Raw genomic sequence first — 288,358 nt, forward strand, 5'->3', positions numbered from 1 at the left:
GCACAAAGTATTCCTGCAAAGTTTCGCAGCATTAGATCACTGGGTGCGATCCACAAGACCATAAACAGGGATACTTTACTTTTGATCACCCTGTACACTAAAGTTATTCAAATAAATTCTTGCAGCGATTATAATTAATTTATTTGAATAATTTTATGTTAAATTAATTTAATAATTTAAATAATATAATATATATATATATATATATATATATATATCGTCTAATTTTTTTCTAAAGAAAGAGAGAGAGATAAGAGTAGGACAAGCTCTTTTATCCTTAAGTTTATGAAATCGGTTGGTACCTGATCTTTACCCTTAGTCGTCACCAATAGGTGACTTTAGGGCTCAATGATTTTCGAAGGCATCAGGGCAGTAGGAAAAGCAGCTATCGCTATTCTTGTGATTTTAAATTCTAACACTTGTATTCATTTGTTGTCTGGAATAGCCTGAATTCTATGGTGAATTTTTCTGTTACCCTGGATTAATGCACTAAGTTTCTGGTGAGTGACCTACTTGCTTCTGACAGCTCGACTAACTCGAGAATCAGCTAAAATGCCAAGGGAGAAAAATCCAGTAGCCAGCCACTAGAATCATAGCTCTAATAGTTTTGCTCGTTACTTTAGCATAAGTAACACATGGACTTAAACTCGTAATAAAATAACTAAAAAAATATATGATACTGTAGTAATTGACTAACTGAACAGATCAAAATATTTGATGTGAAACCGGCAAAAAAAAATCCCATTTTTTTCATGTTAAATAGCTCCAAAACTTTATGTATTTCTTATTTTTACTTATTTCTTTCTTTGGAATTTTCTAAAGAGAGTACTTCGTTAGGGTTGAACAGTAACTCCTCGACATTTAGTACACGCGAGGGATTTATGGGATGTTACCCCGCAACGAGAGAAAAGTATTATCAGCTTTTGCCATGCGCAACAGAAGAGCCATAAATGTTCAGAAAATGAAGATTATTATAAATTAAATTGTACTTACCACAGATTGGTGTGTGTGTGTGTGTATATATATATATATATATATATATATATAGGTAGCATAATTTTCCGAGTGTGTATGTGGGGGGGGGGGATTTTTGCTAGTTTTGACAAATGAGATGGGATATAAAAATAGTATTACTTAAGTTACTGACCAGACGTTAGTATTATAATTGATTCCAAAATTGTACGTTGTATATATGACTTGAAATATAAACTGCTTGTAAGAATAGTTGAGCATTTGAGATTAAAGTCAAACTTTTCATTGATCTGATAGTTGCATTATCATTATTCTATTGGTGAGTTCGAAGAATCTGTTCTGCCCTGCCAAGTCAGTGTACCATGAGCGATTCCTTTGCATGTTACACATCACTGTAAAAGGCGCCAGCCCCCCAGCAAATCCGTCAATGTAAACTAACAAAAAATGAAGGAAAAAGTGGACAATAAATCAGATTTTTCATCCAGAATGGATAATTTAAAGTACTGTTTCATATAGATTACAGTTTAATATGCATTGTCCCATATTATAAATACAAGTCGTATATGATGACGGTAAGAATTAGGATAGGCCTGTTGATAGTTATTTTCCTTAAACGAAATACAATAATTACCTGTCTGCCGTATCCCTGGGCCAAGAAAGAATTGAGCGTCATGATGGTGTCCACATCGGCAATGGTTAGAATAACGGCATAAGCAACAAAAAGTATGAAGCCCATAAATTATGTCTGCACGTGTTCTTCTAGCCAATTTGCCTACTTTTTTTAATTATTGTTATTACTTGGACCCTCTATGGAGTTGCCAGGACTCATCACGCGAGGTTCTATAAACTATCTAACTTTACTCCACCCATGCAATATATTTCTATTTGCTAATTGTGTGTTCTCTGCAGGACTGCCTGTTTTGCAAGATGAAAAACCCTTCTGCTTCCTCTAGACTAATTAACTCAATGTCATTAGAAAATCCTCAAGGTTTTTCGCATTTATACTTGATTCGAACTTTCCAAATTTTCTTTGAATGCTTGAAGTCCAGATTTTAGCTATAGCTGATACCACTGGCGCACCCAGGGAGGAGGCCAAGGGGGCCCCTAGCTCCCCCAAAAAGAACAAGGAAAAAAAAGACTAGAAAAATTTCCAAAAATATTTTCCTAATGAAATTTATTATTATTATTATTATTTCTGTTGTGTCGTGTCTTCTGTTTCTATACTACTGTACTTATGAATTAGCGGTCGCATAAGGTGGGAATACCCTCTGGCTCTCGGGAATCACGGCCGTTGTGAATGCAAAGCAAACGAAGTAGTGCTCGGGAAATATTTGTTTGCCCGAGTCGGGCCAGAGATCACGGGTATCATGTATTGGCGATCGCTGCAGATGCTTAGTCATAGGTCGTATGCAATGCGTAGTGTGTATTCTCAAATCGTCTACTCATCTCTGCCACCCCCTCCCCAAGATTAAGTTATGAGTACTCGGCCTCCCCCTCCAAGATTAAATCGTGAGTGCGCCACGCTGATATTTTTGGAAGGAGAAAAAGAAATGCTTTTTACTGTACTAATTTTGAAATAATAAGGCGGTGTTATTAAATATTAAAAACTGCCATTTCAATGACCCACTTAGCGATGAGTTAATTGGTTCTCCTGATTTTTACACCTAAGGAAGTGGAACGACACTACTCAGTATTTCCAAGTTTTACTTGGAAATACTGAATTATTAACAAGTATAAAATAAAACCTTATTACAAAAAGAATTTAGTTGTCGAACTGTAATGTTCCTTTGTCTTTATCATATTAGTAATTTTCTTTTTTTTTTTTTTTTTTTTTTATTAAACTAAATAACCGTCGCTGGGTTTTATAGACACCCTAAATGCAAGACGAAATCTATAAAATATTTCGAGTTAATGTAGATCTAAAATGGGGCTTGTCCCAAAGGTGATCCATATCTTTATTATAGGAATTAATGAAACTTAAAAACTGAGGACGCTCTTTTATGATTTTTAAATGCACGCGAGAGATTCTTTCTCAGAATTAGCGTCATACATGACGTTATCACACATCCAAATGCAGTTGTTATGTCATTTTATTTGCTTGCTTGCAGAACGCGAAAGCTGAATGGAAACTAGATTAGACTGGTAGCGCAGCTGGAGTATAGATGACGCTGTTTATGTTCTGAGTTTTAGCATACATTTCCTGTTCCTCTGTGTGTGTTAAATTAAATGCCACGTTCCTATTAGGTGGTAAATAAAACATAGTTCAGGTGTTAGTTCAAAACGTAGTTCAAATGGTAAATTTCACGGACTACAGAGTTGTTCTCATGGCAACCGAGAGTAAGTTAGTTTGCAGAGTTATTTGTAAAGAACAGTTTTCATGAATGTCAATGACTTAAAAACGCTAAAGTAAATAAGACTAACCATGCATTTCATATAAATTTATTTCCGAGTAAAACAATTATATCATAAGAATTTCTGATTTTTCTCAGCATATGAAAATGTCTATTTTAAACCATTTAATTCCCCAAAATGTATTACGAAATATAGATTAAGTCATTCAATACATAAAAATGAAAATAACATGTCTAATAATACGTCATACCTCACGATAAAATCTAAGATGAATGAACATAGCAACCAGAGGTCGCTTTGATCTCAGAAAAAAAAAACAAAAAACTCAAAAATATTTCATTATATTCTGGAATACACAGTACTAACTTGGACACATTAATTTTGGAAATAATACATAAATGATTATTGTTATTATTGAACATTTAATTATTAAGATAAATTCATTACTTAATGATTATTAATAAAGAATTAATCATTAAATAATGATTAAATAAATAAAATGTAAATTACTTTCTTTTAATTCAAATGTAGACGTTTATATTTCCTAATACATGGTACAATAGGTAATACATGGTATAACAGGATTAATTCTTCTCTTTTCTTTTCATCGAAAGAAATATCTGCCGGTTGCATTTCATTAATTTATTCCATAAAAAGCATACAAAAAACAATGGATTATAAGAATAGTCAATTCACCTTTGGTAGTTAAATAGGAATTTATTCACAGGTTCCATTAACTGCATGAAAATATACATCTCCGCTGTTCTATCGTTCAAAAAGGTCAATCGATAAGATTTGTTACTCTCTCATATGCGGAATGTTAGATAAAATACCTTAAGTTTAATTTGCTGATCTTGGCAAACTGCAAATATATCCTCATGAGAATTTTATTGAAAATTTGATATCAAAATATGAGTTTCTTGGGAACTTCCCAGCAAAATTCTGGTCGTCCAAAGTGGCCGTAAACACTAGTCTTCCGATAAACGGGCTTTTGCAACATCAACTCTTTGATGATAATTCCGGGCCGAAGATCAAAGTTGTTTTTCACAATTTTTAAAAGCTCACGCTGGCTCTTATTGGAGGTGCCATACGAAAATACCGTTATGGACAACGGCTCGGCAATGCCAATAGCATAGGACAGCTGAACAAGGCAACGTCGACACAACTTTGCAGCTACAAGAGATTTAGCTACCCATCGGGCCGCATAAGCTGCTGATCGATCTACTTTGGTCGGATCTTTTCCGGAGAAGGCACCACCTCCATGGGCTCCCCATCCTCCATACGTATCTACGATTATCTTTCTTCCGGTGAGACCCGCATCACCGATAGGTCCTCCCATGACAAACTTGCCGCATGGATTGATGTGAACAACAGTTCTCTTGTCCATGTATTTGGATGGAATGACCTCTCTCACCACCTTATCCATAACTTGAGCACGGACTTCTTCTAGATCGATCTTATCCGAATGCTGGGTGGACACCACGACAGTATGAACACGAATGGGTACCGCCGCGCCATCTTCGAAATAATATTCACAAGTAACTTGAGTCTTTGAATCGGGATAAGCCCACCAGAACACTCCACTCTTTCGTAATTCAGCTAACTTGGCATTCAATCTATGAGCTAAAACCACTGTTAGCGGCATGCATTCTTCCGTTTCATCAGTTGCGTAGCCAAACATAATGCCCTGATCACCAGCTCCAATTTCTTCGTCGCTTTTATTGAAGTGAACTCCCATCGCAATCTCTGGACTCTGCTGTTCGACGGCTACTAGGACGTTGCAAGTTTTGTAGTCGAATCCCTTAATGCAGTGATCATAGCCAATCTCTTTCACGATCTTTCTCACTATCTGCTGGTAATCGACAAAAGCACGAGAAGTGATCTCGCCAAAAATCATGACCATCCCTGTCTTCGTAGCTGCTTCACATGCCACTTTGGCATTGGGATCTTGAGAAAGATGAGCATCGAGAATGGCATCGCTTACTTGGTCGCACAGTTTGTCAGGGTGACCTTCTCCAACAGACTCGGAAGTAAAGAGAAAAGTTTTGGAATTCTTACCCACCCCTTCAAGTCCACAAACCCCGACCACTTCTTGATTGTCTGACATGTTGCTTCCACCGCTACCTAGATGAAGGGAAAAACACATTTAAACCGTAATCTGAAGAAATTCAAAAATCAATAAGACTAGTTGAACAGACACACAACGACACAGACACATAAAAAAAGAAAGATTCATTGAACACTCCCACTTACCTGGCAGACATTGCATACTGCCTGGACCGGAATATCCAATGAGACACAAAGTAAGAAATAAAGGATCAGTGCTAGCTAACTGGAAGAAGAAAGGACTTGCTTTTTGATTGGTCAATATAGCACGGAACGGAATTTGGTCTGAACCATTATCTTACGAATACCTCATCACACACAGTTCTAAGGGCCTAATTCTAAATTATGTCGAGATGTTTCGGAAAAGAACACATCAATAATTATATATAAGATTTAAAATTAAGTTTACACTCAACGAAATCTCATGTCCACTTGAAATTTCGTACAGCACGGCTTTGGTCATGTTATAAGCACTGAGAAATGAGACTTGACAGATTTCAAACTCAGTGGTTAACTAAGAATTTCAGTCAAGAAGGATAAAAATTCATCTTTTTAAACCAAGCAAGATTTCGAATGCAAAACTAAGGCTTCTCTTGAAAGAATACACATACTACACATAAGAACAGCTGAATGAAGTAGCTGACAGAAGAGACGTATCGCTTCGAAGTTTCTAGAAATGACAATAAAAAAAATAAAAAATAAAATAAAAAAAAACTACTTATTTTGTTAAAAAATATGAATAATTACTTTTCGACATACCCTAAAAGTACGAAAAAAAGATCTTTTTTTTTCTCCCCAATTTACGCATGAATTTCCTAAAAGAAGTATCATATTTCCAGGTGGTAAGCCTGATTTTTGAAATCAATAAAACACAACAGAAGTGATTTCGTGCACTACAACGTGATATTTAAGGCTAACAATGCACGAATGGGCATACATATTCAGTGTTCATTCATGCACTGTTAATGGCCTCTGACATTTGTCTAAAACGCATTACGAAATTGTTTATGAAGGAAGTTTCAAAATGATAAATGTAATTATGTAAAGAAACTCATTCAGCGAAGACAACTGATAAAAAAAAATTAATCCTTGATGAAACAGTCGATACCAGAAAGTAGGATTATCGCAACTCTACTGAAATTATTATTATCGACTTTCCAGGAAAGTTAAGTCCATTTTGATTGAAGAGTTACCCAAAGGGCGGTCTGTGAGGAGAAATCGGAGAGAACCTGAAAGAAAGCCAATTCTCCAAAATCACAGATCCGAGACCGAATAACTAGGTACAAAACACAGGTGAACCACACACAGAGTAGTCATTAATCCAATAGGCAACTGGCTTATGTATATTCAAAGCCATAACTTCATTCTCAAATGTAACGTATGAATATTTATACATAAATTATGCCTTTCATCCCTTGTAATTGGACCATCAGTTTTTCTTTTGGTTCATTTGCTATGCCATCCTTCAATGGAGTGATGAAACCCCAGTCTTTCTTCAATGATTCCAAAGAATTCCAAAAGGATACAAATCTGCACAATCGTAGAATACTGCTTTGGTAGTTCACCAAAAACCTATCTAAACATTCTTAATGCTGTCCCAAGATGGAACAGATTGGCAAATTGATGAATCCACTCTCACCTGCTATCCAACAACCTGCCTCATCACAGACGATCTGCATTGTGTCTTTTCTATAGACACTTTCATGGGTACTGGTCAACAGAACTGACATCGATTATTCATCCACCGACAGATGAACTGCTAACCCAACGAAATGTAGTCTTTGGAGATATTCCCACGAATTTTTTTATTTTTTATTTTATTAACAATTTAGTTAACGGAAGTTATCGAATATATCAATCATACTTAATAGTCGAGTTAACAGATGCATATTATTTTCATAACATTTGTTTAAAGCATTTCTTTGAGAACGCGATTATACTAAAACTCAAAGCTAAACATACATGGCAATGAAACTGTCTGTATAATATAGCGCCTCCGTAGCGCAATTGGAAGAACGACGGTACATTGCGCCCTTCGATTGGAATAGGCCTAAGTTCGATTCTCGTCGCGACGGGAGGAATCTTTATCTGGTCGATTTCAATCGAAGGTGAGTTAGCCGATCTCATACGGAGGTAGCAGGGTTTTTTCTCCCGGAAACTCGGGTTTTTCATCCCGCATACATACAAATCGGCCCTTCAGAACACACGCAATTTACAGACAAAAATTACTAGTTGTGGTGGTGTTGGAGGTGGGCGGCAGATGGCGTTGATAGAGATGATGATTCGTAGTAGAGGTTAGGTGCAGAGACAGTTGTAGATGTCCTCCCACGATGAGTCTTCGGACTCCTTGGAGGTATCAGGAATAATAATAATAATAATAATAATAATAATAAATTTTCTTTTTATAGCTTTTCAAATAACTGAACAAGGCTCCATGAACAACATTTAATAATTTGCACACATAAAATATTACTTTCCCACTTTATTGGAAGACGAGATCTTTTTAAGAAGCTCTGACGTCATACTCTCGCACTAGTCAAATTAAAAACTGCAGGATTCCTCCTCGTTCATGACCTAAGACGAAGTACAAATTAATACAGACCAACCAGTTTCCTTAACCATGTTAAGCACTTGATAAACACACTTCACATCACCGACTTACCACTTAAACCGAGTGTTAGCAAAAAAAAAACCTCGACCCAGTTTTTTAACGGATGCAAATCTTTCCGTTGTACCTTTGAACGACTTTTTTTATATACAAACAAAAGCTCTCGTATCCTACTACAAGCGAAGTTGTAATTACTGTGTAATGATTCGTTAAGATGTCACTAGAGGGCGCAGTATTCGACTGTAATCGGCTTAAATATTTCCCTTGGAAGCTCTTCAAATAATCGGCTTACTGTGACTTCAGAATCATTAATGTTGATGAAATGTGTGTATATCTGTGCGCATAATGAAGGCAATTGCTTAGATACTTTTCACAGTAGCCAAGCGCCACGAAATAGCATAAGAGGATTCAAAAAAAAAAAAAAAAAAAAGGGGGGCTTAAGTTTTTCGTGTGTTAGCAGACGGCCATTTTATTGAGTATTTGATTAGATAAGGCTTTGAGAAAGATGACAGCCAAAGGATTACGAAACGAACTTATCAAAGCTACGTCCATATTCTATAATATTCGATCAGTTAAACACGAAACATAGCGGTATACATAAGTATGTTTCGACCAGAATTATTAGCACATATACCAAGTTAACAAAAGTAAGAGTGCATCTTTGCAAATTATACAGAGTAACATTTAAGAATTCTATATAAACAAACTGTTTATGAAGTATTACAGCCTAATTATTGAGTTAAAGCTATACAATACACTATGTAAATTTAATTTTCGAACAGCAGGCTCTCCAGACATTAACATTCTCTATTTGCAAATCGCAATTACAAATTTCCTTCTAAAAGACGCTTAGTATAACAAAAGTAAGTCAAGACTATGGATCTTATTACATTATGGTTATTATTAGGTAATACCCCCAGGGACTCATCACGAGAGGAAAACTACACTACTCAACCCGCCCTTAACATTGCTTAATTCGCCATTTACAGACTATATCCAACTACTACGCCAACTATCACCCATTAATAGTACTTTTCCCCTCTTAATTACGTGTGTTCTCTGACCGATTTTCCAGTATGCGGGATGAAAAACCAAATTTTCTCAAAGAGAAAACCTTGCTACTTCTATATGAAACCCATATGAACCCAAGTTAAGATGTTTCCTCTCGTTATGACTAGAATCGAACTGAGGTATTTTCCATCGAAAGACAATGTCCCACCGTTCCTACAATTGGTGTCCCTTCTTGTTTTTCAAGTTCGCATTCCCCTCAGGAAAGTATATATTTTAAATACCAGGTTAAAGATAGCTATAAACACCACCTTTTTTGTGTAGCATTTGAACATCACCTTAGATGAATCAAACGGTCTTTATTTTCATCCTGGACACAATTTGCACACATGTTTTACTAACCAAAGGACATCGTAGTTACCGATTGAATTACATAGGATCGCAAAATTTCCAAGTACCTATGAATTTGTTTTGTACTTCCTTACCATCATTGGAATAATTCAATTTTCTTTTAAAGGACTGACAAAATTGACGCAAAACGTTTCGAAATCACATAAAGCGATAAACTTTACTCTGGATGGACGGTATTTATTAAAATTTGCTATTTGAAAATTCTACTAAGATTCATTGTATCATCTCAATTTTGATTTAAATTACACTATTTTTTGTGGATAAATTAGGAAAAAAAACTATTCGAAACGCTACAAAATCATATGTTAAACATAGCAATGAATAATTGTTTACAATGCAGACACCAAAATCAGCTGCTGATTCACATACTGCGATTATGAATATCGTCAGCATAAAGACCGATATTGCAAACACACCTTTCTATGGAACAGTCACCTATATTATCTCTGGAACAGAGTTCTTCAAGGTGTAGACAGTTTGTATTGTTTTTTTTTTCTAAAGTTAATGACACTGCAAAAATACATCTGAGAGAACTTTATTAAACTATTAAGTAGGGGAAATGTCTTATAAACATTTCGCAGCTATAATACAAACACAAGTAGCACTAATTTCTAACATGTTATGCAGAGCCATGCAAAGGAGGGGTGTGTGTGTGGGGGGGGGAGTTCTCCCGATTAATTCTTAAATTTCTTACTATATATATATATATATATATATATATATTCGTAAATCTTCTATTGTAATCTCTATTCTAGCACACATCGATCCACATATCTTTTAGTGTGTACAGTACGTACCCCATTCTTAAAGGTTGTAACTTATTTGAAAGGGAAAGAATTGCACAATCTAACAAGAATTCAAGCATAATTTTTTGGTACGGCGTTTTAATTTTTTTTTAATTTTAATTTAATTTTTTTTTAATTTTAATTTAATTTTTTTTTAATAAGGGTGTGCGTAAAATTTTAAAAGTTTTTTTTTTTGGGTGGGGGAGGCTTACAATAATAAAAACAACAACCATAATAAAATTTATTAAAAATCTTGAAGGGGCCCGAATGGAACTTTCCTCAGGTCCCACAAAATACCTTTGCAAGGTCCTGATGTTATCTTTCAAATCCTTCGAGCACGAAGGTAACTAAACGAATCTCGCATAAATGTGAGACTTCTCAATATTACATTTTAATTCGCATAAGCCAGCATAATCTTGATCGGACAAACTAGTCAGAAGAATACATAAATTCAAAACGACTATACTGTTATTCCTTTACAGGATCAATGATGTGAAGAAGTTTTGGATCATGTCTTGATATCCTTCGTTATTCACTGCTAACATTTCAATTCATCCTCCTTAAAAACTACTCGCCGATTATTTTGGCTGCCATAATTTCTAGTCTGGTAAGTAAAAGGTATGCTTTGATCACTCATTATCAAGTGAAATTTAACTGGTCATTTACATCAAGTTGCAGAATTTAATTGAAATGGAGTTGTCCTTTCCGATATGTTCTTAGATCTTAGAGCCACAACAATGGTGTCCATCTTCTCGAAGAACGTTCAACAATACACAGCTGTGTTATCTTTCTATTTATCGTATAAACCAAAGAGATACTGCCTAAAATCACTACCTCTTTTGGCTAATAATACATTGAAATATCAGAAAACAGTTTCCTTTATTTAAATAGTTGAAAATGAACAAAATGACATTTCTTGATGCCAGAGGACAGATGCATATTTTCACATCATTGGCAGCTACGCTTAATTTCTTTAGCTCAGCAATGTCAGCAGTATTAAATCTATAAGTTAACCTTATTCCCATAAGGTTAACTTATAGATTTAATTCATGGCTATTTTACATATACACTGATATTAAAATAAATGCCAAAAAACAAAAAAAGACAAACTCCACCGATATACTTATCCGATACATCAGTCAGTAAAAGACTGACGGAGAAAATCTGTACAGTCAAATTAATACCTACCGACCTCCTCTCTTCCCATAACGACATGCCCAAGTACGTTAGGCTGACATTATAATGACCTATCAAAGGCTTTTTGAGACAAGCTAGATGATTAATTAGCTCTCACCATCACCAGTTTGTCGATGTATTAAATGCCACCTCGACTACTTGTGTGAGTGTATATGAGATGAAGGCCAATCCATAAACACTCTGCAACCTATGCGTACATTATTAGGAGACGACCAAATACCTCGGCATAGTTCATGTTTGGCCTACCCACTACGAATTGTAAATGCCACACAGATAACAATGCAACGAACGCTTTGGCTCTTTCAGCTACTGGGATGTGTTTTGATATCAAAGATGTTATCTCGAGCACGTATTGGAAAACAGAGATTAATGAAAGCATAGGAATAGGTGGAAAGTATCGTAACGTAATGGCGAATAATTCTGGCCAGTTATCAACATGAAATAGTCCTTATTTTGGAAGAATATCTTAAAACTACCGCTGAGGCTATACAGTTTCACAGGTAACAAGTCTTGAAAACGCACAAATTAGTCTCATGATTTAATTATCTCCACATTAATCGCAAACAACTCAATATACACAGTCATTTTGCACTATTTAAAACAAATTGTGAAGTGGTCGGTGCTTTTGCCTTTTATTAGTGCTCCCCCCCACACACACTCCAAAGTTTCAGTGACCTGATCGCACTAAACTATTTTTGTTTCTGAACTTATCCATATGTATAATGTTGCAATGAGCTACTTTTGAAGGGTTTCTAGCCAACTAAAGCGAACACAAAAAAAGTTGAAACATCTCTGTGTAGTGGGTGATATCTTTTATTGAAAACAATAAAAGTACTAATTAAACGCTAAAATTCACCACAATTGCGACTGCTAGATGATGATGTAACGTGGTGATTCGTAGTAAAAGCAAGAGTAAACCCCATAAATTAGCGAGCGATACATAATATTACGCCAAGAGATATGTTATAGCACTATTTTAATAAGACGGTGCTCTGCTATTATGTATCACTAACCAAACTATTATTACTGGTTGAAATATATTTTTGTCTGTATCGTCTGGGCTAGTTTGGCTAGCGGGATGAAAAAAAAAACCTTCCACCTCCGTATGTATTAAAGTTCTATGAATTCTAATTCTATCTGTTTATTAAGGATAAACATTTATTAAAGTCTATCAATTCTCATTTCAATACTTACATTACGGGCTGGAAATTTTGTCTACACATTATCAATTACGCAAGAAAATCAGAGGTTTTCCCTGTGCCGCTAGATGTCGCTAACTTATGTGCGATGGACAAAAAAAAAGTCCCCAATCCATTTCTCTCTCTTACTGTTGTCGGCAAAACGATTTCAGTATAACCAAGCGGCTTATAAGTAAAGGAACAGAAGTAGTTAGGGATGATAATTGCTAGTGAAAAACATTACTTCCAGTCAGTTGCTTACGAAGGCCAACACCAATGGCCGTGCTAAAAAATGGAACTCTGCCAAGAATCATAATGAAAGAATACGGCAGGTGAGTTGTTCGAAGTAGCGGCCAGAATACTAATCGTTGAGCCCTTTATTAGTGCAGTTTTTTTTTTTTTTGGTCTCTACCTGCCAAGGCTAAGAGTTAAATAAATAGAAAATATCACATACAGTACTATCAAAATGGACAGGGTAGCGTGACAAAGCAGTGCAAACTCGCCGGAAATTTTTGATGTTTTACGTGACCTCTAAAATAACAAGACATGGGGGAGGGGAGGGGGAGGCGTAAATTGGCAACACGGCTGATGTTTTATTCAGACAGTTCGCCAAATGACTGGAAATTGTTTCTTGGGCCATCCGCCCATGGAGTAAATTCGAACAACACACACACAATCTCTCTCTTGAAACAATACCCAAGAAAGAAAGAAAATGGAAATTGAGATGACAAAGGATCCTCCGTTCAGACAACGTCACGTACATCTAAAATAACAGAGTAAACAGATTCATGCATTAACGTATAAATGTGTTCTTCTCGATATTAGATTTTATTTCATATAAGCCAAGCATCGTCTTGATCAGGATAACAATGTCCTTGTTGTCTTATCACCTACTGAGCATTTGCTCAGGAATACTCAGGTTAAAAATGTTAATACTAAGAACGTAATAGAACTGAAATATTATTGGATGATGTAATATTTTAAAAAAAGGATGACAAACATCGGAGACTTTTTAACATTCGATTTGTAGTTTTCATGGGTTCGTTATTCCATGAAATCATACTACAGGCATCAAATCGTCTATTTATGGCCTTCAGGAGCATAAATGTGCCGCCCATTTTGGAACACGAGGAGACATATATACAGGGTATATGATCATGCCACAAATAAACACCTGATACACTTGAAAACAAAAGCTCTCCCCCTCCCATATATATATATATATATATATAGTGAACTAACAAATTTCCTTGTAGACTACAAGGAAACATAACAGGTGTAACAGAACCATTGTCCAAGTTAAGCATGCACACAGGCGATCTCTGTTAAGTAGAAAAATAAAGTGCTTGTGTAATTATTATTTTAATGCAATATGTCATTCGATTTTTCTCTAGAATATTATTAACCCTGTGAGAGTCCACACTTCGGAGAGGGAGGAACCTTTCTACTTGTGTGAGTGTGTTGCCGAAAAACTGCACGCTTCATTTTTATTCATTTAGATTATCTTGACAAGAAAAAAATAAATAAATAAGACGCCTTCCCACTGATCCTCGCCAGCAATACTAAACAATATTAGATAAAATTTAATATAGTTTAGTACTGTTATCTAGTGATCTTCTTCAGGTCAGTAGCGACAAGGTTTTGCATCTACAGAGATCCTTCAAAATATAATAATCGATATAACAAACAGGGAAAATATTGATACTTGTCATCCTGTTTCAGGTTTTCTAGAAGCTGCCTTACCAAGAATAAGACATTCGTACGTTATGACAATGTAAAGATAATAGAGCAACACTGTTTACTAGTCTGTAAAGTTTACTAATGATGAATGGTGTGATTCTTGTCGAGCGACGCTAGCAAATAATTTGCATCATTTTGCATAACTACTAAAGTTATCCGACTTAAGGCAAAACTGAAACAGCTAACCAAATTTTAGCAAGTATTCCGAATATCAGATTTCACCAATACCGTCCTAGTTATAGGCAGTGCTGTTTATATGCATACTGACCAACAAAGTGATCTAAATACGTATTACACCTAAAATCGATCGTATTCATTAGGTTTCCTTCTCGATCAATCTCAAGCAGCCAAGGTATACTGATTAAATATTAGGTAATCTGCTACCGAATTTACTGTTAATCCGTAAACTTCAATAATTCGGTAATTTCGACGTATCCACCAGTTTCTAAGGTGTATAGGTAATTCTAATAATTCGCTGAAACTTTAAATTATGCAAAAATTTTCAACTCTTATTACCTTATTTTAAATGTTTGCAAAATGGTTTAAACAGCGAAATATTTCGACCAATTTGCCGTCTGATCCAATTTCCATTCTCAAAGAGGTATTTTCGCATTATTTAAATAAGTCATTACATTTAACTGGAATAAAGTTATTAATAATCCCATCGGTTTATTTTCGATTGCTAAACCAAGCAAGCTTAATATTTAAAGGCAAACGTCTTCGAGTGGAAATAGTTTATTAGAACTAAACGCTCTCTCCCTCATTGCGAGAAACGTCGAGATATTTATTGCCACATCAGAGTTCCTAAACGCATCATATTTCTTTTTCCGACTTTCTCCACTCCCCCCCCTCCTTCCTCCCGCAGGGTCTTTGTACAATTCATCTTTAGGGGATTGTCTGTGTTACTTGCCGTCCGAACCAAAACAAGGATACTTCTGATTAAGAAAAATTTTTCTACTCGCTGTTTCAACCGGAGTTCCGCTTCTGTGAGTTTCAAAGATTGCCAAGAGAAAGAAATGCAAGAGAGAGAGAAGAAGGGAGGGGGGGAAATAGGTGGGGAGGGAACAAACTTCAGAAACTGCGTTCCACGAGGTAATTCTGAAAATTTCAACGGTACACGAAGCATGACGGAATCAACCTCGCCAGCAAACTGTCTCATTCGTACTTTTTTCCGATTATCCCTGCTGCCAGATCGTCCCGAGCAACCTTTCCATCTAACTTCTACCCTCATACATCAGCAGTGTGTAGCTCAGACACGACACAGCTGCACAAAATCCCCGTCATCTTCCACCACTGTGGTCTCGAAGGCAATGATGCTAAAAGTTTTCATCTTCCTACCTGAAAACTAGCAGCGGAAAGGTCATTGCCGTGTACTACTTTCATGAGGATATCAGAAGGGAGGGAAAAAAACGTGGTTATTTTATCCCCCTGTCGTCGGAAACGGGGGATAAAATAACTACAAAATAGCCAATCATCGAAATGATGATTCTGTAACTTGATGCAGGCAACCAGAAATTCCTTCATGATTGATTTGGTCAGTTAAAGCATTATTTAGAAATTATTTAGAAATACATTGTAGGAATGCGATATCAAACAGTGACCTCTGAGCTTTGAACTTCAAACTATTCTTGGTATATACTAGAATAGGTTAGCTGTATTTTAGTTATTTTTAACCTAATTTTTGAAAAATAATTAATGATTGAAATTATATTGTGAAAAAGAGTCACGAAATTAACATTTTATAGTGAATAGTCCAAAATGGTTTCTGAAATGATTTTTTTTGAAAGCCAATTTTTTTATACGATAGGATGGGCAGTTTTATATTTCATAATGTGTAATAATGGGTTATTACAAAGCTTGACCTATTTTAAAAAGAGAAGTGATTTACGAGAAAGCTCACTCCCCACTGTCTAAGACCAAAGAACTCTGTCTTTCCTCAAAAAAAGACTGAGAAAATTTCTATCCTCATAGAGGAAATTAAAACCTGAGTTGCATCCAAGATATACAGACCTATTTTTAATTCACCGTGAAATCTTAAATATTTCTCGTATGTATTCTGACAAAAATAAATGACTTATTGAAGTTTTGTTGTCTTTGTGGTATTTCTAAATGTTTGGTGGCAGTCCGCCAAAATCTTTTTTTAAGCTGTATTCAGAAAAGTTTAATCACCATTGCAGTAAAAACATTATTGCGAGAGTGGTCGCAAGAGATATTACACACATTTAACAGCTAATAAATGCGATATTTATAAGGGACGGTAAATGAAAAAGGATTAAGTTATATGTAAACTAAAAATAATAATATAACTTATAGAGAAGATAGAAAAATACGAATACATGCGAACTATGAGTATAAATGTAAATAGAATATTTTTTGGCTGTTGCAACATTTATCTTGCGTACTCAACTTTGAGAAAGTTAATGTTGATGTCAACAAAGTGAACGGACACCCAAATTAATCAGTTGAGTTATCATGACTATATCGAAGGAAAAAAACATTTTTTGAAAGGAAAAACAAATGGACTAAGCAAGTCCTTGTTATTTATTTGTTTCTTTTTTTAAAAAAAGAATCTGGGATTTCGTATTATCATGCAGAAAGATGTCTTGCTGTGTGGACAGTCCATTCTTCTTCTGATTGTTTCACATAAACATTGTTCCATAAAGTCCACAAATATAAATTCAAAAAACAAACCTTTCTATGTTCTTTCTCCGACCACGTTTCTATGTTACGTGCTATTTTGAATTTCAACTGGAAATTGTTTTTTCTGCGGGTCAACACTTAAGTTTTTTTAGGGTTACCAATTGTTTTTGGAACATTTCAGAGATTAATTCACAGAGAAACTGAGGGTTTATTTCCCGCAAATAAACACGACATATTAGGCCTAATATGGAATAGCTTCCTTGTACCTAGCAAGTCTTCTCAACCTTTTAAAAAAGGTGACAAAGAGGTAATCTTCAAAAGTCCAAGTAGTGCTTAAATTGAACATAGAAAAGAAATGCCTCCATAAATAAGGGTTGTTTAGCTTACCATCTTACCAATCAGCTTAAATATCAAAGCTTTAGACTGAAACGTTGTCTCCCAAAAGTTATACTTGTTTTCTAAACGGACGAAAGTAAAGTTCAGTCGCACCAAATACTTCAGGTCTTGAGATTACCGAGTTCAAAGTTCGGACTTTGTAAGCTGAAATATTTTATGATGCTATCGTTTTTTGAATCCACTGACACCGTTAACATTCTCGTTAATGAAGAGAAACGAATTTGAAGAAGCAGATAACAGATGGATGTTTTTACGAAGAGTAAATGAAAAAAAAAAAAATCTGCCTACGTTTATTTACGAAGTGGAATGAACCCCCCACATATCAAGATTCGAAGGTCAAACGCCGTCTCGCCTGTAACTGATATCCATAATTTTAAGTTCAACGTTTTATTTTCCATTATGGACAATTTATTAGAGCCTATGCATTCATGTTATTTGTGGTCAGTTCTGCTACAGGAACGAATTTCAATAAAGGAACAAATAATAATACAGGAAATGGATAGGTCATGATATCGGAGTGGTTTTAGTTAGATTAATGAGCGTTGAAGAAATCCACTATATGAGTTGTGCTTGTATTATGTCTGTCAGAAATGCGTTTTTTCGAATACGTTTATCTTTTATTGGTGGAATTATCAGAATTTATCGGAGGCAAAATAAACACGTCCACCGGCAAACTTAGTCCTGGTTGAAACACGATGAAAAAGGCACGTATATTCTTTTAAAACATGTCAAATGAGTGGTATTGAAAAGGATTTCCAAGTTCTCATCAACGCCACATTTTATATATACAGACTCAACTCACGAAAGGTTGTAATCCTATGGCCATTAATACGGTGGATGGGACAAGGGTTTCTTATGGTTTATTTTATATTAATTTTTATATATTTTATTTACATAATCCAGAAATGGATCAAAACTGGAACTTATTCAAGTTTCTAATAAGTAGAATGGCGGTCTCATTAAATTCATCTCCTAAATAAAGGCAATCACAAACATCCATGCTTACAGCAAGATTCGAACCAATAATTTGGTATTTGGAGAGCCGATAAGCTATGCACTCGTCCAGCTAGACTGGAAACTAAAAAATCAATTGACTACACACAATTGAATTTGGAACAACTGCCCGTTAGCATCTACATCATGCGAAAAACGAACTATGGAAATATAACTGCCACCGAAATACGAGCATTTCTCACTCCAGACAGTGGTCAGGACTCCTGTGATACACTCTATAAAACGAAAGGTATATCCCAGAAGTGTGAGCAGCAAAGCATCGCACACTATGATACAGCAGACAGTATGTCATATAGATGTTGGACGGTACTTTATAACTTAACCTATGCTAGGTGGAAAGTTAAACGTGTTCAAATGGAGACCAACTAGCTTACTTTATTACAATTCACTGAAAATAATCGTGAAAATGAAAAAAAAAACAGTTTCATTCGTTCGCCAGTTAATTTTTCCCAGTCTTCTGATCGTATCCAACTACGATGTCACATAAAGCAACGCTTCTTATTTACCATATGCAGCGCTCACATGATTATATAAGAAATAAAAGGGTTGAACATGTTTTGAAGAAAACAACGTATTCAGTAATTACACAATGACACAGGGAAACCTCTGGAAAATAATAGTAAAATACATAACGTAACCAATGTGCTTGTAAACGCCTCATCACCTACATGTACGCCTATTCCGAGAAATCAGCGAAAAGAGTAATAAAAAGAATCTTAAATTTAATATAATATCTGGCTGATGCGAAGAAAGCTTAAAGCGAGAAGCATCAGCAGATCACCAAGCGAGAGATTGTCGTTGATGAGTTCTACAGTAAAGCAGGAAAATTTCATTCACGTACTAGTTTACCAAATAACGGCTCTAAAGAATAGTTCATTTAGTTCGCTGAAAACGACTAACAACTGTCTGTCCTAAACTAAAGGTCATACTTTATTCTTTCATTTAGTTTGCGGCTTCATTTTAACTCGATGTTAAAAGTGTTTCAATAATTCCTTGCTTCAAGTCTTCGGTGATAAAATTAGAACAAGTGTTGACAACTAGAGCTCCTGCACTAGGTAATTCAGTAACTATTGTTCGTTTGTGTGTGTGTGTGTGTGTGATGTAGAATATAGTAAGCATATTGTGTGGATCTACATAATTTGAAACGTTTGCTTGCTATTCCTTTAAAAAAAAAATAGTTGATCGGGTTGCAGGTGTTGAATTTGTTTCTCTCCGGATGCTCCGGTTTTTTGCTCATGAAAATGAAATCAACATTGAACAAGTGTCCATTAAGCACTTAACAGTAAATTTTTACCTACATGTCAGGTATCGGGTTTGGAATGTATGTAGTCACATCCAAACATTTTACAATGGGAGGTTGCTATTCGTTAAAAACTATACAGTGAAAATGTTTAGCATCCATGAATTCTAATAAGATTAGAGCACAATACATTTTGATACTGGGATTAAAAAGTTAATATAAAGCCCGAAAACGCTCTTTTTGTATTTTTCATTTATGAAGTACGTCTTGCTCAATGAAATCATGCCATACTTCTGTTTCAAAATCGAAGTGAAACAGGACATTTGTAGAGAATGTTTTCTGTTAAAAAAAACAAAAAAAAAAACATTATTTGCATCGATTATAGAGACCCATCCGAAACAGTAAACATGTCCTGTTGACGATTCACTTTGCATGAGATAATCAACCAAACACGTATCTCCAACTGCCAGAATTTCAATATAGGTATACAAAACACGAGGGGGAGAAAAAAATCCCTTAAATTTATCATAAGGTGTAGAGAAATAAATGCTATCAGCAGAGAGATTTAACTGACACACGGGTGCATTAATCTTGTTCAAGATGCTGTCAAAAACCAAATGGAACTCATCAACACACAGCAGACTAATTCGATGAAAGACTGAGGAACGATTTTAAATAAATCTCTTTTCTAAAACGATAGAATTCTTGGATCAATACATGACGACAAAAAATATCATTAATCAACCTTGCTAGGTGGGAGTGAAACAAAGCGTGGAGAATAATTATTACAGGAATACAGAACAAAGCGAAACGCAAACTAAAGATATCACAGACAACACCGAATATATTCAATACGGCAGGACGAAAGTATTAGCGAGTTGTCTATCGTCCTCTCCTTTCCCCCTTAACAAAGTATAACAGATAGCTTGAATTCATCATTCTCAGAAAGCACTGTTAGGTTTCAAAAGACTGAATGGATTTGAATGCGGAATTCCAGTTAGTAGATGTTTACTTTCCTAATCTTAATTTTAGGGTCTTATAGAACTTATTTCGGTGCAAAACTGAATTATTAATTAAGATATGAAATGAAGATAATATTATGTTTAAGACAACTGAATGAATATCAGATAACAAACATTCAATTTTCAGACTGATTTTAACAAACATACATGCTAAGTAGGTTCTGCGTTGTTGTAACATGTTCTGACATGTATCAATAAACAGAGCTGCATATTCTGCTGATGCTGTAACAACAGTGAAAAGGAGTGGCATAAGCAAATAGTAATCGATATTAATTCCAAAGAATTTGCATTCAATTTTGTACGCAGTTTGGAATCAGCAAGTCTCTTAGCGATTTTTAAAACTAATTTTGATAGTTAAAATACTAGCATACTATTTTATTTATTTGACTAGCAAGTAAATACTGACAGTACTTAATTATGTTATTTTATAGTAGATACAAATTCTGTATCAGCAATGGAATGACTAGAAAAGTTTAAAGTTACTGCACTTGCGCAATGGATTTCGGTCAAATTCGAAGTCGAACCAAATAGTGGAAAATAGATTTGCTTTGCCTATAATAGCTGAACTTGCACGTGGTTCCAATATGCTAGTATGTTGCTTTTCCCCCCTTGTCTTTATTTCATATTGTCCTCATATTCTTCATTTTTGATGCCCACAATGTATTTTCTGACTTATTTTAACTTTTATACAAACAAGCATGAGTCAGAAACCGTCCAAGTGCATTATTCGGTAAGCCAAAAAATTTGGTATTAGTATCCGAATTTTGGTAAGATGAATTGTTTGCTGTTAATATTTCGAGTATTATTGCACAGGTAGCCTACCTCAAGCTGTAAATTCGAAGCTCACAGGACACGAATATTTGTAAAATTCTTCAGGCAGAAGATAAATTTCATTTGCTTGGTATGATCACCATTATGCTTATTGGTGAATTGGAAAGACGGGTCCTAACAGGCTGGAATTCCATCTAGGATGCGAAGAGCTTCCCAACCAAAAGTACGTTATCTGATTACCAAGGGTAACAGTATTTTTTCCCAGAAACTCGGGGTTTCATCCCTTAAAAACCAGTCAATCCAGGCAGAAATGTGTGTGTGTTTGTGTGTGTGCGCAATTAGCACACTCACTTCACATTCTTAGTTGTTTCGGCTGTAATTTGAAAACAATCCAACACAAGCTTATTGGACGCATGAAGCGACAAAATAAAATACCATGTTTGGTCTCCAGAGCAATGTTCTCAGATTATTTAATCATTAGCCCAACCCTGGTGTTAATGTGCTTCAGACTTATGACAATTTGGGGGTAGGGTAGGCCGGCACATAAAATGTACCATCCTACCCGATTTAAGTGGTAGGGTGCTGGGCTAAAATAGGTGAAAGTTTAAAGGGGAAAAAAACAGAAGAAAATAAATAATTAGTGCTATTATCCTATTATAATGTATATAATTATTAGTTTTATATTTACGGAAGAAGTGTAAACATTCCATCGATAGTGGTGATTAAGGTTACGTTTCTACATGGGTGAATTCAGTTAAGTAGGAAAGTTGTTTTAATAGTGTGGAAACAGTATTGCTTTTAATATGGTAGCAATTGAATGGCAAGTTTTTTGTAGAAATGGATGACAAATATATGCTATGTAAGAATAGAATCAATAACACAGTCTTAATAAAACGAAAAAGAAAAGATTATGAAAATATCAAACCTTGTTTACTGAAATTGTACTTTTTGATTAGGTCAAATTTTCATTATTCATAATTCACTGCAATGAGCAATGGTGAACTACTATTGCTCCCCTCCCCCTCCCCCATTTTATCCGGGCTCGGGACCGGCATATGGCTGTGACGTTTTCATGACTGTAATCCATGTGTGTTCACGGGGCCGGTTTGCCTGTTCTGGGGGACAAAACCCCCGAGTTTCAGGGTGAAAAAAAAAAAAAACCTACCTCCGCATGAGACCGGCTAATACACCTTTAGTTGAAAGAGACCAGATAAAGGTTCCTCACGTCACTGACGGGAATCGAACGCAGATCTTTCTGACCAAAGGGCACTGTCTATACTGACTGAGCTACGGAGGTTCAATGACTGTGTTGAAAAAGAAATTATCTGTATGAAGTGACACATTGGCATTTTTTAAAAATGTAATATAGGAACTGAATAACGAATACATTATTAATTTTGATTGAATGGCGCAAACCTTCACCAAACAAAAGCAAATGAAAGTTTGGCAGAGAAAGCACAAAAGAAATCTCAGTGAAGAGAAAATGCCTGAGAAGCAAATATATTTGTGATGATCTTCGGAAAACAGATCCGAGGAAGATGATACCCGTCATATTCACTCTACTTCACCTCGACTTATTTCTGTTCCCAAAACTGAACAAGGAGGAACAATGGGGGGGGGGGGCGTAGCTTAAAGAGTCACACTTCTGGTCAGTGGAAGGTATTCACAAAAATACAAGGTCTCATCCAGAAGTGGTAAGAAAGATCGGTATTTTTGGGTTGTTTTTTACCAAGTCGGTAAGCGATGGTTGGAAACTTTGAATCTTGAAAAGTGATCGATAATTACAATATTTTATATTGTTTGACATGAGTTGTCTTAATGTCGCACTACTTTTGGACAGGTACAATCTCCGAAGAACCAGTATGTGAGCACCTCAGCGGTGCTTTTGATTAAGGGTACAAGTATGATTATTCTTTCTACTATTCGTTCAATTCCAGTCAACACGAATGAATTTGAAAGATACTCTTACTGCAGACAGGATTTTTTATTTATTTAATTTTTTATCTTCTTTTCCCTTCTATGTGTTGGGCCTACTGGCCTGTTACAGAGCTATCTTAAGCCCTTCTAAGTCATACCCGTCCCGAGGATAAGGTGAATAGTCCTATGCCTTCCGGTATATTCTACGGCTATAGCTGCGTGTGTTCACGGGGCCGGTTTGCCTACTCGTGGGAGGAAAAACCTCAGATAAACTCTGCTGTCCACACCCAAGACCGGCTAACTTGGCTATGTCTGAGAAAGATCCTTAAGCTCCTCACGTCGGAGACGGGAATCGAGCCCAGGGCACTCCTTTCCATATGGTTGCGAAGCGCATGGTCACTAGGCTAACCTCAAAGACCCTCTTAATTTTTTATTTTATTTATCATTTATTTATTATTTATTTTATTGTTTATTGTTTTATTTATTTATTTATTTATTTCTGACGAATACAGACACAAAATCAGTTACTCCGATACATCATCAGAGCACTGAGAGTTATAACTTGGGTAATCATCACATAGAGGGCGCTTCGTAAAGTCGAAATATGCCCGGATAGATGCTCCTTTGCTCAGGAGTGATCTATGGTCCAGTCAGCTGCTCAAGTTCACTTGACCAATCAAGATAAACGATCAGCCTCCCACAGACTCCATTATCTTAACCTTGTATACGGAAATAAGTTTCCTTGCAGTTTGATGTAACACCTTTGTGTGTAAAACTAGTGTATCATTCCAATTTAATTGCAATACTTTGATGTTCTCAATACTCTATGTAATAGGCGAAATGAAGCACGTTAATCTGATGTTTGCCCTATTATTCGAGAAGTGAAATAAAGGCAATGGATCAAAATACATAATACACGATCGACCCATTTCTTGAAATGGCTAGCATTTGTCTCGGCAAAGCGAGGCAGTTACACAGCGCCTTCTCTATACCAAAACACATTCCGAGTTGGAAACAGTAAGAAAAGCTCATTATGGAATAAACAGAATGAATCTGAAATTTAGAAATATTTACAAGGCAATAATACAACAGATCTAATTGATACAGAAAATGTCAAAATCTTCAGTTCCCCCCCCCCCACACACACACACATCGGTGCTTTGGAACAGATTAAGAGAGAGAGAGACCTTGGTAACGTTATATCGATATTTGAATTGGCTTGCTTCTATTCAACTTAAGAAAAACAGTGCACATGACAATCTGTGGTTGCGGGTGAGAAGGAGGGAGTAAAGGTGGGGTGGTGGTGTTCCAAGTAGTTGCGTGCATTGTCAAACCGAGGGAGAATAGCGTGAGTGCACAGAACAAAGGGTGACTCATCTTTGTGGCCACACGCAATGGAAGGTGTAGCCAATCCGCTGTCCATCCATATGTTGATAAATGACAACCGGTGTTGTCCTGCCGTGAAAAAGAGTGAGTGAGTGCTTAGAAAAGATAGAGAGCATATAGCAGTTCTTATGGGCACGCGACACTTGATAATTAAAACAGGATCGTTTGAATGAAATAAAGAATACATCATGATGATGCAAGTAACATGAAACACATGTATCCAGTGAATACAATGCGCTGGAATAAACAGAAAATACTGACGCAAGGAATATACAATTGCTAAAAAAAAAAAAAAACAACTACAAGAAGAAAATGGATCTGTATTTCATTTCTAATTACAGGACAGATGTTGGGTTGTCTTCAGAGCTGCGTAATTGACCCTCTGTAGGTCCAAAAGAAAAGTGTAGCGAAGTTATAAACTGAATTAAGTAACCGAAGAACTATATAAAGTTCCTAATGAAACCAGGTTCTCCTGCAGGAGAACGATTATGGGTAACTATCTGTCTTATCTGAAAAGAACTGGAAAGTTCTTATCATGCTTATTAGAACTTGACAAACTCTTGGAAAACCGAGTAATAACTTTAAAAAAAAGTGACTGAAAATATGACGAAAAACATACTTAAGCTGATTGTGCAAAGAAAATCAAAATCAATGCGCCCATATGAGAAGTCAAGCCAGAAATGACAAGCAATTTAAATACCGCTGCTGAATATTCAGTCTCCCGAATGCGAAATGAGTGTGACAAATGACAGGCGCTTTCACTACCTGAGGAAATTGTAAAGGCCAAACAGCACTTCTGGAACTTGTCTCAGTAAAAATAAAATGGCGCAGGCAGCACGCAGTCCATATAATAATGAATATATATGGTCAGTTTTCAAATACTTCTTATGGGGTCAGTTTTCAAATACTTCTTACTGACATTTATGGATTCATAAAGTAATTCAGAAATGCCCCAGAACCTTGAATTATGAGCTCCTCAATGCCAAGTTCTACGATAAGCCTAAATAAAAGGAGAGGTAAGAACAGTTTAGTGTTTGAGGACCTTAAACGACAATACACAGCCTAAATACAAAGCCTCTGTATTTATGACTATCCTTAAGAGATTTCTGTGGAAAAAGTTATCTTTGAGTAAAAATCCTTTTCCAGAGAGCGTCTCTCACTTCACTGAAGAGATGGGTTCAGTATTCTCACGAATACTGAACCCATGAAAAAGTGAAATTTCACTTTTAAAAAGAGCAACAATTCTCTATGATAATAGTTCTTTTTACGCATATCTGAATCATATAAACTTGGTTTCCAATCGCCGGGTTGGAGACACAACACTGTATCCTGTTACAAATGCTATACTCCTGAATATATCTGTACAAATCAGTGGTGTTCTTTCGATTGTCAACATAATTGACAACCATTTGTGATCATTCGCCTGAACCTTCGCACATCAACTACTATTGTGAGGACATGGACTGTGGAGAGTCCACAGCTGATTAATGTACTTTAGAAGAGCTCACCGCCCTGCCCAGGAAACGACTTCAAGGCAGCATTTATTCTTCTTATATGTTACCGAATTTTATAAAATTCAAAACTACTATCCGAGAAATTGGAAGTTCACCATCGAGTTCGAATATATAAATTTCTAACATAAAAAAGCATGCAAATGATGACTTGAAAACAAAAGCTCAAAACTGAGTCCAATTTTGTTTCTTAAAAACTCATTAACTATTATCCAATAAAGTAATTAAATAAAGTTAATGGCATGAACCGTAATCCATAATCTAGAGGGGGTGAGGAATCAAATGAGATGAGTAAAAATGGTTCTACTACCAACCAACAGAAGAGCTTAACGACCACTTTTTTTTTGTAGGTACCTCCCACCACAATCGACGAATATACGATGCAAAACAATATTAATTTAATACTTAAGATGACCTCGTGCTCCTCTAAGTAATGTATCCTTTTTTTTTTTTTGACAAGAAACAAAACAATCCAAAGAAGTGGAAGAATATCACGAAGCACTTTTTCAATGTTAATGTAAATCCTACCCACGAAATGCTATAAACCTATAATGCCGTCGGTGAGCCCAGTTAAAATAATCCGCTGCTTTAGAGATCCAACATGGAACTTTTCACACTACTCAAGCCTCCAATAAGCAGGATATGGTTTCAACAACCGAGAATTCATCTAGCATCTAAAAAAAAACATTCACACATCCGTGCCAAATGTGAGATTCAAACTCAGGTCGAAAAGTGGAGATGCAATCGACTCAATCCAACGAAGTGATATTTGAATCACTATAAGAATATTCGTGGTCTGTTGGGAATATAGTTTAAATTAAGAAATTCGAAAATTCCATGGCAACGATATTGTGAATACCGCTATAATGCGTGTTCTCACTGTCAGGAAAATTATTTCATGACGTAATTTTGCTGTGTGAATGTTTTGTAATCTTATACATTTTGGATGAGGTTGCATTCAGATCACAAAATGTGTAAGATACAAGAGCTCTGGGTGAGATCACATCTATGTCTCCTGGGTTAATCAGTAAGTTGTAGTTGTTCGAAATTACGACCAAAGCAATATGGCTGAGAGGCCAGTGTATTATGCCTGTAAGTTGCGCATGTGTTCTGACCGATTTGCCAATTTTTGCGAGATTAAAAACACAATGTCGGGAAGGGAGAAACTCTGCCCAACTTCATATGAGACTGACTAATTAAACGTCGGTGGAAAAGCTTTTATAAAGATTCTTCTAACGTATGAGATTCGAAGATCTAACCAAATGGTATCAACTGAGTTTTGAATATAACTTTGAAATCGTAATCATATTTGAATATTACGATTTCCGAGTTGTAGTTGTTCTTATTTGTTTACATTTTCATGTGAAAAATAAACCTGAATTTGACTTCCTTTTATCAAAAATTATCTAACTTAATTTCAATTTTCCTGGTTCTTTATAACCGACAAGTTATAATACATTTCATTATTATTATTATTATTGCAATATAACCAATGAAGTTCACAAACCTTAAAATAGTCAACTTTAATAAAAACGCCTAATTTTAAATACATTTAAACCGCCAGCCTTCATCCATCTATTCAAGTTGTGCATTCCAGTACTCTTGAAGATAACGTACTAGTAATATTAATGAAGTGGAATCGAATAAATTGAAAATGTCGGCAAAGAATACAAATACTTGTTGCATGCAATCTAGTTTTGCATTGCAAAGCGCATTAAAAGCAGAATAAGTGCATTTCAAATCAAAGTCATTGAGAACAACAAAAAAAGGTAGCAGTTAATGTATTCGGATGGATGACCTGAAGTGCATGGTTTGATTGGAAAAGACCTGGATTACATTTTTATTGTAAACAAAAGGACCATTACTTCAGCAGAATTTTTCAACCGAAGATAAGTTAGTCTCATACAGATTCGGATATTTTTATTCTTGGGAAAATCGAGATTTTAATTCCTGAAACCAACCTAACAACATACAGCGAAATCGCAAGACCAGCGAGAAATGAATGGGCCTATTACACGTCTTGAATGCAGGGTGTTGATTAGGAGTAGTTTAAGGGATAGGAGACCGAGAGGCCGAATTGAGGTCTACTTAAAGATCAGTATCCCCTGCAGATGCAATAATTATCCAACCAAGCAAGTGATCGAGATTTGGTTTTTCCAACATCGTTTCCATTTTCTGAGGCTAAGTCGAGTTAGTATTTCAGAAACAGGATTTCACTGCTTTTCTGCTTCCAAACCAAGTGACTGTTTAAACTACAATTCTTAGGGATCATTCTTAAACGATACCGCTTTTTATTCAGATTCTGGGATTCTTCTCTATCTTCTCTAAAACAAAGTGTTACAGAGCTTCTGACCCTTGAACTCCTCAGTGTCGCGTCAGAAATTTAAATACAAATAACCATAAATATTGCAAATACATGACGTTTTGCTTTTTAAATGCCAGGACAAATTTATTTATATTTTTGTAACTTTTAATGATAATCATCTGTCTACCCACACTACTATATTTTCAAATCATACTTATATAAATAAGCGGTCTATTTTTATTTCGGGTTTGTTTTTATTTTAAATATTTTGATGATATATCAGGTTGTTATGCTTCTTATCTGACACTTTTAATATTTCTAAGAAAAATGATTCTGGTTTGTGATATGCATTTTACAACCTCCCCTCGGACTATTATATTTTTCCAAACTCCTTTCTTCAAAACTGCGGCTTCATTTTAAAAATAAGCAACAACGGCACAGGAAAGGATGTTTGTTATATTGCTCAAGTATGAGTGCTAACTCATACTTCTATGCAGGCTACCGCTGAAAAAAAAAGTTCAATTCAGTATGATATATGTAGTTGATACATATATCGCATTCGCCAAGAACTATATCCAAATAAAGATATAAAAATACAAATTATTATTATTATTATTGCATGGCACGGCCTCTCCTTGAAACCATTAACAGACAAAGCATTCATAAGTGACTAAAGCACCCCTTTCCATTCATTCACTGCTCCCCATACGAAAAATCGAATCCTTACGACCTTGCTAACCACAAGCTTGCCCATCTTCCATGGATGACCCCTTGTTCTGACCCATCTAGTCAAGTGCTGAAGCAATTCTCCTGTATTAATCATATGAAAGACTTATGAAAGTAACTGAAATGTTTCTATGGTGCCCCCCCCCTCCTTTTTTTCGCCTATCAGCCAACTTTGGCAATCCACAAGTCCTCAATCTGTCTTCATAGGCCATCCCACAGACCACTCATCATCTTGGTCACTCGCCCCTGGATTCTCTCCACTACTTCCTCATCCCAAAGAAACCAGGTGACCAGACCTGAGTACAGTAATCCAGATGTATTCGTATCATTATCTCTGATTGTTGATGTGTTTTTTATTAACCAAGTAATTCTGTGAGATACCCTGGCTACTTAAGCAATATGCCTTCTAAATTTCAGCTCTCTACTCTTCTTCTTTGGTGCATCAATCCGAAAATTGGTAAATATAGCAGCACGTCACAACATCCTGTCTTGTGACTTCCTTTTTATCTCTTCATAACTCTTAGCGCCAGTTAGCATCATTATGTTATTTATATATATGAAATTCTTGGTCTGCCTCGTGACCTCTTTACTTCTACAGCCCCCTCCATTATTTCTGTAATTAGTCCCCCATACCTCAAATGGTGTCCAATTAGGCTTTTTCTTCTCTTATTGATGTGTTTCATTAATGATCGCTCTTCGTGAACTATATTCAGAACTTCTTCATTACTTTTCTTTTCTGTCCAACTAATTTTCATCATCTTTCTCCAGCACCAAATTTCAAATGCCTCCAACTTTTTCATGTCTTGTTTTGTTAGAGTCCAGGCCTCAGAACCATATAATGCAATGCTCCATATGTATGTTTTCACTAGCCTTTTTTTGAGCTGGATGCTAAGTCCTTTACTGGTAAAAATGTTTCTTCTGTTATAGAATGCTTTTTTGGCTAGGATTATTCGTGCTTTAATATCTGATTGGTTTCTTCCATCTTCTGTGATAAGACTTCCAAGATATTTAAAAGAGGATAACTGTTGTAGTAGGTTATTATTTATTTCCAGGTTTATTTTCATTGGATTTGCTTTACTTGTAATTAATAATTTTGTTTTCTTATAATTAATTTTTAGGCTGTACTGACTACCACCCCCATATACCTGGCTTCATCAAGTTCTTGGAGTACAGTTCCCTCAATGTGGTACATAGCTCATATTTTAATCCAAAAATACATAACTTTACACTTTTCCACATTGAACTGACATCCGTCGTCTTTTGTCCATTCTGCCAGCTTATTTAAATCATCCAGAAAGCTTTCTACATCCCCTTGATTAACTATTACTGTACCCAACTTTGTCTCATCAGCAAATAATTGAATATTTCCTGAATTCTGCTCCTCCATATAATACTTTTTGGTATCTGTCCATCAGCTATCCTTTTATCCTATCACCAGTTTCCTATCCAAACTCAAGTGTTGCAGTTTGCGTAACAGAGTTCTACGTGGTATCCTGTCAAAAAAAAAAAAAAACATTTCCCATAAATAACTAACCTTACTAAAAAAAGGTGTGGTTTAGCCTGAATGCTTGCTTGATGAGAATAAATTAATCTCTAGATTTATTATGATCCTTTCATATTTTTCTTTCGAGCTACAGACAGTATCAAATGAAATACGGAACTCGTATTCGAATGAAAGAAAAATGATGTTCTGATATTGACTTCATTCCCTTTAATTTTATTAACAACTGTTCATTTTCTGTTCAACTGTTTATTAACTGTTCATTTTATATTTGTTACTTAAATGACAGTGCATTTGTAATCCACCGATTGCAAATGCACTGTCAACGTGAATGCAGATTTATTACTGTATATGTCCTAATAAAAATCTCTTTATATATTCGAGAAAATGTAAGGATTTGTATTTTCTCTTAAGTATTTAAGGAAAACACAAAGAAAGTAAACCAATAAAAGGAAAGTGGTGTTAGCCAAACAAAGAATAAAAAATAAAAATAAAAAGGAAAAAATAAAGCCTACAAATATTAGACAAGAGTAACTGTCATGTAAGTAAACTACGAAAGAAAATTATTCAGGAAAACGCGATTCTTATACATTTCTAAAACCAAAATGAATCTTTTTCAGTTACTTTCATTGCAAATGTCAAACTGTGTAAGTGAAATCACCAATGAAAGAGGCAGACCGAACAGTCATTAATGTTTAAAAAGTCTTGAAGGAAGTAATTCAAAATAAGACCATAGTAAAGGTTTATAGAACTTCTGAGTTTATTCAAGAATAATTCAGTGCGTGATGTAACCATTTGATGGGGACCTGCAATAATAATTTTAGTGTCACGAAACCGGCTACTTCAGGACGACAATATCGCATCAGAGGGTTGGTCATATATAGATGTTACATATTTGCAATGCACACACGCACCACACTTGCCACGATCAAAAATGAAGCCCCACTTCAAGGATCGACAATTTTAAGCAGTGAGGACACCAAAACGGATATCATTGCAAAAGCGGTCTCAAGAATTCAGTATAGCTAATTAATATTAATTAATTAGGTACGAGATTAGCTGTGTTTCCGACTGTTCAAGCAGAATTCAATGTGTTTGACACATTGAATGTGTCAAACACAGTGAAGTGGCGGTCGGTGAATATTTTAAGTGGGGGTGCTGCACATACAAAAAAAAAAATAAAACTTTTTTTTCCTAATCAGTAACGAATTTATTAATAAATAAATTTACATATTAAAATGTCTTTATTAAAAATATTTCATCCTCACTACGAACAATATCGGCGTTAGATCGCAGTGCATTTGTTTCGTCTAACGATAATTGAAAAAAATATAATTCTTTTCGTATTTTCAACAGTGACACTCGTCATAATTCAGCCTTGTGTCTATAATAAATAAATAATTATATGTTATTTTAACAAAATAAAATAAGATTTACAAAAAATAGTTTTCACCACGCACACGCACCAATAATAAACGTTTCATATCTCACAGAAATAACGCGCGCAATAATAAGATACACTGCCCAGACGGCAGTGTATCTAATGACGTAACGTGCATTGACAAGCGCAAACGAATATCGGCGTTAGATCGCAGTGCATTTGTTTCGTAATCTAAAGCGTTAATCGAACAATTCCAATTATTAACTATTTAATCAATGTCAAAACATAAGCTGTAACCTTTCACGTGTTGCATTTATATAATGTTGTAAGCATTGTTATTATTTATAAACACAAACAAAATTTAATTTTTTCCTTGGGGGTGCTGCAGTGTCTATGTACGGGCCGCCACTGGTTTGACATGCATCCAGTGATAAGTAACTGTTTTAAGTAGAAAAACGTGTTGAATGTTTGTAGAACTCATATCTCGCTCCTGCATAGATGACCATGGAAAAGTACCTCCTTCCTTGACTAAAACATTGCATCTCATGCCTCCTGTGAATTGCACCCATTGTGCTTAACACGCGTGCTCCTAAATTAACACCTTTTTCTCTCTAATCTATTCTCTAAACTATATTCAACTGGCACCCCACTCTTCAGCATGAAACAAAGCTCATACACAACCAGTTCCCAAAAGAGGAGATAAATGTTTGCCATCAAGCTATCGACCTGTTGCTCTTACATCAGTTTTATCTAAAGTAATGGAGAAGGTTATCAACAGTCAGCTTCTTCGACACCTTGAGAACTGCTGTCTAATTAGTGATACCAATATGGATTTCGCCACTCCAGATACACAGGAGATCTCCTAACCTACATCAGTCACATTTGGACCCATTCCATGGAAAGGTTTGGAAAAACCTGTGCCATTTCTCTTAACATCGCGAAAGCTTTTGGTAGGGTCTGGCAATGAGGGTTTCTCAACAAGTTACCATTTGGTCTGCCTTCGTCTTTGTATAAATGGATCACAAGTTTTCTTTTAGTTCGATCCCTATGTGTAATGGTTGACAGTGTTCTCTCCTCAGACTTTCCTGTCAATACCGATATCCCTCAGGGCTCTGTAATTTCACCCACCCTCTTCCTGATTTATATAAACTCCCTGCTTTGATTCGCTGCAAACCTTATTCAGAGTTTTACTGATGATAGTAAACTCCACTCGTCCTACTCATATGACAGACCTTGCAGTGATCAAACATCTTCAAGATAATTCATAGAAAGTATCTTGAACACTGATCTTCACAATATTTTTGATTGGAGTGAAAGCAACTTAGTAAACTTTAATGCTTCCAAAACGCAGTTTATCTTCCCATGAAAAAAAGACTCCATATCCTCTCCGCTTACTTTTAATAATGCTGAGCTCAACAGTCAAGACCAAATCTTTCTTCTCGAACCTGACTCTTACTCCAAACCTTTCTAGGTTTGGAGTAAGAGTCAGAGTAAAATCACTTTTGTAGCATCAACAGCTTCCAAAAAACTAGGCATCCTTCATCTGGTTAAGACAGTACTTCTCTGCTTAACAGTTACTTACCTTGTATAAATCCCGAATCTGACCATCATTGGAATACTGCTCTCATGTATTGGGTGATCCACCTAAAACCCCTTAAAAATTCTTGATGCTGTTCAGAAAAAGGCAGTCCGGTTGATAAATGATACCTCTTACAAACTCTTTGCAACCACTTTCCCAAGATCAGCTGCACTATGTCTCTTTTACAGGTATTTCCATGGCCACTGTTCAGCAGAACTAGCATCCATTACGCCTATTTCTGCGAGATCTACAGAAACTCGTATTACAACTATATATATAATAGTTGTAATATATATATATATAACTCAATCTTTTCGACACCTCAATAAGGAAATGTTGAAGTTTGCTTATTGGGGTGTCGAAAACACTGAGTGAACCAATCCAATCTTAGGTGGGCTAAAAATTTGTAATTAATAATTCGTCAATAATAAAATCAAATTCCTTATAAAGAAAATCAATTCTCAGTCCTAACAAACAAATGACAAAAATCCACCTTCTTTTCCTCTTCCATTTTGAGAGTGAGAAATTATAAATCTATATGCTACATTGTTAAACGTCCTGGAACAAAGGCCAGAAATACAGAAAAAGACCAAAATATTACATTTTAATATGGTATTAAAATGTACCATTCTTCAGGTATGGAGTCTTGGGTTCTGTCAGTGATATTAGCCTTCGAGGACGATTTCGCAGATATCATGCCACTTCATCCAGCAAGTGTCAAATCAGGTTTAGATCCGAACACCGAGGTGACTAGTCCATGAGATGTAAAATACACTACTGTCCTCAAACCAAACCATAGTATATTTCACTATATAAGGGGAGGAAGAAGATGAATGGTCTTTCTAGAACACCCTTCAACGCAGAATTAAGTACAGGAGATGGAGATAAGTCTCTTCATACCTCCATTAGTACTGGCATATAGACCAATTACACAACATACTTTAAAGACCTTCTCGTATTGTTATACTTACACCACCTAGCTTTATAGCTAGGACAATGTAATCTTGCACCCAGCAATCGCAAGCTGATGCCAGATCCTGGTTTTCCCATTTGAGGAAAGCAGACTGAAGCGACATTCAGTGCTCTAAGTATACCCATTTCCAGTGATCTAGTGTTTAGGTTTTGCAGTTTAAGCGCCACTGTAACGGTCACCGAACATGATAACTCTTATTATCGCGTTCGAAGTCGTTATGGTCGGCGCCATTTTGGTTCACCCTGAACGTGTCGCTTACTGATGTCATCTTATATACTTATCCTCTTAAGAACGCTATCTACATTTGTTGAATCTCTATTTTCATTTTCATCGCACGCTCTACTGCATGGACATTCAAATACTTTTGGCAGCATAGTATATAGCAGACGTTTATAAGATTAAATATTTAATATGATAAAAATTGTGTTTAAAAGCTCTAGCGGCTGAACTCATGAATGGGCTATTTAACCAACAAGGTTGGTCTTTCAACTCGTATACCTTAGAGAATAAAGAAACAGGTTTTCAGAATAGTTGAGTTATCGAGTAGTAAGAAGTAACCTTTTTAACAGTTGAGATTTCAGCATGAGAAGAAAAACTCTCTTTTTAAGTAAAAGGGAAAAACAGATTCCCTAAGCTGATAACAAGGGATGCTGCGAATGACGCTTAACTCTAAGCGAGCCTTCACTGCGAATAAAGCTGCAACAAGTACTGTTGGATCTTTGTTTCTATCAGAGCCACTCACAGGACGATGACCCCTAGTGATCATCCAAAAAACAAGCGATAAATCCTCCGAAATTCCTTAGGGATCGCGGAAAAAGCAGACGCAAGAAAGACTCAGAGAACAAGATGCTTTTAGAGTATCTTTACGATTTCAGAAGGCTTTTGAAACGATAATGTGGATCTCTCATAAAGCCACTCTTTAAGAAATCTGCAACTTAAATATTAATAATTTGTTGTCATGACAACCACAACGCAAATCGGCCTTTTTTGTTTCAATTTCTGTGGAAACTTTCATGTTAAAGAAATGTTGCAGCATGCTCTGGTGGAGAACTAAATAGTGAAACTAAAACAACATGCAAAGTAAATGCGGTAATTTTGTGCGAAAACACTTCTGAAGTTCGTTACAGAAATATGTTTTCATGTTAAACAATATTTTAATACAGTATTACAGTCAAACGATGAAACAATATTACAGTCAACAAACTTGAGTTTTTGAAAGAAAAAAAAACATGTCACCTATTTTGAGATCAGCTAAGTCAACTTTCGACAGAAAAAAGGCTAACAATGTTACTCTAGATTTCTTCGAGGAATTCGAATCTATCGTTTTCCATCCGAAGGAAAACGTCTTTCTTCCAAATATACTGAAGTTTCCACAAAGCCTTCAAGGAAGGAAGTCTAAAAAGAGAGAAATAGGCCAAACAATTCATGGATCAAATCCTAATAGATAGCCTTGCACTTGGTTACATCAAGAAGTAAACCGAATCAAATCGGTATGTGGCTAAAATCTACAGAAACCAAATCAAAAATGACAATATCGATGAAATCATTACCATCAAATACTATAAATGAATTAAATGAAGAAGAGTTATTAATACACCAAAGCCAATTTTAAGAATGCAATACGTGAAAATACAACCTCTTGTGTTGATTCCTTGCTATATCTAATTAGCGTTGTATGTAATCAATAATCATCAACCCTTATTAAGATAATCTACTTCTTATGAATATATAGCATTTGATTTCCGTAATGAAACAGAAAGAAACTATGAAAATAACCGACAGGTTCTGCGCTGTCTATATTTGACAGCTTCTGAATTCAGAGTTAGTTAATGTGGTTAATAGCATAAAATGTAAACATGTTAACAACATGGTGATATAATAAAAACATAAGCAATATAAACTATGAAAGTTCATAGTGTTGTAAACGTTATACTTGCTACAAACTTTCTCTAGTTTTTGTCTCGTTAAATTGAGATCTAAAAGATTACAAGATTGATGAGTGCCTTAAATACGTCGTGCAAAATCAATCCCTGATACCTATTAAGGCTTCCATAACTTGACCAGATTCTTTAAAACGAAGGGATAAAAAATTGTCTTCTACAGCATTTTCTTCTATGTATTGGCACATGGTATATTTATTATATGACACAGTCCGGCTTAACCGAACGAGATTGGCGCAATGTTCACCGTCCCAAATCTTATGCTTTCTTCCAGTAGGACCAATGTAAGGCTAGCCACAGGAATATTTCTGAAATGGATATTTCTGAAAGGAGTTGCTACTTTCAAGATCTTAAGACACTACACAGTTTTTGGACACATTTATAAGCTATCCGAATATTAAGATCTTTTAGTAATGAAGTTATAAGTCATACCCGTAGAAATTTGCCGAGGTATGGATGAGAGAAATTAAGCGTCTGTATTGTACACAGGTATTTGAACGTAACGGTGGTTTTCCATTTTATAAATTTTAAGATAACTATTAAGGATGACGAAGATATACACTGTTCGTTTCTTCCGTCTTTTTATTATCATCTTCTGAGAGTTGTTGAGAGAAACATAACAGCCTGTGTGAATTGGTATAAGACAGACTTCCAGTGAAATACCACCATCGAATTTTTTGTCCAAAACACACACATATAAACAGCATTGGGTGTTATAATTCGATTGTAAATTTTATTTTTGGATGACGTGAGTAACGAAATCAAGAAAATTACTCACATTAAGCCAACTATATTTACAGACGATGAATATGTCATCCATTATCTTCGCCAAATATAAGATTTTGTATTAGCTTCAGATGTAATCGCTTCTTCAAAGCGTCTCCATTTAGAGATGCACGAGTTCTCTAGGAAAAAGCAATTCTATCCTGAGGTCTATAAATAGACACTTTTCCTGCAGAACACCTTCTTCTTCTTTGAATGCCATCTCCTATCGGAGGTTGGCGACCGCCTTGGCAAATTTTGAGCGATTCTCAGTTATTCTGAGCAGTCTCTCAGAGTTCATACCAGTCCACTGTCTGATATCTGCCAGCCAAGATTTTCTTCGTCTTCCTTGTCCTCTTCTTCCATTTATCTTCCCTTTTATAATCAATATTGAAGTATCTTATATTTTTCATTACGAAGTAGGTGACCAAGATATGCAGTTTTCCTTCTTTTTATGGTATCTAAAAGTTCACGTGATTTCCCCATTTGTTCCAGTACTTCCTGATTGGACGTTTTTGCTGTCCATGGGATTTTTAACATTCGTCTGTATAAACCACATCTCAAAGGCTTCAAGTCTTTTTATTGATGTTGTCTTCAAGGTCCAAGTTTCTGCACCGTACAGCAGCACAGACCATATATAGCATTTAACCATGCGTACTCTAAGCTCTAAGTTTAAACTGCGGTTACACAGTGTTGATTTCATCAAGAGAAAATTTTTTCTTGCCATTTCAATTCTATCTTTTATTTCCATTTCTGGATTGCAATCTTCATTTAACCAGCATCCGAGATATTTAAACTTTGCCGCTCTTTCTATTTGTTTCCTATTTAAAGAAAGTGCTAAATTAAGAATTGGTTTCTTACTTATGACCATGAATTTAGTTTTGGTGATATTTATTTTTAATCCCATTTTTCACTCTCTGCATTTATTAGTTCCAAAAGATTTTGAAGATCCTGAATATTGTCAGCCAGAAGAGCTGTATCATCGGCATATCGGATGTTACTGATGATTTCACCATTTACACTAATCCCTTTCTTTCTTTCTTCCTTCCAAGACTTTTTGAAATATGGCTTCTGAGTAGATATTAAAAAGAAGAGGTGACAGCACACATCCTTGCCTTACTCCTCGTTTGATGTTAATGGAGTCTGTAATAATGTCATCAACTTGAACAGATGCCTTTTGGTTCCAATATAAGTTTTCAATGATCCTGATGTCTTTACCATCTAATCCAATTCTTTTTAATAGTACAATCATTTTAGCATGTTGGACTTTGTCAAATGCTTTCTCGAAGTCGATGGAGCAAATGAATATTACCTTGTTTTGGTCAATACATTTTTGAAATAAGATCTGAGAGCAGAAAAGGGCCTCTCTTGTTCCCAAGCCGTTTCTAAAGCCGAATTGGGTATCACTGATGGTGTCTTCACATTTTCTGTATATTCGTTTTTGAATTATTTTCAGAACATTTTGAGAACGTGACTCATTAGGCTGATCATTCTATAGTCATTACAAGTTTTCGCATTTACTTTTTTAGGTAGCATGATGAAGGTCGACTGTAACCAGTCTTGAGGGATTATGCCTGTATCGTAGATCTTATTAAATAGCTTTACTAATATGTTAATGTTGTCACCTTCTAATAACTTTACTATTTCTGCTGGTATTCTATCTGGTCCTAGGGCTTTACCATTTTTAGCTGAGTTTAATGCACATTCTACCTCTGATTTTAGAATGCATGGACCTTCCATATGTTCATAAGTATTTTCTGGGTTCTGTTTGTTATCAGTAAAGAGTTCTTCTATATATTTCACCCATTCTTGTATTTTGTCATCCTTTTTGGATATAATTTCTCCCTTTTTGTTTCGAAGGATACAAAATTGTTTTTTCTTATATATACCTGAGGTCTCTTTCATCTTTTTATGTAGATCAAAACTGTCATGTTTTTCCTGTAGAATTTCTATTTCTTTACATTTTTCATTCATCCAGATTTCTTTTGCTTTTTTGATCTTGTGTTTAATAATTTTCTGAACCTCTGTATATTTTGTTGGATTATGATTTTTATATGATCTGCGTTGATCCATGAGAGAAAGAATTTCATCAGTCATCCAATCTTTCTTTTTTACTGCTCTATTAGGACATAAGGTATTGGTACATTTCTCTATGAAGACAGATTTCAATTTGTCCCACGATTCATCAACCCTCATGATGTCATCATTCTTGATGACATCATGAGGGTTGATGAACACCTTATAGACTGACTAATATTAACTTAACATTAGACAGTAAAGTGAACGTCATAGCGACATCTTTCATAAAAGATAAATTAGGCTTAAGCATGTCATCTGCTAATACACCATAAAATGGGGCACGCTGGAAGAAAATTTCCTATCAGGTCGTTTTAAAGAATCTAGTGTTGTGTCCCATTCTTGTTTAAATATATATTTCCCTTATGCTTTACTTTCCTTTATATATCTTATCCCTTTTCTCCGCGTATCATCACTTCCATACTAGAAATCTAAGCTCTTGCTCCTCTTAGTATCCTAAACCATTTATTTTTTAAAGCTAGGACATTTAGTTTATAAAGAAATATAAAACAAGAAGCAATTCCTAAATAAGTCTAGAAGTGAAATAATCATGCAGTCGTAACCTTCATCTCGTATCTTAACCTTTTCTCCCCCCCCGCGGCTAGGTTCGTATGTTATTACAAGCGATGCATTGAATGGCAATTTCAGACAACTGATTATTCGATAAGCAAAAGTTTATTAAACTCATAAATACAATACAATACATTAAATTCTAAAAAACTCGAATGCAATACTAAATTAATACAATGTTAATAAGTCTAGTAAAATACAAAAAAAAATAAAATTTACACTAGCACGTGGGAAAAACTGTTATGCCTCCACAAAGGACTCTACACACACAAGATAAAAAGGCTTTCCCGTCAATAATTAAGTTGGCTTAAATCTTTCACCCTCTTAAGCACAATAATATGACACAATAATTCAATTAGACACAATTGGATTACACACATTGATTTACAAGAGTTATGTGGGCTTAGCAATTCCGTTGCTACAATGAATGCCACATTCAATTCTCTTGACCTTTCTCACTTAAGGGTAAATTACATATACTAGTATCTATACACACTATCGCTCGTTCAGTAATACTGATAAACTAGTTCCCTCTTTCTCTATACTATTAAGTGAGCTAAAGTCTAGTTCAACTCTCATTCAAGTTCTTCAATTGCTTAGTAATACGAATTACAATTACAGTCATATTAAATTAACAGAACTAACATAAAATCTTTCGCAATACCGTTTGATGAAGCTCTTCTACCAGACGTTACTTGTCTGCGATTCCTGAAGAAATATTCCTTCTGTAGTGGGACATATTTGGGGTATTTCGGATCATGAGGGCCACCTCGGTTACACCATATCAGGCTTCTTCTAAGGAAACACGATCTATCTGCTGTTCTGCAGTCATCAGATTCGCCATGTGGATATCCACAATTTCTATTGATAATCTCCTTCCTTTAGACCAGGATTGGCTTAGTATACAGTAAATACCTTTCTTAATTAATGTGGCGTCCTTTGTTCTCGATGGTAGGAAAACAGGACTTAAATCCCACTTACTAATATTCCATGTCATGGCAGACGGAGGGGGACACTCCTGACCGTCACTCAGGAAACTCATAAGGTAACCCCCCCCCGACATTTGGATACGTTTATCGTAACCTGTTATGGCGCCGTCTCCCTGATGAAACTTCTACCTTTGGTGGGCCGTGTGCACGCGACTGACCCGCGACAGTGTCTAAATCGGGGACCATGACCTTGGGCTTTACTTTGGTTCTAGTTAATCCCATGAGTCAGCTTTATTAAACTCTATCAGCTCACCCAATTTTTCTAAGAATTAGCATAACTTACAATCTCTTGTTTCAAGTGTTTTTACATGCGAAATTCTTATAACTAAATACTGTAAATGAATTATCTCATTTTTCTAATATTATACAATTAATATTCTTCTTATGAGAGTTAACAAATATTCTTTTCAATATATTTATTTCATTTTTACTTAGATGCAAGCACGATTTTCTTATTAAGGTTTCTACTTGTTAAATTGTGATCAAGTAAATTTTCTTATGAAGTTTACAAAAATCACAAACTTTAACCCTAGTGGAGTTACGTTCATGTGGAATCGTTAATAGCAGTCAAGAACTGATTTTGTATACTTTGAAAGTTATTCATCAGATCTTGTAATATCTCAGACTTCGAATATTCTAACAAATTACCGAAGAATAATATGAGAAAGTAGAGAGCAAACAACATTTGCAACATGAGACAATGTAAATTATTATATCATTATAGGGCTGTTTTCTAAGCAGTTTTATGTTGTTAACTAGTAATACTGAAGAAGCCAACAGATATTACATAACAAAGCTTTTCTTAGTTATGACTTAAACTTTTCGTAGAAATATTTACTGGGAAATTCATGGATAATTACAGTTTCTCAATGATTATGTCTCATCCGTATTATCCTCATTTTATCGCTAGGTTTTGAATGACAAAATAAAATCCATTTTCTTAATTAAGCGCATGCTTCTCAATGAATCCAAGGGCAGAACATTAAAAGCTAACCTCATATTCCATGATATCGAAAATAGATGGCCATAAAAACATGTCAACTTGAAACCAAAGTTTTTAGCCGCACTAAACGGGTCAGAAAGTGGCAGTGTACCACTCATCCCCACGGTGCAGTTGTTGGTGAAAGACAAACACTCGATCGCTTTAATGGTATTTGCCTTTCGGTCCGGCCTCTCCCTCCAGACCTTTGCCACTATCAACAGCCTGATTTCTCCCAGTCTCTACAGCTTAATTAGTTAATTACTGTATACAGTCGGACAAGGCAAGCTGTTAGCAGACAAAAGATGTATAGTAAATACGATTTTAACGAAGTCATGGTGCCGTTTGCTAGACTCGCTAAAACGATTGCGTTCTCTCACAACAGCAGGACTAATCTAGTTATCAGAATAGATGCACACGCCACGAATGCATAGAAATATCTCAACTTAGCAAGGGTGCTTGTTCAAATCACTAATACAAACAAGCAAAAAAAAAAAACGCATAAAATTCAGCTCCACTCTCAAAATAACTGAAAAAAATTGTTAAAAAAATTATATCAATTCAGAAATTGCAATATCACCCGTCTAGCCTGCAATATTCTCTAATGTCTTCGTGAAATCGACGTTGTTTTGCAACAATACTTAACTCTGTTGAGGTTACGTAAGAACTCTGATCTTGATTATTCAAAATTAAGTGGATATTGACTACCACATTATTTCTTAGCCGAATAAGAAACTCAAAGATAGGAAATGTAATCCAAGAGTTTCATGCCGAATACAGAAAACTATAAAGTTCGGCGAGTCCAAGCGTAAGCTAACACCTGGTAGTACAATGCCAGAGCAACTCGGTTAGATTTTCTATCTTTGAGTTTCTTATTCGGCTAAGAAATAATGGGGTATTCAATATCCACTTAATTTTGAATATTTTACTTCTCCGAAGTGAAGCCTGTTGGCTCTATTTTCAGTAATCTGATCTTGGTATTCATGAAAACATGAATAGCCGACAATTTAAGTGCTGAGCTTAAATGAAACAGTATCATGGACAGAGGAATAGACAAAGTGAAAAAGATGTGGCAAAGTGATTTCGGGATGAAAAACATCAAATCATTATGATGGTTTCACTGATAACTAGGTTCTGAATTGAACAAACGAGGAAGCCTTAAAATATTTCGTTAAATATTATTATACGAACATTTATGCTAAAATGCACTAACGGTTTAGGCATGCCTTAAGGCTTACCCTAAACTGTACTGAAAATTTAGGATCTCCAGTACAGTTTATTAGGTATTTCAACTTTTGTTTCACTCGAATCATTGACAAAACTGTGTTGCAAATAAAAATAAATAAAGTATATAAAGTACATGAATGATAAACAGATTTACACTCGATTGCTGTGAAACGATTTTACGATCATCTCAGCCCATCGTCATAAATTTCTTGAAGATTAGACAACTGATTTTGGAAGATCGTCTGCGTCAGTACACTATTTTCTGAGGCATGGAAAAGTTGCTTAGTCTCTGTGCAGTAGATACAGCTTAAATCTTTACTAATCAAATCTGCATGTTTCTATAAAAGTTGACTCGATGCGTCCAGCAGTGCGCTAAATGTTAATTAACTATAATATCTATTCTGTAACCCTATGTATAATGTCTTCAATTCTGCAACTTTGGAAGCGACTCCAGAGAGAATGGGATTGGGATTTTTAAAATTTATAAAGTAAATCTGACAGATGAGTCCTATCCGATAATATAATTATCAAAATGCTTGCCTTTACGGAATTACAGCATGCAATGCTGTAGTCGTAGAATGCATACTATTTGGAGATGATGATTTTATTTATGAATTACTAAATAATAAGAAACATAATACGTCATCTAGACCTGTTCATTTACCAAATGATATTGGTGACACTCCCTAACCCAACTTTTTTTTTTTTATTTTTTTTGAAATCGGTTGGCAGCCGGTCTCCACATTCGTCATCGTCGAAAAATTAATGTTAGCTCTAACCAATGCACAGAGATGAAAGCTCATGAGAATTCAACTTCGTGCTTCTTCTGTTAATTCACAAAAAAGACCACAAAGCTCGCACGCACAAAACATCAAAATGGTCTTGTAGCCCTGATGCTAGTCTCTTCTCTCCATCTCTACAGCTATGCTCAAAAACTCGCTCCAGATCTAATTCCTCACTTTCATCTATATACGCTTTCCCAAATACAGCCTATTCCTGAAAAGGGGAATAAACTGCCATCAAAATGCAAATTCAAAAGTTAAGGAGAAACTCATCAGTTTCATATCCTGTCTATTTGAAAATCACTAGTAAATCATTGTTCGCCAGTATGGATCATGACTATTGTCTATTATTACACACTTCAGCGCAAATACATCTTTAGCTTATTTATATAATAAGCTAGCATACTGTTATTCCTTCGTTACTGGTGAACTCCATTTATTTTGGCCACTAAGTATAATCCTCTAAAGATCTGTCTACTCCTAAAGAAATCACATAACACTTCTTAAAAATCATTATCGAAATCATATGCTTAATAGTGAAAATTTTGTGAAGTGCCTTCTCTGCACAATTCTATTTGAGATACTCTTAGTTTCTTACAGAAATTTGGCACGAGTATCTTTTTCTACCTTTCAAAATTTATACCGAAATCTTACAGCTTTACTTTTCGATGGTGATTCAGTCAACTGCACAAAACGAGTTTATTTCTTATCCTAGTCATTCAAGTATATTTCCGCGTGCGATGTTTTTTTTTTTTTTTTTGAAAAAAATCGAGAATGAAAACTACACGAGAAACCATTACTGTTCATTTTAGTCAATAATAGTTATATATTCGATTCAATTTATCAAACTACCGTGTAGCCTTTTAAGAAAATTGACATTAGGCATATGGTAATGAACGTCTTTTCTATGCATGGTTCTAAAGGACCGCAGAAAAGCCCACTTTAACCCTGAACTCAGGGCTTGTCGTAGAGTGTCCTTTAAGCTGCTATGACAACGGGATGTGGAGCACTGTGTATTGCAACATGCTAGCATTTCTTACACCCTCGCATCTTTCTTTTTCTCGCAAGCTGACGACTAGCGGGCATTCTCCATTAGCTCCGAACAGATGACAATTTAATTTACCCTACTTCATTATGGGCGGTACGGTATAGGCGGGAGCTAATTTTCAACCTCTGTACTCTTCTCCGCCTCCTTCAACGCTGCAGATTTAAAACACCTAAACTTTGCTAGGCGTTTTTTTTTTTTAAGTTCACAAAAAAAAGGCGGAAAAAACTTTCCCTTTTTTTGTGTGTGGGGACTCAGATGATGGGGAGGGATTTGCAATGAGTTTACCACACGTTTTAATTTGTAATGCCATTCCCGAAAGGCAAGGTTTATGGTGGTAAACTGAGCAGCGAATGATTACGAAATATGTTAGTATACTAGATGACACCACGATGGGAAACAATTATTATTATTATTATTTTAATTGAAATTACAGCCGAAGAAACTAAAGCTATGAAGCAAGTTTGCCTGTGTTTGAGTGATGAAAATCCCTTCATCTTCGTATAAGATCAGCTAAGTCACCTTCAGACGAAACAAATCTTTATAAAGGGTATTCATGTCGTAGGCAAGTTCGAACCCAGGTACGTTTTAACCAAAGGAAATCGAAGCAACAAGATGTGGTATTAGTAACGTAACAATTTTTGGGAGCAGTAAATACATATAAAAACACTGGAGAAAATACACCCCATAAACATTTCCCATTTCCCAAATTCTCTAAATTCGCAGTACGATATTCTTAATAACTCAAGTAAACGAAACACATTTAGAAATAAAATTGTATTTCGTAAGCGATAGGAATGGAAGTAATTAAAAAAAGCAAATACTCTGAACAATAAAGCAGATAATAATATAGATAACAAAACGAAATATTCACCATGAAATATGACTAGAGTAATCCAAAAGGATAAATAAAGAAAGATTTATTAAGATAAAAATCCTTCCTGATGTTTCATTCATTTAAAAAAACGATTCTGTAGTCTGTTTTCTGGCTATTTTTACAGAAGGCTTTATTGCCTTCTGTAAAAAAATGGACGGCTCTATCTATTCATCACAAAAAAAAAAAAAATTAATTCGAAAGAAATCTCGGGAAACTTCAATTTTAGATGCTTAATAAATAAATACAAGAGAGAAAGGGGGAAAAAAAACATGAAGACGCTTCTTATATTCCAAGCGCTTCGATGCACTTAATTTTCAAGAGAAAGTACTGCATTCATAACAGTTGGTTTACCAAACAGGCCTGAGTGTTTTCCTATTGCCAGAAGTTAAACAGTACTGAGTAAACCAATCAATACGACTGCTGAATATTTCAATAGTTTTGCTGGTTTCGAGCAAAGAGTCCCGAAAATCGGGAAGACAGCAACAACCAGAAACAGAAATAGTAACAAGGAGCAAACAAATCGCTCGCAACGGCACCGTGAACTTTGGAGTCGTGAGCTTTAACACAGTCATTACCTAGTGGCAGCCATGATTGATCGACGTCTGCATTCAGCTACTGTCACAATGGGCTTCCCATTGATCTACCCCATCAAAGATTCTTTATTCTTATTCATGATTCCTTCCGGAACTCAGTAAAGAAAGATCCGCAAACCTTTGGCTACCAAACGCCCTTGATAAAGGCTACCGCTTACTTTGACATTTAGGCATCCTCACATGTCCTTTGGTATTACAGAAAAGTTCGACGCATACAGTAACACAATTTTGTTTACTTTCTGAAACTATTTTATTAAGCGACCTTTTCGTCCTTCCTAAAATTCTACGAATTCTTAGCGAGTGAAAAACGCATCGAAATATTGCAATTCTTGTTAACTCGATAAAAAGAGACCAACGTGTGTAACAAGTGTGATTTCTTTTGTTTTAACAGCTGTTTCAGTTAAAAATAAACTGACCTGTAGCCATTATTCCCAGCACTGATCTTTTTAATCGACAATCCTGAATCAGACGTTTAGCACATGCGCAAACCTATCGTCTGCTCGCGCCACATGCTCGTGAGCTGTTGCAGTCGAATAGTTTTAACGGTGAATGTGAAGTGCAAGCTACGTCGTCTGCGCCACAAGTCGGACACTTCAGTTTAGATATGCTCCAAGATAAGTATTTTTTTTTTTCAGCCGGAAGGTAGCCCAACGGCTAAGATTTACCTACTGACAAAAAAAAAAAAAAAAAGCAAAGCCCAAGCCAACAAGAAGAAAACAGAATATATGAACACCTACAATATAGCTTACAAAACATACTATTTTACAGTATCATTATTAATAGCTGCACAAGAAAATACAGATTTATAGAGGTCAGGGTCATTGTTGTTATTACAGCGACTTAGAATAGAAAGTAGCAATCACGCAAGAACAAACGTGAATTTGATATATTTAGCCAAAGGATGCCTATCAAATTGCCAAACACGCACAAACGTATGGAATGATCATTATTTATTAAATAGTATTTCATACATTTCTTTTAAAGTCTCTTGGCACAATTTCATGACCACTAAACTTCTCTTTAAATGGAACATTTACTGAATATTCATTTTCGTTAAGATAGAAGTTAAGGCAAAATCACAACTTATACTAATATTTAAAAATAAATAAATCAGAGAAATATTCTGTCATTCGACTGTTTTACTGTCGTTCATTTTAAATGCCGTCTTTTTTCAGTATATGGTATTTCTATTAGTGTTTCACCTGACATATTAAACATAATAATGAATAGTTACTTGTGAGAAGCAGATACGACAGCTCATTCCAGAAATATCAATATATACTTAAGTAATCGAGCACTTTTTCTACGTTGTGTATAATTGCTACTGTTTACAAATAGAGTGCTTTATTCCTTGAGGAGGGGGGACTTTCTGATCTCTGTTATTACGACCATTTTGTGTATTGTTGAATGCAGCGTAGAATCAGATGGTAGACGTTTCACTCGAAGGTGACAGGCGAGAGTGCAAAAACAAACAGTAAATACGCTTAGAGTGACTTTAAGTTATTGCCTTTGAATACTCATAATGATGTCTGTTAAGATTGATTCTAAAATTTACTACAAAGACAGCACGGCTTTATTAAAATGGATATATAGCAAAACATAGTCCAAAATGCTTCAATAAATTTTAATATAAATGAAAAATACTAACAGGTTATATAAATTCAACAGCTATTACACACTCTTTCATAAGCTGTTTGTTAAGTATCTTTTCTTTGTAACGTTTAGCTTATTACTGTTTTTTTTTTTTTTTTTTCATTTCGAGAATTCTCTTTAGTCTTTTCCCCAACCTAAACTTTTCCGCCTGATAATGTAGTAGAGTCAGTAATCCGGTCGTGATCAAACTCTAGCAGCACAGGAAAGGGAAGGAAGCAAATATCTAGAATCACAGTTATCTTGGAGCCTATAAAAACATTATCGTGCAACGCTAAAGATAATTCCTGAAAACGGTGTAGCCGTAGGCAGATAGAAAGCCAAGCGAGAACTGAAACGTTTCTTTCATTCTGCCGACTTTAATTTTTCTTGGTTCAGAAAAGCAAAAGGGAATATAAGCCACTGCCTCCTTTGGTGTTCTCAATTCTCACCTGGCATTACCTTTATCTAGACCAACTCTCTACAGTTCCTAAATCCGCCTAACCGAGGAATAGTCTTTTTGCATATTTGAGGAAGCGTTCTTAAATCTTCCTTCAAAATCTCACCACCATTCCTCACCCTCCCACCGATTCGCTTATATCCTACCCATTTATTTTAAGAAATATGACTGCGACTGTGTAACTGATAGATGGAAATGTTTACCAATTTCCCGAGGGGTTAGGAAGCTGAGATTATGCATACAGGCATACAGTTATCTTTCGGTATGATTTATGGGGGGGGGGGAATTCAGGTTTTAATTCGATTCAGTTCGCTTCGTTAACTGTGGTCAGTTATTATTACAGAGTACCGAAACTTTCATAACATTTAGTAGCAGTAGGGAATAAGAAGAGACAAGGGCTTTGGATTTTAAATTTAGGATATGTGTGTGTGCACAAATATATACAGGTATACAAGTTTTAATAATTTGATTTTTGATTTGATATTTTTTTTAATAATTCGCAATGAGGGAAGGAAGAAATGGCTAAATGAATCCTCTGCAAACCGCTCTTTTCAAATGATCCATAATGATAAAAGAGAAATGAATTACATGTTTGATAGATTAGGAGAAAAAAGAGAAAGCCGGAAAGATAATCAAAAACCATCGCGAGTTATTTCCTTAGTAGACACTTTCTGTGGAAGCTATTATGTCCGTAAACCGCTTGTATTTTCGCATCAACCAAAAGTGGTGGCATAGTCAGCTGTTCAGCTCTGGAAACGAACTGCATAGGATGTATCTTTGCTTGTGTATAAATGCAAATTTAGCAGAAAAAAATGGGGACAGAATTTTTTTTTATGTGATTCCCATCCACGAAGATTTTTTGTAAACCTATAGTACATTCTTAACGTGAGTGAGCTAAGAGTTTTTTTTTCAGATTTTATTAATTTACTTTTTTTTTTTTTGCATTTTTCCCCTGGTCCGGAAACCCTGCTCTAGAGACCAAACATGGAAGTTTTTTGAAGCCACTTTAGACCTCCAATAAGTGGAGGCCTAAAGTAGCATCTCCCACAGTCTGTTGATTGGAGAGCGAATACGCTTATCATTCGACCAACCAGGCCAGCATTCTGTTGGAAATACTTTCTAGCAAAAAGCGAATAGTTGAGCAGACGCGTGTTGTAACTCTGAATATATATACATCTTTTTCACATCGTTTTCCTCAGACCATGTGGCATTAGCAAGTGTAATATGCCATGGTGTATACCTATATTAAATGATACATGGAATGTTTGGTAAAAGTGCACAATGTAGGAACCAATGTATTGTCCGGAAGTAATGAATATCCATCGGTGTTCATCCTTTTAATCACTACAATCTAGTCCAGTAATGGCGAACCTATGACACGCGTGTCAGCACTGACATACTTGAGGGTTTCAGGTGATACACCTTGGATGTTGAAAAATATTGGTATTCTGATGAAAAAACTAATTTCAATAATTTCAGTTTATTAAATTAATTGTATGATATGAATTCATAGATTGCATATCAATGTCCTATTAAATAAATAGCCTAATATGATATGTATAAGTCACCATCTATGATTAAGTAGTTAAATGTATAATGCCTGTATGCAAGTGGCACATCAACAACGTCAATATTAAAAAAAAAAAAGATGTTTGACACACCTGGGTAAAAAGGTTCGCCATCACTGACCTAGTCCATACTAGAAGAAACAGCGCCAGACCACCAAATTCCACAGATGGATCGTGCACTTGAATATAATGTTGTTCCCGAAACATCGGCAGCACATACATACATTCGCTAATCCCAATAGAAAAAGTATAGCGTGATTCTTCGTTCTATATCACGGACTTTCACTAGATTATGAACTTACAGTGTTCTTTATAACGCTGTTTTCAGTGCTGTTAATTACCATCGCTGATATTTAGCTCATATGTAGATATCGTTTCACAGAAGTCTACCACTGCTAACATAAACTCGTGTAGTAGCAGAAGTTCATATCGCACTTTTAATCTTTACGCTTTTAATTTTCTGATTGATCGTTTTTATATCGGACTCTTGAGATTTTCGTATTACTTGTCGTGAAGCCACCCTTTGTTTCCATGGTGTGTGTGTGAACTCACTTCTTTGATCGTCATATGCCTTCCTTGGCTGAGATAGGATCTTCACATTTCCATCAGTTGATAATGCCACGTACGATTGAATTTGGGTGGTGCAGTCTCTGACCAATGTTCCAATAGATAGGCCATTGATATGTCATCCTACGCTAACACCTTTTTGCGAAGTCCATAAGTTCATTGGCAGAATACACTCGACTCAAGGGAAGTATATACATATCTATGTATTTCATTCTAAAACACAGGGGGTATGATCAATATTTATAGTGTTAGACATAACGAAAGAGGAATATAGGATTTCTTTCCTTCTTGTGTATCCTAAATAATTTCCGATTATCCCACTCTGAATTCTATACTATGGAGGTTGTAATTTAGGAATACGAGACTAACTTGTTCACGACTTCTCCAATTTCCTCCTGAAGGACGCGTGGAACAAATTAAGACGGTGAGTTAAAGAATCTTATACGGTTTGCTTTCCAGAAAAACTCTACAATGGCCGCCAAGCAATATACTACACTTCGTAGCAACAGTTTCTTCAGTTGTAATTACAAAAACTAAATTTTCGGATGAAAGAAACTCTCATGTTCTTGTATTTTATATACAGAATTCCACTAAGATACAGTATTATCATCCAAAGAACATCCAGTTCTTTTGCTTATGTTACAAATGGCAATGTACGGATTTCTAGATAACAGAATGCTACAGTTCATTGCAGCATTTTTAATCTTAAATCCTTCTAATATCGCAATGACATTTTTTCTAGTGTACATTTCACTACTGGATTTGTTTATTTTTTCTACAATTATCTACCGTTGTAAAGCACAGTGTGCCATTATACATTATACAGATATACGACAGGTTCATAACCTTTCATGAGTGGGGAGGCCTCGTAGAGTTAGTTGCTTCAGCCATAATTCAAAATAACTTAACTTATACATAGGATTATTATAAAAAATAATAAATATCACAGATTGTTTATATTATTGTTGGTCAGTCATGAACTAGAATCTCAGTTTGAGCTCTCGACTGATTCATAACGGGACAATAACGAAATGCAGTCATATAACAAGCATCTCAACCATCTCCATTCGAATGTGCAGGCATTACAAAGACTTGAAGTCTACAAACTGAAAACAATATTTAACATAAAATTTTAATTTTTCTTTCTAAAATTATGAATGATAGCCTCCTCGCAGTCATTCAAAACAATTTTGATGAGAAATAATTGGGGTGGGATGGATTCATATGTATACATCGTAGAGTTGCCTCTTTTTTCTTTTTCTCGAGAAAGAGTTTTTGTCTAAAACCAGCTAACTTATTCTTGCCAGTAAATGGTCTAAGAAATTATTTTCGTCAAAAATAAGAATAGAATGCAGGTTATCTTCACCAATATTAAAATTGTGCTATTTTTTTAACAGACATATCACATTTTTAAACAAAGAAAAAAAACAGGCGTTCAATTCGATTGTCTAATATGAAACACTATAATTAGATATAGAAATACACTGATTAATATATAATTCACAAACATTTTACAAATATTATACTCATAAACTTAGTATATTATTAATTTTGACCAGTTAAGAAAATGAAATTAATTACTACAACAGTACAAAATAGCGTTATGAATTAATATAAACGATTAGTAACATAACCACCCTGTATTACACTGGTCACCATTTTATTAAGTATATAAAGAAACATAATCAGTTCATGTTACTCAAGAATCATCCTGAAATATTTGAAGAAGATATATCGGTTTTTTTTTTAACCTGAAATGTAAGTAGGTTATCTCGTTAGGCAGTTCCTACCGTTATATCGGACAACAGATGGACAGACAAATTACAGAACGTGCCACACGAGGCTATCCACGCTCCCTCTTTGGGAATTTATAAAATCTGATAATTGCGAACTGTATTTTGTAACGTTTTGTCTATTTATTTAACAGAAGTACGTAAACATAAGTTCTCTAACGCTTTCTTTAATCCCCAAAAGGAGTATGCATCATGCTTTTAGGTCCTAAACTTTTTTTAGAAACAGATAGACACCCCATCTTCACCTCCCTTCATATTAAGGCGTACTAGATAACAAAACGATGTTTGTAACCTTAAATAGTACTTATCTTCATGTACTCACGTATTCTCTATCAATTTTAGGAAAGTAGGTTTTACGGGGGGAAAATATAGAGATTTAGTCGATGGTTTGCCTGTGCAAATAATCGACTAAATCCAAAATCGGTTGAAAATAATTAATCTAGTTCGTCATTAGAATCAAACCCGTAACGGTCTGGGGGACCGTCACGGAATTATGTATTGAATAAATGTGTCTGCACAATGGCTTACTATTCTTTATTCTGGTTTACTTGTTAAATGGAGCATGACTTTCTCAATTTAAAGAAAACTGACTGCTAGATGCATTTTATCCTTTGATTTGGAATAAAGCAGGAAATACAATGTCTTGTATTAATTATAAATCGAATAATTATTATTATTACAGTGTAATAATAATTACTACGAAACTAAGCATGCAACCATCAGACGACTATTTCAAATACAGTTTAATTACAGTTTACTGACATACCATTTCATATTTTGTCCATAAAACTCTCTCTCTCGAGATAAAATTTTTAAAAAATGCAGAAATGCTAAGTTACTTATTAGCTATAAAGCAAGAAAGGTGCACAATAACAATAAGCTTATGTGCTACTCCCAAGCGATGTACAGAATTCAGCTATATCAGATGTGATCAAATTTAATTTCTTCTACGTATAAAGGTGAGATACGATTTTAAACTTAAACCTTTTAAAGACTTCGAAAATGTATGCTTTTAAAGCATTTCGGCTAATATAACCAATCAGGTAAAATAACTATACACCTCTCTTATTTGGCCACGAAACCCCAAGCCAACTGAGCAAACATTTCTGAGAAATCTTCATGCACATGGCCGAAAAAGAACCCCTTTTCAAATTCCTAAAATTTTACACCGACACCTTTTTACTGATTCTTATACATCATCAAGAGTCATATACAGTAAATAGTGAAATTTATCTGTAGATGTGATTAAAATCTTAATCGCGCTTTCGCATTGATAAATGAAATACAGATGGGCTTCTTTAAATTAAGACAGAGAATGGAGTGTGAATAAAGTGAGTATTTTTTTTTGCTAGCATACAACGTCGAAAATGAAACCGAATCGAAGAAAGTAGAGCAAAATCAGATATCACACAAATGTTACAAATCACTTGGAGTGCGAGTTTTAATATTTTTATCTAAATTTCAGTCGGCATACCTAAATCAATTCTAAATGAGAGTATGTGCGAACAGAATAAATTGTTCAACTGTTAAAGATAGCAAAAACTAAAAGTAAACACACACACAAACACACACCAAAGAAATTCTATTTATACTTTTTTTTTTGGCTCTGCTTATCAATAAAAAAAAGTAAATGAATCTCCCAAACGTTTTTTAATAGAGAAAAATTAAAATGATTTTTTTTTGTAAAGAAAAAAATAACAAAGTATTTTTTCATACTCTATAACTATTTATGGGCTGTAATATCCAATTAATGCCAATTTTCATTCGAACGCTATTTTAAATGATCAAGCGCTATCGGTTCGCTACAACACCTTGTAGATCAGTCCCGGTAGAATGTAATATAGCTTCAACCCAGTCACTCACTAAATATCTGCAGCGAAGCCACATTTACAGGGGAAAGACGCAGCGGACTGTCTACGCATAGCTTTAGATAACATTACAGATACAACGGTGCCCACATTATCGACAGTGAAGCGGGGAGATACAATGTGTGCAACAGATCTGTTGAATACCCTCCCTTCCTTCTCCTCCTCCCCTCAATTTATGGAAGCGGTGAAAGCTAGTGAGTGCTGGATGAGAATTAGTGCTCTCGGCAGATAGGGAACCCGATGAAGAAGAGGTTAGATAGTGATACAATGAGTATGTCTCTATGATGGAGAGCACCTAATTTTGCACAGTCGACACAAGATTAGAATGGCGCATTTAATAATTTGTTCTCCTCGGACTCGTGTCGTCTCTTACAATGCGTGCTGTTGAAAAGGTAATAGTTAATTATACCACTTTTCCCAGTGAAGAAGTGCATAGAATTCTTACACAGAACACATGAAGAAACATTAATATTTCCTTTTTTTAGTTTCGCGTTTCTATATTTTTTTTTCTTCATCTTCATAAGTGGAACAGACAAAGTCGATAAAATAGTTCAAAAATGAACGATTTAAACTATCAAGTTCAACATAATAGACTTCCAACGTTCATCACAATAGCAGAATAAAAGGATTAATGATCTCTCTCTCTCTCTCTCTCTCTCTCTCTCTCTCACACACACACACACACACACACACACACACACACACACACACACACACACACACACACACACACACAGAGCTCTCTTAGATTTCTTGTCAAAGAGCGCTCAGAGAAGTGCAGAACATCCACTGTGAAAGTATTGGCCTAGATATTTAGCGCACTATTACAAAAGTCAATCATGATCATCGCCAAAACTCATAAAGTAGAAAAGGGAACTACTGCACATCATTAAGCTTCAAGTCATCAATGATAAAGTTTATTACAACGAGTTCTCTCTTTCAGCCAGATAAAGAATGACATTGGAAATGCTTCTATTAAATATTCTATCAAGAGGGAGAATGAGTTCCCATGAAGATTAAACGTTCGGCATTTCTCCCCCGTAATAGGCCTGATCATAAAATAAAGAATTACAGTCATTTCTTATTACATAAGCTAATCAGGAAAACTGTTCTTTTATCTTCAATTGAAATAAAAATAAGTAATAAAATATTCAAAATGTAAGAACTAAGATTAGATTACTGATTTAATAATACTTGGGCATAATACTATTTTGTGTTAGGTAATATATGAAACTTTCATTAACATGATTTCTAGTTCTACATCAAAATCAAAAAGGAAGATAAACGTATTCGTACAAAAGCTTTCTTTGGTTTGATTAAAACAAAGCACACGAAATTTGATATGATACACTGAGTCGGAATGCAACTGATTGAACACATTCACTTACCTTGACATCAACGTTCTATTAAAATGTTCTAGTTGAAATAAATTCATGTTTACAAATTCGTAAAGTGTAGCATTTAAATAATGGATTCATGTATTTTGACGTTCTCAAAATTCTCCCCTTTTTTATTTGAACATCATCCGTTTAAAACAGGAAAGTTAAATGAGTCCTTTTTAGAATCTGTCATTAAAATCTGCTATCAACATGTAGATATCTGTATGGTGAAATGAGGACTTAGTCATCCATTTATATTATTGTGTTTGTTGTCCAAGATGAAACGAGAAACATCTGTAAAGTTTTCTAAAGAAAAAAACAACAACTAATTTTCATGAGAAATTATCTGCAATCCTTGATGACAACTTAATTATTTAAAATATTAAATACCACGCAAAACATTGTAACTAACTCTTGCCTTTTGGCCCTGGTCAGTGGGTGATTCGAAAATCTTAACATTCCATCGAAGATACCACTTCTACAGGATGCTGGACATAGGTAGTAAAAAAAACGCAAAAGCACCTTACATAGAAACTAAAGATGCTCGTTGCCTTTCTAGGAAAGGAGTAGACAACACTGGGCACAAACTTACCGATGCGTATTATCACCTGGCCTCATCATTTTTACATCCACGGCTTGATCCACTGAAGCCCGACAACTGGGTACGCAGATAAACAAGTAGACGTCATCCTCAAAGGGTGAAAGTAAATTCCACAAGAAACTCGTGGAGCCAGCTCGACTCCTCCACCTGAAAACGGAGCCAGAGGCTAACGAAATGCACCTTGGCCCATCCCAACACACCGGAAGCTGCAGATAGCACGTATATCGAAGGCGGGGGGGCCACACTGAAGCAGCTGTTACCTCTCACCAACGACCAGATGTCGGCGAAACGCGTTAGGGTCACGACACCAAGTTGTCACTACAGCTACTGCCAACTGCTGCTTCTGCCGCTACCCCCGAAACGCGGCTGGGTGTGAGAGTAATCCTAACGCCATCTCCTGCCGCCAGGGGCGCGTCTCTCACAAGCGCACGGTATCGACATTCGGCCGAACACGCAGCCACGGGTCCCAGGGATGCAGGCATCTCTCGTGCTCTTGGCACGCGGACACAAACCACGAACGGCGCACACAGCGAACAGGAAAGACGGAAAGCTGCGCTGACGTCATTGGAATTGGAGGGGGGGGGGGGAGAAAGAGTAACTTTCGGTTGAGAATCGAGTCCCCTCTATTATCACACACACACGGCAAACGATTGGGTCACAAAGAGGAGCAACCTTCAAGAGAACTATCAGAATAAACAGCAGCGCGGCCCTAAAGGATTCTTTGATGACAATTTTCGCATACCGACAAGAGGGCTCAATAGGAAAATCCTTCGTTGCGTTTCTGCGATAAAATTTACAGTTCAGCGGATTATAAATTTCATTCACGTGGAAATGGCCAAACGATCTTCATTAAGGTTGTCAGTTTTGCAGCTGACTTCGCTCTTAGCTGATTAACATCCCCATTCGTACTACTGATCTCTAATCACTGAATATTCTCTTTCAGAATTGGCCATTTTAGCTATTTATTTAGTGAATAATTTCCCATTATGGTTTTAAACTCTATATCAGTAACATATAAAGATATTCCTTGGAACATGGCGTAAAACTACGATTTTCTGTTCGTTATTTCATTGAAATTTAAAAAAAAAAAAATGGAAGTTAAAAGGCTTCAGTATAATAGTAAACGGTTAATGTAAAGGATGAAAAAGTCATATTTTTCGCAAAACAAGCAACTTGATATTTACGCTAGAAATCACGGTTTCTGGGAGTGACAGCTTATGTGATTGCGTACCAAGCGTGTAAGCAAGTTCCTTAGCACTGCGCCACTTAAATGACACGTTCTCAGATTTTTGCCTTACTTCAGGTAGGAAGGTCCTTGATAGCCGGTTTTCCAGAAACTAAGTGTGCTGAGGTAAAAAAACTTTATGAATGACTGGGTGAAAAAGAGGTGTATATTATTTTCGTTTAGTGCGTATGGAAGTAAAAAGTAATTGGAAGCCTAATGTTTGAATGCCCGTCCGCATGAATTACTTTGGGCGTAATTCTAACAAAAAAAAAAGACTGTTGCTAAGGGGCGAGTAGTTGCAGGATGTAAGTTACCCTTGGACATCGGTGATTTTAATGGCATTAATTTTCTTGCCCTTGGTTTATTACGTAACGGTTATTATTTTCAGTAATAATATTTTTATGTCCAAATGCCGCATTAAAGGTAATATTCTTTATCATTTAAGTTTTTTCTCCCCTTCAAAATTGATGCTTATTTTTGTTTGTGATTATTAGCAAGTAATGAAACTAATTCACTGTATTACCGGCAAGTCCTAGAAAATAATCTGAATTGTGGATTTCTTGGAATATAGTCGAAAAATTCTCCATTTAATTGGCCTGTTTTGAGCCTTGCAAAAACCAACTTTCAGAAAGTCTTCCTCATGCCTAACTGGGATTCGAACATTGATCTTTCCGACCAAAGAGCATCGTCGATGTTGATGAGCTATGGAAGCTCCATTTAACTGCAAGGAAAACTAGAGTCATTTCGCAGGGGAAGAGGGGGAATACCTTCCCCCTTATGCATGAGACTTGTTAACTCTTAAGGATGATTATTCGAATATAAATGAAATATTACAATCTGACGGTCGGTAGTCATTGGCAAGTGTGAATATCACTAACAGGCTAACAATATTATATTATACAGGGTGTTCGGGATAAATTTGACATATTTATAATTAATTATATTTTTCCGTAAGTTACATGTATTAACACACACTTCTCTTCATTTAAAAGTTTGGACCCTTCTTCATTCATATACAAGATGTCAGAAAGGATGGATAGCTGGAACCCACCTGAATCATGGAAGAGAATAACTTGTATCATGATGATTCGTGCCCGCCATCAAAATAAGGATATTACGACTGCTGCCCAATGCTCCCTGAATACAGTAAAAACAATCAGGCATGAACTAGAGACATGCAATGGTGACTACGAGGATGTAGCAAGAAGAAAGATCCCTAGCAGACGATCTGATTGCGTTCGTACAGCAGAATTCCTCGCAAATCTGCAGGAACAGGTGTTGAAGAACCCTGGCATTGGAATTCGGGCTTTGTTCGTGGAGTTGCTAACTGTAGTCAAGCCCTGGATAACAAGGGTAGCCAATGGTAGGCCGTATGTATGGCAGCAGGATTCGGCCCCTTGCCACACCTCTGGGAAAAGTCAAAAATGGTTGTCTGAAAATTTCTACGACTTCACCAGTCCAAATGTTTGGCCTCCAAACTCCCCAGACCTTAACCCCATGGATTATTTTGTATGGGGCGCAGTTGAAAAAGACACCAATCGCACTTCCAGTAATACAAAAGCCCAGTTAATGGATAAAATTAAAACAGTTTTTGCGGCCCTTCACTGTAGCATCAGCTTGTTCGAGGTTCCGAAGCAGAATTGAAGCTGTGATCGATGCTAATGGTGGTTATTTTGAGTAAATCTTGTTGATAGTATTGTAATTAACTCTGCCTGTAATGTTTTTTTGTCAATTCATTAAATTTAATAGATACAAAGAAGATTTTCTTTTTCCTTACGAAACTGTCAAATTTATCCCGAACACCCTGTATATTATCATATTGTATTATATAAAAACGCTTTGCCACAATACCCGCCGTCTATATCTCTATCTTTTTCACCTCCATAGTACTGCCATCATAATATCTAAAGACAAAGTTTACAAAGGCAAATCAGCTCCTACTATGCTAAGAATATTAGTCTACCCTCTCATGTTCTTTTGATGTCTTTATGGCAAATATACTATTCAAGTCTTCTGATCATGGTAGTATTCCCCATCAAATTTGTGCTTTTACTAAAATCGATATAATCTTTCCGCTCTTTAATATGCATCCGATATCTCAGTATCAACTCCCATATAAAAGGAAATAAAAGTCTGTCATCCAGCTATCATCACATACTCTCTCGCCTCATTTTCTCATAAATTATGTATGTCAGTGTTCAACTTCTTCGTGACTTGATCGCTGACCAATTAATCAGAGACCAACATATGGATTCCACCCACACTCCACAGCAAATCTCTCAATGTGGAGAAACTTGTGATGCTCTCCTATATTTCCAAGGCATACAAGTCTGCTTAACAAACTATCATCTTGTGATCGAACCTTCAACTCTGTAATTAAGCCGTCGGTTTACCAGGCGTTCACCATATATCATGGCGAACAGTTCTTCTCTTCACATAATCTGAAAAGAAGAAGAAGAAGCTCGATTTTTGCTAATTTCTGAACGTCAAGGACATAAAACGTTGTTAGCCTATTGCAGGGAAGGGCTAGATGTTCGAAAATTCTGATTTAGAAACGACGTCTCCAATAAGAGGATGGTGGTCTCACACCAATGATTTAAAGTTATAGATCTACCACTTAAAGTTAGTCCCAAACGTTTATGTCTGCAGTGATATTCGAACACACAGCCTGTTGGTTGGAGTGCGAAAGTGCCATTTACTGTCCACCCAGAGCGGCGAACATATCAGTATCGGATTTAAGATCGAAGAAAGAAGTACAGTAATCAAACATTCCACATTTCAAGATCTTCCATAACTAATGCCTTACACACCGATTTCTTGTCATTCTTCAGAGAGGGAAGACAACTTTATTAATTTAAATGTTACAAAAACACGGTCCTCCCGCTCTCTGTTTTATTTTTTTTAATTGCAATATTCTCTTGCCCTTGACTTTGGTAATACCCAGTTCAGACAGGATCAGATTTCTCTTCTGGAGCTACCATATATCAATGTCCTTTCCGGCACAAATACCACATATTCGGCTTTCTTAGTTTTCGAAATACTTAGCGTGCTATTCCGCTTAAGATATTGTAATTTAACAAGTACAGCTACAAACCCTATACAATCCAAAATCCCCTTCCAAACTTAAAGCACAATACTCTCAATCCTGAAACATTCCTGAAAGCATCCATAAGAGACCATCCTTATTCGATGATCATCCTCTCAGAGATCTTTCTTCCTTATGCTTTGAGTTTGAGTTGATTGGAATAGCGAAACAAGAAAAGGCTTAGAGACGAGTATATTAATTCTGTTAATTGCGAATGCTCTCCAGTCAGTTTAAGTTGGTTTTGCTGGATATAATAAACCCTGTCATCTCCATATGAGACTAGCTAACACATCTACAGTTCAATATCTTATAAGGTCCTCGGGTATTAAAACAGGTCTTTCTAAGGGAGCAAATATGTCATTTTTGGGACGAAGGCATTCTTTTTTTTTTTTTTTTTAATAAATACTTTTCTACTTGACTGCATTTCATATTTTCTCAACTTTCCTGTAAACTTATAAAGCGCAAGCAGCTGCTGGTTAAAGTTCACAATCTTACTTGAAATCCACCAAATTATCTTCTCCTGCTGCTTTTTTTTCCATTTCATAGATTGCGAATAGTATTTATTTTATTTTAAGTACAAATAAAAATGTAAAAACCAAATGTAGTGTAATTGTGCAACACTGCAGCAAATATATGAAAAATAATTTTAAAACAATAATAAAATAAAATAAATGAATACTAATTGTAAATGCGTTTCTTAACAAAAACGACAAAATATCGACGGAAATTTCTGGTAGAATCTAAAGAAATTCATTTTGTGGAAATAGAAAAAAAGTAATAAAGTATTCTGTCCAAGTAAATTTTCTCCACAAAGAGACACGGATAAAAGAAAATATATGGCATGCTTCTGGCGATAAAATACACATAAATTATGCAATGACTTATTACATTGTAACCGTAAGTATCTATACTTTTTTTTACCTGTGTCAACCCGATACACTGATACAGGCGCATTAAAAGGGTAGCAGTTACCTATACCAAACAATGAACTTTTTTTTCGAAAAAGCTTCACCTAAAATATTAACACCAATTAAAACAAAAATATTAACAGCGCTTCAACAAGGGCTTAAAATTTTTAGTAGCATGCAAATCTTTGAGTTAATACAACATGCCAGATTTTCGCACTAAGTTCCAGTCAGTTGTATAAAAATACTGCAACTAATTCGTATAATCGCCCAAATTCTTTGTTCTCACACGTTGGTAGAGTGTGCCACCAAATAAACCAAAAATATTCAAAACACATGAAATTAAGAGACATAAACACTTCGGACAAATAATCTTTGTTGCTACGGCCGTCATTTCAAACATCTATATAGAGTATCAGTGAACTTCTCATCCTAAAAAAACTAAATCCAGTAACAATGCTAAAAATTCCACCAAGAAGATCCATATCTTCTTTCAGTAACGACCACCTGGATCCTTGACAGCAGCATATCAGCTATAGATACTTCACATCCAAATCCTTTCTATCCATCCCTTTATCTGCCAATTCCTCCCTGTGTAAATTATAAGTCTAAGTAATTTTCGAAATAATTTGTCTAGGTCATTTGGCTTATAATAATACTAAAATATGTAATATAATTATTTTTCGTGTTATAATATTTGAGGTGGAAGTGAAACTGTTCCTCATGAAAAAAAATAGTAAGTCGCAATTATATGTTATTTACTGATATCTGGTCTGGATGATTTCAATCGAAGGTGAGTTAGCCGATCTCATACGGAGCTAGCAGGGTTTTTCTCCCGGAAACTCGGGTTTTTCATCCCGCATACAGACAAATCGGTCCTTCAGAACACACGCAATTTACAGACATGGAATACCAGTTGTGGTGGAGGTGTGCGGTAGATGGCGTTGATGGAGATGATTCGTAGTAGAGGTTCGGTGTAGTGGTTAAGACAGTTGTAGGTGTCCTCCCGGGATGAGTCTTCGGACTCCTTGGAGGTGTCAGGAATAATAATAATAATAATAATAATAATATTCTGAATATCTGTAGTATTTATATTTCGCATTAAGTCCATACATTTAGTTTTTTCGTGTTTCAGTAGCAAAAAAAAAACAAAACAGGATGCATTTGTTTGTAAGATTATAAGTCTTAGCTAAATTTCCTTAATCTTATTTAATCCCAAAGTCAAAGATACCACATGATAATCTCGCCAAAACATACCAGCTGAGAATAATGCGCAATATAAACTAAACAGCTGATCATTGTGTAAATCACTGATCTTACAAACAGCGGTCTTCACTCCCATTACACTTGAAAGCAACTACTAAGTTAACTACCAATTCATAAATCAAATATATAATTTTAAGCAGATGAACATGTTCATCCTTTGCTGCTGAAGTATCCGTCATACATTACACATCTTTTATGTTACATTCTTGGCATAATGTCTCTTGAAGCAGAAAAATAGTAGAAATGCGACCGTAACCGTATTAAACTTTTCGCAAGTGCTTAGGTCACATATGGATCCCATTCCAGTCTTCTGACAATATGTTTTTCGAGCAAGAGTTCAAGGTAGGTGACTCTCCCAGCTATGTGTTCAGTAGGAGTATTAGTTAGGAACTGGATCAAGAATTCCAACTATTTATGAACTTTTGTCTAACTCGATGGACAGCGGCATTTCCAAGATTAAGTTTCGGCACTGAAACTTAATCTTGGAAAAATAACCACTACACCTATTTTGCTATGCTCATCATATTCTATGTATTCTTGTAAGATTATGTAACCATTAAGCGGCACCAAAGAACATACTCGACAGCAAAAGGTTCCTAAGAATCATTGTAGATTAGTCGGAGATCTTGATTCCTACTATCGGTCCAAAATCAGGACTAATCACGATTCATATAGAAAACAAAGCAGCAATTCTAGTCGTCACAATTATAAATATTCTATGCAATTTTCAAACCATTCCTTCTAGTTAAAATAGACATTCGGAACCTTTAACGAAATTATCGGAAAAGAGATTACACTGTTAAAGGCAATTCGCATAAGTCATCAAGAGTCCTTGTCATTTATATCTCTCTTTCTATCTTAATCTTCCTGCTACTAAATGTTTTTCGCCTCTGTCTAGAAAATATCCACAACAAGCATATATGACCCGAAGAGCTCTCAGCGAGTAGGAATCCCATAAAGTTGAAATGCGCCTACCTAGCACAGTCACAAGAATCCTGCACTGTTATTCATCAGTTGTAAACAGCCAGTTTGAATCCAATCTACTACGCTAGGAATCTTTATACGGGGTTCTAAACTAACGATGAGTTCGTGGATCTCACTCAGAGGTGGCATGGTTTCTCGTCGTCAAAATTCGTATTTTTGATCTCTCAAAACACGCAACCCATAGGCATAATACAATACACTGCTATCATGATGATGGTGGCTTGGAAAATCAATCAGAAACCAAAATATTAATGCAAGTACATGAGCTGTCGAGAACGTCAGTGACTCTAAACTTTCCGAAGACCATTATGAATCAAGCAAAACAAGAAAGGCAACACCAATTGCCTATCTGCAAGAACCAAGGCTAGTTGCTTGCGCAGGTTTTAAGGATGTGTCAAAATTGCTGCTAATAAAATCGAATACACCAAAGATGTCCAGTTAAATATTGGACAAAAAGGCCAGTGTATGTAGTATCTATACGCCAACAAATTCATAAGATTTTTATGAACGAGTTGACCATAAACGCATGATCAAATGTTTTAATGCTCCACATTGGCTGAACAGTGTCGTACTGTAGATGGTACACACAATGGGAAAGTATTCTCTGGAGCGATGAATCTGGATTAACCTTTTTCTTTCCTGCGCAGGTGATAAGGTTTTTTTCTCCAGCAATAGATAAACTAGCATACATAACTCTTAATACACCATATCAGTACTTGCTCGGCCGTAACTTTAGTCTCACCAGATTGAGACTCGCAAGTCTCAATCTGGTGAGAGTCCGGTAGGCGTTCCAATAATAATAATATTGTATTGTCCCAGCTGTGAGGCACGATCCTTAAAGAGGTGTTTTAATGTAGGGTTGCTTTACAAAAAAGGACTAGAATATACCTCTCACTTCACTTATGGCAATTTCTAGTGTTTAATTCTTTGATGTTAGATTTTTATCCAACCAGCACGAAAATGGCCATCAGTGATCTCACGTATGTTTTAAACTTACTCTTAAGATGTGTCAACTATCCACAAAACTTCCCCAACTTAATTGGTTCTTTTTTCTTTCATCTGTAGTGGCACCACAGACAGTTAAAAATCTTCACATTACTTCCATCTATAAAAGGAAGAAATTTCTAGCTAGTCCCAGCCCTACAAGATCGCTTGTATTTTAAGACGATATGGAAGCTCAATACCCAGACAGCATTCTTATCAACACAGAGTATCATTGCCTTAAAATGCCATTATTTTCCTTTTCTATTCTTCTCAGCAAGCCTCATCAAGTTAACAATTACCAAAGTATGTATCTGATGATGGCGATGTTTCTCTGGTGAAGAACGTGGCATTCCCTAGGGCACAGGGGTAATTACTGGAAGTTACAGCGCCTCATCCTTTGTAAATCTTGGTATAATTAGTAAGAAGTTAGCGGCAGAGAACTTAATACTTCACTTAACTATTTCAAGCGAGAATTAACAGCAAATAGAGTGCAGATCGAAGAGAAAATATTTTATTTCGAAGATTTTAAATGGAAGTTTCAGAGAGAATTCTGACAAACTTTATTGATCCACAGAAATCCTCTAGGACACATTACTAGTTTGACTCATCGCTGCCTGCAGCTAGAAGACAAAAAAATTACAGCCTCCAGTGTTTTAGAAATAAATCTATAATACTTCAACAGATGGCGACACATAATATATCGCTATCGTTTGTTGGCAGTTTCGTCGGTTAATAAACAGAAATAGATTTTAACACAAACATAAATTTTAATCTGAAAAGCTGTAGAAGTACTCAGAATTTCATTATGAGACACAAGAAAATACATGCAGAGGGTAGAAATTATTATGAGGCCTAGTTCGCATATTAGTGCGTTTAAGTGTTTTTACTATTCTTTCTCTTGACTCCACTAGTTAGCGCTGTGTTATCCATTTTTGGTTTCTGGTTGTCTTCCATTTATGTTCCCAGAGTAGCATCACGTGATCAAATCAAGCAAATATGAATAGCAGACATCAAGAGTACCGTCCCTGTTTGACATTGGAAGTTGTGCATAATGTTAACAGGCCAATAAATATAGGCATGGATTTTATTATTATTATTATTATTATTATTATTATTATTATTATTATTATTATTATTATTATATGAGACCTCCAGGGAGTCAAGGACTCATCGAGAGAGACTGTAAATTACCCAACCCAGCTATCATATCTTCCCTTAAATTCATTTACATTAGATGCACTCACTACCCCTAAGGGCAAATTATTCCACTCACTGACTGCTCTCTAAGAGGAAAAACCTAGCTCTTACCCCTTTCTTGACTGAGAACAACCTTAACTTCCATGGATGCCCCCGTGTTCTCTCCCCGTCTCCCATATAACGAAAAATTTCATCATTGAAATGCTATAACACCTATTCAAAAGTTTATAGACCTCTATCATATCACCGCTCTTTCTCCTGTTAACCAGAGTCTGTAATCCACATACTCGCAATCTGTCCTCATAAGGCTGAATCCCATAATCCGGGTATAATCTTTGTAACTCTTCTTTGCACCCTTTCCACAGCTTCTTTATCCCCTTGGAACCCGGGAAACCAAATCTGTGAACAGTAATCCAAGTGTGGTCTTATCAAAGCCTTATAAAGAGGCAAAATTACTTCCTTATCCTTACATGTCAAGGTTCGCTTCAGCATAGAAATTATCCTCTGAGTTGTATTTGCAACTTTTGCTATGTGACCTTTGAACTTTAAATTCTTATCCACCAATACACCATTGCCTCCTCATTTTCCTGTAGCATAATCCCGCTAATATAATATGCCGCTGGATCTCTAATCACGCCAAAGTGCATAATCATTAAACTTTTTTAAAAATATTAAATTGACAGTGTAAAAGTTCATAACAAAAAAAAATTTGTAGACATTCTTAAATCAGAATATTCTAGTATATAAAAAAAAAAAAACGAATACTGACTACAAACAAATATAAATTTTTTCCTTTTCTTTTCATTTATCATGCTATTATTAATTTTATTGCGCATAACCTGTTATAAAGCTACTAGTTATATGTCTTCTGATAAAATTAGACTTTATATCAGCATGTAGTAATAGCTTGGGTAACAGGTAGTCAGTTCCATTTCTGACATTTATCAAAAAACCAAAACTTGTCAAAACAAAAATTATAAAACGACTCGTGAAAAACATTCCCACAGAAACACTAAATCAGTTATATTAAACAAACCAACAAACAAAAAAGTACACTTCTGAAATTCGTATACGATTTCTAGTTTTGTTAATCAATATACAGGGTGGGTGCTTTAAAAAGAATGACCCGATTTCAAATAATTATATTTAATAATGAAAATGTGGTACAGTTACAAAATGAATTACCAAGTATTTATCCAATTATTTCCATATTGAATAAATAAAACTCTAGGCCAAGGTACCGTTCACATGGTACAAGTCGCATTCATTTGTGCTTCGTGGTTGCAGAGATATACAATTTTCAAATCGGGACATTCTTTTTGAAACCCCCTGTATATAGCGAGTCTCTGTAACTCAGTCGGTTTCGACGAAACCCTTTGGTAGGAAAAACTGAGTTCCCATCTAGAGAGAGAAGAATCATTATCAGGGCTTTTTAACCGATGATAAATTAGCCGGTTTCATATGGGGAGATGGAAAGGTTTTTCCTCCTTCAACTAGGCAAACCGGTTACCTGAATACATGTCATTACACACAAAAACGTATACTTAGGCATATGACCAACAACCTTATTCTAAAATTGCGATTACGAAAGCCAGTCTAGGTTGGCTTTGATCTTAAAGTCCGTACTTCATACTATTATCATTACACTCTACCGCAATATTATTATCATTATTAACGAGTATAACATGTTGAAGTAGAGATGTGTAACTCCCCCCCCCCAATTCTGTATGGAATACTTAATTACTGTAGACGGACTAAATGTTGTTTCTCTTTTGAGAACAGATTATCGCATAGTTTATAACAAACAAGCTAAAACACTACAATACATTAATAAATAAAAGACATATTCTCAAAACCTCGTCATGTTGTCCAATTTTTTAACAAGATATTTTAAAGCAAATTTCAGCTCTCTTCTTATTTCCATATTGAATAAATAAATCCTTACAATGGGCTAAAACAGGCGATCATAGTATCAACTCGCTTTACACTGTAAGTAGACACTGTGATCGCAGTGGCGGCCCGTACATAAGCACTGCGACACTGCAGCACCCCAAGGAAAAAATGAAAAATTTTAATTTTGTTTGTGTTTATAAATAATAACAATGCTTACAGCATTATATAAATGCAATACAACATGTTAAAGGTTACAGCTTATGTTTCGACATTGATTGAATAGTTAATAATTGCAATTGTTCGATTAACGCTTTAGATTACGAAACAAATACACTGCGATCTAAAGCAGTGTCCATATTATCACATTCAACCAATTACAGCCAGACTCACCGATATTCGTTTGCGCTTCTCATTGCACGTAAACTAGTGAATCTGACACTGCTCTTTGGGCAGTGTATAGTATACTTGAGTGCGTTATTTCTGTGAGATACGAAAGGTGAACTATTTTTTGCAATCTTATTTTATTTTGTTAAAATAACGTATAATTATTTATTTATTATAGATACAAGGCTGAATTATGACGAGTGTCACTGTTGAAAATATGAAAAGAGTTATATTTTTTCAATAATGGTTACACGAAATAAATACACTGCGATCTAACGCAGTGTGAGAATGATTGCGCCAATGGCAGGTAGACTCGCCGATATTCGTTTACGCTTGACACTGCTCTTTGGGCAGTGTATCGTACGCTTGCGCTCGTTATTTCTGTGAGATACGAAACGTTTATTATTGGTGTTTGTTCGTGGTGAAGGTGAAATATTTTTAATAAAGCAATTTTTTAACATGTAAATTTATTTATTAATAAATTGGTTACTGATTAGGAAAAATTTTTTTATTTTATTTTATTTTGTATATGCAGCCCCCACACTTAAAAGTTTCACCGGCCGCCACTGAAAGCGAGACTACAAAACACAGTTGCATATTACTATGATAAAAACATGGTAATATTAGTCCATTTAATATTTAATAAAAGCAAAAAAATACTTCGTTTAATTTTTAACTTAGCATAAGGATTTCCAATATCGGTGACTCTGTTTGCTTGTCACTTATTTGCATACAACAAATTTCTGAGGTCATCAAGATATGTGGTTTTTGCGGATGAAAAATCCGAATTTACAAGAGAAAAATCCTTCCACCACACAGAGGCGTAGTGAGGCTATGGCCAATGTGACTCCGGCCACAGGCGCTAATTTTACATAGGCGCAAAAATTGAGATTTTTAAAGGTTTTTTTTTTTATATTTTTTTTATATTTTATTTTATTTTTTTTTTAAGGGAGCAATTTTCTTTCCTGGCCATAGGCGCCAAAATTCCTCACGACGTCTCTGCCACCACATGATGAGACGGACTAAATACACCTTGAAATGAAAAGCACTCATAAAGATTTTTCGCTTCCTAGACAGAATTAGAAACCAGGTCTTTCCAAAATATATTTTTTTGAATGATTTTCATTTCTGAGTAGTTCCTTCTAATGAATAATAAAGTTTTTAAGGCTCATTAGCTAAGGGTTATTACCGCACCACACGTACATGTGTTTGCTGATGCCGAACATTTAGCATTTAGCAACGTTTAAAGATAATTAGATGACATTTTCTACTTTTATTACATCTTTCCTTATGCAGTCTCTTGTCTTGTAGCAAAGCTGCATGTGAGAAAGTAAACTGCATATTCATGGTCATTATTTTGTTAAACGTTGGGGAAATGCCAATGCAATGTTATGTAATGTTGAATAGGCCTAAAGGAATAGCATAACAACTGCAACTGTTTATAAGCACTTAAGCAGGCTGAGAAAGACCTTCCACGTCTTTTTATTTTTATTGAACTATTATTCATGAAACGATTCTTCAAGTCATGGTGACTGGGTATTTCCTTCTACTTCGATTTCGATTTTCTATTTCGAGAGTCTACTGTACCAAGTACAAGATATGTGGTTTTTGCGGATGAAAAATCCGAATTTACAGGAGAAGAATCCTTCCACCACACACATAGGCGTACTGAGGCTATGGCTAATGTGGCTCCGGCCACAGGCGCTAATTTTACATAGGCAAAAATTTTACATAGGCGAGAGTCTACTGTACCAAGTACAGTAGACTCTCGACTATCCGGCCTCAGTACTATCCGGAGCCCGGATTTTATCACGGAGAATTATAATAATACAGTAATTCTCCGTGATAAAATGAGGAATACGTACTGTAATTTACTTTGCCAAGACGTTGCAAGCGGGCATCTGCTACAATCTTCCTACGTGCCGTGTGCATAACACAAGTTGAGACATGCAAAGTGCGAATTTCCCCGCTTCGTCAGCTGTGTATCGGATGTCTACAAGCGCGGAATACGTTTGCCACTGTTCCTGGTTACATTAGTAAATTGTTAGTAAAGAGATTCGAAACATATCACTTGTAAAGTCTTGGAAAATTCTTTTGGACCATGAAGGTGGACATTTCAACCTTGAACCCGTGTGTGAAACCGAAGTGGAAGATGAAAACGATCATATTTCATAAAGATGAAAATGATACATTTTGTTCAAAAAGGTACCGAGCTGTGACGATGTCAATGCAGAGGACATTACAGGATGTCAAACGACGAAGTTGATGAAATAACTGACATTGTGGAAACAGTGACACGGGGGAAGAAGAAGAGGAGGAGGAGGCATCCTTAGATGACAAGAAAAATCTCATCCCACATTCGGAAGGGTTCAAGACGATTGAGGCAGCGCTGCAGTATATTAGTGAGCAGGAGGTAGCGACGCTAGCTGATATCATCTGCTTGCGTAAGTGGAGGGACATTGCTTCGTGGAAGAGGGCTAAAAGGGTGAAGCAGTCATCTATCAAGGACTTTTTCAAAAACTAAAAACTGTAAATTTTGACTCTTTCATCTTAGGCCTACCTTTTCACATTTGTGTGAAAAGGCAGGCTTAGAACTTCGGCCTATCCGGCTTTTGTGTTATCCAGCCTGCCCTTCCGCCACATTAGGCCGGATAGTCGAGAGTCTACTGTATGCTAAAAAAAAAAAAAAAAAAAAAAAAAAAAACAGTCCACTTTACTGTGTAAAAATTGTAATCGTCAGAAAACATGTGCACAGAGTTATTGTTATGTTGTTGCTTGATTAACGTATATGTGCAGTGCCAACGTACTTACAAACCTTGCCCTTCCCATTCCCCCCCCCCATCCAAGATCTAACTGTAATGGCTAATTGCCATTGCAGTTAATCTGCATAACACTATATCTTTATACAATAATATTTATATATTACAAAATTAGATAGTATCTAGCACTGCAATTTCTCGTATTGACAAAGTAACAGAAAGCCTCGATCTTTGTAAATAATTAAACGTGTAGAAAGGCTTATGTGTTCGTCGTACATGTTGTTTTATTTTTGACAGTATATATGAACACAAAATTATAAGTAAATAATAATTTATTGACTTATTGCTGATATTTCGCTGGTGTTATAACCAGCATCTTCAGAGCACAAAAACACAGTTTGTCACAATACTCAAAAATAAAACAATTTGTAAATAACTGTTTCATCTTATCATGGTTAAAATGGAAATGGATCAAAGCACATTCTGAAAGCATTTTCCATAGATCCAATAAAGCAGTTACCAATTCTAACAACTGGAGATGCATCGCAAAGTAAATATTGTTTTTCGCTAGAAAATGTTAACATATCGCCAGTCCTACTAGAGGTGGAGACTTTATAAAATTGCAACACTTGCTTCTCTTCACTTGTGAAATACAGAAACCACGATTTTATTTCTGACAATATATTTCAATTATTCTCCGTTAGCACCGCGAAAGCTCGCACCCAGCAGCTGTCCAATCGAGAATCAAAGACATAAAAAAAGGTTTTTTTCCTCAGAAAATGTTCCCAACACTTTTCCTCATTCTGCTGTTTCCACTGGTGTGCTTCGTTGAACAAACACGTATGCGGTCGAGAAGAGAGTGTGCTGGTATAAACTGGCCAACTTGCAGTCTACTCTGATAAAAATATCAGATTTAGCCACGTATAGATGACGGCAAAATATTTCTCGCTCACAGGAATGTTGACAGCACACAATTCAGTTTAGAAGCAATCGAGTAGGGAGGAGTCGACTTATTTGATGCACAACGCTGGAAATTCTAGAAAGCCACTAACTGGATCCTTCAAAAATCGAAATAGAAACAATACATTTCGCCAGTTTATATTTTAATTTAATCATCAGACAAAATAGTACATTTAAAAAGTCTACTTTTTCATGACTATATAATTTTTAGTTGACCATTTGTAAAACAACATGTTTATTCATTTCTCATTCTCCCAATTTTATAAGGAAAAATTTCAACAGAAATTTCTATGAAGAAATCTTTGCTTTAAAGCTCTTTCTTGATCAATAAAAATTTAGTGCATTTTTAAGGCCAGAAAAAATTGCTAACATCTTTACAAACAACCGTCAGTTACTGACAGACGAAAACAGTAAATATAGCTCGATAACTTTATAGGGGGCGTAAGCGCCTATTATATAACTAGGCTTTAATATCCGCTCTTGATAACGGCTTCAAAAAAAAAAAAAAAAAAAGACTATCTATTAATGCTTGGCAACCTGCCAAAGTAAAATCCACAAGACTGGATAGAACCGTACCGAATTGACTGTGTATTGAGCAATTTTTAAGAAGTTTAAAGTATGTTGACTTAAACACTGCATGCAAAAATGTTATATATATATATATATATATATATATATAACAATGCAAAATACCGCTTACACCAAACTCCTAACTGAGCTTAAGATTAGTTTAAAATAATATCGTTTCATTTTTGTTTATTTACTGCGATATATATCTGTACACTTGATGAAAGTTTAGCCTAGAGACATTCAGTGATAAAGATGGTGTCAATGAACTGACCTTGTTTTTAAATATTATGAGTGATGTCATTCTTTAAAGCAGAGGTTTCCAGTAGCGGCGCAACCCCCTCCCCCTTCCCCATTCAAGCTTAGGATCATTTTCATTGCATTTCACAATCTTATAAACATTCCATTTCACTCTTTCATTACATAACTCATACATTTAATTATCAAAATAAATACTTTATTTAAAATTGTCATTTAGAGCTACAATTTCCCTTTCAAACAGCCTTGCCTTCAAACGTTATTTGAAAAGGAACGCGAGATTTGAAAATATTATTATTAGAGACAGCGAATCGAAAAAAGTGCGAGAAAGAGTTGTTAGTATATTGCCGAGGTGTGACATTACGGAGCTTAGAAGGACGATTATTATGAATGGTATGATAACTATGATTGTGAAGCCTTGAATATGTTGATGTATGGAATAAATTGGAAGGTAGTAGAGCAATTTGCTGAAGATGTCTACATCTTAGTGTAAATGGTACTATGAAACTTGACAGATTGTTGCCGGGTTTTTGAGTGTATGATGTCGGGATAGGTGTGATATGAATAATGATGTGATGAAAGATATTGCTGCAGAGATGGTCTCATTGAAAGCAGAAAGAATGGAAGTCTGGTCGAACGACAAGGTGAAGAATTGGGGGACGGAAAAGAAAAGGGGTTATGTTTGTATACCATTGCGAGGAGTATGGGGATAGTGAATAGGGGATAGTGAATAGTGAATGAATAGAATGTAGTGCGTACTGCATTGTATTTTTCGAAAAGAAAAGATAACAGAGATAGGGGCCACTTCCAGTGAAGGTTTACGGAAGCATTAGTGAAACTGGCTTTGAGGCTATTTAGTGTGAGGTTGAGGTGAGAAGGAATATCTGATATTCAATGAGGTAACTCTGAAATGGCCAGACAGACAAGACTGGTGAGTGACGCTCAGGTGATAATAATGCGTGACATTAACTTGAAAGCAGGGGGGAAACATCATGCATGAATAAGGAGAACGACTTCCTCATTCTACTTACCTCACACAAAGAGATTAAAATAGATAACTACTTTAATCTCTACGAGGGAGACAAGTGTTCATTTTGATAATGTCTCATACAGTAATAGTACAAGTGGTATCACGTGAATGGGAAGTTGCTAGACAGGTGCAAACTTCACTAAAGAGAAACGTGGAACTATACAGGAGACTCAGGAAACAAACTGGCGACTTTCCACGACATGCTCAGTTGAGCGTGATGGATATCATAGTACCTGGGACTTGGTTCCAGATCAGGTATTGATAGCAATGTCGAACAGTATCCCTAAAGTTAAAAAGATAAACAGAATGGGGCGAAATGGATGAACTGTGAAGTTTTGTAGGAGCTACGAAAGAAAGGGATGTTATGGAGGAGATATATATAAGAGGTGATACCCAACAGCTGCCCGAAGAGTATAAGCACGGGCTAGGAGAGTGATAAGTGTAGAACGAAAGAGAAACTACACGTGAAAGGAAAATGGGCGAAGTCAGCAAAACAAAGCAAAATCCTAGAGAAAAGTACTGTTATGTGGTAAGTAGACTAAAGGGTATGGAAGAATGACTTTAATCGCTGATCATGACATAGAGGCGACATCCGCAGAAGATATAGTGGAAATATTCAGCGAGTATTTTGCCATTTTGTGTTTCATATATCATTTGATTTTTAAGGAACTCGTAAAAATCAAACGATATATGAAACTTAATGGCTTCTCAAAAAGGATCACGCAACAGCATTTTAATTCCTATAATCCTAGCTTAAATAGCAAGAAAACAGTACATCGAGTTCCACTTCCTTACATTTCTGGCATCTCAGAGTCCATTTCCAGAATTCTTAAGAAATACAATTTAGTAGCTTTTTTTCCTAACTATTAGCAAATTATCAGCATGGTTTACATCTTCAAAAGTAAACGGTCTCCTCTAGTTTTCCCTGGTGTCTACCAAGTTCCTTGTGACTGTGATCGTTCTTTGGACAAACTGAACGCTCTGTAGAAAATAGAATACAACACCAGTCTTACATTAGCAGCAGTAAATCTATGAAAAATCTGGCTTAGTATGGCACGGAATGATACAGACCACGACATCCTATAGTCTGAAACACGCTTAGTCCATCGATGTCGATATAAATTTGAACATTTGTTTAAAGAAAGCGCGGAAGCCTTACTTCACCGTCCGAATTTAAATCAAAACGACTGTCTCTCTCTATGTAGGATATGGGAAAGTTTTGTTTTAATCGTACATCAATACTTTTTTTAAACAGCTAATGAATTATCAAGATTTCCTGTTATAAAATTGCGTTGTTTTATGTATAACATCACGCGGCTCTTCACGATGATGGCTTATAATATTCAGACTGAAATATATAGCCATAAATATTACTTATTAAGTATTACGTATTACTCATCCCTTGTGTTTTTTCGTGTTAATTTGAAAAAAAAAACTACAAAACTGGATTGATGAGAATCACACAGGTGTATTAAGTGGTCTTGTTTCAGTAACTCAGTTGTGTTTTATAAATGGGCAAAATATCGTTTGCCAATGAGGAGAATCTTGAGGATTTGGAAAATCTCGTTAACCATGATAGGTTGAAACTAAATACGTGGTTTAACAGTAATGTCCTGGCCTTCATATGAACACCGATAAAACGAAATATATAAACTTCAGCTTAACAGATAAACTAGATTCCAATCTAACTATAAAACGACATGAAACTAATTGTAGAGATACCTAAAACTGTAAATATAAATCAGTTAAAAATCGATCAAGTATTTGTTCCTTAACATTGATAGTAATCTTAAGTAGAAGTCCCATTTCTTATATTTTAAAATGTTGAGGTTAGTAATTAATAGAATATGTTACGTCAAAAATATCACGTGCTATTCATGGGTAAATTCAATATTTCTGCAATATGGTGTATGCCATCTGTAGGAATGGAGATTACTACAACAACTGCCCTTGATAAGAATTCAAAACAGAATAATTAGAGCTTTATCGTGTTCTTCGCATATTCAACTAGTGTCATTGTTGATATTTTTGCCAAAGATAAACTATATTTGTGTATATTTGAAAGAAATAACACTGTAAATATTTCTGTATATAATGCAGATTATGGTTTGAGGGATGTCAAAAACTTCCTGGTATTTCCCAATGCAAACAAGGAAATTTTTATAACGCTTTTGAAAACTTAGCACAAGAAGCTGTAAACTACCACATAAATAAGCATTTATGTTTTCAGTAAAAGATTGAGACTACTTTATGAGAAATAAAAAATAAAATTTAATACAAATAATATTAAATTTTATTTTTAACGTATAAGATTTTACTAGAACTGTTATGAATCACAATATACGCTGTTTGCTGTCACAAATGATCCTAGCTACAGTCATTTCATAGTCTGTATTAGCTATATTTATATTTTTAGTAACCTGGATGGCTATGGTCTCTTTTTACACACATCGTACAGCTTCTTCACTAGTCTATTTCTTTGTTCTGTTCTCTGTTCTTACTCCCCCCCCCCACTTTAATTTAGTCTTTATATTATCACTTCTAGTATACTTGTATTATATTTATAATATTACTTGTTCATCTTCTATTATTATTTGCATTATTATACTTATTATTATTACTTCTATAATCATATTATTACTTCTATAATCACATTGCATCATATTATATTTATTATGATCACCATTACCTGTACTAGTTCTTCTATCATAATAAATTTCAATTAAATTAAATACATACTTACAGTAGTTTTTCTAGATTTTAGATTTGTAGTTCCGTAGCATAACTTATGATAAACCATTGTTAAAACTGAATAGGATGAAAATGGATTGGTAATTGGTACCAGGATAGGATAAGTCAGCGAGTTGGATACTGAGGAGGGGGACGACTTCGCGAGTGCGTGCGTGCGTGCGTGCGTGTGTGTGTGTGTGTGTGTGTGTGTGTGTGTGTGTGTGTGTGTGTGTGTGTGTGTGTGTGTGTGTGTGTGTGTGTGTGTGTGTGTGTGTGTGTGTGTGTGTGTCAATATCTGGGTTATCCAGGTCCAGCTTAGCAGACAGAGGCAAAGGGATGACTGAGATGATGTATAAGATGGTGAGAGGAGCCTATCAGATATACTACGCGAATTATTGCATAGGATAATAGATGACGAGAGAACAAGGAATTCTCTGTTGGAGATTGTGTAAGGGTTGTGTCAATAATGAAGTGATACAATTTTTTTTCGTGGAGAATAGGCAATGGATGCACCAAAATCAAAGCAAAGGTGCGATACGATACATACTGTGGTTTTTTTAAAAAAAATTAGTATCCCACGATAAGTCCTGTGACTCCATAGAGACCAAGAAAATGTTACTAAGAGACTAAAATGTATTATTATTTTAAGCAATTATTAAGATATTAGCAGAAGGAAATCTTAAGATATTAGAAAGAAGGGCAACGTATAAAATTAATACACTAAGTGCTTCGAATTGAAGACTGATTCCATTATTTAGTTGGATTTGATTTTCAGCGCAAAGTTTTTCAAATCACGGTGTTCTTAATTTACGAACTTACCCAATGTTGAAGTTGATGAGCATGACTAGATTGGTAATAGTAACATTACATTTAAAATAGCAAATATGAAGCAGATAAATGGGGGTGTCAGCTCGATGTGAGGAAAGTCCAGAGGGGATGGAATGAGATGTACTGCATTTGCGGATAGTAAACTGAAGTTCAGAAGACACTGCAAAAAATTCTAAACGTTACTCAAAAAATGGCTACCATAATGTGAACGATAATGATCAGATCATGTCTGAATTTCTGTTCACCTACAATCTGGTTATAAGAAAACACTAGAGAAAGTCAAGAAACGAGCGACCATCACACGTCGGATTGGATAGAACTGTTTAAAATTCCTGGTGGTATATTCGCAAACAAAACGAAAGTTTTAACCTGAAATCACTTTGATTTTTATTACATTCATGGATAAATATGAAAGTGATGCCCAAATAACATAAAATGTAGTACGGCAAACAGTACTGCATAAATTATGTGACTGAAGTTGATATCTGGACCGCTTTGCGTCCTCGATTGATAATATGAACTGTCATTCTCTAGGACAGGCACTTCCAGGAGTTTAGAGTATAACGACATTCTGAAAAAATATCTTGTACCTTTTTATTACCTTCATTGCAAATTATTTTTCATCGATTGCGACGTGGTCATATTCGAATTGGTTTTCATTCCTCCCATTTTTTTTTTTTTTTTCAATCTGGAAATAATTTTGGATGCCACATTTTCCAACTTCTGTATTTATACTAGCATTCTTCCGGCCTGCTTTATTCCCTCCAATAACAAAAATCATCTGTCTTTGAATGTTAGACTTCATTTTGGGGAAACAATTTAGAAGGGGGGGGGGATAATGTTCGTTATCCGTGTAGTATATAGTGTTATACATATGGAGTGTTTATCTAGGTTGGTTTAGACGAGCACTTTGGGTGGAAAGAGCTGGGTTCGCATCTCGTCTATGACTTGAGGAACCTTTATCAGGTGTTTTCAGTCAAATGGTGAGTTAGCCGGTCTCATATGGAGATTTTAGGTATGTGAACATGCATGTTCTTTCTGAAATCATCGGTCAATATAGCAGAGTGATAATGCTATGAAGTATTCAACAATAATGGATGCTCTGCCGTATGTCCACAGACCTTCTCGAGTTTTACTGCTTGGCTTTGTTTTAAGATGTGGAAAGTATTCCACTCCGGATATAATCGTCAAGGATTCCCCACACTTTGACCTCTTAAAAACAATTGTCTATTTCATCAATTTTTAACATTCAATTGGTTGGTGATTTCTACGTATAACATAAATTTAACATTAAAACTGAAACACATCGAAGCAACAATGACACTGAACACAGTTTTTGTTTTCTCAAATGTAACAAACTTGAATAAAGGAAAGTTATTAGCAACATTTAGTAATAAAAAAGGGAAAAAAACAGTCTATGAACCTTTTGATCTATATATATATATATATATATATATACTTTGCTCTGCTTTTTTAAGCTTTTGTCGAACTTTTAACATTTATCGTAAAATTTTTCACACTTAGTAATACGAATTCATATATAAACAAATCTAGAGATAGTGAAAGTTGACCTAGTCCTTAAAACTGCGTATCAAAAACCTTTCCTAGATATGCACAGAATATAGAGAAAGAAATAGTGTAATCAGTTATTTTTGCTTTTATCCTTTCTAAATCTCATAATATCGGAAGTTTTTTTTTCTCTGTATTTATGAGCAAAAACGTATTTTCCTCGTAAATACACAGAAACAAGCTTCCGGTTTCAAAATTATTTAAGTAAGATATGGAACGATAGTCGTAGTAATGACTATATCTTAAAACAAAAGTATGGGAAAGAATCTCAGCCATTCATGATTAAAAAAAAAGTACGTTTCGTGCACTATTAATTTTGATCTCGTTTCCAATCTTACTGTGAATACAGGAAACACAACAAAGCGATTCCGTCTTTAATTATATACTACACCCACAGATGGCACTGTTGTGTTATAGGTTTTGTGATTCTTAGTGTATGGGGTCATAATAAAAAAAAAATTATTAACTAAAAGAATATTTTTTATTATGAAAAAAAAATTATTAACTAAATAACTGAAGAATCTTCATTTCTCCATCTTGATGGAGAAAAAAACTACCATTAAAAAGTATTAGAGATAGAAACGATCCCAGAAACTGAAGATAAGGAAGTTCTGAATGTATGGAGCAATTACTTTCAAAACATATTAAATGAGATAAGCAGTAACAGAACCGTAGTAGAAATTATGCGAGAAGAAACTTAATCATGCAGTGCCGAATACACTTCAATTATGGAGCTATCAGAGATGTGGAAAGATAGCTGAATAGATAATATTCGAATAGAAAATATGGAACTAATTTTATATGTTCACAAAGAAAACACTGCATAATTTAGAAGCCGTAGTCAGAAAGTGGAATTGCAGATTATTAGTAAGCATATCTTAATTATGATAATAATATAATATAATAATCCTAGTTAATTATGGGTTCATGACATGCCCAAATTTCTTTTCGTAATCAAAATGTTCAGATAATTTGGAGAGATACCAAATTTAAAGTAATCAGGCCATATATTATTAATAGAAATCTCTAGATGAAAGGAAAGATATAGAAAGTTTTTTACATCTCTGATAGAAAGTTTTTTTACCTTGGGTTTATTATACGTTAAAGATACCAAGAGATTATATACTTCGTTTTTAATCCTTTTCCCAAAGAAGCATAAATATTTTGCGCGTGAAATATATTGCGAAAAGGATTAAAAAACCAAATATATAATTTCTTGGTATCATTAACATATACATACGCTGTGTGCAAATTTCCTAATTGCGGATGAAAAATCCAAGTTTCTTGGAAGGAAATCTCTTCGTCTCCGTATAAGACTGGCTTACCCACCTTCGATTGAAAAGTATTGATAAAAATTTTTCACGTCATAGACGAGATTTGAATCCAAGTCTTTTCAAGAAAGAGCTTCGCTGAAACCAAATGAGCTCTAGAATATCATAGTATTCATCTACAAAAATAAATAAATAAAGTGAGTATGAAAATTTTCGAGGAATTTCTCTAATGACGTGAGATTTATGCAAGCAAACTTAAGGACTAAGAAATTGCAAAATAAAAATTTGAAGAAGAACAAGCTGAATTCGTACCAAATAGAAACAGTAAGGACCAAATTTTATTTTAAGATTCTTTTAAGATCGATATTTTAAGACTTTAAGATTTTAAGTTGATCTGTAGATCTGTAGTTGTGTAGATCTGGATAAGTATATGATGAGATGTCCCGAAAAAAATTATGCACACACATAAACACACACACACACACACACACGTGTTTATGTGTGTGCATCGAATAATCGAATGAAAGCTCTCATCGAATAATACCTGCATAATATTATGCAGGTATTATTCGATGAGAGCTTTCAGTATGGTCATCTAAACAAAATGGGGAAGGATATATTAATTTCAGCATCACAGGTAAGACTTACAGGAATATGACAATCGAGGTTGATCAACACAGTTAGTAGTGCAGTAAAAGACTGATATGTAACATTTTGACCATGTTGGAGTCGTGATAATTAAGATTAATTTGGAAGAAAGATGTTGATAATAAGCTAGTAATACATAATCTTAATAGTGTGGTACTATCGTAGATCTGATGCATATCTCATGAACGTACGTTAGGAGAGAGATGAATTCCATCTCCAGGTATGAGACAACTGCTCTGTTTAATCGAAGCCTGAAATGGTTTAGAAAAAACGTACCATGTTCAGTTTCTAAGCAGAGTTTTTACATTTTCTACCTCTTAGCCAACACCCACGTTACTAATGTATTGTAGACTAACTGCGTTTCTTGGATGGGATTTACATAAAAAAATACCAGGAAATTATGACAATGTTAATTAAAATGAACTAATATTTTCCATTTTATTATCCAGAAATTCCTTTTCACTCTATTCTTCCCTTTACCTTGTAAATGATATTAATAATTTCGAACTTTTTAGTTAACTTCCAAAAAATTATATACAAATAAGTCTTTCTGATTAATCAAAATCAAGCATATACATGACAGCAGATGTCTAATATTTTGCGAATGTTATCGGTCTATTTATAATTCGCTGCCAGTGTTATCTGTTAGGTAAGAGCTGTAGTTGTTAGTTCTTCCGACAATGGGGCAATAATTTTTCCGAAGTGACACGTAGAAATATAATTTTGGCTTTAATTTCAACAACAACAACAATAAACAAACAAATGAAATGACTTTACAACTTATTAAAGATCTCAAGTGCCATTATGTCAAAATCTGAAGAGATAGCATAATGCAATTATACACACACAAGAATATTAACGAAAAGTGACACATGATGCTATGTAAATAATTTTGTCAACAAACACATAATGAAATTAAAGCCAAAATATAATTTTGGCTTTAATTTCAACAACAACAACAACAATAAACAAACAAGCAAATGAAATGACTTTACAACTTATTAAAGATCTCAAGTGCCATTATGTCAAAATCTGAAGAGATAGCATAACGCAATTATACACACACAAGAATATTAACGAAAAGTGACGCATGATGCTATGTAAATAATTTTGTCAACAAACACAATAATTTTTGGTCTGAAATACATTTATAAGATAAACCAATTTCTAATATTTTCGAGTTGCATATTTTTTTAATTTCCTGAAATTCGCAATATGCTGGTCTAATTGCAAACTAGAGCAGTTTTCGAAATGATATTTTACTCCATAACTGTAACCGATTACATCTGCTGAAGTCGGGAGCCAAATACAAAGTTGGTTTGTTTAAAATATTCCAAATTAATATTGCAATTAGATTATATTCATTTTTAAATGAGTACCGGGACTGAAAATGCTGATTAATCTAAGAGTTCAGTTAATGGGAAAAGAGGCGGGCATTAAATGACAGAAGAAGGGAAAAAAAGGCACGTAAAACACATTACACTTACAAGACATGGTAAAGGCAGCTTGGAGACGTCGAAAACCTGCTAAGGGCGCTCTCAGCAAAGATTAAAACATGGTCGGTAGAGAGATGAGACTATTAAACAGGAAAGTCCTCCCTGTGTGTTGATATTAGTTTAAACTGATGACTAAAGTGAATCGTGAAGAGCGACATCTTAATTGGTCTATTTTGTACACTGTTTACTATGAGAACATTTTCTGCACCGCTATAACGTTTGCCTAAGGAAAAATGTATAGAGGAAAATAAATAACCTATGCAAAAGAGGATGATTACCGCTAACTAGAAATCCTTTCTAAAAATATCATGTCAGTGATCACTGTTTACACTCATCAAACAACCCGATTTGCAGACTGGACGAGAAAGCAAGTCAACTTCCTTGTTCGAAGGGGAAATGGTGCACATCAAATGTACTCTAAATAAACTTTCTACCTGGCTAACAAGATAACTACGATACCGTTTTAGTTTCGAAAGCTATTTCAGATACTGGGTACATCCTAAAAGAATGGATGACATCCAACGCCTAAAACCATTGTCGAGACAATAGCAGCTTCTCAGAAATCATGAAGCAATAAAGATGCGCAATGTTGAAATTCTTTTATGTAAATTAATACTCCTTCTGTTCATAATCCAATTTTGAAATAAATCTCCAAAGTCAGATACAGTCTGTTGTTTAAATTGGCAGCGTTCGTTATATAGCATGAAATTCAAACTCAATCCTTATGAGTTGCGAAACATTGACTGTGTTTTCCGTACAATTATTATTTCTATTAAGATTCATGATTCAATATCTGTTTGTTCTATCAGTAACACTATTATATGAGTAGCCACTAATCCTACCAAGCCAGCAACCAGGGCCGTTCCGTGGTTTGCGCCGCCTGGGTGCAAAATTTTTGTGTCCCCCTTCCATTAAAAATTAAATGATCCCGAAGTACAATAACACGTCACGAATCATTTTATTATGCTGCACATTAAGAGGAATGTATATTAAAATAAATTTTATGAACGTTTTTATGAACATGTTCGATTATACCGCCCCTAAATTGTGCCGCCCGGGTTCATTGCACCTTTTGCACCCCCCGTTACGGAACGAGCCTGCCTGTACCGGCTGTGGGGAAACTAACTAACTCTGAAGATTAGCAAAACCACTCAGTTATTTAAACTAACGTATAGCAAAGCAAATAATTAGCGCCGCATCTAAATTAAATGCGGAATGGTTTCTTTTTTCAAATATCGTACAGAAAATACTGGACTGCGATAATGATTCCATTTAGAACATTCTCAGAAACATATCTACTGCTTGATTTCTTTCGCTTGGAACTTCTGTTTCATCATCATCATCATCATACGTATCAAGGATTTAGGCCTAGTATGGCCTGTTCTGGCCTTAGAAGTCATCGTTGAATCGTTTAAGAGGACATCCTGGTTTTCTTTTTCCTAATGGCTTCCACTTTAAGGCTTGTTTTGGTAATCTTTCTGTTTTCATTCTTTGAACGTGTTCCATCCATTTACGTTTATAATTTTTAATTTTTTCAATTACTGGTTCTTGGTTTAATTCTTTCATAATATCTTCGTTTCTTTTGTGATCAAATAGGGTATACTTTGCAGTTTTTCTCATTAACTTCATTTCTGCTGTTGTTAATCTTCGTTTGTCTTTTTGTTTTATTGTCCAGATTTCGCTTCCATACATTAAGACCGGTAAGGCTAATGTATTGTATACTTTTAGCCTAGTTTGTTTTTGAACTAGGTTTGGTTTAAATATAGAGTTAATTACTCCTGTTATTTTTAAATATTTTGCAATTTTTATGTTTATATCTTTTTCATTTTCATAAGTGATCATACATCCTAGGTAGTTAAATGAATTCACCTGTTCTAAGGTCTTGTTATCTAATACTATTTTAGTTCTTGCTGGATCTTCTGTTTCAAATTATACTAAACTGAATACATAAATCAAAATTCATATTAAATTTCATTTTATATGAATAAACACAAACTAGAGTTTAATTAGCGAAGTAAAATCTAACAAAATTTGGAAATCTCTTGACCAAATTGAGATGTATGACCATTCTGATTATGATAGGTTTTTACAAAGACAATTTACAGAGTGTCGTAATTGGCCTACATTCTTATTCAATGTCTGCTAATGAAAAACGACCACCTCTCTATGCGACGGGTTAAATCACCTTCATTTGTTTGACCAAGTAAAGTATTAATAGCAAGAGAGGTGACATCGTATTACATGAGTTGAATTTTACTTCATGATGTGCCACCATCCTGCTTAATAGAGGTCTGAAGTGGCATGAAAAGAGTTTCGTGTTTGTCTCTGGAGCAGGACTTTCGAATTCTCTAACCCTTAACCCGCTATAGGCAAACAGCCTCTCGTGGTAGTAGGGTTTTGCATAAAAAACTTATATAACTGTTCTGTATATTAATTTCAACTTCAATTTCAATAAACTTTTACGTTCATTTCCAGTTGAAAATATCTATATTCTGTAAATTACCGCAAAATTCTATACGAGAGCTAATTTTACAACACGTTTGCTTTCATAAAAGAAAGATTTTTCCAACGGAAGTACTTGCACGGCGAACATTACAAGGTGCACACAATCCCAGCACGTTAAAATAATGGACATCTAACGTTAAATTATTACAGAGACAGCTAGGTGTCATCGATCAGATTAGGTTGGTCTTCTTTGATGAATGTGGTTAATTAGCATCAGTACTTTGTTGGGTGACAGCCGCAAAGTTCTCGTTCGATAGTCAGCTCTGCTGGATTCTTGTCCATGGGAACAGTATAGGGGGCGAGCTTAAGTGGCAGGTTGATTAACCGACAGTCATAACAGCAGATGAACTTATTTCATCGGGAATATTCATCACCTCTTTGGTTACTGCTACCTTCGGGCCTGGGAAATGTAGCAGCCACTCGAGGAAAACGTTCTTCAGGAATGCTTTTATATACTGACCAATGTGTGTCGGAGCTCTATCTCGAATGGTACTGTTTTATCAAGGTATGGTACTCTTCAGGCATTGGTTATCCATTCTTTGATAAAATGGGTTTTAAGCTGATGCGGTTATAAAATTATAATTAACTCCAAATTCCCAACAAAAATTTTTTAGAATTCAATGTGTATTAGAATCAAATAATTGTGTTTTCACCTTTCAAAACATAAAATGTTCCTCATCTGTCCACGGGATACTGCGAGTTGTCCACTGTTCATTATGTTCGCTATGTTTATGTGTAACCTGCCTACAACTAGAAAATCAAATCAGAATATTGCATTTTAGAAATAAGCGTCACATACAGAAACTTCTGCAAAGTTTTTGCATTCTATAATAACAGAAATGTCACAAACAGAGAACTCTAAGTACACCATTGGTGGGTTACTGTTCCTGTCGCACAGCGTGATCTATTTTTGGGACTGGCTTGAGATTGGGATTCGGTTTGAATTAAGAAATCATGGAATTACGACCGAAGTAACTAAGGCTATAAGACCATTGTATCATATATCTTGTAAAGTTATGCACTTTTTGGCGTGATTTGAGTTCCAGCGGCATATTATATTAGTGGGGTTATGTTACAAGAAACTGAAGAGGCAACGGATCTTGGTGTATTGGTGGATAAGAATTTAAAGTTCAAAGGTCACATAGCAAAAGTTGCAAATACAACTCAGAGGATAATTGCTATGTTGAAGCGAACCTTGACATGTAAGGATAAGGAAGTAATTTTGCCTCTTTATAAGGCTTTGATAAGACCACACCTGGATTACTGTGCGCAGATTTGGTCTCCCGGGTTCCAAGTGGATAAAGAAACTGTGGAAAGGGTGCAAAGAAGAGCTACAAAGATTATACCCGGATTATGGGATTACAGATTGCGAGTATGTGGATTGCATACTCTGATTAACAGGAGAAAGAGGGTGATATGATAGAGGTCTATAAAATTTTAAATGGGTGTTATAGCATTTCATATGATGAACTTTTTCGTTATATAGAAGACGGGGAGAGAACACGGGGGCATCCATGAAGTTAAGGTTGTTCTCAGTCAAGAAAGGGGTAAGAGCTAGGTTTTTCTCTCAGAGAGCAGTGAGTGAGTGGAATAATTTGCCCTTACGGGTAGTGAGTGCATCTAGTGTAAATGAATTTAAGGGAAGGTATGATAGCTGGGTTGGGTAATTAACAGTCTCCCTCGATGAGTCCTTGACTCCCTGGAGGTCTGAGATATAATAATAATAATAATAATAATAATAATAATAATAATAAACTGAGTGTTCTCCGGCGGGTTTCTTTGTTTTGTGGGATGAAAAACCTGCGTTTCCAGGTGAAGAAATCCTGTCATCTGCTTACCGACTAGCCCATCTTCAACTTGAAAGCTCTCTTTTGCCTCCATGATGAAAAATAACCCACTATTTCCTAGTAGAAAGAAAAGTGTCGCAACTTCCTAGTGACTGAGCTATGGAAACGTTTGTATGACTGCGTGGATTTTTCGGTTGGTTTTATTTTGCAGGAGGAAAACCTTGATATCTCCACATGAGACCAGTCACCCCCTTTATTACACGCTTTAAACAGTAAAGCAACTTATGAATCTCTGAAACTGTTTTGTAAGGAGTAGAGAGCAATACATGGCGCCATAAAAATGTTTTTAGAAATCCATGCACTATGAGAATGAGGTGGGGGACCAGTGAGGAAATTAATCTCAAAGGTTTAGGTGGCACTTTTTCCGGGTTGGAATCAGAGCTTGATGCGCACGTGGCATTCTTTGACATTTACGTTTTCACTAAAGCCGAAAATATATCTTTTGTCTTTCCTAAAGGCCTGATCTATAAAATCAAGCTGAAGTCCAACAGAAAGTCTCACCTTTAACAGATAAATGAATTTAAAAAATAAAAATAATATAAACTTGACTGGTAAAGCACACCGTATAACTGAGACGAGAGACCAAAGTTTACTTGGAAGAATATATCGAAGTCACGTAAGTGTACTAATAGAACCTCAATTATTCTCAAAATTAGGCTTATCGTCTTACACAGAACAGCAGTATTTTGTTCTTAATTAAAATGTGTGTATTTTCCATCACGCACCATGCTTGAAGTCGAATTACGTATTCCAGACAGAAATGAAGAAATATTCATTTCCTGCAGTGCCGTATATTAAGATGAGTAATTTTAGAAACCGTATATAGCAAATGAACTAATTTCGCTCGCATGAATTATAGTTCCATATTACACAGATATAAATACATTACGAAAGCAATCTTAACGGGGACATATGCAGCCTAACAGGATAACAGCAAAAAAAAAAAAAACATAAAAATCCGGGATAATACTTACCGACTTCCTAAATAGGATGTTCGCTTTTGACCAAAATTATGGTTGACATCAAGATTACCTTTAAGCTGCGCGCTTGTAGCAACGTAACAGTCAATACCGCGCAATTAATTATTAAAGCGTGCAAGTTCTTCTGCTAAAAGAAACTTATGTTCTCATTTGTCGCATGAAATGAGCTTGTTATAAGTTTCTATTTTGTATCTATGGCAACGTTTTGAAGATATACACTATGTTTAAAAAAGTAATGGGCTACAAAGAAATTAGGACACGCGTCCTACATATAACATGTATTTTAAAAAACACGGTGTCGGTCCGCTTTCAGACTGATATACGGCATAACATAATGGTGCATACTTCTCACCAGTCGCAAGATTGTAACTATACGAATCTCCTACGTAATTTACTGCAACTGTAGATGCTATTTCTTTCTGCAGTATGTGAGATTCCACTTAAGAGTATGTAAAAATATAAGGCTGTCGCTTCTCTGTTTCACCCATAGTATGATCATTCTCCTTTCACTTTTGCATTATGTTCTATAATATGGTTTAGAAGACGTTAAGCTGCTTCATCAAACCAAATATTACAACTACAGAGTCCAACTACATCTGTTCAGGTTTGACTTATCCCGCTTCCACTTCTCGTAGCATTCATTCGAAAAATGAACGTTCATTATGCTCATTTTTCGAAGCATAAGATTCCACTATGAACCATTCTGTTTCAAACTTCTTAATTCTCTTATTTTCGCGACCGGTAGAAGCATGTGGTGTTAGCGGCATGCAATGTTTAAAGTTATGAACCAGCAGAGATAGAGCAAAGAAAGAATACCTACAAATATCATACTGGAATAAATACACAGTATATTTCAGCTGAGGTTCTATGATCTTATAAAAGCAGGATGATATTATTATTATTATTATTTATTATTATTATTATTATTAGAGACCTCTAGGGAGTGAGGGACTCAACCACCAATCACGCACCACTCTATCAGAGAAAAATTTCGCTCTCATCCCTTTCTTGACTGCATTCGCTCTCAACTTCCATGAATGCCCTCTTGTCCTCTCTCTGCCCTCCATAAAATGAAAAGTTCCATCTACCGATATCCTATATAGCTCTTTAAGAATTTGTAGGTATCCTCGTATATCATTTCTCTTTCTCTTGTTTGCGAGTGTTCGTAATCCACATATTCTCCATTTTATTTTGTAATCTACATATCATCTTTAGCACTCTCTTTTGCATCCCCCCTCCTCTACTGTATATGCACCTTATAAACCAGAAGACAAGATCTACGTAGTCAGGGTGAGGTCGTATCAAGGCCTTGTAAAGAGGCAAAATGACTTCCTTTTCTTTACATGCTAAGGTAACTTCAGCATTGCTATTGTCCTTTGGGGTATTTGCAATCTTTTCCATATAGTACCTGAACTTTAACTTCCTATCTCAACCATATCGTACGCCATTGGATTACATCATATCAAAGTGCATATTTTATTTTCACTAACAGTGAACTGATAACCATTGTCACATGTCCACCATTCCAACCTATTCAAATCATTTTGCAAGTGATGCCTGTCAGTCGCATTCCTGATTACCCTACCTATCTTTGCATCATCAGCTGTATGTCTCTCATCAAATCCTTTCCAATGTCAATAATGTAAACATTGAATAACAATAGACCAAGTACCTTGGGTTACACCATTGGTCACCTTAATCCTTGCAGACTCGTCCCCCATATACCACGGTTTGATATATCAGTCAGCCATTCTCATATCCAAGCAAATAGTTTATAATTCAATCCGAGATCCTCCATCTTATGAAAGAGTTTTCCATGCTGTACCTATCAAAAGATTTAGCAAAATCCAAAAGTATCAAAATAGTGGATCCATTTTCCTTGCCTAAATCAATCCTAACATTATTTATGTGAGCAAGTTACTCACACATAACCTTTCCTTAGTTCATTGCAAAGTGCGAATATAGATTCTCTGTCAATCCAGTTTTTGTATGGAGCTCTTATCAACTTTTCAAAATCTTCACCACCACTCCAGAGATACTGAACAGGTCAATAATTAGGCACATCAGTCTTTGCACATTCAATCATTCCACTTCTGTGGAATCTTCCCTGCGCCGAGACTTAAATTATACAGCCAGAGGTGAACACGCTTTTAGCATACCAACTAATATGCCATTAAGTGCCAAATTTTTATTCAGTTTATGCAATAGCTCTAGTATATCATCCTCATATACCTATGTTTCTTTATCAAGTGTAAGAGGTAGCACTGAGCTCCATGTTCCATACACCAAGTTGACAACTCTTAGCAAAACAGATATTCATTAGTCGAACATTATGTTCTTAATCAAATATTCGCACATTATCTCCATTCAGCTGTTATTCATTCAACATTCATTCTCTCTTTTACTGTTTTTTTTTAAATAACGATACCTATGGTGCGATCATAATTAAAAGAAACACACGTATTAAGGACAGTGAAAATTATTTCATTGTAAATATTTCATCCTAAGTATCTTAGGAGATCATCAGTACAGTAGTTTAAAACAATAATAGGAATAACATACAGTTAGGACGCATGATTACAACAGAATCTCATTAAACGTGCGTAACGTGTAAAGAAAAAAAAATTTTTTTTTAATTAAAAAAACATTAACACAATTTTGTATGACAATTTCCCATACTTTAGGAATAGTAAGAACGTCGTTACGGTTTAAGTTTGGTCTGTGTAGTAGGGCTTCAGAACGTTCTTTGTATAAACGTTCATGTTTATATAAAGATCTATGTAAAAGTTTAGACTTTTCCCAATGGATTCTATGGTTTGGATTTTCAATTCCGTGTTGAGAGAGGCCAGATATCTGCGGTTTAAAAAGACGAATGTGGTCTTGATGTTCCGAGATGCGTTTCTGAACAGACCAACCTGTCTGTCCAAAGTAAGACAATTTGCATGAGAATGGTATCTCATAAACGCCAGGCAACATCAAAGGTGAGAGTTTGTCCTTAGGAGAGGGTAACAAGTTGTAAATTTGGTTGATAGGTTTGTAAGTAGTGGCAAAATTGTATTTCTTCATAATTTTAGAAAGACGTTCGGAGATGCCTTTGAAGTAAGGTGTGGGAATCCTATGGATTTCTTCTTGTCTGGTTTGATGTGTGGGAAAGTAACTGATGATTTTTTGAGTTGTTTTAGGATTATATCCATTTAGGATGGCTGTAATTTTGATTACTTCTAATTCTTGGTTTAGAGATTCTTCAGAGGAGCAGAATTTGTGTGCTCTGGAAACTAGTGATTTAATAATGCCAGATTTCTGAGATGGATGATGAGTGGAAGAATTGTGAATGTAGCGACCGGAGAATGTAGGCGTGCGAAAGAAAGACGTGGCGATGGAACCTTCTTCTTTTCTTTGGATGTGTAAATTCAAAAATGAGATACCCTGTGGAGATTCTTTTTCTAAAGTAAAGTTGATGCGATGATGAAGAAGGTTAATTTTATCTAGAAACAGTTGTAATTCATGTTCGGGATGAACCCAGACTGCAAATACGTCGTCGACATATCTTAACCAAATTTTTGGTTTGGGTTCAAAAGTGAATATTTTTCCTCAAGGTGTTCTAGAAACAAGTTTGCTAGGTTCCATCGCCACGTCTTTCTTTCGCAAGCCTACATTCTCAGGTCGCTACATTCACAATTCTTCCACTCATCATCCATCTCAGAAATCTGGCATTATTAAATCACTAGTTTCCAGAGCACACAAATTCTGCTCCTCTGAAGAATCTCTAAACCAAGAATTAGAAGTAATCAAAATTACAGCCATCCTAAATGGATATAATCCTAAAACAACTCAAAAAATCATCAGTCACTTTCCCACACATCAAACCAGACAAGAAGAAATCCATAGGATTCCCATACCTTACATCAAAGGTATCTCCGAACGTCTTTCTAAAATTATGAAGAAATACAATTTTGCCACTACTTACAAACCTATCAACCAAATTTACAACTTATTACCCTCTCCTAAGGACAAACTCTCACCTTTGATGTTGCCTGGCGTTTATGAGATACCATTCTCATGCAAATTGTCTTACTTTGGACAGACAGGTAGGTCTGTTCAGAAACGCATCTCGGAACAACAAGACCACATTCGTCTTTTTAAACCGCAGAAATCTGGCCTCTCTCAACACGGAATTGAAAATCCAAACTATAGGATCCATTGGGAAAAGTCTAAAACTGACTTGTACATAGATCTTTATATAAACATGACCGTTTATACAAAGAACGTTCTGAAGCCCTACTACACAGACCAAACTTAAACTGCAACGACGTTCTTATTATTCCTAAAGTATGGGAAATTGTCATACAAAATTGTGTTAATATTTTTTTTTTTAACACGTTACGCACGTTTAATGAGATTCTATTGTAATCATGCGCCCTAACTGTATGTTATTCCTGTTATTGTTTTAAACTACTGTACTGATGATGTCCTAAGATACTTAGGATGAAATATTTACAATTAAATAATTTTTACTGTGGTTAATACGCGTGTTTCTTTTAATTTCTTTTACTGTGCAGCATAATGACAGAATTCTTCTGGATTGTTTTTATTTTCTACAGCTAATTTCTTTTCATACTCATCATTCAGTACAATATTTGTAACTCTTCTGGCCTGCGCCTTATAATTTTCATAACTGATATCATCCTTATCCACATGGTATTCTTTTTCCTTTTCTTGTGAATCTCTTGCTTAATAAGATTACACATTCCATTTCACTCCTACCTTATTATTCTTCGAACTCTAGGGACACATTCCGACATTCAATATTCATAGAAGATCGTAGGAATACTATGTATACTATGTTTGTTTATTCAAGCATGACGTTTTGTCTTAAGAGAAATATAATGTATTCTTCCGCATATATTGTTTAGATATGCTTTGTCTGTTGCCTGCGCTCGTTTACAGCTTTCGTATATACATATATGCGATTCAATATCACAGGTTCTTACCAGCTATGGAAGAGAACTTTTTTTTTTAACAGTGCTGTCAAGTAAAAGACTTTTTATATCTCTTCCGTATATCAGCTCCGTTTCACCAAAGTTAGCTGAAATTCTCAAGAAATTTAAAATCCGCACGTCTTTTCCAAACTCCATTCCTTACTCGGTACAACTAAACCGAAACATGGTAGCCTATAGTATTCAAGAGTTTTATCGTCTTTGGTGTAACTGCAATGTGCCCTATTTTGATCAGACAGAGAAATCCACAGAGTTGAGTATGGAAGCATATGTGAGAGACTACATATGGCAAAAATAGAGCCAACGCCGCGCACTAACTAATCACGTTCTTAATTCTGCTCGCCCTAACGATGAAGATTCCGCCGTTCATCCAGCGATCTGGAACAAATCAGAAAACATTTTAGATGGCACAATGAACTGGAGAGAAGAATTGTGGAATCAACAGAAATTGTCCTCAATCCAATCGGTCTTAATGGCTAAAGCTGTTATTCTCTTGTAACGTATATACTGTATTTGTATTTCTCTTTCCATGTTATGCACCCGATGAAGTCTAAGAAAACGAAACTAGTTGTGCGTTCAAATAATAAACAGTTTTTTTCTATTTTGGTATCTCTCGGCTTTTAGGCATTAATTTTTTTAATCATATATTCGTACCGTGGGTGAGCTAACATTTTATATTTTTAATTTATTTTTTACACAGTCCGGAAATCTTGATCTAATATGTTTCATTTCCTAACTAAACTTCGCCTACAGGGAGTAGGTGAAGCCATTTTAGTCGTATTTAACTTTTAAAGACTGAGGGGACACTTGCTTCGAATCATGGAGCGAAGCCAAGCATTAACCAAAATGTAACGCACAAAGCAATTTTATTCCAGGCATGGTTGGAAAATATTAAAGAGAATATGATTATTATTTTTTAGTTAAACATCACCCAAGAAACGTTGTAAACCTTTAATACTTAGCCCACTTACAATTAGCATTCTGAGTGGACTAAGAGTTAAATAATCCGCAACTAGCGGTAGAGACCAAACACGGAGCGGTTTTAAAGACACTTCAGATTTCCAATGAGTAGGGTAGTGATCATCATTATGCTTACTGAACATTTGAGAAATTCACAAACATCCACAGTGGAATTCAACCCACGGCCTTAAGTTGGAGAGCAGATGCTATCCACTAGGTCAGAATTGGACAGATATAACCCTTTTTCAATTTTTGTGGTCGCCTACAATCAGCAAATTTCGAGAGCTACCCTGGAAAACAAGAAGCTCAGTTGGATCTTGCCACCAAATTCTGAAGGAAGATTTGAAAATGAGGAGAAGGAGGATTAACTGCAAGTTTGTGCTGAGACTACTCACTCATGACCAAAAGGATCATCAACTTGCAGTTTGTCGGGGGCTCAAAGACCGTGTTGCCCAAGATACAAGTTTCATCAGGAGCGTCATTACAGACGACGAGACGTAGGTTTACGGCTACGGACAGAGACAAAGGCTTAGACATCTCATTCAGATCTTTCAACTCACGAGTTTCTGGCTCAAAAGAGCATCACAGTCGTATCACACCCATCTGGTTCGCCAGATCTTCACCTCCGTGATGTCTTTTTATTTCCTAAAGCTGTACTTAAAGGAAGAAACTTTCAATACGTGAACAAAATTATATAAGCAGCTTTCACAACTAGGCATAAACATGCAAACGCTAAATTTTTAACGATTGATATAAATTTAGAGGAACTTAGTCGCCGAACTTGTATTATTGTTTGCAGTTATCATGAGTATACAGAGCCTCCGTAGCTCAGTCAGTATAGACGAAGCCCTTTGGTCGGAAAGACCTGGGTTCGATTCCCATCAGTAACGTGAGCAGGGTCGAATGCTGGTCTTGAAATTCACGCTTGCTCTTGTTATCATTCAGGGAGTGAGAGGTGTGATTGAAGTCTGATTAGAGGAATAATGAATTACTGACCATTTAAAACTATATATTTAGAAATTTATGTAATTTAATCATGCAAATACAACATTTATTTTACAAATGATATTCTGTCTTTTTCAATTTAGCTACTTGAATACAAATTCTACCCTACGGTTCTTCCTTATGAACTGGTCAGTAACATCGTCATAAAAAGTTGGTTGTAGCTTAATTTTCCCAATCAACACGCACACTTGTAAAGGCTGGCTAAAGCTCACTGGCTAGAGCTACTTTCACTGCGTATGGCCTGTGTTTAAGACGACGTGAAGGGAGCAGAAATGGCTATGCGCGCGCATGAAATCACAGTGCTGCAGCGAGGACCTGGAAGTAACCACAACCGAGCAAGCCAATTAGCTTTGACTAGACGAGCAAGCATCGGCCTTCGATACGCAACGCAAAGCTCAATTATTGCCGAGCAAGCTAAGACGTCTTCTGTCTACAAAAATAAAAGCCTAAATGGAATGCTTATAAATGCATGCATTGATTAACAAATAAATATTACTTCTTTCTCAAGTAATGAGCTTACGCAGCAAGCATGGAGAATTCGCCCCTGAACGTGAGGAACCTTTATGTGGTCTCTTTCGACTAAAAGTGAATTAGCCGGTCTCACACGTAGGTAGGGTTTTTTTCACACGGAAACTCGGGTTTTTCGTCCCACAGAACAGGCAAAACGGCTCTGTGAACACACATGGTTACAGTCATGAATACGTCCCCGCTATATGTCGGTCCCGAGCACGGATAAAATTGGGGAGTTGGGGAAAGCAATGGTGAACTATCCTGTAAAAATCTCACCAGGAATACTTTGTGGGCAATGCCTACAAAGTCACCTACGGTCGGAAACGACTGAAAAGGGAAAATCAGATCAGATGAGTATACAAACTTTCTAAATAGATATAAACCATATAACAATGGAATACTGGACCATTTAATCAGTCACAAGTTAGAGACGCGACATCAGTAAAGATTCATATCAACTGATAGAATCATGAAGCAAAATAACACCAAGATGTTCTAATTTGATTTAATTACTGCTTCACGTTACTCTATTCGGAATAAAGTAACCCAAAACAGTAACTTTTGAGTTATTCTAACTCAAATATATAGATAAACATGAGAATTAACATATGGAGTAAATATATATAAAAGAAAAAAATAAGAGGAAAATGTTCGGATGAGTTTACAAAAATTTGTAAACTCATCCTAGAGTATACATTATTTTAGAGTTTACAGCATTTTACGTCAATAAAGTGACGCAAAATGCTACGGTATTATTATTGCACAACAAAGAGATAAATCAATTATGAAATTACCCTTAGCTCACACAAGGTACCAACGTACTTCAAGTTTACAACTTGAGTGGGGTGCACATAAAAATACTGAAATAAATAAATATTGCTGTAAAATGTATTCGAATCCAGTTTTACGCTTTAAATGGAGAAGGAAATTAATCCTAAATCACAGCCTGAGAGAGAAAGACTAGTACTGCAGATTATTTTTAAGTGTAGTAATAATCAATAGTAATTAAAATTAATAATTAATATTGTATGAATCATTGGCAACTATAATAATAATTAACAACACAACTCAACAATATGCTAATTATTGAAACCATTTTAAGTCACAATTAATGCTAATTATTACGAACATACTAATCTATCAACATTAATAATATATTAATTACTAATTATATTTTAAAATAATAATAGAAACGATTATTAAAAAAAAAACGAAATATAAATGCTTTTCTGTCGAAAAGATTTACGAAATGGCCTCTCCATTTTTATATAGAAAAATACTGGTCGCAGAGGAGCCCACTTTCCCTAATTAAAGAGAATCGGTATAAATATTTATCCGTTTAAAACTGCTTGGTAGTGGACGTTGAACAGGTCAAAAATACTACTATGTCAATCATCGCCGAACTTCGTATAATCGTCAAGCAAAGCGTATTTTCGAACAGCACATATGAAACCAACGGCTACAACAAATACTTACAGCACAGAACCCGACAGCACCGGAGTCTCCCAGATAAATATTAGCACGAAGCTCGTTCCACGGCTTATACTGACTACATCTACCTTTGAAATTTCCGCAATAAGCAACCGATAAGGAAATCCTTATTGAAGCAGGTTGCGTCGAGTCAGGTGACACAAGCTTTTGCAGAGTAGGGAAAACTAAATTGATATCCAAACGTGAAAACTTATGTAACCTAATGCATAATAAAACAAATATTTATAAAGAACAAAAATGGTTACTTCGTAACCATTTTTGTTCTTTATAAAAAATTTTTAATTCATTTTCTTTCAGGACTATTTTGAACATTCTCAGGATCCCTTAAGAATGGGATGGGGAAAGAGAGTAGGGCATGTCAGCGTAGCCTCGGGTGCAGGACCATATCCCTATCTAGAAACACAGGCTACGAGATAACACATGCCACGGGCTACAAAAAAATAAACAGAGACAATAAAAAATTACGATAAAAAACGTTTTTCGCGTTGACTACATAGCCACGTGCATCGACGCAAATGGGAGGCTAAATTGCCCGAATTTGTGGCTGATAGATAACGGCCATCAGGGGGAAGATGAGACGATAGAGCCTCCATGTTCCTCGCACCCAATAGATCGATGGCTTGGTGATACAATGTCGACTAGCGGGTCCTCAACAGCGATCTAAATTGCCCAACAGCCATGATCGTTGTGAATACCGACGAGGTCCAGATAAGAGTAGGAGGGAAAGGGGGTTTGACAGGTAACGACACTTACATGACAACACAAAATGAGAAAACAGGACCGCTGGCAAGATGAGCTAGCACACTGAAGAGTCGGGAACACTGTCACAGAGAAAGGCCCAATTCTTTAGCTTTACAGCATTCTAAATAGATCTTTGAAGCAAGCTAGGATGTGGCTATTACTTTTATCAAGATGCATGTAGCCAACACGTCACATATAAATGTTGAACAGGAACAAGTGACGAGCCATATTTCCATTTCCTAGCTACAAACTCACAACAGTAGGAGGCCGCGTAGCTTTTGGCATGTCTTCGTATTAAGGTCACAAATGTGCTCATAATTGCCTTCCATTTGGCAGCACATAAGTGACAGAGCTTTCCCTAGAAACAAAACTGGTGATCATTTTCATGTGACTTAGAAATGTTCATTCTAGCCAGTTGTCAGAATTTCTCATAAAATTAAAGAGGATTGTATACAATGAATACTGCAATTGATGTTTCAGTTTTCTCCCTCAAAACTGTCTATCATTACTACAATACAAATAGGAGCCATATTTATAAATGCAACATGTCAATAATCGCAATCGATTAAAATTAAATTAGCTAGTCAATTCCAACCTACTACTTTTTTTTTCCTGATAGATTAGCCAGACGATCGAGTTCTCCTACAACATAAAAGAAAACAAATCAGCCATTAATACCTTTCATTCAAAAGGTCATAACAGACATTGAGACTGGTCACTCTATCCAATCCAAATTAAATAGAAAGTCAATAAGCTTCCTAATATATTTATATATAGATAGGTTAAAGATTTATAAATTTTACAAATTTTTACGGAAATATTTTGCGGCAGGAAGAAAAATCTTCGCGAATCTTAGATGAAAACTAGCTGGGTGACGAAAAGCTTGAACATTCCTTACTTTGCAAACGAAATTTCAACCTAGGTCTCCCTTGGCAACCAAAAGATGCACGAATCAGCTATTCAGTCATGGAAGCGTAAATAAATACTGTACTCCGTATTACACACAGAAAGAAATTTAAAATTTTTATTATATTTGCATTGTTTTTAAATTCAAATTTTATTACTGAAAGAGCACAATAATACTTTTTTTTTGTATGAAAAAAGGATATCAATACAGCACACGAAAACCAAAGGATTATTTTTTTATTACTTAAAATTGGTCCACTGCCAGTATACGATTTTTTTTTTTTAAATTCCAATTTTTTTCTTTCAGTATTATATATATATTAGGGGCTGATATTTCTCGAGCTGACCTTAGCCAAAACTGAGCGATCTTTTTTCAACGTTTAATATTAATAATATTCGATAAATAGTCAACTTCTGTCTCAATAAAGCTTACTGGACAACAAAATCATATGCCGCCTAATAACGTTTACAAACACCCACGCATCCACGATGGAATTCGAATAAAACTGACTTTTATTCACTAAAAAGGGAAAAAAAAAATATTCTATATGATATATAATGATCATGCACTTTATCGGACTATAAGAAATACGTCAAAAGTAATAACAACGAATATAAACACAAATATATATATATATATATTTTTTTTTTAAATTTATTATTTTTTTTGTAGTATTCATAAAATGAACATCGGTAATATCTAGTATACCCCAAGCTAAGGATATGTGTACATCACCACCTGAATACTAAATAAAACCTGGAAATTTTCTTATTCACGTTCACTAACTAGAGTATGAATAATAAGAAAATTACAGCCGAAAGCAACTCAGGCTATGAGGCCAGTGTATTGTTAATTTAGTGTGTTCCTTCTGGCCGGGCTGCCTGTTTTGCAGGATGAAACTCCTCAGTTTCCTGAAGCGATTATAAAGGTTCATCGCGTCTAGACGGTCTTTCTAACCAAAGGGCATTGCGGGTATAGAACGAGCTATGTCGAGGAAACACCTGTGAGAATCAGATTCTCAACTGTTTCTAAGTTGTCATTTTTTTTTTCTCTTCCCATCATTGTTCAAGAGCATCCGATGCCACCTATTCTAATACAAATTGTGCAACCACCACTTCTTCAGTAGGTAGTTATATATGTTAGAAATTATTGTTTGGGAGTATGAAAGGTCCCTTTTGAGAATGCGGATACAGTACTACTGTGCGCAACTAAAATAGTGTGTGGAATGAATAAGATCATTGTTGTCAAAAGCGTTTAATATGAAACGTATCTCGGTTTCAAGAATAACTAGTTCTAAGAAAGATAGAATGGTACATTGTTCTAAGCGGATGAATCGTGCAATAATATTCATTCGTAAGAATCGTGCCTTATTTTAAAAGGCAATCGTAAATCGTAATTAAAAAAAAAATTACTTCGGACATTTCTAGAAATCTGAAATGCATATATGATCCATGAAAACTCACACGAGTCATTAAATTCTACGAAATGCTTTCTCTCTTATTAGAAATACAAGAAATACAAGTTCCTTTCCTGGTCAGTTATGCAACGCGTATTTCTGCTAACCTCATTACTTATTTCCTCTGCGAAGTCTTTTACAATATTAATTTGCATTTCTAGGAAAATAGGAAAAATGCCACTAGTATCGTAGCAGGTACATAACGAAAGTATACTATACATAAAGAAGAAATAAAAACTGATTCTGTCCAGCCACTTTTTACAACGTTCCACAGTGTTCTGAGAAAATTACTAAAATGAGTGCAAGCAGAAGCGTAGCTAGGGAAGGACGATGGGTACGGTCCGCCCCAGGCAGCAATTTGAACCCTTTTGAACATTTGTAGTTAATTCTAAAATACAGTCTCGAGAATTCATTTCCAAATATTGTAATGCTACTGCGAATTTTCCTCACAATTGCTGTAAGTGTTGCTAGTGATTTTCCTCACAATTGCTGTAAGTGTTCCTAGTGATTTTCCTCACAATTGCTGTAAGTGTTCCTAGTGATTTTCCTCACAATTGCTGTATGAGTGCAAGCAGAGGTATAGCTAGGGAAGGACGAAGGGTGCGGTCCGCCCCCGGCAGCAATTTGAACCCTTTTGAACGTTTGTAATTAATTCTAAAATACAGTCTCGAGAATTCATTTCCAAATATTGTAATACTACTGCGAATTTTCCTCACAATTCCTGTAAGTGTTGCTAGTTGTGAGAGGAGTTTTTCTAAATTAAAAATGATTAAGAATTACCTACCTTACTATGAAATAGACTTCGCCAATGTCATCGACGATTTTGCTAACAGAAAAACAAGAAAAATAACATTTTTAACGTTAAAATTAAAGCTTTACTTCAAAAATAAACATAGTGTTTTAATTTATTTCCCTATACGTTGTTTTGACATTTTGTAGTATTTTTGGTGTGTATTGAGAGCAAACTCATGGACCGTACCGGGCGGCAAAACCTCTAGTTACACCACTGAATGCAAGGTTTTAATATTGATGTTAATAGTTTAATTATTTAATTATCTTATTTTCCTTGAGAAGTTAGATTTAAATGATGCTAGATTTCTTTGAATGTTTAATCTTCTCTTGCCCTAAAAGTGTGTGAAAGATTTTCGAATAAAAAGAACTATATAAATAAAGGAAAATTTGCCGAAAATTTTCCAGATAAAATTATCTCGACTTCAATTAGCGAATGATATTCACATCAAGAATGTCTAGTTCTAAGAAAGATAGATTGGTATATTGTTCAAAGAGGATAAATTATGCAATAATATCCCTTAGTATCTTATTTTAAAAGACAACCGTAAAAATATCAAATTCGCTTTGCATTGAACAATTTTTCAGTTATTAACTGAGTTATTGTGAAGGCAACTGAAATGTGATAAAAGGTGTCGCATTTATAATTTTAAAAATTCAAAACTTTTCTAGAAAATGCTTTTGACTCTGCGAGAAATCGCCAGCTGTCTCTACTATCGTCCTCCACCCCCCCCCCCCACCACCACCACCACATATACACACACACACTCTCTCCCTCCAGTGAAACGCAGCAATACTAATTCTTTCCTTATACTCAAAAATACCTAATCCGAAAACTTTCCTTTTGTAAGCTACTTATACCAGAGGTTTTCAACAGGAGATACAAAAAATTCGTTTATTATTATTTTTTTTTATTTTATTTTAATATGTTACAAAATTCAGGTAGGCTTTTAAGGCAAATGACGTTCTAGTTTTTCAACGAAGTGAATTCCACCGTCAGAAAAATAAATGGTATGCTAAAAATCTATTCAGTATTTCATAAACACGACGTGATGTTTAAAAGATGACGAGGTTACAACAAAGAGAATGGTAACAAGATACCAAGTATATAGGACAACTATGAAGGTTCAGTAAGCATGCTTTGGTTGATACTATATAACAGATTCATCATACAAACTTCCAAGGAAAAAGGAGACTTGTCACTTAACTCTTCTAGACAAGAGATCTTCGTAACCTAATTTGAAAGGCCAATACAAAATTTTTGGACAAGACACAACTAGCGAAGAAACTTTCGAGACAAATATTACTCTAGTGTTGAAATTCTGGAATAAAATGCTACCAATAGCGGAATCGACTCGTGGCTAGCAGACATAAGTTGATTTGCTCAACATGCACTATTTACATCTGCATACTACGAATAAATGACTTCTTCCCAGAAAAGTTTTCCACTCTGTTAAGGCCCCTTCCAATAAAAAAAGAATAAACTTGAGCGCAGTATATGAAATCTTCCAGTTTCAATATTAACTTTATTCCTATAACATTTCCATTTAAAGGCTCAAACTGTGCGTAATTAAACCGCGACCACCACTGATACAGTACACCGTCAACGCAAGACGATCGCAAAACTTGCTGTCCCCGAAGTGCAAGTTCGATAGAAAGGGTACAAAATTAACTTGGCATTTGCAATGTAAATGAATGCATTTTATCCTCGTTTTGCTCTGTCATCAGCTGGTTGCTCCTTTTGCCCTTGTTCAATAGTAGTTCGCTCGGTCCTTTGGCACAACACAGCTTGAATGTGTTAACAGCAGTCGAAGAGAACAGAAGATGCGAAATAAAGGCCAACAGTGATAAATGAAGATACCGCTAAAGCAACAGGACAAAGACGTACTGCAGTCCAAAGGGTAGCCTATTACGTACAAATGAAAGTGTGTTTTGCATAAATTAAGCTCGATTTTAAAAGCGATACCCTCGTTTCAAAACTAAATCTCTTTTGCTTTTTTATTTTTATTAATAATGTTTAAACTGTTAATCTTTAAAGCTACCCTTGAAATGAAGTTTATTTGCTAAATAAAATAACAATAATAATAATAATAATAATAATTATTATTATTATAAAAAATCTTCATGGAGTCAAAGACTCATCATGGGAGGTCCACTGTTATACACACAGTTTATCATACCGCACCTTAATTATATTTACTGTCTTTACGCTCACCACATTCTCGGGCAATGCATTCCAATCACTCACCATTCTCCATGCAAAAAATCTGCTCCTCACCCCCTTGCTCACACCCTCCTTATACAGCTTCCGGGGATGACCTCTTGTTCTCTTCCTACTCACCCATTTTGTGCAAAACCTCCCCGACATTAATCTGGTAATAACATCGTAACAGCTTATATGTCTATCATATCCTCTCTCCTCCTCCTTATATCCACCAATTTCTGCAAATTGCATTTTATCAATCTGTCTTCATATTCATCAGAAACCACCTTAGTCAATCATCTCTGAACTTTTTCCAACACATCGTCATCTTTTTGAAAACCAGGTGACCAAATCTGTGCACAGTAATCCATGTGTGGCCTGTTCAAAAGCCTTGTACAAAGGAACCATAGCATCCTTACTTCTACAAGTCAGTGCCCTCTACATCATTCCTATTATCCGCTGTGTTGCCCTCACAATTTTAGTAACATGTCCCTGAAAATTCCAATTCATTAGAATCGAAACGAACTAAGATCAAATTAGGAAACTAACCAAACTACATTCAATTGAAAAATCCTTATAAAAGTTCCATGCGTCCAGCATCAGATTCGAATTCAAGTCTTTCCAACCAAAATACCAACGAAGCACCACTCTGGTGTTTCCAGATTTTTAAAAGCGCACTTTTAAAAATCTGAAAACATAAAAATGAAACGTAATTTCAAGTGCACAACTTCCAGTCAACGAAATCGTCATCCAGAATTCAAATCCGAATAAACATGATTCATTAAACTATTCAGAAACTTTTTTTTTTTCAGAGAATGATGCTGGTAATTTAATTATATATAAAAATATGCAAACATAACTCTTTCATAATCTTATATGCTAACTTAAAATAACTTTACAAATTATGTAGAAATGGAATTTAGTGGGAACAAAGCCCCTTTTCGCTTTAAATGAAAATACATCCCACCAATTAAGTGATAAAAGTTCCACTGCAGACTTTAAGAAAGCAATTGAATGGCAGCTAAATTCAGCAAAGCAGGTCCCCAAGTAGTAGCAGTTACTATTATTTCCTCTTCCAGATGCAGCTAAACTGGGAAATGGCTGAAATCGCCGAGCGAATCCCTCATTCTTATAATTAGGAACTCAAATTAAAAGGCGTGACTCACCAAGAGAGAGAGAACCAAAGTACCAGGTCCAGATTGTCCTGACTAAACTGAATAAATCTACGGCTTTGCGCCTATAATTAAGTATATTAAGGCAAAAGGCTTCCAGTAATTGCTTCCGTATACATATTTGGTGGGATGTCTTTAATTAGAGTGGGAAAACTTAGTTAACGCTTTTCGACATCCCTATGGTTAGAAGGTTAAGAGAAGAGCGATTCTCTTAAGAATCTAATAGCCAGTGCGACTACACAACGAATGACAGATGAGTTCAATTAAATAGAAACTATTAAAAGTGTACACGATTGCGTGCTGCGTAATGAGTAAAGAAAAAAAAATAGCAAATTTATGTAAAATATGTTGTAGAAGCGAAAAACAATAGAAGTTTCAATTTCATATCGATATTCGTGATCTGATTTTCGCCTCATTCATCGGATACCGGAAGTCATGATGAGATAATTAAATCACGTTTTGTTCAAAGGATGAGATTATCTCAGCGCAGTTAATGAAACTTAATAAATGGTCGATAAAAAAAGAGAGAGAACTGCTGAGAAAACGAAGAGATAGTGGAAATGCTTTTTATAATTATTGGTAGGTACTTCACGGTAATTATAATTAAATACAGTTGTATGTAATTTTTGCCACCATGAAAACTAATGTAATAACAGAAAATGTTCGATTCAATACTTATCGTTTGATATTGTTATGCCAAGTGAAAGATTGTTAATGGAAATTTCGTTTGGTACATCAAGCACAAATTGATTCTGCAATTAAACCATAGATCTAATACTGTCTATGGAACTTTATTAATATCAGGACTATGTTAACTTAACTCGGGGGAAATATGCACAACTCGACCTTTTATAATATGGATCATTCCACAGTTTGAAACAACTATCAGACCAATGAAACCATAACCAAAAGCTAAACAAAATGGCGAATATATTCTTGGGCAGATTTTGTCCTTTTTTAAGTAGTTGTGAAACCAAGAGAAATCTCCTACCAATGTTGTATTCTCGAGAGTCACTTTCCAACCTTTTTAAGTTTCAAACGTAGATACTGTTTTTTTTGCTACTTAAGTATAAAACATAATTTATATTGATTATTCTTTCTTTTAATTTAAATACGTGTAAAATGACGGACGAAATTCTCAAATGTACGCAAAATATTCATCAAGAAGTTAAAGGAGACACTGAATAAGGTGTTTTCTTTAACTTCTTTATTTGTTTACCATTCTGGTATTATCAACAGAACGGTAAACACCTAAAATACAATTATGCGTCAGTTTATTATTTGACAGTCTTTACGTACTAAAACTATCCTGTTTCGCGATCTTTTGGTACGTGAGTTGAGCCGTCGTGCAAAAGTCCAATGGGTGTCACGCAATCTTCAGAGAAATTCACTTCGGACACAAATAGAAGAACCCATTAGGGGGAGAGTAGAAGTCTTCAGAATTTCTAAATGCGATATCTATATACTTCATTCGACGATTGCATATTGATAGAATTTTGGGGTAGCTAAATGGAAGGTCTCACCTGCCTCTTCTCCCTCTTCTCCCACTCTTTAACACTTTTCCATTCACAGGATTACACACAAAGCGGCTACTGTACACTGAGCATCTAGGCTAATCGCCACGTAGGCAAGCGCAAAACTATAACTGACAAACGTGTTCTGGTTTTGACATGTATAATAGAGAACTGTGACCCACATAGACAATCGACCAAAAAATAAACAAATTCGACTGCGAAGCATTTCTTAAACTTCTTCAAGCACATCAAACCACATGTCGCAATAAGCATTATAAATTACAACAAATATAATGGATGGAGCTCTCTTTCTTCCTCTCAACTCTATATACAGCAACTGGGAGACATAAAATGATTGCATTCCAAACCACAATGGAAAGGAATAGAATTTTTAGGCACTCTCGAAAACGAAAAAAAAAAAAAGAAGTTTCAAAAATATGGCACGATATTCATGAATAGTATCCAGGGATTTAATTATATGCATAAGTTTAAAAGAATGCCACATTTTAAACAGTTTAAACATTTACTGGAAAAATAGAATACGATGCAGCAGTAATAAATATTGTCAATGAGAGAGTAAAGTTTTTATTTGTGCAACATCCCAAGTGTAACTCAGTTCTCTATACACTAAGCAATAGTTGAGAGTCCCTAATTTAGGCTTTCAATTTACGAAATGAACTCACTTTTAATGCGTACACTTTATCATTTATGTAACTTAAAAAACTAAGCGTGTAAGATTAGGTTTACAAAATGGTTAGAAAAGTGATCTATCTTGCTATCCATCAACCTATTCAGGAATTCAACCTATTCAGGATTTCCCTACATGGAACTGGACAGGAATAAGAATCATAGGGGACCTCCCTGACCCAGGCCCTAAAGTGGAAAACATTCATATGCCTACCACTGAAAAACCCAAAAACTGAAAAACAATATCAACAGATGCAAGCTGCTATTATAAAAGCCTATCCAGACATCGCTACACCTCTGGGAATCCGCATTCTTTCTAGGCTCTGCGCGGAGCCGATCTTTCAACTTGTATCACCTGAAACCTCACTCCCAATGCTTCCCTCCAACTACAAGAAAATATACCACCTCCTAATGTTAGGGTCTCCAACTTTACCCTTCGTGTATTCATCCTTGACTCTCTCATCCACAAATTTCACTCGGATCTTCCATATAAATCGAAGTGTACCATACCAAATTCCGACATACAGTGGAGACTATGGCATAACATCTTGCCAACCCCTTCTAAGCTCTACAAATTTCAACTTAGAGAAACGGATCTGTGTCTATTCTGCGAAGTTTCAGGTACCTTGGAACACACACATATCTAACCTGTCCTGCTAACAAAGCGACGATCACCTATGCTCTTAATATGCCTCTAGCACTTGTAACTACGCACACAGCCAAGAAGACTACTGGAATTTAGTCCATACAGAAGAAAACAGACACAGAATATGCAATTTCCTCTTCATCTGCGCTAAGGGCGTCATCTACAGCTTCTACCTAAAACAAACAAGAAATAACCAGCACACTCATCCATCACCGAATCGGTACAAACCCTCATATACAGATTACGTCGGAAACTACAAAGCAGGCTTTCACTGGAACTTGATTACCACAAAGAAACAAGAACTGTCGCGAAATTCATAGAGGAGTGGAATCCAACTGGTACCCTGTTCTGGATTGCCGACGACAAACATTTCATCTGAACGATAACTAAGAGTGAAACTGAACTGTAATGTTGATTCATTTAAAATTCATTTAATTCTACATTAAGTTTTCTTAATCGTGCATTCTAACCACAAGGCAAAGCCTCCGTAGCTCAGTCAGTATAGACGAAGCCCTTTAATCAGAGACCTGGGTTCGATTGCCGAGAGGAACCTTTATCTGGTCTCTTTCGACGAAAGGAGAGTTAGTAGCTAGTCACATACGGTGGTAAGTTTTTTTTTTTAACCTGGAAACTCGGGTTTTTCGTTCCCCAGAACAGACAAACTGTCCCCGTGAACACACATGCGGATAATCAGGAATACTTAAGGAAACGATCCCTCCCAGCCATGGGTCTGATTCGTCAGCTATGCCGGTCCCGTCTATAAAATAGGAGAGATGAGATTGTGCCGTATCTTCCCGTAAAAGGGACTCACGGCCGTTGTATCATCATATATATACAAAGTGTCTAATTCGGCTACAAAATTATATTACGCCTCTGAAGCTGTGGATGTACATAATTTTCTCACATATCCAAAGGGAGAAATGTGCTGTTTATTGTTTTCTATGTAAATAAAAATGCTCTGGCTCATCCATGTTTCAAAGTGCGCACCATTAACTGAGAAATTTCAGGGTCTAGACAAGGATGTACCCTCTCACCTCTGCTTTTCAATATATATATAAATGAAATATTAACAATCTGGAAACAGCATAACCCATTTGGTATACAAATGACCCCGCAAATGAAGATAGATACACTACTATTTGCAGATGATCAAATAGTATTAGCTACATCAGAAGATGACTTACAAAGATCATTAAAATCATTAAATGATATCTCAAAGCAATATAATATGACAATATCCAAAGAATAAACAAAAATAATTGCATTCAAAGGAGAAAACCAATTAAGAAGTAAAATAGTGATAGATAATAAAATACTAGAACAAGTAAACACTTTCAGATACTTGGGATGTGATCTATCATACGAAGAAGAAAAAGACATAGACACTAAAATATCAAACTTTGTCAAAGTAAATGGCATAATAAACAGTATATTTAAGCCATCCCTGGTACAAAAACACACTAGAATCAGACTATATAATGTCTTGTCAAAACCAACTCTACTATACGGAAGCGAAACATGGACCATGAAAAGGAAAGATGAAAAACGAATTCAAACAGCAGAAATGAAATTCCTCAGAAAAACAGCTGGATATACCAAGTGGGACCACAAAACAAATGAAGAAATCTTACAATCCCTAAAAATCAAACCAATTAATTACTACATAAGACAGTATAAACAAAAATGGCTAGAACATTTAAATCGCAGACTACCAAAAATATTATACAGATACAAAATAAGTGGAAAAAGAAGAATCGGAAGACCAAGAAAGAGATGGCATGAGACCGGAACAGGCCACATGGCCTATATTCCATGTTAGGAAGAAGAAGAAGAGATATTGTGTGGGCAAAGTGGGACTCCAAATTCAACAATTGCCTGTTTACATTTCCTGAAATGTGTGGAATGTTACTTCAGAAAATAAGACTGCTGAGTGTCATCTTCTGCTTCCACTGTCTCAAATTGTAGCGAATTCAAAACGAGCTTTATCAGTTTCAGTGATATATTGAATGGTCTTCACCATAATTATCAGGGTTTATACAACGTAATCTTTTGTTTGTTTTTTATCATGCCTCCTCTTTTCTGACTATTGATAAAACGTAGCAGTCTAGATTACCTTAATATGTTTTCACAGTCAATATTACGATCTGGATAATACCTCGGTTATTCATTCATGCATCTTATTCATCATTTCCTCATATATCCAGAAAGGCATGCGACTACAACAGAGTACAGTCGTCCAAATATGTTCATATCTAGATCTTATAAAGCAGCACGACTTCCTTATCCTTACTCATTATTGGCTTTCTTAACATCTCGACATTTCTATATCAACTGTGTTCTCTTTATGTTTGTGCTGTATATTTATATGTATATTCTGAACTTAAACTTTTTTTCTTTACTGTCGTTCCTAGATATCTTTACTTCTGTTTCCTTTTCTGTCACGAAATTACAGGAATGTTATAAAAAATTCGAAATTTTATCAATCCAAAATACTGTCTTTTACTGAGTGTAGGACGTTGTTTTTAGATTGGGAAAATTTCTGTTACTAAACTTAAACTAGTCCTATACTAAGTAACATGGAATTGGCAAATGCTATCATTTGCTATAGTACTGATATCAGATTTCTTAACACAGCTTTAATATACACTATTGGAGTTGGAATTACCGCAGCTGTTAGCATTAGACTTGTCCTCCAAATCTATTCAAATCGCTATTACGGCCTCAAAGGTTAGGTCTACAAAGTGGTCCTTTTTCTACCCATCAATCTATTCAGGGAATGGAGACCCAAAGTTTATTGTGCATTGTAATCACAGCGTGTCCCATCCAGCTGGAAAATGATATTACAGCATCTTTTAAGCTGTGGAAATGCGTAATCATTCTTCCCAAATTAGGTTCGTAAACAAACAACAAAAGTCTCCTGATAGCACTTCTCCCATTATCCTGAAAGTCGATATTGCACTCAATAGGTGACTCATTATGTCATCATTGCATTCTCTAATGTTCACTGGAATAGTAAAAAACAAAAAGAGAATCTGCAACCTGGAAATTAGCCCATACTCAACCTGTTTCTAAAAAGGACAACACTTCGTTATCATCAAATTAGAAACCTCTCAACTAATAAAGGAATATGGATTCAGCCAGTAAGGAGCAAAAAAGGATCGTGTTTAGACCACACTCTTTTGAACAAATGTCACGGAAAAGTTTCGGGAATTTCAATGGTTACTCTTAATATCTGTAATGCATTTGATTATGTTTGGCAAAAGTGCTCGTCCATCGATCTGTCTCCTGATTTCTGCAAATAGGTTTCCAGACTTCCTTCTGGTCGCACATTAAATTGTGTGGATAAACCTTCCTTCTAAAACTATGCAACTAGTTGGAGTTTTTTTATTATTATTATTATTATTATTATTTCACCTACTCTTTCGCCAGCTGATACCAAATCTAATTCACTGCTCCTCTTCTCTGTCTCATTTGACGATATCAGAATTTAGTCCATAGAATTGAAAATTCTGAAAGTATATTTTGTGTAATGACAAGCTTGTGAAATCGGTATTGATAACCTGGTTAATTCAATGGTAGGAACACTCAATCATGTTTTATTCTTCACAAAAACTAATAATTTCCTTCTATTCTTACTTTTGACAACATCGAAATCTGAGGACAACATGACATTTATCTTCTTGGAATAATACTAATCTCCAATCTTTATTGTCACAAAGATCTGCTCCTCAGCATTCAATAAATTAGGCTTTCTTTCACTTGGGATGCTACTTTACTTCTAACAGCTATCAACTCTATAAAAATCAGAAATCCGTCCAACCACTGAATACTGCCTCTGTTCTCACGTTTAGAGCGGCGGCCGCAAGAGTTCCCAAAATATTTCACTTAATACTGAAAATCGAGTAATGAGATTCATTAATGACATTTCTAATTCACTTTTCTCTCACATAGACGTTCAGTTTCTTCGATTTGCATTTTCTTCAAATATTTCCACGGACGAGTTAATCAGGAGAAAAAAAAAAAAAAACACGTTGATCAGAAAAATTAGTAAATAAAAAATGCCTAACAGCTTTTTTTGCTACTTAAACGGAGCAGGAGCAATCTTTTACCCTTATTTTTGCAACTTTTTTGTTAATTGGAATCAGTATGCAACCGATTTCCACCTTCACTACGATGAAGTTAATGCAGTCCCACAACAAACGAGATAAAAGGCTATATCGAAACTGCTTCATTGTTAAATCCACAGGAAGCGTATCTTCTTTTCCTACCCTTTTTTCTTTATTTATATTATTCTTTTCTCAATTAAGACCACTTATCCTCGAATTCTACTCATTTCATACAGTATTATGAAATTTTTTTATGATTTTTTTAGCTGTCATCATTCTTTTTGTACTCTCTATCTCTTTCCATACTTGCGCTCAAGGACTCTTAATTATAAGCTATCCCTATACGATTAGGTATTGATCCTACGATTCTCGGGAAAAACCTGGTGATCCTTTTTTCTATATTCTTTTTTTTTTCTAGTAATGAACCCCTTTTCACATAACCTTCTTACATCAATAGGATGCGTCTAATTAGCGTACAATTATATACCCTAATAACAAAACGGTGCACCAAAAAACTATATGGTCGCCAACTTAAACTAGGCGCTGCTTGCAGGAGCAGGAGTGGTTTCGGCTATGCTGCTGCAAACACTATGAATGAATATTTCTTGCTTATGAATTAAACCCTCTCAGACCACTTTTGATGAGATATTGTTTAAATAATCGATATTTATTACAAATTTAACAAATTATACAGTTTAGCATGAAATAATTTTAACAAGAATAATAACAAGAATAGCCAAAAACGCTTTTGTTAATTTTAATAGGGCGTATGGTCTCCATTAACAGCCAAAACAGGGGTACATCTTGATTGCTTAGACCGGATAAGATGATCAAACAATTCTTGTGGAATATTTCCCCATTCTTCTGTGAGAGCAATTTCGAGCTCTTGAAGCGATCGTGGTGGCACCAGTCGAGCAGAAACAAGCATACCTAAAGCACCCCAGGCATGTTTGATTGGATTACAATCCGGAGAATAGGCAGGCCAGTCCATTCGTTCAATACCTTCCTCAAACCACTGTTGTACCATATTTGCAAGGTGTGGACGAGCATGTCATCCATATAAATGAATTCTTGGCCAATTGCAGCAGCATATGGAAGAACTATAGGTTCCAAAATCTCATCGCGATACCTCTGGGCTGTTAAGGAACTGTTTTTGATAAAATAGAGATCAGTATGGCCACCTATACTTATTCCAGCCCATACCATCAAACTCCCATCTTGATGTTGGGATCATTCACGAACAAACTATGGATTATTTCTTGTTCCACTTTCACTCCATATCAAGATACGTCGGTTATCTGGTTATAGACTGAACCTGGACTCGTCACTAAAAGGTACACAAGTCCAATCCTTATTTGTCCAATTGTAAAGTTCCTGTGCCCAAATTCTTTGGGCTCTTTTGTGACTTGCAGTAAGTAGAATGCAAACCATTGGTCTTCGAGCATATAAACCTATGGCAGGAAGACGATTTCGAACATTTCCCGTCTCTAGAAAGCGATTCCAAAGTCGTGAAATTACGCTTTGAGATACACGACATGTTTGAGCGACAACTTGCTGCGTTTGTCCAGCTTTTAATCGATCAATGGCTCTCCAAGCCATAGATTCCGGGATATCATGTTTCTCTGCCATTTTTAACAAAATAATGGGTGGTGGGTGCACAAGTTTACAACTGAAGTGATAATTATGCACTGTAGAAGTGAGCGCAACAAGCCACGCTTTCATATCCCCATGCTAATACCGCTAAGACACGTTTCGACAAGTCTTAACATGATTTTGAAAGCAGTTGCGTGGTATATTAAGAATATTTTAAAATAAATGTGTTACATTTGTAATTATTTTTATAACTCTATAATTTTACAAGAACACCAAAATATTCCCTGTTTTGAGCAGTGGAGGGGTGCCAAAAAAAGACCGAACTTTTTAAATAGCGCGCCAACCGGCATAGATTGCGCGCTGCGGCTATACCTAGTGGCAGGTTTTGATAACAATTATCTAATATGAGCATTAAAAGGTCGAGTTACATCCGCTGAAGTGAGGACGTGCATGAGCTGTTTGTCAGATTAATGACAAAGTGACAATGAAAATGCTTGAAGAACAAGTGTATGTGTGAAATTTTTCTGCAAACTTGGTAACAATTTTATGGAGACATTTCAATTGCTTAACCAAGCATACGGGGAGAATGTATGAGCCAAATGCAGTGCTATGAGTGGTTTAAAAGTTTTAAAAAGGGCACAACGTCGGTCAGTGAAGATTCCAGGCCTGGACGACGTTCTACATCAACAGATAACGACCATGTCGAGAGAGTTCATGCTGTGATTCGTGGAAATCGTCGTTTAACCGTCCGAGAAGTTGCTGACGAAGTGGGTATCAGCATAGGATCTTGCCATCAAATTTTGACTGAAAAACTTCAGATGCGTCGCGTCAATGTAAATTTCGTACTGCGCTTGTTGACTAACGATCAGAAAGACCCGTTGTGCCCCATCCATCCTATTCTCCGGACCTATCCCCAGCAGACTTTTTCCTGTTTCCCAAACTTAAAGCCACTTTGAAAGGACGTCGTTTCCAAACCATAGAGGAGATTCAGCAAAATGCGATAAGAGAATTGCGCAACATCACATAAAGTGCGTTCCAGGAAGCATCCCAACAATGGAAGAAACGTTGGGAGCGGTGTATCGCCAGTAGCGGGATCTACTTTGAAGAGAGCAATGCTTAAAACGTTTAAAATGAGCAATAAGTCTTTATAGCAAAAGATCGGTCTTTTTTTGAACACGCATTGTATATGAACACGAATGTATAAAATCAGATAAAATCACCAAACTTCACACCTCAGAAGCGTGCACAATTAGATGTAGAAGGAATCATCGCCCGTAAGCATGAGAAAAAAGAGTGTTATTAACATAACGAAAAGACCAACACTATGCTCTCAATTGACAAAATATCGAGAAAAATACATGACAAAAAATTCCATCAATCAATATCATGCAATACGCTTTCAGAAATTTATAGGCCGTTATCATATATCCTCCTATTTCTCCTGTTTAAAGTGTCTACAGTCCACATGCTCCCAATCTGTTTTCATAATCTACTTTCCACAATCCAAGTCTCATCTTTGTAACTCTGCTGCATCCTCTTCGCAACTTTTTGTGTCGGAAGTAAGGAGACCAATTCTGCATACAACAGCATGTCGTCGATTCAAGGCTTTGTCTTCTTCTTCCTAACATGGAATTTAGGTCAAGTGGCCTGTTCCGGTCTCATGCCATCTCTTTCTTGGTCTTCCGATTCTTTTTCCACTTATTTTGTATCTGTATAATATATTTGGTAGTCTGCTCTTGTCCATTCGATTTATATTTTTGGTAGTCTGCTCTTATCCATTCGATTTAAATGTTCTAGCCATTTTTGTTTATACTGTCTTATGTAGTAATTAATTGGTTTTATTTTCAGGGATTGTAAGATTTCTTCATTTTTTTTGTGGTCCCACTTGGTATATCCAGCTGTTTTTCTGAGGAACTTCATTTCTGCTGCTTGAATTCGTTTTTCATCTTTCCTTTTCATGGTCCATCAAGGCTTTATAAATAGTCAAAGTTACTTCTTTACCCTTGCTCGTCCATATTTGATTAAAGGAATCAACAGATATAGACGGGCTTATATTTGCAATTTTTCTGTGATCTTTGAATTTCAAATTCCTACCCACCTTAACCTCAAAATCCCTACCCCCATCAGTTTCTCCAAACATAATATAACATGTCGTTAAAAATCACACCAATCTGAATGGCATAACTTTACACTTACTGACTGAATTGATAGGCATTATCATGTGCCCACAGTTTCAGCCTGTTCAAATTATTCTGTAGGTGCTGAATAAGAGTAGCATCGCTCATTGTCCTACTTATTTTTGCATCATGAACAAACAATTGAACATCTCCAGTCAGGTCCATCCTATGTCATTAATGTATAGAATGAACAGAGTCCAAGGACTGATCCCTGAGAAACACCACTGCCGCCTTAAATCTGAGAGATTCACACCTCCGAAATACAACTTTCTGATACTTATCCGTCAGCCATCCAAGTCAACAGTTTATATTCCAATCCCATATCCTCCAATTTATGCCACGGCTTTTCAAGTGGCATTCTGGCAAACATGCAAGAGATAGAAGTGCACCAGAAGGATGTTATAGTTGTTACATGACCTGAATAAGAAAGCAATGGGAACAGATATGGAATACATGCGGGATGCTAAAAGAATGTCCAGTTGAACTGGTTAGCCTGGACCTGATTTTACAATTTGAGTTTCAGCTCAAGAAAGATCCCACAGGATTAGAAAGAATATATGATAATTAGACATGACTTCCCTTTATTAGACTTATGTTATTTCTTGGAAAATACAGCTTGTTTCTCAACATATTTCTGTGCGCGAGTTCTTAACAACTCTAAAATCTTCACCACTACTCAAGAGATAATGATAAGTTGATAGTTAGACATATCAGTTTTTTTCCCCAAACCCTTGTACAACAGAATTATTACATTCTTTCTATTCCTGAGTGATTTTTCCTGAGCTGAAATTAAATTTGTAAATTCAGGCCAATACTTAACTAGCTAAGCCGAACAGTCCCTCAGCATACATGCTATATCCCAATTGCATCATTTTAAGTAACTTTTCTCTGCTTCTTATGCACTTTTCTCCGATTCCTATTCAGTAACTCACCATGGGACTGAACATAGTATTTTCCTGAGTTTTTCATAATTTCCAGTTTTGTAGTTAGAAAATAACCCCTGTTACGTGGATTGTTCATATACTTACCTATTTCCCAGATCAGTGAGATATCGTCACTATCGCCAACTGTTGGCAAAATAAGTCACATTCTTATACCTTCCCACTTCATGCTATCATCAAATCTAACTCTGACTTCGGTTCCATCTTTTATGTGCTGCTTGAGGAAGTCGTATCGCAATAGCTCAATAAATTTAGTTTTGTTTGATTTACAATCAGTGTTCAAATAATTTAAGCAGTCACTCATAATTACTCGTCTGCCATCCATTAGAGTAAGTTGGCGATGCATTTCATCCCCAGCAACTGAACTGCCAGGTTTGTAGCATTGGAAGAACGACGGTACTTTGCGCCCTTCGATTGGAAAAGGCCTAAGTTCGATTCTCGTCATGACGGGAGGAATCTTTATATGGACTTTTTCAATCGAAGGTGAGTTAGCCGATCTCATACGGAGGTATCAGGGTTTTTTCTACCGGAAACTCGGGTTTTTCATCCCGCATACAGACAAATCGGCCCTTTAGAACACAGGCAATTTACAGACAAAAAATACTAGCTGTGGTGGACAATAGATGGCACTGATGTTGTTGATTGGTGTAGTAGTGGAGATGGAGAGTTGTATAATAGGTGTACTCCTGCGATGAGTCTTCGAACTCCTTGGAGATGTCACGAATAATAATAATAATAATAATAATAATAATAATATACCGCCATATATTTCATTCTGTTAGCTTCTCTTACACTAAAGAGCTTCACACTCACTGCTACATGGAATATATTTCATACGTTTATACCCTAAATGGACTAAACTCCTGTGTTATCATTAAGAGTATGGCCACTACTACTTTCCTATTTCTTTTTACCATCCATCCTAAAAATACTACTATATCCTTTCCACTCGATTCCAATTATGATATCGAGTTCTGAGAGCCAGGTTTCACTAATGCTAGCAGCCTTAGTGTTCACCAAGGCAACAGATTCAACCACTTTGTTCTTGATACTCCTGGCAATTGTGTATATACGTAACAAGTTACCCCCTGTTTTTTTCGTATACTTAAATCTACAGTCTACTTGACGAAGTTGGACAACTTTCTCTTTTCTGTCCCCAGACACACTCAAAATCCGAACCCAAAGCGTACAATTCCACCCTTTCGTCATATTCAAAACCGTGCTAATGGCATTAAATATCATTGTACGTTTGCATACCAAAAACACATTCTCACCGTTCCTCCTATCTCGTTTCCATGAGTCGCTGCATTTGGCTTCATCCCAATAAATAATTTCTCTCTACTCCTGATGCCAAGCCCATTACAATGCAGGCCATTCCTCTAATAAAATAATTTTTTTTTACCAACAAGCCCACTCCACACATCCAAAAACACATCCATTTCTTCAACATAGCGCATTGAATCGTTTACTATCATAGCCGTCCTTAAATCAGTGCTGTTGCATCTCGGAAATAAGCTACACGTTCTCACTTCTTTCAGCAATCCTTTCATCACGACTTAAAGCATTAGTTCCAACAAGAACTGCTATCTTTTTCACTTTTCCGATTCCTTATTATATTTGTCACTGTCCTGATATAAATATCTCATATCTAAAGCTTCTTAGCGTCCAAAAAGCGAGGTTTACCATTACATTTCAAGCACCAATTCTCTTATGAGCCTCTGTAAAATTCATTTTCTCATATACTATTTCCACATTGAGTGTGTGTAGCTCAGTAGAAGTTTGCACTTAACGACGCTTGACCGAACGAAGAAAGACATAAGTTCGAGTCTAGTCGCCGACTGGAAGAACATTTTCTAAGGCTTTTTTCGACCGGTTCCCGAGTTAGTCGATCTGTTGCACAGGCAAGCGGGTTTTTACTCCAGGAAACTCGGGTTTTTCGTCCCATAAACTAAAACAAATCCGGCCATTCGAACGCACACTATTTTCAGACATTAAAAATATTGTGTTAGGGGTAGGGACCAGCAGATGGCGGCAATTGCTAGCCGCCTTCTTCACTGCGTACCGATTAATTTGTGATAGCCTTGGGCGAGCTATCTCTGATTGGCTACCAGTGGATATTGAACTGCCCACTCACTCTCCCTAAGTTAGGGCTAAAATGGCCTCGCCTACTCCCTATACGAAAAAAAAAAGGCGTTAGCTGATTTTTTTTTTATTTCCACGTTTGGAATGGCGACCAAAAATCTCTGGTATTCTTTGTTTCTATCTAGAAGATATCAAAACAATTAGACTAACAGATGCTTTCTTTCTTCTTTATAAGCAGTTCAAATACAAGCTAATCGAACCGGCTTCATATTCTCTTTTTTAACATTCCCTCTACATAAGCACCTTTCTCCATCACATTTACCGCAAGAATCACAACCTAAAGTTGTTTTAACAGTCACACTTACTTGCATGTACAACGTACATTTGCATTAATTGCATTCATTTCATTTTAGAGTTACTTTCCTCAACTAAAGTAACTGGAAAGTAAAGTGATTAAAATAATGTAAGCTAAAGTAATTCGTTTTCATTCGACCAATTGGTATTCATCATTAAAACTGAATCGCTATCTTACAGCTGGAACTAACTGAAGTAGGAGGGTAATTGTGAAAATGAAATGCTCAACACTCATGCCTAATAAAAGTTACGAAAATTTTCCAAACTGTTAAAAACAATGCATTATATTCAATATGCATGAATCTTCACCTAATCTAATAAAATCTTTGTGCTTTGCATCCCATCCTTCCTTAAACTAGTGCAGAAGTGACAGAATACTGCACGTCAACAATTAAGATAATCGAGAATGTGCACCTGAAATCAGTTTGCTTTCTTTCTCTGAATATCTCAATCACAGCCATACAATTCAGCTACAATAAGTATACTAAAGAAGTGGTTTTATTGAAAATTGAAAACAAAATTTTTAAAATAATGTAATGAACAGCATGTAATTATTTATAGAAAGAACGTCTTGGAGAAACATGCATGATACTATGAAGAACGATTGAATGTAAAAAGTAGGATCTATTGCCTCATATTTTACCGTTTGTTACAACAGTATCCTCAGAGAAAAGTGTGCTAAGAAACTAGAATTTAATAAATAATTGCCTATTGTTTAATAAAGAAAGCCACCAGCATGAAAATTAGTCACTTTTTAGTGACTTAAAAAGTGCTTCATTTTCATGATGGCAACTTTTTTAATACATACAAAGCACAGGCATGCAAGCTCAACTGTTTTTTTTTTTTTTTTTATGTACCTCGCCTGCAAAAATTTGTAAACCTAATGTACATTAGGTTTACAAATGGAATGATTACACACCACTGCTCTGGAGACCATGGAATTTTTACAAGGCACTAAAAATAGATTGAGAAAGCCTGACCTTGCAAGTAAAGAGAGAGAGATGGGTTAGTCGTTATCAATATACAAGTTGTGGGTGCTAGGAGGATAGTAAGTGGTCTCCTCATGAGAAAGCTGCCTACTATGCTGAAAATAGACTTCATACCGCTACTTCAGGAAGAACACCATATTGTACTAAAATTTACCTCTTCAACTGTATTATTTAAAGGTATATGATGTCAGCAGAGTTATATGGGCTTAGTAAGCTATGGACTATCTAGAGCTGATTTCAAAATACGCTCTTTGCATCCCACACTGGTATGGAGGACTTACCAGAAAATGACTTCTTGTATCACCCAGGTCTGGAGTTGGTATTGTAATGCTACAACAATATGAAATATGCATGTAACTAACTATATTTTTTTTTAAAAAATTAAACAAGAAATTAAGAAATACAGTTACTGCTAACAATTTTCCAAATTTTGGGCATTGACAATCCATCAGTGAGTTTTTGGTTTAGCAGTGGAGATTGATCTCAGCACTTTGTTTAAAGAGATGTTCAAATTTCTGGAGCAACCGTGAAGTAATATAGCATCATGCCAAAGGATTCTACAGCCAGTATTAATAACTGCATGTGCAGTTTAAAGTTTATTTTTCACTTGGTTTAGAGTATAATAAATTTAGTTTAATCCTTTATCCAAGTGTGAGCAAACAAAGTTTGCACCTGAAAGTATCTTCAGGACTGGGGTAAGGTGGTACAACACCAAGGCACTCCTTGCAAAGGTGAAGCAAGCTATCAACACTCCTATCTCAGTACCTCCAAAATGCAAAACACATCTCCTTGCAGATATGTCTAATGTTATGAATTAAGGGAAGGGCCACAACCCAGACTAGTTTCGACCTTTATTGAGGTCTCTTCAGTGGGAGCCAGGCCCAAGTGGAGATACCAGGCAGAAGCATTAGCAGGTCATCTCTGCCTATAGGAGTTGCCAAATGGTGTGCCACCCTTTTTTAATAAATTATTCTGGATTTAGAGAAATATGTTGAAAGTTTAGCAGCGAGATTTGTTATGTTTTGGGGGATTTAATGTAGGAATTTTGGAAATTTAATGTAGGAATTTTGTTCAGAAATACTAGTGATGGATCGCTGTTTGATTGAAGCAAAAAAACTTGTAATTATGTGGAATTTAATTTACTCCATGTAGCAGCAAGGTTGTATTGTACTTTATCCTTGGTAGATGGCAACAAATGATTTGATTATGTTTAAACGTGGCTGAAACATGACATTTCCTAAGGATATGAAAGACGTGTTCAGAAGTACTTCTAATATAAGGGATGGAACTTCTGTGCGAGTCATAATCTTTTCTTGTGAAAATAGGAGAAAAATGGTTGATTTTCTCAATAATTTCTGGACTGTAGTCATTGAGAGATTTTTTTTTTATGTGGATGGTGAGACACTGATATGCAATGAATATACATCAACATCAACCAGAGAAGAGGTCTTTGCAACAGACTGAAGCAGATAAGGTGCTTTCTCTTATGAAAAGAACATCAAGAAAATATATAGTCCAGTGCTGCGATTCTAAGGTAAATTTGATTCTGTGATAAAGGCTATATATTTTTTGTAGAAAGACATCTAATCATTGGTGATTTATTCCAGATTGCAAATATGTCATCCACATAATGAAGCCAGAGCAAAGATCAAAAGTAGCTCCCCCCCCCATCCCTAAGTTGTTCCAAAAATTTTTGACAGACTTGGGAAAATCAGAGAGTCTATTCCTTTTCCTTGAATTAACAAATCTGGCCTTGATGAACATAATAGTTACTGAAACTATCCACAGAATTCTCTGGGATGATGCTAAATTACTGCACAGTTACAAATTTTAACATATTTTTAAAGAACGTTTTGAGGTCCTCTAGATCCAAAATTTGATCTTCCTCATAGTAGAGGATGATCTGACAACTCTTCTTATTTTATGACCCTTACGCTATTAGAGTACTTGGGGGCTATATGGGCTTTCCATTTCTGGCCTGTATTTATGTCCCCCTCTAAAATCTACTCTTTCCTCTTCAATATACCCTATTCCTCCTACAGGTTTAAATTTGGAAGGCAAGTTCAGAAGCTTTAAAGGTAGCAGTCCTACCACAGGATTATCCATTGCCAGGCTAGTAACCTGACATGGAGAACACCGATTCTAAACCAATAGAGAAAGGCATTTGATATGAATCTATGGAAAACGACCCTGGAATGGAAAAGGTAAAATGAAAATGGAAACAACAAAATATAATACACATAGCAAACTGGAACGTAAAAGGAATAGCATATAAAGAAATAGAATTAGATCAAATATTAAATGAAAGAAATTACAAGGAACCATAAGAAATGAACAGTTTAATGTAATATATAGTGGATTCAACAGATACTAAAGAGCATAAGCAGGTGTTATGATTTGGATTCATAATTCCCTTTCAAAACAGTTAAAATGTTATAAATGTTATGTGTTTATATTTTTGTGTGGGATATTTTTGTATTTGGTATAATTGGTTTGTATTTGATATCAGATTGTATGAGTAAGGAATTGTAGCTGTTAAGCCTAATCTTACTATTGTGATAGCGATGTTGTTAAGCCTAATCTTGCTATTCTGAGAGCATGTGTACTGGGTGTTAAATTGATTATAAGTGTATAATACTGAGATGATTCTTCGAAGCAAAGTATGTAAATTTTTGTGTAGGTATTTTTATTGTTTAATACACACAGCAAACTGAAACATAAGAGGAATAGCATATAAAGAAATAGAATTAGATCAAATATTAAATGAAAGAAGTTCCTCATAAGAACTCAAATGTTCAGTTCTTATGACGAACTATAAGAACTGAACATTTTAATGAATATATAATTATTATTATTACGGGCAACTCCAGGGAGTCCTTAGACTCATCGAAGGAGGCCCTAAACATCACATCCACACAACTATATGACATTATCACAGTATCTATCATACCTTGCCTTGAACTCACTCACCGTCATAGCACTCACAACAGACTCTGGCAGCTTATTCCACTCGTTTACCACTCTAAAAGTAAAGAACCCAGTTCTAACACCCCTGCTAACCACACTCTTGCCCAGCTTCCATAGGTGTCCCCTAGTTCTCCCACCACCAGTCCTGATCTCAAAAATATCCTCTGAATTAATCCTATAGAAACTCTTTAGCAATTTGAATGTTTCAATCATATCTCCCCTTTTCCGCCTATCAACCAATTTCTGCAACCCACAAATCTTCAACCTATTCTCATAAGGTTCATTCCACAGACCTGCTATCATCTTGGTCACTCGCCTCTGGATCCTCTCCACCTCCTCCCCATCAAGAAGAAACCTAGGTGACCAAATCTGGGCATGGTAGTCGAGATGAGGTCTTATAAAATCTCGCTATAGAGATACAATAACTTGCTTGTCTCTGCTCGTCAAAGTATTTTTCAACAACAAAGTGAGTTGATGAGCTGATTTAGCCACTTTTGCAATGTGCCCCCTAAACTTCATCTCCCTATCCACCAACACTCCCAAGTCCCTGGCCTCATCAATCTCCTGGAGTACAGATCCACCAATGTGGTATACTGCTGCTAATCTTTTCATCTCAAAATGCATAACCTTACATTCTGCCACATTAAATTGACATCCATTCTCCTTAGCCCAGAACTCCAATCTATCCACCAATGTGGTATACTGCTGCTAATCTTTTCATCTCAAAATGCATAACCTTACATTCTGCCACATTAAATTGACATCCATTCTCCTTAGCCCAGAACTCCAATCTATCCAAGTCGTCCTGCAAGATTTTGACATCTTCTGCATTCACTATCGCCCTACCCAACTTTGCATCATCAGCAAATAAATGAACTGTTCCTCTTAGACCCTTCCCTATATCGTTAATGAACAAATTAAATATCAGTGGTCCAAAAACAGAACCATGCGGCACACCACTAGTCACAGGCCATCTTTTGGACTCTACTCCTGAATAAACTACTCTTTGATATCTCTCCATCAACCACCCACCTATCCATCTCACCAACCCTATATCCATTCCCATATGTTGTAGTTTACGGATTAGAATTCCATGTGGTATCCTGTCAAACGCCTTTGCCAGGTCCAGCAGTATCACTGTAAACCCATTACCCTTATCCAGTTCAGCCGTCACCTTGTTATATATCTTGAGCAAGTTACTGAGGCATGACTTACCATTCACAAAGTCATGCTATCCCCCGTACAGTATCTCATTTTCATCAATCCATTCTTCCTGTATTTTTCCCTTGACTACTTTCTCCAAGACCTTGACAACGACTCCTGATATGCTGATCGGTCGGTAATTTGCAACCGTAGTCTTGGATCCTCCTTTATGCAGTGGAACTATTTTCCTCTCTTTCTACACCTTCAGGACTAAACCGGACCCAATACTCAGATTAAACAACATGGTCAAGGGCACTGATAATTCTTTAGCCGCTTCACGCAAGACCCGTGCCAGTATACCATCCAATCCCACAGATGTATTCACATTAAGGTTCTGTAATAGACTATTCACTTCCACTTCAATCATCACATTCCCGTATAAACTAATGGTTCCTTCATTTTTTCACCTGGATGATATACTTTTGCAAAGTGCTCGCTCTGTAACTCCACTATATCGACTGATTCAGTGACCTCCTTACCATCGGCATTCCTTAAAATCATTTTGCTGTGTACAGTTTTTTTCTTGCTTGCAGCATATTGAAAGAAGTGTTTGGGATTCTCTTTAGCTTGCATAGCTAGTTTCCTTTCATAATCCACTTTTGCTTTTTTTTTACTACACTCATTACCCTTCTGGTATGCACTTTATACCATTCGTGTGACTGCAGGTCACCTTTCTCTTTAAATTCTCTCCACAGTTTTCTTTTTTTACAACTCAAGCTTAATGGTGCTATTCATCCATTTAACCCCTACTTGTTTTACTATTCGGACCCTAGGTATACAATCAGCCATAACCTCCTGTAAATGCTCCTTGACCACTTCCCATGCTCTATCGACATCCAGCCCTTGCAGTTGTACATGCCATGGCACTGATCCAAGCAATCTCCTAAGCTTGTCATACTTGCCAGCACAGTAATTCCACATATACCCTGTCTTAATTGAAAATTCCACACCTTTAGCCACCTCCCAGGTCAAGACCTTATGATCACGCTCACCAATAGGTGGCAACATGGTCATATTCATTACAGTCAAATTCTCAGATGCTATTACCAGGTCAAGCACTCTCACACCTCTAGTATTTTCAATTACATGCTGTCTCAGATAGTTATCCCTTAATAATTGAATAAAATCCATTTCCTTCCTCACATGTGTCCTCTCCTTCCAATCAATGTTACCATAATTGAAATCCCTCATAATAATTACCCTCCTTCCACTCATTTCATCAATTTGTTTATGCATCCTATCTCCACCATCTATTCCATCACCTGGTCTACAGCAGCACCCAACTTTATATTTTATTCTGACAGTCTCAATCTCACACCAAATAGCCTCAAATGAACTCTTTTCACTATCCTGCGATATAACTTCAATTCTCCTTGGCTGCAGTTCATCAGCTATCATCAATAACACCCCCTTGCCCCCCATTTTATTCTCTCTGTCCCTCCTAAACACACTATAACCTACACATTCTATCCCATTAACTATATCATCCTCCGTCAGCCATGTTTCACTAATGCCAATAACCTGTGGCCAGGAAGAGCCAATCAAGGCCAAAAATTCTTCCTTCTTGTTCCTAATACTCCTGGCATTCGTATACATGAAATGCTGTGATCCCCACCCCTATCTTGATGCGTTATTCTAAATATCCCATTCCCATTTTTTTTTAGTACTGGCTCGGGTACATTATATTATATACATTCTTACACTCAACTGTCTCACTGATGTTTGCATATCCACTCTCCCCCTCCTTGGTAGTTTTAGTTTCCCTGGTTCTGCACATCCATTTTCACTTCATTCAGCAACGCTTTTTCCAGTCTCCGCACACCAAATCCATTCAAATGCAGGCCATCCATCTTGTATAAATCCTTTCACCCATCAAACTCATTCCGCACGTCCACGAATTCCACACCACACCATCTACATAACCTGCGCATAACGTCATTTGCGATTATGGCCCTCCTAAACTCCTCTCTGTCATACCGTGCCAACAGACTCACCATTCAAACTCTATCACTCTTTTCTTTCGCTACCTTTAACAATACTTTCAAGTCCTCTCTCATAAAAAATTTATCTCCTCTCAATTCATTTGTACCCGCCACAACTATCAATTCTTTCACCCTCTGTTTTTGCGCTCTAATACTCTCACATCCTTAAATTTCGCACCCGGTAAGTACGATTTAGTTAAAGTCCCATCTATCACTCCTCTTAATAACGAGTCTATAGGATCAGAACTAATCCTATTGACCATTGATTGTTCCCTGTGGCACAGACAATTACTCATATTGTGAATGACTGCCCAAGGTGCCAATTTCATGGTGGTGGTGGCCTCCAGGACATCCATGATGGTGATGGATGAGGCCTCAGATTGGCTTTCTAGACTGGACATTGACCTGTAGTAGTTGCTTTGTATTCCTTTTGCCATAAGAATAAATAAATAAATTGTTTAATGTTGTTTGTGCAATGATGTGTTTGATGAAATAGTTAGGTGAATACTAAGGTTCAGTTGTATGAGTGATGAAATGATGCAATTCTGCCAGCTGGAATATCTATGAAATATCTATGCCAGTGATCAAAAAGACCAGACAGCTTATTTATTCCTTACTACTTTAATTTAGTGCGTATATTTCAGCCAAGCACAAGTCTAATTTCAGTAGCAGCATGGTATAGTGAAGCAGGTCTGTGTACGTTAAAGAATCCTAATATGAGTATTTTATTTTAATCTCAGTTCAGTACTAAATATGATAACAAGATCACAGAAACTTTGCTTGAAAGGACACAATCACATATCTAATATATTAACTGCTTTTGATAATTTACTTGCTAGTGAAAGTTTGGTTGATGTAACATTATCATGTGAGGGGAATGATCCTTAAGGCTCCCAAAGTAGTTCTATCTGCAGACAGTTCTCTTCTCTACAGCTTATTTTTAGAGAACTCAAGTAAGCATCCTATTTTGACATTTAGTGATATGAAGTTTAATGACTTAAAGTTGATGGTTTGTACCATCGCGAATTAATATTTCACAGGATATGCTTCCTCGTTGTTAGTATTCTTTGGAAGTTGCTAGTAAGTGCTATAATCCTGTAGAAGGCATAGCAGGGAAACCGAATGGTAATGATCATCAGGAAGCAGGGAAACCGAATATACATAGTCATATTGTGTCTGGCCAAAGAAAGTGGCAGCCAATGAAGGAAACACAGATAAGTAAGAGTCAATGAGGGAAATCATCAAAAAGGTCAACACATGAATGGCAAGTATTAGTTAGGATAACTTCCCAAAATTGAGAAAGTCTAAGGCAATCATTTTTGTTAATGTTGGGATTGTAAATGCAAGCTTCACAGCTTTCATTGTAGTCTTTCCAGAAGAAAATAGATTTTGTGTTGAACTTTGGTATTTTTCCACTGAATTCTGCATTTTGTAAAAATGTCGTGACTTTAAGTGAAATATATTCTTGACATTCTTCAAGACATATTCATGCAGAATGACAAGTCTGTCCATAATAACATAAGCTGCAAGAGCAGTGGATTCTGTACACTCCAGGATAAGAAAGAGGAGAATATTTGTCTTTTGAAGAGCAAGAAAGGCATTTAGTTTATGAACTGGATGGAAAGAAACTTGTAGGTCAATCTGATAATTCTTGCTATTATTTCTGAAAGCCCTTTAACATATGGAAGACAAATTCTGGAAACTTCTACTACGTAAGTGACTTTTGTCATTAATTAGTATTATATTATAATGATGTACTGATTGACTAACATTCCTAAAACCACTTACATAATCTGTGTAAAAATGGAGCACTGAAATCAAACTGATTGAAACAATCAAACAGCAGTTAAACTAAAGTCCTGAAGAACAAACTAGAAGGAAATATTAGGCTAAATGACCACATTCTTGAAGAAGTAAATGATTTTCATTACCTTGGTTCTTACACTGATACTCTAACAGATATAATGAAAAGAAATCAGAAAGCTCTTCTGTTCCATAAAAGTCTAACTAATATCTGGAAATTCAATCTCATTACCACAAATACTAAAATTCATCTGTACCAAACCAACAGTCAAGCTACCCATATTTACATATAGTGTCCAAACATAGAACATCACTACTGAACAAGCACTAAATATCATCAATATTTTTGGACAACATGCCCTAAACAATACTAGGATATATATAACAATATCGTATTCCTAATACTGCCCTTCTGGAAAAAAGCTAGCAAAAACTGCTAAAAGAGATAATTCAAAAAAGTCAACTGAGATGGTTGGGACACCAACTTAGATATCCACCTCTGCCTATGTTCAGTGCTCTTGCTCTCTACTAGCAATCTGATGAAAACAGAGGAAGAAAGATTAAGAAGTTTTGGGAATACATAAGCAAACTTCTTTTTGAAGATGAGGCTCATGAACCATCTGATATTTATCATTTCACACAAACATAGCAACTTGGTTCACTTTCATCCAATAGACTTTATCTCCATGAGTTTTTTGTCATGTGAATATTTTTGTATATATTTCCCTATGCATACATGAATAAATAATGATTTCACACCAGTGCCTGCCTGAGGATAGCATACCTGCTCTCCCACTAGATGTTTGTAGGTTCAAACTCACTGTGGACATGCATGTTTGTAAAAGTCTGCAAGCTTGAATAGCTTATCCAGAGCAAGACTTGTCTTTTTTTCTTTTCTTGACTAAATTTTGCCAGTATAAAAGGATTCGATTTAAATGAAAAGCTGAACTAATAGGGGTAAATTCTAGGGTAGACATCCTAAACATTAAATTTCCTTAAATTTCAGATTCTCCAGATAGAGAAAGCAGTTCACTATATATAATTTTGAAATATTTTGCTATGCAAATAGTCCAAGCAATAAATAAATAGCTTAATGAAATACATCAAGCATGTCATGCTTCCAAATACTAAATTAATTTTTTTTTATACTCCAATGATTACAGAAAAATTATACTAATATCCAATCATATGGAGATGGAGAGGGTGGGGAAGAGAGAGAGAGAGAGATCAAATTTGTAATACAATAATCTCAATATTTCACATATTACAAGTAAAACAAGTAATTACCAAATGATGCTTAAAAAATACCAGGAATTAACCTGTTAAGAAAAAATATTTAAATACTGATCATACCACAATAAAGAATGTTGAACAAGATCCTTTATTCTATTTAGTATGATCCAGAATAGCTGCAAAAATATTCCATTCCCACTTCATAACAAAGTAAACAATTAAGAAGGTAAGAATTGGTGACCAATAATCCAATTGAGTTAATGGTCAACAAATGGATTATTGGCCAAACACTTATATTTTCAAAGAATCTTATAGAAATAAATAAATAAACTGAATATATGAGCACTCTACAAAAGAAGAAAAAATGGATTCTTCTTAGACAAGCCCTTTGGTAGGAAAGACCTGAGTCTGAATCCCATTTATGATGTGAGAAACTTTTATCTGGTGTTTTCAAATGGTGAGTTAAGCAGTCTCATATGAAAGAATGCAAGAATGTAGAATCAAAAGTAAGTGTAAGGGAGCGAAAGGAAGTAAAGTGCAGCAGAACAAGAGTTAGCAAGACTACGGGAGTGACAGAGTGAAATTGTTGAAATGCAAGATTTGATGAAACAGTTATTCAAAATGAAAAATGAAATGAGGAATATGTGAAGTGATATGAGATATTTAGTGGAAACAAATGAAAGTGTGTGCAAAAGAATAGAATGAAAGAAAACAGGGTAAAAGAGGTGATGAGCGATTTCGAGAATAGAATAGCAGTGTATAAAGATTCCATTGTTAGAGGATTGGTTAATGAGAGAGTCCTTAAGGTCTGATATCCAAGAGGGAGAATGCACAAGATAATTCATGCTTTGGACATGGGGTGGAAACAAGCAAGAGAATGAGTGGTGGTGGTTGTTGGGGGACATGATTTAAGTGAACAGAAGGAGAAAGTAAGGGCAAATATCAGGAGGTTATTGAGAAGAGTGCAAGATAACAGTATAATGGGAAGGGATGTTAGTGTGTTTCTGAAGTATAACAATCAGGAGCTGAGAATGAATGGTATGCTAGAAGAGCTGTGTTTGGAGAAGGGAGTCCAGTTTGTGGATGTATAGCATGTATTTGAGGGAAGAATGGGATTATATAGACGGTGTCAGTTCTAGGAGTTCTGACACCCCGATGCAATTTTAAGTTGAGCACCCTTACTTTTTTTTAAATGTAGTTAAAATTTAAAGGGTAAAAAAAAACTCAAAATCAAGACACATATTTTTATGTAAAATTGTGTCCTTTGAAAAATACATATATTAACAACACAACAAAAATTACAAAACATACAAAAATACACATAGCTTAGAATTACAGATACATAAATTGCCGATTACTGGCTATGAGCTATTATAATTAGAGATGTACAAACTAGAAAAATTGCACAATGACAACAATCATTTAATTTTTAATGGAAAAAGAAATGTATGAAAAAATTAAATGATTTAAAAGTTTATTTTCTTGATTTTATAGAAGCAAAGTCATTCAAAATTTCACTTGTTTCTGGTTTCTTGCAGATATCACCTTCTATTGTGTCATTAAAATTTCCAACCAGTCTTTCCTGTGAAATACTAGATCTTAGATATTTTTTAATTAGTTTCAGTCTTGAAAATGATCATTCACCACTTTCTACTGAAACTGGAAGTGTCAAAAATATTCGAAGAGAAATTGTTAATTTAATAAAGGCACTTTCTAAATTATTTGCATATATATATATTATTATTCATGACACCTTAAGGAGTCCAAGGGCTCATCGCAGGAGGACACCTACTGTACAGCTCTCCTCTACTACTACTGAGCTTCTACTACAAATCGACTACATCAGCACCATATACTGCCCACCACCACAACAAGTATTTTTTGTCTGTAAATGGCATGTGTTCTGAAGGGCCGATTTGTCTATATGCGGGATGAAAAACCCGAGTTTCCGGGAGAAAAAACCCTGCTATTTCCATATGAGATTGAGTAACTCACTTTCAATTGAAAAAGTCCATATAAAGATTCCTCCTGTTAAGACGGGAATTGAACTCAGGCCTTTTCCAATCGAAGGGCACAATGTACCGTCGTTCTTCCAATTGCGCTACGGAGCCTCTTAATATATATTGCAATATATACAGAATATATATTTCTAAGTTGTCACTATCCTGTATTATGTCCTATAGAATTTTTATTTCCTTATATATTTCAGTGGTGCAAATATCCTTATCTTCACCATCAATCAGTGCATGTAATAAAGAAAGTCGGTAGTGTAAGGCACCCCAACACACACCCTATAACACGGTGCTCCAGGCGAGCACCTGGTTCATCAAGTGCTTCCACCAACTCTATACTACACATAGTGAAAAACAACTTGCAGTTTTTGCTAAATGTTATTAAAAGTCGTAGTATTTATTACAATATATTTAGTGCATATCCACATTTAATAAACGCTAATATTAAAATGTGTTTTTATTTTATTTTTTCTACTCACTTCAGCACCCCCTTGAAGAAGGTGCCCCGATGCGAAGCATCATCTGCTTACCGTGTTAAGGTCAGTTCTGTATACAGACATGATGGAATGCATTTGAATGGCTTTGGAGTGAGTGCACTGGAGAAACTGTTGCTAGATGGAAGTGCAGTGTGTGTGTGATGCAAGCAAGAGATCAGAAGTAAGAGATGGAGTGAAGGATCAGGAGAGTGGTATTGAAGAGACAGGAGTGCTTGGCAGAGAAAAGAGAAAAGAGTGGAGCCCAGGTGGACAGGGAGACATGGTATAGGGAGAGTGGATGTTGGAAGTAGTAGTGAATGTATATATGTATGGTGGATGATCAGCATAGAAATGGAATAGATGAGGATGTGGGTAGGGAAGTTGAGAGTGAGTGGATATATGTGGTAAGCAGTGATAAAGGTGATTGGACAAGGGCAGATGTGGTGAGGAAATCACAACACTTGAATCCAATTCGTGTGTAGAGGCTTAAGTGCTGTGAGGACATCATGTTGGAGGCTTAATGGATTTTTTACAACACTCAAAAATAATTAAAATAGAATTTAATACTTCCTATATTTCATCCCAGTCGCTAGGACATCTATGGGGATTACAAAAACAGTTAATGTAACATACACACAAATAATAAACAATAATGAGCCCAACCACGTGGGTGACACTAAAGTCCTCTCTAGTTGGAGTGCCCTCTAAGGGCAGTAGTAGGTGGCCTGGAATGTAAGGTGGGACCTCTGGTGATGAGTGTTTCCCAAATCTTCGGAAGCTTAATACAACCGTATTTATTCAGATTTGGTTGGTTTTTGAGAGCTGCTGCTGCTGCTTCCAAGAAAATTTTTCTTGTTTTCACTTTTTTTATTTTATTTTTTAATGACAAGATCTACAAAACCTTGTCTAAACCTAAGTAGATTAGCCTTGACTAGCTAAATGTGGTACTTGATATCCATACCAAACTACTTCAAGCTTCAGTAAGCAAAGTACTGGTTGGACAATATTGATTCAGTCATAACGAAGTCATAGACACATTATCCTATGGCGAAGAATTGGCTTTAGTATTCTTGATATATAAAATAAAAATAAAATATATTAATTTAATGAGCCTGTGTAGTTCAGTGGATGTGGCGTTTGCATACCATGGTGCTTGGCCGTACGAAGGAAGACTTGGTTTTGAGTCTAGTCGGCGACTAGAAGAAATTTTTCTAAGCCTTTTTTCGGCCGGTTCCTGAGTTAGTCAATCTCTGGCACGGGCAAGCGGGTTTTTTCTCCTGGATACTTGGTTTTTCGTCCCATAAACTCAAGAAAAGCGACCGTAGAATCCACATTTTTCAGACATTAAATATATTGTGTTAGGGTTAGGGACCACAAGATGGTGGCACTTGTTGAGCCGTCTCTCTTCACTGCGTGCCACTTAATTAGTGATAGCCATGGGCCAGCTATCTCTGATTGGCTGCCAGTGGAGATTGAACTGCCCACTCAGTCTCCAAAAGTTAGACAGGGCTAAACAGCCTCGCCTACTCCCTATACAGGAATAAAAAGGCGTTAGCTGATTTTTTTTTTATATTAATTCATCCATTGAAAGTAGAAGAGACATACAGTATGTACAAACTAACAGCTTTCAAGTTATAAATAGTTTACTATTACAGCATGATACCTCAATGGAGATCTAGGACACTGCAGGAAGCAACTAAACATTATGCTACACTATCCACCTCCACTCCACTCATTAAATATATGCATTAATTACATAACTCTCCTGGATTGGTTTGCCTATTCTGCAAGAGGAAAGAAACAAATTCTTTAGTTCATATGCACGGATCATGATTAAACTTGAAAGGCAAACTGTATTAAACGGTACTTCTATGTTCCAAAACTGTGAACTTCCCAAATTCTTAGATAAAAAAACTCTTTGCCTTTTTCTTCTGGCTGCACTTTTCAATGAAATAATCTATATTTCTTTAAAAGTGTAATATTATTATTATTATTACCACCCAAGATCCCATGGAGTCAAAGACTCATCTGGGAGGTCAATTTATCATACACACAGCTCATCATACCATGCTTCAGGCAAGGCATTCCAATCATTCATCAAACTCTGCATGAAAAAAACCTGCTCCTCGCTCCCTCTCACTTCCTCTTTATACAGTTTCCAGGGATGACCTCTGGTTCTCCCCAATCTCCCTCTGTTTTGTAGAGAACCTCTCCAACATTGATCCTACAACCCCTTAATAATTTGTAGGTCTCTGTCATATCTCCCGTCTTGCTCCTGTCCACCAGACTCTGCAAATTGCATTTTCTCATATTCAACATTCCAGAGGTTAGAAACTAACTTAGTCAGTTAGTCAACCTCTGCACCCTTTCCAACATCTCTTTGTCCTTCTGAAAACCAGATTACCAAATCTAGGCACAATAGTTCATGTGTGGCCTAATCAAAGCCTTATACAATGGAACAAATATCTTCCTGCATCTACAAGTCAGTGTCCCCTAAATTTCAGATCCTTATCCACTATCATCCCCAGAACTTATTCCCCCACCTCTGGCAATATATCCTCACCAAGCATAAATTCTGAATCTCATCTTTTTTTCCCAAATTTTAAAACCTTACATTTTGCAACATTGAACTCACATCCCCATTCCTGTGCCCAATCACTCAATTTATTTAAGTCTTCTTGTAAGGCCACAACATCATCTCTACTCTTCATGGTTTGTCTCAACTTTACATCATCTGCAAACAACTGAATATCTCCATCCAAATCTTCACCAATATCATTAATATACAAGTTAAACGGTAACAGCCCTAAAACAGATCCCTGAGGCACACCACTAGCGACTTTCCTTTTCCTGGATATCGCTCCCCCATACACAACTTGTTGATAGCCAGTCTCCAATCCAATGAACTAATTTATATCCAACCCCATCTGCTCTAGTTTGACTATCAACTTATCATGCGGTAATGTATCAAATTTATAATAATTTATAATTACATCCTCTAATGAAATGACCAAATCCAAGACCCTCAGTGCTCCCACGTGCCCTTTGTTACATACTATCTGAGGTAGTTATCCCTCAAAAACTCAAGGAACTCATTTTCTTTTCTTTTAGTGTCCTTTCTTTTAAGGAACTCATTTTCTTTTCTTTTAGTGTCCTTTCTTTTAAGGAACTCATTTTCTTTACTTCCAGTTGCTATCTCATCATTCTAGTCTATATTGCCCACAATGATCATTCTTTTCTTATTTGCTTGGCTAATTTGATTATACATTTCATTATCACTATCATCCACATTACCTGGTCTATAACAACATCCAACCAAGTATTTCATTCCATTCACCTCTATCTCACCGAATTACTGCCTCAAAACCACAAAGTACAGATGCATCCCTCTTGCATCTGTACTTTTTACAGACTCTATCATCAATAGCACTCCCCCTCCCCTCCCTTTTTACTCCTCCTATCCTGACAAAACACATCATACCCTTCCATCTCTATTCCTGTCAGGATGTCATTCTCATCTAACCATGTCTCACTTATTCCAACAATTTTTGGGTGAACAGACTCAATTAGTGCAACCATTTCATCTGCCGTCCACATGGTTAGCGTAGTGGCTGTGCGTTTTGCAATAGGTTTAATTCCCATCGGTGGTGTGAGGAGAAGGATCTTCCTCAGCCATAGTCAAGTTAGCCGGTCTTGGGAGTGGACTGTAGGGTCCCCCCCCCCAGTTTATCCTGCGGTTTTCATCCCACAAAGCAGACAAACTGGCCTTGAGACTGAACACTACAGGACAAAGGATACACAGGGGCATAGGGCTGACCACCTTATCTTATGAACGGTTTGAGGTCCGATGATTAATAAATTCTATACATTGAATTAATGTATATTAACTGCAGAAAATAAAAATGTATAACAATGATTTTTCCAAGTCATCAACATGAAATCAAGTTACTCACTGCAAGATAAATGAAGAAGCGCAATTTAATTTCTATTTTTAAAACAAGGCACATTTCCCTAATGATTTTTCATTAAAAAATTCTTGAATGAAAAGAAATTAAGTAAATACAAACTACTAGCATATGCAAAAGAAGAACAGGAGGCAATAACTCCATCTTTGAACACCTATTATACATTACCATCATTATTGATAATGATGGAAATAAATAATAGGAGTAATATAATAATGAATACTTCATAATAGAATTTATTTTCTGAACCTGCCATTTTAGTGCATATACTATAATTTATTTTTATGCTGGTAATCAAGCTATTAAATCTGAACATAAATTATTATTATTATTATCTGATATCTCCAGAGAGTCGAGGATTGATTGAAGAAAATTATACATTACCCAAACCAACCGTTATACCTTAAACTCATTCACATTAGATGTACTCACCACTTCGACAGGTAAACTATTCCAATTGCCCATTACTCTGTGAGAGAAAAATCTAGCTCTTACCCTTTCTGAACTATTGTGCACTGCACAATATTTCAGCTGTGGTCTTATCAAGGCCTTGTAAAGTAGCATCCCTAATTGCCATTCCTATATCTTTGCATTATCAGCAAAAAATCACACATCTCCTGTTAGACCCTTGCTAATGTCATTAATGTACACATTGAACAACAATGGTCCAAAGACTGAACCCTGGGGTACACTGCTGGTTACCTTAAATCTAGCAGATTCACACCCAACATATACCACTTCTGATGTCTGTCAGCCATCTCCTTATCCAAGTCAAGAATTTATATTCAAAACTTATATTCTCCAGTTTATGCAACAGTCATTCATGTGGCATCCTATCCATTTGATAAATGTCTTAGCAAAATCCAACAGTATCACAGTGTATCCATTTGCTTTATGCAACTCAGCAATAATATTTTTGTTGGAAGTTTTTCCACTTGGTTGTACTATAAATTAAAGATGCCAAGAAATTATATTTTTGGTTTAATCCTTTATCCAAGTGTAAGGAAACAAAGTTTGCACCTGAAGTAATTTCAGGGCTGGGCAACTCATATATAGAAGCTAATGACTTTATATCACTTGCCTCGGTATCCCATAATGCAAGGCACATATCATTATGGACATGTATAATGCTATGCATTATGGCAAGGGTGATTACCCCGACCGGTTTCAATCTTTATTGAGGTCTCATCAGTGGGAGCCAGACCCCGAAGTGATACAAAGGTTGAAGTAATGCAGAAGTCATATTTCCATATTCAAGTACCCAAAAGGTGTCACACCTTATTATTCAACCACTGGATTTGAGATAGATGTTGAAAGGTTTTCATGATGAGACCTCAATAAAGGTTGAAACCAGTCTGGTAGTGACCCTTCCCATAATGCATAGCATTATATATGTCCGTAAGGATATTTGCTTTGCATTTTGGTATACTAAGGCAAGTATATGTGAATTGCCCAGTCCTGAAATTACTTCAGTTGCAAACTCAATTTGCTTACACTTGGATAAAGGATTAAACCAAGACTATAATTTCTTGGCATCTTTAATTTATAGTACAACCAAGTGGAAAAAATTCCAACATCTATCTCTAATTCAGAGTATTTTAATAATAAGGTGTGACACCTTTTGGCCACTCATATATGGCAATATGACTTCTGCATTACTTCAACATTGGTACTACTGAAAAGATGGCAGCTCGTGTGTTAGTGTTTAGTGTCATGTATTATTGATGATGAATTATGAATTGGTTTGATATGTTTTTAGCGATTTATATTTATGCTTATTCATTAGTAATAGCAGTTAATTGCTTGCAACCATAAACAGTCGCTTTATTTTCCATAGTGTTTATCCAGGTAAGTCATTTGTAATTACAAGGGCAATACACTAGGCCTACAGCCGCTAGTATCGCCTTTGTTTGTTTCTTATAGTGACATTTTATTGCTGGTAGACACCTAAGAGTGTCTACGGGATTTGCTAGTGGACCCTCAAAAGCCCACAGGATTATCTTTAACTGCTCGGGACACCTGAGAAATCTCTACTCTTTCTCCATCTGTGTCTTGAAATGGCAAAAACTTGTGAATGAAACCAGGTTCGAGGATGTATATAAGGAATTCCTCAGACTGGGAAAGCTGCTGGGTGATAATTGGCGAGGAAAAGTGAAACTGTAAGACACGTTTCCGCCCGAATGTGTCTCAGACGTTGTCGCTGAAGATCATTTAGAATCGGTGCCTTCTACTCCTTCAGACTTTGTAGAAGTGCGCGCACGCAAAAAGCGAAGAACAACAGATGAACCGCACAATGATAATACTGAAATGGAACAGGATTCTCAGGGTTCGGACGCCGCTATTTCTCCCAAAGAAAAGGTGCCTCCGATCATCCTTAGAGAAAAGCATAAGTAGGCAGCTTTAAGATCCACAATGTCCAATTTGCATATTGGCTTCATTAAGGCCAAAAACATGGATGAAGGCATAAAGATCCATCCAGCAACAGTGACAGACTATAGAAGGTTGTCCAAAGAACTGGACGACAGAGGCATCCAGTGTCATACCTTTGCGCTCAGCTCTGAAAAAAACTTAAAAGTAGTCCTTCATGGTGTCTGTGAAGACATTGACACAGCAGAAATAGCTGCTGACCTAAATTCTCAGGATCTGCCCCCCTGTCAAAGTGAGCAGAATGTACAAAGCTTACAAGACTCCCATGCCATTGGTCCTTGTTGAGATTCGTAAAATATACAAGGATATTTACAACTTAAAAACAGTCTGTGGTCTCATCGTCACACCGGAACCACTCCGTAAAAGATCATCTTCTGAGCAGTGCCACAGATGCCACAAGTTTGGTCATGCCCAGAATCTATGCAGAGCAGAATATAGATGTTTAAAATGTGGAGACAGCCACCCAACCAATACCTGCACAAAGCCGAGGACTACCTCGGCCAAATGTGCCAACTGCAGTGGCCCTCATCCCGCGAACTACAGAGGATGTACTCAGCACCCAAAGAACAGACGGATGGAGGCAATCAATCAGCCCTCCTCTTTCAGCACAAGAACACCAGAGGCCCAGACATCAAAACCGGAGACTCAGCGGCCACAGTCGGAGACCTCCAATAATAGAGACACCCGAAAGCAAACAAGAAGTTATGCTGATGTGACCCGTACAACTAGACCAAATCCAGAGCAAAATCAACCAACAGCACCTAAAAACCTAACAGCTGTTATTATGGCCTCACTAGCAAACATGCTACAAAATTTCAGCCTATCAAACCCTACTGAAACCTCCACTAAAAGATTTCTTCGTGAAATACAGGTCATCCTCACAGCTCTCATAAATGAATAGTAACAAACTCATTTCAGCATCTGTTCAGATAGTTGCATGGAATGCAAATGGCCTTAAAAACAAAATTCTGGAACTCCGACACTTCACATCTAGGTATCAACCAGATGTTATTTTAATCAGTGAAACTCATTTAAAACCCTCAGACAATCCTACAATAAGGGGCTATCACCTATACAGAAATTACAGACTACTCTACAGAGGCGGCAGCACTGCCATCTTTATAAAAAACTACATTAAGCACCACTCTGTGAGCATTCCTTCAACCACTAACCTTGAGATCACAGGAGTGGAAGTAGTCACCAGCTCCACTGGCAAACTGAAAATCTACTCAGCTTACAACCCTCCCCAAAAATCTCTACTTCACCCTGATCTAAAGCCATCTTATGCACCAGAGAGCCCACCATTATTGCCGGGGATCTGAATTCCAAGCATCCTGCATGGAATTGTACAACCACAAACAAGAATGGCTGCATCCTTTACAATTACTTAGGATCAAGCAACGCTGTTGTGGCAGGCCCCACCGAACCACCTCATCTCAGTACATTCGGCACTACTGACATCCTGGATATAGCTATCCTTCAGGATATTAAACTTCAATTCAGCATCATATCTATGGATGAACTATCATCCGATCACAATCCAATTCTACTACGGCTGGGAAATCAAGAATACCTATGTCCTTCTTCTCACTCCTACATTGCATGTGGAAAGACTGTCAGCAGCACTCAAGGATTATATTGGACCTGTTCCTCACATACGCACAAAAGAAGAAGTAGAAACTGCAGTTACAAATCTCACACAACAAATTAATTCTGCTATAAAGGTAGCTTCCTTCTACAAATCTGCCCACAAGCCAGATCGTTTGCCTGAAGACATCACGAACTTGATCAGAGACAAAAACAGAACTAGCAAAAGATACCGTAACACGTGTGCACCACAAGATAAAATAAATCTAAACAGATTAAATGGGGCAGTAAGAGATGCACTCAGAGCCAATAGAGACCAAGTATGGGATGAAAAGTTATCCTCCATTTCTCCTACTGATCACTCCATCTGGAGACTACTGAAAAATATCAAAAACAAAGACAGATCCCTTCCCCCAATATTCTCTGACCAGGGCCTTGCTCACACAGATGTAGACAAAGCAGAAGTTACAGCACACAACTTAGAGGAGCAATGCAGGCCTTCGTATGGAAACTTTGTCTTTGACCACATATATAAAATTCACAGCAAGGTCAGACACTCACTCAAACTTCCTATCTCCAGCACTAACCATATTGCGCCAACATCACCTGCTGAGTTATATGACATTATTAAAAAATTAAAGAACAAAAAAGCTCCTGGGCCAGACGGCATTACTAATCGGGTGATTAAGCTTCTGCCCCGAAAAGCAGTAGTGCACCTGACCAGTATAATAAATGCAATTTTAAGATTTCACTATTTTCCTTCACCTGGAAACTGGCTGACGTAATTCCTATACATAAGCCAGGCAAAGACCCACACCTACCGCAAAATTATCGTCCAATCAGTCTTATCTCAAATCTGGGTAAGGTTGCAGAGGTCATCCTCTCACGATTCCAAACCTCAGTAAATGACCTAAACATCCTCCCTAAAGAACAGTTTGGTTTCAGGCAACACCATAGTACTATCCAGCAAATCCACAGAATTGTGGAATACATCACCACCAGTGCACTACAACTGGCACCAGTGCACAGGCGCTGTTTTCCTAGACTTATCCAAAGCATTTGACAAAATCTGGCATTTTGGACTCCTGCACAAACTTATCTCAGCTGGTACTTCACTAAAAATAGTTCACTTAATCCATTCATATCTTCAGAATAGATCAATGCAAGTACAAATCAACGGTTCTACATCCTCCCAGCACCACATCTTTGGTGGAGTGCCGCAGGGATCTCTACTGGCTCCATTGCTGTTCACTATATACATGTCAGACATCCCGCACAATCTGATGACTTCCATTTTGGCCCTGTATGCGGACGATACGGCAATACTAACCAGATCTGTCAGACCTCATTTCATTACCAGAAAGCTTCAAGAAAACCTTCTAAAGCTGGAGGGTTGGTTCTCCAAGTGGAGGTTGGAAGTCAACCCCCAGAAAAGCTCAGCCGTTCTTTTCTCAAAAAGGCCAATGTCTCCTGCAGGAGATGTGTTACTATTCAATACTAAAATTCCCTGGCAGACAGAAACAAATTACCTGGGTGTAATTCTCGACAAAAAGTTATCTTTCAACCAACACATCAAATCTGCATGCACAAAGGCATCTAAAGCCATAGCTCAGATCTATCCACTAATTAATAGAAATAGCAAGCTCAGCAACAGAATCAAATTGCAACTATACCAGATGACGATTCATCCTATAATCACCTATGCCTCTCCGGCCTGGAGCCACACCTCTAATGCTAACATTATCAAAATACAGCGAGTGCAGAATAAGTGCTTGAGAATGATTCTGAACGCCCCGTGGTATGTTAGAAACAATCAACTCCACAGAGACACAAATATTCCCTATATTTTCTCTTTTCTACAATCCTTAGCAACCAAGTTTTTCCTAAAGACGTCCACGCATCCCAACGATTTGGTTCAGCAAGCTGCAGCATACGATCCAATGGACATATTCAAATATAGAAGACCAAAAGCTATATTAGCCTCCTTTAGTGATGCATAATCTCCATGCCCATTCAGGGCGAGCATTCTGCTCATAAATTTTACCTTCACTGTAACCACAACAGATAGCGGGGAATATGAAAAGCATCTTGCTTCACCCCTAAAGACATAAATGTCAATTATCAATTGGTACTACTTCTGGTTAGTAATGCTAAAGCACATCAGTGGGTCTGGTTCCCACACTGAGATATCACTTCTGGTTACTAATGCTAAAGCACATCAGTGGGTCTGGTTCCTACACTGAGATATGAGTGGCTCTGCTCAGTTTCAGGTTTCTGCCTGTATCTGAGTGTAGCTCCACTGAGTTTATGACTCTGCTTGGTGGTGGGGGTGAGCCTGCCATTGGGCAGAGCCACTGCTGAGGGGGTGTCTCTCTGTGGCAAGGTGGGCCTGTTGCTGAGTGGGACCACCGATGAGTTTAGAGTGATCTGGGGAGCTCACCTTATTTTTTGGAGATTTCCCTTCACTTATATAGTGAAACCGGTCTGGGTAGTGACCATTTCCCATAATGCATAGCATTATACATGTCCATAACAATATGTTTTGCATTATGGAATATTAAGGCAAGTGATGTAAAGTCATTAGCTTCTATATACCAGTTGCCCAGTCCTGAAATTACTTCAGGTGCAAACTTTGTTTGCTTACTTGAATAAAGGATTAAACCACGAATATAATTTCTTGGCATCTTTAATTTATCAGCCATAACACTGTTATAAAATATGAGCAAATTGCTAAAATAAATGACCTTCCTTTAACAAATCCATGTTGTTTCTTGGATAGTATAGCTTGGGAGTATACCTGTATGTGAGTTCTTACCTACATCTAAAATATTCACCACCACGCTAAAGACACTAATAGATTTTTGATGCTCTTGTGCAATGTGACATGCACAAACTTCCAATTTTGATGGTTAAATCACTACACACGTAAATTATATAAGAAAAATAAGGAATTTAAACCATAAAAAGTGGTTTTAGATTAAATTACTTTATTTGCAGTGATTTAATCATCTCAGTTATGTTTAATTAACATTTAAATTTTGATATACATCTTATATGATTATTCTATACAATCAGTGTAAACTATTGAAATTTACTCATTATTATTAAGAGAGACTTCTAATGAGTAAGGGGCTCATCGTGGGTGGCCACATACTACACGTACCAGCTATCATATTTATTCTTGAATTCATTCACGCTGCTTGCACATACTACATCAGTTCCAATCACGCACCATCCTATGAGAGAAAAATCTATCCCTCGCCCCTTCTTAGCGGAATTCATTCTCCGTTTCCAAGGATGCCCTCTTCTTAACACTCTCCTTTGCATTCTCTCCACTGATCAGATCACAACGGAAACCAGGAGACCAGACCTGCGCACAACAGTACAAGTGAGAGCTTATCAAGGCCTCGTAAAGAGGCAAAATGACAATCCTTATACGATATGATATATTTAACAGTGAAAAATTTCTATATTTGTATATAATACCGAAACTGTGTTGCTATGTTAATGTTTTTCTAACTACTTAATAATATTTAAAAAATCATCAAACTTATATCTGGAGGGGGGGGGGGGGATTTCCGATATGCAACTGGCGAAGGTCTCCATCCTACTCTACTTGCATGGAGACCCGGATTTATTTTCTACACTGCTGGTAAACGATCTATTAATTGAACTCTCTTCGAATAAAACATCGCAGTTATAATTCTCTCTTCAGAAGGTTAGGTAGGAAGAACGATTATTTTCAGATGTTTCAAAAAATATATATGCGGCTTTCATTAATTGTGAGTTTAAGATTATTTCCAATGTCTGTTTTGAGGAACAAATCTAATCACAGACATGGCTATTTTACGCACACTTTATGTTTACCATGAATGACAATAAATAAAGTACATAATCACATCATACACAGAACGTAAATTAATCAATATGGCTTCCTATATTTATTAATAGAATACAAATAATTAAATTGGTGAAAGCATATATATATATATATAACGGAGAACTAACATTATAAATGTCAGAATCATATTTATATTTAAGGTTTCACAGAAATAAAGTTATTTTATATTATCACTACCATACTTCTTACCTTCTAAATATTTCTTGTAGTAAGCAATACGTTTAAAGAAAATTTAGGATTTTGCTACTTCTTCAGTTTTTGAATTAGATGTGTACAAAACAGTTCAGTATCACTACTTGATAATAACTATTTCTTAAATTCATTTGTCGTTTTAAACGACTGGAAATAAGGCACATGAATACATTTTCACTACGGCAAACAATTGGTAGTAATATATCTAGTTGTTTACTCAACGACTAATATGATACATACTCGAATCACAGTGACACATGCCAATTAGGTCACATTTAAAATATAAATTTCCCGTTTGGTTTTCTTTAAAAAAGCAAACATGCAGTATAACATAAATGCACACTTTTTCGTAAATTTAAAATGTCTGTTTTATCAAAATTATAAAAACCTAATCGGCAAAACTGCAGGAAAAAAATAATTTCATCAATCACATAATTTACGTTACGTGATATCCTGAACTGAATGCCGCATTTTTTCTTTTTTTCGATTCAACAACTTGAAGAAATTAAAAGTTGTGAGATGTAAAATCCCTTTTCAGAATGTTCAACATTTTTTTTTTTTAAATTTAAACTCAATACATTCCAAAGAATGAAACCCAATGACCTGGGAGGTGGCTAATTGTGTGAAATTTTCGATTAAGACAGGAATCCTGTCTTAATCGAAAATTTTCAGCATGGTAATTCCACATGTATCCTGTGACAGGATACATGTGGAATTACCACATGGGAAGTGGTCAAGGAGCATTTGCAGGAGGTTATTTGCAGGCTGACTGTATAACTCGAGTCCAAATAGTAAATCAAGTAGGGGTTAAATGGATGAATAACACCATTAAGCTTGAGTTGCAAAAGAAGAAACAACTGTGGAGGGAATTTAAAGAGAAAGGTGACCTGCAGGCACACGAATGGTATAAAGCGCAGGCCAGAAGGGTAACGAGTGTGGTAAGAAAAGCAAAAGCAGATTATGAAAGGAAATTAGCCATGCAAGCTAAAGAGAATCCCAAACAGTTCTTTCAATATTGCAAGTAAAAAAAAAAACAGTACACGGCAGAATGATTTTAAGGAATGCTGATGGTAGGGAGGTCACTGAATCAGTAATCAGTGATATAGTGGAATTACTGAGTGAGCACTTTGCAAGAGTATATCATCCAGGTGGTGACATTGAGGGAATGAAGGAACCATTAGTTTATATGGGAATTGTGGTGAATGAAGTGGAGGTGAATAGTCTATTACAGAACCTTAACGTGAATACATCTGTGGGATTGGATGGTATACCAGCACAGGTCTTACGTGAAGAGGCTAAAGAATTGTCAGTGCCCTTGACCGTATTGGTTAATCTGAGTCTCTGGTCTGGTTTAGTCCCGAGGGGTGGAAAGAGGGGAAAATAGTTCCACTGCATAAAGGAGGATCCAAGACTACTGTTGGAAATTACTGATCGATCAGCATATCAGGAGTCGTTGTCAAGGTCTTGGAGAAATTAGTCAAGGGAAAAATACAGGAATGGATTGATGAAAATGAGATACTGTATGGGGGACAGCATGGTTTTGTGAAGGGTAGATCATGCCTCAGTAACTTGCTCAGGTTTTATAACAGTGACGACTGAACTGGATAAGGGTAATGGGTTTACAGTGATACTGCTGGACCTGGCTAAGGCCTTTGACAGGATACCACATGGAATTCTAATCTGTAAACTGCAAGATATGGGAATGGATATAGGGTTGGTGAGATGGATAGGAGGGTGGTTGATGGAGAGATATCAGAGAGCAGTTTACTCAGGAGTATAGTCCAAAAGATGGCCTGTGACTAGTGGTGTGCCGCAGGGTTCTGTTTTTGGACCACTGCTGTTTAATTTGTTCATTAACAATATAGGGAAGGATCTGAGAGGAACGGTTCATTTGTCGCCGATTATGCAAAGTTGGATAGGACAATAGTGAATGCAGAAGATGTCAAAATTTTGCAGGATAATTTCGATAGATTGGAGGTCTGGGCTAAGGAGAATGGATGTCAATTTAACGTGCAAAATGTAAGGTTATACATTTTGGGGTGAAAATATTAGCAGCAGTATATCACATTGGTACCACTTTTTGATATCTGTGAAGTAGCTACCCTCTTACTTATGCACTTAACCAGAGTTGTTTGTTGATGATGCAAAATCAGGTAGAGTAATAGTTGATCAAGGCGATACATTAAATAGGCCATCAGTATAGACAAAAGATAATGGTGTCAGTTCAATGTGAAGAAATGTAAAATTTTGCATTTTGGGGTAAACAGATTACAAGCTGTGTATCACATTGGTGGCACTGTACTCCATGAAATAGAGGAAGCTAGAGATTTAGGGGTGGTGGTTGACAGAGAATTAAAGTTTCGAGGACGTTGCTAAGGTAGCTGATAAGATTACTTTGCTATTGAAGAACACACTAACAAGTAGAGATAAGGAAGTTGTTATTCCTCTTTATTCCTCTATATGTCCACATCTGGTTTACTGTACACAAGTCTGGGATTCTTGGGAATGTGGAAGCAGTAGAGAAGATCCATAGGTAAGTTACCAAAATGGTGAGTGGTTTGTTGAATGTTTTCTATGAAGATAGATTGAGGATGTGTAGATGTTAGTTGATAGAAACATTTAAGTTGTTTAAAGGGTTTTGTAGGATGATCCAGAACAAGTGATCATCCCTAGAAGTTGAATAAATGTGTGGTTAGTAAGGGTGCGATGACTAGATTTTTTGCTTGGAGAGTGGTGAATGAGTGGAATGGGTTGCCAGAGTCAGTTGAGTGCTTTGTGCGTTAATGGGTTTAAGGAGAGGTATGATAGATTGTGTGGATAGATTGGGTCTCCCACGATGATTTTTGGATTCCATGGAGGTGTCTGTACAATAATAATAATAATAAGGAAGATGATGATGGGCTAACAGAAAGGTGATTACTTTAGATCAGGCAGACCATTAGACACTATAACTGCTGAAAATCAGGATGATTGAATGGGTTTAACAAGACTACCATGTTATTCCAAAGAACTTTCTTTAAGGCCTGCATGTTTTAAGTATAATATTCAGATGAAGAGAGAAAGACTGTGATACTAGTCTTTCTCTCTTCATCGTTTGCAACAAACCAGAAAATAAGTGCCAATCACAATAATGAAGCAGAAATCATCTTATTCACTTAAAAGGAGAGGAGAGGAAGATATACAGCTCTTAGTATTCAAACCTCTGGAATAGTAGGGACATTTTTTGATAGTTTTTTACATACAGGACCATCAATGGAAAGAAAAACTTTTCCTGTCATCAGACATAGCTTTGTATCAGAAGAATGCTTGACATATACCATGAAGGCACTTGTGTTGTTGTTATTATCAGATGTATTGTATAAGAGTAAGCAATGAACGTTTAACTGTTGTTTTCTGAAACCCTAAGGATGGTGCCTGTATAAACTTTGAATCTTCTTTAATATAAAACATATTCCAATTCCATGACTTTACTCTTCTTTGAGTGGCACAAGTAAGGGATATCCTGCATGAGAGAGTGGTGAGAGTGCAGCGACAGTAAATTAGTTTAAGGAGTAGTATGGTGCCTGGTGCTCCCAATTTTTACTGTAAAATTTGTGAGTCTTCTTTACAAATATTTCATTATTATTATTATGTTAAAAGAAATATCATTATTGCTATTCCATGCTCTTACCATTCTTAGAGTGGTAGAGAATGTGCACACACACACATATATATAGTGTAGAATACATAATATAGTAGTAGGGAAGCAGGGAATGCATTACATAAGAGAGTGGCAAGAGTGGAGACAGTAAATAAGTTTGAGTTTGTATGATACTGTCTTGCCTAAAGATGAATTTATTATAACCCAAGAAGAGTCTAATAACTGTATGGAGGTCCTGAATAATAATTATTATTTGAACCATGGAATGTATTGCCTGATAGAGTGGTGAGAGCAAGGACTGTCAATGAGTTCAAGGAGTGGTGTGATAGACTTTGTGTTTCCTAGGAAGGACCTCCCATGATGAGTCTTTTGACTCCATGGAGGCCTGAATAATAATAATAATCATAATAATTAATGAAATATTTCATTCCATGTTTTTAACAGTGAACGGGCCATTTGATGTTGCATGTAGCAACAGAATGTCATTTAATTCCTGGTCAAGTTTGTGTAACTTCATTATATATATTCATGGCATATGGAAATATGTCATACCCTACACAAGGGAAAACATAGCTTTCTGAATCAATTGCAAATCTCTAGAGATAGGTGAAGGCATTATTTTAAGAGATTTTTTTCTTATATTTGATTAATACTACCAGATTTTTAGATCTATACTCACTGCACTGACAGATCTGCTATTTTAAAGTGATAACGTGTGTGAGGTGCAGAAGATTGAGTAAGAAGAAACTTATTAACATTCTTCTTAAAGAACTGCAGGTTGAAATTTTTGGGAGATACATAATGGGGAAGGTTGTTCCAGAGGACAGGTGTAGATTGAATAAATGAGGAAGAAGAGAAGCAGTTAGATGAGTTTGCATTTTTGAAAATTATGGAGACAACTACCGTGTTTGAGTAAAACTTTAGTTTAATATAACTAAACTCTACATTCGATGTTTTGACCTTTATATCAAGGTCATCTTCTGGAGCATATGTACTATATACAGAGAACAAGCTACACTACAATCTATCTGTTTTGTTAAAGTTATTAAAGTTACTGACCAACCGTTACAACAATTGTTGGCCTGACCTCTAGTGAAAAAAAAAAAAAAAATAGAATATGATAGAATAGAATAGAAAAAATGTACTCGGATCACCGTGCAAGCCTAAAAGAATAGATGAGTTTGCAGTTGTACTGTAAACAACTCTTGTGTTAACAAGCCTAACAGCAAGTGGAGGAGTGATGTTTGCCATTTCACTGGAGCAGCAACCATGGAAGTACCCATAGAAGAGACACATAGAGCTGAAAAACTAATTCAGTGAGATGAACTGAGTGAAAACTGAATTTTTGTTGTTTTATTTTTTTTTTAATTTATTTTTTTACAGTTTCAGACACATTCTGTGTATATTAAACTACTGTTTCAGATGCCATGATTCTCTTTAAACATTTTCTTTATTAAATATCTAATCTGTGCATCCTTTTCATTAGTCAAGAGGTGCTGAAAGACAGAATAGCATTCTATGCAAGTAATGCCATGGTTTCTAAGTATATATGAAAATATGTAAGAGAATAGATAATATTTTTAAAAATGTGTTTAAAATACTGAGCAAGTCCATGTTGCAGGGAAACGGTGCTCATAATGTTAACTGTTATCTATTATTTCTATCTGTTGTTCCTTGGATGAAAGTAAAGGCATTTTCCAAGTCAGAAAAAATAACCAGTCTAATTTCTTTTTTGTGGAGGGGAGAAACTGGCTCCAACTAGTTCATGTTGGAGACCTAAATAATAGAGTAAGAAATGAATGCCAAATTTACAGAAATGTTTTCTGAAAATCAGGAGAAAAGGGCAGAGCTGATAAGTATTAAGTACCTTCTCAGGAACTTGGACCAATCATTAATAACTAATGCTGCCAATTTATCTTTTTTGCAGCTAGATCAAGCTCCAAAAATTTTAATATAGCACCTAGCCCCAAATCTAGCTCCTTCAGAACTTGTTTTTTTAGTTGTTTTTATAACCTACTCATAAAGTATTTGTTTTAAAAGTTTTCCATACGCATTTCAAACGCGCAATGACTTCAGTCAGTCATGTGGCCCAGCAGTCTCCCATTTTGCTGCCTTGAAGTTGATAGTGCTGCTACAAGTTAGTCTGTTGTGCAGTGTTCTGGTTGGTAGTTATGATAGAGAGTGAGAAGTTTTCAGAGACTGATTGTAATTCGTTCCAGCAATACCCTTCTTTAAAAATGAGTGTAGAGACAAATAAAGCTTACAAGCAAAAATTTAGAAGGGACCGGTTGCAAATCGGAATGTTTAGTAAATGGCTCTCTGAGGTTCCTGGTGACGCTACAAAAGACCACTGTAAGTTTTGCAGATGTGATATAGTTGCTAAATGTTGTCACAACTTGTAAAGCAAAGTGAAACTAAGAAACATCTTGCTATAGATCTATAGAAGGCTGTTCCTATTACAAATATGTTTCTGAAGAAGTCTGATGAGACAGCAAACTTTGAAGGCAGCTTAGCATTATTTCTTTGTTGTCACTCATCATTGAACAGTTGCGATCATCTAGTAGATCTTTGCAAAAATATCATCCCAGACAGTTAAATTATGCCAAAGGTAGTAAAAATGCATCAATCCAAGCACTCTGCAATTGCAAAGAATATTCTAAGTGAGCATTTTGAAGAAAATCTAATTCGGATATTGGAGATGGAAATTTCAGCTTGCTAATAGATGAATCAAATGATATCACAATGAATAAGATTTTAGGAATTGCCATAATTTATTATAGCAAGGAATTCAACAAAATGATGCATACATTTCTGAGTATAGTAGTTCTATAAAAGTGCGATGCTAGTGATATTGTGGCTACACTGAAAAAAAGCTCTTGACCAAGAAACTGGACATTAAAAATCTCATTGCAGTTGGTACGGACAACGAGAATGTTATGGTTGGTGTCAATAACGGTGTTTATAAACACTGTTATTGACACCAGCTGAAGGCATATATTCCCTCCTTAATCTTAATTGGATGTATATGCCATTCATTGCAACTGGCAATGTCTCACACTTGTGCAGAATCTCTCCTGTGAAAATTAGAATTTTTAGTTGCAAACATATAAGTGGTTATCACATTTTTCTTCAAGACAAGCAGCATAAAATGAGCTGTATCAAGCAATTGACAAAAATGATGCTCCTCTGAAAATTGTAAGCAACTCTGCAACAAGGTGGCTCTCCATTGAAGCTGCAGTAGACAGAATTCTCGCCAGTGGTTGGAATTAAAAACTCACTTTAAAGTCATGAATGTGACTAAGAAATGTTACAAAGCTCAAATTTTTGTGGGAGATGTACAAAGATGAAAGGAATCTGTTGTACCTTTTTTTTTTTAGTTTTGCATCCTGTTCTAGTTCAAGTTCAGGAAGTTAACAAAATTTTTGAATCTAGCAGTGCAGAAAAGACGAGATTATTTGAAGACCTTTCTCATGTGATTCACTCTATTGCTAATATGTTAGTGTTACCATCATCCAGAGTCGACCCTCTAGAGTCAGAGATTGATGACTATTTGGATCCCAAACCAAATCTTGGTTACAGATTTGAAAGAAAACTTTCAGGGTTGATGATACGAAATAAAATAACACAAAATTATCAGCACAATCTTAGAAATAGAGCAAGACGGTTTCTTCTTGGTCTCGTCAAACAATACCCTAAAACAGTGTTTCTCAAAGTGTGGTATGCATACCCCAGGTGGATGTGAAAGGTCTTCAGGGGGTACATAGCACTTTTTGGCTATGCATCATTAACTCATGGAATCATTACTAAGAAAAAAAGAATTCATTTAAACGTATATATTTCTTAATAAATTATATATATATTGAGCGGGGGGAAAATATATATATATATTAAATTATATTACATAAGAATTCTTCTACTCAAATTGCAAGTTGCTATCGGCCTGATGTTCATGTCAGGGCGATAGCAACTCGCTCCCTGCAGTAAACAACATGCCCTCCACAACAGCTACTATACTGCAGATGCACGAAAAACAATTAGTTTTATTATGTCCCTGAATAAGGTACAGAGACATTTGCAGGCTGTGTAATACAGTGCTTCCCAAACTTCTGGATGTCAGGGCCCCCTGTGCAAAAATTAAAATATTTCATGGCCCCACCTTGAAAAAAAATCATAATAGAGAGATATATTATTATAATATTTATTATAATAATATATTTGTATTTATATTCAATACAAAACATAACAGCGAATATTGCAAAAATCAAATGCATATATTACATTTTTTGCCTCTTACCGTTTGGTTCTGAAGACGATGCGGGCTGTTCTGGTAAAATATGAAATACTGTCTTTTTTTTTCGAGTCTGTTTCTGCTTCTTCTGATTGTTTGCGGGAATTTTTTTAAATTTTTTATCAGCCACTTATCCATCTCAGGGTTAAATTTTTTAACGTAGAATAGATCAAATAATATCACCACTTACTAATACTGGCATACCACAGACTGATAACATGAAATTAGTGAATATTACCTGAATAAGGGAATCCCCGGACCAGGAACATTTTTCTCTTTTGTGACTTTTCTCCCTTTAAGGTAATTAAGCCTAATGCAAAACAGACAGCAAAGGCAGGTTATTAAAATGTGCATATGATTGGTGCGGTATTAACAAAAGATCGCGCAACCAAAAGATAAAAGCATAGCTGACAATTGAGTTGAAATGCTAACTCTCTTCGACCAAATTCCATATGTGAAACTGCCATAACATTCGTTATATATATATATTACTTAGTTTTAACACTTTTACGAATTTTAACACGTTCGGTTGAATTTTATTGCTGCCTTGGGAAATCGAACTCACACAATACTTTTTAGTTAGATACTGTGTTTGCCCATGCAACATATGGTTTTGTTTCAGTCTATACAGCATAGTTTCTGTATGAGGGGACGTGATTCATTAATTAGTGTATTTTTATTCCAGTTGTCTCTAATTGCACTATTTGTTGAGAAATATATTACACACCCTCCTCATACCTTATTCACTGGCATAATAAAAGTACTTGTGTTTATTGCCTCTGCAGTATAATGGCTGTTAGGCAGGGCGTGTTGTTTACCACTGCAAGCAAGTTACTATCTCCCCACATGAACTTGTTTAAGCTTTTTTTCATGTGTGAAGTATATGCGAAACTTTTATCGGTAACAGAAAACTAGCTCGGATGACAGTGATAATATAAAACGAGTTTTGATATGTATATAAAGTCAATATTATTATTATTATTATTATTATTTGACACCTCCAGGGAGTCCAAAGACTCATCGAGGGAGAGTGTGCCAACAGCATCGAACGATTGGCCCCCTTCCAACTACTAACCGCGCTCAAACTTACTTAACTGAGCCATTAGTAGCAGAGGCTCTACCAATCGACCAACCTTTGCCGGCAGTCAACAGTCCCTGATTACGAATGCGTGATGAAAGGGACAGGAAGATTTGGAGCTTCCCTGGAGAGCATTCAAAGTAAATACAATTAACCACTGCTTTGAAATGAAACATATGAATAAGCAATATTTACTAATATTCATTAAGCGCCGAAATACGCAGGAAGCAAAGTTTGTGAACCAACACCAATGCGTGAATTTTTCCATTAAAATATAAAAAATAACAAAAAAGAAATAATAAAAATTAAATACGTTTCTTTTAAAATAAAAAAATCTACTTAGTCTTAAAATATTTTAAATTTGTTTTCATTATTTCACGGCCCCCCTCAACAAAACCTATGGCCCCCAAGGGGACCGCAGCCCACAGTTTGGGAAGCGCTGGTGTAATATATTTCTCAACAAATAGTGCAATTAGAGACAACCTGGATAAAAACGACACTAACTAATGAATCACATGTCCCGTCCCACAGAAATTACTGTATAGACTCGAGCAAAACCATATGTTGCCAGTGCAACATATGGTTTTGTTTGACACCACCCCGTCATGAACGTGTTAAAACTAAGAAATATATAGTGAATATGTTTCAGATATTATGCAATTCAGTTGAAGAGAATTAACATTTCAACTCAATTGTTGAAATGAGAGCTAACTCAATTGTCGGCTTGCTTTTGTCTTTGGGTCGCATGATCTTTTGTTAATACTGCACCAATCATATGCATGTCTTCATAGCTACTCTATCTCTACTGATCTACCATTGCTGTCCATTTCGTGCTCTGCTTTCACTTTTCGTTAGTCATTTGTGAAGGATTGTTCATTACGTGTCTCAAGTCTTGTAAATTACTGATCATTTTTGCTTGAAATAATCGGAAAGAAGATGACGTAATGTGGGTAGATGACTTTGACGATGCACCCAAGGAGACCTCTCTCGAGGCTGGAAGTAGTGATGGCGAATAGGAGCTTCTTGGTAAGTCATACCCATTTTCAATTTTTTTCTGAAAACTTTAGTTTCTGAAAATCCCCACATATATCTTGCCCCACGATTTTTTTGCTTTAAGTTTGGGAGAAAAAAATTCAAGTAATATTTGAGTAAATACAGTAATTTTTTTAGCTTTCGAATTCTTAAGTATGGATCATTGGTTAAAGACTGGATTTATAAAATGCAAAAAAGAGAGCAATATAGCAGATACAAGCAGCTGTAAGCAACAAGAAAACATTGATATTGTATCCCTCTCAATGATGATAAATTATTTAAATTAAGTAAAAATTTATAGTATCTTTATAAATTTTGTTCTATTGAAAATAAATCATATTTTTTGTTTACATGTACATCTAAATTCAAATAAAATAGACATTTAGAATGAAATATACTTTTTTATTTATTATTATTATTATTATTATTATTATTTTGATAAGGAGGTAATTGGAAATAATGTCAATTTAAGAGGAGGTACACAGATATCTGAAGTTTGAGAAACACTGCCCTAAAACATATAAAAAAATATGTTACTCCCATCTTAGAAATAATGCTGAAAAGAGAAAAAAATGTTGCTGCTGCTGAATTCCAATACAATACTATCCACTTAAATAAATGGACAAATATAGAAAACACTGAGCTTTTCTATGCTGAAGTATGAAAATACAAAGATGCATCTGGAATGAATCCATTTAAAGAAATTGCTCAGTGTGCAATAAATTTATTAATACTGCCAAATTTTAATGTGGAAATTGAACGAAATTTTAGTTTCATGAATGTAGTTAAAACTAAATTAAGAAACAAGATGGAAATGTATATTTTGCTATATTGTCATTCAAGTATGACCTCAGGCATAACAAGTGCTGTAAAGACTAACATTTACCAGCATTTACACTGAATAATATTGGAACAATGGCCACACATATAATAAAGATGAAAATCTAAGTGAAAACGTGGGTGAATTAAGTGCAGAAGACCACTTGGAAGATGTCTTTAGCCACGTAAATCTGTTTTCAGTAATTTTCCTTTGGCAGCATTATTAATAACATTAAAAAAATGTACTTGAATTTATATGAAGAGAAGATGCATAAAACATGATTTAGCTCTTTAAACATTTGTTTATAATGGCACAGAAAAAATTTTTGACTTTTTGTTGTCATGATTATTCAATTCTACTGAAACTGAGTGGAAATGATCACGTATCATTAATAAATAAATTCTTTCTTTTAAGGTTACACTGTGGTCAGCATTCATAGCAGTGGCAGCCAATGAAATTTTAAGTGGGGGTGTTGCCTATACAAAATAAAAATTTTAAAAAAAATTTTTTCCTAATCAGTAACCAATTTATTAATAAATAAATCTATAGATTTATTTATTAATTAATAAATTTAAAATTTCACCAGCCACCACTGATTCATAGTGAAGAATTTATAGAGACACAACACACATTAGAATAATAAATAAATGACCATGACCCACTGGTAAACGTATGAATTTTTTTTCAGGTCTCATTGACTGATAAACACCAATATAATAAGTAGTTAATAAGTTATCATACTGCTTCAACATTGATCGTCACACAGGGTAAAAAATTCACCATAGGTCTTCTCCTATTCAAAAATTGTTTTCTCACCAACCTGAAATCCCTTCATTTCTCTTCCTCATTTGATGATCCTTATAGTGCAGAATACAACCATTTGAAACTTAAAGATCTTCCATAATTATTGCCTTAAATGTCAACTTATCATTCTTCAGTGTGACAAAGATGACTCTGTGAATGTCAAAGCTACCAGAAATGAAAGCCTTTTCTATTTTTTACAAGAAAGATCTCACTTACTTTTAATAACATTCAGATCTTCAAACAAGTTCAGATTTCTCTTCTTGTGCTGAATTACATATCTAACCTTGCTGACACAAATTCACATCCATAACCTCTTTAGTCTCCAGTGTATCCATTTCCACTCAAGGTACTACTTCTCATCTGACCGTTTTCTAACACTGTCTAAATCTCAGATCTGTTCCTAAGTTAGAATATTTGGATGATGCTCCAAAAATCTCCCAAAAAATTCTTGATGTTATCCAGAAGAGGGCAGTCTAGGTTAATTGTTGTGCCCTCTTTCAGTCACACCTGTCATTTTATCATAGATATTCTATTTCTGCCTTATGCCTGTTCTGTATTATTTTATTCGATGCTGAACTGACTGTTTTATCAATGTTTTATCAACCTCTTTAGTCTCCAGTGTATCCATTTCCACTCAAGGTACTACTTCTCATCTGACCGTTTTCTAACACTGTCTAAATCTCAGATCTGTTCCTAAGTTAGAATATTTGGATGATGCTCCAAAAATCTCCCAAAAAATTCTTGATGTTATCCAGAAGAGGGCAGTCTAGGTTAATTGTTGTGCCCTCTTTCAGTCACACCTGTCATTTTATCATAGATATTCTATTTCTGCCTTATGCCTGTTCTGTATTATTTTATTCGATGCTGAACTGACTGTTTTATCAATTCTTCACTTTTTCTTAAGTCTTAACCTGCTGTTGGTCAACATTTATTTGTTGCCTCAAACATATTGAATCAACTTCTCATTTCCCCTTTTTCATTTCATTTACATCTGTGCTTTGAAACAGTCTGAGAACTGCAATCTCCAGTTCTTCAAAAAACATATCAGCAGGAACCTTCCTTCCTTCTCAATTACTTGGCCACATACAGCAGTGTTATATCCTAGGATTTGCTGCCTCTCATGTGTGGGACTGATTTATGAAAAAATATAGTATAGCCATGACATGACATGATAACCATTCTTAGTGGCTGTGAATGGTTATAGTGTGAAGGATTATATGATTAATAGCATTCGCAAAACCATTGGAACTCATTTGTGTCCTAGAGAAACTTGAAATAATCTGCTTTATTTGATGACATATATATATTCTTGTGAACAGTTAGTATTTTAATTAAAGAAAATTTTTTAATTAAATTTTTAATTTAGCAGTACATGTATTTTCTTTCCTTTCATATTTTATTGCATTTAATTAAAAATATCATGTTTTTTGTAGGGACTTTTGTACTTTTGCATCATTTTGCTTCTGTTGTGGAAGGAGAAGAAAAAGGTATCCTGATTCTGTTTTATTCACATATCTGGTAATAACAGATAAAAAGTAAGGTAATGCTATCTATTTTCCCTTTATTGATGTCTTTTCCTCATCCAATTGCTCAGAGATTAACATTGATTCAGATCAAGCCTCAAGATATTCAAGCCATTTACTCCAGATAGAATTGCATATTTCTATCATAATTCTGAATGGTGAAAGAAACAAAAGTGAACACCCAACAACAAAAAAAAACAATTATATTTGAATTCTTTATTCTTGAAATTGTGATTGTCATCACCTCAGTTATATGTTGTATGATATGTACATCATGTGATATATCCAGCATAATTACAACCAATAACCAAATGATATACAGTGATTGTTCAATTATTCACAGTTAACCAATCTTTGGTTGGTTTAATGTGTCAACCAGGGTGGCCAGTAAAAATTTTAAGTGGAGATGCCGAATATACAAAATAAGAAAAATAATTCATTTTTTCCTAATCAGTAATAACGAATTTATTAATAAGTAAATTTACATATTAAAAATTACTTTATTAAAAATATTTCACCCTCACCACAAACACGCACCAATAACAAAAGTTTCGTACACAGAAATAACTCGCACCAGCATACAATTTATCTGTAGTAACACTGCTCAACAAGCAGTGTCGGATTCACTTTTTACGTGCAGTGACAAGTGCAAACCAAATATCGGCGAGTCTAGCAGCAGCTGACCGAATGTGATAATTCTGACACTGTGTTAAATCGCAGTGCATTTTTCGTAAACTAAAGTGTTAATCGAACAATTCCAGTTATTAACTATCCAATCAATATTGAAACATAAGCTACAACCTTTAACATATTGTATTGCATTTATATAATGTAGTAAGCATTGTTATTATTTATAAACACAAACTAAATTTCATTTTTTTGTTTTTTCCTTGGGGGTGCTGCAGTGTTGCAGTGCTTATGTACAAGCCACCACTGGTGACAAACTGAAGTGTAATTAGATTTTCAGGTATCCAACCACTCAGTTTTAGTGGCTTTTAGTAGAATTCCATGAGTGTTCACCCATAGGAACCTGACAGGATTGTACATGAACTCTTGTGTCAGGTGTTTGTAGTATGCATGATGCGAAGGAATTGCATCAGACATACTACTGGCTAGAGGGACCAGAACAAGGGGTCATCCCTAGAAGTTGAATAAATGTGTGGTTAGTAGTGGTGTGAGGATTATATTTTTTGCTTGGAGAGTTGTGAATGAGTGGAATGGTTTACCAGAGTCAGTTGTGAGTGCTTTGTCTGTTAATGGGTTCAAGGAGAGGTACGATAGATTGTGTGGATAGATCAGGGTCTCTAATGATGAGTCTTTGGACTCCATGGAGGTACACGTATTATAATAATAATAATGATAATAATACAGTGACAACTCATTATATGATTAAATTTTATTTTCTCCTCTCATGCATCCTGTTAGGTTGGACAGGATCGGATATTGGATTATTCAACTGAGACCATATCACTTCTTTGACTTTTCTAACAAAAACCAAGTGTACTTCTAAAAGGTATATTCACTAATCTAAATATGATGGGATAGACCATGGAAAAGAGATACTTGTTTTCTGAGCAGAGAATAACTTAAAACAAGATGACATTTATTAGTTTTCTATTCATCTGATTTAAGAAGCATGCATTTATCTGATTATTTTGTTACATTTTTATCTGGCATAACATCTATTACAGGTCTACTTGATTTTTATATCCTTAAAAGCATGTAATAAGTAGAATTCGATTTTGTTAGGACAGTCTGGAATTGATTCAGTTATTGTTGCTTTTAATGCTATGGCTGCATCTGAAAAATGCTTGTAAGCTTCTTTGATCTTGAGATTGGCCTTTGAATTTAGAAAATGGGCTTTATAGTTTGTGGAAAAGATTGGGCACTACAGGGAATGCTTCCATTGATCATCTTCTGTGATTGCACATTTCACCATCACCAACCATATTTCTAACACCACCACAGATAATGGCATAAACTTCTAGCTGCCATTTAGGTCATGTGTGCAATAATATTAGCACTTGTATATTTGTTAAGTAATTTTTCTTCTTTTTTTTTCCTTTTTTTTTTTTTACCAGTAATGTAAGTTTTCATTTCCTGTTCATTATATCAATGATGCATATCACAATTCATATTTTGATGAATTGAACATTTACCATTGAAGTCAAGTGATCAGCAGTGGAGCACACAGGAGAGTATACTTTAATCTTTTCTTTCTTTCATCATACAGGTTCAGAAATCTGTTAAATAAAAGAAATGTTTCTATTATTTAAAAAGAAAGTTAAAATCAGTAAGTGTTTCATAATACTGTTTAATCTTTTTATTACTGATTTAAATATAGCATAAAAATTTAAGGAATTTTTTTATGCTTTGTTTTAGATACATTAGCCAAATTCAATGAAACGCAAATTTTTTTTAAAAAAATGAAATAATATAAAATACGTTCTGTTCATGGGTACTCAGGACAGAAAATTTGGAACTAGGTGCCTGTTGTGATCCCTAACATACATATATGTTCAACTTTGTGTAAGGTTGTAAAAGTTGCATCACATCTGTGCTATGTGTGTAGATAATAAGTATCATTATCATCAAATTCCTGACATATTCCATCTGAGGACATACAGGATTTAGACATGATAGTGTTACATGATAAAGTTACATAATTACTAACTTTTTATCAAAAATTTTCCTCCAAATTAATCTGTTATCTGTCAGGTATACAATATTATCAGATTTTATATTTCAGTCTTCTAAGACATGTCTTACTGAATCATTCCACATAGAGCTTAGTCTTCCACTGGAGCTTCATCCTGCCACCCTGGCAAAAAACACTTGTTTTGCTCACCTTTCATCTTGTGTTCTGTTTAAGTGACCATACCACCTCAGAAAGATTAGCTCTGGAAACACATTCTTGAATGCTAACAATGTCAAGTTCTTTCCTAATATTCTCATTTTCAGTATGATACTGCCACTGATACAATCTGTTCATTCCCCTAATCTTTCTCAGAACTCTCATATCTGTGTCTGTGATCCCCATTCTTTGACCAAGTGTTTTATTTCTAACCCAGCTCTCAGATCCATATGTTAAAATTGACTTGAACATATCATCTTATATACAGCTCATTTAATGTTTATATTAATTATTCTATTATTCCATATAAATTTATTCACTTGACTTCCTACCATACCAGCTTTGCTAATTCTGCTATTCCCATATTTTAATTGCGACTTAACTAAAAATTGTGTCTAAATAGCTGAAACGTTTTCTATAGTTTCTCCATTCAGAATGCCTGTTTTCACTCTTTGTCTTTTTATTGCTGATTTTCATACCAAATTTATCACAGCAGGTATTCAATTTAATCAGGGAATACTGCAGACTTATACTGAATTTGTTTATACTTAAATAAATCCAGTATAAGTAATTAAAATAATAAATCCAGTAATTTAAAGTATAATATCTGCATAACGTAATGAAGCTGAAATTAATATAGCCAAAATTTTGATACCAAGTTTAATGCCAGTTTCTTTTATAATGTGATCCATAACAATGAAGATAATATGCACCCTTATCTCACATCTGATTTAACATCAAACCTTCCTCCTCTACCTCTTTCAGTTCTAACTTGATTTACAACTCAGATATAGACTATATATATTCCTTGATATAATATCCCATCATTTACACCAATAACTGTTATGAATAGCTTTTCTATTGGTCCCTTGTCATATACCTATTTTTCAGATCTGCCAAATTTAAATACAGATCCTTGTTATATTCCCAAGATTTCTCAACTATTTGTCTTAAAGTGAAAATTTGATCCTGACCATCTCTATATGGCCTTTATCCAGCTTTTCCTTCCACAATTTTTCTTAGCCATTTCTCAAGTATAATTGCATAAATCTTACTAGGAACACTCAATATTGAAATTCCTCTATTATTCCAGAGGAATTTCACTATCAAGCATGGAGGAATTTCAAAATTGAACATGATTCTCATGTTCAATTTTATATCCCTTTTTATAGATGATGCTATGAGAGCTCTACTCTTCTCTTTTCATCTGGAATTTGACTCTCTAACTAGGAATATTAGCAGAGCTAATCTCAGGTGGTATGGTCACTAAATAGAATGGGAGAGAAAACATTAGCAAAACAAGTGTTCTCTGCCAGGTTGGCAGCAAAACGACCCAGAAGAAGACCAAGATATAGGTGGATTGATATGGTACAAAGTGCCTTAGACAATAGAAATATAAAATCTGATAATGTTGGAGCCTTGACAAGTAACAAACTGATTTGGAGGAAAATTGTAGATAGGAAGTTAGTAACGATGTAATTTTTTCATGTAGCACTATCATATCCTGTACACCCCTTGAGGGTACATGGCAGGAATTTGATGATGATGACTAGGAATATACTGAATTATACTTACATACTTTCATTTCTGGTCAAATATCATTAACTCCAGCTGCTTTTTCATAATTCAGGTTTTTAATGATATTTTTCTACTTCAAGTATTATTATTATTTATTATTACATGACACCTCCAGGGAGTCCAATGACTCATCAAGGCAGGGCACTTACTCTACAACTGTCTGCCTTCACCACTCGATTCACCAACTACAACACACCACAACTATAATCATCATCATCTACCCCAATGCCATCTACTGCCCACCACCACTAGTATTTTCACAGAAATAACAAACATCCATGCCCACAGCTGGATTCAAACCCACAGCCTTTTGGCTGGAGAGAAGACATAGAGCATATATATATATGTGTGTGTGTGTGTATGTATGTAGAAAGTATTTACCTTGGGTATAATAAATGTTAAAAATACCAAGCAATTTTAAACCTGGTTTTACTCCATTTCCCAAGTAAGCAAACAGACAAACAAGTCAAATTTGCACCTGCAAGTGATGCAAGTCTAGCTGATCCTACAGGTAGTGCAAGACCAAGGCAACTTGTGGTAAAGGTGGCATAAGCTCTGATCACTAATCTTATTATTTACCCTTAATGCCAAAACACATCTCCAAGCAGGGGATATATGATCTCCTCCTGAGATTTGTATTTAATAAGGTTAAAACACCTTATGGTAACTTGTTTTGGTAAAATACTTATAAACTCTGTATTACTAAAATCTTGGTATTTCTAGCCTTGCTCCCACTGATGAGACCTCAATAAAGGTCGAAACCGGTCTGGGTAGTAGTGGCCCCCCTTGCCTTTAATACAAAACATCATACATCCCCTGCTTGGAGATGAGTTTTGGCATTAAGGGTAAATATTAAATATAATTCTATAGTTGCTTATTCTTTTCTCAACTTTTTTTTTAAATGGCTTGAATATTTTTTGTAATTTCATTGTTTCATTGTTTCCTTTTTTAATCAATCATAAATCATAATTATTAATCCCACTCAGGTAAGAATGTGTGCATTGTACACAGGAGCACACCAGTAGTGTCCGGCGCCTGTGTGCAAAACTTAAGTTGGTGCCCCTATACCCCTTCCCCCAATAAAAAAATCACTTTATAAAAACATATCAGTGAATAAAAATGAAATACGAAATATATTAATTATAAGTCGATTGAACAAAATGCAGAAATTAAAAAAATTTATAAAAAACAATAAACATACAAGAAGAGTACAAAAACAACAAAAAATAATTTGGAAAAAAAAATAAAGTAAATAAATAATAAATAAATAAATAATAAAATAAATAAATAAAAGTAACTTACAAGTATATAAAATAGGAACATATTAAACATTAAAATTGGGTAAAGAAATAGGTAAATAAATATTTAAACCGAAAGAAAAATCACTTAGTGAATTTAACTTTTCTAGTTTTCATTAATGGAAATTCTCGAATAATATCATGTATATCAAGTTGATCCAAAATATCTGACTCTATTGATGTAATGGCACGATTTGAAAGTCTGTCTTGTACCATTGTGGAGCTCAAGTAGTTTTTAATAATTTTAAGTTTAGAAAAGGACCATTCCACAGATGCTACAGATACCGGTAATGACAAAAGAATCTGAAGAGCAATTGTAAAGTTGGGATAAACTGTGATTAAGTCGTTTGAATAAATATACTGAATTATCTCATATATATCGTTTTTAAAATTAGAAATAAACGGTTTACAGTGTAAAATTTCTCTGCATAAATCATCTGCGTCAATGTCTGAATAATTCTCATGTGTTAATTTTTGTCATAACTTTTTACAAGATAATAAATATTCTTTATTTTGTGAAGTACTTAACAAATACAAAAACTGAAATGAATTCATATGTTCTTTTAATAAAGTAAATCTTTCCTGCAAAGTTTATAATGTTTGATCTATTATGCAGAGAAAAAAAATTACTTTAATTGAAATTTCAGGATCTACTATATTTTCATGTTCATGATCAAATTGTGTTGTCTTTTTGCGTCGCCTTAGTGGTCTACTACTAAAAAATACAGATTCTGCATCAAATTTTGCTGCAATTAATTTTGAGCTTTCTACAATTTCTTTGAAAGTTTCATCAGACCTATTTAAATTTAGATCATTCACAATGCATCTAAAGCAAGTTGGAGATTCATTGATGAAGACTGCAGTATTTTGCTGAGAAAATTCACTTTATTTAAAATATCATACCAAATCTTTGGTGCCTTTTTTTTTTTTTTTTTGGAAAAGGAAAGTCACTAGTGGTGTGCCTCAGGGATCTGTTTTAGGGCTGTTACTGTTTAACTTATATATTAATGATATTGGTGAAGATTTGAATGGAGATATTCGGTTGTTTGCAGATGATGCAAAATTGGGACGAACCATGAAGAAGAGAGAAGATGTTGTGGCCTTACAAGAAGACTTGAATAAATTGAGTGGTTGGGCACAGGAATGGGGATGTGAGTTCAGTGTTGTAAAATGTATTTTAAAATTTGGAAAACAAAGATAGGATACCGAATTTATGCTTGGTGAGGCTGTATTGTCAGAGGCAGAAGAAATAAGAGATCTGGGGTTGATAGTGGATAAGGATCTGAAATTTAGGGGACACGTAGCCAACATTGTGAAGACAACGCAAAGGCTTCTGGGAATGATGAGGACACTGACTGCAGAAGTAGGGAGATTCTTGTTCCATTGTATAATGCTTTGATTAGGCCACATGTGGACTATTGTGCCCAGATTTGGTCACCTCGTTTTCAGAAGGACAAAGAGATGTTGGAAAGGGTCCGGAGGTGACTGACTGAGGTAGCTTCTAACCTCTGGAATGTCGAGTATAAGGAAAGATTGAGAAGATGCAACTTGCAGAGTCTGGTGGACAGAAGAGGGGAGATATGATAGAGACCTACAAGTTAGTAAGGGTTGTTATAGGATCGATGCTGGAGAGGTTCTACTTAAAATAGTGGGAGATCAGGGGAGAACCAGAAGTCATCCCTGGAAACTGTATAAAGAGGGTGTGGGTAGGGAAGTGAGAAGCAAGTTTTTTTTTCATATGGAGTTGTGAATGGTTGGAATGCCTCGCATGAGAGTGTGTTTAAAGGACCTCTCAGATGAGTCTTTGACTCCATGCAGTCTTGGGTAATAATAATAATAATAATAATAATAATAATTACATTAGCTGATATCATGCTTTGGCTGTCAGTGGTGCAAAGTTTGATTGAACATATTATCTTGAGGTATTCCTACTTCATCTAATACTTCCCAAAGGCCTTCTCAATAAATGCTTTCATATGCTTTTCTGAAGTCTATAAATAAATAAATTCCCAGCCTGGTTGGCCGAGTGGGTAGCGTATCCGCTCTCCAGCCAAAAGGCTGCAGGTTCAAACCCTGCTGTGGGCATGGATGTTTGTTTGTGAAAATACTAGCAGTGGTGTTGGTGGGTTGGTGTTAGATGGCATTGGTTGTAGATGATGAAGGTAGTTACAACCAGTGCCATCTACCATCGACCACCACTAGTATTTTCCCAAACAAACATCCATGCCCATGGCAGGATTTGAACCTGCATCCTTTTGGCTGGAGAACAGAGAGTTGCAGAGCAGGTACCTTCCCTTGATGAGTCTTTGGACTGCGTGGAGGTGATATGTAATAATAATAAAATGTGGACTGTAGATTATATTCCCAATTTTTTCAGTATCTGTCTAAGTGTAAAAATTTGGTCAACTATCAATTTATTTCTTCAGAATCCTGCTAGATGTCCACCTGTATTTTCTTCAGCACAAGGTAAGATTCTTTCTAGTATAATATCAGATAAAATTTTGTAGCCTACTGATAGCAGCAATATTTCCCCCCCCCATGATTTTCACATTGATTTTTGCTTCCCGTTTTTATATATTGAATGATTGGCAATTCTTTCCCTTCTGCAGGTACCTCTTCTTTTTCCATATTAAACTTATCCGCTTGTGTATATGAGTGCTTAATTCACTTCCTCCATATTTTGAATGAGTTGGGCTATTTTTCAATAGTACCTGGTGTCTTTGAGCTGCTTTATACTTTCCTCTGCTCCAGCTAGTGAAGATTTAAATATTTCTGGGTGACAAGTATCATACTCTGTTTTGTTTGTTTAAAAGGTTCAGCAGGTTCATCATAATTTAGGAGTTCGTTAAAGTACTTGCTCCACCTGTTTGCTATTTTATCTCTTGTGGCTAGTATCTGTCCATTGCTGTTGTTGATTATTGTTGTTTTCCTATGTGGGCCTGTTTTTTGGTTTTTAATTTCATGGAAAAATTTTCCAGGGTTATTTATTATAAAGTATTTCTGGATTTCTTCAGTCTTTTCACATAAACATTTTATTTTCTGTTGTCTTATTATTTTATTGTCTTCTTGCTGCTCTCTTCATATCTCTGAGCGGCATGCATATTAGTTGAGTAATTAAGCAAATCCTTCTTTTTTGTTTTTCTTTACTACCAATTCATATTCTTCATTAAACAACCATTTTTTTATACTATACAGTCATCCCTCGACTTATGTCCATTCGCGTTACATGCTTTTGAAGGTACATCCGTGATCCCATAAGGGAATAAATAACATTTTCGGCTATACTTTCTAACAAGACGCAAGCGAGAGTGTAAAGTAAAACATTTCAGCGGTAATCTCCCTTGGTGGTTACACATGTCTTCAACAGTTTCGCTGTTGACTTTGTGTTTGAGAAATGAGTTATTTGTATATTTATCATTAAATATTTTGCGATGTTTTGTGCAACATGGCCCCTACATGCACAATCAAAAAACCCTAGTGAAGAATCACAGAAAAAGAGGCAAGCAATTGATCTTGAAACGAAGTTGCAAGTTATAAAGCATCATAAAGCTGGTAAGCCCGTCATTGTGATCGGCACATGACTTCGGATGGTCTCATTCTATAGTGACGACCATTTTGAAAATAAGGATAAAATTGTAGATGCTGTGAAAGGATCTGCTTCCATTAAATCGACGATACTGACCAAGCAATGACAAGGTCCTATCGGTGATATGGAAAAGCTACTTGCATCCTGGATAGAGGACCTGAATCAAAAAGCAGCGCATACCCTTAGCACTGTGACCATAACCACTAAGGAACTAAGTCTCTTCAACATGTGTTGAAGGAGAAAGCAGAACCCGATTATGACTACAAATTCAACGCTTCTTCCAGTTGATTCATGAGATTCAAGCAGCATTTTGAGCTGCGTATTTCAAAAATTTATTGAAATCTGCAAGTGCTGAGAAGGCTGCCAAGGAGTTTGTGGAAAAATTGGATAAAACTATTATGGAGGAAAATTATTTGCCACAGCATATATTTAATATGGATGAAATGTTTCAGAAAAAATGCCCAAGCAGACATTCATCTACAGAAAGCTAAAAACCTATACCTAGTTTCAAAGCTCTTAATGCCTGTATTACGATTCTGTTACTAGTAATGGATATAAACTGAAACCATTTGTGATATGGCACAGTGAAAATCCACAAATCTTCAAAAATATTAGGAAGCATAATCCCAGTTTGTTATCGGAGCAATAAGAAGTCGTGGATGACTCAAAAATTTGTTTGAGGATGCCTTAATCAACTGTTATGAGAGTGAAATAAAAAGCTATTTGTGTAAGAAAATGTGGAATTTAAAAATTTTATTAATTCTCGATAATGCAACAGGTCATCCGTCTTATAGCAGTGATGCTCATCAAGTTTAAAGGTCATGTTTCTGCCCTCCGAACACTACTTCATTGATCCAAGAACTTCCCTGATCCAACCGATGGATCAGGGGAGTTCTTGCAGTGTTTAAGGCTTATTATCTACAGAGAAACTTTTTGCTACTGAAGGAAATGACCAGACTCTCATGCAATTCTGGAAAACATTCAATATTTATCATGCTATTAAAAAATATTGCTGTTGCTTGGGACGAAGTGACCCCTCAATGTATCAGTGGCATATGGAAAAAAAGATATTAAAAAGGTTTCTGAATGATATTGGAAGTTTGTAAATAGTGGGCCTAGCCAAACAATCTGAATCTCGAAATGAATGATGACGACATAATTCAACTCAATAGAGAGTTCCCATGAAGAGCAGACCCAACAAAGAATTGGCCGAACTGGATTGTTAAACAATTTTATAGTGAAGGTTCTTGCAGAAATGTTCTCAAAATGGCTGAAGACATGGACTCCAATGTTGAATGCCACTTAATAATAGAAATGAAGATGCGTATGCTTGCTATGAACAAAATTTATGATGAAAACAAGAAGAGGAATAAGCAAAACACATTGGACATTTTTCATCAAAACAACAATGGTTACACCAGAAGAGCCACAGCCTGATCGTTGACACAGGAAAGGTGATGAAGATGTGATTGTGGAGGAAGATTTGAGGTGATTATTCTCCTGTTTTATAGTGGGCAGTAACACACAGTAAAGTTTTATAATAAGGTTTAAAAAATTGAAATGACAGTATGCTTATTACATTAAGTCCCTAAACCCCTACAAACTCTGTTGGTTTAATGTATCAACTTATGTCCTGTCGGATGGAACGGAACTGGACGTAAGTTGAGGGATGACTGTATTTTACTTTGAATTCCAAATGAATTTTCTACTGCTACTTTTATGCTATCCTTGATTTCATGTTCAATATGTTCACGTGTTCCAGATGTTTTCAGTATTTTTATTCTCTGCATATTTCAATTTCTGTTTTAATTCAAACTTATATTTCTTCTCTCTTTAGTTTTAACTAGTTTGGTAATATTGTATCTCAGTTGATTTGCATGTGCTGAAAAATATTTACTGTTTATTTTAAACTATAGCACTAATTATAAAATGAGATTTTTAAGAGCATTTAAAGGGTGTACAGAATTGGGCCATATAAAAAAATGAAGACATCAGAAGAGAGCTGGGTATTTACAACATAAATGAAAAGATCAAGGAATATAGAGAGAAATGGAAATAGCATCTATTTATGATGGAATGAGAGAGAGAGAGAGAGGAAGGAAGGAAGGAAGACCAGCTGCAAGATAGAAAGCCAGAACAGACAAATGCCTAATCTTTGAAGAAAGGAAAATGGTTACTATCACATTCAGCCTCTCTGAAGCTCTTGATATTCTGAATGCAATTCCTTTATTTTTTACTGCTTATGATATGGTCTATTTAATTGTGTGTCCATCAGAAGATTTTCATGTTTGTTTGTGTATGTTCTTTTTCATAAATATAGTGCTGCTTATTATTAAATTTCTGGATGCACCCAAATTAAATCTTTCTTCATTAAGCCTTTGGCTTTCAATATATTTTTTTTTAATATATTTCTTCTTTTTCAATATTTGCCAACATAGACTAGATCATAATTTCTACTCTGTTATTGCATTAGTAATTGCTTTCTTGATTATTTACCATATCTTGAAAGCTTGATTATTCTGTCTATACAAGAGCTCAGCAACTGTGCAGGGAAGAGCTTAACTGAATTGGTTTTGAATTGCATAGGTAAGAAAAGAAGGAAAAAATGATTAGGTTGCTATCAAAGAGGTCGCATAAATTAGCTGATTAATGGATTAGCTAGATAGATAATAATATTAGCCTTCCTGTAAAGAGCCAGTATTTGGCCATTTCTCAGTTTTGTTATTGAATGGATACTCATTTTGTATAGTCTCCCCCCCCCCCCCATTATCATTCTGTAAAACTTTCAGTTTTCTGCCTGTTTTTGCATTCACTGTTTGCTGAATTATTTTCAATATACACTCGTTGTCGCATTCTGTTTGTTTTTCTGGGCTTGTTTACTTTTACTTAGATTATTTTGTTGCTGTTATATATTTTTTTTCTCTCAGAGCTGTTTTTGTTCATTAAATGGCATCTTCCTTGCATTGCATATTCACATGCTTGTTTGATCCACACTGGTTCTCTGCTTAAAATCAATATGTAATTGTTTTTAATTTCATATTTGTCATCTTGGAATATATTTAAATTGTATAATTGTGTAAGTTCAATTCATGGATGAGTATAAGATGAATAAAAAGTGATAAAAGATAATTTTCATTATGTTGTGAGAAAAAAATACAGAAATCACACGTTTAATTTATTTTACCATTTTATAGAATTACATTGAAAGATCATTATGAGTTTACTACCAAATTGAATTTTTTTTTTCATGCATTGTCATAACTTATAAACTTAGAATTTTATCTGTTTACATTGAATGAAAAACTCCATATTTTATGAGGAATGATTTTTATTTATCACATCTTTGTTGCTCTTTTTAAACAGTGTGTAGCATATGTAGTTGCAAATAAATTTCATCTTGTCATTTTAGATGTATCAGGACCTTTTCCAAATATTTATAATGCAGGATTTATAATCCGATTAGTTGAAAAAAAGGCTTCTTCAAACCAGAATATGTGACTCCACATGAAAAGGTAATTTCTAGATTAAACACATGAAATTTTGAATCATTATTTACATTATTGTACCATTGACAATTTAAAGCATCAAACTGGTATTTGCTTATATGCCACTGCCACTTCTAAGTTCCGTAATGCTTACATGTTTCTATGCTACATAAGTTAGTCTGGCCTGGGCAGTTGAATTGTGTGGATATATAGGCATTCCGGTAAAGTCGTTCTGAATGGCATGGAAGCATTCTGTCATAAATCAGTAGCAGTCAATGTATTAAACAAGAATGTAATTTCTTGGCATTTTTAATTTTATTGTAGTTAATTGTATTTATAGCATAATGTATGAATAGACAAGACTAACAAATCATAGTTCCTGTATATCATACAAACTTATTCTTGGTACTTTGAATTACTGTTTACTATTCTGATGCTCCTTACTCTTTTTCACTCAGCAGAAAACAGTTTCACAAAACACATCTCTTACCCCCTACAAAACAAACTGGCCAAGTGTATGTTGCTAGATATAATTTCTGTGATTCTGGAAAAATTGTTTTATGTAAATATAAAAGCAGAATCAGACTTAATTTCAAAGAATAATTAAATTTCAGCCATATTTAAGTTAACCAATATCATACTAAAGTTGTGGGTATTTAATAAAGAAAACTCAGGTTATCAAATGGCAAAACAAATCCACTATATAAAACAAAATTAGCATGCATAATACACTGGCCTCCTAGCTTTAGTTGTTTCTTCTTAATTTCAGTCTTCCCAATTTTGTTTTCATTTTTGGATTACGAATATGTAAATATCTTAGTACTGTTGGATCTTGAATGAAAAGATTTCCTTAAAGAAATAATTTATTCAGGATTCAACAAGTTTTAGCTAAACAACAATGAAAATGCTTGTATGTAGGTAAAGATACAAATTGTTTAATGAATCATATGCTAGTATTATTTTATGTAATATTACTTAAAGGTAAACAATGTCATTTTTTTGTAAGAATTTTTAATGGAAGAAGTATCCTTTATAAGATATATGTTAAGGCATATAACAGAAGTTCAAAGTCCGCTAATGAAAATCTCAGGTGAATTGTGTAGCCTACAGCAAATTGTCTACGTGCAGGGTGGCACGTGCTCGGTGTTTTCCAGGAAGACTCGGCATGCACACAGAATTCTCCAGGAAGATGCGAATAGAAAAAAACGACACGTGCACAAAAAGAGGGTGCCAGGCAGAAAGGTATGGGAGTGAAGAGGGCACCAAAGGTAGTGGATATAAAAGGGGGTTTGTCCCCCTTTCAAGGGTCTTTTTGTCTGTTTTGCTTTGGAATTTCTTCTGAAGTCAGGGTGAGTTCGAGATCTTATCGATAGCGTGTAGTTATTCACGACCATCATTTCGAGATGTCGTATGGAAGGAATCGACGAAGAGATAATCAGCAGCATTCCGAGCAAGCTTGAAGGAACTGACCGCCATATACGTCCACATGGATCGATCCAAGCCATGCTGTTTCTAGTCCACGATGGGAAAGAAAGGCAGAACAATGAAGTCCAAGCATAGCCTGTGAGACAATCGTCTAGAAGACCAGACATTCCATGGGACGAAGTAAGGATAAGATGACAGAATGAATATACTTCCAGAAATATGGTAATGTTAAGAAAGAGAGGAATATTGTGATATAGAAGAAAAGAGATGTCATGTTTCAGAACTTATACTTTTAGGAAAAGGACTATAGCAAACATTGGATAGCAGTGTTTTAAGTTTTACGGCTATTTCTCAAGTAATTAATTGAATGAATTATAGTTTGAATTGTTGTGAGTAAGGATCTATAAAGTTACTGATGTGATTGAATTAATTTGAGAGATTGTGTAGACTAGTAAGGATATTTGGAGGATGCTAACAAATTTTGTGCTATGGAATTAACCTATGCTTGAATTGTTGTATAAAATACAGTTGCTATGTTTAAGCTTTTTACTTAGGATATTTATATTCCAATTGAGTTATTCTTGTAAATGTGTAACCTTAGAAATTTAATAAATATATCTTGAATATCTTAACCTGGTTTGTGCCTTGAATTGAATCCAATGCACCGCTTGCTAATATCTGAATCCGAGTGGGATAGAATTATTTGACAGAGACCACAACTGCAAACTAAAGCAAATTAAGTGACATAGATAAACTGAGATAAGAAGCAATTAGTAAATTGATTAACTTAGTATATTTTCTGAAGATTTCCTTGGTTAAGAGGAATTTCTAACCTAGGAATCTGGCTGTCACAGCTTGATCAAATAAATATTGCCAGAACCTGATTTAGGAGATGACTCTAGATCATTGTTACTGAGGATAGGGCTCCTTTCAGAGGTCTATTCTTTGTTAATTATTTAATATATTTAATCATTCTAAGAATTGGCCAATTGTCTAGATAGATTTTACAGTAAATGCGAGAGTGCAGTGTTATGTTAGTTCAATTGAGTATAGACCATAGAAGTATATAGTTAAAGTGATGACACTACACAGTGATAATTTAAGACTAATAAAATAGGAAGAAGAAGAACGCAATAAAGATATAAAATTAAGGAAATATCATTACATAACAGTACAGTAATAGAAAACAACGTTTAAAGGAATGCACAGAACCGATCAGGGCTTCTGACCTAATATCCAATCCTCACCTTCTGGTTTTGCACCCTGTTGGGTATCTACCTGGATACTGTACGAACAAGGATGGGCTGGCAATTTGGGATTTAGCCAACCAAATTGTATTCTTATTGGCTTAAACCAAAATACAAAATGATGGTACAACATGAAATTTCATGCCGGCTGGGGCGTCGCCTGGTTAAACAAGGCTCCTGTTGTTTTCGCCAGGGAACCAGTGCGAACAGCGAAAAGTCAGCTACTGGAACAAATTTGAAAACACACCCCAACTCAATATCACCAGAGTTAAAGATCGGTACTATCAACATAAGAAGCCTGAATGGCAAAGAAATGGAGCTAGCTGAGGAATTAGATAAAAAAAAGTACCAGATTGACATAATAGGGATGACTGAAACAAAAAAGACAAAAACTGGTGAAATCTTTCTGAGCAATAAATACCAAATGTTATATTGTATTTATTCAATATAAGTATTTATTCAATTCAGGCAATCACAATCAAGGAAAAGAAGAAGTAGCCATAGTATTCAACACTAAATACGAGGCTGATCTTGACTGGCAGGCAGTGTCAAGTAGAGTGATGTGGGCAAATATGAGAATGGGGGAACTGGACAATGAGACTTATTTGTACCTGTGGTCCCACAGAAGGCTCTACTAAGGCAGAAGTGGAGGAATTTTTTGAGGCTTTAGAGAAAGCAACTGACACAATGAAAAGTTGGTCCTTGTTTGGGGATCTAAATAGCAGAGTAGGAAATGATTGTCAGATATACAAAAATATTTTGGGAAAATTTGGAGAAAAGAGAAAAGCCAATAATGATGGCAAATACATATTGGATTTCTGCTCAGGACTGGTTATTACTAACATCATGTTCCAACATAAAAATGTGCACAAATTCACATGGAGAGAAGAGGCAAGGAATAAGAAAAGCTCATTGACTATGTTATTGTTGATAGTGATGTTTTCTCCCTTTTGCAGGACACCAGAGTGTACAGAGGATTTGAAATTGGAAGTGATCACTATTTTGTCTTAAGCAGGATAAAGTTGAATTTCATATTGAAAAAAATAATATGTAAGAAAGTTTTAAAGCGAATAAAAGTTGAGCAGCTCTCAGATGTGAACTGTAAACAGTGCTGGATTTACGTATAAGCTAAAAAAGCTACAGCTTATGGCCGCGCAATCTTCCAGGGCCTCAAATGAAAAAAAAAAGACCAGCTGATGTAATTTAAAACAGTAGGGGGCCTCTGGGTTTTGTATAGCTTAGGGCCTCAGCAAGTCTAAATTTGGCCCTGACTAGACTAAAATACACAAAGATTATTGAAGAAAAAATGAAAGAGTTTGAGAACAGGAACCAAACCTTGGAGATTCAGTGGCAAGCCTTGAAGAAAACCTTGATTGATTCAGCCAGAGAGGCATGTGGTGAGGTTGTCTGCAAGGATAGAAAAATCAGAACTCCATGGTGAAAAGAAGAAAGCATATCTAAAGTTCCTGGCAAATAAGTCAGCTTGTGCTCTTAGAGAATACAGAGACAAATGTAGGAAAGCTAAACACTGTGTAAAACTTGCAAAACAAAAGTCATGGGAGGACTTTGGCAAGAACATAGAAAATAAATATCAAGAAGGTGGCAAAATATTCTGGAGGTTGTTGAAGAAGCTTAGGAATGGAGGAAAGAGTGCTGTAAAAGGAGTTAGAGATGATAAAGGTGACATGAAAACAGGAGAAAAAGATATCCTTGAAGTATGGAGTAATTACTTCGAAAAATTGCTAAATGAAACAAGCAGTGATAGCATAGTGGTAAAAAACACTCAACTGGCATACAGTCAGGAATACATATGCATACTTGAAGTAGAAAAAGCCATCAAAGGCTTAAAATGTGGAAAGGCACCAGGAGTAGATGATATTCGACCAGAAATGCTGAAGTATGGTGGTATAAAAGTCTTTCAGTAGCTGCACTGCATAGTTCAGAAAGCCTGGACAGAAGGACGAATTCCCGATGATTGGAGTAGAGCTCTCATAGTACCCATATATAAAAAGTGAAATAAAACTGAATGTGAGAATTACAGAGGTATTTCCGTACTCAGTGTTCCTGGTAAGATTTATGCAAGTATACTTGAGAAACGGTTGAGAAGAATTGTGGAAGAAAAGCTTGGTGAAGAACAAGCTGGATTGAGGCTAAATAGAGGCTGTCAGGACCAGATCTTCACTTTATGACAAATAGTTGAGAAATCGTGGCAATATAACAAATATCTGTATTTAAGTTTTGTTGATCTGGAAAAGGCATATGACGAGGTGCCAAGAGAGAAGCTATTCAACACGGTTATATGGTGTCAATGGGGCGTTATATCAAGCAATACTTAGAATTGAAGGAAGTACAGAAAGATGGTTTAATGTTAAATCTGGTGTGAGACAAGGATGTACATTATCGCCTCTGTTATTCATTATCTATATGGATCACATTATGAAGGAAAGTGGTATTAAACATGATATCAGAATTGGAGATGTTAATGTCAGCTCTTTGCTTTATGTGGACGATGTTATACTTTTAAATAAATCCACTACAAGTTTGCAAGATTCCCTGACTAAATTGAATAACTGTTGTAATAGATATGGTGTGAAGGTCAGCATTAAAAAGACAAAGACAATGAAAATAAGCAGAATCATTGAAAATGCCAACTGCGTTGTGAACGGAGAACCTGTGAAACAAGTAAAATATTTCAGCTACTTAGAGACGAGTTTTAGTGAAGATAGGAAGTTAAATATGGAAATAGACAACAGATTCAACAAAGCTGGTATGGTAGGAAGTCAATTGAATAAATTCATATGGAATAAGAGAGAAATTAGTCTGAACACTAAATTAGCTGTATACAAGACAGTGTTCAAATCAGTTTTAACTTATGGATTCGAGAGCTGTGTCAGAAGTAAAACACTTGACCAAAGACTAGAGACCACAGATGTGAGAGTCCTGAGAAAGATTAGAGGCATGAACAGATAGCATCAAAATGCAGTATCATGTTGAAAATGAGAATATTAGGAAAGAACTTGACATTATCAGCATCTAGGAATGCATTAGCAGAGCTAATCTCAGGTGGCACTTAAACAAAATGGGAGAGGAAAGATTAGCAAAACAAGTGTTCTCTGCCAGGTTGGCAGGAAAATGACCAAGAGGTAGACAAGATATAGGCGGGTTGATATGGTACAAAGTGCCTTAGACGATAGAAATATAAGATCTGATAATGTTGGAGTCTTGACAAGTAACATACTGGTTTGGAGGAAAATTGTTGATAGGAAGTTAGTAATAATGTAAATTTTTCATGTAGTAGTATCATATCCTATACACCCCCTGAGGTACTTGGCAGGAATTTGATGATGATGATGATGTAATATTTGCAGTTTGATTTGCAATCCACATATACACAAAGAAGATATTTATTTATTTAGCTGCTAATATCTAACTGATTTTATATCCAACATCTTTGGAGCAAAAACAGTTTGATGTGGTATGCAAACAGTAACAGACACTGCAAAGGAAGTCCTAATTTGTACCATCTATTGTTGGATAATCTCAATCTGTATAAGAAAATCAACAAAATTTCCGGAAACCTCAGATAATAAAGCACAGATTTGGATAAAATATATAACAGAACTTTTCAATGATACTAGATAGAAGCCTATATATATAAAAGATAACATTTAAGGACTAGCAATTATGAAATGTGAAATAGAGAATGCTATAAGATCAAGTAAAACAGGAAAAGCTAGTGGATCAGATGGTGTGCAACCAGAATTTTTAAAATTAATAGAACCAGATAACATCAAACTTCTTGAAAAACTATTTAATAAAATATATGAAAGTGATGAATTTCTATTCAGATTGGATCAAATCTACATTTATCACTATCCCAATGCGAATTCCTGTGGCAACTTCCGACTTATTAGTCTGATGAGCCAAACATTAAAAATATTTTTGAAAGTAATTCAGAATCGTATTTATAGAAAAAGTGAAGAAATTCTAAGTGAAACACAATTCGGCTTTCGGAATGGTTTTGGTACTAGAGAGACCCTTTTCTGTACCCAAATATTGATACAAAAATGCATAGAAAAACAGAAATCTGTCTTTATGTGTTTCATAGATTTTGAAAAAGCATTCGACAAAGTCAGACACACTAACTTAATAGAAGTTCTTCAACAAATGGGGCTAAACGAACAAGACATAAGACTAATAAGAAATCTGTATTGGAATCAGTCAGCTACCATTCAATTAGACAACATTACCACCAGTGATATTAACATCAAAAGAGGAGTGAGAAAGGATGCGTACTCTCACCACTCTTGTTCAACATATATGCAGAGGTAATCTTTAAAAAGGCATTGGAAGAATGTCCAGAAGGAATCGCAATAAATGGAAAGATCGTTAACAACCTACGATATGCAGATGACACCGTGCTAATTACAGATAACATTATGGATCTCCAAAAACTCATTGACAGAGTATACATAGAAAGCCAAAGAATGGAAATAAATATAAACATCAACAAGACAAAATACATGGTCATCAGCAAACATCCAACCTCATCAATGAAACTGACACTCAATGGGAAAATTATCAATCAAGTGTCAAGATATAAATATCTTGGTTGCTGGCTTAATGAAAGGTGGGATCCTGAAATAGATATAAAGACAAGGATTGAAGTTGCACGGCAGTCCTTCATGAAAATGAGAACATTATTCTGTAATAAAGACCTAAACATGGAAGTCAGATGCCGAATGCTGAAATGCTACGTTTGGTCTATTCTGCTCTATGGAGTTGAAACATGGACATTGAAGGCGACAACCATCAAGAAAATTGAAGCCTTTGAGATGTGGCTATAGAGAAGAATACTAAAGATATCATGGATAGAAAAAATTACCAATGAAGATGTCTTAAAATCCATTGGCAAAGCTAAAGATCTTGTACAAATAATCAAGAAACGAAAAACATCATATCTTGGCCACATCATGATAAACAGCAAATATCAACTTCTACGAACTATTTTGGTAGGAAGAATTGATGGCAAAGGAACTGGAGGAAGAAAAAGAATATCATGGTTTGACAACATCAAGACCTGGACAGAAAAGAGCAGCACACAACTGCTCCGATTAACGCAAGAACGCAGTTTGTTCGCCAAGATGGTCGCTGACCTTCAATAGAAGATAGCACCATAAGAAGAAGATTGTTGGATAAAGAAAGGTTGTAAGTATTTAATCGATGTTAAAATAACTGTCTTCCAAATTTTTATCAAATTAGAACATGCATACTTGCTCTTGTTTATGGAATGTTTTTCATAACGCCTGCTGATTCCAGAAAGTCTCTCTGACTTTCAGCAGATGTTATGTAGCATTCCCTCCTGGTTCCTTTGGAGAACATAAGAAATATTCACCACCATCATTATGTTCTCCAAAGGATTCCAGCAGATCCTCCTGTTTGTTCATAGTAGGGCAGCTCAAGGCATTTCAGTACTCCTGATATAAAGGATGGAGTTTACACTTAAGTGAAAATGGATGACATGTTGCTAGTCTGATATATAGTTTGAATGTGGAGCACAGCGTATATTTATCAAGCATTCTGGATATCATTTCAGATGTGCCTGGAATATATTGGATAATAACAGTTTTTCTTTGGTCTTGTGTATTAGAGAAGAGATTGATGGAATGTCTTGATGAGTAAATAGCCTCTGCTATTTGCTCATCAAGAAATGAGAAATATGCCTCTGCATATTTCTGTTTTAAGATGATGTATTGTTGGGCTGGATGATGGTATGAATATTGGTGTAAATATCTTCCAGTATGTGTTATCAGGTATTATTATTACACGACACCTGCAAGGAATTCAAAGACTCATCGAGGGAGGGCACCTACTCTACAACTCTCTGTCTGCACCCACTACACTAAACTGCTACTACCATCAATATCTACACCAACAACATCTACTCTCCACCACAACCACTAGTATTTTCAAGACAATCACAAATATCCATTCCCACAGCAGAATTTGAACCCACAGCCTTTTGGCTGGAGAGCAGATACATTAATCACTCGGCCAACCAGCATAATGAGCCATTTGAAAGGCATGGGACTAGTGTGTAGAAAAGCAGACATTTATTTGACCCTTTTTCTATTGTGAAGTGAATTTTTCTTTTAAATGCACTAAAACTTTATCTGATGTGTCTAATTATGTGGTTAAATAGTAAAATTATCTACACACATTGTAGCTGTGATGAGTGCTTGGCTTTCTAAGTGTTCTATATAGAAATTAGCTAAAGGGAGGGGAAAAGGAGGAATCCATTGCTATCTCATCCATTTTTTTGTATGGTGTTCCTTTCCATGTGAAATAACCAGCATGTACTGTTAATTTGAATAATTTGAATATGTCCTGCAGAGTGGGGGCAGGGAAGAAGATGGAATTTTATCAGGTCATGGACCTTGGTTAGCTGCACATTAATAAATAATGAAGCAATATGGAAGCTAATCACAATATTTGAACTTCTTGGGATGTTTTTTAATATAGATTTAAAGTGAGAAATTTTTACAAAGGAGGAAGAGTTACCCATGAGGATCAAGTGATTTTGCCAATAATTAGCAAACATTCACGATATACTACCCCTGGTGGCCAACCCAAGTGTTACAAAAGCCCATTGCTGAATATGTATAAAAATTAAAAATTTCATAGAAATTAAATTTCAAAAAATTTTAAATTTCACAGCCAAAATTATGAAATGAAATATGCCTGCACGATGAAGCTATTATGTCATAATAGTCAGCCAAGTTCTGAAAAAGTATGATATAAATATTTACTTTAAATAAAAAAGGAACATAGGTAAAACTGTTTTTAATTTGACTTTCTTCAATGAATATAAATTTTATATTACACTTTGTATATTATAAAACATAAATTGAACTGAACTCGGGAAAATAAAATCCAAGTTAATGCGATCCCTGAGCTTGATGTCTGCTGCAAAGAGTTGTTATTTGAGGTACTAATTTAGTCATTTTCAATCTCAAATCCCCATGGTTTGTGATATCCAGATGATTTCTTTTTTTAAGTAGCAAGTCATTTACTGCACTAAAGCCATGTTCAACTAAATATGATGATGGGAAGGGCAACAGTATTTTTTTTTTTTTTGCAAAACTAGTTGAATTTCAGTATTTCGTTTCTGTCTCGTCAGAAAGCCATGCCATTGTTCCTTTTATGTTAAATAAATTTCTAATAGACTCATCTTTTGCTTTTTTGAGAGTTCTTCTTGATACTGTATTTATGTTGATTGCTGTACTAGTGATGTCAGCTTTTTTTCTCGGAAAGTCAGGGTTGCAATGACAATTTATCGCCAACAATGTTGAGTTTTTTGAGTATATTGGTGATGAGGTGATGAATTCAACGTCATTTTCTAATTGACCCCAAAATATTCAAATCCTCCCCCCCCCCCCCCCCCTGTGGGGCATATGCCCTACGTTGGGAAACACTGTCTTAATTATTTCAGAATCATGGTTTACAAAAAAATAAAATAAATAAATAAACTTTTAAGTCGAAAAAATAAAGACAGTAAGATTATCAGAATAAAATGGAGTGTTGTATGTGATTAATGACCTGACTATTTGTATCCAATTTGGGCAATATTCCATTCATCCATGTGAGAAGATACTTATGGATCACAGCTGGATAGGAGACCTCCACATAGCCTTTTAAGGAATGCAGAGAACTGACCAGGGCTTCTAACCAGTCTGTACCTTTTTGTGGTGCACCCTATTAGGTATCTCGCTCTCTCTCAATACAGAATGAAGGAGAATGGGCTGACAATTTTTCATTTAGCTGACCAAATTGTAGTTTTATTAGCTTGAACTATAATGCAAAATGATGGTACAACATGACACAATTGCATACCATCTAGGGCCTCGACAAGTTCGACAAGGCCCCATTGTTTTTAACATAGAAACAAAGATGACCAGTTAAAAGTCAACTACTGGAACAAATCCTAGAACATAACATCAGTAGAATTCTTGGTGCCTTCATTTGGGATATGTTGAAGGAATTGGTATTCCATTATGACCCAGTGATCATGGCCTTGATGAAGTAAGGGATAAAATTATGCCATATATCCAGCAGATGTCCCAATCCATGTTCTCCAAGATGATAGAGAACCTTTGCTCGACCAAGATTCCATCGATAGTTATACATATCATCAAGTGTAAACATATATTTCTTTGTTAATAAACCTATTTACTCCATAACATATGTCGTTGTATTATTCGGTACTTTTTTTTTTCTTTTCACCATACTGTACAATAGCACATTTTAAACAGATTTTAAGTTGAAAGATTTTTTCTTTCTTTTTGATTTGAGTTTTACAACAAACAGGCCAGTCTGAATATCTTGAAACTGGAGGTCTCTACAAGCACAGCAAAAAATACAGCACAGCCATGAAATACCAGTACAGTCATAAAAAATATATCATGGTTTGATTTGCATCTGTATGTTCTTTCATTTTGTTTGCTCTGTTTGGTTCAAAGTGTCCAAACCTGATGCATCTCAAATTCCATCTTCCTGATATTTGATGTTTCAACTTAGCCCCTTTTCTTAACAGCAGAACTTGTACTTGTTCCTTACTTAAAATCGGTGAAACTCATATGCATATGTCTGGAATGTTTGATGGTCTAATTTCGTTTGCATCAACTTCCAACTATTCAAGTAGCATCTGCTGTCATCAACAAAATATACCTCAGATGACACTTTTGTGAAAATGACTTGCACCTTTTATATACAATCAAGTAGTCACAATATTTTTTTTTTACAAATTATGCCGAAACAAAACCAATTAATTAACATAAGTATAGAAATTTTTCTTTTTATTTCTTTTTATAACTGATTCAATTATTTTCTTAAATCTGTCAAACATTCATCATTTGTCAAACAGACCAGTCTGAATATCTTGAATCTGGAGGTGCTCGACAAGTACAGTCAGAAAAATATATGTATGAATTTAAATATTTGAATATCAAAATGGTGTACTAAAAAATGCAAAGTTAAATGAAGAAAATAAAATAATTATAATTTTAAATACTCTATCTTTTATTTATTTATTTATTTTTTGTTATATTCCTGCTTTGTAAAGTGTCATCTCCATCCACAAGGTTGACTTATGAATCTCTACTGAGACCCATAATGTGCAGTAGAAAGATAAGATAGTGAAAGTCTAATCTCTTCCATTTTGCAGTTATTATCCTGTGTCTGTAGATCAATTCACAGGCAGTTTTGCCTGTTGGAGGGCTGAAAAACCCGAGTTTCTGGGAGAAACTCTCCACCTACTTGTGGTACCGGTTAACTCATCATTTGATTGGAAACACTAGACATAGCTTCCTCTCATCATAGACAGGATTCAAATTCATGTCGTTTCAATCGAAGGGCTTGTGTACACTACTTGAAAAGAAGTCATTGGACACCATAGTGTGAGGAACAAAAAGCCATGGTGTCTACTTCAATAAGATCTAGAACCTCCTTTCACAGTGATGACTGCGGCAATCCTACATTCACAAACATTCATTCAGAATTCGAACATTCACAGGCTGGTCCAAAGAATAGTCCAAAATTCAAAGTGAATTTTGGACCATTCTTCCTGTAGGTATGTAACGAGGTCTGGACTGTTGTGGGGCAGATGTCCCTTGACCTCACATGACGCTCCACTTCATTCCACAGATGTTCAATAGGGTTGAGGTGAAGACTTTGTAGAGACTAATCAAGTTGAGCAAGGCTCATGTCCACAAACCATCTAGTTACAGCAGCAGCAGCCTTATGACACAGCATGTCTTGTTGAAAGAGACAATGGTTGGTCAGTTTCATAGATATGCCTCAAAGCAGGAAACATTGTATTGTCTAGAATGTCCAGATATACTTATTGGAGTTCAATGCGAGGCTCACACCATGGTGTGAGCCTCAGTTCTGAATGCTTTTGTGCAGATTCGTCTTCCAGTCAATGCCCGGAACTCTGCATTCAGTGTGTCAGCCCAAGAATTGCAGTTCTACATATCCTTCGTAGCATCTTACGGTCATGTCTGGTGAGTGTGGTAGCACTTATTGTTAATTTCCTGTGCTGCTATCTTAGTATGGTTTCCTTACTAAGATAGCAGCACTGATTGTTGACTTAGGATGACTCAATTTGCAGAACAAATAGGCCTGCAACATGGCATCCCATCACAATGCCTCTTCTCTTTCAAACTCAATCAGTTCATTTCTTGCAGCCATTTCACCTGGACACAGTTGCACTGACTTGGGAGCATCATTTTCCTCTAATTTATACCAGCTACAAACACATCACTCATTAGCAGGCACAATTCACCTTACACATAGAGGTGTCATTGAATTCTTTCCAAGCAGTGTAATGTTAAATCAGTGGGAGATTTATTATTTATTAAAATATAATAAAGAATTTGCGAAGGTGTAATATTAAAATAATATTAAACCATTGTAAGCAGACACATTTTTGTTTTAGGTCTTATAGTATGCATATTATAGTTTTCCACATGATAACATTACAGCTCATGAAACACAATAATTGTGTCTCATGAGCTTAAAAGTTCTCATAAACACCTAGAACAAGAATGATATTAAAACAACTGATATAACCACATAAAAGAAAAAGAACAATTTATTACAATTTGATGAAACGTGGGGTGATTAAAGGGTTTTAAGATTTTCTCAGTTGCTTTAAAATCATTTTTGTTCTAGGTATTTATCAGAACTACTCAGTCCCCCCCACACACACACACACATATTAGATTTAGTCGATTTCTTCGAAAACATTAAAGATTAGTTGTGTTTCTCAGGCATCTGAGATGATTAAAGAAACAAAAAACTATTAACAATCAATTAAACCATGTTGCTTAAAAATTATAATTCCTTAAACCACTTATACAAAGCATTCAGGGGAAATTGCCAAAGTTCAGGGATTGATTCCTTAAGTAGTTTTAAGAAAAATAATAAATAAAAATATATTCAACGCTGATCTGATTGCTAACTGTATGGAGTAATAACAACAAAACTGTAAGTGTGACATTTTTATTTTAGTATTTCCTTCCTTCATTCTTGTGTTAAACTTATGTGTAGACCATTCAGGTTTTGGAAACCTATCTGACCGAATATGTTGGTTAATTGCTATTCCCATAGATACTATGTCTTAAGTTGTGTGTGTTCTTCTGGCCAGTTTGCCTGTTTTGTATGATGAAAAGCCAGAACTTCTGGGAGGGTAAACCTGGCCATTATGAGATCCCTAACGCACCCTCACTTGAAATGCTGTAAAAAAAGGTTCTTGTGTCCTAAACAGGATTCGAATCCAGATCTTTCCAATCAAAGTCATCGCCGAAGTCGACTGTGATGGCTTTGAATTAAAGTTTTTCTAATTTTTTAAAGTGTAATAATCATAATAATAATAATCATCATAATACCAATCGACCAACCTTTGCTGGCAAAAGTTGGTCAATTGGTAGAGCCTCTGCTACTAATGGCTCAGTTAAATGAGTTTGAGTGCAGTTAGTAGTTGGAAGGTGACTAATTGTTCGATGCTATTGGCACACTCTCCCTCGATGAGTCTTTGGACTCCCTGGATATGTCAAATAATAATAATAATAATAATATTTTTTGAACTTTAATTTTCATATTCCAAATCTAATATCATGTAAAAACTTGCTCTGAGGTTTTAAAAGCAATTATTTAAAGAAATTAGTCTCGGTAGAGCTCTTATTTTTGTTAAAATTGCCTTCTGCCTGGATACATCCCCCCCCCCCCCATATAGTCACACTAATTGTTCTTAACAAGTGTGTAGTAAACATAAAGTAACCATCATTTTATATTGCGGTTTAAGCCAATAATAATATAATTTGGTCGACAAATCCCAAATTTGCATCCCATCCTCATTCATTCGGTATTCAGGTAGATGCAGATGTTATACTTCTAAACAAATCCAGTACAAGTCTGCAAGATTCCCTGACTAAATTGAATAACTGTTGTAATAGATATGGTATGAAGGTCATCAATAACAAGACAAAGATCATGAAAATAGGTAGAAGCATTGAAAATATCAACTCCATTGTGAATGGAGAACCTATAGAACAAGTAAAACATTTCGGCTACTTAGGCACGAGGTGTGGTAGGAAGTCAACTGAATAAATAGATATGGAATAAGAGAGAAATTAGTCAAACCCCTAAATTTAGCTGTATACAATGCAGTGTTCAAACCAGTTTTAACTTATGGATCTGAGAGCTGGTTTAGAAATAAAACACTTGACCAAAAAATTAGAGACTGCAGATATGAGAGTCCTGAGAAAGATTAGGGGCGTGAGCAGATGGCATCAATGGCAATATCATATTAAAAACGAGGGTATTAGGAAAGAACATGACATTGTTAGCATCCTGGAATGTGTTAGCAGAGCTAATCTCAGGTAGTATGGTCATTTAAACAGAATGGGAGAGGAAAGATTAGCAAAGCAAGTGTTCTGTGCCTGGTTGGTAGGTAAAAGACCCAGAGGAAAACCAAGATATAGGTGGATTGATACAATAAAAAGTGCCTTAGAAGACAGAAATATAAGATCTGATTACGTGGGAGTTCTTGACAGGTAACAGATTGATTTGGAGGAAAATTGTAGACAGGAAGTTAGTGATGATGTAAATTTTTCATCTAGTACTATCATATCCTGTACATCCCTTGAGGATACATGTCAAGAATTTGATAATGATGATAATGAAGTGTGTAGTAAACATTTATGGAAAACTATTGTTGGTAATTCGATTCAACTGTTTCACAATGATTTTTCACAAGCCGCTAAATGGTCAAAACAAGTTCATTCAGTCTATTTCGAGTGAACGTCAGGTCATAGATGAATAAAGTGTACAGTCACATATCAGAATTTTACAAATACACAAGACTGAAGTTCACTCCTTGCTCGTAATATGCCTCTTTAAGATATTTGCCTTGCAATGTTAGCACTGATGTACAGTGTGTGTGTGTGTGTGTGTGTGTGTATTAATGTCCAGACAATTTCTTTCTTCAACTTATTAATTCTTAATCAGTTCATTAATTTTAATTAATGTACTTCTAATGAATATAACATAAATTTAGAGCAATTCTGTGAAAAACAGTATCCAAAGAAATAAATGGGAGATATCAACTGATTATTCAATTAAAAGTTTCAAGTCTTAATCAGATGATCGAATTTTTCAGTACACATTTTAATTATGCATATCTTGTGAAACATTCGACTTTATTAATAGTGTAAGAAAATCTGGTATTTCGATCAAATGAATTTATTTCTTTTTAATATACAAAATTTATGTGAAAAGAATGGTGCAGTTTTCTTGCCTCATTTCTTCATGTGAGAGAAGACCTTACATTTTTTCTTTTGGAATTTCTTCTTTGAGTACATTTAGTTCAGGATTACTTTTCATGTCTTTGGTGATTCTTAATTCTTTCTATATCTTGTTCTATTTTTTCTGAGATTTTTGGAGTTTCCTGCCCACACTCGGGAAAACTCCCTTATTCTGAAATCTATGAGATAAACAGTTCCTTTCCTCATTCTTCTTCTTGTTAGAGAAGACACTACATCTTTTTACAGGAGTTTCTTCGTCTTCATGTATATCTAGTTCCAGGATTCTTTTTCATGTCTCCAGTGCTTCTCTGTTGTTGTTCTTTTTTTATCTTTTTTTTTTTTTTGGAGTTTCCCGCCCACCCTTTCCCACCATAGGGGAACTCCCTTTTTCGTGTCCTTCACACTTCTTGCTTCCTTTTCGGAGTTTATTGGAGTTTGTCATTCACTCTTGGAGAACTCCCGTATCTTTTCTATGACACCTCTCTCTACACATTCGGAAATTCTTCCACTCTGCTTTTATTTATTTTTTTTCACTTTCAGGAGACTACCTTCTTGACTGTTCGTCGTTTCCGGAGGGAGTGAATTGCAGCACCTTTCAAGAATTTTTCTTGATGTAAACATTCATCCTTACCAAGAGGTCTCAATATTTTTCCTGTTCAATAATGCTTATTTATGGAAAACATTGTCCACATATTTCTTATTTCTCTTATTGCTCCATATCTTGGTTTTTTGTTCTTACTAATGCTAAATGAAAATAAAAGAATATATTAATTACTTAGAGTAATAATAATAGAAAGAAGAACTTTTAAACACTTTAGTATCTCTCAAACAAATTAATAAGTACATTCATATTTCCTGGACAATTTAGACAACAATGCTACATTTTACAACTTGTACATGTGGCTCAATACAGATTTTTAAATAATATTGTTCTAATTTTCATGACATGCAATTGGTATAAAATCATCATTAATGTGTTGCTATTATTAATAATAATCACAGTAATAATTTTCAATTATATAACTCATAGTTACACATGTTATAATACATTTCAGTTCAAATTTTTTGCAAAGTTTGACAATTAATGATTATTATTATTATTATTATTATTATATGGCGAAGTAGCTGCCACCATACTGCCCCAATGACGGTGTGAATTTCCTGCTGACAATTCAACAGAGGTCTAGCCCAAAGGTCAAGTAGACAGTCAAGGCCGTAGTCTCACACCATGTCCTGTAACAAGTACTGCAAGCCATTATGTGAAGAAGTGGAATGGCCACATTGCACAGGTTGTTAACAGAGGCTACACTATGAGTCTTCCAGAATTTTGGAAACCACCTGGAAGGCAAAAGGATTAACAAAACATACCGAAGACATTGTTTACAATGCCGAGAAAAAGTGAGATCAAAAATCAATCCCTGGGAAATAAACAAAATATGGAAAGGTAAGTCAGTTCCTAACCTCACTGTTATTGATAATTTATTCATTTAAAAACATGGATAGAAATACTTAATTCCCACGTGGAGCAAATCAGCCCAAAATTTTAGGAATATGAACACTACTTACAATACAAGGATTATAATGTTGAAGTGCTTGGAACTGTGCATGCCATAAAATCTAATCTGTCACCAGAAATTGAAGAACAACAAAGAGTTCTTCATTCTCTTAAGCATGAGAACAAAGAACTGAGAAAAGAAGTGAAAACCTCAATCTCAAATGGAAATGCCTTGCAGAAAGAATGGAAAAAAGAATTGCAAATTAATGGGATACCCAAAGTATTGTCAGAAGATCAGAACTGTCTAACACAATCGATCAGCATAGCAATTGGTGTACTGGTAACAACCACAGGTGTTGCCTCCATAAATCGAGGACCACAACGAAATAAGAGACCACTGCCAGTGATCACACTCTTCACCAGTAAAAGCCCATGTGATCTATCCTAGCTACAAGCAAGAAGGTGAAGCCAACAACGTCAATCCTCAATAACAGGCAACCTGGAACTCCAGTCTACATGACAGAACACTGGATGCCATGCTACAAAAATCTATTATATAATGAAATAAAACTATTTATTTTGCCAAAAGGATGAAAATACCATATTCATGTAATCTTATGTGAATCCAGTCTAACAGTCTCCCAACATAGGGCTTAACTCCCCACCCCACCTGTCCATTCTTATAAAGAGCAAGCTACACACCATTTCTCACACTAACATGACTACAATAAATCTTGCCGAACATATTCAGCAGGAAAATGCTAACCGTGTTGTTTTGGAATCTTTAAATAATTGGATAGACGATTTGTATTAATATTATGTTAATTACCATTAATTAATTACTGACTGTTATTAATATTACTAGAAATTTATGTAAATAATGAATTTACTTTGTGCTGTATGTTTGTATGAAATAGGAAATATCTTTTAATTGTATATATGTAAATAGTTTATATAATTACACTTTCTCAAACTTGGGGAAAAAATGTATCAGAATATTTACTTTTATCTACTTTTGTGTACATGTAATTTCTTTGAAAGAGAATATTAAAAAATTATTTTTTATTATTAAATACAAGTATTAATTCTACTTATAATAAAAACGAAGTACTCAACAATGAAACTTTTGTATCACTTTTTTTTTTTTAAAAAAAACGTAACTATTCTTTAAGATTAATAAGATTATTTTTGTTATTAAAAACAACTTATTATTATTGGTTTACTTATAATAGTTCTTATTGTAACAAACTTTTATTGCAGTATTCATTTGTTTTTCTACTTTTGTGCACATGTAAATTCTTTGAAAGAGAAAAAAAACATTATAAACAAAAAAAAATATTATTGAGGCATGATCAGCCCAAGTGCTAGCCCACTAAAGTGAATGCTCCTCATAAACTGTAATATTTTTTATGGATATCTACTATGTAAGTACAACTGACAAAATTAACAGCAAAGTAAGTGTATAATATTTTGATTACAAATATAAGCAAGCAATTTATTAGAAGCTAGTCATGAGTTAAACAACTCATCATTTTGTAGAAAAAACAAACTCGGCTACATTCCAGAATGGAACCTCACTCAGAAATCGCTAAAACCAACTTTATGCGACACTGAACACTCGGAAAGACAATATCCAAGCACTGAAATCACCATTTTACATATCAACATAAGAAGCATAAATAAACATTACGTAATAGTTATTACTTTCCACAACACAAGTTCCAACTGCTCTACACTGGCAATGGAGGTCTACATAACAAATCAGTCACCATCATAGTAAAAATGTTATAGTAAAAATAACAACTTCATATAAAATGCAGATTGGAACAGTTTACTTAGCTTGTACAATCCAATAACTTCATATGAAAACTATAACTTCCATTTTACAGAAATATACAAAACATTTAAAATAAAAACAGATGCAAACTTCTAGAACTTGATACTAAACATTTTTTAAAAAACAATTCTGGAAGAGATTAAAAATCGAAATCAAGGATTCTCTCAACTAAATGCCTAGGAATAGACAACATGAGGCTAACCGACCTTACAGCACATATTGACCAACTACATCTGATACTTTTGAAATTAACCCTTTTACTGCTGAGAACGTATTATTACGCGCTCAGAAATACACGCCTGCTTTGCTGAGCCCATATAAGTACGGTTGGTGCACCTCCCATATTCAGACAATTTTTTAGTATGGAAAGAATCGTCGTAAGATATTCAAACTTCGCAGGTTGGTTCCTCCATCTATTGCCAACCAATTGAAGTTTACTTGACTTTGGTTTCTGTCCTTGTATGACATCTAAAGAGAAAAATTTGAACTGGCGCAACTAATCATATTAAGCACCTCCGTAGCGCATTTGGGAGAACGACAGTGCATTGCGCCCTTCGATTGGAAAAGGCCTATGTTCGATTCTCGTCATGACGGAAGGAATTTTTATATATGGACTTTTTCAGTCGAAAGTGAGTTAGCCAGTCTCATACAGAGGTAGCAGGTTTTTCATCCCGCATACAGACAAATCAGCCCTTCAGAACACACGCAATTTACAGACAAAAAATACTAGTGGTGGTGGAGGGTGGTAGATGGCATTAATCTGGATGATTGGTGGTAGAGGTTCGGGTGGAGACTGAGAGTTGTACAGTAGGTGTCTTCCCGCGATGAGTCTTCGGACTCCTTGGAGGTGTCACGAATAATAATAATATGCAGCCCGATGCATAAGCCACGTGACTGCGGGGATTTCCGGGATGTCACAATATGGCGTCTACCTGTAAATATCCCCGTTATCTTACTGATGATGAAATCGATGAATTGTTAACTACAAATGAATCGGGAGAAAAATTGTCCAAGTTAAGTGAATTGTGTACTTCAGATGAAGAAGATCCTAGTGATTCTACATAAATTAATATATGTAATTTGCATAATCATAATTTTTATAAAACACTGTTATTGCCATTTTTGTGAGTGAACAGATCAAGAATGTATGATGCTGTCTGGACTTCTTACTTCAGTAAGAATTTTAATTGATTTAATTTATAAATTTTTTGCAAAATTAATTCAGCACATGGGACAATGTCAGTAGAATATAAAATCAGCAGTTAAAGGGTTAATCAGTGCAATACTCGATAAGGATATTATCCCCAACAAATTAAAAGCAGCAGTAATTAAATCTCAAAAAAAGTAGGATAAAAAAAAATAATGACATACAAAACTATAAATCCATGCCAATTTACCTGTCATCTCAAAAATTCTAGAAAACACACACATCACACTACAAAATTACTTGCAAAAATGTTATTCTCAAGGATATACAGATTTAAAAATGATAATGGATTTTACGTACAAGGGTGAATTGCACATGTCAAAGAAGAAGCAAAAGATGAGTTTTAATAAAAGCAGGTGCAGAAGCTTTAATTGCGTGATAAGGGTAGCAAAAGTGTATGAGGAGCAGTTAATTGAGAAAAAGGTATATAAGTAATTGAAACTTGATGTTAATAAGGCTGTAAGACGATGATATTTCACCAAGTGTTTTGAGGGAATATTCTGGGGAGTTAATAACAGCTTTTACATATCTTTTTAACATGAGTATTGCACTGGACCAAATTGCATAGGAGTGGAAAGAGGTCAAAACTGTTCCAATTCATAAGGGAGGTGATAAAACTAAGGCTTTGAATTATAGGTCAGTCTGTGTTTCTGGAGTTGTTGTTAATGTGCTAGAGAGGTTAGTTAGGACTGAGATTCAGAATTGGGTTGACAACAGAAAAATACTCTTTGATGGTTAGCATGGGGTTGTTAAAGGAGGATTGTGCATTAGCAATCTGCTTACTTTTTATAATAAGGTGACAAATGCTTTGGATAAGAGTGATGCATACACAGTGGTATGTTTAGATTTTTCAAATGCTTTGATAAATTGCAACATGACAAGCTGATAATGAAATTAGTATACATGGTGTTACATAGTAGATTAATGCACTGGATTTGGAGATTGACTGTCTGATAGGTATCAGTGAGTTGTCTATGGAGAAGCGATATCTCAGAAGAGGAAAGTCATGAGTGATATGCCCAAGGGTATGTTTTGGGATCATTGCTGTTCAACTCGTAAATTTTAATGATACCTGAAGAGATCCGAATGGTGACATGCAGTTGTTTTCAGATGATGCAAAGTTGGGAAGAACTATGAGCAGTAGAGCGTATGCTGGTTTTTTTGCAAGAGGACGAATGTACTGACTGAATTGATAGGTGAGTGGGGTTGTCATTTCAATGTTGCAAAGTGTATGGTTTTGAAATTTGAGAAGCAAAGATGAAAGGTAGAGCACAATCGATTGAAAAATCTTGGAAGAAGGAGAGGAAATGAGATATCTGGGAGCAATTGTGGTAAGGACCTAAAATTTTAGGGATATTGCTAAAATTGTTAGAACAGCACAGCGAATAATGGGAATGATGCAGAGGGCACAGACTTGTAGAAGTAAGTTAAAGTTATGGCTCCATTGTATAAGGCTTTGATCAGGCCACATATGGATTACTGTGCACAGATTTGGTCACCTGGTTTTCAAAAAGATGATGATGTATTGGAAAAGGTCCAGAGATGATTGACTAGGTGATTTCTGGAATGTTGAGTACGAAGACAGATTGAGAAAATGCAATTTGTAGAAATTAGTGGATAGAAGGAGTAGAGGGGATATGATCGAGACAATATAAGCTGTTAAGAGGTTATTACCAGATTAATGTTGGGGAGGTTTTGCGTAGAATGGATGAAGATAGGGAGAGAACAAGAGGTTATCCCTGGAAGCTATAATTGGAGAGTGTGAGCATGGGAGTAAGGAGCAGGTATTTTGCATAGAGAGTGGTGAACGATTAGAATGCATTGCCTGAGAGTGTAGTGAGCGCAGACAGTGAACATATTGAAGGCGTGGTATAATAAACTGTGTGTAACAGTGGACCTCCCACAAGTCAGTCATGAGTCTGACTCCATGAAGGTTTTATTTTAAAAAAACCCTATAAAATAATGATTTATTATTATTCCTTGCTTCCTCTCTTACCTTACGGTGTCAAGGATTTTCTATTCACTTAACTGCTACCATATTGAAGATAAGGTGATTAGCGCTATGTCTCCTGGTGTGTGTACTATGTCTGTAGACGTCTGTTCGCTGGCCGGTTTGCCTGTTCTGGGGAATGAAAAACTTGAGTTTCCAGGTGAAAAAAACCGACCTCTAAGGTTTTTTATTATATGGTATAGTTGAGATATTTTTAAATGTTTTTGATTTTCTTTTTCATTGTTGTGTTTCCCACTGTAGAACGAGAGCCAAAACATTTTATACCTTTTTGTAATATATCGGGAATTAGAAAAGCTATAAACTTTAATAATGACAATGTCATTTTTAAAGACATTTCAGTTTAGAAACATAAATATAACAAAAAACTATTATGAACAATCATAATAGTTAGACTCATTCAAATAAATTACACTAGAGTAGAATCAATGGTATTTAATTCAAATCATTATGATTTTTACATCTACGGATATATTTTTCATTTCAGTTGAGCAACTAATTACGTAAATCTAATTTCGTCTTTACTCGTAAAATAAACAAAGGGTTTTGTCAATTCCCAAAATTTATATATATATATATATATGTATATTTTTTTTTCGTTTCTTTAGAACTCAGTAATTGAAAGTTTGTAATAATTCAGAGAGAATACAAGTGTGTTTAATTCTGAATAACTGAATACAGTGCAAAGAAACTGCATTGGTAATCAATGTATAATATATGTTTTAATTTTAAAAAAATCCATAAAGTCCAGGTGTTATTTTACTGACATTAATCCACAAACATCACTAGATTTCACAGTAATGAATAAACAAATAAATTGTTTAAGTAAATAAATTATGCATAAATAAATCAGTTTGTCGGAACAAATGTCGAACAATGTGTGTTAACTGAGTTGCAATCAGATGATCTGATTGTAACTCAGTTATCATCTTTGCTCCTGAGATTAAATAATATAGTCTCTTGCTTTGCAGATGGATATGGGCAGCATTCTCCAGGAGAAAGAAGTTGTGTGTGTGTGTGTGTGTGTGTGTGTGTGTGTGTGTGTGTGTGTGTGTGTGTGTGTGTGTGTGTGTGTAATCTCGGTTTCCGTGTTTGAATTATCTGATTGCAATGTCTGAAATAAGTATAAGCGACTTATATTAGTAAAAGCTCTGAAAGATATTGGATTATCTGATTTGGAACACAATGCAATAAGATATATCACATTGTGTTATTACAGGGTCATTGTCACAGATTTATGATTTATTAAATCTTTTAGTTTACACAAGATGATTACTATAATAAAGACAGCCTGTCATGCTTTGTTGAACAGCAGTTAATAAAATAAAAATATGGGATGTAAAAAATATACATTAAAAATAATAGATATCTAGTACTCCATATTTATTTACCAATATATTACTGTTGAGCAGTGGCTTCACACCTAAAAACAATCACGTATATCCATCCTCACGGCAGGATTAGAACCTGCAGCCTTTTTTGACAGGAGAGATGATATGTTCATCACTTGGCCAACTGGGCTTGCAAAAAAAAATTCGTTCTTAATATAACCAGGCAGACTTTCCAACAGTTGAAACAAAAAGAAATGCCCTAATCATTTTATTCGTTCTCATGTTTTTCCTTCTTTTTTTTTTTTAATTCCACTGACCAAAAATTGTAAATGTATAATGTATTAGTATATTGTAGATAAGTTATGCATCGATATAAAAGGAAATAAATTAGAACAGGTGCAAAAATACATATACCTCGGACACTTGATCACAGAGAATGGCAGGACAGAAGATGAAATTGGAAAAAGGATTGAAATCGCAAGGTCAACTTTCAACAGTATGAAAAATCTACTAACATCTAGAGAATTAAATCTGAAAACAAGACTAAGAATCTCCAAATGCTACATATGGTCTACATTATTATATGGAGTAGAGACATGGACACTCTCCAATCTGAGTGTGAAAAAACTGGAGGCCTTTGAAATGTGGATGCTGCGAAGAATTATGAGAATATCATGGAAAGAAAAAAAGACAAATGAAGAGGTACTAGAGATGGCAGGCGTCACCAGGAGCCTGATGAAAGAAATTAAAAAGAGAAAAGTCAAATATTTTGGACATATTCTGAGACATAACAGCCTACAAAGGATACTTCTCAAAGGAACTGTTGAGAGAAAGAGGAAGACAAAGACTGGAGTGGATGAAAAATATAGAAGACTGGACCTATCTCATATGAGGAATGCAGCAGAGAGGTGCAGAATAGGACATGGTGGAGCACATGGTAGTCAATCTCCTGGAGGGAGAAGATACCTGACAGGACAGGAGATAAGTTATGGGATTAGATAATTTTGATTTTTCCTCTTACAAGCAAGTATGCTTGACTTTCTGTGCGACATCTCCTAAAGGAGATGTCGCACAGAAATAGTAAAAGTAGTTGCATTTAATGCCTTTACACTCTTAATCTAACCTAACTAGGAGGACGATTAATATAGTAATCACAATTGTCGTATTACTGGTAATCATGCTATATACACCTTACCTTTGGTGTTAAGCTCAATGGCCCTATCAGGACTAAGTTACTTTCCCTGAGTTTCTAGAAGATAAACTCTCCACCACCGTATGAGACCGGCTAACTCCCTTTCATTTGAAAAGCCCCTTCGAGTCCAACTCAGGTCTTTCCAACCAAAGGATTTCGTCATATACCGACTGAGCTACGGAGGCTCTGTCTGTCTGTCTGTGTGTGTGTGTGTGTGTAGCACTTCATTATATTCCTTGAATCTTCTGAACATAGCAATTTTAGTGCACATGTGGCGTTTCTTCCATAATGCAGTGTAACATTAAGACAAAAATGGCATATATTGATCATAACTGTTTCGCAAGAAAATTAAAAGAAGTCTCACAAATGCTTAGGATCTCTACACAATGCAATAAAAATCAAGGCTTCATTTTAATCAAGTTTGGCCTGCTTTCATCAAAAATTTAACTGCCACGAACGTACGATGTAATACGTGTGATATCACAGAACGTGATAGCAACAACTAGCAATGTTCCAACAGGCATACAGTAATGAATGTATCATTTGTATTCTGGTTTATGAATTTAACACTTGTGAAGTTATAGAAAATATCTAATACGTGTAATTAATCGTTAATAGGCTTTTGATATAAGTCTTACGTCACACGAAACTTGTGTTAATTTGTTTATTTTTTTATAAATTCTTTATGTTACAATATGGTCTCAATATCAAAAACTACATACAGAACTACTTGACCACAGAAACCTACATGTACATCACTTTGAATAATTTTTTTTCTTTTCGATAAAAATGCATCGATTAAAATCAGAAATGAACTCCGATAGACACCATGTGTTCTTCATAAATCCCACATTTTATTAATTGTAAATAACAAGTATGAGTAAACTCGTGTAGCCAGTCTTCGATAAACTCCTGTATGACAGACAAACTGACGCTTATGGAGTTGCCAAAGCTGCTTGGAAAAGGCAAGTAAAATTAGATGATGAACCTGCATATGAAGGGGGTAGGTGGCTGGAACATTCTGATAAATGCCTAGAACAAAAATGATATTAAATCAACTAATATAACCACAAGAAAGAACATATATCAAAACCCTTTAACCATGTTTCATCTGATATAAGCAATTGATATAATCATTGAACTGATGGTTATATCTTCTTCTTCTGCAGCTTGTCCCACTTAAGTAAGGTCGCTGTTTTTAGTGAGTCTCCTTCGCATCCTCCTGTCTTGGGCTGTAACAACATCCAAGTTCAACCTCAAGTCTTCCTCAAACAGCTCCTCCCATCTATTCTTCGGCTGCCTGTGCTACCTCCTCCCCTGCACATCCATCTGCATGACCTTTCTTTCCACATACTCCTCCTCCTTCCTCATTACATGAACAAACCATCTCAACCTTGCCTCCTGTATCTTCGCTCCTAAGTTCGTAACTTTCACCATTCCCCTTGCACACAGTCATTTCTCAGACAATCCTTTCTGGTCACACCACACATTCACCTAAACATTCTCATCTCTGCTACCTCCATCTTGCTGATGTTATTTTTCCTCAGGGTCACAGTTTCCATAGCATACGTTATAGTTAGTCTCACTACTGTCCTGTAGATTTTGCTTTTAGATTGATTGGCACCCTCTTATTGCATAGCACTCCAGCCATCTTTCTCCAGTTCCTCCATTCTGCATCCCACTTCCTTCTCAGCCACTTCATCCTCTTTCACTGTCAAACCTAATAATCTAAAGTCCTTCACCTTCCTGATAACATTTCCTTCCAGCTCCAGATCTGTCTCTTGACTGCCACCCACTTTGCAACACATATACTCTGTCTTACTTTTGCTCAGTCTCATATCTCTCTCTTCCAGTACCCTCCATCTTTCCAGGTTAGCTCCCACTTCTTTTCTTGATTCTGCACATGGCACAGTGTCATCCGCATACAACATTGTCCAAGGTGCATCTTCTTTCACCTCCTCCATCACAATATTAAACAGGAACCTAATGCTGACCTTTAATGCAAGCCAACTGTCACTTGAAAACTTTCTGTCTCTCTCAGACAGGTCTGAACTCTTGTCTTCACACTTCTGTACATCTCCTGCACCAGCCTGACATATTTCTCCAGTACCTTCTTCTCCCTCAGACACCTCCAGACTTCTTGCCTTGGCAATGTATCATACACTTTCTCCAGATCAGTAAACACCAGATGTAGCTCCTGTAGTTTCTCTTGAAACTTTTCCATCATCTGCCGTAACTCAAAGATAGCATCTGTCGTTGATTGACCAGTCATGGAGCCAAACTGCTCCCTTGCAATCTCCACCTCCTTCCTCAGTCTTCCATCAAGAACCATTTCTAGGATTTTCATTGTGTGGGACATCAACTTTATTCCTCTGTAATTCTTAGTCTTGTGACATCCCCTTTACCCTTGCAAATAGGGACAAGAGTACTTTCCCTCCACTCCTCAGGTATATTTTCCTGATGGCAAACTTTTATGAACAGGTCCCACAGTAGATCAATTCCCTCTTCCCCCAATGCCTTCCATGTCTCCATTGGGACAGGATCCCAGTGGAGGCATGATAAGCAACTGATATAATCATTCAACTGATGGTTTAATATCATTCAACTGTTGCTTTAATATAATTTTTGTTCTAGGTGTTTATCAAAACTTTCCAGTCCCCCTCTTAATTTCACCATGGTGAAAATTTTAATGTATTTATAATAACATTCTTTCTCAGGGGCTCACATTGGTGAGTATGGGCATGGCAGTTCTTCTGACCCCCCACCCCCAGTGCTATTAGAGCACTTTGAGGGCGAGGTGACTCTTTCCTCTCAAACTGTAGTTTCCATTATCTATTAAAAAGGCAAGCCTAGTTGTCTTAAGGTGGCAGCCCCCACCCACTAAGATACCTATCATCATGCTAGTCACTTGACAGGGAAACACATATTACTTTCAAGTCTCAACAAAATCCAAACCGGACAGAAAACATAGGAAGCGACTGCAAACTGGAAAAGGTTAAGAAACTTTGGAAAAAGAAAAACGTGGTGAAATATACCACATGAACATGAGAAGCATATCACATAAAAAAGAAGAATTAGATAAAATTTTAAATATTCTTACAGAAACAAAAAAGAAACTTAAAGGAACAAACGAAACAGCTAACTACAATATCATATATGTATAGCGGAATGAACAAACAAATACGTGCAAAAGCTGGTATAATGATTTGGATCCATAAATCGATTAAAGCAAATATAACTCATTATACATACTGGAATGAAAGAATATTAGAAGTGCGATTAAAAATAAAGAAAATTTAACAGTTGTTGGAGTGTATGCTCCTGAAGAAGGAAAAGAAGAAGAAAATTATTACTTTTACAAAGAGTTACAAGGAATATATGAAAAATTAAATAAAACAGACCATATAATTATGGATCAAGATCTTAATATCAGAATAGGAATGAAAAAAAATTAACCATAATATACAAAAATTTGGAGAACCAAAAGTAAACAAAAATGGAAAGCGATTCATTGATTATACAACATATAATAATTTTAAAATAATGAATACATTTTATTTACAAACATATAAATATACGTGGTGTGCAAAAGGACAAAAATCAGTAATAGACTTTATAGCAAATGAAAAAGCAACAAACCTCTTCTTAGGCATTAAAGTTAGAAGAGGGCTAGAAATTGACACAGATCACTATTTAGTACGGGCAAAACTTAGATTTACACCAAATTGGCTACAAAAAATATAAAAAAATAAACAAAATCTAATTACAAAGTAAGACTACTAAATGATTCAAGTATAAGAAATTTATACCAACAGAAGATTAATAACTACTTAGAAAAAATACAAGAAAATGAAGACATTGAGAAAGAATGGAATAATATAAAAGAAATTATCACATCAGTAGCATATGAAAGTCTAGGAATACACAAAAATAAAAAATTACATATATGGGACAATGAAATAAAAACAATAATTGAAAATAAAAAACTGGCTTTTAAAAGATGGTTAAGTAGCAAAAAACAAGAAGATGAAATTGAATATAAAAAAGACGAACAATAGCCAAAAGAGAAACCAGAAAGAGAGAGACAGAAAGATGGGAAAAATTTGTTTCATATCTAGAAAATGATATATATACAAAATAAGACCCAGAGCGTACAAAATACTAAAACACATGAATGCAGATATAAAAGAAACTGCAAATATAAATTGTGAAATAGATGTAAAAGAATTCTTGGATTACTTTACAGATCTTTGGATGGATAATACTGACATCAAAAATAATTACACCAGAAACGTACAAAATACCTTAAACGATACGATAACAATGAAACAATTAAAGGACAACCTAAATAAAATAAAAAATAGCAAATCAGCAGGAGAAGATGGGATAAACTCCGAACTGTATAAATTTGTTGGAAAAAAATTTCATCAAAGATTACTAAAATTTTTAAATAAAATATATACAAATGGACAAATACCAATAGAATGGAATACAAGCTTAGTAATACATATATTTAAAAAAGGAGATAAAACAAAACCTGCTAACTACAGAAGTATTAGTTTATTGAATACATGCTACAAAATATATAACAAATTACTTAATGAAAAACTAAAAATATACAGTGAAAAAATATTAGAATGTCAAAATGGATTTAGAAAAGGATGCTCCACAATGGATGCAGCTTTCTGTTTAAAACTACTTAGAAAAAATAAGAGAATTTAATTTAGAAACTCATCTTTTGTTTATAGATTACGAAAAAGCATTTGACAAAGTAAAAATATATATACTGTTAGATATATTACAAAGAATAAATATACCTAATATTTTACTACATGCCATATTTAATATATATAAAGATAATGAAATAAAAATAAATGAAAAGTTGTCTGAAAAACAATATAAACCAAGGAGTAAGACAGGGATGCCCTCTGTCTCCAGCACTTTTCAATATTTACATTAATGAAATATTAATACAGTGAAATACCTTAAACAATCAAGGTATAGAAATTTCCCGGAATAACAAAATAAATATGCTGTTATTTGCAGATGATCAGGTAATAATATCAGATAAAGATAACAATTTACAAAGAGCAATATATAATTTAAACATTATAGTTGAACAGTTTGGAATAAAAATTTCCATAGATATAAAACTAAAACAATGGCATTTTGTGGACAAACTCCAGTTAGAAGCAAAATAGTTATTAATAATAAAATAATATAACAGTTATCTTGGATGTGAAATATCATATGAAGGAGGAAAAGACATAAAATTAAAAACTTGAAAATTTTTACAGATTATAGGCCTGATAAATAGAACACTCAACCCACATATAGTACAAAAAGATACACACTTGAAAATATATACAATACTTTAGAAGTGCCCACCTTATTATATGGCAGTGAAATTTGAGATAAAGAATAAAAACAAGTGAAATGAGATTTATGAGAACTGCAAAATACACGTTATTAAACAAAATCAATAGAAGAAAAACTAAACAATTATAAACAAAAATGGATTGAACATGTAAACCAAATGGCCAACACCCGACATCCAAACAAATACTAAAATATAAGCCAATTGGAAATAAAAGGCAGGGTAGACCTCAAAAAAGGATTGGATGTATAATGAGACTAGAACAGACCAATATGGTCTATACCCATCAGTGGTGCACTCAGGATTTAATCTTGGAGGTGGCCAGGCGGGGAAGAGTTGAGTAGACGATTTGAGAATACACTACACGCATACGAGCTATGACAGAGCATCTGCAGTGATCGCCAATACATGATACCCGTGAACTCCTCTGGTCCTGCTCAGGCAAACGAAGAGCGCCCGAGCACTACTTCGTTCTCGCTTTCACAGCGGCCAGGATTCCCGAGAGTTATCGGGTATTCCCACCTTATGTGACCACTAATTCATAAGTAGTATAGAAACAGAAGACATGACACGTCATACATTAAAAAAAAAAAAAATTTAATTAGGAAAAGATTTTTTGGAATTTTTCTAGTGTTTTTTCCCTTTTTTTTGGGGGGGGAGGGCCCCCGGGTGCGCTAATAATACCCCTAATTAGTGTTATGTTATGATGATAACAACATTCAAAATACCAGGCAGCTCATGCAGGCAAAATCAGTATTGTATGTGATCACAGTGTCAAGGCTTATTTTAAGGAATTTTTTCGTTTTTCTTAAGAATATGGCTTATAAATAAACATAGTGTTCAATTTTTGATATTTTTCTCCTCTATTTGGTAGCTCTAGGTTAACATGTTCAGTTCAATAAACTTACCAACCAAAATGTACACAATAAACCAAAAGCATAACGCTACTTCCAGTAACTTTATGCACACATACAGTAGCGAACAAATTAATCCAAACTGGCAAAGTTTCGCGAAGTTTTTAGTTTTGGTTTCAGCTCCCTATTTTGGTTGAGTGCTGCATGTTTTAACTGTCAGTACGATGTTTATTAATAGTGTTGTGCGTTTTTAATATTGTAAAAAAGTTGACTAAAAATAGAGGAGAAAAATATCAAAAATTGAACACCATGTTTGTTTATAAGCCATATTCTTAAGAAAAACGAAAAAAATTCCTTAAAATAAGCTTTGACACTGTGACCAAAAAAGGGTCAAAGCTGTATAACTGAGAGGAGACCTCTACATAGCCTTTAAAGGAATGCGGAGAACCGACCAGGGCTTCTGACCTAATGTCCAATCTTCACCTTCTCATGGTGCACCCTGTTGGGTATCTATTTGGATACTGAACGAACGAGGATGGGCTGGCAATATGGGATTTAGCCGACCAAATTGTATTCTTATTGGTTAAACCAAAATATAGAATGATGGTACAACATGACAAAATTTCATGCCGGCTGGGGCGTCGCCCGGTTAAACAAGGCCCCCGTTGTTTTCACCAGGGAACCAGGGCGAACAGCGAAAAGTCAGCTAGAACAAATCTGAAAACAAATACCAACTCAACATCACCAGAGTTAAAGATCGGTATTATCAACTTAAGAAGCCTGAATGGCAAAGAAATGGAGCTAGCTGAGGAATTAGATAAGTACCAGATTGACATAATAGGGGTGACTGAAACAAAAAAGACCAAAACTGGTGAGATCTTACTGAGCAATAAATACAAAATGTTATATTCAGGTAATGACAATCAAGGAAAAGAAGGAGTAGCCATAGTATTCAACACAAAATACGAGGCTAATCTTCTTGAATGGCAGCCAGTATCAAGTAGAGTAATGTGGGCAAATATGAGAATGGGGAACTGGACAATGAGACTTATTTGTGCCTATGGTCCCACAGAAGGTACTACTAAGGTAGAAGTGGAAAAATTTTTTGAGGCTTTAGAAAAAGCAACACACAATGAAAAAGGAAAAGTTCTTGTTGGGGATCTAAATAGCAAAGTAGGAAATGATTGTGAGACATACAAAAATATTTTGGGAAAATTTGGAGAAAAGAGCATAGCTAATAATAATGGCAAATATCTGTTGGATTTCTGGTCAGGACATGGACTGGTTATTACTAACACCATGTTCCAACATAAAAATGTACACAAATTCACATGGACAGAAGAGGCTAAGAATAAGAAAAGCCTCATTGACTATGTTGTTGTTGATAGTGATGTTTTCTCCCTGGTGCAGGACACCAGAGTGTACAGAGGATTTGAAATTGGAAGTGATCACTATTTAGTCTTGAGCAGGATAAAATTGAATTTCATATTGAAAAGAATAACATGTAAGAAAGTTTTAAAGCGAATAAAAGTTGAGCAGCTCTCAGATGTGAACTGTAGACTAAAATACACAAAGATTATTGAAGAAAAAATGAAAGAGTTTGAGAACAGGAATCAAACCTTGGAGATTCAGTGGCAAGCCTTGAAGAAAACATTGATTGATTCTGCCAGAGAGGCATGTAGTGAGGTTGTCTGCAAGGATAAAAAAATCAGAACTCCCTGGTGGACACAGGAAGTTAAAGAGGCAGTGAAGGAAAAGAAGAAAGCATATCAAAAGTTCCTGACAAATAAGTCAGATTGTGCTCTTAGAGAATACAGAGATAAATGCAAGAATGCTAAACACTGTGTAAAACTAGCTAAACAAAAGTCATGGGAAGACTTTGGCAAGAATATAGAAAATAAATATCAAGAAGGTGGTAAAATATTCTGGAGGTTGTTGAAGTAGCTTAGGAATGGAGGAAAGAGTGCTGAAAAAGGAGTCAGAGACGATAAAGGTGACATGAAAACGAGAGAAAAAGATATCCTTGAAGTATGGAATAATTACTTTGAAAAACTGCTAAATGAAACAAGCAGTGATGACAGCACAGTGGTAAAAAACACTGACCAGGCATGCAGGCAGGAATACATATCCATACTTGAAGTAGAAAAAGCCATCAAAGGCTTGAAATGTGGAAAGGCAGCTGGAGTAGATCATATTCGACCTGAAATGCTGAAGTATGGTGGTATAAGAGTCTTACAGTGGCTGCACTGCATAGTTCAGAAAGCTTGGACAGAGAGACGAATTCCCGATGATTGGAGTAGAGCTCTTATAGTACCCATATATAAAAAGTGAAATAAAACAATGTGAGAATTACAGAGGTATTTCCCTACTGAGTGTTCCTGGCAAGATCTATGCAAGTATACTTGAGAAACGGTTGAGAAGAATTTTGAAAGAAAAGCTTGATGAAGAACTTTGAAAGAAAAGCTTGATGAAGAACAAGCTGGATTCAGGCCAAACAGAGGCTGTCAGGATCAGATTTTCACTTTACGACAAATAGTCGAGAAAGCATGGGAATATAACAAAGATCTGTATTTAAGTTTTGTCGTTTTGGAAAAGGCATATGATAAGGTGCCAAGAGAGAAGCTATTCAATACACTGCAGTTATATGGTGTCAATGGGACATTATATCTAGCAATACTTAGTCTGTATTTGAGTTGTAAGTCAGCAGTTAGAATTGAAGGAAGTACAGGAAGATGGTTTAATGTTAAATCTGGTGTGAGACAAGGATGTACATTATCCCCTCTCTTATTCATTATCTATATGGATCACATTTTGAAGGAAAGTGGTATTAAACATGATATAAAAATTGGAGATGTTAATGTCAGCCCTTTGCTTTATGCAAACGATATTATACTTCTAAATAAATCCGCTACAAGTCTGCAAGTTACTCTGACTAAATTGAATAGCTGGTGTAATAGATATGGTATGATGGTCAGCAATAAAAAGACAAAGACAATGAAAATAGGCAGAATCCTTGAAAATGTCAACTGTGTTGTGAATGGAAAACCTGTGGAAAAGTAAAACATTTCAGCTACTTAGGCACGTTTTTTACTGAAGGTGGTAAATTAAATACAGAAATGGACAACAGAATTAGCAAAGCTGGTATGGTGGGAAGTCAATTGAATAAATTCATATGGAATGAGAAAGTCGGAACACTAAATTAGCTGTATACAAGACAGTATTCAAACCAGTTTTAACTTATGGATCTGAGAGCTAGGTCAGAAGTAAAACACTTGACCAAGGACTAGAGACCACAGATATGAGAGTCCTGAGAATGATTATAGGCGTGAACAGATGGCATCAATGGCAATATCATATTAAAAACGAGGATATTAGGAAAGAACTTGACATTGTCAGCATCCAGGAATGCATTAGCAGAGCTAATCTCAGGTGGTATGGTCACTTAAACAGAATGGGCGAGGAAAGATTAGCAAAACAAGTGTTCTCTGCCAGGTTGGCAGCAAAACGACCCAGAGGAAGACCAAGATATAGGCGGATTGATACGGTACAAAGTGCCTTAGACAACAGAAATATAAGATCTGATAATGTTGGAGTCTTGACAAGTAACAGACTGATTTGGAGGAAAATTGTAGATAGGAAGTTAGTAATGATATAATTTTTTCATTTAGTATTATCATATCCTGTACACCCCTTGTGAGTACATGGCAAGAATTTGATGATGATGATGATGAAAAAGTTGACATTCGTAGTGTTTTATTCATTTTGTGTAGCTATAAAATTGATACATCTCGAAGAAAGCATTCAAAAATATGTACTCTTTCTCCATCCATGATCAGACAAATTACCAATGCGTGTGGTATTGGTATGGGTACTGATAATGCGATTTAAAGAGGTTCAGGGAGTAAGGTACCTTTTCTTCTGACTGAAAAAGAAAATGTGGGAAAAAAGGAAAACTACACTAACTCAAGATCGTTTACTAGTTAGGAAAAGCAAAATGAATCCACGATTGTTGTAGACTGAAATAGAGACTTGGCAGCTAGTGGGGATTAACGTTTTTGACATGACAGACCGTCAAACATTGTTGGAAGCAGGGAGGACTTCCCACAGACCAAAAAAGAAACAACTGTTAACGAAGGCTATGCAAAAAAGGTTCCAGTGGGCAAAAGCGTACAAAGATTGGACTGTTGAGAAGTGGAAGGTCATATTCTCAGATGAGATATGAATTGGTCGGAGATCTTTGAACTGATAAAAAAATGTTAACTGTTTTAAACAAAGTTCATTCCTCTGTAAAATATGAATGGTACAATTAAAGTGAATAATTTGTTCGACATAAATTGTGTGTGACGTCATGAGTTTGTATATTGGGAATTTCCTTGGGGGCATATGTATCAGTGACGTCACTTCTTGTGTTTTGGTTCGTGTATGGAATTATGGATGATGGAAGAGATAAGGATTCGTGTTGTGATTGGTGGTGCACTAGTGACAAGATCAAGATAAGATAAGGAATAGGGGTGCGATTGGTGGGACACTTCTGACCAGATCAAGATAAGATAAGGAATCGTGTCGTGGATGTGTGCTGTTATCAGATGTAGATAAGTGACGTCATTTGTTAGTTGTAAATAAGTGACGTATGAGGAATTGTGTGTTAATGTTTGTTTTTATCAGATGAAGATAAGTGACGTAATTTCTTAGTTGTCAATAAGTAATGTAATTTGTTAGTTGTAAATAAGTGATGTTATTGTTTTGAATGGAAAAGGGAAATATATTAGTGGATTAGGAATTGGTGGGACACTTTTGACAAGATAAAGATAAGATAAGGAATCGTGACGTGGATGTGTGTTATTATAGAGTTTGGAATGTTTGAAATTTCGCTGGGTCCTCGCCTGTCAGGGACATCATATGGTGTGTTTGGTTCGCTTAGAGCTTTGTGGGTATTTAGAGATAAGAATCGTGATGTTATGTGTTTCGAAATTTCTGGGGAACATATGTCTCTCTGTGATATCACATGGTGTTTTGGTTTGCCTAATGAATTGTGGGTGATGTGTTTGAGATAAGATATCTTGGAATTTTCCCAGGGTGACACACATCCGTCATTGTCGTCATGTTCTGTCTTTGGTTGTCTATAGACAGGTGTACTCATTTTCGAATACATTTTGAGGTATTTCTTTGCCTGTTAAAGGGTGGGAATTCTTAGAGTACAGTTGTGATGGCGGCAGTGATTAGGTTTTTCGGAATAATTTTATTATATGCTGGTGTCCTTCAAACACACACACACACACACACACACACACACACACACACACACACACACACACACACACACACACACACACACACACACACACACACACACACACACACATTAGACATGAAAAGTCACTAATGTATCCATATTGATACTCTAATATGTACCCTATGATTATTCTTATGAAAAAAATTCAGTAATTTAGAATTACGCTTACCAAAACATACGAGTAGTGTTTATTGAAATGACAATTATCAATTGTTATGTTTAAACACAACAACAAAAGCACACAAAGATGTGTGCTTTTGTTGTTGTGTTTTTCCATAGTGAATTTTTATTCATTTATTCTGATTAGAATTTGATATTTAAATCCATAACTTTATTCCTTAATGCATTCTGTTTAATTATTGTAAAAAAATCACTACTGTGAAATTAATGCCAGGAACGGGGGGAGGAAAGTGTTGAAAACTGATATTCATGTAATTGATTATTTTAGAAATTCTCTAATGTAAATTGTAAATTCTCTAATGTAAATTCACCTATTTACATTGTTTGAGTTATCTGAAAACAATTCGTTCACATGATCGAAAATCCGAACTGTTAGAATTTGGTTGTTTAACAGAGAGAAAGAAGATAATCAACCCAAAAACGTGACTTAAACTCTTAAAGTTTGGTATCGAAAAAATATTTCTACTTTCCAGAAAATACATATACAAAGTTTGCCTTTCCCCACACAAAGTAAGATAAAAACACACCAACAGTATATCCAACAGCATGCGAAAACATGTCCAGTCCTCTGTGCAAAAGGTTCATTTTTGAAGGAACGGTCAGGTTAGGGCATAGTAAATATAAACACATACTATATGAAAAAAACCTAGAGTTGAGTGACTTTGGACTTAAGGTAATCATTCATCCACTGCAGCACAAAATTCTTTGAACGTTTCTTTGTGAAAAGTTCTAATTGTGTAGAATTTTTTAACAGAAAGTTAACACAAAATATAAGATCAGAGCTAATAATCAGTGAAATAATAATAATAAATAACTATTTATTAGCGGTGCCATATGAAGTAATCTAAGAAGAAGAAGCAGAAGAATGAAGGAATACGAATATGAAAAATCGACAGTGGGTGAAAAAAAAAATTTTCAGTTATCACTGGAATAATTGATTGTCAATTTCTTTTGAATAAGACTTCAAATTTATTTCCTAAAGAAATTTGTATATCTGATGGAATTATTGTAAGATATGCATTGAAAAAATCACCTTGTAATTGGAAAGAATTACCTGAAAGAGTTAAAAAACAGAATTCTTGGTTAATAAAATATAACCATAGCTGAAGTGCACACTGCTCTCAGGTTGCTAGACATAACTTCACTCCATGCTTCCTTGACATTCTAAATGCAATTTTTGATATTGCATGCCTTCCAGAATTCTATCCAAGTCATAGCTTCATCTCCCGTAGTATTTTCTATTACTTGTTAACTATCTTTGGACAAACTAAGAAATTGGGTGATAGAATCAACATGCAAATATCAAATATTACTCACCAAAGGAAGAGAAAAATCAAAAACATTAACGAGGTTAATAGGGAGGCCTGTTCTTGATTTAAATGAAATTGGATGCCCAAAACGTGAAAATATAATGTGTACTTTTAAATGCTTTTGGAAACATAACGAAAGATTCTGTGCTTTTAATAATGTTCAGAAGTATATGTATTGGTTTCAAAAAAATAAATATGCAACCCTTAATTTTACTACAGTAATAAATTCCCAATGATCACCAGATGAAAATTAACTTTCAGATGAGAGCCACATTGTCATAAACCACATGATAGCAATTCCACAAGCATGGGAAGAACCTTTGAACAACTGCAAATTTAACAATAAGAAGATTAAGGAACAAAAAATAGATTGTATTTTTCACTTTATTTATTTTCTGTATGTTAGATTCAGTAAATACAATTCGTAAATAATATTTCATTCAAATAAAATGTGTAAATTTAAATGAACAAATTGGGTGTTGTTGATGTGTTATACAAATTTAAGTAAGACCATAACATTTTTTCCTTGTGAAATTTCATGTCACAAACTAACCAGATACTTTTTTTTGAGTCAGTGAATTAAAAGTCTTATTTGTTCATGCAAGCCCTCAAATGTTTTCATGAACTTGTCAACTCTTGGAAGCAAAGGAAATAATCGGGTAATAAATTAATAACCTGAAATGTCATAATACTGTTAGAATTTAGTTATTTTACAGAGCCATTAGATATTTTAAACCAACACGTTATTAAAACTCTTAAAAAGATTGCTGTAGAAAAACGCATATATTGACGTTGATGTTGAAAAAATGAAGGAACCATTAGTTTATATGGGAATTGTGATGAATGAAGTGGAGGTGAATAGTCTATTACAGAACCTTAATGTGAATACATCTGTGGGATTGGATGGTATACCGGCACGGGTCTTGCATGAAGCGGCTAATGAATTATCAGTGCCCTTGACCATGTTGTTTAATCTGAGTCTCAGGTCTGGCTTAGTCCCGAAGGCGTGGAAAGAGGGGAAAATAGTTCCACTGCATAAAGGAGGATCCAAGACTATGGTTGCAAATTACCGACCGATCAGCATATCAGGAGTTGTTGTCAAGGTCTTGAAGAAAGTAGTCAAGGGAAAAATACAGGAATGGATTGATGAAAATGAGATACTGTACAGAGGACAGCATGGCTTTGTGAAGGGTAGATCATGCCTCAGTAACTTGCTCAAGTTTTATAACAAGGTGACGGCTGAACTGGATAAGGGAAATGGGTTTACAGTGATACTGCTGGACCTGGCAAAGGCGTTTGACAGGATACCACATGGAATTCTAATCCGTAAACTACAACATATGGGAATGGATATAGGGTTGGTGAGATGGATAGCTGGGTGGTTGATGGAGAGATATCAAAGAGTAGTTTATTCAGGAGTAGAGTCCAAAAAATGGCCTGTGACTAGTAGTGTGCCACAGGGTTCTATTCTTGGACCACTGCTGTTTAATCTGTTCATTAACGATATAGGGAATGGTCTAAGTGGGACAGTTCATTTGTTCGCTGATGATGCAAAGTTGGGTAGGGCGATAGTGAATGCAGAAGATGTCAAAGTCTTGCAAGATGACTTAGATAGATTGGAGTTCTGGACTAAGGAGAATGGATGTCAATTTAATGTGACAAAATGTAAGCTTATGCATTTCGGAGTGAAAAGATTAGCAGCAGTATACCACATTGGTGGAACTGTACTCCAAGAGATTGATGAGGCCAGGGACTTGGGAGTGCTGGTGGATAGGGAGATGAAGTTTAGGGGGCACATTGCGAAAGTACCTAAATCAGCTCATCAACTCACTTGGTTGTTGAAAAATACCTTGACGAGCAGAGAAAAACAAGTTATTGTACCTCTGTACTGAGCCCTGATAAGGCCTCATCTCGACTACTGTGCCCAGATTTGGTCACCTCGGTTCCTTCTTGATGGGGAGGAGGTTGAGAGGATCCAGAGGCGAGTGACTAAGATGATAGCAGGTCTATGGAATGAACCATATGAGAACAGGTTGAAGATTTGTGGGTTGCAGAAACTAGTTGATAGGCGAAAAAGGGGAGATATGATTGAGACATTCAAATTGCTAAAAGATTCTATAGGATTAATTCAGATGATATTTTTGAGATCAGGACTTGTGGTGGGAGAACTAGGGGACACCCATGGAAGCTGGGCAAGAGCGTGGTTAGCAGGGGTGTTAGAGCTGGGTTCTTTACTTTTAGAGTGGTAAATGAGTGGAATAAGCTGCCAGAGTCTGTTGTGGGTGCTATGACAGTGAGCGAGTTCAAGGCAAGGTATGATAGATACTGTGAGAATGTTGAACAGCTGTGTGAACATGATGTTTAGGGCCTCCCTCGATGAGTCTAAGGACTCCTGGAGTAGCCCGTGGTAATAATAATAATAATAATAATAATAATAATAATAATATATCAAATAATACTCATCATTTGAAGAGAAAATAAAAAAATTAAAACATTAACAAACTTTATAGCTAGACCCGTTCTTCATTTAAATGATGCCAAATGATGAAAACAATATTTGCATGAATTTCAAAACTTTGAAAAAGCTGATGAATTTCTTGTTTGCTGTGATCATAAATATTTATTTGAGGGTAAACTTTTTTCTTCCTTTCTGAGCTAATTTTCATTTCAAATAAGAATAAATAATTATTTATTTGTAATGGAAAGAATATCTAATATAATAATTGTGTTAAATATATATATATATATATATATATATATATATATATATATATATATATATATATATATATATATATATATATATATATATATATATATATATAAATATCCCTACTGTGAAATAAATGTCGTGCTGAAAGGACAACAGTCAATTGGGACTAACGAAAATGAGTTTTACATAATTGAACTATGTAAAAACCATAGTTCAATTCGTTTTGAAATGTCATATGGAGAAAAATCATGTGAATTATATGTAAGCACCAGTGGGAAATCATACACTATGAACATCAGCGCAAATGTGAAATCAGAAGAATAAAAAAAATCAATACTGTCTTTTTCTCTTTATTTAATTTCTGTATGTTAGATTCAGTAGATTCAGTAAATACAATTTGTTAATAATATTACAGTCAAATAAAAGGTAACATAGAAATTAACAAAGTATATATATATTACAGAGTTAATATTCATTTGAAATAAATTCCAGTTTCCTAGCTACACAAAATGTAAACAAACAAACAAGCCATCTACTTGAAAACAATAAGTGTGTAAAATCCTTAATCAGGAATTAATAATTTTAGGATATGTGTCATAAGAATTTTACACTAGAAAAACAGTCGTACTTCCCCGAACTGATAATACCATGCAAAACATCAAAAGGATAATATGAGTCATGAAAAAGGTGATGCTCGGATTGTCGTGTGGGAAGTATTATCAAACGAGAATTCCAATCCCCCCAGTAAGAAAAGTTCACAAGTAGACACAACAATTACCGATCGCTGGCGGATATATTAGTCAGCAAAAGACAGTTTGAGGTTACACTCACCACCTTGGGAATAAAAACATAGTATGACACAATGCAAAGGAATTAACAGTGTACCAAACGGACAGATAATCTAAGGAACAAAAGTCAAATAGCTTTTCAGGTTATTACAGAAATTTCGTTCTTTCAAGATTGTGTTTTTGTGTGTGTGTTCTGCTGTGGATAAAAATTCAACTATTTTGGAATAACTATTTGCATTAAGAAGAATCATTCTGGAAAGACTAATTAATTTAAATTATCATTACTTTTTCTAGACTACATGCAAAAATTATTGTAAGCTTTTAAGTCTCGTTTATTTTTAATTTATTTTTTAAAATATCGTTTGGTTTTTCTTTTGATGTAAACTAAAAAAACACACCATTACCCAAACATTAGTAAACAAGATAACGATAATTCGAAAAGAGGTTGTCATTTGCCAATAATCTTTTACTGATGTCACCTCAAACTGATAGTGATAATATTGGAGGGAAAAAAGTGTATGTTTGAGGGACACCAATATAATTAAATTATTGAGAAAACCCTAAACACACCCGTCATCACGAATCTACTCGAAGAACACCCTTTATCAGGAAAGAAATGCCCCAAAATGTATTGAAATTTTTTTTGTTTTAAATTTAAACATAACAATTGATAATTGTTATGTTTAAATTAAAAAAAAAGTGTATGTTTGAGGGACACCAATATAATTAAATTATTGAGAAAACCCTAAACACAGCTGTCATCACGAATCTACTCGAAGAACACCCTTTATCAGGAAAGAAATGCCCCAAAATGTATTGGAATTTTTTTTTTGGTTTTAAATTTAAACATAACAATTGATAATTGTCATTTCAATAAACACTACTCGTATGTTTTGGTAAGCGTAATTCTAAATTACTGAATTTTTTTCATAAGAATAATCATAGGGTACATATTAGAGTATCAATATGGATACATTAGTGACTTTTCATGTCTAATGTGTGAGTGTGTGTGTGTGTGTGTGTGTGTGTGTTTGAAGGACACCAGCATATAATAAAATTATTCAGAAAAACCTAATCACTGCCGCCATCACAACTGTACTCTAAGAATTCCCACCCTTTAACAGGCAAAGAAATACCTCAAAATGTATTCGAAAATGAGTACACCTGTCTATAGACAACCAAAGACAGAACATGACGACAATGACGGATGTGTGTCACCCTGGGAAAATTCCAAGATATCTTATCTCAAACACATCACCCACAATTCATTAGGCAAACCAAAACACCATGTGATATCACAGAGAGACAGTTGTTCCCCAGAAATTTCGAAACACATAACATCACGATTCTTATCTCTAAATACCCACAAAGCTCTAAGCGAACCAAACACACCATATGATGTTCCTGGCAGGCGAGGGCCCAGCGAAATTTCAAACATTCCAAACTCTATAATAACACACATCCACGTCACGATTCCTTATCTTATCTTTATCTTGTCAAAAGTGTCCCACCAATCACGACACGATTCCTAATCCACTAATATATCTCCCTTTTCCATTCAAAACAATGTCACTTGTTTACAACTAACAAATTACATCACTTATTGACAACTAACAAATGATATCACTTATCTTCATCTGATAACAACAAACATTAACACACGATTCCTTATACGTCACTTATTTACAACTAACAAATGACGTAACTTATCTACATCTGATAACAAACACGCATCCACGACACGCTTACTTATCTTATCTTGATCTTGATCTGGTCAGAAGTGTCCCACCAATCACAACACAAATCCTTATCTCTACCATCACCCATAATTCCATACACAAACCAAAACACAATGTCTGACGTCACTGACACATGTCCTCCCAGGGAAATTCAAAACATTACAAACTCATTACGTTACACACAATGACGTCATCATATAAACAACAAATCACGTCACGATTCCTTATCTTTTCTTGATCTGGTCACTAGTGACCACCATACTACTAACACTTTATCTTCGAAGTTCCTGCTATTCTAGAGAAAATATCAGTAGTTAAAAATCGCTGTTACGAATGGATCGAGTTAAGCTATTATTATTTCATGGAATCAAGGTTATTCATTGCTGAATGTCCTTCTGCCCTACTCACACATGACAGTATATATCACACCTCATCTTCAATCTTCTCATTATTATCAATGCTCTTGCAATCATCTATCCTCCTTCCACACCATACCACACCCTTGTGCAGTATTCAAGAATCACTTCTTGTATTCCTATCACCATTGCTTTGCACAATAGCTCCCCTATATCCCTTACATCCTTTCCCTAAATACAGAGAAAATTATGCATATTATCTGAAAAGAGGATATCTAGTAGATACACCCATTTCATTGACGTGTTATCAAGACAATAACAATAATAAATAATGGCATGCACATGCTCGCTTCTGTTTCTCATCTTTTGATTGGGCACTACTTTTCAAGTCAAGGTAAAATTGTTTTTCACCTTTGGAAATTAGTAGATCAATTCAGGCTTGAATCTATCGTGGCTGACATCAACATTGTTAGGTATTGGTCTAGCATCAATTCGTGCAGGGCAGGATCTAAAGAAGGCACTATTTATTCATCAGAGGGTTCCTAAAAATAACGATGAAGCCGGTACTTGGACATAACAGTTTTAAGTGGTGAAGTCAAAATATTACCACCACGTCAATAACTTCCCCCCCCCCCCATCCATTGTTGCTAGAATTGCCGCTATATGACATAGCATCGACTTTCAAGACCTGTGAACATTGCAGGCGGCATGCTGTACCACGTGGTCAGGAACGTTTCCAGGAGATCTGCAATAATTGATGGTGGAGGATTCAAACGTCGAATTGTTCGATCCACGTAATTCTAAAGACGTAATTTAAATCTGATGAATTCGGTGGCCATGGTAAAACCTTGAAAGTCACAATTGTGTACCGGGAATTCTCGAAGGATACTGACACCATGGGTCGGCATATTCTCCTTCTGTAAAACACTTGTACAACTGGAGGGCAGTCACCATGAAGTGATGAATCTCATCAGCCACAATGGATAAGCATTTTGTAGTATTCATAGTGTGGTCTACAGGTATCAGGGCTCAGGGAGAGAGAGATTTCCAGGAACACATTCTCCCTCATACCACGAGGCTGCCACCTCCTGCTGGAACATGACAGGGCGATCCCTCTCTCCTAACTTTTCTCCTAAACCTACGGATTACATGGCGAAGCTAGAAACGAGATTTATCGAAAGGCACCTTTTTTTCCCCAGTTTATAGTAGACTATACTTATAATCTGAATGTAGACTATGTCTGCAGTGTTAGTCGAGGTAGCTCTCGTATCAGTCAAGGTAAACATACTTGAACAAGGCATGACTTCCTGGGCTCACCAGCATCGATTAGGCATGCGTGGTCACCGTTTTTCCCAGTCTCCTTCCCTTCTTGTAACACACTAATTTCAACACCTTGCAAATAGTCTATAATATCGATAGTTCTCCAAATAATGCCACTTTCAACCAGTACTCTACAACCATATATTTTTTTTTCGAAATCCATGAGTTCACGACCCATGCCTATATCAATCAGCAACTTTGATTGCACAATTAGTGACATATCTTCACTATGTTGTCTTTCGCTGTGATACGAATGCCACCTAGTGAGAGCATGGCTGATTGTGAAATAACGGGGAAGTCATATTTTGAGTGCATCATGTACATTCATGAACAGTGTATATACTTCATGGTTCGTGAGAGGAGTTTATGTATATTTTAATGATGAACAGTTATCGGCATCTGTGCGTATATTTATGTGTGTACTGACGTGTGTCCTGTTCGTATCAAAATGGCCATTGTAGTTTGCCTAATTTGATTACTGTAGTTAATTTTCCTGCAATAACAGCCAAAGGTGTGTCGAGAGGTGAACAGAACTGAGTTTACTGGTTGTTTTCAGTACCTTGAAATTATGTTTTGTCTCATTTCCTGTTTTACCTAGGAATTTATTTTCATATTTCTAGATAATTCACAGTAGAGAGTGATACTCTAATTAGTTGTATAGAAGCAGGGTGTATAATAGAGTGTCATATGCTCAGTGGTGTAGCTAGAGCTTTTGCCACTGGGGTGGTCCCTGAGTTTGACGCCCCTCTCAATCATCATCATCATGCATATTAAGGATTTAGGTCTAGCGTGGCCTGTTCCGGTCTTAGAAATCATCGGTGAATCTTTTAAGAGGACATCCTGGTTTTCTTTTTCCTAATGGCTCCTCTCAGTACACACCAACACCAAAAATACTACAAAAAGTCAAAAAGACGTATAGGGAAATAAATTAAACACTATGTTTATTTTTGAAGTAAAACTTTAATTTCAACATTCTAAAATGTTATTTTTCTTGCTTTTCTGTTAGCAAAATCGTCGATGACATTGGCGAAGTCTATTTTATAATAATGTAGGTAATTCTTAATCAATTATATTTAGAAAAAACAACTTACAGCAATTGTGAGGAAAATTCGCAGTAGTATTACAATCTTTGGAAATGAGTTCCCGAGACTGTATTTTAGAATTATTATTATTATTATTATTATTATTATTATTATTATTATTATTCCTGATACCTCCAAGGAGTCCGAAGACTCATCGTGGGAGGACATCTACAACTGTCTCTACACCTAACCTCTACTACGAATCATCTCCATCAACGCCATCTGCCTCCCACTTCCAACACCACCACAACTAGTAACCTTTGTCTGTAAATTGCGTGTGTTTTGAAGGGCCGATTTGTATGTATGCGGGATGAAAAACCCGGGTTTCCGGGAGAAAAAACCCTGCTACCTCCATATGAGATCGGCTAACTCACCTTCGATTGAAATCGACCATATAAAGATTCCTCCCGTCGCGACGAGAATCGAACTTAGGCCTATTCCAATAGAAGGGCGCAATGTACTGTCGTTCTTCCAATTGCGCTACGGAGGCGCTATTAATTAACTGTTCAAAAGGTTCAAAATGCCGCCCCGGGCGGAACGTCCCCTCCGCTCCTCCCTAGCTACACCTCTGCATATACTACTTCTTTTTGTCCTCATATCAGCAACTTTCGTTCCAAATATTTGTTCATCATGACATAATTAGGTCGTATCAATTTTGATAATATTCATATTTTATTGAAATGTATACTGATGTTTAATATTATCGTTTACAATAATTATCTCTCACAATGGTTCAGGTTACTAAGGGCACTACGACACGAATCCTCCCCAAGGAATGATTTACCAGCTAGTGAATGCCATGCAAAAAGAAATTAATTAATCAATCTATCAGTCTGGTTGGTCAAACAGATGGCGTATCCATTCACTCAATCAACCTGGCTGGCCATTTAACTAATAGCTTAAGAATGCTAAAAAGCAAACCATCTAATTATACATTAGTTTAATATTTAACTAATCTACATGAAGGTGTTTCCGATGACGTATTATAGCTTTAATTATCATCATTTACCATTTTTTCATTTAACGAAGTTTGCGAGTAGCAATTTAAAAAATAATAAAACTTTAGTCTATCCTATTCAGAAGAAAAATATCCTCTTTTAAATTTTCCTAACCGAAAGCTGGTCGTAAATTTCTTACTTCTTTTGGTAGTAATAAATCATAGACGAATACAGCAAAAAAACATCGCTTTTGTTACCACCCCCTAGCGGACAAATTTTAGAACATTAATAATAATAAATTAAGAGAAAAGGTAATTATTGATTATTATTAATTATCTAGAAACCCAAAAAAACTAACGTTGTCTTGCTTAAAAATGGTCAGTTTTTATTTCGTTTCTCGAAGACCATTTTTTTAAGTTAATGATGACACAGAGAATATTCACGCAATGTGGACAATTTTTACAATAGGTTGCCATAATGTGCTGGCTACCAAAAGATAATAAAAAAAATAATAAATGTTCTTTAACGTTAAAGGTAATGTCATAAGTTGTTTTTTTTTTCAGTTGATAATTTTTCAAGTCATATCTATTCATTTTTCTTAATACAGCATAAATTTTTAATTTCTTGGTTCACTCATGACACAATACCGCAATCGAAATGCAGTGTTATATCAGAACACACCATTTTCCGATATATGCTCTCTGTTGGCACTAGATATAAATTCAGTATTTCAATAAAATTAATAATTCACGAAAATTCTTATCAACCAGGGTGCGAATGCTGGTCTTGAAATTCACGCTTGCTCTTGTTATCATTCAGGGAGTGAGAGGTGTGATTGAAGTCTGATTAGCGGAATAATGAATTAATAACCATTTAAAATTATATATTTAGAAATTTATGTACATTTAATCATACAAATACAACATTTATTTTACAAATGATGTTCTATCTTTTTCAATTTATCTACTTGAATACAAATTCTACCCTACGGTTCTTCTTTAGGAACTGGTCAATAACATAGTCATAAAAAGTTGGTTGTAATTTAATCTTCCCAAGCAACACGCACACTTGTAAAGGCTAGCTGAAGCTCACTGGCTATAGCTACGTTGAGTGCGTATGGTCTGTGTTTAAGCAACAGAGTGAGACGACGTGAAATGGCTATGCGCGCGCATGAAATCACAGTGCTGCAGCGAGGACCTGGAAGCTCCTACAACCGAGCAAGCCAAGGTAGCTTTGACTAGACGAGCAAGCATCAGCTTTCGATACACAACGCAAAGCTCAATTATTGCCGCGCAAGCTTAAGACGTCTTCTGTCCTGTGGCGGATTTAGGCATTAAGGGGCCTGAGGCGTTTGCGATTTTCGGGGCCCTTTAAATTATTAAGTTACAAACAATTCATTTTAATTTTTTTTAAAAATATTTATTGTATAATTGCACAATGCATACACATACATAACAATAATTACTTCACAACAAAAATTATAAAATATAAAATGTTTTGTATACATATAAATATGAAAATAGGTAGGTAACTTTAATTGTATATTACATATTATAGGAACAATTCGATAATATTATAATCACATTCAGGTACAGTCTGTATTTTGCACATAAGTATTTTCTGAAATTATACTGGCACTTTTCTACTTTTTGCAGCAGCAAATTTGTCAATTAATAAATCAAATTCTAATTCTTGTAATACAGTCGGTCTTGCCCCTATGAATTTCTTAAATAATTCTTGACACTCTTAAGAACGGGAAAATATCTTTCTGCAGAAGCATTACAAATAGGCATTGTTAAAAAATTTTAGTGAAAATTTTGATGTCTTTTCATTTAATATGAAGTAATCTAATATTGATTTCCATCCTCTTGCTGCCCAAGTATGTTTATGTATGTCTTTATGTTTATAGAAGGAATTCATTATTTTTAGGTTATTATAAACTACAAAGTCAATCAATTTTTTACCATTTCTGTTTAGAGTGTGTTCTCCATGTATTCCTATATTATTATTAATTTTCGTGTTTCCAATTCTTGCATTTAAGTCTCCTGCTAAAATTATGTAGTCATTTTTATTTATTTTATTATATATGTTTTGTAGATGATTATAAAATTCAATATTATCCTGTTCTCTTCCTTCTTCTGGGGCATATAAACCAATTATTGTTAAATAGCCTCTATCTATTTTTATTCTAGCTTCTATTATTCTTTCATTCCATAATTTATAATGTTTTAACTGTTTTGAAAGGGAGTTATGAATCCAAATCATGACTCCTGCTTGTGCTCTTTGGTCTCTGTCGACTCCACTGTATATCACATTAAAATTTTCAGTTCTCATAGTTCCTTTTAATTTCTTTTTTGTTTCAGTCATTACTGCTATTTTAAAATTTCTTTCATTTAGTAACTGGTCTAATTCTATTTCTTTATATGCTATTCCTCTTATATTCCAGTTTGCTATGTGTATTATATTTTGTCGTTTCCATTTTCGTTTTCCCTTTTCCATTCCAGGGTCGTTTCCCATAGATTCAATCCGATTATCTTTTTCTGTCAGCTTACAAGTAGGATTATGTTCTCATGTCAGGGGACTAGCCTGACGATGGAATAGTTCAGTGGTAGGGCTGCTACCTTAAGGCTTCTAAACTAGCCTTCTTCCGAATTTAAACCCATAGGAGGAATAGGGTATATTGAAGGGGGAAAGAGTAGATTATAGAAGAATTATAGTAAGGTTTATAGAGAGGGCATAGTTGTAAGGCCAGAAATGAAAAGACCCCATGGCCCTCGAGTACTCTAATAACATAAGGGTCATAAAGAAAGAAGAGTTGGCTGATAAGGCCTTATAGGAATGATTAAAGTAAGTGGATCTTCCTCAAAGTAGAAGAAGGAGAGGATAGATCCAGCTAGGGGTCCATGGGAGTGCCGCTTCCCTTACAATCAAGATGATTGCCCCTTATGGCCCTGTTGGTCCACGAGTCCTTATTCAGTATATTCGGACCACCCTACCATATATATATATATATATATATATATATATATACATGCACGGGCATGTACACACACACACACACACATGGTGGGCTCCCCTATCCGCCACTCAGGGGACGCGCTCTCTAGGGGTTACATGGTCCCCCTACAGAGCCCCTAGAAGCCATTAGGAAAAAGAAAACCAGGACGTCCTCTTAAACGATTCAACGATGACTTCTAAGGCCGGAACAGGCCATGCTAGGCCTAAATCCTTGATACGTATGATGATGATGATGATGATGAAAATTTTAGTACTGTTTCTACATTTGGAAAAGTTTCTTGCAATCCGTTAATGATTGTTTTGTACATTTGAAATGGACATGTGATTTTTTCTTCTTTTATGTATTTTAAGAAATGATGTACTTCGCCATTGAAATAGCTAATTTCAATATCATTCTTATATATATTTCCCAATTTAGAAATGCAATCGTTTATGTCGTCTTTACTCATATCGTGATCAAAAAAATAATTGAAAATGACTTAACACATTAGAATACATATTAATTTTAGTGGAAATTTCTGCACTCAATCTATCACAAATCATATTATGAGTTTCTAAGATGAACAATTTGTGACCTGTTGGAATTGTCTCGTTCGTGTTATTTGATGCTGTATTTAATTCATCAAAATGTCTTTTTTTTGTTTCTTTTTCGGGTTTATTTCATAATTTGTTTCATCAGTTAATAGATTTGCTTGTCGTTCTATAGATTCAAAATCATTTCGTGCTTCCATTATAAAATTCTGCAAAGATTTTTAAAGTTTTACACATTTCAACAAATGTGTTTGAACTTCTTGAAGCGAAAGACTTGTGTTATTTATTCTTTGCAATAATCTATCCCATAATATTGTTAACACTGCAATTTCGTATTTATCGAAATATTTTGACAATGTTTTGGCTTGCAATCTATTATCTGGTTTTTCAAGTTCATTTTCGCTTATTTTAATAAGAACAGTTTTAGTATATTTATAATTTAATCGTAAAGCAGATACGGCATCAGCTCGTGATGACCGTCTTGTGTCGCTGATTCTTTTAATATGTTTGGAATTTGTATCGGCAAAACTGTCTGTAAGTATATTCCATCGTTGAGTAGATTTAGAGAAGAAATTCTATACGTTCTGTACGAAATCAAAATAATAAACAGCCTTTGAACAAGCTTCTGCAGCAGAGTTTCCAATAATGTTAAGTGTGTGAGTGGAACATGGAATGAAAATTGCTGATTCGTTCAACATCTTAATTCTTGCTTGTAGACCATTATATTTGACAGCCATATTTGCCGCATTGTCGTATGTTTGACCACGACAATTTTTTTATATCTAAAGATAGAGCATTTAAATTGTTAAAAACGAGTTCCTCTAAATTTTTTGCGTAATGGCTATTTAATTGCAAAAAACCAAAAAACCATTCCAGCACATCTCCTTTACTATTTACATATCTCAATATAAAAGTTAACTGGTCTATGTGCTCACATCGGGTGTGGAATCGACGATTAACGAATAATACAGAGCTTCTCTAACTTCCAAAATTAATTTCTCCTTTGCTTCAGTCCCCATTAAAGCAATAAATTCATCACATATCGTATGAGATAAGCAATTAACCTTCCCGCTTCCGATATTATAATATCTTGTTAAATTATTTTTAATAAACTCATCAAACTGTGATAAATATTCTATACAAGTTATAAAATTTCCTCTTTTGTTAACACCACCAACACTTTCATCTTCTGTGTGCGCCCGAAATCCTAAACCCAAACTTGCTAACAACTTTACCGTGGCTACAATTCTTTTTAAAACATCTCGCCAATATTTTTGTTCAATATTAATCTGATTAATCAAATGAGAATCAATACGTCCAGTTATGGACAATCTTTTTTTTTTAAAATCAACATTGAGAAAATATGTCCTTTAGAGCATTCATGTTCTTTCAATGCGCGTTTAAGATTTTTCCAGTCATTATATCCTGTACAAAAATAGCAGTAAATCATTTTGCTACTTTCTGGAAAAATAAGCCATTGTCGATATTCTTTTGTGCCATTTGCTTTCACAGTAAAAATGAACACTTGAAATATTTCTGTAGTACGTCTGATTTCTGTCATTTTATTCAACTTTTAAATGTTATGTCTCCAATATTGCACGGTTTATTATTTATAAAGTAATTTATCATTTCTCCGATATTTTGCACGTCCATAAAGTGATATCTTTTGGAAAATTATTGGAGTTTGGTTGTTTATGTTGATCTGCATCAGCACCTCGTTCTTTTTCTTCTTCGTATTTTCCTCTGTGTCTTGCACATCTCGTTCAAATTCAGCATTGCCAGTTGTTTCGTCATATTTGGCACCTTCTTCCTTCGCAGAATTTTCGTTCAGCGTTTTCTATTATGTGATCATTTTTAGACTATCTTCTTCTTTTTCGTCTCGTTTATCCCATGTTGGTTGACGATCTTCGTTGTTCTGAAATTTAGATGAAAATGAAGTCAAAAAAACTTCCAAGGAGTTTTTTTGGGAGAGCGATAATTTTTCTTTTTCCTTTCGTCGTTTTGTTTTTTCTGTCCCGGACAAGTACGTTCGTTTCACGGCTAAAATATTAAATGTGCATATATATTCAAAAAATTATTTTATAATTACAATTACAACTGAATCACAACAAAGGATAAAGGATACTGAAGGTTACAAGAATTTCATTGGTTCCTTAACCGTTTATACCGCCTTTATTTGAAACGGTCCATTTGGAAAACAAAATTGAAAATAGAATTTATTTTATTATATAGTTACAATTATACAACAGTACAGACAATAGTTCCAAGAATTAAGGCAAAATTGAAACAAAATGGATTATTAGGTTTTCAAATTTTTACTCAAAATATATATATATATATATATAGTGCGGGCCGTGGGCCCTAGCCTTGTGGAGCCCGAGGCGGCCGCCTTCTCCGCCTGTGCCTAAATCCGCCACTGTTTCTGTCTCCAAAAATTAAAGCCTAAATGGAACGCTTATAATTGCATGCATTTATTAACAAATAAATATTACTTCTTTCTCAAATAATGAGCTTGAGCAGCAAGCATAGAAAGCATGGAGAATTCGCCACTGTTATCAACATATATCTTCTAAATCTTGTTTGTGGCATCTTTGATTTGATCATCTTTGAAGTGTTTTAAAGCACTTCTGATTGCATTATTACAGAACTTTATCTTCATTTGGGTTTTGATTTTTTTTTTCAACATTTGTTTTGCTAACGTTTAATTTTCCATTCTTTTAAAGCGACTACTGCATCAGCATCTTAGATTAGGATTTTTAACATTCTGTCGTAATTGAATGTTTTTCATACATGAAACAGCAGGTGGGGTTTACAAAATCCTCAGACAAAGGGCGCGTGTGTGCGCACACACACACACACACACACACACACACACACACACACACACACACACACACACACACACACACACACACACACACACACACACACACACACACACACACACACACACACACACACACACACACACACACAGAGAGAGAGATGCTTTAGTGTGTATATAGGTGGATAGCAACGTACTGTTTAGTGGTATAGATTGCTCCCCAGCATTGATTCCTTGGAAGGGCAACCCAATGAAATAAAATAAAAATAAATCCGCTAACGGCCTTATATTTCCTAAATGGAGTAACAGGGCTTTAGCCCAAACTAACTTTTGAAGAATGGTGATTTCACACCACCAAGGTTTTAAGCTGTTGGCTAGAATTGAACTAATCCTTCTTTCACTATGCCTTATCCCATGTTGAACGGGGTCGGCGCACCGATCTTTAACCTTCCTCTTCCAAGTTCTCCGGTCCAGGGCGTCCTTCAGACTCTATCCTTTCTCCCTAGGATCCTCTGTCACCTTCCGTCCACCTGAGCTTGGGCCTGCCTCTTTTCCTCCTTCCCTCCAACTCCATATACTCCATCGTTTACCAACATACTCCTCTCCCTTCCTCTCTACATGTTTGAACAACCTCAGCCTACTTTCTTGTATCTTCTTGCCAATTGGTCCCACCTTAACCGTCCCTCTCAGGTAGTCATTCCATATCCTGTCCCTTTGTCACACCACTCATCCAACTCAACATCCGTATCTCCGCTACCTCCATCTTCCTCTCCTGTGCCTTTGTTATAGGCCACGTCTCTGCGCCAATGAAGCATCTCCGGCCTCACCACCATCTTATACAGCTTTGCTCTTACAACTCACTCTCTTGTCGCACAGGACTCCGCTCATCTTCCTCCAGTTCATCCAGCCGCATGTTATTCGGTGCTGTATTTCCTCATCCAGGTCACCATTCCTCTCGAAGACCGACCCAAGGTACTTGAATTTCTTCTCTGAAATTAGCCTTTCAGCCTGAAGTCGTATGATCATATCCTCCTCACTCCCCATTGACATATATTCAGTCTTCTCCCAGTTAATTTTCATGCCTCTCTCCTCCAATACCTTTCTCCACTCTTCCAGGGTATTTTCAAGCTTCTCTCGGGATGATTCGCATAGAACAATGTCGTCGGCAAACAACATGCTCCATGGTGCCTCCTTCTTGATATCCTCCACTAGTACATCCATGACCAGGTCAAAGAGGTAGGGGTTCAGAACTGCCCTTGGTGTAGCCCTACGACAATGGGGAATCCTTCTGTCATGCCGACACTAGACCTGACCTGAGTTTCTGTTCCCTCATACATCTCCTTCACCAACCTCACGTACTTCTCCGACACCCCCTTCTTCCTCATACACCTCCATACCTCCTGCCTGGCCACTCTGTCGCATGCCTTTTCCAGGTCTATAAACACCATGTGCAGCCCACTTGCATCTCTCTATATTTCTCCATCAATCGCCTTAGGCAAATATCGCATCCGTTGTCCCTCTTCCTGACATAAATCCAAATTGCTCCTCACCAATTTTGGTTTCCTGCCGTATCCTCCCTTCAATTACTCTTTCCCATATCTTCAATGTGTGTGACATCAGCTTGATCCCTCTATAGTTGCCACAGTCTTGAACATCTCCTCTTCCTTTGTAGATTGGAACGAGAATACTTTTCCTCCATTTCTCTGATATCTTTTCCTGTTGGGCTATTTTCCTCATCAGATCCCATAACATATCCATCCCCCTCACTGCCCAAATTTTTCCACACTTCCCCAGGTATCTGGTCTGCCCCCACAGCCTTTCCATTCTTCATTTTTCTCAGTACCCAATCCACTTCCTCTCTACTTATGTCTTGCACTGGTCTCTCGTTTGCCTCTCCATCCTCACACCTCTCTCTCGGATTCTCCTCATTTAGTAGTTTACGGAAATATTCTTTCCATCTTCCTCTGATTTTGTCCTCTTGTAATACTACTCCTGAGGCATCCTTTATCTGCTTGACTGATGTTATGTCTTTCGTGGCCTTATCTCTGGCTTTCGCTATTCTCAACAACTGAATTTCACCACCGTTTCTCTCCAGTTCTTCATAAACCTCATCAACTGCCCTCGCTTTCGCCCTTGCCACAGCTCGCTTTGCATTTTTATTGGTTAATCTCTATGCCTCCTTGTCGTCCCCAGTTCCAGTCATGTCCCATTTTTTATTTGCCTCTTTCATTTCCTTGATCTCCAACTTCATCTCCTCATCCACCACCATGCATCCTTATCCTCAGGCGGTCTCTTTCCTGATGTTATACCAAGCACCTCTTCTCCAATTTCTCTAATATTCCGACTATTAACGTCCCACCATTCTTCCACATCCTCTGGTAACTTCATTTCTTTCAATACCTTTTCTTTAAACTTATTCCTTGGGCCTTCCTCTTCCAAATTCCACCACTTTATTCTCCTCTGTACCCACCACTTCCGTCTATTCTTCTTTTCCCCTTTTATATCACAGTCTACCACAACCAACTTGAGCTGTGCCGCTACACTTTCTCCATTAATCACTTTACAGTTTTTCACCTCCTTCAGATGTTTCCTATGGCACATAATATAGTCAATCTGACTCATTCTATCCCAGCTCTTATAGGTTATCAGATGCCCAACTCTCTTCTTGAACCACGTGTTAGCTATAGCCAGATCGAAGGCCACAGCATATTCTATGATTTTTTTACCTTCTTCATTTCTTTCACCACTACTCCAACCCCCCATGTACCCTTTCTTCACCGCTTAGTCGCCTTCCTACATGCCCATTCAGATCTGCTCCGACGATCACTCTCTCACCATCAGGGATTCCCATTACTACTTGGTCAAGTTCTCTCCAGAATGTCTCTTTCTCCTCCTCATCACAACCTCCTTGTGGGGCGTAGCCACACACACTATAGTAGCCACACTTCCTCCCATCTCAAGCTTAACGCTCATAATCCGATCATTCTTCCGGCACACCTCGCAGACTCCACCCTTCAGCTCCTTATCGATGATAATTCCAACTCCGTTTCTTCCCTTCTCATTCACACCGCTATAAAACAGTTTATATCCCTCCACCAGCTCCTTTGCTTTATTGCCCTTCCACCTTGTCTCCTGCACGCACAAGATCTTCAGCTTCCTTCTCATCATATCCACTATCTCCCTACTCTTCCCATTCATTGTACCCACATTCAGCGACCCGATTCTTACTTTACACACACTCTCTTTCTGTTGGACTCGCTTCTTTAGCCAAACCCATCCTTGGTTCAGTAGCCCTAGCCCACTTCTCACAGTCCTCAGGCGACAGAACTGCGCGTCGCTTACGGGGTACACTATAGCCGTGGTCCTTTCTCTGTTATTCATCATTTCATCCTTGGTTTTGGCATGGGTTTTTTTTTATGACCGGATGCCCTTCCTGACGCTAACCCTCCCCATTTATCCGGGCTTGGGACCGGCACCGAAGACTAATTTACCCTCCCCAGTGGCTGGGTTCTAGAAGTGAACTAATGATGACCAATAATTGTCCTTTTCAGGCAGAATTATTAAAGCTGTTTCTTTTGTTTTTCTTTTTGCGTTTCGAGAGATTGCAGATAATACAATATGCAAAGAAATTTTCTGATCGATAGCCAGCGGACAAAACACATCAATTAAAATCTCCATCGAGAAGAAAATTAATTTCTAATGTAGTAATTACTATGTAAGAATTACAATGCATCAATAATTAATGCATTATAATTCATTAATTATTATCTGAGACCTTGAAAAAGTCATGACTCATCGAAGGAGGCTATACACTGCTTGGAAAAAAGTCAACGGATACCATAGTGTGAGGAACAAACAGCCATGGAACCCACCTTAATAACATGTAGGATCTCTTTTTGCTGCAATGACTACAGCAATCCTATGGAGCATACTTTTCACAAGCGTACAACAGCAATCAATGGGAATTTTGGACCATTCTTTCTGTAGGCATGTAATGAGGTCCTGGACTGCTATGGAGCAGATACCCCTTGACCTCACCTGATGCTCCAGTTAATCTTACATTAGTGCAAAACGATTACATAATAATATGAAATGTTTGCTCTACGGGGATATCGCACAATAAAACTGTTTATAAACTCTTCTAAATTTAAACTCTTACATTAGTGCAAAACGATTACATAATAATATGAAATGTTTGCTCTACAGGGATATCGCACAATAAAACTGTTTATAAACTCTTCTAAATTTAAATTATAAGCTATGTTCGCCTCTATCGATATAATTGCTAGACCAACCAATCTTTTTTTGGTCATTGCTATTTGCAAATAATTTTTAATCCATTTAAGCTTGGAAAAAACTTCTTTCCGCACTTACTACGTAGCGACGGCGCCTACCGCAATATGGCTGAACGAGCTCCCTTATTAAGCAGCGCCATGAGGCAGGCTGCCTCTATGCTATACCCTGTGGACGGCACTGGTCAAGTGTGATGTTCATGTCCATTAACCACGCAGTTACAGGTGCATTGGCTTAATGAAAGAGACAGTGGTCAGTTCCATAGAAATGTCACAAAGTTGGAAGCATTGCAATGACCAGAATGTTCAGATACCTCTTGGAGTTCAATGTTCGTAGCACCACAAACATGTCCGAGGCCAAACCAGGAAAAACAGGACCATACCTCCACGTCCGGATTAATAGTTGATGTTATGCACTCTGGGGAAGAGACATCACCAAGTATCCGCAATGCTCACACACGTCCTTCTCCTCAGCAGAAGGTGTAGCATGATTCATTGTTCCATAACACAGATTTACAAGCTTTCATGTCCCACTGTACACGCTCTTTGCACCATTGAAGACAATGCTGCATGTTAGTTCAGGTAATGTGGGGGCTTGCATATTACGGCCTACAATGGGAACGCTTGTTGGGAGTCTCGGTTCTGAATATATTTGTGCAGGTTCATGTTCCAGTAAATGCCCGGAACTCTGCATTCATGTTGGTCAATGAATAGCGGTTTTTACGTTATTCATCGTAGCAGGTTATGGTCACGTTCACTGCAAGTGTAGGTAGAACTTGCAGTTGACTCCCTGCACTTTCATCTCAGTATGGTATGGTATGGTATGAGTGATTGTTGACCTGGGATTGTCTAATTTGTGAACAATTTGCCAGACAGATCGGTCTGAAACATGGCATCCTATCACAATGCCTCTTTCAAACTGCGTCAATTCCCTTCTTGCAGCCATTTCATCCAAACACAGTTGCACTGACTTGGGAGCATCATATTCCTCCAATTTATGCTGGCTGCAAACACTTAGCTTGTTTGTTACAGGGCATGATGGCTTTGAATGGCTGCATGGCTTTGACGTCTTTATAATCAGTGTACATCACACCAAACCAGCTGTCATGCCCTCCCTTAAACTGATTAACACCAAATGCACTTACTACCTCAAAAGGCAAACTCTTCCACTCACTCTCTGCCGTGTAAGAGAAACATCTCTCACCCCTCTCGTATCTGTGAACAAATATAACTTCTATGAATTCCCTCCAAAGGAAGTACTAGTACTTCCTTTGGAGCTGACCAAAGGAAGTACTAGTACTTCCTTTGGTCAGCTTGAATGGGTCAATCTTAGGCCTCGGTTTTTCTTCCTACAAACTGGAATTTTAACCCAACATTTCAAAATCATCCTTTATCATACCACTCATATCACCTCTGAGTATAAGTTTGGTGACAGCAGTAAGCTGGTGTACTGAATCTTCCAAAAGTATTGGTTCATTGACATTGGTCTCTCTCTCTCTCTCTCTCTCTCTCTCTCTCTCTCTCTCTCTCTCTCTCTCTCTCTCTCTCTCTCTCTCTCTCTCTCTCTCCTGCTCAGTGAATGCTGAAAAAATGGAGAATGCCTGTCTACTATCTTCGAAAATGTTCATTAAGGCCAAAAGAAATCCACCTTCCACTCTGCAGAAAAAAGTGCCAACCTTGTGCATACATTTACATTCATTCTTTATTTGAGCTCATAGTATCAAAAGAAACCAAAATGGCAGCTTCGAAACCATTGTCAATCATAATTCACTAAATTTACTTTGTGGGATATGACTTGTGTGTGAAGCCAAATTTAGACTGTTCTGTTCATTGTCCTTCTCCTCTGAGGCTCATTCAGAAACGTTTCATCCAGTCAATTTTCCGAGAACTCTAATTCTGAAAACTACTCTGACATCTTCAGCTTATTAGAAAAGCTTGTTTTTTCAGTTCAGTTACCCACACACTGAAGTCTTCCTCCTTGTGAATTTTAATGTCCACAACTCCAGTATGGTGGTTTCATTCTCAATTCCAATGACCAAGCTGCAAAATGCAGAAATATATCTTATGCAGTAATTAAAGGAAGTTGTACATCTATTTGAGTTAGTGTAATGAGGTCATGAAGTATTGTGGGGCGGACGTCGGTTCACCTCATTTGACTCCAGTTCATCCCACAGATGTTCAATAGGGTTGAGATCAGGACTTTGTGGACGTTAGTCAATTGTGGCGAGTGTGGTAATGACAAACCACACATTTACAGTAGCAGCTTTATGACACGGTACCTTATCTTGCTGAAAAAGACAATGGTTAGGTTCGCAGAAACGCCACAAAGTAGAATGTTCAGATACCTGTCGAAGTTCAATATTCCTGGCAACACAAACAGATGTTCTAGGACAAATTAAGAAAAACAGGACCACACCATCAAACCGTCATCTCCGAATTTCATACTAGGGGTTACGCCCTCTGATAAGAGATGATCATCGGACATCGGCCACACCGACATCTGCTCATCAGATTTTCTTAATCTTGCTTAACCAGTTATATTTCCACTATATTATAACCGTCTTCTATCCTCGGTAAAGATAACTATAATGTTGTGTAAGTTCCCTTACTTCAGAATCAATTCCGCAAAACCTCATCTTCCTTAGCTCCACAAATAAGGCATTTGGGATGATCTCCTACTACTCATTTCTCTTTTTAGACACTGCGTTCATTCTTGGGTTTAAAACACGGTCCTGAGAAGTTATACACGTTATGGGGAAACATTACAATCTCCCACTCCGACCAAAAATTCCTTCAGTTTCCAAGCAAGAGATTAACGACATGCCCATAACTGCTGAAATGAAATAACGCCTGTAGCAGATCATATCTAAAAGTCATTATAATCAGCTGGCATTTATGTAGTAACATGGCAGCAAGCAAATATCCAATCTATTCAAGAAATGAGACAAAAGGTTTCATAAATTACCGACCCATCACTCACCCCAGTTCTCTTAAAATTAATGGAGAAGTGGATCTACAGTAACTCCTCCTCTTCCTACACTGGTTACCATAAATTAAGGAACAATGAGAAAATTGATGAAAATTCTAAAATTGTATAATGCATTTCATGTAATTCGGCGAATTCTTAAATTTTAGGTTAATTAAATAAAAAATGAGTGCACGAAGACACTGGTTAAAAACAAGAGGGCAAAAAGAGATTGCCAACATGCTTCAATAAGTAATATGGTCACATCTCACAGGAATGCAGCGCTCTAAACGATGTTTTATGCTATTTATAATAGGGGCCAAGAATTCAGTTGGTAATAACACCCGCTGCACTTCAACAAATCTCCTAAATCCCTCAAGGTTTTGGGGAGGGAGGTTGAGAGCATCCCAGCATGCTCAATAGGTATCACTAAACATAGTCTGGATGACCAGTCCATATGTATGATAGTCTCTTCCTTCCTAAAGATACTGAACGACGAACTTCGCTCGAAGAGGACGACCATTGTTCGTCTGGTAGGATAAATTTCGCACCGAATCGCACCAGGATACGGACAAAATAGAAGTCTAGGATCTCGTCTCTATAAGTAAGTAAGTAACAGCATTTGTGATTCAGCTAAGAAGCACGCCCAAATCCGTGTCAACCCAACGAAATACTTCCGAAAACCATCATGCTAGCTCCACCATAAGTGACCCTCTCAATCATACCAGATCGTATTACGATAGGAATCGTTACGTGTTCCTGGTTCTCTACACTACTGGGTTCTTCATCTGGTCTAATCTCATTTACATCTTCCACTTTAAACATGCACAAAAGACAACCAACGTCAATCAATCACCAAGTCGGAGCAAAACTTCATATGGAATTTAAACAGGAAACTATAAAGCAAACTTCCCTTAGAACATCATTATCACAAACAAAAATGAACTGTAGCCAAATTCGTCGAATAGTGCGACCCAGCTGGTATCGTTTTCTGGAAAGCCGAATGTTTTTTCTCTTATATATTTCGCAATATACTTCATGTTGCTGAAAGATAGGTGAAAGACTTCTTGAACCGTAATGTTCCTCTGTTACAAGTAAGACTGATCCTTTTTACCATTTTGTTATCATTTGCTTTTTTGCTATTGTATGTTTTAAAAAAATCTTTGGTTTTATGTAATATATTCTTGTAATTACCTAAATAGTTGTGTTGTAGTTCCATTCAAATATACATTTCAAGTGGTAAATTAAGAAAAAAATCTTATGCTGCCTACATGTCTATCGAATCAGTACTGCTTCGATTCTATTCAATTCGTCCAACATGCATACATAATCTGCAATCCCAATCAAACGAATACAGTAAAGAACTTCATTAGAGGACCCTTCATCACCTCAGCAAACATCCCTGAATTGGGATGTATCCTACAGCAGTGGAGCCACTAAATTCAAGTTCTGACACCCTCCCTAGCCCCACCAAATTACACTAATTGAATACAGATTTACTGGAAAATTGTGTAGTCTGCAACTGAACTAGAAGACTCTGGAATTCTACATGGAAAGCCCCGTTAAGTACTAATTCTCTTCAGCATGCATCAACATACTAAAAAACTACCTCCACCTTGTGTACGGATTGGGAAAATTTTAATCTTCAGCCCCCAATAACATATAACTCAGCACATTCACAAACAAAAATAAGTATCCGTCTTTTCCATGAGCATCATTATGGCCGGAGGGACAACATTCTGGACCGCATTTCAAGACTATGCAGGTGTAATAGCATCACAGTTAATTATTCAAGCCAGTAGCGACGTTATCCTGACCTCACAAAATAAAGAAGATAGTTCTGCTTATTACGGAATAGCACAGTATTTAAAAAAAAATGAACACAGATCTTAAAACTGATTTTTTAATCTTCAATCAGTAATTATTATTATTATTATTATTATTATTATTATTATTATTATTATTATTATTATTATTATTATTATTATTATTATCTGTGTGTGCAGATACTCTGTGTGATAGTAAACCTTATCATTTTCATTGTAAAAACAAAAACAAATAAGTCGTTTATAAAAAAAAAAAAAAAAATTATTATTATTATTATTATTATATTCTAAATTCAAACATTCTGTATAAACCTTATTGTAAATATTGTAAATATCATTATTGTATGTAATTTATACTGAGACACAATAAAATGTTTAAAAAAAAAAATAAATAAATAAAAAAAAAAAAAAAAAATCAGCTAACGCCTTTTTATTCCCGTATATACGGGAGTAGGCGAGGCCATTTAGCCCTATCTAACTTTCGGAGACTGAGTGGGCAGTTCAATCTCCACTGGTACCCAATCAGAGACAGATGGCCCAAGGCTATCACTAATTAAGCGGTACGCAGTGAAGAGAGACGGCTCAAATGTGCCGCCATCTCGTGGTCTCTAACCCTAACACAATATATTTAATGTCTGAAATAATGTGGGTTCTACGGTCGATTTTCTTGAGTTTACAGGACGAAAAACTCGAGTTTCCGGGAGGAAAAACCTGCTTGCCCGTGCCAGAGATCGACTAACTCGGGAACCGGTCGAAAAAAGGCTTAGAAAAATTTCCTCTAGTCGCCGACTAGACTCGAAACCAAGACTTCCTTCTTGCGGCCTAGTGCGGTGGTGTGCAAACGCCACATCCACTGAGCTACACAGGCTCAAAAAAAAAAAAAAAAAAAAAAAAAAAAAATTATTATTATTATTATTATTTTTTTATTATTATTAATAAAATTATTAATAATAATAAAAAATTATTATTATTATTATTATTATTATTATTATTATTATTATTATTATTATTATTATTCAACATCAAATGTATGTAAAGTCTCTGACTGAATTCAGAGAAATCCTTGTAAGTTAATTTTGGTTGATCTTTCGTATATTTTTAATTAAAATCTATCTACCTATCCAAGTATGTGTGTGTTTCACTCGCCTCAATTTACTCAAATAAAGAAGATATTATTTAATAAACGTTATTTCAAGTATAACATATTCGAGCCTCTCACGTTCGCTGTTTTGGTTTTGATTTCAGAGTTGCATTGTATATAGCTATAGAAGTCGTAACATGTAAGTATCCTGTGTGAATATTTTATTGCTGTAATAATCATATAGTTGTGCAGTATATAATGTTGCAGTAAATTAATGTGTAATTTCATTTTTGTACTCAAATTAACTGGATATGCAGCAGAACATGTTATAATAGCTATTACAACGGAGTGTGGCATTTATAGTTCATAACAAATTGTTTTGTGACTTGTGTTCACTTTGGTTTTTTAAGATTGAAGACTCATCATTAGGATGTGAAGAAATTATTTTAAATAATACATTGATTATTAAAATAATAAATAAATAAAATAAAATAGAAACTCTCGAAAAATACTATCGGAGAAGCACGTTTTTGTGATGATGATTTTCATTCATCTCAAAGAAAAATGACAGAAATTTTTAAACATATTTTAAACGGGGAAAGGGGATTTATGCTTTCGTAGGTCATCAGTAAAAAAATAATCTTGGAAACCACACCAAGAAAGCGAATATCTCAGAAACATCACCACAGTGGTGTAGCTAGGGGGGTGCGGAAGGGGCGGTCCTCCCTGGGCAGCACTTTTAACCTTTTTGAACTTTTGCAGCTAATTCTAAAATACAGTCTCGAGAACACAGTTCAAAATATTGTAATACTGTCGCGAATTTTCCTCACAATTGCTGTAAGTGTTGCTAATTGTGGGAGGAGTTTTTCTAAATAAATTTTGATTAAGAATTACCTACATTACTATGAAATAGACTTCGCCAATGTTATCGACGATTTTGCTAACAGGAAAGCAAGAAAAATAACATTTTTATTTTTATTAATTTATTTCCCTATACGTCGTTTTCACTTTTTGTAGTACTTTTGGTGTGTATTGAGAGGGGTGACAAACTCAGGGACCACTCCGGGTGGCAACAGCTCTAGCTACGCCATGCATCACCCACAAAAGAAAACACAAACCTTTCCATGTCAAAAGGTTAGTGGTAAACGAGAGGATTAGGAAAATCCTTGTACCCTTTCTTAAAATGAATAGTTGAAGAAATGCATAAACATCCTAGTACGAGGGCTGTTCAATAAGTAATAAGACTAATTTTACTGTCGCGAAACCATTCATCACAATATTAATTTCTCTGGAATAATGAAATGTTGCTGTCTGTATTAACAAAAGAGGTTGATAGATGGCGTATACGGGCTGATGTGCCAGAGTGTCACGTGACTAACCGCAAGCTTGTTTCGGCGTGCCTACGAATCGCGACCAGTCGTCGAAATGGAAGAGTCCTACGAACAGCGTTATGCGATTAAATTTTGTGTGCGTTTGCAAAATTCGGCATCGGACAATTTTAACATGGACGCGAAGCTTTCCACGATGAAGTAATGTCGAGGGCAAGTGTTTTTCGCTGGCATGAAACTTTTAAGGAAGGAAGGCAAAATGTGGAAGATCTTGAACGTGAGGGAAGACCTTCAACGTCCATCATAGAGACAATGATCAACACAGCAGCGGTTATCATCAAGGAGGATCGCAGAATTACAGTACGCCAGCTGCATGTTGTCCTGAATATTTCTGTGGGAAGTTCACTCAATCATGGCTGAACATTTGGGACTGAAACGTTTTTGCGCCCAATGTATTCCCAAACTCTTGACACCGGAGCAAATGCAGCATCGAGTGGATGTGTGCACAGAATGGAAAGAAAGACAAGAAGGCGACAACTTCTTAAAAGGCATCATTACAGCAGATGAAGCTTGGTTGTATCACTATGACCCTACAATGAAACAATAAAGCAGTGAATGGCAGCATCCGTCTTCGCCTCCCCCAAGAAAGCAAAAATGTAAAATCGGCTGGTAAAGTTATGACCATAATCTTTTTTGACTACGAAGGCATTGTTTACCAACACGCTGTAGAACCCGGGAATACTGTAAACGGCTCATACTTTGCGGATGTTTTACGGACAATGGTACAGCACGTCAAAAGGAAGCGTCCATTGCTGAAGAATGGCTTCTTATTGCACCACGATAATGCAAGGCCACATATTGCTGGTGGTGTAGTGGACGTTTTGCAGAAGAACAACATAGATATCCTACCACACCCTCCATACAGTCCAGATCTCGCACCGTGCGATTTCTGGCTGTTTCCTCAGCTCAAGAAACCACTAAGAGGCCGCCATTTCGAAAGCAACAAAGCATGTGTAAAAGCTGCAGAGGTGGTTTTGAAAGAACTCTCAAAAAACGGACTCTCACATGTGTTTAAGAAGTGAACGCAACGTTGGGACAAAATGCATCGCGTCTCACGGTAGTTACTTCGAAAAAGACCATGTAAATGATGACGATTAAAGGTAATCTGTTTTCTGTATAAATATAGTCTTATAACTTATTGAATAGCCTCCGTAAATAAGTACTCAAAAAAAAAAAGTTGCGTTCATTCGCCTTTCATTTTTGTATCAATTTTAGGAACCTTCCATGGCGCATACAAAGTAATAAATCTTTCTGCTGATATTCCACCATCCAGTGGATAGGTTCTTCCTTAACTTGATGCTTTAAAGAAACCTTTCTTCGTTAGAATGCATGACATTTTCATGAAAGTATGCCAAATATAAATTTCAGAAATTAATATCTTAGGTCCTACTGCTACCAAATTCCTTCAGCTGTGGACGGAATGCTATTCTTAAAACATTTCTCTAAATTGTGTTCCCGCTCTTTTCAAAAATCAAATAAATAAATAAATAATCAAAGCAAAATAAATAATCTAATGTCTTTTATTCCAGTATAGGGAGTTGGCGAGGTCATTTCATCCCTATGTAACTTTTGGAGACTGAGATGGCAGTTCAATCTCCACCGCTAATCAATCAGAGATAGCTGAGTCAAGACTATCACTAATTATAGATGGAGACTGACAAGTGCCGCCATCTCGTGGTCCCTAATCCTAACATTATGTTTATTGAAAACAGTGAAGGTTCTACCTTCTTGAGTTTTCTTGGGTTTTTTTTTTTGAGTTTTACGGGATGATAAACCTGAGTTTCAGTAGAAAGAACCTGCTTGTCTGCTAGCGATCGGCTAACTGGGTAACAAGTCGAAAAAAGGCTTAGCAAAAGTTCCTCTAGTCGGAGGAACTCGACGAACCAGATAATATGCATGAAGCTTTATTAGGACACAGTGATTAAAATATAGTTAAATAAACTAAATTTAGTTTTTAAAAACAAACGCAGATTATAGATTGCTGTGTCTATCATAATTGGTAAGCTTATATTTCCTTTTTTTTATTTATTGTTTTATTATTTTTTTGTAGATCCATTACAACAAAAAAAAAATGATAATCATTGCAAACAAAACTGGTTGCAATTCCTAACCGCTTCGTAGCATTCGTTGCTGATGGTGTTTATCTAATTTGGTGTTTTCATTTTATAATTACATCCAGTTCCTGTGATTTAACTTTTGTAAGCATTATTGCAGTGCATAAAACTTATTATTTCTCAAAGATGGGAAGAGTTTTGCTAACCGTACACACAGAAACACATCCTGATGCACATACGCAAACAATATCTCTTAAATATGACACAAATGCACATGCAGACTTGTACATACATTTCTAATAAAGGTAAACGGGGAAACACACTAACAAACAGTTCTAGAAAAGGTGAAATAGCACACATACACGCACACACAGAATAGAATAGTTCTGATAAACATCTAGTGTGCCCATTCCCCGTCCCCCCCCAAAAAAGTCGCATTCAAGTACAAACAACCCCAGGGGAAAAACATTAACCAAAAAACAAGAAAGATTAGCTTGACCCAAACCTACACACATTTAGTGTATAATTAGATAATATTCTCCTAGCAAAACACAGAGATGACTCTTGATCAGTTCGGTAAACATCATAGTTCAAGAAATTATGAAAATTGTTCCATGCAAACACATTCCAGCCTGTTGAACATTGGATGAATTGCTAACATTCAATCCATTCTATTGCATAATAATACAAATATATATGACACAAATTCTTAAGGTTTCTTTCCGCTGATTTATATTGGATTCATGAAACTTCGTTTTTTTTCTCTAACTGGATATCTATATCTTATTTGCAATCTTGTGGATTTCCTCTGCAGATAAATATTTTCCATCTTTGCTTTATGGGATTGATCGTAACAAAATGAGAGATAGATACGAGTATTGTGAGAAGTTCTGATAAACAACTTGAACAAAAGTGATATTTTTTGATGAGACGTTTTTCTCAAAGGATTGCAAATGATGCAGCATCGTTGTAAAATGTGTCTAACACTTCGTGGGGAATATGTAGAACAATGTGTAAGTTGCATGGATCTTCCTCAATTCCTTCATGGTGATTAACAGAATTTCTCAGCTCCCCTCGTATATTTAAAGAACGTGTATGGTATGATAATGTGAATGAATGAAATCATTTGAAATGATTTTAATGACTTAGAATTATTTATGTTTTGAGAGTCATAGAACCTTATTTTAGCTATTCATATTTTATGAATTTTGCTATTTATCTATGGATATTTTTCCACATTTTACCATTTATCTGTCAGTTAGTACTTCTGTGTTATCCGAATATTTTTCTGAACATTTCAGAACATTTTTCTGTACGAATATTTCTGAACATATTTCTGTACGAATATTTCTGAACATTTTTCGCATGTTACTAAAGCATGTTTCAAATATTTCTCTCATTTGGAGTAATGCCATACTCACATATGTAGCAGGATATTTCTGCTTGTGGCTTGAAATTTCTGTGCTGATCAGAAAGAACCTTGTACTGATATCCAGCATATTCGCATGCGATTTAACAAACGAAAATAAATGGAATGGAATGAGCTCAAGGATTCCGATATCACCTATTAGAAATTCATGTTAGCAAGTTATTAACAGATTGTTGAAAGATTTACTGTGACCCAAAATATTTCAGTCTTCAGTAAGGAAAGTAATTATCATTTGCTTTGTCAACTGACAACGTATTGTCGTATTGTAAAGTTATTTCTGGACAGAGATATTTTATTGAAATTTTTGTTTCACTTAGTTGTACCATAAATGAAAGATGCCAATAAATTATATTCTTGGTTTTATTCTTTATCCAAGTGTAAGCAAAGAAAGTTTACATGTGAAGTATCTTCTCGACTGGACTACTTGTATGTGGGGAATAATGACGTCACATAAATTGTGATCCCTAATTCCTTGGCATCCCTAATTTATGATACAAAGAAGTGAATAAGTAATAAGTTGTGACACCTTTTAATTACTTGTATATTGGAAATATATGATTTCTGCATTACTTTAACCTTAGTATATCTTCTGTATCTGGCAACTAATAGCGCTCCTCCATTCATATTGGGGATTGGATGGTTCTGGCGACCCATTCCTAAAAACAGCCGCTATGTAAAGCATCATGTCTCAACAGAAGAGAAATAAAGCCCCCGGGTGGTCTCAACACGCCCGGAACGGTGATGTCAGGGTGATATAGCAGGCCCCGCGGCATCGTCAGTTAGCAACTACTGTAGAGAAGCTCAACACAGAAATTGTTTGAAGATTGCTGCTTGAAATGTAAGAGGACTGAATAAATATGGGAAATTTGCTAATGTGATGAGAGAAATGGAGAGACAGAATCTTGTTATCGTGGGTGTAAATGAAACTCTTTGGAATGGTTCGTCGGAGTTTGAGTCAAAGCTTCCAAACAATAAGACATGTAAGTTATATACTTCAGGTGGAGAAATATCAAGAAGAGTTTTAGCGTTCATTGTAGTGAAGAAAATTAGTAGCAAAATCACTTATGTAATTAAAAAATTAGATAGAGTGATTGTAGTTCTAGTGAATGCCAAGCCCAGAGATATGCTTATCATTCAGATATATGCTCCTACAGAATGGCATGAAGAAGTAGATGCTGATAACCAGGGCCGGATTAAAACCCATAGAGGCCCTAAGCACTTAAAAGATTTTGGTGCCCCATATATATGTAATTCAAAATATAAACAATAATAAACCATAAAATAAATTTTTATTTTTCAAAATGAAACAAAACTTATAGTCAGATGGAAAATAATGTTTATTTTTGTATACTTCAACTTTATTTAGATTTGAAAAGTTTTTTCCTAATTTTTCAATTGCAAAGTCTTTGATGAGATCCTCAAAATTAATCTTACGTAACACATCTGCTTCTATACTTAGTAGAAATAAGGCATTCAACCTGCCTTGTTGCATAGTTGTTCTGATGGGATTTTTAATATACTTCAACTGAGAAAATGAACGTTCAGCTGAGCAATTTGTGACCATTAATGTTAAAAATATAGGAAAAGCAATGTCTACATTTGGAAAGGCACACTCAATATTGTCTTCTACAATTATTTTATAAAGTTCAGCATGACTGAATCTTGTTTTTACATTTTTTGTTGCACTGAACTTATGGTGCACATATGAGTGAAACTGCTGAAGCTCAGCTGAGAAATTAGTGTTCAAGTCCTCTGGTAAGCATCAATCAGCTTTTGACAACACTGAGAATATCTTTCAATTTCAGTAGATGATGAAGTCACTGAAGTAGCATTATGTGGCACATCACTTAGAAAAGAAAATCTCTCTTATATTTCTTTGTATATCCCTCCTCTTCTCATCTCAGTTTCAAGTTTGTCAACAATTGTGTAAAAGGTGGTTATATGAAATTTATCTCGGGCATTCAGATATACTTCTGGAGCATCTCCGTCATTGGGTACCTTCTTTCTGATATGTTTGCGAGTTTGAGCTGCCTTGTAATCAACATCTGGTAGCACTTCCTTTGTAGCTGCTTCATATCTTTCAAATTCATTTCGTGAAGTGTCCGCACGGTTAGCCTAGTGGCTGTGCGTTTGTCAACCACATGACTGGGGAAGAGTGTCCCAGGTTCGATTCCCGTCGAAGACGTGTGGAATGTGAGGATCTTCCTCAGCCATAACCAAGTTAGCCGGTCTTGGGCGCGGGGAGTAGGGTTTTTTTCCCGCCAGTTTATCTGGCGTTTTTCATCCCGCAAGCAGGCAAACCTGCCCCGTGAACACACACGGATCTATACTTAACCACCCTCATGAGGGGACTCAACTCGCCCCAATAGGGACGGGGAAGAAAAAGGGAGGAGACTCCATACGAATAAATAAAATTTCGTGAAGTGCACAATTGGTCAGCTAATGATCCATATAGATCTGCACATGTTTTTAAGTTGACATCCTCATTCTGTAGAACTTGGCTTAATCTACGAAAATTTTGCAAAATCTCATCCCAAAAATTCAACATAAAAACGAATTCTAGCTCTTGCATCTTATTTGCAATATTATCTGCTTCTCTTCTAATGTCTCCCTTTTGTGACTGGTCTTCGGCTATACAGTCTAACGCTTCTAAAATTTGAAGGAAAGATTTCAAAATTACTGCTGTTGCCATAGCATGTGCCTCCCATCTGGTATCAAAGAGGGATTTAAGACATTTTCATTTCCAATACAACTGATGTTGAATTAGAAATGAGGCTGGAAAAAAAAGGGTATAAGCAACCGCACTGTGGAGAAGAAATTAACCGCCTCTTGACAGCAGTCAACAGCACTTCGGCCTACCGAATTTAGTGAATGAGCTGCACAGGGCACATATATAGCAAACTTGTTTGTTTCTAAAATTTTTTGCTGCATCCCCTTATAACGCCCAGACATGTTAGCAGCGTTGTCATAAGACTGGCCCCTACATTTTGAAAAGTTTAGCTGACAAACTTTACGTAAGTACTGCAACACCTGATTTGCCATTTCCTCACCGGTATGGCTTTTCATTTCCAGAAAGGTTAAAAAGCGTTCAATAGGCTGTCCATCTTTTAAGTACCTAAGTAAAACACTTAACTGGTTGATATGTGACAGATTTGGTGTTGATTCAACTGACAAATTAAAATAACCAGAAGATTTTACTTCATCAACAATAAGAACGTGGACCTTTTGAGCCATAAGTTGAACGGGTTCCTCACAGGTGGCTTTGGACAGATAAGAAAGATTTCCTTTGCCACAATTTCCATATTTCTCAATGTGACCTGCTAAAAATGGATCAAACTGATTTATGAGCTCAAGCAGCCCTAAAAAGTTCCCATTTTGCAATGATCCAAATCTTTCTTCTGTTCCTCGAAAAGCCAAGCCACGTTCAGCTAACGTACGAATAACAGCTATGACACGCCTCAGGACATGTTCCCAATGATCACACTCTTCCTGAATTTGTTTTTCCAACTGTTGTCCCAACCCTACACCTTGTCTGCGAGTTAAGTACGTTAGCATAGAGTCTCGGTGAGTAGCGCTTTTTTCATGTTGATCAATTACAATAGTATTTTGTCAGTCACTGAACCCTTCTCTTCTAACAAAATGTGAGAAATGTTTAGGAGCAAACAGTTTACAAACAAAACAATAAACTGATCCCGTTGATGGTGAATACAATAACCACTCTCCCTTGTATTCCTCACCATTGGCTTTTGTCCCAACAAAAAGTTTCTGCGAACAGTATCTTACTGGTTTGCCACTATTGAAATGTCGGTAAGACTTGTGAAATGCCCATTGTGGTGTTGACAGTCACTGGGTCCACAAGCAGTACAATAAGCCATGTCATCAGCAGAGAAATCAAGCCACAACCCTGGATCTTTTGCTATATTTACTTCATCTTTTGCAGACTGAATCATTTTACTACCATCACCATGGCCCACTAAACTTTAATTTTCAGCAATTATTTCAACCACAGAATGTTTTGTAAAGCAACTTGCATCAACATTTGCAGTAGAGATATCAAGAGAATTTACAGACAAAGTGAGGTCAGTAGTGAGACATGTGCTAGATGAACCTGCTTGTGACACCTTGATGATTCCAACCTCATCGTATTTTGATTTTGAAGTGATCAAAGTGGTATTTGTGTGCACTTCTGATGACGGAGATTGGCTCTGATCAGGAATTGGTATATAATGTTGTGGAACTTGTGTGAAGAAATCATTCAGCTTTGCAGTCTTGTAATCTAATTCCAAAGTCTCCTCTTGTTTATTTTTTGATAGTTTTCGCTTTTGTGCACCACTTAACTGAACACGTTTCATCTTGGTTCTTGGGATCTGTTAAATACAGAAATAAAAAGGTTATTTTGTTGAATACTAGGTCGCAATCAACACAGTTACATATATCACAGGCAAAATCTTACAGCTGAATCTTGTGCTTACGTGCTTTAATTAACTCTTATTTTACCGGAGTCACACTTCTGCGACAGTTAGGCCTTTTACCGGAGGCGCGTTTCTGAGACAACCGCGTGATTTCTTTTATATTTGCTTCTGGAGCCTTTTATAAGACATAATTTATTAAAACAAGACCTAAAACAGACAGGAAAATAAAAAATAAAATGGTTACGTTAATTATAAAAAATTACCTCATTTGACGCAATGGTATGCCAGAAAGCGTCGTGAGCGATAATACGGTGTAAACTAGCCGTCATGCACGTGGTTAGAGTTTTATTACGCCTTCTACACGTCATTATTTATTGAAGCAAAGTAGGTAACAGTAAGAAAAGATAAAAACAATTAAAAACTAATTAAAAGTTAATTTAAATTAAATTCGTCATCTAACTAAAGCAGAAATTTCGTGGTGCCCCCCTTTCTATGATGTCCTAAGCACGTGCTTATTTTGCTTAATGGTTAATCCAGCCCTGCTGATAACATGTGTGATGAATTAGAGTTGTGTATGAAGGAAGCTGGTAGCAAGAAAGGCCGAGCTATTTGTGTTATGGGCAGGCTGGAATGCCAAAGTTGGATCAGAGAGAACATCTACACATGTGGGACCATATGGACTTAGAATTCGAAATGAGAGAGGACAAAAATTAGTTGATTTCTGCAACAAACACAATGTAGTCATATCTAATGCCTATTTTGAATAAAAACCAACAGCAAGATACACTTGGATAAGTCCTGATGGAAGATACAAAAATCAGTTAGACTATGTTGTGAGCAGTAAGCGTTACTTCAATGGAATACGGAAGTCAAAGTTTACACCAAGTACTGACTGTGGATCTGATCATATACTAGTCCTAATGATGATAAATATTCCTCTGAAATCAATAAAAATCAAAAGGAGACTAACCCCTAAATGGGATTTACAGATGCTACAAAACGCGATAGTCAAATCAAAATTTAATGAAAACATTTCAGAACTACTGGCTGCACAAAATTGAGAAGGTTCACTTACAAAATGAAAGTGAACCTTCTCAATGGAATAAACTACAAACAGCTATATTTAGTTTGCTATGGTATCAATGATGCAAGTCTGGTGTTAACTGCTAATTGCTAATGCATAATTTAACGATGCATTTATTTTAACTCTTTATTTAATCTTTAAATAAATGCCAGTATAAGTTTGATTATTAGTTTACAATACTAATAATCACAACTAATTTGATACTGTAATCAGCAATCAAATCAAACATTATGAAGATAAGATGAATCATTGACCTCGCATATAGAAAACTATATAACGCGTATACAACAGGAATAATTCTTTTCCCCACAAATGTTTTAAAATATCCTTCTTTCTGTAATTGTAGTTGACGAATATTCAATTTTATATAACTACATAGAACCTTCCGTGTGAAATACTTCTAAAATGTTATGGTATGGATCGTGTGGCAGTCGAAGCATTGCACCTCTAAAGTAAGCAAAATAAAACGTCCATTTGGAAAATGAAAATGTTGAATTTTATCTAACAAACAAAAGTGTAAAAAATAAATAAATAAATAAATACGTGAAAGACAATGGACGTCTGAAAAAGTTCTAAAAGCAGTTATAAAAGATTCGACGGGCACTTCGCACTATCAGAGACATTAACATTACATAAAAGAAAACTATCGATAAAGAAATTACTAATATTTTAATAACTGATGTTCTCATTCATAAAGCAAAAGCAACAAAAATGTAATGTTTCGATAATTCACTAGATGAATGGTAATTCACCACGAGGTCACACTCAAAGCGAACTTTTTTATTTTTTTTTTTGAGTTCACATTGTCTTGTTCAAGAAGAGAAACAAATTGATTATTATTCATAGCTAAGCAAAATCGATCTCTCCTTGTAAAACACAATGTAAAACTGAATCAAATTCAGAAAACAGAACCACAGTGGCGTTCTCGTAAAGCCTTGATTATTTCAGCTGGACAACACTTCCAGTTCTGGGATTGATGCGAGATCAAATGGTGTTGTGGTCTAGGGAGATGTCATATGCCCACAGCATATTAACATTAGTATAGTCAAAATAGAACAAATCGTTTTCACAATCTCAGTTTATCTTTCCGATTACAAAAAGGTGAGAGGAAACAGAATATATAATGACCATTTTGAAAAGTAGGATTCAGCGGCTGCGAGGGACATTGAACTCCATCAGCGATGACAGCTAAGTAATTGAGGTTGAAGTCTGCAAAAGTTGAAAGGATTATGATTATAAACTCCATTTCATGCCTCACTAGGCACTATACCTATCACTACGGTATTCTTTGAAGTAGATGCATTATCTCGGCTTTCTTCTCTCACTCTAGAAGAAATCGAAAAATACGAAACAACAACACGGTCGAGATTATACATCACAGAAACGTTTTCTAGCACTGAAAGCTACGGCAGGTAAAAGTCAGAGTTTAATTTAACATTTCTTCCCGACAAAGTTGCCCTTTTGTAAATTGAATCTTCTTCATTGCATCTTTTGAAGAATCTAACAAGCAGAAATCAGGACAGATGTACTTTTTATCATTCAGAAAATACGCTGCGTGAATATCGTATGCTTGTGGAAATTATACCCCGTAGGATTGCTTCAATCGAAGCAGGGAAAGGAGGTCCTGTAACTTATTAAGCTGGGCTACATGGTTGTTTGTTCTCACACATTAGTGTCCATTGGCTTTTTACAAGCACTGTGTTTATATTTGAAGAAAATATCGTTGTAGATTCTACCACACATCTCCACAAATTTGGAGTTGGAAAAACGCAGCTGTCGTTTTCACATACCACTTTCGAATTTTGGAAATATTTCTTTGACTTCCATTACAGCAGCAGCTACAACATGCGTTTCAAAAAGCACTTCTTTTAATTGAGATCCTTTAGCTGAAGCAGTATTTATTAACTTATCTTGCAAAAAATTATTTAAATGAATGGAAAGAGGGTGAAATAAATTAACAGATGCCGTGTTCTTATATGCTTCCTGTAGTTTTTCAAAAAGAAATCAGAAAATTACTAAATAAATTTGACGCAATAAACATACAAATAGAGATTCTCTACAATCTCTTATGCATTTACGCGCATTTACGCGCACTTACGCCAAAGCGTGGAAGCAATCTCATATCCAGCAAATTCTCAAAAAAGGGAGATGAAAATCTATTGTTAAACTACCGACCAATTGTCATCACCTCACACATCACCAAAATAATGAAGAAAGTCATCAATAGCCAATGTCTTCCTACCTACAGGGCTATCAATAAATTGGCGATCACCAGTTTGGAATTCGCAATTCAAAATCCACTTCTGACCTTTTACCTGATATCACCCACCACTGGACATGTGCAACGGAAATGTTAGGCGAAACTTGACATTCGCTCTTGACATTTCCAGAGTTTTGATCGTGTCTTTGAAGGTCTTAAACAGATAACGATCCTAGTCCTACTCAGGATCTTTGTCTGTTTCCTTGTTCCGATACTTTGTGTTTATTCCAGACTTTTCTTTTTTTCTTCTGTGTGCCAAACTGTATGGTTGAGTTGCTAGCTTCTTCAATGATCACTCACTTCTTGTCACGGTTGATAGCTGCCTCTCATCTAGCTACACCACCAATCCAGAAGTACTTCAGGAGTGTCCTATCACTCTCCCTCTTTCTCATGTACATCAAGGACCTCCTCTCAATCGCCACTAATTCTATCCTGTGGTTTGCAGAATATCGATCGCACTTTCCATTTATTCTACTCATTTGACAAACCGCACAGTGCACAGATTTCCCATGCATCAAGTTCATTTAGAACGTGTTTTTAAGTACTGATGCACGCACTATCTTTCGATGAAACGACGACAGTCTGGTCATTTTCAATGCCATCAAAAAAAATCCTACCTCTTCTCTCGTAAAAGGAATATCGGATTATATTCCTGTTCCCTCAGTAACTCCCACAAATCATCAGACAAGTTCAGATCTCTCTCTCTCTCTCTCTCTCTGGTTGGACTAACATTCACCTCCAGTCTCTCCTGGCAAAAAAAAAACAAAAAACATCACGACTGTAGCATACTCATCTGCGATAAACTAGGCATTCTCTTTCCTTGAAGATGCTCTTTTACACCTAACCAACTCTTAACTTTATACAAATCCCAGATTTCTCCATGCACAGAATATTGTTCATATGTTTGGGATTGAGCCTCTATCTAATGATTCTTGACTGCCCAGAGGAGATCAATTCGGCTCAAAGACGATCCCATTCTTACAGATTCACTGTAATCTCTATCCCCAGACACAGTGTTTCAGAGTGTGTTTATTCTACGTGTACTTCAACGGTGATTGCTCCACTGAACTGCTACTATTATTCCTCACTTTCTGCTGGATCTATTAATATAAGAGCAGCAGCTATAGTGCACATCTTTACTGTGCAAAGGAGTGCACAGTCTACATCAAAAGGTATTGGCAAATAGCAACCTGCAACTCTTCAAAAGAGAAAGAAAATAAACAAAAAAGTAACTTTTCAGCTACACCCCAAATACAGCAGTGATATGCTTATAGATTCTTCGCCCTCTTCTGTATGGAATTAAACACGGATAATACACAAACAAATCTCTCCAAAACCTGAACAACCACTCTGGAAAAGCAAACAGGTCTGTAATTTGAAACATCTATTTTGCTTTCACCTTTATGCAGTGAAACACTCGTGTCCTCTTTCCACTCATAAGGGATTGTTCTGACACCCAAGAATTTTTTTAAAACACCTAAGTCAATAGAAGTGTCATCTCCTCGGAAACTTCTTTGACAGCACGTAATTAAGGACACCATGCAGTTCAACAGCCTTATTCACATCGAGATGACGTAAACCATCATCGACCTACAGTTCATTCGCCTCCGTCAAACTGAGTTGAGGTACTGTTTCCTCATCTTCCTGCTTCTTTAGAATAGTCTCAAATTACTCAAATTTTATATACTGAGACTTTAGTCTCATTATATAAAACCTTAGAAACAGTTCCACTGTAACTTTGTCCTTCTTCACTCTCACGCCACCTCGATCTAGCAGAGTTATCCTCCGATAATTATTCTTTCTCGTCAGCTGCTAAGCGAAAAACTCCATTGGATTTTTTTGTAGCCTGTCTCTAGTCTTCTTTCATAATCTGTTCTCCCTTCTTGTTACACTTGTCATCCTTGCTGCCTGCACTTTTCTGACTCCACGGAGACACCTGTTAATAATAATAATAATAATAATAATAATAATAATAATAATAATAATAATAATAATAATAATAATAATAATAATAATAATAATAATAATTTTTAAACATTTTATTATGACTCAGTATAAATTACATACAATAATAATATTTACAATATTTACAATAAGGATTATACAGAATTTTTGAATTTAGAATATACATAATTATAATAATAATAATAATAATAAAAATAATTTATTTATTTTATTTATTTATTTATTTATTTATTATTTTTTTTATGTCTCAGATGAATTGCATACATAGTTGCTGTAGTAATTATATATATATATAATATTTATAACGCATTACAATTGTGTATAACAGATACCTGCAAGTTAATAATTTTCTTCCTCGAAGCTTAGCAGAGCTTATCTGAGGAAGATAATAGATGATAGAGGGTGGTGGTTTCATGGTTATGTTCCTATACTGGTCACAAGCCAGGTGTTGATTTTACTGTTTGTCAGTACTTGCTTGGAAGACTTCGACTGCTATTACAGTTTAACTTTTTTTTTTGTGCAAATAGGGTTGGATTTAGACATGGTGTGTTTGTTTCTTTGTGTTCTTGTAGTGATAGTTTTTTTGAGAGGGGGGGGTTGTCATAGGTTTGTGTGTGTGTGTGTGTGTGCATGTGTGGTGGGGGAGAGAGAAACAGGAATTGCTCTAATTTTCATTCTCGCTATTATATTTATATAGCCTGTTTCAGCTCTCTATATGTTCCTAGGTTTCTGTTGTCGAACGGCAGTTTGTTTATCATGTCAATTACGTAGAAGTTTCGGGTGGCTTTGCTGTAGTGATTGTTGTACTTATATGTTATGTAGTTTGTTGACTGTGGTCTTGTTATTTGATATGTTGTTCTGGTTCCTCTATATGTTGGGCTGTAGTAGTGTTTTAACATGACTGTGTAGTGGCATAAGTGTTTCACCTTAAATATTTTGTGTTTTGTCCGTGCTTCCTGCATAAGAGTGGGTTGTTCCCAGAATATCAGTTTTATCATTTTATCTTGCAACCATTGTAGCCTGTTAAGCCTGTAGTCTGTGCAGAATGCGTATGATGTGATTGCATATCTTAAAATGTTTTCACATAATGCTTTATAGATTAGTATTTTTATGTGGGTTGGGGCAATGTCTTTTAATCTGTATAGTTTGCTTGCTATTATCCTAAGCTTGGTATGTAGGTAGTTTGTATGGCTATTCCAACTTTGATCAGCATCGAAGTGAAGTCCAAGATAGCGTAATAATAATAATAATAATAATAATAATAATAATAGGAAGAGTGCTCACATTACTTGCTGGGGAAAACAATAATATAGGTATCTAGACATGATATCACTTTAAACATAACAAAGTGCCAAAATTGGGGATACCGATGATTCGAGTGTTGTAACCATTACCCTTATTTAGGATGGGAAATTGAGAAATGGAGTTCTTAAATTAGTTGGGATTATGTTAGCAGGCAATAAATCTGGAATTAATAGGATGAATAATTATGTTCTTAAAACATAGGATATAAGAAAAAAGGTAAGGAAAAGGTATCGGTCTTAGAAATCACTTAAGCGGTATAACAGGTATAAACAACAAGTAGCATTAATTGAAGTGCTAATTAAATATTGTAAGGCAATTTATATTAAACCGTGCAAGGTTGCCAAGATTATAATATACATATATATATATTATAATGGGATAGATCAGAAAATATCTTTCGCTGTGATGTTGAGTTTGAGAGGAAAATTGTAGAATCAAGAAATCCTGCTGAACCCTGTCAACTTAAACAACAATTTGAGTTATAAACATCCCAGATAGCCATGCTGCAGTTCTTCAATATTGACGTTCACATGAGTCTGCACGCACACTTGCAATAAACAATGGCACGCCTGTTAGAACAACTTGAAAAAATACGTTTTTTATGTATCAATTATGTGTGTCGCAATTTTTACCTGTAATTTCCAGTTTGTTTTGATACTTCAATGTTTATTACTATTTTTGTCCTTTAAGTATACCTGAGGAAAACTGTTATAAGCCGAAACTAGTCGCATTATTCTTAATAAAATCTTTATAAGTTATTTCGGTTTTTAGTCATTAAATCTATGTTTTTAAATATATATGTGTGTGTGTGTGTGTGTGTGTGTGTGTGTGTGTGTGTGTGTGTGTGTGTGTGTGTGTGTGTGTGTGTGTGTGTGTGTGTGTGTGTGTGTGTGTGTGTGTGTGTGTGTGTGTGTGTGTGTGTGTGTGTGTGTGTGTGTGTGTGTGTGTGTGTGTGTGTGTGTGTGTGTGTGTGTGTGTGTGTGTGTTAAGGATACCAAGTAATTTTTTAAACTTGGTTATTTTACTCCTTCTCTCAAGTAAGTAAAACAGTTAAGTTTGCGTTTGAACGTAGTTTAAGTCTAAAGGTAGTGCAACACCACGGCAACTCGTCGAATTACAACACCAGGGCAACTCGTCGTATTACAACGAGTTGCCTGGTGTTGCACTACTTTTAGACTTGAACTACGGTCAGGCGCAAACTTAACTGTTTTGCTTACTTGAGAGAAGGAGTAAAATAACCAAGTTTATAAAATTACTTGGTATCCTTAATATATATTATACCCAAGGTAAAAAACTTTTCACATCTTTATCTCATCCAGAGTTTCTTATTCAAAGAAAAAACACCTTGTAGCAACTTGTATAGGTAAAGTTGATAAGGCTCTGTATTACTAAAAATCTTGGTATTGCCAGGGATCTGAATTCCAAGCATCCTACGTGGAATTGTACAACCACAAACAAGAATGGTTGGATCCTTTACAATTACTTAGGATCAAGCAACGCTGTTGTGGCAGGCCCCGCCGAACCAACTCATCTCAGTACGTTCAGCATTGCTGACATCCTGGATATAGCTATCCTTCAGGATATCAAACTTCAATTCAGCATCATATCTATGGATGAACTATCATCCGATCACAATCCAATTCTACTACAGCTGGGAAATCAAGAATACCTATGTCCTCCTTCTCACTCCTACATTGCATGGGAAAGACTGTCAGCAGTACTCAAGGATTATATTGGACCTGTTCCTCACATACGCACAAAAGAAGAAGTAGAAACTGCAGTTACAAATCTCACACAATAAATTAATTCTGCTATAAAGGTAGCTTCCTCCTACAAATCTGCCCGCAAGCCAGATCGTTTGCCTGAAGACATCATGACCTTGATCAGAGACAAAAACAGAGCTAGGAAAAGATTCCGTAACACGTGTCTACCACAAGATAAAATAAATCTAAACAGATTAAATGGGGCAGTAAGAGGTGCACTCAGAGCCCATAGAGACCAAGTATGGGATGAAAAGTTATCCTCCATTTCTCCTACTGATCACTCCATCTGGAGACTACGTAAAAATATCAAAAACAAAGAGAGAACCCTTCCCCCAATATTCTCTCACTAGGGCCTTGCTCACACAGATGTAGACAAAACAGAAGTTATAGCACACAACTTAGAGGAGCAATGCAGGCCTTCGTATGGAAACTTTAACTTTGACCACATATATAAGATTCACAGCAAGGTCAGACACTCACTCAAACTGCCTATCTCCAGCACTGACAATATTGCACCAACATCACCTGCTGAGATATATGACATTATTAAAAAAATTAAAGAACAATAAAGCTCCTGGGCCAGACGGCATTACTAATCGGGTGATTAAACTTCTTCCCCGAAAAGCAGTAGTTCACCTGACCAGTATAATAAATGTAATTTTAAGATTTCACTATTTTCCTTCCACCTGGAAACTGGCTGACGTAAATCCTATATATAAGCCAGGCAAAGACCCACACCTACCGCAAAATTATCGTCCCATCAGTCATATCTCAAATCTGGGTAAGGTTGCAGAGAAGGTCATCCTCTTACGACTCCAAACCTCAGTAAATGACCTAAACATCCTCCCTAAAGAACAGTTTGGTTTCAGGCAACACCATAGTACTACCCAGCAAATCCACAGAATTCTGGAATACATCACCACCAGCTACAACTGGTACCAGTGCACAGGCGCTGTTTTCCTAGACTTATCCAAAGCATTTGACAAAATATGGCATTTTGGACTCCTGCACAAACTTATCTCAGCCGGTACTTCACTAAAAATGGTTCATTTAATCCATTCATATCTTCAGAATAGATCAATGCAAGTAAAAATCAACGGTTCTACATCCTCCCAGCGCCACATCTTTCCTGGAGTGCCGCAGGGATTTCTACTGGCTCCATTGCTGTTCTCTATATACATGTCAGACATCCCGTACAATCCGATGATTTCCATTTTGGCCCTGTATGCGGGCGATACGGCAATACTAACCAGATATCTCAGATCCCATTTCATTACCAGAAAGCTTCAAGAAAACCTTCTAAAGCTGTAGGGTTGGTTCTCCAAGTGGAGATTGGAAGTCAATCCCCAGAAAAGCTCAGCCGTTCTTTTCTCAAAAAGGCCAATATCTCCTGCAGGAAATGTGTTACTATTCAATACTGAAATTCCCTGGCAGACAGAAACAAATTACCTGGGTGTAATTTTCGACAAAATGTTATCTTTCAACCAACAAATCAAATCTGCGTGCACAAAGGCATCTAAAGCCATAGCTCAGATCTATCCGCTAATTAATAGAAATAGCAAGCTCAGCAGCAGAATGAAATTGCAGCTATACCAGATGACGATTCGTCCTATAATCACCTATGCCTCTCCGGCCTGGAGCCACACTTCTAATGCCAACATTATCAAAATACAGCGAGTGCAGAATAAGTGCTTGAGAATGATTCTGAACGCCCCGTGGTATGTTAGAAACAATCAACTCCACAGAGACACAAATATCCCCTATATTTTCTCTTATCTACAATCCTTAGCAACCAAGTTTTTCCTAAAGACGTCCACACACCCCAACGATTTGGTTCACCAAACTGCAGCATACGATCCAACGGACATATTCAAATATAGAAGACCAAAAGCTATATTAGCCTCCTTTAGTGATGCATAATCTCCATGCAAATTCAGGGCGAGCGATTTGCTCATAAATTTTACCTTCACTGTAACCACAACAGATAGCGGGGAATATGAAAATCATCTTGCTTCACCCCTAAAGACATAAATGTCAATTGTCAATTGTCAAAAATTTGGTATCTTGGTAGAGTCGAGGTAGTGGCAGGATGGAAAAGATGGCGGCTCGTATGTTAATATTTCGTGTCGTGTATTATTGATGATGAATTGTGAATTTGATTGATATGTTTTTAGCGATTTATATTTATGCTTATTCATTAGTTAGTAGTAGTTAATTGCTTGCTACCATAAACAGTCACTATATTTTCCATAGTGCTTTATCCAGGTAAGTCATTTGTAATTAAAAGTACGATACGCTAGGCCTACAGCCGCTAGTATCGCCTTTTGTTTGTTTCTTATAGTGACATTTTATTGCTGGTAGACACCTAAGAGTGTCTACGGGATTTGCTAGTGTACCCTCAAAAGTCCACAGGATTATCTTTACCTGCTCGGCACACCTGAGAAATCTCTACTCTTTCTTCATCTGTGTCTTGAAATGGCAAAACTTCTGAATGAGACCAAATTCGAAGAAATATACAAGGAATTCCTTAGACTAGGAAAGCTGCTGAATGATAAATGGCGGGAAAAAGTGAAATTGTATGACAGGTTCCCCCCGAATGTGTCTCAGACGTTGTGGCTGAAGATCATTTAGAATCGGTGCCTTCTACTCCTTCAGACTTTGTAGAAGTGCGGGCACGGAAAAAGCGAAGAACAACAGATGAACCGCACAATGACAATACTGAAATGGAACAGGATTCTCAGGGTTCGGACGCCACTATTTCTCCCAAAGAAAAGGTGCCTCCGATCATCCTTAGAGAAAAGCATAAGTGGGCAGCTTTAAGATTAAGATCCACAATGTCCAATTTGCATATTGGCTTCATTAAGGCCAAAAACATGGATGAAGGCAAAAAGGTACAGCCAGTAACAGTGATAGACTATAGAAAGTTGACCAAAGAACTGGACGACAGAGGCATGCAGTATCATACCTTTGCGCTCAGCTCCGAAAAAAACTTAAAAGTAGTCCTTCGTGGTGTCTGTGAAGACATTGACACAGCAGAAATAGCTGCTGACCTAAATTCTCAGGATCTGCTTCCAGTCAAAGTCAGCAGAATGTACAAAGCAGACAAGACTCCCATGCCATTAGTCCTTGTTGAGATTCATAAAATATACAAGGATATTTACAACTTAAAAACAGTCTGTGGTCTCATCGTCACACCGAAACCATTCCGTAAAAGATTCATCTTCTGGGCAGAGCCACAGGTGTCAGAAGTTTGGCCATGCCCAGAATCTATGCAGAGCGGAATATAGATGTTTAAAATGTGGAGACAGCCACCCAGCCAATGCCTGCACAAAGCCGAGGACCACCTCGGCCAAATGTGCCAACTGCAGTGCCGCTCATCCTGCGAATTACAAAGGATGTACTCAGCACCCAAAGAACAGACGGATGGAGGCAATCAATCAGCCCTCCTCCTTCAGTACAAGAACACCAGATGCCCAGACATCAAAACCGGAGACTCAGCAGCCACAGTCGGAGACCACCAATAATAGAGATACCCGAAAGCAAACAAGAAGCTATGCCGATGTGACCCGTACAATTAGACCAATTCTAGAACAAAATCAACCAACAGCACCTAAACACCTAACAGCTGTTATTACGGCCTCACTAGCAAACATGCTACAAAATTTCAGCCTATCAAACCCCTGAAACCTCCACTAAAAGATTTCTTCGTGAAACACAGTTCATCCTCACAGCTCTCATAAATGAATAGTAAAAAACTCATTCCAGCATCTCTTCAGATAGTTGCTTGGAACGGAAATGGCCTCAAAAACAAAATTCTGGAACTCTGAGACTTCACATCTAGGTATCAACTAGATGTTATTTTAATCAGTGAAACTCATTTAAAACCCTCAGACAATCCTACAATAAGGGGCTATCGCCTATACAGAAATGACAGACTACTCTACAGAGGCGGCGGCACTGCCATCTTCATTAAAAACTACATTAAGCACCACTCTGTGAGCATTCCTTCAACCTTGGGATCACAGGAGTGGAAGTAGTCACCAGCTCCACTGGCAAACTGAAAATCTACTCAACTTACAACACTCCCCAAAAATCTCTACTTCACTCTGATCAAAATGCATCTTATGCATCAGAGAACCTACCATTATTGCCAGGGATCTGAATTCCAAGCATCCTGCGCGGAATTACACAACCACAAACAAGAATGGTTGCATCCTTTACAATTACTTAGGATTAAGCAACGCTGTTGTGGCAGGTCCCACCGAACCAACTCATCTCAGTACGTTCGGCACTGCTGACATCCTGGATATAGCTATCCTGCAGGATATTAAACTTCAATGCAGCATCATATCTATGGATGAACTATCATCCGATCATAATCCAATTCTACTACAGCTGGGAAATCAAGAATACCTATGTCCTCCTTCTCACTCCTACATTGCATGGGAAAGACTGTCAGCAGCACTCAAGGATTATATTGGACCTGTTCCTCACGTGAATACGCACAAAAGAAGTAGAAACTGCAGTTACAAATCTCACACAATAAATTAATTCTGCTATAAAGGTAGCTTCCTCCTACAAATCTGCCCGCAAGCCAGATCGTTTGCCTAAAGACATCATGAACTTGATCAGAGACAAAAACAGAGCTAGGAAAAGATTCCGTAACACGTGTGCACCACAAGATAAAATAAATCTAAACAGATTAAATGGGGCAGTAAGAGATGCACTCAAAGCTCATAGAGACCAAGTATGGGATAGAAAAGTTATCCTCCAATTCACCTACTGATCACTCCATCTGGAGACTACTTAAAAATATCAAAAACAAAGAGAGAACCCTTCCCCCAATATTCTCTGACCAGGGCCTTGCTCACACAGATGTAGACAAAGCAGAAGTTATTGCACACAACTTAGAGGAGCAATGCAGGCCTTCGTATGGAAACTTTAACTTTGACCACATATATAAGATTCACAGCAAGGTCAGACACTCACTCAAACTTCCTATCTCCAGCACTCGCAATATTGCACCAACATCACCTGCTGAGATATATGACATTATTAAAAAATTAAAGAACAAAAAAGCTCCTGGGCCAGACGGCATTACTAATCGGGTGATTAAACTTCTGTCCCGAAAAGCAGTAGTGCACCTGACCAGTATAATATATGCAATTTTAAGATTTCACTATTTTCCTTCCACCTGAAAACTGGCTGACGTAAATCCTATACATAAGCCAGGCAAAGACCCACACCTTCGCAAAATTATCATCCTATCAGTCTTATCTCAAATCTGGGTAAGGTTGCAGAGAAGGTCATCCTCTCACGACTCCATTCCTCAGTAAATGACCTAAACATCCTCCCTAAAGAACAGTTTGGTTTCAGGCAACACCATAGTACTACCCAGCAAATCCACAGAATTGTGGAATACATCACCACTAGCTACAACTGGCACCAGTGCACAGGCACTGTTTTCCTAGACTTATCCAAAGCATTTGACAAAATCTGGCATTTTGGACTCCTGCATAAACTTATCTCAGCCGGTACCTCGCTAAAAATGGTTCAGTTAATCCATTCATATCTTCAGAATAGATCAATGCAAGTAAAAATCAACGGTTCTACATCCTCCCAGTGCCACATCTTTGATGGAGTGCCGCAGGGATCTCTACTAGCTCCATTGCTGTTCTCTATATACATGTCAGACATCCCACACAATCCGCTGACTTCCATTTTGGCCCTGTATGTGGACGATAGGGCAATACTAACCAGATATCTCAAACTCCATTTCATTACCAGAAAGCTTCAAGAAAACATTCTAAAGCTGGAGGGTTGGTTCTCCAAGTGGAGATTGGAAGTCAACCCCCCAGAAAAGCTCAGCCGTTCTTTTCTCAAAAAGGCCAATGTCTCCTGCAAGAGATATGTTACTATTCAATACTAAAATTCCCTGGTAGACAGAAACATATTACCTGGGTGTGATTCTCGACAATAAGTTATCTTTCAATCAGCACACTAAGTCTGCATGCACAGATCTATCCGCTAATTAATAGAAATAGCAAGCTCAGCAACAGAATCAAATTGCAACTATACCAGATGACAATTCGTCCTATAATCAGCTATGCCTCTCCGGCCTGGAGCCACACCTCTAATGCTAACATTATCAAAATACAGCGAGTGCAGAACAAGTGCTTGAGAATGATTCTGAACGCCCCGTGGTATGTTAGAAACAATCAACTCCACAGAGACACAAATATTCCCTATATTTTCTCTTTTCTACAATCCTTATCATCCAAGTTTTTCCTAAAGACGTCCACATATCCCAACGATTTGGTTCAGCAAGCTGCAGCATACGATCCAACGGCCATATTCAAATATAGAAGACCAAAAGCTATATTAGCCTCTTTTAGTGATGCATAATCTCCATGCCCATTCAGGGCGAGCAATCTGCTCATAAATTTTACCTTCACTATAACCACAACAGATAGCGGGGAATATGAAAAGCATCTTGCTTCACCCATAAAGACATAAATGTCAATCGTCAAAATCTTGGTAGGATCCGGGGAAATGAAGTGAGAATCGACCGTGAGATGCTGTGATTAATATGTTGGATCCTACTTGTTCTTAATCTGTACCTTGGATCCGACATGATTACTATTACGATGTTCTTAACTAATTGATAAATTATAAGTTGATTTCTAATTCAAATATAAAGAAAATTTATATTTAAAGACTGCGCCACTTTATATCTGAATTTGTTCAAGAACTGAAGAAAAACCAACTCACAACTATCTCTCCTTTTAGGAGTTGATATTGTATATACTGGCCGAGTATATTTAACTTATATATCTCTCCCGCTTTATTTCGAATATTTTATGAATGGTGCAGTAAAAGAGATTCAGGCAAAACACAACTTTAGATTAACTAAAACAAATATTTAATTTTATAATCACAAATTATACACTTAAGATCATAATACTAAATAAGTTATTATAAACACTTCAGCCTTTCTGATAATACTGTCATACAAACTCAGATAATGGTAAATCTGATATCTCTATTACAGTTTTCTCACAGTTCCTTAAGTTCCAAATACAATGAAATTGCATTAACACTTCTTCACAAACAAACACTTTTAATTTTACACTTCAGTTAATTCTCACCAATAGTTACTGTTAATATAAGGAAATCCTAGGATGAAACTCACACACTTCTCTGCAAAGGAATATTAATGGTTGGAATAATCTTTTCGATAATCTTCTTTTTTCATAAACTTACACACAAACATTTTTTATAACTGTAAACACTTATACAGTATGCGGCACTCATTAAAATAATTCTTCTAAGCAATAACTGAATTGATCATCAGTCACAATACACATAAACAAACGTTGTTGCATAAAGTACTACTGATCACTCATGAAATAAGGCAACACACAATAATTCCTTAACTTGCGGTTTTATATGCACAGTTGTTCATTCCTCCGGCATTCGATTAATTCTTTAGGCACTATAATTCTAAGCACAGCTAACGGTAAACTTCAATTTTTACAGCCTCTTCTATTCTAGTAACTCCGTGCTTTATTTCAAGATTCTGTGTGTCCTTGAAAGGTCGGCCCTGAAATGAAATCTCAATTCAAGTATTGCTAGTCTATTTAGTAGTCATTCAGCTGTTTTCCGTAGCTATAATTGTTATTCTACAACTTATTAGCTAACCGCCTCTCGACTAGTAGACTTTATTAGCTGCTTGAGTGACTTGCCGACTCGCTATTATCGCACTGTAATTCCCGAGTGCTCCGATTCCAACCTAATGCTAATCCTCTCTCTCTCTCTCTCTCTCTGTTTCCTTCTTATTCTTATTTTCCGCGTTCTTCCCTTTTTTATATCCATCCTTCCCACCTAAATTGTTCTCGTGATCTAAAACTCTTTTCAGTAAACCTTCTCCTCACGTGGTGTTCCAAAACGTGCTCGCTCACTTACATACGTCTCTATGACAACCAAACAAAATATAATAAAATTGAGGTATTGCATAACGTTAAACTTCTACAAATAGGAATAAATAAGGAATATTTACATTTCAATTAATGCACAGTTAAATTATCAAATACAACTTCTTATAATATTAATATAGTAAGAGCCTGTGTAGCTCAGTGGATGTGGCGTAGAGCGTTGCGTGAACTCTGACCAGAGCAGACGTGTTTTTGTGCTCTCCTTAGTGTTCGGGCGTAAGAGGATTAGTGCTGCTAAGCCTTACCAGTGTGGGCGCGCTGCCCTTAACGTACCGTCTGCTTTCATACAGCATGTCGTCGATCGCGGAAAAATCTTCACTTGCTAATACAAGCTCACCTGTTAAGGCTACTAGCTTTCAACAACTACTGGAAGGAAATGTTTCATCTGGCAATACCTCTTCAAGTACCAAGGCTACTGGATCTCTGAAGGATACATCTCCAGTCTCTACAGTAACAAATCTACATAACACAATGGAACAGGCATCAGCGACCGTCTTTCAGTCACCTGCTGCCAGTACAATGAAGGATTTCAATTCAGATGTTCTCTCATCGTTGAATCTCCCAGATGAACTAGATTGGAGCAAGGCCTGCATCCTAAAGTGTGATCCTTCTGGCGCCCCATATACAGAACTGGATATCATCGAAAGTTTGGAAGGCAAGGTAAGAGGTTCCGATGTATGGCACCTTGGCTCCTTAAAGTTCAGTTATGTTTTCATAATTTCATTTAAACATGTTTCTTTGAAAGAAAAATTTGCTAAATTAAAATCGCTTAATGTTAATAACCATACATGTGAAATTATCCCCATTGTGAGATCTAGAAAATTAGATATTTTAATTCATTGGGTGCCCCCCCAAATATCTAATAGATTAGTTGGCATGCATTTTGAATCATTTGGTAAAATAGAATGTATTGAAAATGTATCCAATATAAAAGATAAAGAATGGGCGCATGTATTATCCAACAAAAAAAGATATTGACTATTACATTGAATGACGATGCCAGAATAGAAAATATCCCGTACATTATAAAAGTTTCTAAAATGCCAGGCTTAGTAATCATTCCAGGAAGACCTCCTGTATGCTTCAGATGCAGGCAGGTAGGTCATCTAAAAAGAGAATGTACAGCATCTAAATGTGAGCGATGCAAGAGAATCGGACACGATATTAAACAATGTCCAGGGCAGACATATGCCTCCATGTTGGCCGCGCGCCCTTCGGGCAGTCAACCGAACACATGCGATGAGCTTGAAAAAGCAGAAGACTTCCAGGAAATAACCTCAAGTATTGCATTTGAGGCAGATAATCGGGTTAATGAGAGCAGTACCCCAGGGCTTAACACCCACGGCCAAGCGGAATGTAATGAGAATAACTCTCCGCTAAAGGCAAAGGTAGGGATGATCTGGGTGGGCGAGGAGACTAACAGCCAAAGGTCAGTTTCAAATTCAGAAAAAGTAACAAAACGTGAAACTATAGAGAAAAAAAATCACTCCGAATAACACAAATGAAGAATTAAATAATAATTGCCCGGTTGAAGATGAAGAACTTCCAAACGGTGAAATAATTCAAACCATCTCAGTAACACAAATTACAGAAAAAAGAAAAACGGATTTAGAAAACGAAGTAGAGAAATCAGAATGGAATACTAAACAGACCCCAGTAAAGAGAGCAAAAATGAATTTTATGCCTAACATCACCAAAAGCCGGAAGTCAAAACCCAAAGGAAAAAAAAATAGCTAAGTGTAAATATATATATATATATATGTGTGTGTATGTGTGTATATATATATATATATATATATAAAAAGAAAAGTAAATAGCAAATTACTCCTTAAGATAAGTCAGTACTACTCTAGTAATAAATATGTAGATTAAGATATACTACCAGACATATGTATATGTTCTTGTATATACAGACACAAGGACAGTAGAAATGTCAATTGTAAGAAATGCAGATAACATAAGTTCATAACATGATAATAACCCAAAATGTTAATAGGATATATTATCCATTTATAGACCTGTAACTAATTCTGCAATTCAGAAAATTTTGTATATAAGAAACTACAGATTTACCTCTTAAGTTAAGCAAACAATATAATGTTAAAGCAAGATGGAATTCTTTTTGTAAAAATCAGAGTGCCTACAAAAAAATAAAATCTGCATGAGATATAGAGATACTACCAAAATATATGCATATATAAATGTAAATAAAAACATAAGCAATGTATGTATTTTAAGAATAAGATGTGCATTTAAATTAAGTTAATAAAATAGTCTTCCAAAATATGTGAACAAAGATATAAAATGAAGATATATGTAAAACGAATTGTACATATGGAAAATGTCAATGCTAACATATATATGTATGTATATGTATATGTATATGTGTGTGGGTGGGTGGGTGTATATGGATGTATATGTGTATATGTATGTATGTATGTATATATATATATATATATATATAAACGAGAATAGACTGATCTGATAATGGAACTTATAAATAGACTGAAATCACGATGTAACATATACCAACAAAAATAACAGCTCAAGCAATTCAATAGGATAATAAGGAAAATAGAAATTGAGCATGTGATGTTGTATCTTATTTAAACAGTGATTGTAAAACAGGTGTCATAAGTATATTGTAACGAGTAAATGAAAATGCCTAATAGAATTAGCAGCCTATGTACAAATTGTAAATAGCTGTATATATATCTATTTTTAAATGTACACAGCTGCTGTTGTTGATACAAATAACCTCAGTAGAAGTAGCCTCAAGAAATGTAAATCAAAATGTCAATTAGAATAAGCATTCTATGTACAAATGTATATATTGTAAATAGTTGTATATATGTTTATTTTGATTGTACATAGATGCTTTAGTGTTAATAAAAATATACTCAGTGGATGTGGCGTTTGCACACCAACCACGGCGCTTGGCCGCACGAAGGAAGACTTGGTTTCGAGTCTAGTCGCCGACTAGAGGAAATTTTTTCTAAGCCTTTTTTCGACCGGTTCCCGAGTTAGTCGATCTCTGGCACGGGTAAGCGGGTTTTTCGTCCCGTAAACTCAAGAAAATCGACCGTAGAACCCACATTATTTCAGACATTAAAAATATATTGTGTTAGGGTTAGGGACCACGAGATGGCGGCACATTTGAGCCGTCTCTCTTCACTGTGTACTGCTTAATTAGTGATAGCCTTGGGCCATCTATCTCTGATTGGTACCAGTGGAGATTGAACTGCCCACTCAGTCTCCAAAAGTTAGATAAGGCTAATGGCCTCGCCTACTCCCGTATACGGGAATAAAAAGGCGTTAGCTGATAGCTGAATAAAATAGCTTAATAATATTTAATACAGTATTTTCATTATTAATACATATATCTTTGATTAATTAATTAAACATTAGACAAAATTAAAGTAGTTATATGAATATTAAATTGTAAAATAAGTTGTTTACATTAAGTAATATTTACAAGTCTAGCCTTTGTGATGGAAGATCATGTTGGATTCTGAAGCAAATAATAATTACTTAAATCTCTACATAATCAGAATCCAACAAATACCCTTGGAAGGTAATGGATGGCAATGCTGTAGCCAATGAAGTTTTAACTGAGGTTCAGCTATTGCTGTTACCCTCCTGCCATGATCAGAGCTTTAATAGCGCAACAACACCTTATCCCTACACTGTCCTCTACAGATAACGGGGAAGCTGAAAAGCATTCTTGCTTCGCCCCTTTGAGCCAGTCCTTATAAGGAAACCTTGGTATTTCAGGGTCTAGCTACTCACTGAGGAGACCTCAAAAAAGGTTGAAACCGGTCTGTGTAGTAACCCCCCCACCCATAATGTATAACAGCATACATCTCTTAGTGAGATGTGTTTTACATTATGGGAAATACTAAGAATAGTGATCAGATCTTTACCCACCTTTACAACGAGTTGCACTACCTTTAGACTTGAATTATGTTCAGGTGCAAACTTAACTGTTTTGCTTACTTGGGAGAAGGAGTAAAAAAACCAAGTTTATAAAATTACTTGGTATCCTTAATATATATATATATATATATATATATATATATATCAGGCTTGTTATTATATTATATTGCTGCAGATATCAGTTCCTAGCTTCATATTTTTGAAAATAATGCATTCAGTGATTCTACTGGTATTTTGCTGTGCAGTTTTATTAACATGATAAAAATATTCAGTGGTTACTTATTGTGAATCATACCAATATTGTCAGAAGCGAGTATTGGAACCTCGGGAAAATGTTATTAGTGGGTTCCCAAAATATTTGCAAAAAAGAATTTTTTTTATCGAATATCATATAATTTTATTAAACATAATTTAGAAACTATTTCCTATTGGTTTTATCAAAATAATTTATAATTCTATTATTAATTATTAATTCTATTATCAAAATTTCTTAGAAATTTGAAAATGCGGGGCCCCCTCAGAGTGTGGGGTCTCAGTTTGAGGCTCGAAAAACTAAGGTCTGAGCCGTCCACCAGCAAAAACTGCTAACTTTGATTTATGATTGGTTATTTGGAACTAAAGCCAAAATTTCTACGCCTGTTGAGGCAGCATATTGTGTTTTTTAATTTCTTTTATATTGCTTCTATTGCAAGATAATTAAGCGATATGGGACTGCCTTATATGCTTTCAAATATACGACAATTCCTTATAAATAAGTCCCTTACATGCATTATACCCATGATCCTAACTAGGGTTTATCAAACTGAAGGGCAAATGGCGCAGTTCATGTTTATTAAAAAAAAACACAAACATAAGCTCATGTTTCTACTGTGAAGAATGTATAAAGTGTTTTGTGCTTCTTCAATAAATATTAAAGGAAGAAATGTATTACTCACACAAATATTTTATGCGATTAACTTCAGATGTCATCGTTCTTATTATGAATATCAGCCCATGTACGATTTTTTCATGAGTCAAATGTACAAATAGCCAATCAGATACAACTAGTCTTGTTATACTATTATTCGATTCTTGAATAGAAGCTGAATTCCCTTGTTTCACTAGTGAAATTGCTATAAACAACACTGTATTTGGGATTTCACTGTGGTTCGATAACATAAATAAATACAATAAATATTAAAGGAAGAAATGTATTACTCACACAAATATTTTATGCGATTAACTTCAGATGTCATCGTTCTTATTATGAATATCAGCCCATGTACGATTTTTTCACGTCGCCGAATTGAAGCCTTTGGCTCTTCATATAATTACAATTATGATAATAATAATTATTATTATTATTTAAATTATACATATTTGGTCATAAAATACTTAAAATCGAGACTTTTTGTGGTTATGAGACATAATAAATTATTATTATTATTATTATTATTATTATCCATTAAAAACTAAAATCCATTTCAATATACGAAAATATCTTTTAGTTTTTGGTGTTGTTTATAATGGTTAAATTCAAGTTCAGTTCTCTTTACTTACAAAAAATGTAAGCACCAAGTGAGAAGTGGTAACGATGTATATGTAGAACTTGTTAAATATATTATTATTTCTTTATGCCTTAATTTTTCTCTTTAAAAAGCCTGCAGTATAGAGGGCACTGCTCTAAAAACAATTGTGCTTTACAGCATATAGCGCATTTGTTTTTGAGAAGCGCCATCTATAAAATTATTTTAAATTGTGGTTCGGCGTATGGAATTTTAACCACCGTATATTATAGAATCATTTGACGATTGTGGATGTTCGTTTTCTGCGTTTAAGGCGAAGAAAAGACGTTTTTCTTTCAAAGAACAAAAACAGTTTGTTACTGAAAGGAGGTATGTATAAGATTTTTGAGTTATTATTTTCCTAATAATATTTTCGCGCTGTACAAAATATTCATGATAAGTACGTAATCAGATGCAGCAATGACATGTATAATCAATAAGGTGGTGTCGTGTGATAATAATTTTAATTATTATCTCATGAAAGCAAGAAACTTAAATGTGGCATGCAAATATTCAGATGGAGTGGAAAGTAATCCGTATAACATTTCCATCCTGGTCACATTATTCCAAACAGTAAATTACACTTACTACTTGAATATTTTTTTCTATTTTTTTTTTATAAGGTGATAAGCAAATATCCTGGTGGTGTAGGCTGGTTTGTAGCGTACTGCGCTTTATAATGAAGAAAAGAAAAAAAAATTGAAAAATGTATAATTCTGGCTTAGATGTTTCTTTGAAGTTATGTATTTATATTTTTGTGAGATATTGTTGTATTTTGGTATGTAATTAGTTTGTGTTTAGTACCATTGTATGCCTATTGAATCGTTGGTATGCCCTTCTGTAGTGGCAACCTGTGTAGTGGTTGTTGGGTGAGTTTAGTGTACTCTTTTTAAAGTGAAAATTATTGCTTATAAGAGTGTAAAATACTCAGTTAGATGGTTCTCTGAAGCTACGTATGCAAATGTTTTGTTGCGTATTTTCGTTTATTTAATGCTCTTTCCGTAAAGATGTATTTGATGAAGTATTTTGACAATATCTGCAAAGTTTTTTAAGTAGTTAGGTGAGTAATTCGTAAATTGCATGACTCTAATTGTATGGAATATTATGCCTAATTTTCTTCATTGCATAGTGTTGAAAAATATGTTGCATCAATAGCATATGTTTTAATAACACTGAAGGTATATATATTACTGAGGTAATAATTATTGAATATTCTTGTCTGATTATATTAATCTGCTTCAATTATGATTTACATATATGATAGATATTGAATATTTACAGCTGGTTTCGTAGGTTGTCTAGTTGCAGTGAGATTTGGACTAAATAATGATCTAAAAGATGGAAACAGGGCACATTTGTTTTAAGTTAAAACATATATTAAAACAAAGAAGACCAATATATTAGCCGCATTTTATCGGTTACTTTCAAGTGAACTCCTGGTAGATGTGACATTAGTATATGAGGGATTGTTGTAAACATTCTACTGGTATTCTCAATGACATGAAATACACTGATCTGAAAACAATTAGTATAGTGCATAAACAAAAGTTATCATCACCAGACTTGGTTTCTATATCGGTGACAACAAAAAATGTGCCGATATATTCCGATAATCCTCCTTACTATATTTACTCCACTTGCATACCAGTCACCCATCCTTCCTCCCTCCTTCTATTGGGTTGTTAGATGCTCAATTTCACCATAGTGCGTTAGTTCCTTCTGGAGATAATCAGGTATTAGTTCTTTTGTCTATGCCATCTGACCGATACTTGCTCAGTTATATTTCCCGGGACTCAGATGAGGTTATCAAATTAGGTGCCAGGGTATCATTTGAATATTCTTCTATATCACCTGTTGATAGTTCTTCACTTCAGTTTACAAATAACATGATTGGACTTACCTGATCCAGATTGATCGACACTCGCTCCCATCTTCAGATGGATCCTTGTTAAGGTGCAGATGCATCACCTCTTAACTAGAATGCAACAAAAACTACTTGGTGCAGTGTTACCACTGTTAGGATGACGTAAAAGAAAGGCATAGGAAAAGATTTCCTCGAGACTCAATTAGAAAATGTGTAAATAAAAAAAGGTGAAGGTAAGACCCATAGACTTCATCACAACAGGGGTGCGCCAGGATGTTAATGAGGGGGCAGTACTAATCACAGGAGGTTTTTGACACATCTATTTCGCTTCCACCTTTATGCAGTGAAACACTCTTAGCCTCTTTCCACTCTTAAGGGATTGTTCTGACACTCAAGACTTTGTTTAAAACAACTAAGTCAATAGAACTGTCAGCTCCTCGGAAAATTCTTTGACAACACATGATGAAATGCCATGCAATTCAACAACCTTATTCACATGGAGATGACTTAAACAATCATAGACTTTCAGTTCATTCACCTTCGTCGAATTGGGTTGAGGTACAGTTTCCTCATCTTCCTGCTTCCTTAGAATAGTATCATTAGCCTCAGTATATAAAACCTTAGAAACAGTTCCACTCAGTGCTGTAACTAGAGCTTTTGCCGCCCGGGCGGTCCCAGAGTTTGCTGCCCCTCTCAATACATGCCAAAAATATTAGAAAAAGTCAAAACGACGTATAAGAAAATAAATTAAAACACTATGTTTATTTTTGCAGAAACTTTAATTTCAACATTCTAAAATGTTATTTTTTTTGCTTTTCTGTTACCAAATTGTCGATGACATTGGCAAAGTCTATTTCATAATAATCTAAACAAAACAGATTAAAAATTAATCTGTTTTGTTTAGAAAAACTCCTCTCACAACTAGCAACACTTACAGCAATTGTGAGGAAAATTCGCAGTAGTATTAAAATATTTGGAAATGAGTTCTCGAGACTGTATTTTTGAATTAACTGCAAAAGTTCAAAAAGGTTGAAAGTGCCGCCTGGGGTGGACCTTCCCCTCCGCCCCTCCCTAGCTACTCTTCTGGTTCCACTATAACTTTGTCCTTCTTCACTCTCACGCCATCTCGATCTAGCAGAGTTTTCCTCCGATAATTATTCTTTCTCGTCAGCTGCGTAAGCGAACCTCCATTGGATTTTTTGTAGTCTGTCTCTAGTCTTCTTTCATAATCTGCTGTCCCTTCTTGTTACACTTGTCATCCTTGGTGCCTGCACTTTATAGATTTCATGTAAGTGGGAAGAACTTCTTCCCAGTTTATAATCTTTCTTCTAAAATTACTGCTTAATTTCCCTATTCATTCATTTATCTTACACTTACTCTGCTAACCCTTTTTCATTTATTCAAACAGCATATTATTGCTATCATCAAAGAATTCTTAACTATTATCCACTCCATATTAATCTCTTTGTCTTCAAGTTCCTTTTTCCATATAACTGTTTCAAGCTGTTTTCTTGGCATTCAATATTATCAGGACCCAGAGTTCCCCCATGTATCCTCGTATTATGAATACTTCTACACACTATCTCACCCCCCAAGTGAGGACAGTAGTATGGTGGGCACTTTGAACAAGATCAAGATAAGATAAGGAATCGTGATGTGATTGTTTGATAAGATTGTTTGATAAGATATGTGATTGTGTGTGTGTGTTTTTCTTGTGAAATTTCTTGCCACAAACTAAGCAGACTTCTTTTTTGAAAATCCATTCAGTGAATTGAAAGTCTTATTTGCTCATGCAAACCCTCAAACATTTCAAGAAACTGTGTCAACTCTTGGAAGCAAAAGGAATTGGATGTTAAATTAATAGCCAGAATTTTTAGTGGAGAAGATTTCACCTGAAAAGTTAGAATTTTGTTATTTTACAGAGAGACAGTAGATAATTTAACCCATCACGTTTCCAAAACTCTTAAAAAAAGTTTGGTGTAGAAAATAAAAAGGTGTATACTGTGCAGATAACACAAATACAAATTTGGGGAGTGAGAAGACAGGATAAAGAAAATAGGCAAAAAACTTTTATGCTGTTTTCAAAAATTAAGATAAGGTACATTTTTCTTTTCTTTACAAACAATTGTATATGATAAAAGTTTAAAAACTTGTGACTGGCAGTCGAAACGTTTTTTTTTTCAAAACTTGACAACACATACTATTCCATTAGGAGAACGAAAAAAAAGACAGATATGTTAGCTAACAAAGTAATTGTGTGTTTTGAAATGAATAAAGTACAAATGAATTAAATAGTGACAATTTTATTACTATATCTGTAGATGTCTCCAACAGACTAGTATATTTGTTCATCAGTTTGCAATTAAAGTGCGACTGTAGACATTTGGTGAGTTAATATTTCAGCAATATAAATGATTACAAGTTGATATATAAATCCATAACTTTATACCTTAATGCAATTCTGTTTAATTATTGTAATAAAAGTGGGGGAAACTGATATCTTGCAATTAATTATTTTAGAAAATTGTCTAATGCTACCTATTGACACTAAATATATCATATAGTCTAAAGTTTTGAATGATTGGAACTTGGTAACATGGAAATTAAACTAATTACAAAGTATACTACAGAGCTAATATTCATTTGAAATAATAAGAAATAACTATTTATTTGTTGTGCTGACAAAGGAAGTTTCTAAAAAGAAAACCCTAACAGGGAATTCAAAACCTTGTTTGTCTCATTTCCATTACTTAAACCTACTAATACTAAAGAAAAAAATAAATTAAATAAATTTCAGATACAGAAGTAGGTTTAGAGAACGAGGAATCGAAGGTAAAATTAATAGTCAGAGAAGGACAATCAGTTATTTATTAATTTTTTTTGCTCAGTTATTCTGATTAGAAGTGCTGTATATGTATTGGTTTAAAAAATAAAATTAAAAATGAAAGCATTAATTTTACTACAGTAACAATTTCCCACGATCAGAATGAATAAAGTTTCACAGGTGTGTGTCACATTGGCGAAAATCATGTGAATGACACGTTCGTATCCGCTACACAAATGTAAACAAATCCGCCATCTACTTGAAAACAATAAGTGAATATAAATCCTTAATCAGGAATGAATAAAGATTAGGATATGTGTCACAATCACGTGAATGCTAAAAACACTAAGTCACATGTGTAAGTGTAGGAAACACACAACCGTGGGAACAACACCGCAAGTCATCTATGATAGGATGTGATTAATTATTTAGAAACTGTCTGAGCTAAAGTTCCCCATAGTCTGAAAGAGGACCGAAAACCAAGCAACTGGAAATTAGTCATCTTCAAGATAAGAGTAATGAAAAATCTACAGTGTGGGAAAAATAAATTCACACACATTTATTTATTTTGCCCAGTTATTCTGGTTAGAATATGTAGCTAACTGAATTCTAAAGTAGAATAGAGAAAATACAACCAACCAGCTTGGGAAAAAAAATTACGAGCCTAAATACCAAGTATAAGTACAAAATGTCGCACTTTATTGTGAAATTAACAGAAAAGGCAAACGGTGAGTTTACTTTTCTTCCAGAATGTCGGTAAGTAGAGAAGGTCCAGAATCTTGGGAAAAAAAAAACACAGCCATGAGCTAACAAAAGAAACGAAACGCACAGTAACCTATAAGGAAAAAAGAGTCAACTGCATATTCAGACCTTTTGTTTGTGTGTTTTGTGCTGTGAATATATGGTTAAAAATCAACAATTTGGAATATCTATTGTTTTCCAGAACCTTGCTAGTTCGAAGATGTCCCATTCTGTAAAGAAAGTAAGTTAATATTTTTTGTTTAAATTAAACATACCATGTGATATTTGTAATTTCAATGACCACTTGTTGTATGTTTTGGTAAGCGCATTTCTAATTCTAATACTTAATATTTTTTTTTTCAAAAGAATAATCATAGCGTACATACATTAGAGTACCTTGGGATACATTAGCGACTTTACATGTCTAAATATGTGTGGTTGAGGAGACACCAGTGATAGCCTATAAATAGTTATTCAGAAAATGCCTAAATGCTGCCGCCATCTCGACTCTAAACGAAGAATACCCATACTCATCTATTGACAAGAAAAACGTGCGTGCGAGAGAGAAAGGGAGAGAGAGAGAGAGAGAGTGTGTGTGTGTGTGTGGGTGTGTGGCGGGGGGTTGCGTGCGTGCTGAATTTTTTTTTTTTCAAAAGAATAATCATAACGTACATGCATTAGAGTACCTTGGGATACATTAGCGACTTTACATGTCTAAATATGTGTGGTTGAGGAGACACCAGTGATAGCCTATAATTAGTTATTCAGAAAATGTCTAAATGCTCCCGCCATATGTGTGTGTGTGTGTGTGTGTGTGTGTGTGTGTGTGTGTGTGTGTGTGTGTGTGTGTGTGTGTGTGTGTGTGTGTGTGTGTGTGTGTGTGTGTGTGTGTGTGTGTGTGTGTGTGTGTGTGTGTGTGTGTGTGTGTGTGTGTGTGTGTGTGTGTGTGTGTGTGTGTGTGTGTGTGTGTGTGTGTGTGTGTGTGTGTGTGTGTGTGTGTGTGTGTGTGTGTGTGTGTGTGTGTGTGTGTGTGTGTGTGTGTGTGTGTGTGTGTGTGTGTGTGTGTGTGTGTGTGTGTGTGTGTGTGTGTGTGTGTGTGTGTGTGTGTGTGTGTGTGTGTGTGTGTGTGTGTGTGTGTGTGTGTGTGTGTGTGTGTGTGTGTGTGTGTGTGTGTGTGTGTGTGTGTGTGTGTGTGTGTGTGTGTGTGTGTGTGTGTGTGTGTGTGTGTGTGTGTGTGTGTGTGTGTGTGTGTGTGTGTGTGTGTGTGTGTGTGTGTGTGTGTGTGTGTGTGTGTGTGTGTGTGTGTGTGTGTGTGTGTGTGTGTGTGTGTGTGTGTGTGTGTGTGTGTGTGTGTGTGTGTGTGTGTGTGTGTGTGTGTGTGTGTGTGTGTGTGTGTGTGTGTGTGTGTGTGTGTGTGTGTGTGTGTGTGTGTGTGTGTGTGTGTGTGTGTGTGTGTGTGTGTGTGTGTGTGTGTGTGTGTGTGTGTGTGTGTGTGTGTGTGTGTGTGTGTGTGTGTGTGTGTGTGTGTGTGTGTGTGTGTGTGTGTGTGTGTGTGTGTGTGTGTGTGTGTGTGTGTGTGTGTGTGTGTGTGTGTGTGTGTGTGTGTGTGTGTGTGTGTGTGTGTGTGTGTGTGTGTGTGTGTGTGTGTGTGTGTGTGTGTGTGTGTGTGTGTGTGTGTGTGTGTGTGTGTGTGTGTGTGTGTGTGTGTGTGTGTGTGTGTGTGTGTGTGTGTGTGTGTGTGTGTGTGTGTGTGTGTGTGTGTGTGTGTGTGTGTGTGTGTGTGTGTGTGTGTGTGTGTGTGTGTGTGTGTGTGTGTGTGTGTGTGTGTGTGTGTGTGTGTGTGTGTGTGTGTGTGTGTGTGTGTGTGTGTGTGTGTGTGTGTGTGTGTGTGTGTGTGTGTGTGTGTGTGTGTGTGTGTGTGTGTGTGTGTGTGTGTGTGTGTGTGTGTGTGTGTGTGTGTGTGTGTGTGTGTGTGTGTGTGTGTGTGTGTGTGTGTGTGTGTGTGTGTGTGTGTGTGTGTGTGTGTGTGTGTGTGTGTGTGTGTGTGTGTGTGTGTGTGTGTGTGTGTGTGTGTGTGTGTGTGTGTGTGTGTGTGTGTGTGTGTGTGTGTGTGTGTGTGTGTGTGTGTGTGTGTGTGTGTGTGTGTGTGTGTGTGTGTGTGTGTGTGTGTGTGTGTGTGTGTGTGTGTGTGTGTGTGTGTGTGTGTGTGTGTGTGTGTGTGTGTGTGTGTGTGTGTGTGTGTGTGTGTGTGTGTGTGTGTGTGTGTGTGTGTGTGTGTGTGTGTGTGTGTGTGTGTGTGTGTGTGTGTGTGTGTGTGTGTGTGTGTGTGTGTGTGTGTGTGTGTGTGTGTGTGTGTGTGTGTGTGTGTGTGTGTGTGTGTGTGTGTGTGTGTGTGTGTGTGTGTGTGTGTGTGTGTGTGTGTGTGTGTGTGTGTGTGTGTGTGTGTGTGTGTGTGTGTGTGTGTGTGTGTGTGTGTGTGTGTGTGTGTGTGTGTGTGTGTGTGTGTGTGTGTGTGTGTGTGTGTGTGTGTGTGTGTGTGTGTGTGTGTGTGTGTGTGTGTGTGTGTGTGTGTGTGTGTGTGTGTGTGTGTGTGTGTGTGTGTGTGTGTGTGTGTGTGTGTGTGTGTGTGTGTGTGTGTGTGTGTGTGTGTGTGTGTGTGTGTGTGTGTGTGTGTGTGTGTGTGTGTGTGTGTGTGTGTGTGTGTGTGTGTGTGTGTGTGTGTGTGTGTGTGTGTGTGTGTGTGTGTGTGTGTGTGTGTGTGTGTGTGTGTGTGTGTGTGAGAGAGAGAGAGAGAGAGAGAGAGAGAGAGAGAGAGAGAGAGAGAGAGAGAGAGAGAGAGAGAGAGAGAGAGAGAGAGAGGACACCACTGATTGTTTGTAATAAATTATTCAGAAAACGTCTAAATGCTGCCGCCATCCCTTCACTCTAAACTAAAATTCCCATATTCAATAACAGGAATGAAATACCCCAAACCTATATACCTATATTGGAAAATTCGTGCTGCCAACTATAGACAACCAAAAACACAACCTGACGTTAATGGCAGATGTGAGTCACCCTGGGAAATTCCAAGCTATCTTATCTCTAACCATCGCCCATGGTTAGAGATAAAATTCCAAGCTCATAACGTCACAATTCCTTATCTCTAAACATCACCCACAATCCCTTACGCAAACCATTTACTTATCGACATCTCACAACAACACATATCCACGACAGTGACGTTGCTTCCCCAATTCATACCCTTATTTGGTTTAAAGTGTCCCACCAATCACACCAGGAATCCTTATCCACTAATATATCTTCCTTTTCCATTCAAAACAATAACGTCACCTATTTACAACTAACAAATTACGTCACTTATCTACATCTGAAGTATATATGTTCCCCGGAAAAATTCCAAACATTCCAATCACATGACGTCACACACACACAATGACGTCATCATCTTATCAAACAATCACATCACGATTTCTTATCTTATCTTGATCTTGTTCAAAGTGCCTACCATCCTACTGAGGACTATATGATCGATGTCACCAACTGCTGGCAATCTCGGGCGACATATTTTGAATAACATCTCTCGACTAATCCACCTGAAATTTCCTGGAAGTCAAACGTAGGACTTTGTAGCTTGTCAGAAGCAGCATATGTATCATTAGCACGTTTGCCGAAGATGGATTTAAGTTTGATTCTAGTCGCAGACTAGAGAAACTTTTGTAAGCCTTTCTTCGACCTGTTCCTGAATTAGTCGATCACCGACAAGCGGGCTTCTTTTCCAGAAAAGTCCAATTTTTCATACCTTGAACTCAAGAAAATTGAACAGAGAACTCACTATTTGAGACAATAAATTATTGTGTTATGGACATAATAATAAGAGTTATGAACGAGATGGCAGCACTTGTTAGCTATGTCAATAGCAAATTGGCTCTGATTGGCTACTGCTGGAGAATGACCCACCCTCTCGGTCTCCAAATGTCAGATAGGACTAAAATAGCCACATGTACTTCATTTTAAGGGAATGAAAAGCTGCTTTGGGTGATTTTTTGTGAATTTTTTGTAGGCTTTTCTACAATGGTTTAAATTAAGTACTTTCAATTTAAACCTTTGTTTAAATCGAAAATACTTGAATACATCCAAGATTTCAAAATTAGTTTCTCATGCAATTTCTTACCTTTTAGTTATAACAGTTGAAACAGAAAATTAGTGCTCATCAGTATATTTGAATTATTCCATTTCGAAAATCGCACTCTTTCCCTTCCAGCGATCATTTCGTTAACATGAGATTCTATGGGAGACCGAAGCGGATGCATCGCTCCAAGAGCGAGCACCTTGTATCCATTAGCCACCGGATGAGATGTCAGCGGAAGGCGAATGAACGGAACGTACACACAGCTCTGGAAAAAGAGGACAGCGGCTCGTTAGTCTAAGAATGGCGCCGATTTAGAAGTGAACGTTCGTTTACCGAGCGAGGAACTGTACGTACATAACAGGACGGATATAAATTAAACCATCATAACATAAATAACGTAGAAATAAGAAGCATATTCGCTTCTCGTATTGTGCTTGCTGTCACCATGCATAAAGCCTGCAAGTCAAGCTCCTGTATCTTTCGTATTGTTACGGTACGGTCGCTGTCGGGACAATGCGACCGACCACACCGTATCCGCCGCACGGTATGATTATGGATGTCATGGATTGTATAGTCATGTTGTACCATCATTTTTTATTTTGGTTTAACCAATAAGAATACAATTTGGTCAGCTAAATCCCAAATTGCCAGCCCATCCTCGTTCGTTCAGTATCAAAGTAGATACCCAACAGGGTGCACCACGAGAAGGTGAGGATTGGACATTAGGTCACAAGCCCTGGTCGGTTCTCCGCATTCCTTTAAGGGCTAAGTGGAGGTCCCTCTCAGTTATACAGCTTTGACCCTTAAGCACAGTTTTTTCAGGTAGATAGGAAGTTAGTAATGATGTAATTTTTTCATGTAGTACTGTCATATCCTTGAGGGTACATGGCAGGAATTTGATGATGATGATGATGATGGATTGTATAGTAGCCTTCGATTACATACAGTGTAATCGACGGCAACTATACAACCCTCGACAATGAACAAATCAAATCAACACACGTCAAAACGTAATGAACACAATCAACACACAGGGGAGAAAAAAAAAAAAACATATTTACTACAAAATGAACGCGCTCGCACATTACGAACAACAACAAATAACTTCCAAAAGTAACTATCTGTGTCTCGACAAACACGTGGATTAAGATAGCCAGTACTTCCGACAACGCTGGTAAGATGGCGCTTCGGTCAATGTTGTGATTAGCTGGCTATTACATGAATATATTTTCATTCAACTTTGGAGCGCTCCATAACAAAAATGGAATATATATATAATATATGAAACAAAATAAAAGTTGCGTTTTGTTTTAATTTACAGTAATATACAAAGAGAATGCCATCATTTGTTTCATTTACTATTATAATATTGAATAATGAATAATAAAAGAATAATGAAATAAAAATAATATGATCATAATAATTATATTTATATCATTCATATTTTATAATTGTGCAGCTGTATTGGATGAAGGAATCGGATACACACTATAGTACTGTTGGAATTACCGAGGAGTATTTGATTGAATACCACATGAAAAGTTATTGCACGATCTGGAAAGCATGGGATTAGAATATACGCTATGGGCTTGGATAAGTGAGTGACTGGCGGACAGATATCACAAAGTGGTATATTGTGGGGCGGAGCAAATCTGGCAGGTTTAAGGTGACTAGTGGTGTGCCTCTGGAAGCAGCCCTTGCACCACTATTCTTTAGTGTATATATTATATATAAATGACCTTCCCAATATCATTTATAAAATGATATATCATGTTAGTAAATGTAAATAAAGTCGTGCACATTGGGATGGTGAGGATGACCTGACATAACAGGATATACATTATCGTTTGGATCCCACACTTCCGGTCGATTCAAATCGTTCTATAAACGTTGTATATCAGTATCATATCTGGTCTCTCTGCCTATCTTTCGCTATCTGTATATCAGTATCATATCTGATTTCCCTGCAATTGTTTGCAGGGAAATAAGATATGATACTGATATACAGAGTTTATAGAACGATTTGTATCGGCCGAAAGTGTGGGGGCCAAACGATAATGGATATCATGGTAGTAAATGTAAAATCGTGCACATTGGGATGATGATGAGATATCCAATGGCATAGTATATTGGTATGATTATGCTTAGAATAACTGACAAGGATAGAAATGTTGGAATTATGGTGGATATCAATTTAAAGTTCAAGGATCACATTGCAAAATTGCTAGGATATCTTATGAGTGAGAGAGTGATATGAGTTGGTGAAGATTTTGGGTATATGATGTGGACAGGACAAGGACGTCAAGTTCGTGTACGGTTATTATGAATGCAATAAGATAAGAGCTAGATTTCTCTCTGGTTTCACAAAGCATTGAGCAAATGGAACAGTTGGCATGTGGAAGAAGAGAGTGCGTGTGGTACGAATGTTTTAAGAGAAGGTATGATAACTGGGGTGGATAATGTCTGGCTTCTCTGTCTGATAATAGGAAAGGGGAGAGATATGGCAGATGTAGCATTTCTCTCGAAGATAGAAAGGATAAAATAAACCGTTCCGTCTCAGAAGCGTGGAGTTCCTCCACGGTGGAACTACAATGAACCAGTGACAACAACTTTGGTAGAGCAATTTTAGGAAGTCCCAAATATGTTGTAACACGAGGATTTGCACATGTTGATGCTTTGGGCAGATTAATGATGATTTCTGGTCATTTTGTTCTTTGCTTAGAAGAGTGGTTACAGTTCTTACTATTATACAATTGCTAAGTATAAAATCATGAACTTGGCCCACAAATGATGGAGTGGGATGTACAAAGGAATTTTGCTTCAAGAGGCAAGAGGTAGAGTTCTAGGTGGGTTAACAGACAGGGAGCTGAAAGTTCACGGATGTGCTGCGATGGATATTCTGAAAATTTAGGATATGACAACAGGCATTCCCATTTATCTGCCCATAGCGCCAACGATGGTGACATACCATTTATGTGCCTAAAGAACTAACATATACAAATACTCTTAAGTAACAACTCCACAGTCACAGCTACCTGCAATTGCTGAACCTCATTTCGCAGCACCAGCGAAAAGCAACTTAACACCTCCTCTCTGACTTTGAAGTGTGCATTTGATACATGGATCAAGTAAAAGCAGTACAACAACAGAACACTGTGGTATTATTCCCATTTATCTTCGCACACACACACATGCACACCTTTATTGTACATGAATGAATTCTCTACGCCAGTGGTCGGCAACCATTTTAATATGAAAGGCTCAATACTGTGGGCGCCATGACTCTCGCGGACGCTGCGTTGCCGACTCCTCCTGATTTAAATAATTAAACTTAAAATTACAATTGGCATGAATGGTTTTGAAATTTCTTTCTATATTACTTTTTTTTAGAAATAGCCACACTATTATTGCATAATAAACAAATAAATTGCCATTATGATGGATAAAGCAAGGTGCTCACATCTGATCTGAAACTATAAGCTGGATTATAAAAAATTAGTAGATGATGTACAAGGTCAGGATTCTCATTAAATCCTATTGAATTTATATTTTTTTTGTATTCATTTTTTATTTTTTATGGTATTTTATATGGAAAATACTAAGGAAAGAGGTCTGGAGCTTGCGTCACCTTTACTACGAGTTGCCCATAAGGCACTACTTATGCTTGCATCCGCCGAAACTTTTAGTTTCTGTATATTCTGCACGAAACTCTTGTAGTTTCTATATTTGGCTATGAAATAATGTTGGATTCAATAGTCACTTAATTTGTACCATCATGTATTATATTTGCAGTGTTTTTTATTTGTGTTTTCTTGCATTTTAGCACGTACTAGTAACGAATGTATCTCTCAGATATACTGCGATCTACGCTGCAAAATTACCGCTGCGAGCTCCAAAGCAGTTTACGTCTCTGAGGGCACACTAAATATTCACTGCGGGCGCCACGGCGCCCGCGGGCACTGCGTTGCCGACCCTGCTCTACGCTGTTGTTTACATGACTGAGGCCATTTTCTTTTTACGAGGAGAAATTCTCTTTACGAAGAGAAATATGTTACTCCATAACATCTTTCTCCTCCTGTGCCTGGGATAATTGCATCGCTCATTCATTTCACCAATTGTGTTTTAATTGTCAGATTATATTCCTAACCTTAGCAATGCCTACATGCAACTGAGTATGACTCGTAGTCGTCTTTGCTGCTTTGTACCTGAAATGACCTGTTCTTCATTCAATGATGGCTGCATGATGAATTTCCGAGTGGCTGACAAGACCATTTGGGGTGAGGAGAGCTCGTGATGTACAAAGTTCCATCATTTGTGGGCCAAGTGCATGATTGTATTTAGCAACACTGTAAGAGCTGTAATCTCCCCACTCTTCTAAGCAAAGCACAAAATGACTAGAAATCGTCATTCATCTGCCCAAAGCCAACATGCAAATCCTCGTGTTACAACATATTTGGCGCTTCCTAAAATTGCTCTACCAAAGCTGTTGTCATTGGTTCATTGTAGTTCCACCATGGAGGAACTCGACGCTTCTGAGACGGAAAGGTATCTTTTATCCTTTGTGTCTTCGAGAGAAATGCTTCAACTGTCACATCTCTCCCCATTCTTATTAATATCATTACTATTATCAGACCTACAGGGAAAGCCAGGCATCACAGACCCCAGATGCCATTCTTTCTCTTTAAAACATTCGCACCGCACACACTCTCTGCTTCGACATGACAATATTTGTTCAGTGATTTGTGAGATGAGAGAAAGATCTAGCTCTTATCTTACCTCAATCATTATGTCCAATCGAATACTACTCTGCAATTCTAACAGTACCATAGTGTGCATCCGTTTCCTTTATTCAATATAACTATACAGTTATAAAATAAGACGGATATCTCATCTGTCCCTATTGGCGAATGCTTATCTAGATTATGTAACAGCACTGGCGGCACCAATATGTACTACGCTGATGGATGTTAGTGAAATGAACACTCATTAATTGAGGAATGGAATCTTCTGACACAAGAGTACCAGCTACAGTTAGCTTTCTCGCAAGATGATCTACTCCCTCCAGCTGTGTGCATTAGGTCTGAATTCAAGAAGTAAAATATTCGTAATAGTAAATAATTATATCACATAATAATATCTAATGAATGATATAAATATAAATAATTATTATGATCATATTATTTCATTATTCATTATTATAATAGTAAACAAAATAAACGATGCCATGCTCTTTGTATACATTACTGTAAATGAAAATAAAAATGCGTGTTTTTTTTTTTTTTCATATATTATATATCATCATTAACCCGAATCGCCATCTTCGTCTACGTGGTTGGCAAGCCAAAGGCAGTTATTCTTTTCGAAGTTATTTGTTGTTGTTCGTGATGTGTGCCTGTTCATTTTGTCGTAAATCGTAAATATAAGTTTTCTGCCTTAGATACTGTGTGTTACTTGTGTTTGTTGCGTTTTGATTTGTGTGATTTGAATTGTCCATTGTATGGAAACCGACGGCTACCATCAGTGGCGTACCCAGAGGGGGGTGGCTCTGGGTACGCCACTGATGGTAGCCGTCAGAAAATTTTCCAAAAATCTTTTCCTAATTAAATTTTTTTTTATTATTTATGTTGTGTCGTGTCTTCTATTTCTATACTATTTATGAATTAGCGATCATTGCGGATGCTCAGTCAGAGGACGTATGCGATGCGTAGTGTGTATTCTCAAATCGTCTACTCAACCCCCCCCCCCCCTCTAAGATTAAATTCTGAGTGCGCTACTGGCTACCATACAACACACGACATCCATAACCGTTCCGACGTTGTCTCCATGCGGCGGAAACGGTGTGGTCGGCTGCATTTTCCCGCCAGCGACAGTACCGTAACAGTATGAAAAATACGGGAGCTTGATTTCTAGGCCTTTATGTGTGGTGACAGCAAACACGAAACGAGAACAAATACGCTTCTGATTTCTACGTGATATGTGTTATGTGGATATATTTATATCTATATACGTACAGTAAAGTAACGTTGAATCAGTGCTATTATGCGACTAGCGAGACGCTATCCTCCTCCAGAGGATACGTCACGATGACGTCCAATGTGTATAACTTCTATTTCATTTTCTTCGGTGACGTCTCATGTGACTGCGAACGGATATGAGAAGCCCGTTGCAGTATCCCATGTTAACGAAATGACTCTTTGAAGGGAATGAGTCCGAGTTTCGAAATGGAATAATTAAAAAAATGTAGTGGTGAGCCCAATTTTCTTTATAGCGCTGTTATAACTAAAAAGTAAGAAATTGCGTGATATGCAAATTTTGAAATTTTGGGTGTTATGCGATTAGGTTCATGCATTGTCATGATGGTTGACCACCATTGATTCATAATAACCATACAATCATAGCGACCTCAGGGGACAGTTTGGGAGAGATTTTTTCTCTTACAAAAAAAAGAAAAAAAAACTTGTACTGTAAAAAATGATAATTTATCTTAAATTAAATAAAATGAAATATATGTAGGCCCACTTTCAACAAATGTCAGAAAATAATAAATAACCGCAAAAATATAGGTATTCGTTTTCGGTCACTCACTTTTGTTAAAAGCCCAATATTTTGTTAATGGCAACAATGCCATTAAAATGCTTTTATTTACTGTAATTTTAATTAACAAATAATCGCAAACATTAGTTTACTAGGATCTCTTCGTGCAATGTTTGTTTGAAAACAGAAAAAAAAAAAAAAAAGATTTTGAAATACCAAACTGTTACAGTATCGGCCATTATTTCCAATCGCCATCTCAGAAATTATGGTTTTCAACAAAAAAAAAAAAAAGTCGATAATTTAAAAAATATTAAATGATGAAATACTTATAAATTTCCAAAACAAGATTATCGAAAAGTATTTTGTGAAATTGTTTCTACTAGCAAGCAAAAAAAACGACTTGAATTTCTCAAATCCAACAGGTTAAAGATTAAAATATACTGAATTTTAATAGGAAGCTGATAAAGAAAAACCTTTGCTTTCATTCGAGATTTTAAGAATTGAATGGCTTACCATTCCAAAAAGTACAATATTACACACACACACACACACACACACACACACATACAAATATAATCTGACATTTTCAGTGGACAGCAAGTTTGCAAAACCGGAGATGACATGCCCATTAGATGAACAGTATTTGTCATTCATTGGACACTCTGCATGAGAGCAGCAGTACTCGACGCATAAAACCCAAAAAGACTAGTTCATCCAAGTAACCAAGTTAAATAATGGTCTATGACACTAAAAATGTTAAAGAAATTATCCCGCAAATTCTTGAAAGTTGTCAAAATGATAGATACCTCATGGGAAAAATTTCTGCAGTCAACATTATAATATTTTAAAACCTAATAATCAGAAACAATATTCCTGTAGTATGCTAGTGGAGACACCACTTACGATCCAATTTTTAACAAATACAATAAATAAATAATATATGAGTGACTCAGTGGAAGTTGGTTTTTTTCTCCCAGAAACTCAAGTTTTTCATCCAGTAAACTTAAGAAAATTGACCGCAGGAACCACATTCAGACAGTAACGTATTCTGTTAGGGTTAGGTACCAAAAGATGACAACACTTGCTTGCCAGTCTCATCAGTGGCGGCTTATAATTCGTGATAGTCACGGGCCAGCTATCTCTGATTGGCTACTGGTGGAAACTGAACTGCCCATTCATTCTCCAAAAGCTAGATAGTGTAAAAAGTCCTTGCTTACTACTTATTAGGGAATAAAAAGGCATTGGCTTATTATTGTTACTTTTTTACTTCCCAGAGGGAGTAGTGAGGCCGTTTATCCATAACTAACTTCTCGAGACCTATGGGCTTATCCATCCTTATCCAATCACAGCGAGCTAGCCCAAAAATATCAGTGATTTCAATTGGCATCCTATGTAGCGTTTGCACACCATGGTGCTTGACCGCATGAAGGAAGAGTTCTTGGTTTCGAATGAAGTCGGCGACTAGAAGAAATTTTTCTAAGCCATTTTTTGACTGGTTCCCGAGTTAGTCGATGTCTGGCACAGGCAAGTGTGATTTTTCTCCCAGAAACTCGGGTTTTTCGTCCCGTAAACTCAAGAAAATTGACCGTAGAACCCACATTATTTCAGACATTAAATACGAGTGTTAGGGTCCACGAGATGGCTGCACTTGTTGAGCCGTTTCTCTTCACTGCGTTCTACTTAATGAGTGATAGCCTTGGGACAGCTATCTCTGACTGAGTTCCAGTGGAGATTGAACTGCCCACTTAGTCTCCAAAAGTTAGAGCTAAAACACTCTAGCCTACTCCCTATATACGGGAATAAAAAGGCGTTAGCTGATTTTATTTTATTTTATTTTTTTTGATCCAAGGATGAGAGTATACGACGCAAAACTGCCGCTATCTCGTGATCACCAATCCTATCACTATATATTATTGTTTGAAATAATCTGAGTTCTACGGTCGTTTTCTTCAGTTTACAGGATGAAAATCTATGTTTCTTGGAAGGAAAAATCCTACATTTCTTTTCGAGAGATCGATTAACTCGGGAAAGAACGAGAAAGGCTTAAAAAAAGTTGCCCTTGTCAGCAACAAGAACCGAACTTAGAATAGTCTTTCTTCTAGTATCCTGCCGCTATGGATGGAAACAGTATTTTTACAGGGATATGCTAACCTTGCAAGGCAGTAACATTTTTAATTGAATCAGTACAGTTATAACGTATCCTGCGTTCAGTTGGAAGAGCACAGAAAAGATTGTGTCCTTCGATTAGAAAAGGTCTTGGTCTGATTACAAGAGAAATCTATAAATGCACTAATGAGTCGACTGTAAATTACCAATCTTAATAATGAGGTGGTCGGGCTTTTTAATCTCTCATGGTTTTATGTAAAAATTTCCTCATACGTGTCGTAAGACATCATCGGTACAAACGGGGAACAAAAATACGGAATAAAGAAAAAGTGAAGCACATGCATTAAATTGAACTCCTATTTATACAGTCGCGTGTTCATGGATTAAACCAATGGGTGAAAATAATTAAAATTAGCTAAAAATAAAATATATATAAGAGATTAGATTACGAATTTATTTAATACAAATGAGGATAACAATTTTCCATGCCATTGGAATAGTGAGGCAGATAATAGCATATAGGTAAATATATCCTATATTATAAACCGGATATAATATATATATATATTACATTTATTTTTAACTAGCCTTTTTCCACCGGTTCCCTAGTTAGTCGGTCTCTGGCACGAGAAAGTGCGTTTTTCTCCTAGAAATTCGGTTTTTTTGTCCCATAAAACTTACGAAAGTCGACCATAGAATCCGCTCTATTTTCAAACAGTAGTGTTAAAGTAAGAGACCAACAGATGGCAGCTCTTGTCAGGTGCCTCACTTCACTAGATGCCATGAGTAATTATTGATAGCGTTCGGCCAACTACCTCTGAATGACTACCAGTGGAAATCGAACTGCCTCTTCAGTCTCCTAAAGATAGGACTAAAACTGCCTCGCCTACCCATATATGAGAATACAAGATGTTAGCTGATGTTTATTTCTAATCTTAATTAATTTCAGCTCAATACAGTACTTTTAATCCATTTCCTCACTACTGTATGCCTAGAGAGAGATTCAAATTTAACGCATGTGCTCTGCTGTATCTTTATTTAGTTCTCGATTCATGGGAATAATAAAGTCTTATTTCTCCTATCTGCCTAATGTTATGGAAAGGAGTATTGCAGATGAGGCACAGCAAATAATGACTGTTGCAATATACTTAAGATATGATTTCGAGACTATTTTCATAATTTACAACTACTGATTAAGTCGGTAAGTAGTTTTGTGAATGCCTGCGTGCATTAACTATTTTTCCCACTTAAATAGCATTATTCCTAAAAATAAATAAAGGTTGCATTTTATTACCAAAAGGGATAGGGAGTCCGTTTAACACTATATTTTCGAAAGGGAGAGCAACCAGTTTCCACCCTTAGCCAAGCATAATCGCTGTCCCAAGATTATCAATGATTGTAATTGGCATCTAGATAACAGAGTATTGCAAGTTACTGCTGCCTCCGCGTGATCCATAAATCTAACACTATATAATATTGTCTAACAGGATGAAATCTAGAGTTGTATGTCTTCAGCTTTAATGTGCGCAAATTTAATGTGTGTAGGGGGGATACAAGTTTTAGGATAAATTTTATTAACTTGGAAAGTTTCCTAACATTTCCCTTAGAAATTGTGCATAATTAAAAAAACAACTTATGGAAATTAAAACGCAGGGGCTCTTTTTCTGTCTTAGCCCTTCTCAAATAGTTACTAGATTTATTATTATTATTATTATTATTATTATTATTATTATTATCATTAGAATCATCATGTGTCACCTCCATGAACTCCATGGAGGTGACATTGAAGGAGGACACACTGCTCTACAACTCTCATTAAGTTATTACAATATTATTACAACTCTCATAAAGTGGTAGACACTGCGTGAAAGAAAATAAGAATACGAATGCCACATCTCGTGCTCAATAATGTCAATATAGTATATTATTAAATTAAGGGGATAAAAATCCCTCATTATTTTACAGCCAGTATACGAAACTCTGGGATCGAAAACTACGATCTAAAAGTTTCATGCCGAAGAACTATTGGCGAATCCAAGCGTAAGTGAACACCTGGTAGTACAACACCAAGGCAACTCGAAGCAAAGGTGGAGCAAGATCCCTCACTATCCTTGATATTTTCTCCTAATGTAAAACACAGCTCCTAGGAGATGTAATACTGTCGTGACGTTCTCTTCTTCATGTTCGAATCCGCCATCTTGTTACAAGTCACTTTCATAAAAAAAACAACTAATTGTAAATTGATCACCAATCCAAGGGTAGAGAAATTTATAATTATACTGCGCCACCCTATTTTTAGATTAGTCTATACAAAATAGTAGGATCAATTTTTAATTAAGTTAGCAGTCTCCTCATTTATTTAGGCCGAATTATTTACTATTCCACTTGGGGTTCCTGCAAGATTCGAATATTTATGAACGGTGCAATAAAAGGGAATTCAGGCAAACACAATATTTAGATTAACAAAGTAAAACATTTAATATATGATATATATAACAAATACAAGAATTCTACATTTAAATGAAACAATACAAATAACTTAATACATCTTGCTAAGTCACTCATTCCAATTCAATGTTCTAAACTTTAACATACAATTCACAGCTTCAAAATTACAAGCTTTCTTAACTCAAGTTAATAAAACAAAACTTCTCATTTGATCAGTATGCACATATCTATCAGTTGTACTTAATGTTTAAATTCACAGCAGGCACTAATCAAGGTAGACAATATTCCAAGCAATCTTATTTCGGACCTTGAACTTCGAAGATACGTTATAGTTAATGTTAGAATAAATAAACATGTATGACTACTCTTACCAGATACAATCTTCAATACATCAATTTATTGTGAGCACACTTATGAATTAACTTATTTAAGCTAGCGGAACACATTAAATAAAATTCTCCAACGCTTTAACTGAACTACTGTTAATCGCGCTTTACTACTCTAAACAACAGCAATAAGGTACTGATATCTTTCCTTGTTTACTTTTCTCCAACTAGTTAATTTCATTATAATTCTTCTCAGGGCAACGTAGAATTAAGACGTAATCCTAGACTAACTGGAACTAATCAGAATTTCCCATTGAATGTCCAGTTCTTTATTTATCCGATTACGACATCAATTTCCCCCTACAACAACAGCTGATCTCACTTGCAGCTGAGTATATGATTCACTACGTTTTTGCTCACTTCTCACACTATTCTCATGAATTTCTGCCCTAAAGAATTTATAATTTTCCTTCACTTCTTTGCTTGTATCCTACCTTCCTTCAGGCTCCGCAAAACTCTCTCTTTTTCTCTAATTCCCAAAATTCTTATTGCCTTTCTTTCTCCTTTTGGTTCCAAGGTCACGCACTCTTCGACTCGTGCTTGTTTATTTCATGCGACTCTACGACAACCGATAAACGTAAACATTCTCGCGAATGTTACATTAGGCTATATAACTACATTCAGTTATTACATAACGTTAAATTTTTACAAATAAGAATAAACAGAATATTTGAGCTACTTAATCAGCTTTTTCATTACGTATACAATTATTTATAATAACACTTTTCGTTACTTTATATATATTTTAGTTATCATAAATTTCTACACATATTACTATTTAATAAATTAATAGTAGGTTAAGTTTAGAATAAATATTTAAATAGTAATCCTTAATTAAGGAACAATAAATAATTTTTATACAAATCATGATTAATATATAATAAGCAATGTTAAATGTGAATGAAAAAAAATAAATTACACAACATAGTTTCATTCACAATTTAACAATACTGCCTTACATTATAAGGAGAGGTCATTACCCAGACCGGTTTCAACCTTTTTTGAGGTCTCATCAGTGAGTAGGTAGACCTGTAGGATATCAAAGTTTAAGTGAAAAGAACTTACATACCTTCACTATACGAATGCCAGAAAGGTGTGCCCATATATTATAACTAAGATAAAAAAGCCAAACGGCTATTTTTTCTGGTTCTTTTCACTTAAACTTTGATATCATCTATGTCTACCTACTCACTGATGAGACCCCAAAAAAGGTTGAAACCGGTCTGGGTAGTGATCTTTCCTCATAATGTAAGGCAGTATTACATCTCCTAGGAGCTGTGTTTTACATTATGAGAAAATATAAACGATACTGAGGGAACTTGCTCCACCTTTGCTTCGAGTTGCCTTGGTGTTGTACTACCAGGTATTCACTTACGCTTGGATTCACCGATAGTTCTTCGGCATGAAACTCTTAGATCGTAGTTTTCGATCTCAGAGTTTCGCATACTGGCTGTACAATAATAAGGGATTTTTATCCCCTTAATTTAATTAAGTTCTCCAGAAAAAAATAGCCGTTTGGCTTTTTATCTTAGTTATAATATATGGGCACACCATTCTGGTATTCGTAAGCTGAACAGGTTAAAGATAGAGAGGGAAAATGGAACTCAAAAGTCCATAGGATTATATTTACCTGCTCGGGATACCTGAGCAATCTCTACTCTTTCTCCATATGTGTCTTAACACATTTTTAAATTATTGTCATGGCAAAACTTCTGAATGAGGCCAAATTCGAGGAAGTATACATGGAATGTCTCAGACTACGAATGCTGCTGAGTGATAATTGGTCAGGAAAATCAAGCTCTTTGACACATCCCCCCACAGCAGTCACAGAGGACAATATGGATGACATAAGTGAAGAGCCCATAACTCTGACGCAATCAGATTTTGCACACTCCCCAAGTATGGAAGATGCTACATCCCAAGGCAGTTATCATACCTTGGAAACAGATACAGAGTTCCAAATGGTCAAAAACAAGAGGAAAATCTCCACCAATGAGGAAGAACCAAAAACAACAGGGATAGAAGCACTCAATTGTCCTAAAGAAAGATACCACCAGTCATATTAAGTTAGCCCTCAGAGAACAAAACATCTCATTCTCATGGGCCAAAAACTCAGATGAGGGAGTTAAAATACAACCCACTACTGTCTCGGATTACAGACAGATGACCAGATTTATGGACAATGCTAACGTCCCAAATCACACCTTTACTTTACCCAGCGAAAAGAACCTGAAGGATAGCTGAAGGTATCACTCCTGAAGATGTGAGCACTGATCTCTCCAGACAGGGCCTGTCCCCAGTAAAAGTGAACAGGATGCTCAGATCTGATAAAAGGCCAATGCCTTTGGTGCTGGTGGAAATAAGCAACACACAAAAGCAGATCTATGAACTGACTGTAATATGTGGACTCAAGATTCCAACTCAGCCTCTTAGGAAAAGAGCATCTGCAGGTCAGTGTCATAGATGCCAAAGGTTTGGACATGCCCAAAAATTATGTAAGGCACCCTTCAGGTTCTTGAAGTGCGGCGAGGGACACCAGACCATCACATGCACTAAACCACGCACAACTCCAGCATGCTGTGCAAACTGCAGAGGACCAAACCCCGCCAACTACAAGAGATGCGTTTCCAATCCAAAAAATCGAGGGTTAGCAAAAGTCAATCTTGCTCCTCCACGTAACAACGTTTTAAGCAACCAAACAAATCGTCCTCCAGTCCGAAACACATAGCCTTCAACCTCACAGGAAGGAACAACCATGACCAAAACATATGCTGAGGCTGCAAGAACTAAGCCTCCTACATTTCGAGCTAGAAAGCTCCAACATAACATCCGCTTTAACAGCCTCACTTGCCACTATGCTTCAGGAATTCAACAAGACATGCTCCTCAACATCTTCCAGAAAGAGATTCCTGCAAGGCACTCAAAATATTATAACAGCCATCTGTCATGAGTAATAAATTCAAACCAAAAGCTCTTATGATAATCGCATGGAATGCAAATGGATTGATGAACAAGGTTTTGGAACTTCAAAAATTTGCAACTCGTCTCAGTGCTGATATCATCTTGATTGGTGAAACACATCTAAGGTCAGCTAATAACCCAAAAATCCGTGGATACACTATGTACAGAAACGACAAAATTGGCACAAGAGGTGGAGACACAGCCATATATATTAAAAGTTATTTCAATCATAATACAATAGACAAGCCCAAAACAGTAAACCTGGAGGTGACCGGTGTGGAGGTACATACCATCAATGCTGGGAGTCTCAAGATCTATGCTGCTTATAACCCTCCGAGCATTCATCTGCTCACAACAGATCTTGACTCCATAATAATAGCAGGAGATCTCAACTCAAAACACACAGCTTGGTACAGCTCATCAACTAACACCAAAGGCCACACGCTTTTCAACTTTGCAATGCTCAACTCTGTTGTTCTGACCGGCCCTACCGAGCCCACCCACTTCAGCCCTTCGGGTAACTCGGATGTACTAGACATTGTCGTCTTTAAAAAGTTAAGATACCAGTTCAAATTGGAATCAGTCAACGAATTATCTTCTGACCACAGTCCCATAGTGCTTAAACTATGTTCATCAGATCAATTCTCTCCTGTGCACACATTCATACCATGGGACAAGTTAGCCAAGATTCTTCCCAATCATATTGGCCTGGTGCCCGATATCAGTAAAAAGGAAGAGATTGACACAGCAATAAATAACTTAACCACACAAATTCAGAAAGCAATA

General features: G+C 35.9%; 1 long non-coding RNA gene and 1 pseudogene across 5 annotated transcripts; one reads left to right on the plus strand and one right to left on the minus strand.

The window, feature by feature from the left end:
- Positions 1-3,395: 3,395 nt before the first annotated feature.
- Positions 3,396-143,017, minus strand: LOC150095125 (S-adenosylmethionine synthase pseudogene; annotated as a pseudogene). Its single transcript, XR_016550185.1, has 2 exons — positions 142,861-143,017; positions 3,396-5,448 (listed from the first exon to the last, which is right to left on the minus strand). The product of XR_016550185.1 is annotated as an S-adenosylmethionine synthase pseudogene (transcript).
- LOC150095126 (uncharacterized) lies at positions 142,393-187,391 on the plus strand. 4 transcript variants are annotated; one of them, XR_016550122.1, is made up of 4 exons: positions 142,393-142,493; positions 155,959-156,065; positions 168,774-168,876; positions 186,011-187,391. It is a non-coding gene; the product is annotated as an uncharacterized LOC150095126 (long non-coding RNA). The 4 variants fall into 4 exon arrangements; XR_016550121.1 differs by having other exon boundaries at positions 155,959-156,012; XR_016550120.1 differs by lacking the exons at positions 142,393-142,493; positions 155,959-156,065 and adding an exon at positions 163,859-164,244 and having other exon boundaries at positions 186,008-187,391.
- Positions 187,392-288,358: the final 100,967 nt, after the last annotated feature.

Source organism: Typopeltis vanoorti, chromosome 21 (genome assembly GCF_054136105.1).
Source record: "Typopeltis vanoorti isolate ZY-2024b chromosome 21, IOZ_Tvanoo_1.0, whole genome shotgun sequence".
NCBI classification, from domain to species: Eukaryota; Metazoa; Arthropoda; class Arachnida; order Uropygi; family Thelyphonidae; genus Typopeltis; species Typopeltis vanoorti.